This window comes from Melozone crissalis, unplaced genomic scaffold, assembly GCF_028551555.1.
Source record: "Melozone crissalis strain CALT ecotype California unplaced genomic scaffold, PUWL_Pcris_2 ptg000007l_1, whole genome shotgun sequence".
In the NCBI taxonomy this organism is placed as follows: Eukaryota; Metazoa; Chordata; class Aves; order Passeriformes; family Passerellidae; genus Melozone; species Melozone crissalis.
This window is the reverse complement of record NW_026535785.1, coordinates 4,598,135-4,875,962: the sequence shown is the minus strand read 5'-3', so window position 1 is coordinate 4,875,962 and position 277,828 is coordinate 4,598,135. Positions and strand designations below refer to the sequence as shown.

General features: G+C 42.6%; 5 protein-coding genes across 6 annotated transcripts; 3 read left to right on the top strand and 2 right to left on the bottom strand.

The window, feature by feature from the left end:
* Nucleotides 1-4,389: 4,389 nt before the first annotated feature.
* Nucleotides 4,390-11,385, bottom strand: GCSH (glycine cleavage system protein H). Its single transcript, XM_054296355.1, has 5 exons — nucleotides 11,265-11,385; nucleotides 7,874-7,953; nucleotides 6,820-6,883; nucleotides 5,086-5,217; nucleotides 4,390-4,519 (listed from the first exon to the last, which is right to left on the bottom strand). Exons 1-5 carry the CDS (start codon nucleotides 11,383-11,385, stop codon nucleotides 4,422-4,424), a joined length of 495 nt encoding a protein of 164 aa, XP_054152330.1. The 3' UTR covers nucleotides 4,390-4,421.
* A 758-nt stretch (nucleotides 11,386-12,143) lies between these two features.
* Nucleotides 12,144-48,066, bottom strand: LOC128932729 (polycystic kidney disease protein 1-like 2). Its single transcript, XM_054269412.1, is given in 44 exon segments — nucleotides 12,144-12,269; nucleotides 13,069-13,200; nucleotides 14,375-14,476; nucleotides 14,980-15,190; nucleotides 15,921-16,081; nucleotides 16,418-16,545; nucleotides 17,423-17,556; nucleotides 17,655-17,982; nucleotides 18,807-18,992; nucleotides 19,699-19,839; nucleotides 20,530-20,620; nucleotides 21,059-21,287; nucleotides 22,018-22,246; nucleotides 23,180-23,393; nucleotides 23,903-24,129; nucleotides 24,294-24,493; nucleotides 25,000-25,146; nucleotides 25,513-25,691; nucleotides 25,883-25,984; nucleotides 26,220-26,450; nucleotides 26,856-27,049; nucleotides 27,308-27,533; nucleotides 28,182-28,316; nucleotides 29,216-29,342; nucleotides 30,150-30,274; nucleotides 31,286-31,468; nucleotides 32,736-32,861; nucleotides 33,692-33,886; nucleotides 34,365-34,510; nucleotides 34,665-34,850; nucleotides 35,706-35,847; nucleotides 36,099-36,219; nucleotides 36,830-37,037; nucleotides 37,637-37,742; nucleotides 38,843-38,892; nucleotides 39,624-39,722; nucleotides 40,785-41,189; nucleotides 41,837-42,066; nucleotides 42,602-42,749; nucleotides 43,172-43,282; nucleotides 44,157-44,342; nucleotides 46,908-47,072; nucleotides 47,618-48,009; nucleotides 48,011-48,066. Coding segments are annotated over 44 exon segments (7,560 nt in total).
* An 8,539-nt stretch (nucleotides 48,067-56,605) lies between these two features.
* Nucleotides 56,606-70,404, top strand: BCO1 (beta-carotene oxygenase 1). The gene is made up of 11 exons (XM_054296406.1): nucleotides 56,606-56,684; nucleotides 59,409-59,537; nucleotides 60,834-60,963; nucleotides 62,129-62,276; nucleotides 63,145-63,292; nucleotides 64,244-64,464; nucleotides 65,297-65,554; nucleotides 66,668-66,770; nucleotides 67,377-67,471; nucleotides 69,111-69,222; nucleotides 69,399-70,404. The coding sequence occupies exons 1-11, from the start codon at nucleotides 56,621-56,623 to the stop codon at nucleotides 69,563-69,565; spliced, it is 1,575 nt and encodes a 524-aa protein (XP_054152381.1). The 5' UTR covers nucleotides 56,606-56,620; the 3' UTR covers nucleotides 69,566-70,404.
* Nucleotides 70,405-74,745: 4,341 nt separating this feature from the next.
* GAN (gigaxonin) lies at nucleotides 74,746-103,566 on the top strand. Of its 2 annotated transcripts, XM_054296325.1 has the most exons (11): nucleotides 74,746-74,918; nucleotides 88,336-88,450; nucleotides 89,289-89,639; nucleotides 90,091-90,308; nucleotides 91,179-91,300; nucleotides 91,797-91,909; nucleotides 92,981-93,130; nucleotides 93,470-93,606; nucleotides 94,101-94,229; nucleotides 100,087-100,196; nucleotides 100,928-103,566. In XM_054296325.1, exons 1-11 carry the CDS (start codon nucleotides 74,752-74,754, stop codon nucleotides 101,107-101,109), a joined length of 1,794 nt encoding a protein of 597 aa, XP_054152300.1. In that variant the 5' UTR covers nucleotides 74,746-74,751; the 3' UTR covers nucleotides 101,110-103,566. The 2 variants fall into 2 exon arrangements, with proteins under 2 accessions (XP_054152300.1, XP_054152301.1); XM_054296326.1 differs by lacking the exon at nucleotides 74,746-74,918 and having other exon boundaries at nucleotides 88,391-88,450; nucleotides 89,470-89,639.
* Nucleotides 103,567-136,699: 33,133 nt separating this feature from the next.
* CMIP (c-Maf inducing protein) lies at nucleotides 136,700-267,223 on the top strand. Its single transcript, XM_054269480.1, has 21 exons — nucleotides 136,700-137,369; nucleotides 205,014-205,139; nucleotides 214,067-214,117; nucleotides 231,620-231,781; nucleotides 232,910-232,951; nucleotides 235,579-235,641; nucleotides 237,026-237,106; nucleotides 240,330-240,433; nucleotides 240,970-241,074; nucleotides 241,829-242,182; nucleotides 249,535-249,600; nucleotides 250,671-250,697; nucleotides 251,094-251,142; nucleotides 252,540-252,647; nucleotides 255,096-255,212; nucleotides 256,635-256,775; nucleotides 257,695-257,742; nucleotides 258,471-258,617; nucleotides 261,089-261,194; nucleotides 262,341-262,411; nucleotides 265,238-267,223. The coding sequence occupies exons 1-21, from the start codon at nucleotides 137,073-137,075 to the stop codon at nucleotides 265,289-265,291; spliced, it is 2,319 nt and encodes a 772-aa protein (XP_054125455.1). The 5' UTR covers nucleotides 136,700-137,072; the 3' UTR covers nucleotides 265,292-267,223.
* Nucleotides 267,224-277,828: the final 10,605 nt, after the last annotated feature.

Below are 277,828 nucleotides of genomic sequence, written 5' to 3'. Positions count from 1 at the left end.
CTCCTGTGCTGTGGATTGACTTTCATGGGCAGAGAAAGGCACAAGTGCTGTACCTGCATTTAAATGCTCCTTACACAAAATACATTCAACAGCATAAATAATTAAGCACTATAAACAAATGACAAATAAAACAGCCTAATAGCAAAGGATGTAGGATACTTGTACTGCATTAAAATAGATCAGGTCTGAAGTGACTGGATTGTGCTTTGTCAGGAGGAGAGAGACATCAATATTGTGGGCAAACTCTGGGCAATCCAGATACCACAGAGTCGATTCTCCTGCCAAGACTGTTCTTAGCCTCTCTCAAGCAGTGTGGGGAGAGAGGAGAAAATTACATCAAGGACACTCCTAAGCTGCTCTCAGAATTGGTCTGTGCCAGCTGCAGCATTTCTTGGTGGTAATTTGCAATGGTTGGACGTTGCTCGAGAGTTTTAATGTTGCCTCACAGGCATGAGCTCCTGTTCCCAGGGATGCTGCTTTCCATCACTTCAGTCACATAACAATGGCTACAATGAAAGGAGGTTTAGGTTAATTTCTTTGTTACATGCAGTGCTGTGAGAAATGTCTTTGTGTGTTTTAAACATTTCCAATGGTGTCCTCATCTTTTTGCTGCTCTCGCAGTTGCCCTGGGGGGGTTCGTGGTCCCTGAACTGTGCTGAGCCTGCAGCCCTGGGAGCTCCCTGCCCGGCTCCAAGGCTCCAGGTGCCACCGTGTGGTGAACTGGGCAATAATTCCTGTTTTTAATTGCAGTCCTTTCAGCCAGAGCACCGTTTGTGACCTGAAGCATTTTTTCCACCGGTGACCTGTGTTTATTAAATAATTCTGCGATATTTTCAGGTTTTCTTTTCTCTTCTCCAGAATGTTTAGTTCAGGTGGTGCAGTTCCCTTTGCTCTTTGCTGTGTGAGCTCCCCACACCACAGCAGAAAAGCCTCGAGTGCCCAGAGGTTGATTGATTGCTGCAGTTCAGTTTATTCACTCAGCTGGGCTGAAGATGGATGTTGTGTCCTTTCTGTGTCAGTTTGGCAAATTAAAACTCAGTGATGGGAACCATTTCTACAGGGAGATTTTGGATTCCCACCCTATCAGTGTGAAGGAAAAGGAAAGAGGATCCTCAGCCACAGGCCATCACTGGTCTGCAGACAACAGTGCATTGGATACTGAGATTTGCTGCTCTTCTAATCAGAGCTGCTTAACAGATTGTCTCACTGCTAATTTAGTGACAGTGAAGATGACATTGCCCTTCTTTTATGCTCATCAAAACACTTGGCAGTGTTTTGATGTATTTTAGTTCTCTTAAACATTGATATTTTTCTCTCTCTCTAGTAAGAAGTAACAAATACATGATTTCTATCCATACACATTACAAGCCCAAGAGTCACAGAGAAATGCAGCACCCCATTGGCTGAAAACCAGACAAAATGTAAGGTATTCAAGCTTTTGGGGACTGGTATCGATAAAAATCTTGGAAAATAAAATATGGACTGCAAAACTTAGTTCCAAGTTTAGCTTCTATTAGTCAGATAGATAATTGGGGAGGTAAGGGGTTGGTACTTGTGGAACAGTGAGGAAGTGTTGGCACAAAGAAAGGTGATGATATAATTAACCCCCAGGAGATACAGAGATGTAATTATTGATTGTGGGATTAAGGCTTGCTGTAAAGCAAATCTCTCTATATTAAATCTATAATGTATATAAATTATCCTGTAATAGTAGTTGTTCAGTTCTTAAGACGTCACAGATGAAGTGCTTATTTTTGTAAGAAATCACCTCCTTTATTAATTTTCTGCAGGACCACACACTGGTGAAAAAGTTTAATGTTTTTCCCAACAATTTATACAAAAAAATTTAAAATTGTGTCATGGACCAAAGGTAATGCACATTCACTCTATCTTTTTATGCTGCTAAACACATTCATTGTGGATTCATGTCAGCAAGTGCTGTATTCATGCTCCTGCAGTCTGCCAGAGGCTTCCTGCTGCTGCTGGACTTAGTGAAGCCATGAGCTGCTTGGAGCTCTGCTTGGGTAGCAGACATCAAACAAGGAAGAACACATTGTTTTGGCAGCATAATTCAGGTAGCTGAGTGAACTCTAAAAAGGTATAAAAATATTTGGTCCAATAGACATAATTTGTCCTAAACCACAGAACACCACAGCTCTTGGCATAAACCACATGAAAAAAAAAAAAAAAATCACCTAAGTACTATGGTTCCCATTTTAAGAGGAATAAGTCACTCTAAAGTTGTATAAAATTTTTAAATTAGGGATAGAGATGTTCTTGATCCTCCTCTTTAAGCAACAGAACATCACTTTTCCACCTGTACACCATGAAAGAGAGGTTGAATTGTTTCAGGTACTTTTCCCAGTCCTTTATCCAGACTGATGTATGTAAGCTGTTAATACAGTTTAAATGGGCAAAGTTTGAGAACAGACCAGGTTTGCCAGCTTTTATTGTTCCCCAGGTCATGACAGAAATTACTATTTTATTGATCAAAATAAAAGAATACAAACATTTTAAGGGAAAATGGTATAAAAATGCACTAAAGTACTCTGGACTAACCTCTTTGGGGAGATCAACGAGGGTCACATGTTACATGGAAAATAATGAAGGGCCTGTTACTCTCTAGCCAAGTGGGATAAAAGCTGATGAAAGAAACAGTATCAAATAGAAACATTTTCCTGCATTCCTTCCTCCATTTGCCCGCACTTACTGTACTTGAAACAAACTTTCTCTTTCCCTTCCGAAGTGCACGGAGGTAAAAGACAAACTGAGGCAGGGAGTTTGTAAGAGGCCAGGACCAAGCTCCCAACTCTGAGCCCTGATGTTGTCACAATAAATACTGCATGGAACTGTGAATAATGGATAAGGACTGAGAGTTTTTAAAACATTTACACTTGGTTTACAAGAGCCTTCTGTTTATCAGCCACTGCCAAGTTAGAGCTCCAGTGGAACAGTCAAACTCCCTCTTTCCTCTTACTCATTTTGCAGTTTAACTCCTGTGGAGAAGATGAAACCATCTTAAATACACAGTGGATTCTCTCTTGGCAGGGCTTTGATGTGTGACTTGTGCAGCAAAGGTTTGCTCCTAGGATCTAAACCCAAAAACCACCAGAGCAATTACTTTGACATCCTTTCAGATCATAAAAGAAACCCTCCTTTTTATACATTAGAAAGGTTTCTATATTACCAGCAGTGTATTTATGCACTTTAGAAGGTCAGTGATTCACATCCCTTTAGAAAGAAGGAACTTTCAAAGCAATATGAATTTTGCTTTAGTCATCTCACAGGAATTAACATTCCCCTGCTTCCTCTTACATTGACCTAAATTGCTGGGGTTTGTTCCCTTTTTGTGCTTAGCTGCTAACAACCATTTATAATTGTGGGGAAAAGTTTAAAACCAAAACTCTGCTGTACTACTGTGTTTTCCTAAAGTGCAGGTGTGTACAACTCCATCTTACCATCAGATGTCACATCAACTTTGAGTTGACATTTGTGGATTCATTAAATATTAATTCTAATGGAATCAGCTGCTTTAGTTCACTGGTTTGCAACAGGTAAGTTTTGGGTTCAGTCCTGTGGAGTCATTAGAGCAGTTTGGTACTTGATTTTAAATACAGACACACAGACACGGGATATGTCAAACTATTGCTGATCACACAACTTGCATAAGCACCTGCTCTGCTGAGATCACCACAACTGCCAGGCAAAAGATGTAAAATTAATTCCTTAATTACTTGTGACTTGGGTAGTTCTTACTAGACAAAAATACAGCCCAAATAATCCACTGTAGAACCTTAATAAACAATCACTGCAGGAGCTTTGCACACTAAGAAAGCACAGAAAGGGGAAGGCAGGGCCCCCATCCCTCCTGCCTCACAGGCGGCACTATTTGATTACAGAATTAAAAAAAAAAAAAAGGAAAGCAGAGGATTAATAAATCATATAAAGAAATAAAAATCACACAGAGAGGTAGTTGATATGGCTTCTCCTTTTTTTGGTATTATCTCTGTATCCCTAAGAAAGAAGAACATGAGTAGGTTAGGAAGATACTGCTTTTCAGTGGTTTGGGAGCAATAGGAAAGTCCAGGTAATAAGAACAGTCATGTGCCTATGACAAAATTAACATGTTAAGGCTGCTATTACTAAATTTGATGTCAAATTAATCTATGGAACTATATATTTCAGCAAGTGAATTCTGTTTCCCAAAATATTATAGATAGCATCTGCAGTTACACAAATCAGACAACAGAATAAAAAACCCTCACAGGTACACAGATGTGAAACACATTTATCACTGTAATTATTTATATGTGATCTTAAGTGGTATTTTTCAGGTTGCCAAAACTGGATATTCAGTATTTCCTTAATTGATGACAAACTACACTGAGATATTTTATATGAATTTATTTCATTATTCCAGCTCAGTCCTCAATGGATTTTATGTATTTCTCATAGGCATCTTCAGTCATCAGTTCATCAAGTTCAGCAGGGTTTGCCACAGTCATCTTGATAAGCCAACCTGTAGTTAGGAAATGAAAAAGAATTGCTAATATCCTACAAGAACAATTAATTCATCACTGCCTTAGGAAAGTACTCCCAGCAGGAACAACCAGCCTTGGATCACTGGAGAATCAGTCAGGTTTTTGTGCAGGCAAAACAACAGTTCAGTATTTAAAAAAATGAATAACCAACTAACATAAAAAATGTCCTTTTGAGTCAGAGCAGTTGTGTAATTTAGTGCTGGCTGTGACAGAGGCATAGGGAGATGCTGCCTCAAAAGAATAAAGGAGCCTGACCTCAGTGTCATGGACTCTTACAAGATCCAAAACCCAGAGATGCAATCAAGGCAAATAGATTTAAATTCAGCCACAGTGTATATCTGAAACTAAGATGTTGTAAAACAGCTGTTCAAAGATGACACTGTGATAATGCTTTATATTAAATTTTACTGGGCTTGAACTATATTCAGTATATTCCATTTAAGTCTCCACACCATTAAGCTGGAAGAACAGGAATTGCAGAGCCATTTGTAATAGCAAGAATCCACAGAGTATTCATTATTCAAAGATAAAAGTGCCATCTTACCATCTTTATAACAGGATTTATTGACAAGCCCTGGATTATCTGCAAGGGCAACATTAATCTCAGTCACTTCTCCTGAGAGAGGGGAGTAGAGTTCACTAGCAGCTTTCACACTTTCCAAAGCTCCAAACTCATCTGAAACACAGAATATGATTGAATGTTCCTAAGAGGAAAACACAAAGCACTTCCCTTTGTTCAGTCAGACACTCTGGTGATGACCCAAGCAGTGAAGAAATGTCTGATCTTGGGCAAGAAAACAGATTGAGGTCACCCACTTTATGACAAGGATCAGCATTATTAAATTTGATGTTTATGCTCTTGAATTCTGGGGAATTTGTGCTAGCTGGCTGCTACAGAAGGGACAGGAATTCCTTACATTTGGGTAATCCTTTGCCTGAAGCCCACAGCACACATGATATTGACTTAGAAGGAACAACACCCAGCTCTTACTGCAAGAGACTTAAATATGCCTTTTACCTACAATTTAAACCTTTTTATTTGCAATTTGGTTACAAAATCAACAAAGCCCCAATTTCAGCAATCCCACAGGAACACTATCAAGTGTTACATCTGCACTCAGTGGAAAACACACATTAGTATTCAGGAGCACCACACTGGAAGCACCCAGCAGCTCTTCCCTTTTCCCTGTTTTGTAGGGAGTTATGGAAATGGTGCCTGGAGCAATGTTAACCCAGAGCAGCTCCCAGGCACAAACAAGACAGAGGCTGAAGGAACAGGGAGCTGTCACAGAGTAGATAGGCACCAGGACAAGGGATCAGGGAACAACTTGTTCTGGGAAAGCTTGGAATTAGACTGAGGCCAGAATGGGTAGAAAAGAGAAGAACTTAAATGGAAATGAAATTCCTTCAAATAAAGCAAAACTACAAGTTGGTTAATTAAAATACTACACAGAGGGACCTTTTGTCTAACAGTCAGCATTCAATGTAATAGATTTGGCCAAAACACTTTGATGGGGATCTATTCCACAAGAAGGATGGCAGAAGAAAGGCCTTCTACTTTACCTCATAAACCCCCCATTTCTTTTTTAAAAATTGTCTCAAAATAATGACAATTTTTTCTTCATATACCATTGAGACAGCTCTCCACATTAATACAGGAAAAGATTTTCATTTCTTCCTGTTAATGTTCACTTTGTTTAACAGGAAAAGTTGCATAACTGAATGATGAAGAATGTAACAACTTGTACACCACTAACAAGCAAAAACTCTGTGTCATATTTGATATCTCAAAATTACTGAGTCTCTACATTCAGAGAAAAATTAGAGCTTGATATAAATTAGAAGTTTCACATCATGCAACTCACAAAGTGCATAACTGGAGAATTGCAAATCAACACTTGCAAGTTCAGATCAAAGTATAAATATTTTAAAAATATAGATACAATTATTACAAAAATATTTTAATGCTTTACTTTTGAATCTTCACAGTTTAAAAACTGTGTATCTTCACAGTTTAAAAACTGTGTATCTTCACAGTTTAAAAACTGTGTATCTTCACAGTTTAAAAACTGTGTATCTTCTGCTGCTAAGCACAGTCTGACAGTGAGAATTTAAAATTAAAACTGTCGTTTGTAGAAATACCTGAATTTATTTTGCATCCAAAAGCTGTATAATGGTATTAATAACCATAAATATTATTTCAGAAAATTTATCTTTGCAAAGGAAGAGTGGGATGAGTAGAATAATCACTTCATGAGCAACTAGAACTGAAACTTACCATGTTTACTTAACTTTGTCCCAACTTCTGGAAGACTACAGTAAACAACATCTCCTAATGCTTCCTTAAAAGAAAAATAAAAGCATCAGAGTATACATTAACAAAAATACATACAGGAGAGAACTGATACAGTGACTCTAGAATCTGCATATAAGTATTCTCTGTCTCTAAATATTGTTCTCATTCTGTATAGATTGAATATTTTTCACTTTTTCTTAAAAAACACTGAATGTGAATGAACTGTGGTGTTATCATGCCCCAAATACCACATCATTGTTTCTTTATTACATTGCTAATAACCCTCAGGCTCAGTTTATCTGCAGATTTCTTCTGGAAGAACAAGGAATAACACTGACTGACCTTCTTAGCATCAGCTACAGAGAGCTGTTAACACAGTTTGTCCTCACTGACTTAATTGGGACCCTTATCATCATAACAATTGGCTCAACTCTTCCCTGACACATGTACCCTATCTCAAAAAAGGCCAGAGAGTATCAGAGTTATTGACAGAAACCTGAGATTAAAAGGAATGCTGCTTGTCCTGAGAAACATTAATTCCATTTATTGGTAGCTTGTCCCATTCCTCTTTAAGTTTTACATACAGGCCAGAATTTTCCTGTGACTATTCCAAATCAAGTACAGCATGAGAACAAAAAATCCAAAAGAATTCCTGTCCCAGAGAAAAAACTCTGTACTGCCATGCTGTACATCTGCTCACAACTGTTCTTTAGCCAGAGGGATTTCACCACATTTGTGTTCAGAGGAAATCTGACCTAAAGCAGACATGATGTCCTTTCACACAGCCATGAACTGCTCAGGCTTAGACCTGAACACTGAAGTCTCCCAACAAGTTCAGCTTTCCACAAGTTCAACCTGGGGCCATGAAGACCTTATCAGAATGCTGAGGTGGCACAAATCTCACAAATAACGCTCACTGTGTCGCATATGCGACTGAAACAATAAAAACACCCCCGTGGATGTCCAAAGAGCAAGGACAGAGCAGATAGGCATAAACAAATATTGCAGAGCTGGGCAAGGGCAGAGGGATCAATACCTGTGCAAAATTGCTGATTCCTACTGTTCCAATGCCATTTTCCACAGATACCCATTCGTGCTTGTCTGTGAACTTGCGGGCTGAAAGGAAACAAAGCTGACATTTCAGGAAAAAGTGACATGTTGCTTGCTTAAACACAATAACACATTTGCAGCCTTAAACTGTTTGTTTAAGTTTGTTAATTTTTCTGAGTTTGTTAATTTTTCTTGGAAAATATTTTAACCAGCACGTGTAATTTAGAGAGAAGCTCAGAACATGCTCAGTGACAGGGCAGAGGCTCACTGGGTGTCCTGCTCAGAGCATTATCAGCTCCTGTGCAACCATCTGGAGACTGATAAAGTACAGGAGCAAAAAGAGCAGTTCTACTTCAAACAGAAGTGCAAATCTAAAGCTTAGATGTGTGTTTTACTCATAGTTAATACATGTCTATAATAGCACAGTGGCTTTTCAAACATATTTAGTGTTTATTTCTGATAACTACTTATTGTGGCTGGGAAGGCCAGTGTTGGTGACTCTAGAAACCCTGTGAGCATTACAGCATCTCATTAAAGTGCAAAGCTGGCACAGTTCTATGTATTATTAAGGCAAATTAATACAGGACAAATTAATAAGGCAACTCATAGAGACAACTGCTACTTAATAGACTCTGCTCTCTGTTAATATTGTTACTGTGAGAAGAACACAGTAGTTATTCTATATCTCTATAAAATAGGTCTGTTAAAACCTTGTTAAGTCTTTTCACAGCAAGGTTACAATTCTCCTTACATTTCAGATCTGGAAGATTCAAGACAGCTTTATTAGAGGCAATTGTTTTTATAAAGTCATATGGAGAAACTTCAAAACAAGTAATTGAAGCAAACAACATTTTTCTTGCGAACATTTTTCCTGGAACTTTTCTTACTCAGAGAATTTTCAGTCTGCCATGTCTGTTTTCTCATTTCTACACAATTTCCCTATAGATGCCTTACTACCTTTTTTTTTTAGATTTTAATTAATTTATTTTTATTTTCCATTTGCAGCACCCATCCAGTCAGGAAAGGGATGTTGCAAAAACTGGAAAAGGTAACTTCTGAAACATTCCCTGAGGGATTGGTGCCACAGTAGTACAGCTGCACCTTCCTTTTGAGTTCAACTCTCCTTTCAACTCATCCTGTGGGATGAACTCTTTGAGGCAAACACCAGAGAAACTACACTTCTGCAAATCCTTGTGTATTTTCTAAAATTGTACGTGAAGGAAAACAGAAGCTCTCACTGTAGACCTGGTAAAATCTTTCCAGACAGTCAATACTTTAAGCTTCTTCAGTTGCAGTGATCCTCTTGTGTTTGAAAAGTTCAAGAGTAGCAAGTCTCAGATAAAACTGTTTATCTTAGAATAGGGCTCAAATTTTATAGAGCTCAGTAGAAAAACATGTGGGTTTACAAGTATAATACACAAACAAACATGAGTCAACTGTAAACATGAAGTATTTTCCTATGAGTTATCAGTCAAAAATCCACAGAATTTCACCGAGCACTGTTTTCCATAACTACAAGAAATCTCATTACACACTCTAATGAACACAGCCTTAAATGTCTCAAATCATTTTGTGTCAAGATGCTAAAGCCATGGGAATTCCATTGGAAATGAGTAATGAACCGTAAGAATGGAGAATGACAATTGACAAATCTCAAACTCAAGCTGAACATTAGTGATGTTACACATGGCACAAAGAAGCCAAGCAGTACATTTTTATTCAGGATAATAATAGTGTATGGAATCTGTTTATAAAGCAAGGCTAATAAAAAAACCCAGAATATTTCACACCACTTTGGAATACAGCAGTGAAATGTCCAGTGCAGTTAGAAGAGCATGTAACTTTCTTGCAGGACAAAAGAAAAAGAAACAACAAACCAAAAAGAAAAATTTAAATTCTGAGCATGCAACAAAAACCATCGGAAATGAAGGTCAAATTAAAGACAGTTAATGAGTAATCTCTAAATTTGAACTTTGAGCTTATGTGGGCAGCCCATTAAATAAATCAACCTAAAGGAATATGAAATGTCAATGCATACCAAATCTCTCTGCATTTTTTTACAGAAGAACAGCTGAACTTACTCTAGCTTCATTCATTTCAACAGGACTTTGGTTTCAGCTTAACTAGCACTCTCTGAACTTGGCCCTTGATTTAGTGTAACCTGCCTCTGTTAAGTATTTCATATATACCTGAAGAGGGAACTCACACCTCCACAAAGAGGCATACAAAGCTTTTCCTCTCTGCCTCAAACAAAAGCACTGTTATTCCTTCGAGTGATGTGTATAGAAAAGCAATGGGTACATTGGCCAGAATAGTGAAAAACAGCTTAGATCTTAACTCAGTTTGCAAGTAATGAACAATAGAAAATATTTCTTTCACTTGCAGCAAAAGGCCATTAAACAGGTAGGTTTAAGATAGTCTGGAGAGAAATGGATGAGCTCTTCTCAGTGGTGGTCATTACTTTTACTTCTTGCCTACTTTTTAAACATTTCTATTTGCCAGAGTACCACCGATGCTGTTTTTCAGACTTTCGTGCGTAACTTCCATTCAGAGAGCTCCGACAGCAGCAGATGCTTTCAGAATTAACTGCACCAAACGCAAACTCTCAGCAAGCAGTGATGCACGGGTCCATCCCGTGCGTGCCGCTGGAGCAGCTGCGGCTGCACAGGAGCCAGAGCCAAACCTGTGCAGCGGCTCAGGGCCCTGCGAGCCTGGAGGCTCTGTCTGTGTGCCCACGGCAGCCCCTGCTGCGCTCTGCCTCTGCCAGACACCCACCCCTGCCCCTTTCTTGTGCTGCCGCTGCTCCTTGGAGCCAACATCAGCTCTTTGTGAGCGGCAATCCCGGGAAAAGCCATCCGCTATTTTGGGCAAGCTGCTGTGCTCCAGCACGGCACGCTCTGCGAAGCCTCTGTCCGGGACCAGAGAGACTGAGAGGAGACTTTGCTCAACACCGCAGTGTGGGGATGAGGGTAAAAGTTTCTGGCCGAGTAACGGAGGTGCAGCTGCTCCTGTGGGAGTTCCAGCAGCGTCCCGGCCAGGTGAGGGGGGTTCAGCCATCTTGCGATGTTCTCCGGGCCCCGCCGGCACCGGGGGGCTCCGGGCGGCTGCAGCATCGCGCTCCGAGGGCCGCCGGGACACGGCGCGGCGGGAGGCAGGGGAGGAGGGAGGGATAGAAGGAGAGAGGACGGCTGCCACCCACGGCCGCCAGCGGGACCCGCGCTCCGACCGCTCCGCGCACCCAGTCCCGGCTGGCGAGGGCTACCCCTGCAGCCCACCCTGCGCACCCTCCCGGGCACAGGCACCGCCGGCTCCCCGCAGCACCGGGCCGCCGTCCTGCCCGCCCGCCGCGCACCTCCCTCCCTCGGGCCGCCACTCACCGGCCAGCAGCAGCGAGCTGGTGCCCAGCCTGCGGGCCGCGGGCTCCCGCGGCGGCAGCGAGAGGAGCGGGCAGCGCGGCGCCAGCACCGGCCCTACCCGCCGCAGCGCTCGCCACGCCATCTTTGCCGGGGGCGGGCGGGGGCGGTGCCGGCGGGAGGTGGCGATGGCGGCGGGGCGGAGCCGGCGGTGGCCGAGGGGACCCGCGGGCCCGGGGAAGCGGCCCGGGCTCGGCTCCGCGCCCCGGCGGCAGCGGGCACGGGGCCCTGAGGGAGGGGAGCAGAGCCGCCATGTTCCGTGCGCCGCCGCGGCGGAGACGGAGAGGATTCAGCCAGACAGTGCAACGGCCGCTCGGTGTTTATTAAATAAATACAGGCGCCAAGTCTACAGCAAGTGCACGTGGGACGTTTCGCCTTAGGGTTACCGCTATTTCTTAGCTATTACTCCAGAATAACATGCCGGCAGCGCTTTAGGGGTGAGCACCGCGTCGTTTTCCCAGAATCGCGGAACAGGCTGAGTTGGAAGGGACCCACAAGGATCGAAGTCCAACTCCTGGCCCTGCAGAGACACCCCAACAATCCCACATGGGGCTGAGAGCATTATCCAAATGCTTCATGGGCTCTCCTTGGCTTGGGGCCATGCCCATTTCCTGGGGAGCCTGTTCAGCGCCCCAACACCCTCTGGGTGAAAGAAGCTTCTCCTAATATCCAGCACAAACCTTCCCTGACACAGCTCCAGCCTTTCCCTTGGGTAAACTCATTTTAATCAGAAGCTATAAAAACCTAAGCCGATAGCCTGACCTAACTCTAACCGCTGCAGCTGAAAGCAAACAAATAAGTAATTTGCCCACAAGCAAAGTGACTTTTCAAGGTGGTCTTCCTTCACTCGCTGAGAGGTTGCTCCAGTTGTTCGCCAGTGACCGGCTTCTCTTCTTTCTTGCATTTTATCCCAAAGAAACTGAAGAGTTTTGTTAGCATTAGATCAACAATCTCCTCTTCTTCTGAAGCCTGAAATGATAACAAATAAGTTACTCAGAGGTGCACACCCAAATTGGATTCAGTCTCTGCTGAAGCCAGGGCAAGTTGCAAGACAGAATCTCTACTTGAGGTGAAATAAGCCAACTTTCACCAGAGCACGAGTGACTGCCAAGCAAAACATTGTGCCAATATTTTTATCCAGACAGAAGCCCCAGATGAGTATGGACGCTTCAGAAATTTTGGCTGCCAAATTCCATGGAAATCTCTCTACAGGAGCCTGGAGTGCACATGCCAACTCCCATACTCATGGTATACACAATGAGACACCCACCATTTCAAGACGAAGTAAATGAGAAAAACTAAATATATATATTGTATTCTATCAACCATATCCTTTGTCTTCATCTCCCTTGACTTTATTTAAAACATAGAGGAGTTCTGGGCAGTACTGGAGTGTTAAGATGGATTTCACACCGCACTATCAATAGCTTGAATGGGTCAGGCACTCACAGTGAGTTTTAAAAGGAGCTGTAAAGCCTCATGCACTTCAGTAGCAATTTTGGCACTGATTTCATTACAGCCCAGCACAAACCTAAGAATTTTTTGATGGATGTAGTATGTTAACAGAAGGCTACAAATCAGATCTGAACAGGGACTCATCTGAACAGGAGTGGACAGTGTAAATCTGGAAAATCTGAAGTGTACTTTCTCAGCAAATGTTGCCTTGTTAAGAGTTGGACTGAATTTACATGGCTTTCATCCATGGTTGAATACCTGAGCAAGCACTGAACAAAAACTGTTAAAAGCAAGAGAGCTTAGATGAACAAACCTGGTAATGCTTCTGCTCCTCACTAAAAGCAACCAGAATCACTGAAATGAACAGATTCAGTACCACAAATGTCATAAAAATGATGCAGGATCCAATTAAGAAGGAGCCTAAAATTGGATTGTAGTCCAAGACCTGTATAATGCATAAGGTAAGACATTAAAAAACCAAACAAAAAAGCATACATACCTATCTTTATACATACATACAAGTTATATGTATGTATGTACAGTTAATACCCAATAAGAAGTCTATCACCTTGAAAATCCTGTCTAATCAATTATGACATATGTATTATACACATATATAAATTTTCTACTCTAGTATTGCCCTTTGTTGATATGATATAGTGCAAAGACAACAGACTATTTTATATGTATATGTGTGAATATGGGCAGTCTTTGGGGGTTTTTAAGTATTTGCATTTAATTGTAATGGTATGACAGTTTCACGTGAAAGTTGACAAGCCTGGAGATCTGTTTATCCACAGAACAGCTGAAGCTCCCTAATGTCTCAGCTTTCACAACAGGTGAAATCCCTGTATGCATGTCATTTATTTTACTGTGTGCTTTACAAGAAGCACACTCAGACTGTCACAGACACTTGTAAACCAAGGGTTATAAAAAATCAAAACACTCATTTTTGTATAAGCTACAACATAGGAATGTATTTTCATGATTAACATGAGTGGGATGTAGAGGTGAAAATGTGCCAAATGTGCCAAATTACTGATCTTCAAAGCCACCCATATCCCATTGGATCCATGGTCTAAAATCATCCACTAAGGAGGACTTCACAGTCAGAGATGTCCAAAAATTAATCCACAAAGAAACATCCAAATATTGAAATATTTGAAAGATCTTACTGAAAAAGTGGTATATAAAGAATAACAACAAAAAAATTAGCATAAAGTTCCCTTGTGGAAGGCCTTGCCTTTCTTGGGAAGATAGAAGGGGTGTTCAGAACAAACACAGGGCTTTCCTCACATTTCTATCTGTAGCTTTCTAAGGAAATTGCTCAAAACATTTTGTAATCAATTTGTAACAGCTCTAGTAGAAATTTGAGCAGGTTTCTTAATGAAAGGTTCATTATGAGCCTCCTTGTGGTCAAATTAGAAAATGAAAGAGGTTTCACTGGACGTCCTTGTCTTGCTCAGAAAGGGTGACTGCCTCAGGGAGCTGTGGAGCTTGCAAAATTAGATTGATGTTTAGCACTAATTGAAAGTCCTTCTATTTGCTGGGTCAATGCATATTTGATAGCTGAGATGCCAATTGTATGGCTGCAAACTTCTCCAAATTAGATGTGGTACCTCCTCATAGTTGAAGATTCCCAGCTGAAGACTGACCATGGTCTCTGCTGAATCAAGGAGGGTTTTGTAAGAGAAGAGCTTCCAGCCAAATATCAGGTTTGCCTGCAGAGGACAGAAATCATGTCTTGTGTCATGATCAGAGACCTTGCTGCAAAATGTGTTCAGCTTGAAGACCTTTTATCATGGATACCAGGATGTCTTATATCTGATCAGCTTGCCCCTAGATATGTAAAAATTATAGTTCCCACTTATAAACTAACCAAACAGAAAATGGCACTTTCTCAATGCTCTACAATTTAAACTTTATCCAGAAAATCATTTTCCAGTACTTTGTTCTTTATTGCATCTATTACACACAAAAAGTCCTTATTTTTCAGCTCAGTGTTTGATTTTTCACTAAATTTCAGTTGGCAAAGAACAGACAAGTGGATGTTTTAATTTCTCTTTCATACAGAATACTTGGGCTCCAAGCTGCTGAACTAAGATATAGACAGGCAGCTTTATTCCGTTTTACATGGCAAAGCTGTGTTGCTTTTGGCACTCAAAACCAGTTGATTTAACCTGACTACCTGGGAGCAGACAAGAGAAAGCACCATGGTACTCACAGCAATGGAATAGGCAAGGAACATGATTGCAATAACAGTGATGAACCCAGAGATATCACCCCATGCCCTCCTCAGTGTTGAAGTGATCATGTTCAGTTTAGGGTTGAGCCTCAGCAGATGCCACAGTTTCACTGTGGAGAGAAGCACCAGGAATGCAATCAGGTAGCCAAGAACTGCATCAGCTCTTGCTGTTTCACTGAAGCTTATGGAGCTGTTAGGGGAAAAAAGGAAAATACATAATTTACTGTGCACATAGAATCCTTTGAAGTGCATAAATGGGTATGCTGGAAAAGCCAGTCACCCTGTGCTGGGGTTTAGTAGAGACCTGATGAGTTCCTGTTTGAGTGTTCCCACTTGCACTTCCTGCTGTGTGCACACAAAACCTCAGTTGTGCATGGCTAAGATTTTTAAGGAGAGGAGGTCAAGGCTATAGCCCAAATCCTGCTCATTATTCTATGATTCTATAGAATAATGAGCACGATTTGGAGTGATTAGGAAACAGAATTTTTCTTGTTCCTGTTGTATAATCTCTTTCCTGTGTGACCATTTTTTAAAAGATGTTATAACTTTCTATTCTGTACTAAATGTTCCATTATTATCCTCTCACCAATGGCTTTTTACAACAAAGACCAAGGCAGATTATGTGCTTTCTGGGTGGATGTCCTGTAGCAAAAAGGCTTGTTGGCTCACAAGAGGGTGATGCAGACAGGAAGGGAACCTGGTGCTCAAGTCTGCTGGATTTTATCAGAGCAGTATCAGAAGAAAATCCTATTGCTGACACAAATCTAAGCCCTGACACACTTACAGGCTTCATGAATACACAGCTATCTAGGATAGCAATATTTAGCACAGAAAAAGTGCTGTCTGGGAAGAGGAAAAACAGATTTATTTCTGCATAAGTAGCAACAACAAAGGGTGCAGTAAATAGCATTAGTACTTACTCCTCCTTGTGTTCCTGGTAGTAGCTGATGTCCCTGGTCCCAAGGACCGTCCGTTTCACAAACACTGACAGAGCACTCCAGCTAATCAATATAATGGCCATCTCCAGGAGATTCCACTTGCTGTGGAAGTATCTCCATCTCAGACTCTTCAGCAGCTTTCCCTGGGAGGAGTTTTACTCTTTCAGTCTCATGACTCCACATCACACAATGCACCTCTGAAGATTAGGGCAATGCTCTCCACAATAAAGCAGACTGCTCTGCATTAATAAAACTACATCTTGCACTACTTTCTCATTATCTTTCTCAAAAACAGCATCCAAACCAAATAAAATGTTGCCTTCCTATTATTTAATACTGACACCGTACCTGATTCAATCTTCCATTGGTGTAGCAGCACCAGTGCTACTGAAATCAAGTACAGTCCTGAAGCTTTTGTAAGTGAAATCAACAGCAGGCACAAGGTCAAGCTCTCAGTCAGACTCTCCAGTGGGGCTCACCTGGGCTATCATGTAGTACACAATGAAGAGGAAATAAATGATTTCTGCTGCAACCACAAAGATGTGGAGGCTGTCGGTGTAGGGGTACAGCCGGACACTCTGCAGCTCTGCCCTTGTGAAGAAGGCCCCTAAAAAACAAACAGGGGTCACCTCAGGGCTCCTTCTGCCTCAATTCAAACAACTCAACAACCAGTGAGACTTCTGTACTTGCTTTCACATCAGTGTGAGGCTGAATTCAACCATCAAACTAAGACTTAGACTTGACTATGTGAGTAACCCTATAAGGGTTTGAAATTTTCCTCAAACAGGAATTTCAGAGAGTCAAGGGTCTTAGAGCGGCAGTGCTGTCTTGTGTGATAGCACAATGGTAATCCCAGGACTGAGTTTCGATTGGACTGCAAATGCAGAAATACAGCAGGAGGACTTGGAATTTTTTTAAAAAAACCTGAATCTCATTCTAAACACAAAATTAGCTCAGTTCAGGCATTTTCCAATACTTGGACACACCCTAAGGAGGCTGCTGCTCAGACTAAATGTTTTCCTATAGCCTCTAAACCAGAATCTGCTTTCACTCTTCTCTTTGTTGTATCCAGATAATGTATTACATGATTACACAGCTATACATTAGAAGTCATCAGGAACAAAAAACCCAGACCATTATTTGCATTTTTGTCCTAATATTGTATTGATTAGCTGAAGTGATTAGGAAACAGAGTTTTTCTTGTTCCTGTTGTATAAATTCTCAAGATCAAATTTCAGTGTCATGTTTTCTTCATCAGCAGCATCAGCAAACATAAGATATTCCATTATGGTCTATATTACTGTGATGCTGCATTTTTCCTAAATGGTTTAAAAAATTTGCATTGGTTCTCTCATGATTAGATTTATTAATACACTTGTGTTTCCTGAGGAAAGAACCAGGAAAACACTGATGGTGTGTAAATCTATCCTCTAGGTGCATTTCTTGCTGTCTTCAGAAATGTGTAACTTAGGAAAGGCTCTCACCTAAAGCATTGCTTTCAAACATCAGGCTTATAATGCAGAACAGGTTCACGTTGGCATTGTAGACTGTAAATTCAACAAACACTGCTCTTGTGAAGGTGTCAAGCCAGACATTGTTGAAAAGGTACTGGAGAATTCTGCCAAAAGAATGTGTAGCCAGTGATGTAACTCATACAAGAATGAGACAGTACCACATGGAGGATGCACTGATGATTTACAAGAACACCAGTGGTACCTGGAGGCATTTTTGGGGTCAGTTCCCAGGTGAATCACATATCCCCCTCCGCTGTAGACAGCAAATTTACCCCAGCTGGGGTGTCCTCTCAGTTTGGACTGACTCTGATAGTGCCATGCTGAGCTCAAGTCAGAGGAGTTATCAGGGCCTGAGGTATTCCAGTGCTCCCCATAAACTGATGTATCTTCTGTCTGCAGGGAGTAGGGAGCGTGGCATTCCTCAACCACGTGCTGGAGTCTGGGAGAAACAGGGCAGGTGTCTCCTTTCACTCTTGCTTGGCGAATCCGAGCGCTTCCCACCAGCTTGGAATTGCCATCTGTAATGAATCCTAAACAGGAGATGGAAAAGAGCAGCACTGGCAATATGACAAAATTAATAATATTTCTTCATTTCATTTATGAGTCACTGATGCATTAATATTTTCCCATATATTCTTTTCTCGGAAACACTGTAAGCAAAATAGTCATGAAAATGAAACCCTTACTTTGATTTGAACTGAGTTCTTAAATAATTTTCCCAATAACAGAGTTCTCTGTCACCCCCATCTGTATTTTATACACAGGGAAAGTGAGGCCTGGGGAGAAAAGTGACTTACCTCAAGTCCAGTAGAAGAGTAGCTTTATGCAGTGTTCATGTCCAAAGAACAACTCTGCTAATAAATTTCAATATTTACCCTTAAATGTGAGCTGGAAATGGGTCATATTTTACTGGATATGGCTGGATAGAAACATGCTGGTATTGCATAATTTGCCTTCACATTGCCACAAGTTGTGATGCAAACAACTCTCCTAAGGAAAGCTGTATGGTGCCACCTGTCTGCCATTCTTTTTTTAATTATGGAAACAAAGTTGTGTAAACTTTCTGATATATCTGAATATCTGGAGTAAGTAATATAAAATGTGAAAAAATTAACATTGCAGTGCAGTGCAGAACTTTTGGGTTATATTAAATATAAGGAAAATATCAGGGGATGTTTAACTCAGGGTCAAGCTGTGGGGTTTTGTTATCCACTGGTATTCATATTATAAGATTCCTTGCTAGCCTCATACACTCACAGTCCCTTTCTCCACTCAAATATGAAAGTTAGAGATAAGTATTAAAAATAAAGTTTCAGAATCTGTCAAGCTGAAGGGAAACAATGTGACTCTGCACCTTTATATGATCCATAAAGATTTCTGAGTAAAGTCGTGTTTGCCCACGTGAAAAAATCCTGGTAACTGTAGACATCATGGAATCCATCTGTAAAGCTGTCCTCAATGTGTTTGTTTAAATAGTAGGAATTGGGGTCTCTTTGCCCATAGGCAACCAGTAACAGCATCCATAAAAACCCCAGATAGGCTGGAAAAAACCAGAAAGAGACAACACATGTGAGCTCTGGTTAACAATGCTGTTCAAAATAGATTGCATGGATGAGTACTGCTGCCAGCAGCCATTAGGCCAAGGAGGAGCTTTGTACACTCTGAGTGACCAGCGCTAATGAAGGCACCCAAGCTGCTTCAGTGTGCTGCAGTTTGAGTGTTTCACATTTGGAATATGAGTAGCAGTCAAGAAAAGAAGTGGGAAGGCTGAATAGATGTAGTCATGGTAGCTCCAAATAAAATGACTAGTCTAACTTTGTTCCAAGTGAAGTTGAGGTAATTTTTTTTGCCTTGGATTTTAGAGGAAATAAAACAGGGGCATAAATCATTATCTGTAGATACTGTCTGCTTTTAGAAAGATGGCCTCCATCTGCTCTTTGGTTTCAGCTTCATTTAACTGTTAACCTCCTCCTTTTATCCTTTCTGCTTTTCTTTAATTTCTCATGTTTGTGATGTGTTTTTTAGCCATAAAATGAAGCCTTAGCCACACTTTTAGCTCCAGCTAACATTCCCACCTCCCTGCAGCTCCAGCTGCCAGGGAACAGCCTGTCTCTACATCACAATGGCTGGCAGAAAGCTGAAGATATGCCAAAACTTTGTCACCCTAGAGAACAATATTTTCACTGAAGTAAAATTACTGATGAGTATTACTGAATAAAACAAGATAATCTACATATGGGTAATACCCAGGATTTCTCTGATGAGGGCAAATGCTTTCTGCTCCTTCATGTGGCTGATTTTCATTTTCTCCACATCAGCAGCAGGAGGTGGCCGGTAAATGTTGCTCCCACTGTCCCTTCGGACCCCGAAGAGAGGGTGTGAATCACCTGTGAGGGACAGCAGTGAACCCTGGAATTAGTTAATTGATCATCCATGTCCTGCTTTTTGTTTGTTCCGACTTTCTAAGGAAGCATTTCTATCTAATGCTTTCCCTCAGGAATAGAGGATGTGATTTGAACAATTCCTATAGCAATTGTAAGGTAAACAGTGGGGAGGGAAGGAGCTCACAAAAACTGTGCTGGATTTAGGACCAGGTGTGGTCCAGGTGTCTCTCTAGGCTGAGCATCTCAGCAGGCAGTGTATTCACAGCCCGAGGCTGAGCAGGGAGGAAGCTGCAGATCAGATAACTTTGCTGTGCCCTGGGATTCCTGTCTGCTAGTGAAGGCTTTATTGAGAGATGATTATGACTGCAGAAGCCACTGCTCAGTTTAGGAAATAATACAAATAATTGTGGCTGTGGAAAAGTATGTAACCTGAGAGCCTCCATATAGGGCTTAAGGGATGTGGGAAATTTCCCTGTGAGAGGTTTTAGTTATGTTTGTCAGATACAGACCTACCAGTCTACATGAAGGGGGAATTTTTTACTGTTCACTTATTTATTTTAACTAAGTTGTGGAATAGTTACAGGTTTTGTTGCAAGCAGTTGAGCTTAGTCACAGAATCATTCATAAAGCACTCCAAAAGCTTGGAGAATTCTGCACTTTCTTTTAGTAATTGTTAACTTTGCAGACAGTTACCTGGTAAAGGTCCATCAATAGCTGTGTTTTCTTCATCCTCATGTTCCACCTTCTTCAGAACCAGAGCAAAAAAAGCAGCAAATCCCAGGACCTGGAAGGAATCAGCTATAGACTCACCATATCCCATTTCATATAAAGAAGCTCAGGCTTTGACCTGGATCCCTTTGGATCCAGGCACTGCAGGAAAGCAGCTGTGCTTGGGTTTGTTGAACCCATGCAGCTGAAGCCCATAAACAAGAGAGCAGTGCACAGTGCTGGGGCTTGCCCTGCTAAACTGATTCTGTGACACATCCTCACTAGTCAGAAACCTCATTAAACCCTGGCAAAGCAAGGAAGATGAAACTAATGGAGTTAATGTCAGCAAAACCCATCAGAACTCTAAACCACCTGCCTGCTCTTGTTTGAAGGGCAAAGAATTCTCATTTTATATCTTAAATCCTGCAGCTCTTTAGAACATTTTACATTGTCTCCCTGCAATGGCAGCAGGTGAGTTCATCTTGACTGGTGATTGTATTTCTGAGGCTCTCACCTTCAAGGGCTGTGTGATGAAAAGACTTTCCAAGAAGGAGATGACCATGGAGATGAGCCACTTGATGGAGTTCTCCTTGCCGTAGTGGAGTCCATAGAGCATGGTGAAGAACCCAGACACACCGCTGGTGGCTGCCACAAGGAACCAAGCAATGAACACAAACCACCAGGGCAGACCTCTGGGAGAACTTTTCTTGTCATCACTGGACAAATTCGGAGTATGGGACCACCTTGAGAGTGAGTGAGAAGAGAAAATTCAGTCTGTGATGGAACAGGAACCAAAATCAGGCCATCAGGTTCACTGGGAACAGGCAACATCTTATGATATAAAATCAAAATATTCTTTTAATTAATGCAGTTATATAGGATATATGGATACCAAAAAGTACAGTGAGAAAAAAAAAATGAAGAAGTGTGCAGAGAATAAATGTGATGGGTTTCTTTACTCCTCAGTTCATGCATAACTGAATATCCAGTAGAATTACTGACAAAGCTGTGAGTGCATTAAAGCTGCTAAATGCATCTCTTGTGATCACCATAATGGCCAAGTGACGTAATTAGTGCAATTGTTTCAATACTTCCAACTTAATTATCAGATTTCACAGAACTATTTTTGTCTGCTTATTAACTTTTCTTTATCCATACATTTTAAAAGGCTTCTGTGACTTTGGAGCTGGGTGATTTTCCTAGCCCTTTACTATCACATGGCATTTATTGTAACTTTCCACTTTGGAGGCAAAAATGACAAACAGCAATGATCTGTCATTATTGCCTTTGTGTGCAGTTCACAGTGCATGGAAATTTCTCTGTAGCTCCTGCAGTGGTATAATAGTAAGACTTATTTTTATAGATATAATAATAGTTATCTAGCACATGTTAAGCAGTAATTATTTGGGCTCTGTCATCCTGTCCAATTTTGAATTCATGACCTGAATTCACTTATACTGAGAACTGGGTTACCCCTCACTGATGGATGCTGATGAGCAGATTTGCTTCTCCAGGAGGTTCTTCATATGCTGAACCTGACAAACAGCTTGTGTGTAACTCTGAGGCATCTGAAATTTATGGGGCCCCAGTAATTCCAGCTCCATCTCTACATGCTGGAGTTGCATGTACAAGCAGCGATGGTAACCACTGTATTTCAGCTGGTCGCAAATTCTCCTCTCTGGAGTTGGACTTCTTGTTTTTTCTGCAGACAAAGAATAAATATATTAAATTCATTTATTTATTGAGAAAATAAATAGATTAAAACACTGTTCAAAGGGTGGTTTCTCTGGAGCTAAAGATCATGAATGTGATGAAGTGAAGACCAACATATGAAAGGACATGTAAATGCAGCTTTAGTACTACAGTTTAATGATGTTCTGCTGGAATGGCCTGCAACTTTTTCCAGAAGGCAACTGAGTTGAACAGCAGTCCTAAAATCTTAATCCAGGTCAGATCAGATCAACTCTTAATTTGTTCATGGTTTACCTGTGCAATTAGTAGCTTGGAAGATTCCCTGGAAAAGCTAAATGTGAGTCTTAATGAAATCAGTGAGATTGTTTACTCATACATTCCTGTTTAATTGAGAGTCAGACTGAAAGGAGCAACAGCACAAGGCCAAGAAGAAAAAAAACCTGACAGGTCAAAGATATTTGTGAGTCAAACTGATATTTGTGAGTCTTTTCATTTGTAGATGCTGATCCAGCTCCCAAGCCATAGCAAACATTTGATTCTACAACATAAGAAACAGAGATTTCACAGTTGTCTTTACTGAGTTGGGTGCTCAGTGGTGCAGTGAAAGAACAAGAGGCAATGGGCACATCTTAAAACATGGGAAATTTCTGAACATAAGAAAAAACAGATATTGGGCACTGGATGGAGTATGTTGCTCCAGTTGAGAATTTGTGGAGTCTTCATCCTTGGGGACGTTCAGCATCTGACAGATTTGATCTTGGGGAATCCTGCTTCCACTGACCCTGCTCTGAGCAGCCTGGTGGGATCCAGAGATCCCTTCTAACCTCAGCTGTTCTGTGATTCTGTAGTTGCCTTTGAGTCAGAATGTAAGAAGAGCTTGGGTCATCACATCCAGTGCTATCATCATTTTCATTGCAAGGGTATTTCACAGTGTGTTATTTACCTTGGATATCCATAGCACCCAGTGTGACAATTATAGGGCCATCCTTCTTGCTCTCATCACAAAACCCTTGCCCAGCTCTGTTCTGCTGACAGATGACATCCTCAACCAATGACAGGAGTGTGTTGATGTTAGCTGATTTTTCAAGGTCTGGTGCTGAGGTGAGAGATGGAGTCTTCAGGGCTTTAAAGAGTGAGCTGGCAATTCTTCTTATGTCCTAGGAAAGACAGCAGCAGCACAGCAGTGACTCTGGCTGCAGTGGCTTAAGCTGATGTGATCTGACAGTACCACTGGCTGGGAGCCGCACCAACTGCTGAAATCTCCAGAATGGATAAGAGTAGCACATCCTACAGAGCTGGATGTGACAGGCAGATTTCAGTGAGTTCAGCAAGGCAGCTTTTGTGGTTCAGAAGGGCAGTGTGCCTGCCTGAGGGCCGAAGCTGAGAAGATGTGGTCCACGATACCTTCTATCTTCACTGTGTTGCCTAGTGTTTGTTTTAACTCCTGAACACAGTGATTTGGGCACACACAATAACTGTGCAAGGGCTGGCATGTACAGAGGCAGACCTTAATGAAGGATTGCATTTAGGTGGGCACTTTACACCAGTGGTGATTGGGTTTTCCCTTCAGACAGGCTGAAGAGCATCAGAACAGGGAAATTTGTGGAGCTGGGGAAGCCGGTGGTGTGTGGCAGCAGAGGGCAGTGCAGGACTCACTGGGACTTGCCTTTGTCACAGCCTCCGGAGTGAGAGAGGCAGCCTGGGTGGCCCCTGGGGTGGGAGGCAGGCTTGGGGACACTCGGCCATTCTTTCCCAGCTTCTTCTCTCTGCCCTGCTGGGCTGGCCGGGGTCGTATGTTCCTGAAGATCTGCACAATGAGCAGGTTGATGGGGAACATGAGGAGGGAGCTCTCAAAGCCAATCATCACTTCCTGCCATGTGAATTCGATCTTACCTGTCAAGGTCAAACAGAGCAGAGAAGGAAAAATAACTTCAGGCAAAATAAACCATCAAGTCTCTTTCTTGTGGAAAAAAAAAACAACAACATTTAATCAACTCTTGCTTCCAGATTCTGCTGTCTCTCTATTTGCCTGCCCAAGCAATGGTGAGCATTGTTACCCAGATCCATTTTCTGCTCAGCAGGATCCTTTGGCACCCCCCAGAACATGATGCTGGTGAGCATGGTGCAGAGGAGCAGCGAGAAGCAGCAGGACACGCGCTGGGCGCGCGTGAAGGAGCTCCGAGGGGAGCGGCTGAACACCGAGTACCAGATGTGCCCATCCTGGAAACCCTTGGAGGTCTTCATGAAAAACAGATTGCTGGCAAGGAGAAGAGGGAAATCAGATAGATATGTAGAAAGGAGAGGGAAGAACAAAGCCCTAGTTTGGGGTTCCAAGCTGTTTATGCTTCTAGGCACTATCAGCAGAAGTAATAACTAGGAGAAATGATCAAATATCATGGCTTGATTTGCATGGAATGGTCACAGCTACTTATGTCCTTTTCTTTTGGACACAGCATAGGGGGAAAGCAAATAGTTCCTATTTAAATTGTTAAGAAAATTACAATTAAGAGAAGATGTTAGGGTTTCTGTGGGTTTGTCAGGCTATCCTTCTTTAGCACAAATATTTTCAGTATGGTACTACTGTTAGGGTAATGATTTATGTAATCATCCTCCCTCTCACCCTTATTCAGAGCCCTTTAAGGACAGTGGAAAGACCTTCCTTGTTTTCATTTTTTTCTAGGGCTTTGGTCTGTTTTTTTCATGCTTGTTTTTCAAGACTGACTTCTATCAAGAGAAAAAAAAAATCCACTAAATAGGAGGTACCTGAACTGCTTCATGTCCTGTTCTGTTGCTACTGGGAACACTTTATCTAGGACACATTCTCCAATATCAATGGCTAGCCAAGAGTTGCAGAGGAAGTACCATTTCTGATCCCATGCCAGGTCATGGACTAATACTCGGTTCACATACCTGTTGGAAAAACACACAGGGCACAGTCACATACCACTGAGTGTGTGACATCCAGAGCTCAACAACACTGTGGAGGACAAACTCTGGCCTTCAGCTACTTGGGGAGACAAACTCTGGCCTTCAGCAACCAAACTGTAATGCACAGGACATATCCCATCCTGTACTGGATGTGGGATATGGGAAACACTCCTGGTCCTGCACTTTAGGCTATGATTTGATCTATTTAGCTGCAAAAAGTAGAATCTAGCACCTCTTTCTAGAACTGCAGAAAGGAAAACTTTCAAATGTTAGAAAGGGAAAGCTGTTGTCATTATAAGAAGGTTTTAGTGCATTTTTACTTCCCAGCATCTCCAGATCTCCACTTACCAGGATGGATTGTGCCCTGAATTATCATGCCACAATCTAATACTCTGCAGTTCCCCAAGAGGAAAGAAGGTACAGAGGAGGAAAACATCCACTCCTCCACGTTCAAAGACTGGTGTATCAGGGTCATTTAGATGATGGGGCTCACTCTCTCCATCTAGTCCATAGAGGGTGAGAGTCACCTGGAAAATAAAAAGGCAAAATGAAGATTTGCACATCTCCATCCTAACTGTGATTATTTCTCCTTTCATCAAACCTCAGGGCTTTCTGGCTCAGACAGTGCATTTGAGCTGTCCTGTTCAATAGCTTCAGGTGCTCTATTATTCACCCAGCTCTCAAAGCAAATAAACTCCTCCCACACAGTTACTGATACCTTGGAGGTTGTGGCTGCACCACGGCGGTGTCCTGTGAAAACTGTCACAAGGTAACGGTACTGAGCAAAGGGGTCATTGTCTGCCAGGACTGTGACTTTCACCTGCAGAGCCACACAACATGGGCACTGTGTTAGCTGAACTGTAAGTACAGATTCCTGAAGGCTGTGAGTAGGAATTTGTGATCTTGTGAACAATGATTACTTACCAGTAAATAGAGAGTTACAGGGAAAGGAGTAGGAAAGGAGTAGTTGTTTTCCTATTGAAAGAGGCTAGGCATGGTGGGAATTGAATACATGGTGGGCCTGAATACATGGACTTTATTAGCTGGAGACTTACTTTGGCATCATCCTGGATGTCTTTCCTTCGAGCCCAAATAACTACAAGCACATATATCAGAAAGATGCATCCTACAGTTGTCACCACCACAGGATTGTCCACGAATGTACCAAACAGCTGTGCTGTTTTGCTGACATCTATGGCATTGGGTATGACAAAGAAGGAGCTCCCAAAGAAGGTCAGATGGTTGCAGAGGCACTGTGTGCTGCTAGGGTTTGTTTTAGGTCCTACCTGAAACCCAGAAAAGATTTCTGATAAAGCATCTGCCTTCAGTATTAGATGACTTACCAAGCAAATGAAAAGACAGTGCTGAGATTGGTACGTTAGTGTAGAGAGCTGCTGCACACCAGGTTGTTCAAGTTCCAATAAAGAATGTTAATTCTAACACCTAACCAGTAATGGGCATTACAATATATTATGGCCTTATCAGAATGGTTCAATTTCTTCTCATATAGAAGTTCATCCCAAGAAATGGGAATGTTGTTCAAAGGTTAGTTCAATATGACTAAACTTCTTGAGTTTATTAAAACATCTCAGAATGATCATATTTCATGGTGTCAGTTACTACAGATGGTGGTTATGAGAGCTGCCTTTGAAGTGTGTAACAGACACATTGTTTTGTTTTGCTCTACTTACATGACATCCATAGCTGTTCCAGCCTCCCTGGTGCTCGTCCCAAAACACACAGTGGGATGCAAAGCAAGTGGCATTTATGGTTAGCCCACTGTAGGCTGCTGAATCCATTTCCATATCTTGTGAAACCATGAAATAGTAGGTTCCCTCTCCAAAAATGAGTTCTTCTGGGCTGAGAACCCAGCTGTTTATCTCACCTTGAACATAAATATTTTAGTTTCAATGTATATATAAAAAGGCTAATTCAGAAGCATGCATGTAATAAATGAAGCAAAGAAACAGGTGTGAAATCATTCTTAGCAACTCATTGATCAAATCAATCTTTCCTCCTGTTAATGAACACTTTATTCAAGAGATTGGAACTTTGAAGCATGTGGTTTCTTTCCAGCTAGACACCTGACCTCATGGTCAAGACTCATTCTGCAAGTTCATGAGTCACTAACCACTTCTCTTACCTCCAGAAGTTTTCTTACAGAACAGATGATTTTTCATATCATAGTTGGTTTCATTTGGGTGATAACCATACCCCAAGTAAAGTATTAGTGGAATGTCGTGTTCAGATTCCAGGTGGATCACTATAGATGTGTTTTCTGAGGTAACATTGACTTGAAAAGTGCTATAATTGCCCAGATTCAACAGAATCTTATCTTCCTGAGTTGCTGAATGCCTTGGTAACATGATCTGTTTTTAAACAAAAAGACATAGGTTTAAATACAGAAAAGCATTTTTCTTCTTAGCATGCAGCCCACATGCTAGATTATCTTTTTTCATAACATCAGGAAATCATGGCCAGCAAAAGTACCACTTTCAAAGTAATTTTCTTTTTAATGTCAACTAACCTCTGAAAAATTAATTTGAAATCTGTGTAGACTCATCACAAAGCCTAGGGTTAGGGCTAGGGTTAGTGCATTTCTGAACTGAGAACTGTGATTATGACTGAGACATTGGCTGCATAAAGTGCATGTATGAATGATTTAGATGTCAGTTTATACATGGGCTAGGAAGCCAAAGAGTAGTTCAATAAATACAGTTGCTGGTTGGTGAAATCAGACTTCTCCTTTGGGTGACTGTAATCTGGAATCTATTTCCACAACCATTAGCATTCTTACATTCATTTAAAGGAAGAATAAAATGCCTCCTTTTCAAGAAAAGACAGAAATATTTGGGTTTTTTTTTCACCACAACTACAGACAGCATCAGCCCATTATCTAATGTAATGAACACCACCAGCATCTGTGTTCACCTCACAAATGATAACACAAATGACAGTTTGGTAATGGAGAGAAGAAAAAATGGGAAAAGGTGAGAGTTAGGAAATAGTGGATTTACCTCAATGTTCTCTTTGAGGTTGCTGACAGGTATGACCAAACCATCCAGACCAGTTAGACTTAGACCTCCCACCGTTCCACTGATGTCAAAACTGCTGTCACTGGAGAAAAAGGGATTCATGGCAAAGCTCACCATCTGTTGGAGACATGAACAATCAGACAACTGAGCTATTGTCAATATTTCATTTTATTCACACCCTGAATTGCTGAATAGTGAAAGAATGAGCTCAGACCCAAATAGAAGTAAACTTACATTAAGTCTGCATCTAGATTTTAATAAGACTCTACCTTATCTCTAAGGTGGGTCTATAAACCTTGAAAGTGATTTTCATTCTGGAATGTATACAATCTTTATGGTTTCCATACAGTGTGACACCTTTTTGGCAGAGTAGGAAAAGGTGCAATGAAAAAAAAAATGTTTGCAGTGTTTGAAGGGATTTTAGGGGTCTCCTGAGAGGGTCAAGCCAACCAGAGAGATCTTCAGAATATTTATTATGGAAATATGACAATTACATGCCATCTATTGTTTTGAGAGAAAGAACACCATGTCCTATTTCAGATGGGGGATGTGCCACCATCAGCACATTTGTCTCTTGCAGGATCTGAGTCCCCACTCAGGTGTTTCCTGCTGGGATGAAAGAAGGCTGCTGTGGCTTAGTTTGAATGTGATATGGACTCTGAGCTGTTGCATCCTCCTCAGAGCATAAGATGTAAACAAACAGCAAACAGATGTGGAGGTTTTGATTCATTCCATTGCCTGCTCCTGCCATGAATGTGTGAATCAAAGTGTATGTAAGGGGCTGATGGGATGGGGAATTTAAGAATTCACTTGTCCTTAACTTGCTCAACCAATCTCATGCAATTAAGATAAATTAAGGCTTCTTTGACCAATAATTTCAAATCATTTTCTTGGCATGACAGGAGTAATGACACGTGCTCATGTGTTCATTGTGAAAGGATAAACAATTCTAAAACCATTAGATGAGGAATGTAAGCTGCATATCAAATAGAGTTAGATAAAAGCTGTTTACTTGCCCTTATATCCACTGTTTCACCATCAACTCCTGAAATATTGAGAGAGGAAGCAGGTGGGAGAGTAAAGCTGGCAGAGCTGGAATTGGAGATGTTAATGGATGTGCTATCCATGTTTTCTGTTTGCAATCTGTCCAGTTAGGGTTGGGCATAAGCAAAGCAGAATAAAAGAGAAAGAAAATAATAAAAGGAAAAATAACCACCAGAAAAAAACCCAAACATCCATAGCATGGACTTCATATCTACAGAGAAATCTTTCTCTCTTCAAGAATATAATTTAGTTGCAAAACTATTTCTAAGTCTGCCAGTAAATGCTTTGTACATGAATCTGTCCCTGATGCAGTACTCCACGTAATGCTACCAGAGAATCATCAAAAAAGGGCTGGAATTGGCACATCTGGAGAGGAAGTTTTACCAAGGTGTACTTGTTTGAAAGCCTTGGTTTCTGTGTGAACATGCTCTTGATTTGAATGCACAGTTTGATGTGGATGAAAACCAGGCTCTTGGGGAACAATTTAGGGATGATTATAGGGAATGGAAAATGCTTGTCAGGCTCCTCAGGATTTTATTTGCTTCTGCCAAGCTGCTTACAGCTCCATATAACATGTCATTATTGGCAACTTGGAAAAGAAAAGAAACCCTTAGCTGGTATGACATGAGTTTTCTACATCATTTCAAAAGTAAGTAACTACTGCCTCATTCAGGAAATTGTAACAAATTCTCTGCTGGTTAAAGAACACACAGCATGGGAGTTTCTGAGGTGATGCTCCTGGAGTCCAAACTGTTCTTACTATCAGTCACTAACAACAGACTTGATGCACCATTGAAATTGTCATTACACTACAGTATTTATTAGTTCCAAACATTGTGTTTAAGCACAATGGAATTAACATTTGTAGCTCTCAGAAGCTTCACTGAGGGACACTGCAGCTTTTACCTGTGCATGTACATTGTGGCAGAGGGAGAGGTGAGCACTGTTGGCTCATCACCTGGTGCCTTCCCAAACAGAAGGGCACTCTGGAGATTTTCAACTGTACTCAGGAGCTGCTGTGACACTGAACTCTGGAAAAGAATTGGAGGAGGAAATTTACAACAAAGGTACTCAGGATTATCAAGCTGCACATTATTTGTCATTGCTTCCATTTAATTTTGGTGTTTTACTAAGCTGACAAATGTGGTGATAAGCTTCCTAATCTCAGGGAAAGTTATTCTATTGCAATTCAGTTTTTGTAATTCTCATTGTGGCAAATAATGCCTTATACATTTTTACTTCTATATTGTTATAACTTCTATATATTGAAATTATAAGCATGACATCAATCAATATATTCATGTACTTCTGTGTATTAATGCCCTTAGCTTCACGTGTTAGTGTTTTGTTACTTGGAAAAGCAAGACCTAATTACATATCAATTGTGTAGTATTAGTGGGTTATTGTTGGAAAACTTGCCCAACAAGTTTTTAAATAATATTTTGATAATCTTTTCTCTCAGAATGATTTCATCCCTACTCCCTTGCAATGATGAAATTAAAGTATGTTTAGCCCAGGACACTCACAGAGTTAGCTGTGACAATTCACATACAGATAGGAAAGGGCAGGACAAAATAGATATGTTGTGTCTTTCTGAACAGATAATCAGAGCTTTCTGCAAAAGTGTCAGCAGCAACCAGAGCTGCTTCAAGCTGTGAAGTAGTGGTGGCAATCATGAATATTTAATACCTGTGGCTTCCTTGAATTATGGGGCAAAAGGAGGGGATAGAAGCAAATTTGAAAAAAATCTCAACGTGCTTGTCATCAATTAGGGGTCAGAGCTGATGCTGTGTTCCCTGTCCTGTTCAGCTTTTAATGTAACAAGTCTTGAGAGGCCTCTATCATCTTCATTAACAGCTATCCAATCTAACATGTCTAACTGGGGAGAAGTTTCCTCTGATATTCAAGTCTGTTGTGGTGTCACAATGAACCTTTCCCAGTGGCAATTTAAAAATACAAGAGACAGCAGAGATTTTAAAACCTCCTAAAGCAAACAAATATTCACACACAGTACAGTACAAACTGGACCAAATCTAAATTACCTGCTTTGCCTCTGGCACTGAAGTGTTCCCAGCTCTGATTTCTACAGAAGCTTTAAGAACACTGCTCACTGCATTAAACAAATAGTTGGCTGCTTCCTTTAACTCCTGGCCATCTCTGCTGTGCTCTGTGTTTACAGTGAGCAAGGAGGCACTGACATGTTTCAGAGTGTTGCTGGCTTCCACCTGCAGGAGAAACACAGGAGCAGTTTATATGTGCTGGCACTAAAAATGACAGAAGTGACATTTGTGTCTTTTACTGAATATTGCAACATCAGTAATCTTTTGGGACTATTAGTGGGTAATGCCATTTTTACTATAATTATTTGTGCTGGGGCAATACTTCAAATGCTAATAAAGATGATATACTAGGTGGTACACCAAAATGGAGTACAGGCATGAAAAATGCAGCCTGCTTCTACAGATGTAATCCATAAAAAGATGAAAAAATCTGAAAGAAGCTTGTCTGTCAAACCCTAGGCAAGGATAGCTTTTAGATGTACAGCAAAGTACTAAATTAAGTTATAAGTTTCTATCTTAGTGCCAAGTGCTAAGTGCCAAAGGAGAATGAGTTTTACAATTTTTATTTTGTGCCTGGATGCAGCTTTGGGACTGGGAAAGCATTGGCCAGATTTTAGCCCAGGATAGTGAAGGAGCCAGGCAAATTCACTGCAGGCTTGGACACATCCACCCCCACAGCAGTGAATGCTGAGCAGCCTTTCTGGAGGATGAGGGCTGGATCTGAGCTGTGTTCTGGTCTTGCCAAAGTTAACCACATCCTGCTGAAATGCTCCAAGCCATTGTCTGGCTCCAACTCTATAATCCATCAGAAATCAGGACAGGTGTTTTTATTGCCTGCCTATTTGGGAAACTTCCCCCAGTGACAGGTTGTTCTGTCCTGCCATGTGCTCACCCTATAACCATAAACAGCATCAGCTACTAATAATGCCTTATTGCCAGACAAGATTCAGGAGATACTATTGTGGGACCAACCTGCACATTTGTGCCCAGCTCCTCTGGGTGCTGACATGTTCCTTGACCATTGCCCATCTGCATTTTGTGCAGTGCCAGGATCAGGGATGAATGAATGTGGGCAACTCTAGAAAAACCCTCTTGGGACAGTTCTTCTTCAGGGTTCTAAAAGTGCTTTACAGGAGAAAACATGCACCCTGACATGTTTCTGACTAAAAGTTAAGGATTCTGTCTCAAAAATGTATGATAAATGTAATGGTCATAGCCTGGGTTGTAGAGATTGCTGAGACAATATCTGAGACTTGAATTTACTTACTCTAGACAGAGTTAAAATACTGCTGGTCAAAATACACATACTGGTACAGTTGAAAAAATGGGTAAGAACAGATAATTATAAAGCACTGAAACTCTTCCAAGGTCAGTGGGATAATTAGAGTCTCTGCTATTAGTGTGAGGAAATATAAGATGAATTGCTTCTTACCTGTGCTGAGACAGACAGCTCCTCACTCCTGTAAGTGATTTCTTTCAATACCTCTGACATCTTCAGAGCAGTCTGCATTGATGTTATGTTAACAACAGAGAGAGTTGTCAGCATCAGCCCTCGGAGCTTGGGATGAAAAGGGATAATTAGGCAAAGGAACAAGATGCTAATTAGGCTGTGAAAGTGGTGCTGTGTATTGACAGCCAGGCTTGCTGTAAGTTATGCAGTAGAGTAAGGCTCCACAACAAGGATCATTTGAGCTCATATTAGCTCTACTGACAAGATGCCACTTGCCCTAGTAATTATATAATCATGAGTTTTATGTTACCTCCCAGCACAGAGAATTCATACACTTAACATCCATTAAGAGCAAGGAGAGTTACTTGTGAGAATTTGTACTAATGTATGTGAATTACTGTGTAAATGCCACTTGCAGAGAAAGCAGAGCCATGTGTGATTGATGTTATTCAAATAATGAATCTTAATTGAAGGATGCATTCTCTAGATCTCTTCATCTGAGGCACTCAAAGCACTGTACAAATATCAGCTTGTGACTGAAACATCAACTGGTGGCTAAAATGGACTAAAGAAAATTACCTGCCATCTAGTGCTTTTGGGGGAAATTAGATAGGATGTTTATCCCTCTGGAGATGCCATTTTATTGATATTTGATATTTAAATTGCTTGGGAAAATTAGGTTTAGATTAACTAGTTTAAATTAATGAAATAACAATTGAGAATTAACTGTTTTACTGATGAATGATAAAACAAATAATTTATGTAGACAAATAGTGAAAACTAGCTGACACCTGTGCCAAACACTGAGACAGATGCTAGAAACTTTAAACCTTCATTGATTTCAAGAGGTGATATGTGAGCTTTTTATTACTTAAGAGCTGTCAAAGAATATGAAGTCCATTGTATGACATTTTACTGCAAGAAAGAGTTTTGCTGACCTCTTTTCGTGTGTCTGTCTGTAAAGACATGTTTAAACTTTGCTCTTGGATCTGCTGATTAAGGACAGATGTGACTGACTTGTACAGCTGGAAGAGACTCATGCTGCTGTTCCCATCTTTTAGGATGGTGTTTGCCTTCTCAGATACCACAGCCTGCAGGGTCAGGTTCCCATCCATCACATCTGCAGGTCCAACCTGGTGAAGGAATCAGAAATGCTCTCAACATTGCCAAGGCTGTTATAATTTTCTTTGGACAGCTTCCATGATCATCTTAATCACAGCCTAGATAGAGTGGGACATAAAACTTCATGTTCCCCATTGTGGATGTTGTTTTTTTTTTAATAGCCTGATAAGGATCTCCTTACTGTGGCACTGGGGAAGAAGCAGGAGGCTTTTGGGGCCTAGACGGAGTAATTCCAGGCTCAGTAAATAGGCTTACACTGCTCAAACAATGTCCAAACAATTCTTATAGGCTTTTGTTCTAGAAAAAAGGGCAGTGGAAGATCTTTTGACCTTGAGCACACAGAGAATCGTCTCTGTTAGGTAGAAAAATGGTGATTATGGCACATTCAGAAGGAAGTAGTACATCTAAAACAGGAAGAAACTCCAAAAGTCAATTATGGGTTAGTTATCCACTTGAGAGTTCTTGAAACTAATTAATTCTACTGTGTACCTTCACTGAAGCATTTGTTTGAACTGTATCACTAAAGCTGTTGCTAACAATAATTTTCACATGTAAAATAAAATCATTTTCTTCTTCTCCAAGCGGAAGATAAACTGGGAAGAGTTCAGGATCCGGGCTACAATCCAGGAGAGAATCTGAAATAGGAAAGAAGGGGTCAGGGACAGCACAGAGACACCTCCGGCTTTCTGGGAGCAGGGGACTCATGGCACGTTCAGTCGAGAGCAGAGCAGGGCGGGTTGTGCCTCTGCTCTTGTCGGGAGAAGCCAAACACTTGGCCTGGGGACTTACCTGGTGTCACATAGAAGCAATAGGTGAGCTGCCTGCCAGGGCTGGCCGAGCCGGGAGCGCTGCAGGAGACTCTGAAGGCGGTGAGCACCGAGCCGCGCTCGGGGCTCAGGGCACAGCCCGGGGCTGCGGGCGGGGGCGCGGTGCTCAGCAGGAACCTGCGCTCCCCGTAAGCTCGCTGGGTCCTGCCTGCGAGGGGAGGGAGCAGGAGTCAGGCAGGAGTGAGCCCAGCAGAGCCTGGGGCAGCTCTGCATCGAGCCCAGCGAGCGACCGGGTCTGCATGGAGCCCACCCAGCGACCGGGTCTGCATCGAGCCCACCCAGCGACCGGGTCTGCATGGAGCCCACCCAGCGACCGGGTCTGCATGGAGCCCACCCAGCGACCGGGTCTGCGTCGAGCCCACTGAGCAACCGGGTCTGCACCGAGCCCACTGAGCAACCGGGTCTGCATCGAGCCCAGCGAGCGACCGGGTCTGCATCGAGCCCACCCAGCGACCGGGTCTGCATCGAGCCCACCCAGCGACCGGGTCTGCATCGAGCCCACTGAGCAACCAGGTCTGCATGGAGCCCACCCAGCGACCGGGCTGCCTGTGGGGCACACGCACAGCAGGCTGGGCTAACAAGCAATTAAATCCTGCTACTGAATCAACCATAACACAAAATAACAATTTCCAGTATGTGATTGTCTGCATTATAAAGCAAAGTGCTACTATTTGATCAAGCATTTAGCATAACTTTATTTCAGGTGAGCCCTAACAAAGTTATTAACAGCTTGTAGTGAGATAACAATTTCTCCTGCTATGCGACATCCCAGAACAAACTTATCTCCTCATTATTTTAAAGAACTTGCATATAAAGTAACACTTTCAACTTGTGGACTAATTTACCTTCATATTTGTCAGTAAGGCTATGCATGTGTGACATCAATATGATGTCATGTCAGCAGAGATTATCTGCTATGCATGTGTGACATCAATATGATGTCATGTCAGCAGAGATTATCTCAAAGGAATCTGTAAACCCTAAAAACCCTGTTAGCCCCTACCTGTTACTTTAACCTGAAAAGCTTCTCCCTGTGTCTGCAAGAAGGAGCTGTTCATTCTCAACGTGGATGAGTTGCTTTGAAGCAAATTCAAAGAGTGCTGCTGGAAACCAGTCAGGCCACAGGCTAGAGGGAGTGTTGTAGGCTGGAAAATCAGACAGAAAAGAACACATGGCAGTAGAGGCTTTTTGCTGTTCTTTCTGTTGTGATTTATCAGGAGCAGGGGAGCAGTTTGGTGCCCTTCATTGTAACCCCTCCCAATCCAGGCACCCATTGTCTCATTCTTCACTAGTATTTTCTAAGCATTGCTTGACAAAATATCCCTCTGAGGCCATATGGCTTTGTGGATATTTATTTGGTTCAGTGCAGTATTTCTGACAAATCTGGTGCTCTCACCTTGTTTTGGAATGTGTTATCTAAATACCAGTTATAATATATGGCCTGGGAGTCCTCCTGTCCAGAGACACTCAAAACAACTTCATCACTAACATTCACTGGCTTGCAGTTTGCCTCACACCTGCAAGGAAGCAAGATGGGAGTTACACATAGTATGAGATGTCTAGGAAAAATTTCACACATATCTTATGGCATTTATTCCGTTGTTTCAAGGAGGTTGATACATTGAAATTTCCAACACTGCAGTGGGGTCAAAAACCCTAAGTGGTTTTTGAGAAGAATGTGTTTCAGTTTGTAAAGGGATTGTGTAGAAAAACACGGACTGAAAAATGCAGCAAGACTTATTTGGTCAGTAATTTTTATAATGGTAAGGCACAAATGGATTTAGAACAATAAGTTTTCTTTACTGTGAGGGTGTTGAGGCCCTGGCACTGGTTGCCCAGAGAAGCTGTGGATGCTCCATCCCTGGAAGTGTTCAAGGCCAGGCTGGATGTAAGCAGACCCAAGCTCTGAGTAACTTGATCTAGGGGAATGTGTTCTGCCCATGACTGAGGCTTGGAACAAGATGATCTTTAAAGTCTTTTCCACCCAAAGCATTCTGTGATTCTAGTTCTCTATGATTCTAAAAGTACAATACTACTTTGTTATCATTATTATTGGAAACTGTGGCCTTGCACTATGCTTGTGCAGTAATAATATTAACCTGTGAACACCAGGGTTTAAAACCAGACCTGATTTCCAGTTGCAGTTCCTGTTTTGCAGTCACATAGAGACATTGCTCATCCTGCCTCTCTTCACTGCCATGGTTTTGGACAGTGATCCTGACAGTCACTGCTGATTTCGGAGGAGGAAGGCAGGAAGGTGGGATTTGCACCTCACTTTGGTTGATTGGGATTATCTGTTGCTTCACACATTCATTCCAGGCAGGCCAGCAAGCTCCTGCAGAAACATTTCCTTTATAGTTAGAACAGCAGCCTAGAAAGGACTTTCCTGCCATAAGTTTCAAAGAGCTTTAGAGACAAGGTTCTTGAACACAATTTAAAGAGTTGGTAATCTGGATTCAGAGTACAGGCTTTTCCAAAGTCATGTATGAGGTCAGGGATAATTATGAGGATAGGACACAGATGGCCTGAATCCCAATTCTGTTTTCAGCCAGAAATGTGTTTGCATCATGTTTAATGTTAATTATTGCTGTTTTATTGAGACACGGGTACTTTGCAAATGCCTGTGTAAGTCACTTGGGATTAGTCCTTGGCTATGAGAGAGAAGCTTAGGACAGGTAGATCTTGAAAAACTGAAAAACTGAAACCTTTGGGAGAAGACAAAGTGGAGTACTATGCCATATTATATACATATTACTTTGGTCTCAAAACTAGGGTTGGGTAGAAGGAAATTCTTCATGTACAGTGAGTAACAAACTTTAAAGCCAGAAAATGAAGCATCCTTAAGTCAAATTTTTAACACTGGATCTGACACAACAGTGAGTTTGTTACTCATCAAGTACAACTTGGTGAAAAAAGCTCAGGAAATGCACAAACCACAGGTCCAGAGAAAACTGGAATTATTGTTGTTGTCTGGCCAGCCAAGTGTAACAGTTGTGAAAGGGTCCACATGGCGTCTCGGTTTAATATATATTTTGTGATCCTAAAAAAGAAGTAAATGCATCAGTTAGAACACAAACATGAATAAACACATACATAGATTGCTTCTTTATAATGGAAAAGGTCTGAAAGTTTAGACCCCAAATCATTGGATGCAGCTCTGTACTTTATATAATCTTTCTCTTAGCAGAGGTAGTGTGGCAGTAGAAGCAATGGGAATAGAAGAAGATGGCGCAGAAAAATTGTGTGGCAAAATTCTCCCAAATGCAGAATTGGTTTAGGAGTGCAGCTGCCATTTTCAGAACTAGGTACTTAGGAAATTAATTCCTATTAAACCTTCACATCTGGACCAAGACTTCTAACCCTTGAACAACCACTTGTCTTCTGGTGCATTCCTTTTTTATCTTAATTGGATACATTGCAGCTATAAACACAGAGGAGAAGGGGTAGCTGAGTTTGTCTTTCTGTGTATCAAACTGTGATAAACTTGGGTGTGGATTAGATTTATATTCCTCTGATGCAATATATTTTTACAGGCAATCTGTAAAGCATGATGGCTTCTTGTGAAGCAGTATATTTTCCATAGCAGATGTCTGTCTGCTAGTGTTCCTGTTAAAAACTAGACTTTTAACATGATTAAATAGTCTATCTGGCATTTTTATTATTTAAATTTGGACAGCTGCTAGCAATTGGTTTATCATTAACTTCTTAGTTTGCCAAAAACTGGGAGATTTTTCATTGCAAAATAATTTAAACACTCCAATACAAAAGCAGAAAACACTTGGGAACGATATAAAATATATTAAACTCTACTTGAAGGATCACTTTCCAGAGAGAGGTTTACATTAGTCAAGTGGATGAATTAAAAATTCATCTAAACACATTTTAACTTCCAAAACTGAATTGTTGTAAAAAGTTCATTTTCTTTAATCTTTTTTTATGCATTGTAGATGGAATGCCTGTAAACACATTTGTCTCCAAGACTTGTGGTATAGATTTTGTGTTAAACCATATGGAGAACAGAACATCTAGTCCATAATTTACTGTGCTGCAAATACTTCTTTTCCCTGTCTTATACAGCACTTTCACTGGTAAGAAAAATCTCTAAGTAATTTTAAAGAAATGTCCTTAAATAATACTTACAATTTTCTTTGGGGTATTTGTTTTGTAGCTGCCTTCTTCCTTATCAGAATCTGTTTAATGCAAAAAAACCCCTTTAATGCAAAGAATATTTTAGTGCTACCTGTAAAGCTTTCAGACATCCTCAGTGAATATGATTTAAATCCACAGGATTTGACTTGTGACAGTGTGAAAGATGAGGCTGTAAGAATCAGACTCCAGAGCTGTGACAAACAGCACAGTCAAATGGGTAAAATGGTAACAACAAACTCATCACAGACTACAAAGGGATGATCTCGATTCTTCAAACATAATGGTATAAATCAAAATATATTCACAGAAGGTGGTGGAATTTCACTGATGTACAAAGGAAAATTGATGGAAAGCACTGGAAAACTTTCGATACAATTAGTGCTGAGGTTCTTTTATTTCTGGTATAATCTGCTCTTGTAAATGTAAGGATGAGCCATCTAGAAGCCATTAGTGACAGCAATTTATGAGACTGCTGTGATGCAAATATTTTCTGGTTTCAAAGCTATGTCCCAAGCCATAAACTTCACTCATTATTTCTAGGACAAACAGCAAACGTGCAATGTGTTACATATACAGAGTGATGCTAATTTATGACTACATCAAAGTCAGGGAATCTGCCTTCATCAGGAAGAAGCCTCCACAAAAGTTTTCAGCACTGTTGCTGGAAGGAAAGTAATTACTACATGCAAACCATAAACACTCCATGAAATGCTCTGATTGCAAAAAGACACTTCCATGGTGAAAACCAGCACTGTCAGATTAATGTAATTACCTTCTTTATGGGAGCTGTTTGCCAACACAGTGATGAATCCAAGATCCAGACTCATGTTTGAGAAGTCATTCATGGCCACCACTTTCACTAGATAAGTACCTAGAGAAGGAAAAGGGCCAGTTAAGAGTAGCAGAGAGCCCAGTCCAAAGGGTTTGTAAAGAAAATCCCCTTCTTTTCTCTTAAGAGTTTTCAGGGGGGTTCCTGATGGGTGTTATCTGCTGAAAGGCTTTTCCTGGAATGTTTTTCCCCTTTATCTCAACTCCTGAATAACTCAGCTGCCCTTTTCCTAGCCCTTGTCATGCAATTCTTTGTCAGCTGACTATGATATCACACAGTAGAGGTGTACAAACACTGGAGGCCAAATGAGTTTAGGCATCTTGAGACAGCAGTTATCTTGTTTGAAAATTTCTGCCTATGAGGAAGAGATGTTCAAATGGGTACAGGGAGAACAAATAAAACTTTTAATATTGAATAATTTAAAAATATGAAATGAAATCATAATTAGCTTCTACTGTTCCCACTTTGGCGTGGGGCTGGAATAGCTCATTAGAGGTGGAAACTTTTTTATCTTCTGCTACTGTTAATTAACTCTTAGGCACAATCTGCCTAATTCCACGTTTTAAAGGTTTTGACTATGTAATAATGGAAGGATAGTATTACTAAAATGTTTATTCATAATTAACTCCTACAAAAGTTATGTGTTGGAAATGGACATGCAGAAAAACTCCCCTTTTCTTTGTCATCTCTACTGAGAACTCCTCAGATTATGAATTACTTCAGTGTAAAATGCAGAGCAGTCTAAACTTGAAACATAATGAACAAATAGGAGGAAAACACTTTGCTATTCAAGCAAATGTCCTCATTTGTACTTCAATCAGATGGTGCCATGAAAAAATAAACCCTATGTCTCTTTACTGTGTGTTTTCCATTGCAAGAATCAGGTGAAGCCTTGCTCTGACTCTGCAGAGCAGAGCCATTTGTCGGCTTCAATTTTAGCTCGCTTACATTGGACTGTGCTGTTCATCCTGCTCTGCAGACTTTGAGCAGTCAGAAAAACTGCCAAATTCAGCTGCGCATTACTGTCCCCTAGCCCAGGATGCTGTGACTCTTTGTGTGACCTGTGCTGTCCTGGAAGCACAGGAGGCGTTGCTGTTTCTGTACCTTCCCAGGGCACGGGAACGCCGTACGCCCGCGGCTCCCCACGAGGGCCGTCTGCTTTGTGCCACTGGCTTTGGTTGGATCCAATCACCTCAAACATCAGCTCCTCTGGGGCACCATGGGACACAGAGACATTCACCTCCAAATCCTGCCCCAGCTGCAGAGTGTGGGAAGCCACTGCAGCCTGAATTCCAGACACTGGCTCAATTAAATGAACAGCAATAGTCGCAGAGATCTGCGATGCCGTCGTGCTCCTGGATGCTCGGATCTCCAGCTGGTGCATCCCTGGGCCTATCAGCTCCTGAGAGGCCCTGCTGAGTGTCAGGTTATGGGGGACAAAGCCTTCCTTTGCACTGGATTCACTCAGTGTCACGTTATCTGCTAGCACACTGTAGGTTACTCCATCGCCTGCAAAAACACAGATGAAAATTTCTCACAGCTTGTGCAAGAGGCCAAGTTCCAGCTGCTTTGTGCAGCATTCCAGTGTTTATACAGGAGTCACAAGAACACTGCAGCAATGCAGTCATTTTTAATATAGTCACTTAAGGTGACTTAATGCAAATCTATTGTGTGTTTTCTGCTGGGAATGTTTTGAGAAGAGAATTCAAACATACACTACTGATTTTTAATTTTTTCGGCACATATGTGGCTTCCAGGAACTTGAAGTGAGAAAGAAATGTACACCAGCAAATGTGTCCAGCTCAGAGAGGAATCCTCTTACTCTAATCAGAGGAGCATTTCCATAAATTTCTAACTTCAAATATAGAAATATTCTGACTGGCATCACATAGATTTTTGTGACTAAAGTTATGCTTGTGCTAGCAGCTTTGCCAATAGGAAAAAAGGGTTTATACTCATGCTTTAGGTGGTGAAATATCTCTGAGAAAGGACCCCTCCAAGGGAGCTGAGAGAATAAAATTGCAGGAATACAATTAGCGGGAAAGCATTGACTAAAAAAGAATTATTATTTTGCATCATGACAATCCTGGTTCTATCCTAAGGATAGCAATAATATTTATCCTTCCCTTTAAACCATGCAGAGAAACGATGCTCACCTGCAGTGAGCTGAACCTGGATCCAGAGCAGCTCCCCATAGAGCGCTTGGCAGTGGGAGCTGTTCCCTGCCTCGTGCTGGCTGTAGCAGCCGGTGATGCTGAGCTGCTCCTCCTGCTCCTGAACTGTCACCTGCCTCTGGGCCATCACGTGCCACTCGCTGCTGGTGCACTCCACAAAAACACTGAACTCCCCAGGATAGGAGTACCTGTATGTGAGGTTGCTGACCAGGCTAGAATAGAAAGACAACTTGTTGTGAAAGACCATTCTGGGAAATCTTTCACCTTACAAGATAACACATCCCCAAATTTCATTCATTCAAATGTCATTCCTACTACTAAGACAAAATCTGATTTTTAAATTCAGCAGAAAAATGTTCGATCTATTAAAAACAGGATTTCTATGCAATTAAAATAAAAACTACAAAATGTCTTTGTTATATTTTGTTATCAAAAAAAACCCTCTTTAAACTTAAGGAAATAATATTTGCTTGTAGTTTGGCAATTACTGACATGTTTTCAGTAATTCTGCATCTTAATATTTGGAATAAATAGTGTTGAAAATAGGAAACACTTGTTATAATAGAAGTAAGATTGTGGTTGGCAACTTAATATAAAATTTTGTATTGATTTCTAAATAGGTTTTTGCAGAATCCAAATCTCTCATAGGTATGTTCTATTATTGAGCTATCTAGTTTTTAACATCTTATTTATGAGACTTTGCACATTCAATAAAGTGCAAGCAATGAAATGAAGGCTACATCTTACTTTAGAGGGTAGTAAGGATCAATGGTGTGACCATCTCCAGTGCTGATGGTACAGGAAAGGTTCCCAGAGTATGGTGACAGCAGCCAGATCAAAGTGACTGTGATATTTTCAAAGACAAAACATGTGTCTTTCATAACCAGCTGCAGACCTGCAAAGCAGAATCACAATTCAGTGCCACTGTTTGTCTACTTTCCTTACAAAATTCAATTTATTTTCAGGCATTGAGAGCCAGCCTGCTCCAAACCACAGCTGGTACTGTTGCTAATTTGTGTGCATTAGTGGTGTGACAGGGAGCTGATTCTTTTCCATGACTAGTAATCAAAATTATTGTTGGAACATAATTTCATCTAAATATGTTTTATGTGTCTGAATTTCTGGGCTTTGTATTCTACCCAGAACCCTCAGTTAGGACAGGGAATCTACATTTTTGTGCCTATTTTCAGTGATCACCACTATTCCAGTCTCTTCCCTGAGGATGGAACAGTGATTTTTAAGATAAATATCCGTGGTCTCAGTGTTACAGCACAGAACGGGACAGGCTTCTTGTGTGGGCATCCCCCTCCCTCTTACCTTCCTTGCAGTGGTACTGAATTGACAAATAGCTTCCCAAAGCTGGACAAGGCTCTCCAAAGGAAGTGCCATCTGCTGCCACCTGGCAGGCCTGCAGCCCGTGACACTGGCCTGCAAAGGGAGCATTTCAGATCAGCACGTGGCTCTTCCTTTACTGCCACAACAGCTCACATGAAAGATGATTGAGAAACAAAAAGGATCTCTAGACAAATTTCCACATCACTTGGACTTTAGTGTGTTGCTTAGTTTGTGGCATTTCTTAGCAACAATTAATTTTATTGGAACAAAGCTGAATTTGAAAAGGTACCCAAAAAAGACTTTTGTGTTTTGTTGAATTTTGGCTGGAAACCCTAAGAATCTCCCTGGGGACAGGCCACAGTCACTGTTCAGTATCCAAGCCCTTGGCTGCAGCAGGGTGGGTGCCTGACACGAGGCAGGGAGCAGCAGGTCCTTCCTGCCCTCATGTCCCTGTGGGTGTCAGCCTTGTCACCCCTCCTGCTTTGGAGTTAGGTTTGTTTGGATGTGTTGCCTTCCACCTCTGTCAAACCTTGTGCATCCCACTGAATTTGTCAAGGAATCAGTGTGTTCACATATTTTCCTCCTACAGTAAGAGGAGCCAGCCACACCCTTGTTCAGGCACACCCCTTGCCCTTCGTTTGCTCCTCCCCTCCTATGAATCCTTGCTCTTCGCAAAAATCCCTCCTTTAGCTCCTCCTGTCCCTCTCTGAATTATTGCTCCTCACAAAACCCTTCCTTTTGCTCCTCCTCTCCTCTGAATCTTTGCTCTTCACAAAACCCCTCCTTTCCATCCAGCCTCCTGTAGCAACCTCTTCCCCGTCAGAAGTTCTCTGTGATTCCCTTCATTTTAGGAATAATCCACTTTCCCATTTGCAAACTCTACTGTGAAAAAAGATAAAGTATTCTAGGCACAAGGAACTTTGGTACCCACTTTGTGTTTCTGACAAACAAAGCTGTGAGATACCACCTGCTACTTCATCCTTGACACTGAGCCAGCTGCAGCCTTCATCCCTGTCAAACTGCAGAGGAGTCTCTGACACACAGTAGTGAGGGGTCTTCCTCCCATAGAAGCTCTCTTCAATTTGAATCACTTCTCCTGATCCACACTGCACAGTGGCATTGGAATTATCACAAGCAATGCTCTGACCAGATTCTAATAGGAGAAAAAAATCCCAAATATTACCTTTTTGAATTTCTGAAAAATTCTGACACAATCCTATTCCATGTCCATTTTGTTTTGTCTTTATTCCCTTTTCTCCCTTTTAACGTAAACAATTAAGAAAATTTAAGAAAATTAATAAGAATTAAATATTTTTATTTTTAGAAAGTCAAAACTAATAGATATGTGTTTTTACTGCCTTAAAATATTGAGGATATTTTCAATAAGCAAAAATATTTTAATTATAAAAATAGATAGTATTTTGTGAAAAACCCTTAGCATTTGTTTGACCTGAAATACTGGAAGGTTTAAAGTTGCTCCTCACTTCCGAGAGAGATGTATGGATTGCATAATATTCAGGTAATTGCTTTGGAGAATAGTTTGCATATTAACTATGGGAGCTGATCCCATTTCTGCCACAGAGGCTCCTTTGTTCCTGTGTGATATTTGACTGACTTCATTCAGCAGGACTGCTCAGATGGGTAAGGTCATAGCTCTAAATACATACACCTCATTCTTTGATTAATCTGGGACAGTTAATTATCTTTCAGAATTCTTAGTTTCATGTAGTAATCAGGCTGCTTAATACCCTGAAGAGGAGGATGTGAATAACTGCTCTCATATGGGAGTGTTGCAAAAGGATGTTTTTGTTTCAGCTGTTCCAGGTTTAAATACATTGTCCTCCCGTTGTTGTTTGGATCATTCCCCTCAAGTCCCTTGATTACCAGTGCCAGTGTGTGCACACTGCAATAATTGTGTGCTATTGTTATTTAAAGGCTAAAGCTAAGCCTGGCTGTAACTATAGCAACATGATCAGTTTGCAGATTAGAGCTCTCTAAATAAGCTTGAAAAATAACTTGCTGGTAAATTCTAGTATGGACCATTATCTCGTGCCTTTTTTTTTGTTCTCTATATGCAGGTTTCTCACAGTATTTGCTGTTCTCAGCAACTTTTACATGCAAAGATGGACAAAACTTGGTCTGTGTCTAGGTAAAAAGCCTGCTTTGATACATATATATTTACTATAATAAACTGCTAACCTACAGAACACCAAATGGTAGAATTGCCTTGATCTGGTCTTGTTTTCTTGGGTAGTGGAATGATGAATGTAGTGTAGGATATTGCTGCTCTTTGAATTTAATGGGCTCTCAATCAGATCCTATGGTAACAGATGATAGTTTCCTTACAAACAGACAGTTGTCTACTGTGGCTGTAATGGAAAAATAATTTTAGTCTGTTTTTGCAAGAAAAATAAGTTTAAGGGATTCTGCTGTCTGCCAGTTTCCTCTCCCCCAGTCATTTTTAATGTTAGTCATCTTCAGCTAAATTTGATGTATAGATATAGAGTTCCAACACCCTAAAATTTCATGAAATGCAATATCTAGGGAGAAGAGAAAGAGCTACATCAATACCATGGACATGGAATTCAAGTGACCAGCACACACAGCTGGAGCTCTGGAGCAGCTGCAGGGGAGGGAGCTGAGGCAGTGAAAAGAATTTGCAGAGGTGGGACCTGCTGGGAAATGGGGATGAACTGGGAGTGCTGAGGAGAGTGGGGAAGGAATGTGGAGCAGAAATTCAGGATAGGAAACAAAACTTTATTAGCTTTGCTTATTGCAGAACAACTTGTTATTTCTGTCAGTAGTAGCAGAATGCTGGACAGGGCAGCAGCAGTTCTAGGGCTTGTGGAAACCTGTACTTGCATACTTGATTGGATTTTCTATTAGTGAGCCCACAGCCAGACTGTCCTTCCAGTGCTTGTGACCCCAGTTCCTGCTGCAGTTTAAAGTACTCCTGTGCAAAGTGGGAGGAACACAAATTCCCCTCATATCTATATGTTTCAAGGGATGATATTGCCAGCATTCCTTTCCAGAACTGCTTGTTCCAAGTCACAATTTGAGTGACACAATGTCTGTGGATTTTCTGTCTGAGCACAGGAAGTACAGGTTCCTGTCTGCTTCCTTAACCTGGGAAAACCTTGAACTTCACATGGTGGAAGGGTCTCAGAAGAAACAAGAAAAACTTGTTCTCACTTTTGCTCCCTCCAGGCTGCAAGGAGTGGTGCCTCTGGAAGCCTGCCTGTATTTTTGCTTCAGTTACAAATGGAAATCATTCTGGCACACATCAATGAGTGTTTTTATGGTACAGCCATATGGGTCCTACCTAGCCCAGCTACTATGGTGTTGTGGGAGTTTATTCTTGCAGCCATGCTTTAACATAGCCAGCTAATGTCCACTGAAGATGTGGACAGCTACACACTATATTCACTCTCAGATCCCTTTCTATTTTATCAACCCTCTGCTGGACCCCTGGGCCTTAATCTCTGATTGCTGAGCACCTACATCTCCCAGTGATTTGTGGGTTCTTCCTTCTTTGGATCAAATTTTATCAGCACACTGGAAAAAAAGCACCTGCTGGGGTTATATGACTTTTTGCTTGTTCACATTTAGAAAGATTCATGAGGTGATTTCCCAGCCACTTTGAAAGCAACAAGGCAATTTATGCCCCATTGTGATCACAGCACATTCACTTCACTGTTCCAGCTGTTGTGTATCTTACCAAACTCGCAAATGAAGTCAAATTCCTGGCTGCAATTTTCAGTCACACCCCACTGATACTTGGCATTCTTCATGATGTACCCACACATGGGTGAGAAGGGAGATGGCTGATCCTTGTACCAGTTACTGTAGATGATACTTGAAGTGTCCAGCCAAGTTATTGACTCTGCAAACAGAGAAATTGTGTCCTGAATGTTTATTTTCCACAGTAACACAATTAGAGTCAGAGCCTGCAGAGCAGGATTGTAGCCCTGCTCCTACTGAAGCAGAGATGGTTTAGGCTGGGTAATGATCTTCAATTCCATTTTGTATTGAACCTGATACAATCATGAAAGGAGACACTGCCATTTCCACCTGTGCTCCCAGCCTCCAGATTTCACCATTTCCCTTGCATCAGACCTTGCAGCACTCCCTAGTGGGATGAATTGGCTTCCACTGGAGACCTAACCCAGCACATTTGTGTCACTGGGTTCAGCAAGCTGCTCTCACTCACCATGTGTTCACACAACCACAAGATCCAATGGAAAGGGTGATAACATGCAACAAGGAAGTGAAGCAGGCAATTAAACATCTTAATATAAACCTGAAGATACAGCAACAAAAGAGGCTTTTCAGCAGATATCTACAAAGGGAATTACTGCATTTTCTACCATGTTAAGAAAGCATCATGAGCTGATACAATTTTAAAGATGTGATTTTAAAACTACTTACCATCAGCAGTTTCATTCAGCATGGAGTTCGAGATCAGTCCTATCCACCATTCCTGATCCTCAGCAATATGTTTTTGCAAGAACTCTTGAGTTTCTTCATTCTGAATAAAGACAAGATGCCCTCCTCCTCTCTCACACCAGCTCTGGGCACCTGTGAAGGTTTGCTGGAGTCTAACAAACTCATAGCATGAATGGTTGAAAGCTTGCTGGTACTTTGAACAAGGTATTCCTTCATCAGCTGCTTCCTCCACAGCCAAACTCATGGCAAGAGAAATCAGAACTGTGACCCCCAGCCACATTCTCAGCCCAGTGGTGTGCATTACACTGATCTTGCTTACCAGGACACCACTCTTTTTGCTGCCTTCTTCAAAAGCTTGAGATGTCATCCTTTCATGTCTTCAGCATTCTCCTTCCTCTTTGCTGCTTGCCACAACAGCAGCATTAGAGCATGGGACAAAACAGAACTTCTAATATATAATTGTGATTGTGCCTGGGGGGTGTTGTGCTGATGCTGAGTCCCTGCACTGACCCTTGTGAGCTCCATTGTGCAAATGTCACATCCCATGTGAGATCAGTTTGAGGAGAAGACATGAAATCATTGCTTTCCTCGTGAGCAGAGAAGATAAAGTTGATATATGCTACTGTTGGACATGTGGAAAAGTGAGATAAAGCTCCTACATCAAAGGCTTCATTGTGTGAACATTGAGGCTGGGGGGTCTATACAACAGCAAAGAGATAAAATAGTGAGAATAAAAAAAAGAGAAACACAAGGAGTTGTGAGATGAGAAAACACACTGCTTCTCTAGATACATTTAATTAGTCTGGATTGTTTTGTTTTTAATAATTATTGAGGTGTCTCTTTTAGATGCTAATGCAATGTCTATAATTACTGTATCAGATCCATCCTGCCCACCTAGTTACACATGTGCAGATTCATCTCAGCTGTTCCAAGTAAGATTCATTTTGGACTGTTGAGTCTGCTTAGAATTCCACACCCCAAGTGAAATGCTCCCATCATCCCTTAAAAGATAAGCTGCTCAACTCTTTGGGGCTGCAGTATTTATACCTGCTGGGAGGCAGAAGAGAAGGCCGTAACTTAAATAAATGATTTATGAAAGATGAAAATATTGCTTTAATCATCAGAACTACTTGAGAGCCCTATTAGCACGTTCCAAAGGCTGATGATGGACTTTGGGAAGCAAGCCCAGGAACATTTAGGAGCTGAAATCTCTAAATGCATCTCAGCTTCCTTATAAAAGATATCCATCAGGTTTACAAAGCCACCAGCTTAGTAGAAGCACAGTACAAATAAAAATTTTAGCTATTGTGATCCTCCTGTCCTTGGCATTAACTCCATTGAGTTGGATGCCATTATTATTAATTTATGTCACCATAACCCGAAACTGAAGAACAAGCACTTATATTTAGACATGGGTTAGTGAGCCAGTTAGCAGAGCACAGAGGAATCAGCAGTGTGTTATTGATGGATTCCTGCACTGCAGAAATTCCTCCTGCCCTGCACTGCTGGGCTGAAGGCAGTGCCCATCCCTGCAGTGTGCCAGTCCAGCTCCAGCTTTCTGCCAAAGCCAAGGGCATGCACTGCATCCAGTCAATATCTGAGAGTGAACTTCAATCCCAAGACCTTTCTGCATTTCCACTTTATGGCTGTCTTGCTCAGCAGGAAAAAGCAGGAGTGTTATCAGGGTTTTCAAGATAAAGTTAATTGGAAAGTGTTTCATGGGTAGAAAACTAGTGGGGGATGAGAGGAAAGGAGAAGAAAATACACTGTTCTGGATGTCTTCCTTCTCACCATACCTGTAAATCAAGAGTTCAGCTATGGAACCCTTGGAGCAGATCCCACATGAATTTCTGATGATTAATAGGGAGAGCTCATGGAGCAGCTAAGATGTGAATTTTCTGACTGGATTTCCCAGCTCTGAAGGAGGCCAATCCATATTCTAATTAGCTAATTGGCCCAGACACCCATCCTCTTCCCAGATTAGACTGTGTAACTACTGTTATCAGCTGCTTCTCTTGGGGGTGTCTGCAAATTAGGAGTCCCTTTCAGGCCCCAAACAAATCTTGACAGGCTTCAGTTTGGGAACACCCAATGCAAGTGTTTTATATTCAAGCTGTTGCAGCAGCCAGAGCTGAGGGCAGCTGCATTTAAGTTAATTGGCCACTCTGTGTTTGCATGATGCTTTCTTCAGACTCCCTGCTTCTTCCTGGGCCCTGCTGACTTGCCAGGCTTCACAGCAGCTGGCACCCAGCCCTCCCACTTTATCCTCCTAGATAAGAAAAACACAGCCTGTTTCTGAAAGCACAGGAGTGATGAAGGAGACTGTGCTTAAATGTACTGGCTTGGTGATACAGACATTTCCAGTAGGAACTCACTTTTATGATGAATGTGTTCTGTAGCATTGTCCAGTTCTTTCTCTGCTGCTGGAAATCTGACTACATGAACATACTAAAAATGCCCGGGCTGGGGGTGCCACAGGCTCTCCCCTGTGAATCTGCTCCAAAGGCATTGAAATTAATGGAAGTCTTGTCTCTGGCTTTGATGGAATTTGAAATAGGCCCTGAAAAAGAACAAATAATGTTTGGAAATGTCTACAAATAAAGCCAAGCTCTCCAAGTGAGCCTACTGTTGGCAATTTCTATAGCAATGTGCATTTTTTTCCTAATCTACGGTTGCTATAAGTTACCCTTCAGCTGCCTGCAGCAGATGGAGAGTGGAAGAAAGACAATTTCCCTCTTTGGCAGTTTGTTGACTTTTTATACTTTAGTGCCAGGAAAGCATTCTGCCAGTTTATTGTTTGCCACAAGAATGAGAAAAGCATTTACATGAAAAGAAAATGCTGCTTTTAAAGCATCAAAATCAGCAGCTAGGGTCTCCAGGAAGAGGGAAACTTCTGAAAACCCTTTTCACTCATAAGTGAGAACTCACTTGATGTCAAGGAAACAGTGCTCCTAGAACTTACCTTCTTGTGGGAAACATGTCTTTTGCATTCTTCCTCAACAGAATGACTTTCTTTTAAAAAAAGCTTTCTTATGCCAGCAGTCATTGGCTTTGGAGTGGTCCTGAGCTGTGCCCCAGTGCAGATCTCAGATCACAGCTGCATCACGACAGCCTGAGAATGGCCTGGGATACAAACTGCAGCACTGCAGAACAGCATGACAATCCATAACAGAGACCAGAAAGTGCTAGATTTGAAGAATTAAGGAAGTGAAGAGCTGCCAAAGAGAAGGAATAAATCACACCCCTGCTCATTTTGGCTGTTGTTCATTTGCCTTGAGGAAGAGCAAGTAAATTTACTCTCTATAGGAGGATATTACTATCTTTACATTCCTGAATATTACTGAATGTAATATATTGATTTTTATCAGGAATATAAACATCTCTGTGTTTAATTTATTAATTGAATAAACATAAAAATGGAAAACTTATTTCTATTGCTTTGACTTTGAGGTAGAAAAAAAGATTATTTTCAGGTATCAAGAACTTAAGACAAGGTTATGAATAGCTCATTTTAGTGTTTCTTGTAAACTTGTGCAGAGTGAAGAACATTGTTACCCTGATAGGTAGGAGGTACTGAGTCCTGAGCAGACTCTACAGCCACACCTACACCCTCATCTCTTCAGCTGGCTTTAAAAATGCCCATTTGCCAATTTAAGAAGGTGGATCACAACCCCACTTCCTTCCTTGCTGCTCTCCTGTGTTGCTTATCCTGATGGTGAGACCCAGCTATTGCTGACTGAAAAGGGTTTGGTCTTGTTGTTGCTTCTACTGTCTAATTTTCCATGAGGCAACACACTGAACTTACCAGTGATCCCTGCCAAGTTGCAATTTTGATGTTATCTTGTTTATAAAAACAGGGAAAACAATTCTTATCTGTACAGGGTGCAAGAATTAAATTAGACCTTCATGCCTGGCATGATGGGGTCAGGATAAAGATAAGTAGGATTACTTCAGGAGCTCTTGGTTTGAACATCATTTCTGTTTAGAAGATGTGTATGGTTAATTGGGTAATTCATCACCTGGATAAGTCCCTGAGGGTCTTCCCATAGGAACTGTCCCCTTGGAAGTGTCTGGCATTGCCTTGAGGTCACGGCTGGCCTTCCCTCACTGCCACAGTTGATGCCTCAGTCCCTGCCTCTTTCCCAGCTCTTTCCCCTGTGTTATTGCCTTCAGAGCAGAACTTTGTCAGGAAGAGAAGGATGAGTGGACCCCTAGAACATTTATTGAGCTGGGGTTATTGATGGCCACACTGAGCCCCAAGTTCACACAGAAAGGAGCAGAACTATCTCACGAACCTGATGACACCTCATGTGTCCTTGTGATCATATTTGACTAAGTGGCACAATTTAGATCTGCCATTGCTTTAATGTCTTAATTAGAGAACTGTTAGAGTGTTAAAGGTGCCCTCTTTGGGTAAAACATTAACTGGTAGATACAAATGGACTGAACTTTGTTCACCACACACAGTGGTAAAATAAATTGCTTGGATCTGAATTTACAGCCATCATTTACAGCCACTGTCTCTGCAGTCTCTCCAGATTTCCATAAGTGTAAAGCTGGCCAGACTTCCGAGGTGTTTCAGTTTCCACCTCTTGTTTGTTTTATTTAATTTGGTTATTATTATTTTAATTTGGTTGCACATTTTTCTTCTGGTTATTATGAGCTATCTCAGAGCTTACAGGGCTGTGGTAGATAGGGAAAGGCGCTGCGGAAGATCTCGCGATGTCACGGAAAGCCAGAACCCTCTGATCCCCTTAGATAAGACCCTTCCCCATAGATAAAGAATTAACATAAGAATGTAACCCCCCTAACTGAATTCCAGTAACTTTCCATCCCCTACCCAGTAACTGTCCATCCCTTACTTACCATAGATAGTAAAGACAGACCCACGCTGATGTAGAGACCCCTTAGACTATAAAAACCCAAGAGACGAGATAATAAACGCCTTTTGACCGTCCATCACATTGATGTCTGCGTGTGTCATTGGCCCAAGTGGCCCTGGTGAGTGGGCCGCCGTGCTGTTCGTCTGAACCAGGTCGCCTGCCTTGCTCCAGAAGGCAACACAAGGCACAGAAACAGAGAGGGGAAAAAGCTCTATTACAAGTTGTTTTCATTGATAATGTCTCTTATGAATAGATATCCAACAGCTTGCAAAAGAGATCAGCTTCACAGTCCCCATGAGAGGATTGGAGGCTCAGCAGCCTCTCTGTTTGGGAACACTGTTTTTGTGCTAAGCCCCCTACACTCAGTTGCCATTTACTAAAACCAGAAAAAAATCCTTTTGAGTCTTTCTTCATGTTCCCCCGAAGATATACAGTGGGCTACTAGATAGGATAGAGCAGCATCATGAATTTCTGTCATTGTACCCATTTGTGACCCCATTTCTACACCTGCAGTCATGGAAGTTAATGCCAACCTTCACGTTGACATCCTGCCCACTTGAAAACACATGACTGAACTGTATAATTTACATATTAAAACTGTAAATAGGGATGTTGAAAGGTGCAAATAAGATTATAGAAGTCTTACAGCAAGGAAGTTTATGTGGGCACTGTCCTTGTTTATTTGTTCTAATGTCTAGTGTTTAAATATTTGGGCAGACTCAGTCTGGTGGATACTCAGTGTGGGTAGGCCAGTAGTTCCATGCCTCAGCACTGAAGAGTTTTAATATTAAGTTGCTTTATGTATTTATTTTAATGAGCAATTCGAAATTTCTTGTGGTAGGTATTAAAACTATGACTGTAAAAAGGAAAGCAATGGTTTTGTTTATCAAAGAAATGGTGAAATCCCACAAAAAACTCACCAAATATAAAATCTTATAAAGGAAATTAAAATCTTACAAAACCAATTATTTTTGTCCAAATAACAAGCAAAACAGTATATGATAAACCAGTTTTGACCCAAATAATACCTAGTCAGAATAATAAAGGGAAACTATTGTTATTTAAATTTGAACAAACGACATAAGTAATTTATGTTTGCAATTATATCTGGACAGTGTAAGAGACGTGGTTCTAAACAGTCTGGTGGCAGTTTTGTGAAATGAGATCATGCCAATAAAAGAGTATTTAACAAAGATAAGAACTTGTGTTTCTAGAAAGTGAGATAGCAATCAGTGTGATTTCAGCAAAAACAACTCCTAATTTCATATCAGTTTTGCTATTGGAGTTTTATTTCTTAGTAATAGATAACTGTTGATAGCTGAAAGTTATTAGCACAGCTTAAAGTCATATATGTCAAGTCAATTTGACCTTTGTTAATGAGCTTTAATTAGAACTTAATTTCTATAAGCAAAAGACTGAGATTAAAATAAATTAAGTACAATGGAGATAAGGAATTTTATTGGTCTCTTTGTGATTTGTAAGGCAATAACTTGCTCCTTGCTAAATTAACCAAAAGTACAAAGGTAGGCACAAGCCAATGACATTATTGTTGTACTAGAAATGCAGTTAACAGGTTCTGCTGCCTTGGAAGGCTTTCTTTAGATTATTCACAGACATCACATCCAAAATGCAGCCTCCAAAAATGTCTTCATGGCCCGTTTAAATTCTGGGAGAGAAGCTCAGGGCAGGCAGAGACTGGAGGGAAGTGAAAGTGAGAAAGGGCCCAAAAGGAAACTGCTTGTGGCCTTCACCACAGCTGTTTAGAGCAGAGAGAAATCCAGAGAAGCAAATCTGCACGTGGTGGGGAGCTGGGGACTTCAAAAATGTTGTTATGGAGGGTGAATAGAGAGAGGAAACTGTGGAGAGAAATGTGAGATTTAGTTGGGGGAAGATTTATATTTGAAGGGTTTTGCCACAAGGAGAAACGTTGTGAAATAAAAAAAATTAGAAAAGTCACCTAATCCACATCCTCTACTGCTGATAATTACACATTATAATTGTAAATCAGTGCTTTGATATTTTGCCATTTCAATGTAAAAAGGGGAGGAAATCACACAGTTGGCAAGAAAATTAATCTCCACATACTGTACTAAACTGCTTATTTGTCATTAGTGTGAGGAAAACAACAAAAAAATTATTTTGCTGGTGAATTAAGTATTTTTTACTGACAAGCAGGAAGAACTAACTTCATAAATCTTGTTTATTTAAGCTGTCCAACATATGAGACAAAACTTTCAGTCATAGACACCTAAAATTAGCGACCAAACACATTTAGATTGATTTCAGAAGCTGTTGGATATCTGCAGCTCCTTGTTCTTCCATTCAGACAACTTTTTACACAGTTTCCAACTATCTCATCATGGCTGAACCTTAACCTACATGAACATTTGGTGTGGAGGAGGCAAAAGAGGTTTGAATTAATCTTTCTATTGCTTGCTTGCTCAATGGAAATCTTAATGGCACTACAGATTAGACATCTCACATGTCAGATAATTAAAACTGCAGCATTAAGAGTGAAGACATAAATGGATGAGGATACACTGAAACAAACATAATAAAGCAAACCAGAACATTGTGGAGAGAGAAAAAGTCCCCATGGCTTAGTGAGGGTAGAGTTGGGCAGCTTTGGTTTTTTGCCAGATCCTTTTCCGTCCCTAACATTGCTGAAAAATCCCTTCCTTGGCTTTGTGTAGGAAGTGAATCAACATCTGAACGCACACACACACTCTCACCTATACACAAGGACCCAAGTGCATATGTACAGTGGATGTGCCTGTCTATGTGTTTGTATCTCCAGATATTTGTGGATTTTGATCCCCTTCATCTCCTACAGCTTTCTGGCTCAATCCTGCTGTTTATTAGTACTACTAATTCAAACAAAGACCTTGTATTTTCTCTTCTAATCTGGCTTTTTATTTTGTTATCATCTGCTTCTGTCAGTGCTTTCCAAAGAGAGACCAAGGCACGCTGTCCTGATGATCTGAAGATCAGCCATCAAACAGACAGGAGGTTTGGAGAAGAGGAACAATATATAATAAATGTGTCAGAAAAGTCTGTAGCACAAATTATGTTTTGAATAAAATAGCTGTTATAGTTCTAAGAGATCAGTCAGTCTTAAGAAATGATGTTAAACATTTTGGGAACAATGGTGATTCAGCTGAAAAAAATCGGATTTTAGGGTAACCCCATATGAAATTGCATAATATATAATTGTGCAAAGATTTTCTTTATCCTTCATGGTCAATGGAGCCTAAGATTTACTCTGCAATCACATGCTTTATATTGAAGTAATTCTCTTTCCAGAGGATTTTAAAATTAACAACATTGAACTCAGTTAAGTACCTTATCTAGAAACAAAAGCATGAAGTTAAAAATCTGCCTTAGTTTTATGGAATCCTGCCATACTTTCATAGGTGGATTTGGGTCACATATGGGAGAATATGGTAGAGTGAAAAGATATTTAGTTCAAAGTTGTGCCACTCAGTTGACTCTGGAACAGCTTGTACATAAAGAAATACATCCCATGACTATTCAGTGGTGATAATTTGTTAATTTACAGAACAGCCCAGTTTAAAACCACAGAATGAAGAGAAAAGGATCATCCCCCTGCTCTGAAGTGTTTGTCATTCCCAAAGTGCCAAATGCAGAACGGTGAGCAGAGATTTCTTTTCTTTTCCTCTCCCTACCAGAAATGGTACAAGCATCCCCAGCAGTGTCTAACCCTGACCAGGAAAGCTTCGGGTGATGTTTCAGGCACTCCGGGTGGTGTTTCAGCTACTCTAGCTGTCCCCTGGCTGTGCCTGCCTCCCTCTGCCACGCTCCCCATGAGCAAACAGCAGAGACAACGCATTTCTTACTTCCCCTTCGAGCCAGCGAAAGAGTTAATTTTAATACGAACGTGCAAGAATTAGAGTGTATGTTCTAGGGATTAAAGATCAGCTATTATAAATAGTCAATCTATAAGCCAGCGGCCACCAGCTCCCGCTGCACTTTGACCTTCTCTTTATATGTAACAGGAAAGAGCCGCTCCGAGCCCAGCCTGGGGGGACCGGGGCGCTGCGGGAGCGCCGGGCAGAGCGCAGGCACCGGGGCTCCATCGGACATGGACACGCTTTATGGCAGGAATAAGGAAGAGCACCCAGAGCCCATAAAAGCTGAGGTGCAGGGTAAGTGACAGAAAATCTGCTGTAAAACCACCCGCTGTTTTGGTGTTTTCTGATGCGTCAAAATCGTGACTCTTCTTCACCCGAGGCAGCGCTGGAAAGGGAAACTGAGAGAGAGGCGCAAGGGAAATTTGTTTAAAGGACTGATCTCAGATAATATTTGTGACCCTGCTGGGGGATTTTTCTCACTCCATGAGCATTCCTGTGTACTTTTCGACAGTCTGTTTGAACAGGACTCACTGAAGTTGGTGATGAGGGAGAGCCTGGGATTCCATCTCGGCCGCCCCCTCCCCCATGGCTCCGCTCCCACTTTCGCTTTCTCCCCTGTAACCCTTCCCTGCCCTCCCGGGGCTCCGAAATCATCGGGGCTCCAAAATCATCGGGGCTCTGCACCCCGGGCACTCCTCAGTACCAAAGCACCACGACAGGATGCCTTAAAAAGAAAATAACCCAGGAGAAACTGCGGAGTATCCACAGTTCAAAGTGGCTCTCTAGGCTAGGGATGACACCCCGACCAACCCGTTATTTTTCCCGGTTTCTTTTACTTTACAGAAGACTTTTTTCCACTACAGCTACAGGAGAGGTTTGTTGGTGGGAACCCCTGCTTAGTAAATCTTGGTCGTGTTGTTTGTGATATGTAGTCCAAGAAATGGTAGGAATCTGCCATTCCCAAGTACAAAACTTAAAACTTGCAGGGCTTTGTCGCTGTTCAGTTTCATAGCTGAATTGGAAAAGATTTTGTGTCAAGTTAGACAAAGTGTTTTGTTTTAATGCCTTTGAATTATTTCATGCCTTTATGGGTTTATACCTTCCAATTGTTTTTTTTTTTTTTCTCAAGATAACAACTTATTATCAAAACATTTGAAGTGATTTGCAAACAAACAGCTTATCAGGCCTGATCTGTATTATGCAATAGTTTATTTGAACAAAGACTGCGTATTTCAGAAGGTAACGTTATTACACATACAAGACATTACTTCTTTGATAAAGAAAATAAAAGAGAACCATGTCCCCTTCAAATATTTTGGTAGTCCTGAACTCTGCCAGTCTTTTGGCTCCTTGTTACTCAATATGTACACTGCAAATATGTGTCACACTTCTAAAATCATCTGCCATTTAACCCATGCTCTGCTACAGGCATGTGATTTTCTGAGATGCTGTTGTTATCATAGTTAATAAATATTTGGGGATTTCACTGTGTCACTGATGTGTCCTCACCCATTGCAGAAAAGAATAAGGTCCACATTTTTAAAGCTATATAAACATTCTTGATTTGGTGCCCAGTGTGATTTACAGAAATGCTTAATTCCCGCTAAGATGAATTGTCTGAAAACCTCACTAGTTGACCCTTTGCTCCTTGTTTTTCATACTGAAATTATGTCAGAAATTACAAGGAATTGCACCAGAAATTTCAGAAACTAAATTAAGTCCACAATGCTTTAAAAAGATCTTTTTTCCTTTCTTATCTTTCCCAGCAAAATTATCATATATAAAAATATACTAAAGTTCTTACCTTGGAGTTTCTTCTGTTAGAAAGGAAAGTAAGGTTTAGTTTTCTGGGCTCTTCTAGAAAATAACAACAACAACAATGATGATGGTAATGAAAGTTCCTCCGTTGTGTCAATTTTTAATGTACCTCATGTATTCCAGAGCTGTAACCCTAATGGAGTTATGCCCTAATGATGGTGCCCCATCTCTGGAATTGCTCAGGGCCAGGTTGGATGGGATTTTGAGCAAACTGGTCTCGTGGACCTGCCCACAGCAGGGGTTGGAATGAGTTAATTTTAAGGTCCATAGGAGGACATTTCTAGCTGTTGTAAAGGGGTTTTAGCAAGAAAGTGTGTCAACATAATCAATGTGGGGTCACAAACTAAATGATAAGGAGAAATATAAGTTCTGAAGAGCTTTTTATGCAAAGGCAATACCCAGAGCAGGAATTGTGTGGAGAAGCAGTATGTGATCCTAAATGTTCCCTGAGGAGTCACAGGCACAAAGAAGCAAGTCAAGGTTTTTATTTAATATCTGATATGCCTTTGTTCGTCTCTTTAAACCTATTGACATTCTTTAATTGTTATTATTCTGTGAGTTAAGTGGAAGGTGATGCATTTCTTGCAAGGATTTGATGAGGAACATTTCTGATTCAAGACTCAACAGCACTTACACATTTTCAGTACAATATTAATATACTTTATTTGTGTACAAAATACTATATTATGACTAGTGTCACAAAAGCATTTCCCAAATTACACTATATTATGCTGTGTAATCTAATTAATGAAATTTTAGTGGAATTAATTTAGCCTGAAGTCTAAGCTGATGTGCTGAAAGCCAATGCAAATCATATAACCTATAAAATATGTTTATTTCTGATAAGCTTGAGCTTTTTCTGGCACAAGTAGAAGGGTTTAAATGGATCACTGTAAAATATGAATGCAGGAAGGAAAGGTCCAATTTTATTTGCTTCCTGATAATTAACAAATTACATTCCAGCAGTCTCATTTTGTTACAGTAATCCCTGATAGCAATAGTCATGCAGATTGTCACTAGTGCCACATTTTTGAGTAGGGGAAATTTTATTTAACCCAAACTCCAAAATAATTGTATGGTACTGCAAATCTCAACACACCTACAGTCTGTCTGACTACATGAAGCCTCTGCCTTTAGGAAAACTATCCTGGAACTTTCTCCTTGCCTAAATGAATACTGATAACTCCTTTCTGGTTATAGGGCAGCTGCCCACGTGGTTGCAAGGGATACTGCTCCGAAATGGCCCAGGGATGCACACCATAGGGGACAGCAAGTACAACCACTGGTTTGATGGCCTGGCTCTGCTGCACAGCTTTACATTTAAAAATGGTAAGTTGTTGCACATTGGATTGAAAGGAACTCCACAAGCCACATTTTGGTGCCTTATATTGCTAATTCTGTTTGGAGCTGGGTTGGGGTGCTGTGGGTTTTGTCTGCAGAGCGGTGTGAGAGGGGGGAGCTGCTGTGGGGGAGGTCTCTCCACACACCCCCTGACACCCCACCCTTGACAGCAGCAGCTGGAGTGTCTCTGCAGGGCTGTTTGCAGGGAGATTTACTTGTCCTTCCTTCTGCAGTGCTGCAGTTCAGTGCTGCTGCCAGCCCAGCCCAGCACACACCCAGCCCTGGGCAGGTCACTGCAGGGCAGCCTTCGCCTCCCACCCCAAGGAAACCTCAGGGGGTTGCAGTGGCTCAGCCACAGGGACTGTGGTGCCCAGAGGCTCTTCTGCTGTGCTTGAACACCCAGTTTCAGGGAGGACCAGCACTCCCCTTGTGGGATTTGGTTGCAGCTATAACAGCTGCCAGGAGAGAAACTGGGCCACTGTGTCAAACCTCACTTAGAATATTTGACACCCTACAGTCCCTCCTCCTTATGGAGGAAAAGACAGGCAGCTCTCTACCCTAAACAATTCAATTTCTTTTTTTCTTTCAGTTAAAACATTTTTCACCCATTCAGCTGTTACACAATGAGAGACAGGATGGTTTACACCTGGATTTTGTAGCAAAAAATATGTATCTATTTTAAAAAATGAGATTTACTCCTGTTATCCTCTAATCCTAGTACTTACTTTTTAGTTCCCATTTCTGTGATTGGAAGCATTTAATGCCATTGCAGGATCTCTAGCCTGTCCAGCTCTACATCCTTAACAAAATAACCTATAAAGAAATAGTCAGTGTTTTTAAAATTGCCAATATGTCTTACTTACCTAAAGCAAACAGAGCTCAGTTAGTTCAAGTATTCATTAAACTGTTGTTTCCTTCAAGCAATCTGTTACTCCCATAACTAAATGTTGCCAATACAGGAGATTTTTCACCACCTGTAAATTGATTGTATAATTAATCATTTTTGCACACATTGTTTTATCTTCTGGAACAGTTTATCCAAATCCCTTCTTTCCCCTCAAAATTTCCCTAGTATTAGTAGCGGGAGTCAGGAAATCTTGACAAATTCTTACCAATCTCAGCAGCCATAAAGCCTGTAAAACAGGCAGTTGGGGACATTTTTGGTTTTATTCCAAATTATAATTGGCTAAAGGACAGCTGCTTGAGAAACCCTGGCTCTACCTGTGCTAATTTTTTTAAGGACTAAGTATAAAATGTGATTGAGATCTGTTTGTTCCTCCTCAGGTGAGGTTTACTACAGAAGTAAATATCTCCGAAGTGACACGTACAACTGCAACATAGAAGCAAACAGAATCATGGTGTCTGAGTTTGGGACTATGGCTTATCCAGATCCATGCAAAAACATATTTGCCAAGTAAGCAATGCTTTTCCCAACAAGATTTTTCTATCTACTTCTCTCTTCAGCACAGATGTCTCTCTGTTTACCTTTGACACATATGTACAAATACAGCAGTTGATTTGTACATTTGCAATTGCTAAATATTGAAAAGGCCAAGAGATATGAACTGCCTATGGGTTAGTCTAAGGCAAATATCTTAAATTCATTTTATCACCAATATTTGCTGCTTTATTCAATAACACAAGTAGATTATATAAAAAACAAGCATTTTCTTTCTCCAGCTAGTGAAACATTTTGATACTCTGTAAGGAGAAAAAGAAAAACATATTCAACAAAAAAAAAAAAAAGAAGCATCAATAGCTACAAAAATATTAGAAAAACTTTTTGATTAAAGATGGTTTAACAGAAAGGTGAAGTGTAGGCCATCATGTTATCCTTGGTCTTGTAAAATTGGCTGTAGAGATTCACCCTTCTCTCCTTGCCACTGAGCTTTCTCTGGTGACCTCAAACCTGATGTCTGGTAAGGGCACATACACAGACAGTTATTGCAAAAGAGATGATATGTTGTAAGCTGTTCCCCTGAGATGAGATTTTCTTCCCTCTTCCAATAGCAATAGAGGAACTCTGGCATTTGAGGTTCACAAGGGTTATAGCAACTTTGTCTTGGCTTCTAGTGACTGTGATGAAATCATACACTGATAAAGGAAACTGTCAAGCCTACATGATGTCCAATCTTCTTTGAAATCATAACTGTGATATGGAATAACACTTGTAACAAAAATATTCCATTGGGGAGTATATGAATCTGTCTATTTAATGAAGCTGAAAAACCTACCAGCTTTTAGGTAGGAACTGGTAGGCCAAATTTTCCCAAGATAGAACAGGAGAGTGTGTAATTAATGCAAGCTGATAAACCAGTGCCTGTCCTAGAGCTGACAGTGGGAATGGGCCTGGATGCCCATTTGTGTGTCTAAACCAGTCACTTGCACGTCCTTAACCCTCCCCCAGGCCAAGGGCATTGAAGAAATCCATCTCCTCTGCTCTACCAGCCTTTCCAGGGAGCTGGGGACAGCAGGGACAGGCAGCCCCAGGGCTGTGGCACTCCAGGGTCACTCGTGCTCCAGGTGGGGGAAAGGCAGCTCCAGCTTCTGTGGCTCTAATGAAATTTTCCTCTGGACAGGGCATTCTCCTATTTGTCTCACACCATTCCTGAGTTCACAGACAACTGTCTCATCAACATTATGAAAGCTGGGGATGATTTTTATGCTACTGGTGAGACTAACTTCATCAGGAAAATTAATCCACAGACTCTGGAGACGTTGGAGAAGGTACAAACCACCATCTGTCATTCTGGTTCTTTGTCTGCTGATGAATAAATTTCAGGCTGACTCATGAGGATGCTTTAACATGTTCAGGACACAAAATGCTTTTCTTCTACTGTTGCCTTACTTTTGAAATTGTGGTAAAATGAAATAGTGAAGATACCAAAAGATAAAATAGATCTTTTAAGAACTCCTGAGTTAAAACTTAAATCTCATTTAGTTTGGGAAAAGCTGGACTTTGAGCAATTTCACTTGTACATAATCTAGGAAGGTTGCAGGAATAATAGCACAGTCACATGATTATTTTGGGTGATTGCCATTATTATGTATCTGTAGTTATAAAATTATTTACGTCACTAAAAAATCAGTGGGTCAGTTATATGACTACTTTTCAAGGACCTTATGTAAGATTTTATTTAATTATTAAAATGAGAACTTGAAATATTGAAATATATACAATGATTTTTTTTTCTAGCCCACGCTACAGTTTGAGTTCAATTTCCAAACTTTAGATAAAATAGAAATCTTTTAGCTCCAGCAGATTGCCAGAGAGCTCTGTTAAATAAAGTGCTTTCAGGGTGAAATGGGCATTGCAGAATAACTTGTTTAGCTAATCCTCCCTGATGTTATGTGGCTTCAAGGGAGAGGTGTCTCTAATTCAGATTCTGTAACTTGATTTAGCCTTGAATAAGGAGCTCATTTGAATACCTACAGAAGTATTTTGGTTTAATTATTTAAATTTCAAAGCCATTTGTAAATGGGGTGCCAATATAGGGCTGCCAGGGCTAAAAATCTGGTGGTTTTGTGCTGTTAGCTAAGATCAATTTTCATTCTCTTACACACCTCTCAAATCTCTTATTGTATCATTTTCCAGGTTGACTACAACAAATACGTGGCTGTAAATTTGGCAACTTCTCACCCCCACTATGACAGTGCTGGAAATGTTCTCAACATGGGCACTTCAATAGTTGATAAAGGGAAGACAAAATACCTTCTATTTAAGATTCCTTCCTCTGTACCAGGTAAGAAATATGTGTTACTGGTATTTTCTAGAAACTTGTTAGCAATTTCTTTTCTTCAAAGGGCAAGGGTGGTGATGCAGCTGTTCTAATAACCAATGGTGTTCATTTTCTTAATTTCAACTTATTGTGAACTTCATATTAATTGCTTAGCCTGTCTGGGCAAGTGCTATTACAAAGGCTCTTCTTGAGTACTGTGTAAACAGGGTGTTTCAGTGGGAACAAACTTACTTTTAGATGAAGATTCTAAAACAATTTTCTCTATAGGGCAGTATATATAATTTAAAGTTGTAAATTTTAATTTCTTTGTAAATGAAAATTCTCTGCAAATGCTGATACTATGATTATAGTGGAAGCATAATACCAAATAAAACCTAATATAGAGTTAATTCCTCTCTAACCTGGCCAATGCTGGCCCTTGCTGAAATGCTGCCCATTGTTCACAGAGTAAATCCCATGCTCTTTTTCCTTCAAGATCTTTTTTTGGTGTGTGTTGCTGAAAGTCAGCTGCTATTGTGTTGCCTGTCCCTTCTTGTACAATTGAGAGGCTTTCCACAGCCTCCCCAGTTTGCAATTTCTAGCTGGGGCTCAAATTTGGAAACATCTCCTTAGAAGTTAAAAAACACAGACGTATTTGAACCCCTTTTTAAAACTTCTGATTTAATTAAACTTATTTATCCTCCATGCTGGAACTTCTGAAGACAGAAATCAGTGGAATCAAATCCCAGGACAAGGGGGCTGTGCCTGAATGGATCCAGCAGTGACTTCACTCCATTGCTTCCTGCATGCAAAATTCTGTGTTAATTATACAGCAGTAAACAAACACTTTCTTAACAGGAAAATGCAAAGAAAACAGAAAGGAACCAGTTCTTCCCTGCCTGGGAGAAATCCAAGCACAGGTTTGGAATGGAATTTATTAGGAATATGATTTTAATTTTTATCATTTAATTTCAGAACACGAGAAGAAGAAATCTTGTTTCAAGCACCTGGAAGTGGTTTGCTCTGTCCCTTCTCGCTCTCTGCTCCACCCCAGCTACTACCACAGCTTTGGAATCACAGAGAACTACATTATCTTCATAGAGCAGCCCTTCAGACTGGATATTCTCAAAATGGCAACTGCTTACATGCGAGGTGTGAGCTGGGCTTCCTGCCTTGCCTTTAACAAGGATGATAAGGTACTTTTCTTACTGCTGAGCACTGGAATCAGGATGCCAGTGACCTCTTCCACACTGTTCTGTTTTGCATCTGGTTCATTCATTTCAGTAGTCATTTGTTGGGTTTTTTTCAAACCTTGACTTTCACAGTTGCACAATTTTTTTAGAAGCTGTATGTTTAGGAATACTGTCTCTCATTTCTAGAAATTTCTCAAATGAATATCTGATGCTGAAGCTCTTGAGAGAGAGGATAGTTTGGCATTGCTAGAAATACTGTGTGCTAGCAGATAAATTCCAATCTGCACTAGCATCTGAGACAGATCCAGTTGCTCCTGGTCCAAACAAAATTCTGTGTGTGGTGGGTGAGATCTGCTCCAGGTGCATTGCATGTGCTGGAGAGCCCCAACTGGTGGAAAAGCCTGCACTGAACAAAAGAAGAGTCTTTCACTGTGGGAACTGAGGGGAAAACTCTTTTCTGAGGATCTTATTTCCATGTGCTCTGGGCATCAACACATGAATCTTGTTGAGTTACAGGGCACCAGCACCACAGAAACTCTCAACCAAGGCATATTTATTTAACTTAAAAAGAGAGCAGGGTTTTTTCCAGGTTTTTCTGGAAAACTTCAATCCTCAGCCTAGCCCAAATAGTAATTTGCAACAGTAAAATGAGCTTAAAGTTGTTCCACACTCATTTTACTGCTGTGTTTTCTTCAGGTTGGAACCCCTTGTCTGCTAGCAGCAAACCCAATATCCTTCAGTACAAACACACAGGGATTAGAATGTTGGTGGCTACCATTAGAAAACAGTTTTCTTAATAAATCTTTGCTGATTCTGAATGGTTTTTCTCTTTCAGACTTGGTTTCACTTTATAGACAGGAGGACTAAAAAAGAAGTGTCCACCAAGTTCTACACTGATGCCATGGTGTTTTTTCACCATATAAATGCTTATGAAGAGGATGGCCACATTATTTTTGATGTTATTGCCTATACAGACAATAGCTTATATGACATGTTTTATTTAAAAAACCTGACTAAAGACTTTGAAGAGAATGTCAAACTTACCTCCATACCAACCTGCAGAAGATTTGTGGTTCCTCTGCAGTGTGACAAGGTAGAAAGAAAATTACTTTTTAACCTGTTTTCTGATTGGTAATTTAAAATACATCAGTGAATAATTGGTGTGTTATTAGTTGGTGTATTATTAATTGGTGTATTTTTGGTTGCCAGCCCTTGTGTGTAAATTTCTGATTCTGTGATACCCAGAGCTTGCAGGAGGTTTGGTTTTTGGATGTCCTGTGGGAAATGGCAGTGGGCAGCTGGACATGGTTCTGTGGGTTGGATCCTGGTGCTGACACCATCCACTCTGGAGAACAGGGCTCTGAAGAACATGTCATTTTCTTCCCAATGAGATTAATTGTTCAATGCCATCAAACAGAAGCAGACAGACCCACTTGGCTGTTAGCTGCAAGGGCATGCATGAGGTTTTGCACAATCTGTTTCTTACACTTCACTGGAAGCCCACATACAATACATGCATGCTCCCAGCTGGTGCAATGGTTCAATTAAAACTAGAAGATTTCATTTAAGTGTGATATATAGCAGGAAGAGAAAAGATTTTATCTTTTAGTTTAATTTAAAGCATCACTTTCCATCATTGTTTGCAGGGAAGATTTTATACTGCCCAGCAACCTGGGCAAGTTTCTGCCTGACACCTTTGGAATGGATATTACTTTTTCTTTCTACATCCTAGAACATTGCTGCTCTGTTCTTTTCTCAGAAACAGCTCTGCAGCAATGACAAAGGATGTGATGGATCACACCAGCTGTTCTGCAATCTTAAGAATTCAGCAGTAGAACATTATAGAGTATATCACACCTATTTTTGCACTTGATTTTTAGCAGGTGCAAAATCCTAACCTTGGTGACTTGCAGTGAAAATTTGACACCTTGTTCCTTGAAACCCATCTTCATTCATTAAATTCTCAAATTTAGGGTACTTCTGGACCATAGCCATGTGCATCTAAACATTTCTAAGGACTCAGTGTGATTCAAAATAATTATTCTATGTTATAATAAAATACTCTGAGTGTAACAAGATTTCTAATGAAAACCTCAGAATCTAATATGTCATAAATTGTTAATATTAATACCAAACCTGATGAAAAATCTAACTTAGAAGGATATTTTTAGAGATCCATGACATTTCCAGCATTTTTCTCTTTCAGGATGCTGTAGTGGATTCCAATTTAGTCACACTTCCCTCTACTGCAACTGCTGTAAAGGAGAAAGATGGAAGCATCTATTGCCAGCCTGAAATACTATGTGAAGGTGAGATACATCCTTTAAATATCTGGTGCTATATGAGTTTGTTTATTTATTTATCATTGTATTAATACAGGATTCCAAGTGTGATCTTGCAACTATTAATATGGCTTGCAAATCTACTTGTTAAAAGAGAAATTTTAGTTAAGTAAGTCTGTTATAAGTAGTACTTCAAGTTTTGCTGCATTTTATAAAGATTGCTTTTGAAAGAGGATTTTTAACCTTTTGTCAGGGGATAATAGCAGAAATATGTAAATACAAAATTACCTAAGGTGAAAGTCATTTCTTAGAATGTTAGCCTCCAATTTTAGCCCAGTTATAAAGAAAGAAAAAAAACCCCAAACCAGAAAAACTCTCATAAATTCCAGTCTAATGAATCCCTAAGAATAAAAAATTGTTGCCTTTTGAACTAACAGCCCTGGCTTACTTATGGTAGTACCCATCTTCAGATTCTTAGAAATTCAGACATTCAAAGTCTATACAACACCTTTTTCAAGTAGTTCCATGGTTTTTTACAGGGCAAAAGTTCCTGAAGATTGGTGTGTCTCTATAGATGTACATTTGAGGTTTTCTCTTGTCTTGTTTCTAAGTCTTGAACTTTGTTTTATGCAGGGATAGAACTGCCTCGCATCAACTATGACTACAATGGCAAAAAATACAAATATGTCTTTGCAACACGAGTCCAGTGGAGTCCAGTTCCCACAAAGGTATAATTAACATTTATAAAGTCATTGTTTTCCTGTTGGTGGGCCATTCACATGCAAAGAAACATGAATTGCCTAAATTCTCATAAGGATAAGTTAATGCTGTACCATTTCCTTCATAAGGTATTCATAAACTCAGGCTTCTTACTCCAGCTTTATGTTCCATGAAAGTCTCTTGAATAGCTACTGAGATCCTCACTTTTCTGCTAAATTGGGCTGAACCTTCTGTGATGTGCCAGGAACTACAAAGAGAGTAGGAAAAAGAAGTATTATTTACATGTATATATTTAATTTTTTTCCCTTTAGGAAGCCTAGCAGAAAAATAAGATATTGCAATACTACCTAATACATTTTAAATATTAAAACAATATCTAATTTTTATATTTTGCTGGTTAGTTCTCTATTAGAGGTAGCAAATGCTTTATTTACGTGTGCATGATGCCAGGAGACTGCCTGGAGTACAAATAGATTTACAGGGAAAGTTTTTAATTAAGATTTAAGGATTAAATAAAATTAAGATAAATTGAAGATTTAAATGTAGGAGTATTATGTGGACAGACTCACTCTTTATAATTCTTGTTCTGTGAATATAAAGCAGCACAAATTGAAGTCACTGTTGGTTCTTGCATATAATTACCACAACTGATTACAAAATAGAGCTGGATTTCTGCATGATGCAAGAAGATTTATTGCAGCACATCTGACAATAACTCAAACAAATCTGCAAGTTCATTATTTACAGTGTAGATAATCTCTGCTTGACTCAAATATAATAAAAAACACTGGTAGGAAGATCTTTTTTCACCTCAGTTGCACTTTTATGAATGCAAGCACAACAACCTAATCCTTAGGTAAAGTCTGTCAGTGAAAGTGCTGTCATCTTGGCTAGTAGAGAGAATTCTTTCTAATTCTTCCTCCTGTAATTTGAATAGTTTCACTTTTGTGTAAACATATTTTTTGGTTCAAGATCAAAATGGAAAAGAATAGAACTGCATCTCTATGGGTAGAGAAAAGGCCTTAATGGAATTGAACTGAAAATTCCAGGCATCCCCTCTGGCCACTCAGTGGGATGAAAATCCACACTCTGCTCCTTCAGAAAACACCAGTGTCTGCCTCACTGCTTTGATCTTTACACCTCACTAGGAACAGCTTTTCTTCTGGCATATGTACCCTACTGCACAACAGAAGGCCTTGAGCAATATGGAAGTAGCAACAAAAGGAAAATAACTCACAGGATTAGAAAATGGGAATTTTAAATCCTATTTCCTGCTTTACTACAGAATCTCAGTGATTTGGAACAAATCACTTAAATATTCTGTGTCTTGGACTCTCTGCAGTGAGGGACATTACTTTCAGTGAAGGCTCTCTTGTGGCCTGTTAGCATTTGTGAACTATTAAACACCCATAAATGAAAGGTGCAATTGTAATCTAGTGAAATGACATTAAAAGAACATTGTGTGATTATGCAGCCATAAAATGTGACTCCAAAATGTAACATTTTCCAGGTGTTTTTTCTTGTGATGATACCTGCCTTAACTCTGAGCATTGGTCCCCCCTGCCAGCAGTCTGTTCATGCTGTACCTTTGGAAAAAGCTACTACCAGGGTCACTGACATTTTTCTTTTCTTGTCACAACCATGTAGATTGCAAAATTTAATACCCAGACTAAGGAAATGCTCCAGTGGGGACAGGATGACTGCTGGCCATCCGAGCCTGTTTTTGTTCCCAGCCCTGATGCAAAAGAAGAGGATGATGGTAAAATAATGACAACATTCTGAAAGCTGGGGTTACTTGAGTTTTGTATTAAATCTTACAAGATTCAATATTCTTAGTCAAGAAAGTTGGGTTGATGCTTCCACTTTGAGATGGGGTTATCTTTTCTGCTTAGTGAAACTTCTTTACATTTCTAATTCTTCATTTGTGTGTCACAGGTGTTGTTCTCACCTGTGTTGTGAAGACTGATCCAAAGGATCCACCCTTCCTACTTGTCTTGGATGCTAAAACATTCACAGAGCTGGGTCGAGCCATAGTGAATGTGGAAATGCACATGGACCTGCATGGAGTGTTTATACCACAGCAAGACATGAAAACTGAGTAAAATCTGTTTGTTGTATTGCACAGACTGACAAAACCTTCTACTGAATGTGGGATAATATCCTCCAGGAACAGCCTTCTCTTATGATAAGAAATGACTAATTATAACTTCCTCAATATCTACATATAATCTCTTAAAAGAGACAGAAATGACTTTATTACAAATCATTGTGTGCACAACTGGTGTATCACTATTCCAAAAGAAGAATTATCAATATGAAGTGCTAATGTTGAATACAGCTTATGGGGCAAGGAATAGGAGAGAAAGGTAACAAGAAATGTTTTATTTGAGTACAACAAAGCTTTCTGAGCAAATGAAGTACTGTATTCACAGGGTGACACATGGCATGAGTCACTCATGTCTGCAGGTCATGTAACTTCCACGGGCTGTTGCAAGACTGCAGCTGACAATGAAAGTTGTCTCCCGCCAGAAAAACCTCATGTTAAACTATCTACCATGATACCAATAATTCATGGCAATATATTCTCTTGGTGCTTGATTTCTTAAACTCTGCCATAACCAAAGTATTATCCTGAGGTGCTACATTTTTCTTATCCAGAACCTAACCCCTCCCCACAGCTTTTCTAATCATTTCATGGTGTATTTTTAGCTTTTATGTTGGCAAAACCAAGTAACTTTATTGAAATAGAGTACATGGTTATATGTAGCATTCAATTATAATTTAGTGACATCCAATCTTAAACTGTATTTAAATCAGTTTTCCTTGGCAGAATATCTGCCATGGCATTTCATGTAACTAGATGATTACATTGTGTAAAAAATAAGAAGAATTGTTTGTTATTGCCACTATTCTCTGTTAATAGCAGTATGTATGTGAATGAGGGCAGAACCCAGTCACACATGTGCAACAAACAGTTTGGGGAAAGAGTGAAAGATCTAATTTAGGCCTCATCTGAACCCCACAGTGGCTGAAACTAGGAGCTGTTATTGCCATAAATAAGCATTTCCTTTATGTCTGCTTAGGAGCACCCACGTTCTCACATGTGTTTATCCTTGCCTGTACCAGATGCTTCCTAATCAAAGTGCACAACTCTGACTCACAGTCACAATTAAAATGCACATTTCAACATAAAGTTCAAGTTCCAAGCACAGCGTGATTGGTTGTGTTACAGAAATGGCATTTCTTACCCCCCATTATATTCCTGATTTGAGTTATTGACTTCTCTTTAAGTGAGAGATTTTTTTGCTTTGAATTTTATTTTCTCATTGTGGATATCTTTGCTATTGGAGGCATGTTTACTGATGGAGAAAACCAGGTGCACATCCATCCATTTTGGGTGTTCCTCTGGTCTGTCTGTATCACCACACAGCTCAGGTACCTCTCACTTTGACACATACATCCCCTCAGTGCTGCTCACAGTTTCACAGGAAGGAAACAGAATGAAATTGTCATTTATTACCTCCCCACCACATGAGAATCTGTGCTTGGTGACCTGTTTGTGATTATTTAATGTGTTTGTGGCAGAGCAGGAACTGAACCAACATCATCCACAGTTCCTGTAACAACCAGACCTTTGTTCCTCTGCCTAAGTCTTTGCACTTTGTTAGGATGAAGACATAGAGGATATTTTTAATGTAAAAAAAACCCCAACACTGTGGTCAGATCTAGTTAACATATGCAGGTTTGGGCATTCAAATGTTTACATGTTCCATAAAATGGAAATAAACACTTAGTAAGGTGTGTGCAGAAATAGTCACTTCTAGTGTTTCCAAGGCATATTACCATTAGTATTTAATAGAACTTTATCTTCTAAAGAAGGAATTTAATTCCATTTTTGTAAATAATACGGAACCAGTGCTGGAAGAGAAAACTGACTTGTGATATTGGCAAAAGACATCAGCTCTGGGGTTGTTTCTTTTAATATTAAAAAGTTTGGATTTAACAAAGGTCCACAAATACATTTCTAGAATTAAAAGGTGGCAATGAATCAAAAGTCTAACCATAGTTATATATTTTCTTCTGAGAGTTTGTCTCTAGAATTTCTTCTGTAGTACTCACAGGGTTGTTTTTGGGTAATCATAGGTTTGGATACAGGAGTTACTTGACTTCTGAGGAGATAATTTTTACTGGTAGAGATGACAGGATAGGGGACACACTCATCATAAAAACAACCTGTAGTCTAAGCAAGCAAATGTGTTATTTACATTCATGTAGAAATAATGCAGGAAATAAATTATAAGAATTTTTCTTGGGTATGACTTTTTAAATGAGATGTGCCCTATTCCCTTGGTCAGTACTACACAGGATTTGATTAGCATTAAGTTTGTAGCTAACCTGAGGAGAAAACCAGTGATGTAAATCTGCATTTGCTAATCCCAGTATCCTCCTGCAGCAGAGACAATAGGAATAAAACCATACAGCTAATCACAAATTTGTTCAAGAATGTGTTTAGTGGTTGCAATACCAATCTGATGAAACATTTGCCCTGAATATGGTAACACACTATCATTTCAGGCTGACAGAAGCCAGGGGAAATGCAGATATGCTTTGCCAAGTGGCTGCAAGGCTCGTGGGGTTTTTTTGATGTGGTAACGTGGCACGTGGTAATGAGTGTCATTTGGTTTGCTTCTGACACCCTTTGCAGTGAATGGAATCTCAAGGGCCAGAAAGGTTTGATTCTTCTTTTGCATCAATTTAAGTCATAAATTACCCCAACAAAATTCATGGAATGATTATAATAATGGCTTAACACAAATCTAGATGGAATGACTGCAAATAAAAAATAGTAAAGATAAGTATCTTCATTAAAAGAAAAATACATAGTTGAGTGAGAGAACCACGGGTTGCATACATATAATTAATTACCTCAGAGATGCTACAAATGGACCTTGATAGAGTGGTTTGGTTTGTTGTTGTTTTGGTTTGGTGGGGGTTTTTTTGTTAATGGTTTCATTAAATGGAACAAATAACAAGGTATAACAATGAATTTGTTCTCTGGAACTGGATATTATCTGTTACACCTTGTCCCATTGCCCCACATAGGCAGCAGGAGGAAGCAGAAACAGTGTTTATGAGGACAGGTTAAAAACCAGAAATGCAACAATGTTTTCCTCTGTACCAATCTGTGCAGGTGCCAGGGAAACACACCAGTGTCTTTCTTTTCAAATAACCAGGCCACTCAATGACAGCTTTTGCAACAATTTAAACCACTGCTCCCTTGGGTCTGCAATTACCTGAGCATTAATGACAAGCAAAATACATCTTTCCCCTGCAGCCAAGGAGCAGTGTGCTCTCTGCCTTCATCACCCTCAAAGAGAGCTGAGAATGTGTCCTGTGCATCCTCAGCCTACACCTGACATCCTGCATAATTACACCCAAGCAAGAAAAAAGGGGCCTTCTAGTATTTGTAAATGGGCATGTATGACAACAAGTGTTGCAGAGCCACTGGTGTTTCATGCACATTGCTGTGGGTTTGGCCTTCTGTCCTACATCCTCTGCTCCTAAACTCCTGCTCAGAGCTGCACAACAGAGCTGCAGCTCAGTGCTCCTCCCTGTGACCCCTCTCCAGTCAGGAAGCACTTCAGCAAGGGCTCAGCTCTGAAGCCTGGCTTTAGTCTGAGATGGCAGTATTTTTTACAGACCAACTGTGATAAAACTTATCTTTGATCAAGAATTCTGAAAACACTGGCCCTTGGCCAGACTCATCTGTTTCTTCAGTTGGAGCTCAATTAGAAGACTCTACTTTTTCATGAACTCTGTCATGAAATAACCCCACGAGCCTTGCAGCCACTTGGCAAAACATATCTGCATTTTCCCTGGCTCCAACAGGGCTGAGCACACTCTTCACCCAGGCCCTGGGTGCAGGCTTTGGAGCTGGGTGATGGGTGAGGATGTCCCAGCTGCAGTCTCCATCTGCACAACAAACCAGCATTGTGAAAGCACAAGGCTGCCTTTGTGAAGGCATTCATTTCCTACAGGGTCCTTTCCAGACACCCTGCTTCATTTTCTGAGTGGAAAAATGATTTGGAGGCACCATCAAACCGAGTGAATGATAGAATTTTGTTACATTTCACTGAAATGCAAGTAATAAAAGTAATAAAAGCATGTGGCCCACCACAGCTTTAGTAGATCAGACCCTCTGAAGATGCTGTTTTCCCAGTGAAGGAATGGCAGCAGGACATCCATTTGGGTGTTCCAGAGGCTGGCAGATCCCAGTGCCTGTCAGCACAGGGAGCACAGGGAGCTGCTGTGCTGGTCCCTCCCAGCAGCATCAGCTGGGTGTCTGCTTTACAGCAGATCACAGTTTGTGAAACACTTTCACTCAGTGCAAATAGTTTCACTACTTTAATGTTGGATGCTGTTAAGAAAGCAGATGGAGTCAAGTAATCTCTTAATTTGCAATTGAGCACGATAATAAACAGCCTAAAATTTATCATGTGAACTGTCGTAAAGAAAATATTTTTTTGCTGGAAAAGGCCACATTTCCCGTGGGCAGCTGTGGAAAGGGAGACAGCCACAATGAATCTTGCTGTATTTAATTCTCATTCTCTTATTTTTCTTTGTGCTGTAACATTCACCTTCGGCTCATTAGAGAATAAATAAAAGACCAGTTTTACGGGATCACAGAATCAATTAGATTGGAAAAACCTCTGGGATCATCGAGTCCAACCTATGACCAAACACCACCGTGTCACCCATGGAGTGCCACTTCCAGTCTTTTCCTTGGACATCTCCACGGGTGGTGATTTCACCACCTCCCTGGGCAGCCCGTTCCGATGTCTGATCACCCTTTCTGGGAAGAAATTTCTCCGAATGTCCACCCTAAACCTCTTGTCCTGTCTCTCGTTGTCTGGACAAGAGTGAGATCCCCCCGCGGCTCCCTCCTCCTGCCAGGAGCTGTGCAGAGCCAGAAGGTCCCTCCTGAGCCTCCTTTCCTCCAGGCTGAGCCCCCCCAGCCTCTTCCCCAGCTCCGTTCCCTTCACTGGACCTCCTTTAGCGACATTCCGAAGCCGTGAGGAGACCAAGCCGAGATTTCCGCGGGCCGTCCCCGCCCCGCCCGCGGAGGGGCCGCGGTGCCCGAGGCCGCCGGGCCGGGCCGCCCCCGCGGGGCGGCGCGGGGAGATGATGCCGGGAGATGATGTCAGCGGCGGGCGGGCGCTCAGCCATGGTGTGAGGGCAGGGACTGAGCCGGCCCGGCCCGGCCCGGCTCGGCGGCGGCAGCAGCACCATGTCGGGCCCGAGCGCCGTGTCCGACCCGCAGCACCCGGCGCGGCTGCTGCGGGCGCTCAGCTCGTTCCGGGAGGAGACGCGGTTCTGCGACGCGCACCTGGTGCTGGAGGGCGAGGAGATCCCGGTGCAGAAGAACATCCTGGCGGCCGCCAGCCCCTACATCAGGTACGGCCGGGCCCGCGGCGCGGCCCCCGGGCGGCCGCTCGGAGGGGCCGCGCTGCGGGGAGCGGGGCCGGGGTTATGTAAGGAGCGGGATCCGCCGCGGGTGAGGGCGGAGGAGCCGGGGAGGGCCGGCGGGGCGGTCTGCGGACCCCGGCTGCGCCTCGGCCCGGAGTTGGCCCGGGCGCTCAGGGAGGGTGTGGAGTCTCCCTCTCCGGAGGCATTCAGACCCCGGCTGGACGCGTTCCTGTGTCACCTGCTCCAGGCGGGAGCTCCTGTCCTGAGGCAGAGGAGCTGGGCTGGGTGATCTCCAGAGCTCCCTTCCAACACCCGCTGTTCTGTGGGAGCAGCTGCTGGGCCACCTCCCTCCTTCCTTCCCTCCTTCCTTCCCTCCTTCCTTCCCTCCTTCCCGTGCCGCCGGGCCCCTCCGCAGGAGCTGTCGCGTTCTCGGCATCACACCGCTGCTTTCCCAGCTCTGAGAGGCTGTGTCACCCACCAGGGAAAAAAATCCCCCCCCAAACTTCATTGCTGCCGGGCGCCTGGTGTGAAGTAGTGACCCCTAAAGAGTGAGGATGGTGAGGGAGGTGTCCGGCGAGGGGCAGCATCCCAGGGGCATTGTGAGGCGCTGGGCTCTGTGTGTCCCTCGGCCGAACCGAGTCAGCACTTCAGCATCATTTTTTTCCTCCTTAATGTCTTTTAGCAAGATAGGGCTCCAGGTGGTGGTCATGGGTTCTGAAGTACGCCGGCTTCTGAATTAAAAAAATAAAAATACGGGATTGTCTCCCCATCGCTTGTGCCCCCACAACATCCAAGAACATCGCTCGGAAATTGCCAGAGGGACAAAGCCTGGCGGTGCCAGGATCGCTGGCAGCTCTTGGCAGGGCTGTCACCAGCATGTGCAGTCAGAACTGTGCCACTGACAGCCAGTGCTGGGGAGGATGAGCTGCATTAGCACAGTCATGGTTTCAGCCTGGCAGGCAGCTGCTCCTGGGCTGTGTGTGCAGGGAAACCCAGGTCATGGAGAGTCCTGCTGACACCGGCCTGAACCCCATCACACTCGGTGCTGACAAGTCCAGTGACAGCAGGTGAAAAGAATATACCCTCCACGAGGTGTTATGGTACATGTCTGCATGTCAGAGCAGGTAAACAAAACATACAAGTGGTTAATTTCAAAGGGTTTTAAGTCCACTCATTTGTAGTAATAAAGGCACTTGTTTTGTCTTCATGTGTAAAGTAGGAGCAGACCTTCAGTACCATTTAAACACAGGATTAACATAAATCTGTAGCAGACTTTGTGTACTGTTTGGACATTTCTTTCAGCTGCTGCTTCCTGTGAAGTTGTCATAAAATTTGCATTTTTTTGCTAGGTAAGGATGGGAATTCTTTATGCTACAGTCTGAAAAAAATCAGCCTTCTGCAGTGTCATATCATCTGCTTTTAGGCAATACATTATTTTGGGTGACCACTGAAGTACAGCGTAAACATTCTCAAATACAAAAATAAACTAAAAATAAATAGAATATGAGGCTGGTGAAGAACTTTTAAATAGCAGTGATCATGCACAGACTTAAGTAAACAGTTCTCTGCATCATCTGAGCTAGCAGAGCTGAGATATGAAATAAAATGCACATAGAAGGAAGATCATCAAGAATTTGCAAAAAGGACATGGTGGAGCCTATGTACTACTAATGATTTTTTGTCACTGCTTGTCTGGAGAAGCAGGTTTGGAAGACTGTGGTGAAAGAAATCAAAGATGTGAAATAGAAATGAGGCATTGATTCATACTCTTCAAAATGCTTGAATGCTTTTTAGGTCATTGGGCATCATATTTTAGATGACCATATGCCTGACATTAAGTTTCAGAAGAGTTGCTGTAGGTGGTAAGAGGTCATGTCCTTGGAAAAACTGCTGTTCTACTGCTACAGCAGGATGAGTTTACAGAAAATGTCAATTTTTTTTACTGTGAAAAAAAATCTTAACTAAAAGGTACTGTAGACTATCCTATGGAGAAGTGCCTTTTCACAGAATTTCATCTTTAAGTTTTGCATTTTGTCAATCTCTGAAAAATGTGCTGGGGAAACATGGGTTAATTGTGAGTGAGGAATAAGAGCTCCAGACACAACTACATTAGCAACAAAACTTGTAGTCATTAGAGTTGTGGTTTTTTTAAACTCAGAATTGTTCAGGTTCAAATCTCATGAAGGAACTCATTAGCTATGTGTGAAAGTAGGTTACATGCATTAATATATAAATATGATTAAGTGTGAGCTTTGTGTTTTGGTTTTTTTTTTAAGCTTACTCATGTCTTCTCCTCAGACTTTCAAGATGTAAAGAACCAAAAATACGTGTGCCTAGTTCTTGAATGGCACATTAGGAAACACTGTATTATCCACCTTTGCAGAGCCTAATTTTTTCTTGCTGCCTGTCTCTCTTCTGTTTATTACTCCGGGATCTTTCTCTTAGTCCGGCTGGTCCTCACATTGGGTAGGATTGGTCAGGTAGGTTGCCAGTGTTGGAGCATTGTGTTTCCAGCCAAGGAAACACAGTGGCTTTTTTGGGAGTTGAAGTTAATCTCCACCTTGTACCTAGTCTATGCAACTCCCATTTATTTTGAGTGTTGGTTTTTCAAAGAAAATCAGTTTAGGCCTCTATATAAAAAGTTATTGTAGGAGACACAAGAATTTCCTACCCTGTATTTTAAGGGTAGCTGATTGCAAAGCTCTGGTACCACAGGCTGTTACTGTCTCCAAATGCCAATTGATTCAGATTGCTCTCATTTGAAAAATTCCAATATAAAGCTCAGAAAAATCCATTAAGTACTTTCAGAAGTAAAACTTGGAATAAAAAGAATCGTTTATGTGAACCTTGAAGTGAAGCAGTGGCAGGATGAGTTGATGTGGTGTTTTCAGTGTCTGGCTGTCTCATTGTGTGCTGTGGCTGTGGGCAAGTTGGTGGGCGAGTTCAGAAACTGTAGGGTTTGCATGAATGCCTAGTTTAGGGTGTGAGTAGGAAAATAAGTAGGCATGGACTTTGTGAGGGGGTGGTTGGGTGTGAGCAGTCTGTGTGTGCTGAAGGATTTGTGCAGCCACGGAGAGAGGAGCATTACCTGTTTTTTAGTTTTGCATGGAAGCCGTTTGGCTGACTGGTTATGAGTAGGACTCTTGTAAATTATAGTGATGTGTTTTCCCACTAGTTATTTGGCAACTGGATTATCCATGCAGCTCAAAGATAGCAGCTTCAGTGGGGAGAGGAAAAAAGGCATGAAGGGGCACAGAGACACACTGGAAGTGTTATTGGTGTCATGGGCCCCATCTGCCTGTCTGATCCATAGGGTGGCTTCTGCAAGTACAGAAAAATAAAAAAACCCTGTTTAATTTAAAAATTTTCAGTCTGTGGGACCAGTAAGAATTTTAGTTTTTGTGGTAGTTTCATTCTTAAGGTTTTGCCTCAACTGCTTAATGCCAAGTGGTTTGTAGCTCTCTCAGACCAGAGAGGTCTGGGGTGGTTATGTGAATTCCTACAGAATTCCTTTATAGGTACAGGCTTATCTAATCCCTCTGTGTGCCCCTGGAGCAAATCCTGCCATGTACAAAGCACAGAAGTCTCCCTGCATATCTCTAACATCTTGTGGTATGTTCCTGAGCCTGAGAAAAGGAGGGTTCCTCAGGAAGAAACCGCCACAGGACAGAGTGTGGTTTGGCTCAAGGTGATGCTGCTGTGCATCCCAGAGTGGTTATATTCAAGCCAGGTTAGCTCTTGGTTTTCTCTTCTGTAACAAATCAGCCAGAAAACTGCCCTTTTTTTTTTTTTTGGTAGCACTCTTTGTCCTGGCAATTGCCTTAGTGTAGATCCATTGCCCCGGTTTATTTCATTTGAGAGCTTTGTGTAAATCCCAGTGGCGTGAGAGGGCTTTTCCCTGAGCAAACCATGCTTGTACTAGTAAGTTTGGCCTGACTTGTGGCATAGATCTGCCAACCTTTTATAGGATAGATTTGGTCCAAGCATTCCTGGTATCCTCAGCAGTAGCAGCAGATGTTCCCATCCCAGCAGATCTGTCACTGTCTGGCATGAGTCGTTCCTGGCCAGCTGAAACTTGCAACTCTTTATATTTTGCTCACCTACTGTCTGCTTGCCTGGAACACAGGGAGCACGTGGGAACTACCTCAACAAAGAGGATATTTAAGCCCTTATTCTTGGACAAATTTAATGTTGTTATGCAGGGATTGTGCTGCTGCATTACAAATTGAATTAAGACATTTTTGTTACCTCAGCAAGTTTTTGTCTTTGATTTTCACGCATCTGCGTGAGCAGATTTCAGATGGCTGTATGTGTTCTATACTGTTCCCCAAGGCTTTTCAAACTCAGTAATGGACCAGTAATCATATTTAAATCTTTTTTCAGAGGAGCATAATATAACTAAACAAGAATGTAAATGTAAGGTTAAGTTCATATTATTTTTACGTACTTATAAATAGTTGCACTGCTTGTAAATGGGTTTTGGTCAGAAATAACCTGACAGCCTTTGCATCTTCTCACTTGTCCTGTTCAACCTTCTGACATTCCTAAAACACTGCAGACCTTGTAGGACCCTGCACAGCCACGGGCAATGCTGAAATAGATTTCCATGAAGCTGTGGGGGGACGTGCCCCCATCCCTGACCTGCTGCCCTTTCCTCTGTGTGCTGGCACTTGGAGCATCTGCAGTTGTCACAAGGGGAGCCTGCTGAGGCTCCATCCCTGTGTGAGTGTGTCTGGGAGCATCTGTGAGTGCTGCTGTGGGAGGTGGGCTGGGATGTGCCTCCTGCACCCTGGAGGTGCCACTGGGCACTCCTTGTTACACCTGTTGGACAATGAATATTGCAGAGCAGGGTCAAGTAGGAGCCAACACATGCCAGGAGCTTCTGCTGCTTATTTCCTGGTACCTGTTTGGTCTTTAGTGACATTTATAGAGATCTTTTATAGTGTTTTAAAACTTTCTTCAATTTGAGATGAATATTGAGGTCAGGAACACAAATGGCAGCTGGAGCTGGGAGCTGTTTGGCTGTCAGAACGCCGTGCTCCCAAGTTCTGCTTTAGCCAGATCATGCTGTAATTGTGCCAGGGCTTGTTCCCTCTTCACTGGGTGTGCAGGGAGGTGTTGTGGTAACGGCACTGTCAAGGAGGGCTCTAAAGCCATTGTTGTCTTGAGGATTTCTTTTGAGAAGTTTGTTTCTGGCAGTCTCCTGGGAGTTTTGGAGGCTGCCCTGGCAGTAGGAAGTCAGGAACAGATCAGACCAGAATTTGCTTGCAGACTTTTTTTTTTTTTTTTGATTTGACATAATTTTGTTTTGGTTTTGATTTAAAAAAAATAAATTGAAATGCAGCCTATTATGTTTTAGTGGTAGCTGAGTTGTAAAGTCTCTGTGACTTTGAGAGGCAGTAAATCAAAATAGTTGCCTTGGCCAGAAACTCTGCCTGGCACAACTCAGAAGTGCGTACATGCATGTTATGTTTGGATAAGTAGTTGAGGGGCAACAGTGATAGAGGTATGTTAAAAGTTTATGGTTTAAAAAGGGATTTAGAAGTCACTATACCAGGCTTGAATGGGGAGTTGTTAATTATATTCCTGCTCCGACAGGCCCCTAAAGATCGCCTGAAGGGAAGAAGCCATAAGGCTCTTACCCAGCCCAAAATAGTAAAAAAAATACAGTTGGGCTGCTGCTACACGTCAGGCAGAGGGAGAACTGGGAATCAGAGCATCTTGTTTACCCAGGAGAAGCAGAGATGAAATTTCTTGTCCTTTCTTTGTACCTGCAGACGCGCAGCTCATCTGCGTGCCTGACGTAAGAGGCGAGCTGGGACGGAAGGTGTGGCAGGATGGGCTGCTTGGGATGTCTGGGTAATTTATACTCTGTAGCTTGCCTTTACACTTGTATTAATTGCCTTGTTTGGCAAAACTTTTATTATTAAAAGAACCTTTTTTCTTCTTCTTTTTTTCCCTTGATTTACAGTGTATTTTGTGGCTGGAACAGGCTGATGTGTCTGGAGCTGATGAGTCAGAAACGCTTCACTTCTGTTTTGGTTTTTTTGGTGGTGTTCTTTTTTAATTCTTTGAACCTGTTTTGTTTGTGTTGGTCTCATCTGTAGTTACTAAAGGAACTTTTTTCTGGCCTGGACTGACAAATATGAACAGTAATGAATGGTTTGAAAGGATTTGTTTCCTCCCTCTGTTCAGACTCTTGTTCTGCATATTGTACAGAAGTTTCTCTCTCTCATTGGTACTGAGTACCAATGTAGTGCTACCCATGCACAGAGGAGTCTCCAATCGTGTCTTTTCCTCTCGTATTTTATGTTTACCATAGCTTAGTATGTCCAAAAAAACCCAAAATAAATCACTGCTTATGCACAGCCCTGAAAGTCCTGGTCCCTAGCAAGGAAGTATGTCCCTAGTACCATGTGGTTGGTGGCTGGTTTATGTCCTCAGGCATGTTGGTTTACATCCCTGGACGATGTGGGCTGCCTGCTGCAGCTCTTGTTTATGGACATGGGGAGTGCTCTGAGTTGGAGACTCCTGTGCTGATGAAATCCATGTTCCTGGTCCTGTGGCATTGCTTTCTGTGAAAGTCCTGCAGATCTGTGTTTTCCAACTCTGGGCATATCCAGAGTTCTGGTGCTTCCCTCAGTTGGATTCCAAACATATTCCAGCTGTTCCACAACACTACTCATGTACTTATAATTTTGTCCATTTGACTTCTTACTTACCATCAATTATGAAAATCTTTCTCCAACTCTGTTGCTTATTGCTCCCATGTGCTGTAAGAATAAGTGAGGTATAAAAACCTGGTTAATCCAAGTTTTCCCAGCAGATCTATTGGTATTTGTTAAATAATAATATTTACAGGAATAAAATGAAATAAAATTAAATTAATTGAATAATAATAATCAGGAATATTTGGGTTATTAGACACATACATGCTGCACAGCATTGTGTTTCTTAAATATATTTAACAGCAAATTTAGCAGCATGGGTACTGTATAACACTGTACTTGTTTCTTCTAAAAAAGCATTTTTAACAAGTTTAAAAGTGGAGTTAATCTGAAAGAAGATATATTTTCAGTAAGACACTCTTCATTTCTTGGCTTAAAACTCTATTTCAAAAATGTCTTCCCTTGTTTTTCTGAGGAAGTCCTGGTAGTAAACTGCTTCCTAAAAAAGTGTGACAGTGCTGGGAATCAGTTCAGTGAGTGGACTGGAGTGTCAGGTGGAGCAGAAGAAAACCAAACCCAAACCACCTCTCTAAACCCAGCAGGTGTTTCTGTCACAGATGAGCAGCTGACATGAACCAGGTGAGCTCCACCACATCAGAGATGAGCCTGAGCTGTGCTTTGTGGCATGCACAGGGTGCAGAACCACAGGTGCCCAGCAGCTGATCTGCACTGCCTGTGTGTCACTTGTTGGCAAGCTCAGCTGGTGCAGTTGCCTGGTTTTTTTCTGTGCTGGCTAAAGAAACCCAAAGTGAAATGAAGCATCAGGTCCTTGGTGCTGCTGAGAGCTGCCAGGGTCCGTCCTTGGGCACAGTTTGTTGAGTGTGTGTTCTGTCTACTTAGGGCTAACTCACATGTTTAGGCAAGACACTCTGGTTGAGGGTAGATTTCCAATTTAGATTACAATCTAGCTCTGGATGAGCTCAGTGTAATCAGGGTAATTTCAGATTTTCATGGTAAACAAGCTCTTCATTGAGCAAAGCCCATGAGCCCTGTACAGGTCCCTTGTGCTGCTGTTGAAGGAATTGCCTTGTTCCTTTTCTTATTGAAAGGGAGGAAGCCACATTTTTGCCTGACTTAAACTTTTAAATAGTTGAAAAAAAATAAGTTATATATCACAGTTTTTGGTTCTCTTAAAGCAAACAAAGCAACTTTGCAAGTTTTTGTGCTGAGCTGTTAAATGGACTCGTTTGCCTTGAGATCTGAAGTTGGACTTGGAGATAATCTTAAGGAGAGAGACATAGGAGAGACACAGGAGAGGCATAGCCAAAATCTTCTGAGAGCTGGCACCCTTTGCAGGGTGTGGTGAAGACTGACTTTTATGTGTGGTGCTAAAGGCCAGGGTGCGACCTCAAAGGAAACTTTCTGATTTGGTTGTAAAATATCTTTTTGGAGGATGGTGGTGGGTGGAGTGAACTGCTGCATCATGTTTTTATGTCTGACCTGTTTAATAATGTGATTATTAAGGAGTTTTTTTGCACGTAGAAGGACCAGCCTGTATGGGAGAAAACATTGCAAGGAGAAAGGCAGACAAATGAAAAACTTCACCATTAAAATGGTCAGTCCTAACTGGGACTTAATTAGATTGACCATGGAAAGCTTGTACTTGAAAGACTAAAACCTACATAAGGAAGCCCAGACCAGGAGACTAAATTGACCTTATGTTTGCATCAAAAGCAGATTTTTTGTTTTCTCCTTACTGATGCAAAATCTCCAAGTACTCACTTGTCATTTTTGGGACTGAGTCATCCTTGTGAGCATGTTTTAGGTTTGGTGCATGTCTTTGCTGGAACAGTTTGTTGGAGGTCCAACTTCATTTTAAAATGCTGATGCTCTCTGGAGAAGGCCAAAACACTGGTGCCGGTAAAGGATAAATCATCAAACCCCAATTTTATTGCCCTTTGGTTTCGAAGGACAGCTTTGCTACATGAATATTAAAGTTTGCTAGTGTGGCAATACTGGCAAAGCATGTGTAGACCGGCCCTTAATGGCTAATCTGGAGCAAAATCATTAATTTGGGAAGACAGTTCCTTTCCAAAAGACAAGTGTCTCCCTCTTGTCTGGTTCCTGACACCCTGCAGTGTAAGTAGGTCAGCAAACTGTGTTTGCACCGTGGTGACGTGAGAGCAGGTAAAAGTTTTGTGTTGCAAAGCATCAAACCCAAAGCATCTGTCTCTTGTTTCCCAGATTTTCTGATGGCTGTTCACTGTAAATATCAACAACCTGCTTGTGGTGGATGTGGTCTGGAGCATTCTGGTAGGCACAGTCTTTGCAGACAGGTGTTTTCTTTATTTGTTTGGGTTCCAATATACCAGCACTCCAAGGATTAAAGCTTTCCAGAATTGTGCTCTGGTTCTCTGTATAGCTTATGTGACCATTGTAAATACACATCAGTTTTCTTTTCTTAGTAGTTTACAGATAAGGCAGAGATTTCAAAGATGAAAATATTCCCACACAATTATGTCTGACTCAGGAAAGAAAGTGGTGTTGGTGGTGGCCAAGTTCTGAGTTTGAATTTTCATTTTGTTTGTTGTCTTGTCTAGTTGATTATTTTAAAGCAATTTTTCATTCCCCTCCTATAAACTTTCAACTCTAAAATGTAAGAAAACCAAGTTTTCAGACACATGGATTTTTTTTTTTTAATCTGCTTCATATAAATCTTAACTGTCCCACAACAGTGCTTTCACAGGGATTGGCTGTAAGGTCAGCAGTATTGAGTGTGCTTTGATTTGTTCTGCTCTTTTAAAATAACAGTAAGTTGGAAGTTCCATCCTAATTTTAATAAGAGCTGTGGACAGTCTTATTTTCCTGTTTTGCTTTTTGGTTGTGGTTTTTTTTTTTTTTTTATTATTTGAATCTGTTTTATGTCATTAGATATAAATTGTTGTTCCTAGCAGAATCAATATCAGTTCTTGGGCCTGTGTTTTCATTTTGAGGATTCACCTTGCTTATACTGCTTACCTCCACAGAAGAGGTACTGGAGTTTTAATCCTCATTCTGCCTCATGTAGAGCGTTTCAGATGACTCATTAGGATTGTATTCCTTAAGTGATGTGGAACAGCAGATTCTAAATTTGTCACACAGACAACATCAAAACACAACATCAACCCATTTGTTCTTATGCCACTGGCTCAAGGTGTTGTGTGTGCCAGCAGTTTTCCTGACGAGGCACAGGATGTTGGGGTGGATGCTGAGCATTTATGGAACAGTTTAATGTTACTGGAAGCACTTGCAACTTACAATCATGGTCTTAATTAAAAAATGGAAATTATTGTTTTAAAACGTGTATGGAGTCAAGTTGCTCAAAATTAAATTACTTGAGAAAACAGGATGAAGAAATTGCCTTGTTTCATTTCCTCCAGCTCTGTCTTGCCTGCGCTCTGCTCCCAGCTCATGGGGGTTTTGGTTGGCTGGGAGGGTTATTTCCTTCTAGATCTCGATGTTCTGGTCTTCCATCTGAATTAAGGAAGACTGAGGCAGCCTTTTCAGCTGTGGTTTGGCAGCTTGGAGTGCTTTTAAAGTAATTAGAAATGTTGTCCTCAGTAGGGAGCTGTCACATGCCTGCGTTAGGAGCAGCTGTGCTGCAGCTGGCCCATCTCTGCACCTTGGGCTGCTGGTTGCCACTTCCAGCTCTCAGCCACACAAATCACAGGCTGAATAAATCACCCTGAGGAGGAGCATGGCAGCAAGAAGGCATCCTCCTTCTGGGATGCTGACAGACTGGAAAGCCTCTGCTTAAGCATAGCTGCTAACTTACTTTCTAAAGTGAAATTTGATAGTAGGCAAGGGTTAAGTATTTCTCCATGTGCTGCCCATTGTTTTCTGAGCTGGGAACAAATTTGTTTGGAAACTTTCTCGTTCTGTCTCTGGTGTTGTGACAGGGATGCCCAGGCCTCAATTTGCAGGCGAGGTGTGGGTGCAGGTCACAGCTGGTGATGGGTGATGCAAGAGGAGATGTGGCTCCTTGCCCTCTGCTTGCACACCTCCTACTTTTCTCTCCTTCTTCAGCTTTCTTTCCATTTGGACTCATGATTTTTTTTTTTCTTACACTTTTCCAGCCCCAAACCTCGTTGTAACATGTCCTTGCATCATATTTTTCCTCCCCTCTTCCCAACAGGCAGTTGCTGTCCTGCAGTTTTGATGTGAGTTACAAGGAGTATCTCCAGCTGCCTTTGGGAATTGCTCTCTTGGCATAGCTCAGAAGTACTTGTACTGAAATAAATAACCTTATATTTTATTAACCAACAAATTAAAATCATGTGACAGATGCATCACTATTGCTTCCCATGACAGATGATAGGAATAAAAGTTAATCTGAACTGGGAAGCATTTGCATAAGGTGAATGTTTGCCTAGATACAAGTGTCTGTAACTTTGAAGTAATTTGATTTGTTCTCAAGGTTATTTTTCTGCGTTGGCTTCGTGTTTTGGCTTTGCATTAGGGCCTAGGTCATTTCTTTAAAGCTCACAAACTGTTGATGCCTGAAAAAGTACGCAGTAATTAGAACATCTACCCTGATAAGACCCAAAAACTCTGAACAACACTTTCTTGTTACCAGGAGGCGTCAGTGTAAAGTCCACGCAATGAGGTGATTTAGCTTGGGTGTGTACAGGTGATGCTAAGATGAAAGTTAGTGATAAATAGCACAAGGCCTTTGCCTAATCTCCCCATTAGTGCTGGCATCTACATGCTTATTATATGCCTTGGACTTGTTTCAAGCCCCTCAATGTGCTGGGCACCCCAGGTTCTGTGTAGATACTGCTGTGTATTGGATCATAACAGCTGCTTACAGGTACCTGACTCATGTGGGATCCAGGCGTCACCCAGCTGTCTTTTCTGCTGAAGGAAGCCAGACACTGTGAAACTTGATACATTTTATGTTACATTAAAAGTAAACACAGTTTCATCCTAGGAATCAGAAGTGCCTTTTGTTACAAACCAAGAATCCCCGAAATCAGGTGTAAATGGAGGTAGTTTGGATAGATTTGAAAATGTGTGTAAAGAAGCCTTTGCTCTGTTAGAAGTCTGAAGGCAGGTTGCCCTGTGTGTATATGCTCTGTTTGGAGCTTGTAGACATGGAAAATGCACACTGCACATGGGCAAGGATGGCTCAGGTTGAGGTACACGTTGTATGTTCTGCTGGAAATGTACATTTGGGGCAGGAGTGTTGACAAGCTGTAAATCAGTGCCTGCTATTACAGCATGAGCTTTAATGGGAGTCACATAACTTTCCTAATCTCCTTCCAGGTGTTAGGAAATAAACAATTTCCTAACCCACGCCACACTGTTGTTGTTATTTGTATTGTAACCTGTGCCAGGGGGAAGCAGCTCCAGCCCTGGTGCATGGGCACCGCTATCTCCGGGTGCTCTGCAGAGTAGAAAAGGAACGTGAAGGCAGGACCGCAAGGATGATGAACTAAAGGGCTAAAATTACTGCCCTTATTCACACTTAAAAATAGCTCCTTACAGACTAAGGTTTTATTTGATGTGAGTTACAGCTCAATTTGTGAGAAACTTAATTTATTCCGATGTGAGTAAGTGAGGCAGAATCTGCCCTTAGCTAAGACCTATTTATGTATTTGCTTAGCATGAGTGTGGATAGCAGGAGGCTGGACACTTTCAGCTTAGCAAAGCCACAGCTTTTCACATTAAGAAACTGATTCTATCTAAGGATATATTCAAATGAATGTTAAAAAGTTGTAAAAGCTTTTATTTTAGTCTGCTGTGGTATAGATGTAGGTCACTATATATACACAGAAGTGGGGAAACAAACTTTCTTGTCTTTATATAATGTATTCTTCAGTGACCAAAATGTGGAAAAATATGTTAAAAACTGGTCTTTTATTAGCTCTTGAGTCTGTTTGCACCAAACTGGTGGATGCTGCTCCCTTTTGAACACTAAAGGTTGTCTCTCCTGGAAGAAGTGTTTGCAGTGACAGCTGGTGGAAAGCAAAGTGTCTGCTGTGCTATTATTACTTCCTCACCTTTTCCCCTAGCCTCCACCGTTCTATTCACAGGCACATCACAGTGCTCCTGGTATGTTTAAAGAAATGGCTTGTAAGTGAAGTGTCCACTGATGTAGATGAATATTTAAAGCTCTGCTGAGCAGCACATGGGCTGTTCCTTGCAACTCTGAGTGCATGGCTTGGTTACAGCCAGGCACAGCATTAGGCTGATAACATCATAAACTACACAAAATGGTAATGCAATCCAAATGTTTGTGCTGCCAGTGAATATTCTGATCACATCTGCTAACTCTAACTATTTCTTCCTTGGTAAAAAAAGTTTTGGTTTTGTTTTGCTTTGGGTTTTTTCCCACCTTTATCAAAGCAAATTCTCGTGTTTTATCTGTCAGTAAAGCTGCTGTTTTGTTGGAAGTCTGAGTGAAGTTTCTGAATGCTTGTGATGAATGAGCTGGGATAAAACATACTTTGGCTCTTTGATGGCCTGGGTAGTTTGCAAGGCTGACAGATTTGTTCAGTTTGAAAAAGTGATGAGCAGTATCAGAGGCCATACCTATGTGGTAATTCGAGGGACAGTTTTTCCATCACATTGCAAGGTTTTAACATCTCTGTTGTGGCCCAAGACATCCATATTCTGAGATCTCAGATTCTTCAGAAACTGACAGCAACCAGTGCCCAGGTTTTGAACTTTGCTCTTTTCCTTTTCTCTTCTCTTAGAACAAAATTGAATTACAATCCTCCAAAGGATGATGGCTCAACGTACAAGATTGAACTCGAAGGGATATCTGTTGATATCATGAAAGAGATATTAGACTACATCTTCAGTGGGCAGGTATGGTATTAAAACCCCCTAAACCTCACTTGGACTATTTGCCAAAATAACTGGAGTTTTAACACTGCTATCCTGAAAGAAGTTTAAAGCTTTGTGGTAAAACTTCTGCAGAGTGGGACTGTGCATATGAAGTAGAGGCAGCAGGCTCTGCAGGAGTTGTCTCCTCTTCTTGTGTAGCAGGGGAGGACTTTAAAATTTAGAGTCAATGTCAAATCCTTGTATTAAAATTGGTGGCTACCTTCAGTAATCTGCTTTAAAACAGGCAGTGTTTGTCAGCTGTGACAGAGGACTGCTTTGGTAGCCACAGAGATGGAGACCCCATCACTGAGGGTTACAGTACACCAGGCACCCTCCCTCCCTGCCCCTTGTTCCCACCTCTGTGGCCTCTTGTCACATCTGCCTGCCAGGAGCCTTAGCAGGAATTAAAGTTGGTATGTCCAGTTTATTTGTAACCACACTGAGATTGCTGAACAAGGTTAGCTTTCAGCAGAAAAAAAAAGGCAGATTTGTCTTGAAATTCATTCCTCATGTGTGTTTAAAAGAATGTATTTATTTATTACAGCAAAACTCATTTTAGGTTCCCGGATGAGATGAGCAATTTCATGGTTGGTTACTTCAGGAACTTATCAAAATTTCTGCTCCACACCTTCTGTCAAGCAAATGCCTTTCCAACCCTGTGTTAATTAATTAATGGTTAGCAGTCATATCAGTTTCTCCTGATTCTTACACTGGCATTAATACTCCATTTTTCAGCCACTGAAAATGAGTGTAATGAATGCGGGCATGTCATGGAACAAATGAGTGATAGTAGCTATAACTTCTAAATTAATTCTTGCAGATCAGGCTAAATGAAGAAACTATCCAAGATGTGGTACAGGCAGCTGATCTCCTGCTGCTTACAGACTTAAAAACTCTCTGCTGTGAGTTTTTAGAAGGTTGCATAGCTGCTGAGAACTGTATTGGTATTCGGGACTTTGCACTGCACTATTGTTTGCATCATGTTCACTACCTTGCCTCAGAGTATCTGGAAACTCACTTTCGAGATGTCAGCAGCACAGAGGAATTCTTGGAACTGACTCCTCAAAAACTGAAAGAAGTGCTGTCGATGGAAAAGCTCAATGTTGGAAACGAAAGATACGTCTTTGAAGCGGTGATTAGGTGGATTTCTCATGATTCAGAATCCAGAAAGGTCAGGACATCCAAATGTTTATATTTTGAGCATGTCACAAATTGGAGTGTTCATTCTAATCAGCGGGAACTTGAAAAAGATCTGTTTCTTTCAGGACTAATCTTACAGAATTTATTGAATTTTGCCTGAAATGCAGACCACAGCATTGCAGTAAAAGAGTGAAAGCTGTGTGGATGATATATTATCTGCTGCCTTCATTATTTAATAGGCATTAAGAAAAAAAGGCACCATTTTGACATTTGATGATATAATCTTGTTTCGATGATGAGAAAGCAAGTAGCATGTTTACAGAGAAACTTCGAGGACTTGATGCATTTCCTTACTAACACTCTCTTGTTTAGTTTATTACTCACCAGTATAAAAACTCTCAAGTATTTGCTAAGCACAGAAGCATCTGCATGTCCGGGTGCCTCCGCGCTGGGGGTGACTTTGTGTCTGTGCCTGTCCCCAGGTCCACATGAAGGATGTGATGTCGGCAGTGTGGGTGTCGGGGCTGGACGCGGCGTACCTGCGCGAGCAGATGATGAGCGAGCCGCTGGTGCGCGAGATCGTCAAGGAGTGCAACAACATCCCCCTGACCCCCCCGCAGCAGGGAGAGGCCATGCTGGCCTCCTTCAAGCCCCGGGGCTACTCCGAGTGCATCGTGACTGTTGGGGGGGAAGAGAGAGTGTAAGTGTGCACTGGTGTGACAGCTGGTCCCAGTGCCAGCGCTCACCGCTCTGAAAACACAGATGTGTGCACCCATTGCTTGTTACTCTGTCATTTGGGTTTGTTTTAGGTTGGTCAGACACACCTGAAATACCTTTGGGGGTGATTCAGCAATAAATAGTTATTTTGTTTCTGACATTCAACATGTATTAAACTTTGAGTAGGGTTGTTTGTTCAGTAAGTGTTGGTTAGATTTTTTTAAACTGAATAGACTTAAAAACAGAATCCTTTCTGATGATCTGAAAAGCCTGTCTAACATAACTTAGGGGTAATGAACATGTGCTTTAAACTGTTTTGTTTATAATAGATGTGGTTCCAAAAAAAAAATTAGTCATTATTGGTGCATCTGAGATAAGGTGAAAATTCCTGTTCCACACAATAATCCCTTCCTTCTCTAGAGTACCCCCTGCAGCAGAAGGGAGGGTTCAGTCCTGTTTAAATAAATTTAGCATTTAGATGTTAGCTTTTTATAGAAGCGTAGTAAACCACTCAGATAACATTTTGCATGTCAGTTTGTGAATCATTTTACTCAGACATTACTAATACTGTCTATCAGCTCTTCTCAGCTCACTCAAAGTTCATAAAAAAAGTTACAGGCAGATACAGTAGGAATGAAGTGAATCAGCTTTTTTTGTCTCCAAGTCTGTACAATACAAACTCAATTTACATGTTTGGTTTGGGGATCTTCTCCTTACCAGGGAAATGCCACGTGATGAATATACAGGAAAACAAGAACAAGCCAGCTTTGGACACGAGCTGTTAACAGTGAACTCGTAAAACTCTGTCTTTGTCTTTCTGTTTCTGTTTGTTCCCTCCCCACCCTGTGTTCAGATCACGGAAACCAACCTCAGTGATGCGGTGTATGTGTCCTCTTTATGATCCCAATAGACAGCTCTGGATTGAACTTGCTCCTATGAGTATTCCAAGGATCAATCATGGAGTATTGTCAGCAGGTAAAGGGGAACTTCATCTTTTTAAAGTCCATGTTATCAAAACTTACCAGTGCCTCAAAATCTGACATACAGCTTATAATAATATATTTTCTTCAAGACTGACTGCACTGGGGTTATTTCTTGCTTCCCCTTTGTCTGCCCAAAACTGTACTTGATTCTGTGAAAATCCCTGTCATCTAAGTGTCTTAAAATCACTATTCCTGCAACATTTTGTGGGAATCTGCTACATCTGTCTCTCCAGGAGTATTTAATGTTTTAAGTAAATTGTAGTTGCTGCATCACTGAATTTGTTGAAGGGTATCTGCAGGGGCAGACTTGAGTCAGATGTAAGTATGTGCTTTACCTTCTCCAGTCCAGTCTGACCTGTGACTGGTCTGGATCTCTTGGTGAATTTCAGAATACAGCTCACCAGTCATGTTGTTTTGCTCAGTGTGCAGGTGTGAGTCCTCTTCTTGAGAGTCCTTTTCTTAAGATCATGTTACGTTTTGTTTTACAGAAGGATTTTTATTTGTGCTTGGTGGTCAGGATGAAAACAAGGGAACGCTAAGCTCTGGAGAGAAATATGATCCAGACACCAATTCATGGAGTTCCTTACCACCAATGCATGAGGCAAGATCTCTATCTAACTGTTGGGATTTAAGTTTTTACTTTGGCAAAATGTTCCTTTTCTTCTGCAAAATTTTATTCTGAATCTCCAGTCGCTTGCATCTTACACATTCAAAATCATGCTGCAGACTGACTTCTGTTTATATCCTGTTGTTCTTGTGGTCTGATGCTGACTGCTGGATCTGGAAAATCTAAACAATTGGTGAAGAGCTTACTATAAGATGAACTACAAAATTTCAGGAATTTCATAATGAATCAGTCCTATAGTATACTTAATGTTCTGCGTGTACTGGCCTTCTAAAACAAGAGACCTCTGAGATGGACAAAGGGATCGGACTGTGCAGAAAAGATGGACAGAGGACTGGCCAACATACAGAACTTGGCTTGCACAGACATATTTAGGTTTGGTTTGAGTTAATGCTTCCTTCTTCATAATTACATTCCATCAAAAAGTAACAGTTTGTTATTTGTAAACATATATCCTCAATACACCTGTGTTTTTATCTTTGTAAATCAGCACAGGGTGTTTATTAAGAAGTTGTTTACCACAGGTTTTTCCTCTTTGCAATCTCTGGTTGACAAAGGCATGTAGATTTGACCACAATTTTAGTTATGATGCATTAAATTTCCTGCTTGTGATATGTTTGCTGTGAGACTGAGGGGTAGCTGGGCTCATACATACAAAATAGAAGAGCTGCCTTTGCACAGAGAATGAGTTCAGGCTTTGCTAGTAGAGAGACCTGAAAGCAACAGCTGCATTGTAGAGACCACCACTATGGGAACTGCAATATGGCCAAGCTCTCTTCCTAGATTTCTCTGTGGTCTCTTTGGCTTCTGCTACTCTGCTTTTTTTTTTCTCCTTTTGGTACCCTTTGTTTTGTTTAGTCGATTAAATTAATAATTTTATGCTTATGAAGTTTAGGACTTCACCATTTAAAAATAAAAAAACAAAACAAAAGCCAGGCATAATACCAATAGCACTTTGCAGACAGTTAGTCTGAAAAATAAGATTGTGTTCATTTATTCCCAATGGCAGTTACATTTTAAAATGTTGACTTTATTGATGTTCCTTAGGCACGACATAATTTTGGTGTGGTAGAGATTGATGGGATTCTGTATATTCTGGGAGGTGAGGATGGTGAAAGGGAGCTGATCTCTATGGAGAGCTATGATATTTACAGCCGGACCTGGACCAAGCAGCCAGACTTGACCATGGTTAGAAAGGTAAAAACTACATCTTATATTATTGTGTTGCTTCTTGTTAAATAGTCAATGCAGATATATGTATGTGTGTGTGTATGTATATATGTATAAAAATATGTATTTTAATCTTTTGCTTCAAGTAGTAGCAAAAAGTCTCAAAATGAAATGAGAGTGAGCAGCTTCTTCTCTTTTTATACTCCAAAACAAAACTGTGCCTGAGCATTTTTATGCCTCACATTGTTTGCCATGGGGTATAGATAATCCAAATGCCTCTGTGTGTGTATAGACAGCTTTGAGCTCTCAATACTGTGCATTTGTGTGTCATTTCAGATATATTTTTCTCTTTTTTTTTCCCATAAGATTGGCTGCTATGCAGCTATGAAGAAGAAAATCTATGCAATGGGTGGAGGCTCCTATGGAAAACTCTTTGAATCTGTGGAGTGTTACGACCCCAGGACTCAGCAGTGGACAGCAATCTGTCCTCTCAAAGAGAGGAGGTGAGGGAAAATGGAAGTGGGGGGACTAGGTTGCTTTTCCAGCTCTCTGATGGGAGGAAAGTGTCCTTTTTCTGATGAATCTGAGAAGATGGCCTATGAATCTCAAAAGGTCTTTTTGAGTTGTGGTGGCCTGTAGTTAACATGTGGCTGAGTAAAGACAAGAATCCAAGCAATAAATCCAAATTTTGTAGAAACATAGCCCTGATGTTACAAGCACTAGTTCCCTGATGCAAAGTGAAAGCAAGAAATTATAGTATAGTTCAATTGGAACTTCACAGTATTTTTAGAGAGAGATATTTTTACTGTTTTTTTTTTTTTTTTTGTGATCTGAATTAGGTGCTTACAATTAATATCCATGACTCATCTTGTTGGATATTTAAGGCATCTGTGTGTATAAATAAATAAAAGCGTAAAAGACGAAGAAAGTTCAGAGGAGTATGCAAAAGGGTTTTGATACGTGGCATTAATATTTTTTTCCTTGTTTGGATTTTCAGATTTGGGGCAGTGGCCTGTGGAGTTGCCTCTGAGCTTTATGTATTTGGTGGGGTCAGGAGTCGTGACGACAGCCAAGCCAGTGAGATGGTGACGTGCAAATCAGAATTTTATCATGATGAGTTTAAAAGGTAACTGCTGCAGCTCTAAACACAGAGAATAACTTGCCATCCAGTCATCTGCCTGCTGCCTCACCCCTTGTTCCTGCACTCTGATTCACATGAGGTCTGTGCCATGTGTCTGTGGCTCATTTCACACCCAGCTTGGCTGTTACTGAAGGCCCATCCACTCCACTTTTCCCTCTAACAAGCCCTGGAGCCACCAGGTCCTGAGAGCCCCTGGACGGGAGAAGCACCTTGGTCACACAGGGAGTTTGTGGCTCTTCCCCTGCACTCTGCAATGCCCCATGTGCAGGGTACTGCTACCCCCACCCCTCCTCATGCCCACAGCTCCCTCCTGAGTGCTCATTACAGGTCTTTTCCAACCTAAATGATGCCATGGTTCTGTGGAGGAATGTGTGTACGTACAGGGATATTTCTTCATGACCCACCAACCCTATCTCCAAAGATTTGCAGCTTAGAGAATTCCTAAACTAGAGATAAGAAATTTGATGCATTTTGTTCCAAGCATTTAGAGCTGATGGCACCCATGTAGGCTTTTGCCATAGGAAGGACACTAGGGATGCTATACATCCCACCTCCCCACACTGCATGGCTCATCTCCTTCTGTTTCTTTTGAATTTGCATCCAATTACTTCATTTCTTATCTCTTGGTTCTGGTAGTGGAATCCACCTTACTATATGTGGTAACCATTCAAAATGTTACCTTACATTGAATTTTTTGTTTAGTCACCTTGTTCTCCAGTCATAACTGGCAAGCTTGGTTCCTCCAGTGACTTTTGTCTTGCATATAATGGTAAATTGAATTATTCTTCTTTCATAAATTAAATTTTAAAAAGACTTTGTGGTCAGATGTTTCAAGGCTTGTTGACAAGTGAAGGAGATTAGCATGTCTTTATTAGAAGATCAAGACTGATTTATGACAGTGACCTGTATAAAAGGACACAAAAATAGAACAGTAGATGTAAATTCATTATATAATTTTCTTGCAAGATATGGCTGTAAAGAGACTTTAATTTCTGTATGAAGAGGTCTTCTCTGTTGTTCAAAGTGATGTCTAAACTAGCTATAATCAAATGAAGCTGAAGAAAAACATCCTTTAAATTGGTTAAAAGAAGCAGACAGATCAGAGGGGCTGCTGCTGCTCCCTTAGTGTTTGCTAGCCTTCTGGAGCCTGGGGAAATGGCAGAAATTTATTAATGTTTTGCAAGAGGTCTTTGAAAGGGAAAGAACTGTGGAAAGAAGTGCTCCCCTCTCTCCTACTTGCTATTTTCAGCTGATTTGCTTGAAATATTTCCAGCCTGATTCTGTTCTTCAGAAGGTTCTAGCTCATGGTTCCTCAGCAGTGGCTGCAGACCTGTTTCACAGGTTGATGCAGGTTGAGTTTCCATGCAGTGAGTGGAGTCTGGGGAGCTGGGAGGGCCCAGCCTGGGTGCTGCCATGGTGCCACCTGCTGACTGTGCCATGGCTTTGTGTCCTTGCTTGGTGGCATCCCCAAGCCTTGCAGGATCCCGGTGCAGCAGTGATAAAGCTGCAGCTGCCCCACTGCTCTGAGTGCTGGCTGTGTGGTGTGTGGCTGTGCTGGCACAGGGCAGGGCAGGCAGCAGAGCTGACTGGTGGAGATGATGGAGGAGGCACATGGGGAGGGCAGCTGAGATACAGACTTTGCTTTTCTGCTCTGCCACTGCCCAGTCTGAGCTTGGAAATGTAACTCAGCATGAACCTGCAGGCAGGGCACAGGTTTGGGGTGTTTCTGTGGAGACTGGGGACCAGGGAAGGCTGGGATGGTGGCAGCTGCTCCCAGGGTTTAAGAGGCCCCAGCTCAGGCCAGGGGTGCTGTAGCCAGAAGAGGGTGCAGTGTCTCTGTGTTATGTTCCAGCACTCTGTTCCAGGGTCTGTCAGTTCTCCCAGGTTTCAGTATCCTCAGAGCTCTGTGTAGCAGATCAATTCTAGCAGTCTCAAACCAAAATTCACAGTGACTTTATAAAAAGTTACTTGCCAATACTGTGTAATGAGCTGTGGGCTTTTCCAGCTGTTTTTAAGTAAGCGGAGAGCTCCATTGTGTTCACTTTCTGTGTGGATGCAGAGAACTCTCTGGGCTGTGGGTTCAGCTGTGGGTGGTGCTGGTTCTGGGGTACGTGCAGCACTGCACACCTGTGTCACCTGCACAGATTTCCATGTGTGCCTCAGGCCTCACTGCCAGAGCCCAGGCTCCAGCATCCTGCCAGGCACCCAGAGCCTGAGTGTCTGAGTTACAGGTTTTACCCAGAGTGAATGTCTAAGGATGTACTCACATCAGTATATAAACATATTAATTCATGTAAGCTGCCATAATTCTGGCTTGAATTGGATTAAAGGACTGGACTTGTTTAATATGGTTTACTTTGACAGCAACTTACTCTAAAATAACTCATAGTGCAGAGTCTTTCAAAATTGTTATTCTTAACCATGACGCAGACTTTTCAAAGACTGGAGATGTGCTGAGATCTTCACATTAGCAAAAAAATAAACATTGAGACTCCTGTTAAGCTGTGCTGTATAAACAAGTAATAGAATAAATGAAGTTAGACAAAATAGTAGCATCCACATGAAATGTGAGCAGGGTAATGTAGGAAATAATTCTCATACTTGAAGTGCTGCTGTAAGTGAGATTTTTCAATTAATAAATGTTTTGTCAGGCTGTCTTTAGAGTCATGTGCATGAGTGGATTTAAGTGAACCCAAAGATAGAAGAAGCTGTATGTCAGATTGCAGGGTTTTTGCAGGAGGTAGATTTTATTTCAAAGGCTATAGATTGAGCTTTGTGTGCATTGTATCCTGTTTTTTTAAATATCGATCAAGCTAAAAACAGATTTAATGAATGTGAAAATGGAAGATGAAAATGTGAAGGTATCCTTCACTCAGTGACCCAGTGTTGGTCTACTCCATAAAAAGCAGGAAGTCTTAAATACATCAGGACCTTGATGGGTCAGACTTTCTCTCAGAGTTCATAATTTATAATTCACTTTTTGCACCCTGTAGGTGAGTGGAGAATTGCATGATGTCTGTACACACTCAGGTTTTTTTCTTTTCTATGTGAATGGTTGGAAATATTTAATACAACCCAAGCTGACTTCAGGGTTCTTTGCAAGATCTGCTGCTGTATGGCCACTGCTGCCTTTTCCTGGTGGTCTGTAACTGGGGTAGGATTTCTTCCTTCTTCTCATGATTTAAAAAAGAATTATGAAAATTTGAAGGTACTAAGGGGGATACATCAAGAGAGAATTTTCAGCAGCAGTACTTTGGTAAAATATCCTTTACAATGTTCTTTTTGCTACTGGACCATCATGGAAATAAGGAAGAGCTTTCAGCAGCATATAACTAGTGAACTAAACAGTCTTGTAACATAGTATGTGTAATTAGCAACATTCTTCCAGTCAGTGTGCAGGAATTTCATTAAAAGCAAGTGCTTATGCAAATGTAATGAGAACACTGATTGACAGCACTGTCAGATGAGAGGAATGTGGATTTTCATTCATTTCCAAGCTTCCTTTCTCAGCTGGGGTGATCCTGAGGTGACGTGTCTGGAATATGTTGGCTCTGTATCACATCTTTATTTACTTCCCACTTGGAAATAAAGCAGTTACCCCCATCCCACTCGTTATCTACAGCAGTGTGGATGGATCACTTTGTTTCTCTCACTTTAAGACTGAAAGAAATTGAGCTTCCTTCCCTTCTTATTTTAAATTGGGTGGAATCCTGTTCCAGTTTCAGAGCCATCACTTCTGCCCCTGGTTGCAGCAGGATTTGCCTCCCCCCTGCTCCTCTTGGACTGGGTTTGAGTGGAGCCAACCCAGGGAAGTTCGCAAGAGTTCTGTTCCAAGGACTGTTTTCAGATTCCTGAAGATTGTGAATTTTTGGTCATGGTGTTTTTTCCATACTGTTCAAACAGCAGGCACAACCCACATTAGCTGGAGCTTAGTCAAATTCCGATGAAACGTGACCCCTTGCCCTTCCTGTCTTTGTTCCTTCCTAGTTTTAACTGCTAAAGCTGCTGTGAGTGTTCCTGAAAAGTGCTGCCTGTTTTTTAAAGCATACACATTGAGAAAGCCTGAGGATGAATTTTCACAAGCAGCTACAGAAACTTTAATACTCTCCTTTGGTGATGCACAGTAGGAAAATGCTTGGGTCTCACCCTGTGGGTTTAGGTTTTTTATTTAAACTCCAAAACCCAGAGTATCTAGTGCAGATAAACTCCTGATTTATTTCCCTTCCTTAACCTGGTTCTATAGTTAGAACTTAAAAAATAATACTAATCCTGTCTTCCTTCTGCATTTCTCTGCTACTTACTCAGTTTTCAGAATCCTAGGTTACTTGCTGCTAAAAAGCAATGAAAATACTGTGTCCTCCTCCTACAGTAAGGGAAGGAAGCTAATGAAATATGGTGCAAGTTGTTTTGATCTGTGAGAGTTTCTAAACCAGTGCAGAGAACTTCTCCTTTTCTCTTGTTAGTCCATCTGTCCTCCTCTGTGACAGCTACAAACCATTTCCTTGCTTTGTGCAGAACGTTAATCCTTCAGTGTACAGCACAGACAAAATAATGGACAGCCAATCCTTTCATTTGCCCTTTAAAAATTGATTTCTGTCTCCAAGATAATTGATATGGAGCAGCATCTCCTTCAGGGCCAGAAGAGTGGTTTACTTCTGAATCAGGAGTTCAAATGATGCAGAATTTTCAAAGATCAGCAGTATCTGGGAGGGCATTTTCTAACTTTTTCCTTCATATTAACCTGGTATGGCCATGAAAATATATGGGATGATTTTCAAAGGTTTCTCAGACCTTTATGTTCTCTGTAAATCATTTAATAAGAAGTGTAGGAGTAGTCCCCTGAAATGCCTGGATTTGTACATGTCAGGGTCTGTGTGTGGTAACTGTGACACCATCTGCAAAGGTGCAGCAGCATTTTGTAGGAATTTGTTCAGAACCACAGAGATGATGCTAATAACTCTTGGGACCTCTTTGTAAACCAGCATCCCACGTGGATGAGGAGTACATCCCTGCCTGTTTTCCAAAGGCTTCAACAAGAAAAACTGCTTTTCACATGGTGGAAAGATCAGGCTGATGTAGTGTTGAAATGAGCCTGAGCTTACAGTGAACACAGGGGAATTGTAAGATTGCTGTAGGAGCTGGAAAGGGATTGAAAAGAGCCTGGTATGAGATTGGGAAGATCTGTGGCAATTCCAGATAAAGGATATTTCTTTTCCAAATTCCATTACCACTTTGATTTCCAGTCTTTTATCCCTTGTTTGAAGTTAAGCATTGCCAAGTGCTTCATTCTTCATAGCAGGCAAGGATTTGTTGTCCCTGATAAAGCACTGTTAAAGAAGTTGAAGAATTATATGGGGGAGACACTGCTTAATAACAAGGTTCTGCTACAGCAATTTGTTTTTTCCCTTACTAGGGATCATTAAAATTTATATGTGTTTATTTTAAAGACAAATTAAAGACTATTTTTAAGACAAAACTGCCTAAAATTTTCTCTGTAGGGAAGACTGACTGGCATTGCTGTTGTTGGCTCCCTAACATGACTGCTCTCTTCCAGAAGGTCACAACTGTGTGGCTGCAAGAAGAATTTATTAAAGGTAGATTACAGAGATGAGTGGAGCAATTCTGAAATTGAGCAACTTCAGGATACAACAGTACTAGCTGCTTTTCCTGGCTAGGAGAAACCAGGACTGTCCCAAGCTATACAATGTTCCCTTTACATAAAAAATTAATATGCAAACTCTGCTTTTGAGTCAAAGATTACAGCTGCAAAAAGACTTAGGATTATTTTTTTAAATGTGATTATTAAAAATCAAATCCTGTTTTTGAATTGTTATTTTTACAGGTGGATTTATCTAAATGACCAGAACCTATGTATCCCAACTAGCTCTTCTTTTGTGTATGGAGCTGTGCCCATCGGAGCCAGCATATACGTGATTGGAGATCTCGATACAGGTCAGAGCCAGACTAAAAACCTCTTTATGCTCATTTCCTTCCAATATTTTCAATACTTGGTACGAAGACTGGATATTTTAAAAATAAGAGGCTGGGACACTGTGCTGTCACTGTGGGTCAAGGGGATTATGCTGGTCAAACAGAAACACACAGGTTGGTTTTGGACTCTTCAGTAACAAGTTCAGTGCCATGAGCATTGGCTTGATTTGGTTGATTAGTTTGAAGACCACAAGAGGTCAAGACTAAGTGTGTGTTACTGCTTTTATCTAAGTGTAAGAAGACCTGTTAGTGCCTGAGGTTGTAACTCCTGTCTTTGCAGTGGGAAACAGGCAATTCTGCATTCTAGGGGCATCGTCCAGTGGTTCATAAGGATGTGATAGTGACTCTTGGCTCTCAATCCCAACCAAATTGATGTGTGCTATCAAACATACTCAGTTCGGAGCCACCAGCATCTGGCCACACTCTGTAAAAGAGATTTGGAAGACTTTTGTGGCCATGTGTATGTATATGAGTGTGTAGCAGGGCTTTCTCCAAAATATAAGCAAACAAAATTCCAAGTTTGATGGGTTTAGGTAGATCAGAAATGTCATAGTAGTTCCTTTTTGACGATAATTTCAACCACTCATCCAGACACTGATTTGTGTTCCTGTTCTCGTTCACGTATTTGCCTTACTAATGGTGGCAGGTGCAGTGAGTTTGAAGCATTCCATCTCTTTTTTTTGTTAATTCAGGTACAAACTATGACTATGTTAGGGAATTCAAGAGGAGCACGGGCACCTGGCAGCGCACCAAGCCGCTGTTCCCCTCGGACCTGCGCCGGACGGGCTGCGCGGCGCTGCGCATCGCTAACTGCAAACTCTTCCGGCTGCAGCTGCAGCAGGGATTGTTCCGCATCCGCGTACCTTCTCCGTGAGCCCGTGCTGCCAGGGGACCAGACTGGAAGAGTTCTGTGCAGTCCACCATAATCTAGCTCTATTTAAAGGAAAAGCTGAGAAATTACAGCTGAAAATTACACTGTATGCTGTGCTTTGGTATGGTAACTGTTTTTGTTTTAAATGCTTACAAAGCTTGAGTCTCAGTACTTGTTTCGGGAACAAATAACTTAAGTACACATTAAAGAGGAGAGAAGGGGGAAAATAAAAGGGGGAGATCAAGGAAACACCTTCAGTCGTAACCATTTGGAGTTTAAACCTTGTTATTGAAGGAGGATTTTGTGTCTGAAGCTGGTGGGAATCTGTTTCCTTTGGCGAAGCTTATTGAAAAGCAAAAACAAAAAAAAAGCTTTCAGGTGCGTTTCCCCTGCGGGGAACTGATACGAATCCATGTGCTATCTGGAACTGGATAGCTGTAATACACAGAAGCTACATGACAACCAACCTCCCTGGTGTGCTGCTGTTGGAGCATGAGGCCACAGGAGTTGTTGGTCATTGCACCTTTTATTTCTAGTCCTTTCTCAAAAGATAAGGTCTGTGCCTAAAAAATGGTGGAGGTGTGTACATACGGTTTTTCATTGATTTGCAACGGTTTCATTCTGACAAATATTTTTAATATATATAAAATGGACTAATCTGAAATGGATACACCCCAGAAAATGGATACAGTACACCACAAAGAAGTAAACAGTTTTTTCCTACGCTGTCATTCGAGTAGCCTGATGAACTGGTCTGCAGGTGGGTGGTGTGTGCTTCTGGGTGGGCTTTGGTGGCTGTTTTCCTTCAAGTGAAAAGGAAAGACATGTTTGGAACAGTTAGTGATGATTGCTGCTTTTGGTAAGAGCAAAAGGACAAACTAAATAGATTGTGTTCCTTTTTACTTCAGATTGCTTGCAAGCTAAGAATGGTTTTTAAGACTGAGGATTGTAGAAAGGTGTATTTTGTGTCTCTTAGAACAAAGGTGAAATATGACAAGGATATATTTATTTTGCAGAAAACATTGGGTTTGGACTAAGAGTTAAGAAAAATTTGTACAGTGACTTTAAATTGGGATCAAAAGTTGGTTTACTAATGGTTTCTGTGCTACAGTACAGTCTTGTTTACTGCTGCCTGACTTTGAAAGCTGGGTTTTATGGTGTGGTTATAGTGAAGAACTTAGTATCTTACGTTTTATTTCTTACTAAGCCTTGTTCACATCAGTAGTGATATTTAATTGACTTTTTATTTGTAGTCAAGATTAGCTGGTAGAACAGTTTTACCTCAATTTTTGATTTTTTTGTTGTCGTGATGGGTGGGACATAACCTGTATTTATTTAAAAGGAATAAAATGGGAGAGATGGAAAATAGAAATAATACCTCCTGCCCTTCAGAAAAAGTGACTTTGTACAACCAGTATTATAACTACATACAAGACTTTCCACTCTGCAACTCTGTGGACCTCAGACAAGCCAAACTCTGCCCTCAGTTGTGTTAGTGTAAACCTTTGTCATCTTTATTGAAATCATCTTACATACGTTGAAATATGATCCCAAACTAATTCAAAATATTGGTATTTCACTAAATAGTCCTTGAAGAGCCATTCTGAAACTTATTTCTGCTCAGTCCTTCCATAGCACTGATGTGGGGTTGGAATTACTCTGATTCCTGAGCAGAGGAGTGTGGGAGGGTGGGGAAAAGGGCAGCAGCCAATCCATTGACCTTTTTTTATTTTTATTTTTTACAATGCTGAAGTGCTGCAAAACTTGAACTATATACATCGATTTTCTGACCTATATTAGTTGGCATATTAAAAAGTTTATATATTTATGCATTGCAGTAACTTGGTGTGTGTATATATATGTCTTTAGATTTTAAATTTATATATAATGCTTTACTACAGAAATGTGAACCACTATTTCCATCCTTGACTGGCCTGTGAAATAAATCAAGTGCTGTTAGTTTATCTGTTAAACTTCCATTTTTTGAAAAATCTTACATGGATCAATTTTTTTTTCCTCAGACAAAGTGCCAAGATCCCATATTCAAAAGTGATGAATGTTCCTAAGTATCTGTTTCACTTTGAGCTCAGTTTTCTAAGTGGCTTGGAAAACTTCAGAAAATGTTATTCAGAATATTGCAGCTGCTATCTCCCAAGTCCCTGTAGCTTCCCAGTACACTTGAGGGCATTCAGCATCCAGAAAATGTAAGTGATAAATGCACATGATAAACCCAAGCAAATACTCTAGCAGTGTTTTGCAGTTCAAGTTACTGAACCAAATGTTTACACTTAGAGTAGGATTAACACTAGGCGTTCTTAGTTTGTTTTTTCTAAAAGAAAATATAAATAAAAGAGACAAATCTGCTGGTGATTGGAGCATGTTGTGAATGCACTCAGTGAGATTTGACCAAGAAGTTTAAGCCTCTGTACCTGAACCAGTCACAAACTGAATTTCTGAGCACGTTGTACTTGTATCATGTTTCATGTGGCTGGGACCAAGTCTCCAGGGATGCTCTCCAGGGGTTTTGGTGTGTGCTCAAGATTTAGGCACTCCTGAGATCTCAAAACTGGCTTCCTTGGCCTTGCCTAAGGGGATGGGACCATTCCCCTTCTGCATTGTCTGTGGGACTGATCCAGGAGCTGTTCCAGCCTCTGTGTGTGCAGGAGGGAGGGGATGTGTCTTCCTGTCTGTCTGTCTGTCTGTCCAGCTCTGATCTGTGAATGCATCCCTTGGATTGTGCAATAACCAGGTTCAATTTCCCTCAGAATTTGGAGCAAGGCTTATGGTGTGGTTATAGTGAAGAACTGTAACCACACCATAAGTGTGGTTTGAAGCCAAGGCTCCCCTTTCTGCAGGGATTGGGCCAGTGGTGGTGTAGGGGTGAAGAGGCAGAGCTCACCTCTGGCTTCTCTTTCTCTTTTCCAAGGGGTGGTTGATTTCAGAAGGGGAGGGAGGCTGTGCTGGTACCAGAGGTGCTGAGAGGAGGGAGGTCACCAGTTTGCTGAGTGTTGAACGTGCAAACAGCTCTAGATTGAACTGGGTTCACTGGTAAATGCCACCACTCAGCTGTCCCTGCTCTCCTGGCACTGTGTATCCCTGCACATGATGGCTGAACAACTCAGGAGTTTTTCTGAGTTGCAGTCCAGGGGTTTTTGGTGGTTTAGCAGCTTAGAACCTTGTTTAAGTTGTCCTTGCTTAGCACAGTGGCCTTAATTCCTCCCAGCTCATTGTTGGCACTGACATTGAGCCAGGTCCTCCACAGGTGACAGTTTGAATGTATGTCCTGGCCAGCTGTCCATGCAGGATGAGGACTGGCTGGGCCACCTTGAGCTCGAGGCACTTGGGCTGGGCCTCTGCATCCATTTTCCTTTCCCTGCTGAGGAATTGGACCAACTCCAGCTACTGAAATCAGAAAATCACCAGATACAGGTAGGAATTGTGGAAGATGGGATGAGTGGTGGCTTTTTTCTCCCCTTACTCCATCTCTTCCCACAATTCCCCCAAGAAAAGTTCCTTCCTTTTTTTCATGTGCCACAGATAATTTTGGAAAAATTTTGGAATTGTCAATTTTAGGGGAAAAGTAGGGGGAAAAAATATACTACTGTAAGCACACAGCAGTGTCCTCTGTACTTGTTTTACACTTGTAGCCTTGTGGCTGCTCTGCACAGCAGAGAGAGATTACAGAAGCAAAGGTGTAAAGTTCTGTTGCTCTCATAAAATAAATCCCTTGAGTTTCTGAGGGAGGCACATGCCTGGCCTGGCTCTGTTCCTTACCTGGCCTTGACAGATGCTCGTGTTCCTAAAGAGTCAGGGTTGGATTTCAGATCCTCTCCCTTGCTGGTTTTATAACTTGAATAAGAGGCATTCTGAAAAGTCTTCTGTTTTGCTGTACCATAGCAAGGTCTAGTTGTCCTTAAATATTTTGTCAGCTGATCCTTAAATTTTAGTTATTGTGAAAGTGCTGTGTCAACCCAGCTGCTTTTGGTCAAGTGAATTTCTGTAGCTTTGAGGGTACTTCATCTTTAAATTGAAGGCAAATTAATACAAAATTACACAAGAGGACAGAGGTGAATGTGAAACCAAAAGAAGCTTAAAATCAGCTCACTGATAGCTGTGGGCAGGCTGTGTCCCTGGTGTTTGCACAGCACGTGCCAGGCACACAGCCTGCCTTCAGGAGCACAGATCTTGATATGAAAATAAGGATTTTATCAAAGCTACTGAACCGCCTGGCTTCTGAGCTCCCCCTCCAGAGCACACCAGGCAGCTTGGGTTGCTTTGCAATACTTCTGGTGCCTGCATGACGCGGTAAATGCACAAGTACAGAAAGAGGGGTCTGGGGAGGTTTTCCCCTGTTTTAACTGCAGTTTCTCAGTTTGTTCTGTAAATGCTGTGCAGGGGCTCTGCTGCCATGCATGTGCCATGCAGAGTGGAGGATGCAATAACAAATCCAAATTGTTACAAGTGCCAAACTTTTGGGTTCTTCTGTGTATAACAATAATTCAACTGTTCTACTAAAATACAGATGTGCTTAAAATTCACTGTGTTCCAAAAAAGAGCAGTGGTTCTTTTTTTTTTTAAATGAATGCTATTGGAAGCCATGTAAATCTTTTTTTTTTTTTTAATACTGTTCTGCAGGTTTGTGTTACTCTTCACAGCTGCCTTGAGTATCACTCCATGTGATGCAAATGGACACTTTGCTCTTTACTAGAGCACTGGTGCCATGCAAATATATAATAAAAGGCAGCTGACAACAGGCTTTAGTATTTAAAATTATAACTGTTTAGATTAAGTGCAATTTGTTTGCATTTATCGACCTGCAGAATGAAACTGTGCCTCGGGAACTGTGGCTGTGCCCAGGGACACAGGCAGACTGAGCATTGTAACTAAGGTGTGGTTTGGTGCCACTCACAGCAATGCTTTCCAAGGAATTATATTTAATTTAGTGTTAAATGGATCCTTTCTGCCTCTAATTTAGCACTGAGGATTTGGGGGTTGTGTTCTCTTTAGCTCTTTGGAGTACTTAAATGGCTCCTTCAGGTGGGTGGGAGGGGTGTTAATTGCATCCGTGTTTGTAGAAGCTGCTATTTCCATCTTCCCAAAGGAGTATTTCCTTTTCCCGTTCAGGACTGAGTACTGGCCTGTGTTTCAGTCGTCACTGCTGCAGCCTTTTGACATTTGCCATTTTCTGATGCTCTTCCTTGGTTTTTTTTTTGGAGCTGTGTTTCCAGGGCACATGGTCTGTGAGAGAAAAGCACAGGGCTTGGGAAGGTGAGCCAGTAAAAGCTAAAGGCAGTGGGGTTTGGGGAAATTCTGCTCATTTTCTGTGGGGGTCACCTCTGTGTGCTCTGAAGTTCTTTAATAAGTTTGGCACCTGCTCTCCATCATCCCTATGGGTTTTGGTGTGGTTTTTTTTCTTATTTTTTTTTCCCCTGGGAAATTCCTTGCTGTAGGAAGGATTGCAGCCAGGGTTTAAGGTGACACCTCTGACCAGCCATGCCCAGTGTGACTCTGCAGTCTGACTGCTGCTGTGCTCCAGCAATCAGTTCTCCCAAAATTTTGATTAACATGTTACCTAAAAACAGAGACTAAAGCCATTCAAAGTGCCCAGTTTGATAAACACCTGTTTAAAAGGATTAAGGGTAATAAGAGAATTAAACCATGAGCTACTACCAACAAGTGATTAATAAATTGAAAATTTATTGGTGATACCAAATATTTTTAATTACTTATTCTAGGTAGGTGCTTTTTAGTTATAAAACTATTTGCAATACATAAAGGACTGGTATAGAATAATATTTGGAGGTTATTTGAAATAATCTATTGGAATATCTTGAAAAGTGAGCTGGAAGATTGGAGCTTTTCAATGGAAAAAGGCTAAATCTTGATGCCCAGCAGTTTTGCAGGGTTTGTGAGCAGAGAACACCTGCCAGAGCACTTCAGTCCATGAAGCTGCTCAATGCCACTGCCTACCTGTGCCCTTGAATTTGCATAATGAAGTGAGGTGGTTCTGAGCCCTGGTAAAAGCTGACAGGTCTGATTACAATAATAGAAAGAAGTATCCCCTGTGTGTAATCAGTGTTATTTTATTGATAAAACATAAATTAAATTTTTTTTTTTAATACTAGGGGGTTTTGAATTACCACCTGAGGCACTAATTTAATTTTTTTCTCTCAATTTATTTGACTTTCTTCCATTCCTTTTGAGTTTCTTGCTGAGACAAAAACCTCAGTTTTTGTCGAGGTCAAGTTTCTTTCATCTGTAGCTCTAAACCCTGTCAGAGCCTGACTGACCTCCTGCCACCAGCTGTGCACTTGTTTCTCAAGTGTCATTTCTGTGCATTCTGTTATTGGGCTGCCAATTTCAGAACAGGAAAAAAAAAACCCTGTGGAACAAATTTGTACCTGATGAAAGCAAAAGCCATTTTGGAAAGTTTAAATTTCCATCTGCAATAGGCAGTGTGCTATAAAAACCTGATCCTTGGCTGGGCTTGAGGTTCTCTCCTGAACAACCTCATATGCAAAAGCTTTGGGTTTTATTAATCTGCTTTATTAATTTACACACGATAGCAGGAAAGCTTTATCATCTCTGTCACTTGTTTCGCTGTTTTTATGTATTAAAAAGCAAAGCCTGCTTATTTGTTAGAGTGAATAAAGCAGTGCACAGGGGTGTCTGCTGAGGTGATCAAGTTAAACACAGCTGACATTCTGTAAAGCTCTTGCTATCGTTTCTTTCTGAAGGGAAGCCAGGGAGTGCCCTCTTAAGAAATACTTTCAAACCCTTTCAGAGCTGGTCTTAAACTAGTGCAAAGGACTCCTCTGGGTTGCTTAGAGAACGTGAAGTCTGTTCTAGCTTTTGTTTGCTTGGGGAAACACCTGCTAAGTCAATTTTAAGCTTTCTTTTTTTTTTTTTTTTTAATTCTTGACTTCCAAAACCTGAAGTTTGCTTCTTGCAATTGAAACATGTTAGTGTTTAAGGGTCTGCATTTTGCAATGCATGATGAGTGTTCTGTCCTATCTTGGCTACATGATGTAGACAGCAAGCTGTGTTCTGGGGGGCTCCTGGATGCTCCTTTGCAGTGCTGAGGGGTGGAGAAGGTTCAGTACAAAATTCTCATTGCACTGCACAAGCCTTGCTATGAGTGTCAGGGGGGCAAGAGGCTGGGTTTGGTACAGAACCCATGGAATTGCCACCACTGAGTGCCCTCAGTGTTTGGACCCCAAAGCCCATCAGGGGCAGGTCCTGGGTGTTCCATGCATGCTGTTTCCTCTGGCCTCAGGTGTTTTGCTGTTATTAACAAGATTTTGCTTTCACTCTCCCTCTGAACACACAGCCTGTGCCCATGGGCCTGGGAGCACAGCTCCTGTGGGTCAGAGCAGGGTGGCCACACCAACTTGCTCCCCGTGAGAACTCACCCAGGCTTTGCACATCTCTGCACATCAGTGTGTGTGGGGACAGTGCTTAGTACACAATGAAATGACTTTTCATGGAGCTTGTAAAACTGCTGCCAGCAGGTCAGAGCTGCAGGCAGAGCAGGTGTAGCCCAGTCCCTCGTGTGTGTCACTGTGGTGGAATCCTGGCGCCTTGTCCTGGGGGGAAAAGCCCCTATGCTCAGCTACCTCATTTTTTCTTTCTTTGCACTTTGTCAAATATTTTTTGTTTTGTTTTGTTTTAAATCACATTTTGTCCTTCAATTAAAAAAACCTAAAAGCAGACAAGAAGCAGGACAGAATGGTATCATTGCCCAAGGACAGTTTAATTTCATTTTAAATTAATGTTTCTGTACAAAAAGACCAAGGTTGACCTGCAGCTGCTGTAAAAAGTAAATAAAAATTTCTATTACTTGATAGTAACTATTATACTTGGAAATGAGAGTAGCAATTGAAAGGCTGTCCTGATGATTTTTAAATACGAAGAGATCTGTTTAAAAAATAGAAATCACTGCTCTTTTAAGGAAAGATCAGATAGTTTTCTCTCTTCCTCTACTCTGCTCTCACTGTTTTGCCTGTGAACTTGACACAGTATCTCAATAGAGAGATTCACTGATTTTTCTGTAATGTCTAATTAGATATTTTTCTGTGGAGTTCCCCATTTAATCACCTGCAGAGGAAAAACTGTTCAAATCAGTACCCACCTTCCATACCTGAACTTATGTCATTGCCCATTTCTTTGTGGTCTTCAGGTATGTGGGGTTTTGCTTAGACTGAAAAAGTTTTTTAAAAGATGTCCTTTCTTCTGCTTCTAAAGGTGCTATTTTGACATAGATTTGAATTCCTTACACTGTGCTTGACTTCTAAAAGTACCAATATAAGCTGGTAATCAGCTTGTGTTTGTTCTGTGGAGTTTTTCTTTGAGTATTCAATCTCTGTTTTGAAAAGCATCCCTTTTCATAAAGATGGCTTCCAAACTGTCAAAGGCCTTAATAATACAAAATGTAATGGGAAAATGCTACCTTTTTCCTTTCTTTGTAAAAGCAAAGCCAAGAAATGCTTCATGGAGAACTTCTTCCTCTAAAATTTTGAGGAGCAGCTCATACTAACTTTGACTTCAATGTAGCAAACATTTTAGTGGCCATGCACAAATAGTAGGGGTGAAACAAGGAGCTATTCATAACTCTGCAGACTGTACCAATTAGCTGCTAATTCCAGAGCCTTCCATTAGCATCATGGTGGCTATTCCATAAATATTAATCTTGCCAGGACGTGGCTGTGTGTCTGGGACAGGCTGACCCATGTGGCTGGCACATCTGGGATGTTGGGCCTGGAGTGGGGTTTGTCTCAGACCCCTCCTGCTCAGCCCCCAGGGTTTGGGTGCCACAGGTGCTCAGGAGGAAGGAGGAGGGAAGCTCCAAGTGCTGCCATTGCAGTGACATTGGGCACTCTGAGGAGTGGCTCTTGTAGACACAAGCCATGGAGGAGAGAGCTGAATTTTAGTCCTGCATAGGAGCTTTGTTGTCCTTTTTGTGCTGTCTTTATTTTTGTTTGATCTGTATCATCAGTTTGGTTTAGGCATTTGGTAACACTGCTACAGGAAGGTTTTTCTTTCTCTGAAGCACATAAAGTCCTGCTCTTGCCCTGTCTGAAGCAGCAGAAAGGATCAAGGGTTGATGTTTGAATTTGTCCCATCTCAGACAGCAGGTTATTTATTGCCTTCTCCTGGGCTCTGCAGTCCCAGTGCTGTAGCATTTCTCAGTTGTGTTACTCTAAGAGCCCTTTAGCTTTTTGAAAAGAGTCCAGAGACTGCCTTGTCCTTTCTCCTCCTTCTCACATTGGGTGCTGCCCTCTGGACCATCCAAACTCACCAGGCTGTCACTGCAGAGGAGCCACCGGTTGGTGGCCTCACAGGAGTATCTGTGTTACCTGCAGTGCTTCTGAAAAACAGCTGATAAATGAGGGGCCATGGAGAAACCCTACTGAGCTTGCAAATTCCTGATCCTCTCATTCTAGGGAAGGCTGAGGAGCAGCATCATTCCTTGCCTTGCAGCTGCTCCCTGCTGCACAGGTAAGGATGAGTCCACACTGTCCCTTATGATATCAACATTTATGGGCTCTTATAGGAGATCTACTATTTTGCATTTGTTATATTTAAATCTGAAACTTCTGGAGCTATGGAACTGTGGGTTCTGTAGCTATGTCTGCAGTGTGGAACCACAGGTACTGGTCTATAGAGCTGGGGAGCTTCTGGCCACCTGTTTTTCTACTGCACTTTTTTCTTTTTTTGAGAAACCAGAGATGTGAAACTGCATCCCAGTTCGTATGCCCACTGCTTCATAGTCCATAGTGGGACCCTGATAAGCTGGAATTGTTTTACCTTCAGGAGGAAAAACTAAAATTTCTTCACATTAGATGCTCTATCTTCAGAGTTTTCCCTTGGTAAATCATATTTATTGAGTCCCATGAATCTTGTGGGATTGGGTTAAAGAATATGAATATGTGTTATAAGAATAATAACTAGTGTACTTAGTCTGACTTTGTACAGTACAAATAGTCTCTTGTATCTTAAGAGAATGAAACAGCTATTGAATAATCCAATTATGATATCTGTATTCCATGAACCAAGAAATAGGAGGGTGTTGGAATGTGATGTCACATTGCTGCCACTCTCCTAAAGGTTCAATGTTCTGTCAAATCTAAGATCTTGATAATTACCAGGATATTGTCAGAATATATTGCCACCTTTTCTACAAAAGGCACATTGGTGTGGTGAGGTAAAAGCACTCACCTTTTCTTTACCATCTGTGGCATGCAGCTGGACAGCAAGGGTTACCCCATCATCCAGCTGTCCTGCTCTGACTCCTGCATTACAGATGTGGTTACTGTTACAGGCTTTTTATGTGTGTACCTGTTCTGTGGGTCCTTCTGTGCTTTGTGTGGGAATGGAGTTTTGCCTTTTATGTGTCCACCCCAAAATCTTTAGAAATTAATTGATTAATCACTCGGGGGCAGGTTTTGGAATGCTCTGATTGGAGTACGTTGAGTTACTTCTGTTTAAAACAGGGAAAAATAAGACATAAATGCTCTTTGACCTCAATCAAACTATGCAATACAGCACACCAGAGAGCTGAATTCCTTGTGGTACAGAAGTGCAGCTCCTGTGTCCTTCCAAACCCAGTCCTTGGTCCAAGGTTAGGAGAGCTTGTACTCAATGGCTGCCCAAGAATCTCGTATCCAGATCAACTCTAGTTCACTGCTTTTGCTCCTGCCCCCTTGCCTGGCCCAGCAGTTTAGCTGGGTCAGGTTGTTGGGTGTTTTGGCTCAGGATGATGTGATCTCCGTGTGTGTCCCTCCTGTTGTCCCATGGTGTTGTCAGCTGGAGCTTGTCCTGTAACCCCCCCGAATGCCTCTTTACCATATTTGCACCTCCCTGCCCTAGAGCATGTCAGGTGTTTGGGGTTTGCTGTGCCCCCTGGGTTGGTGTTGTCTTCTTTCCCTGTGTCAGTCAGTTGTGGATCTGGTGCTTACAGTAAAGAATCCCTGTGATGTCTCCAATCAGTCCAAGTACGTTTTCATTTCTGCTGCTTCTGTGTGAGTTTGGTTTTTTTGCTTCTGTGGCAATTCAGTGATAAATGCCCATGTGGTCAGGACTGCTGGTAAAGGTTCTTTGTTCTCCCATTGCTTCATTTCTCCAATGAAATTTGTTCCTTGTGTTCCTCTTCTTCCCCTGTTAAAAACGGGTACAGTTTTTCCTGGTTCTGCCTCCCGTGAGGAGCTCTCCTCTCCCAGGTGATCCTGAATTCTTCATTTACTTAACCCACCCAGGACCTCGTAGAGTTTCTGCCTCCTAACTCCCTTTGTTTTGTCTCTCTTTAATTCAGATTGACCTCGATTTCTTTCTCTGATTCCAAGCAGGGATTTTGGTGCATAGCCTGGGAGACCAGCAGGAAAGCTCTCTCTGTGTACATCCATTCCCTCCCCAGCACAGGCAGTGTAAGGGGCTCAGCCTGTTCCATTCCTTCCCCCAGGTTTTTCCTAGTGCTAAGCAGACCACAGGCTGAAGCCATTTCTTATTTCTTTTGGTAACTGAAAATATTAGGAGATTTTCTTCTCCAGAAATAGCCACTGCAGATGGGCAGCTGGCATGAGAGAGGGTTGTTATGCTTCCATATTCAGTATTTTTAATTGAGGAACAAATAATTTATTTTGGGGAAAAATGTAAATTTTTTTGTATTTGTACGTCAAAGTGGCCTTTATAGAAAAGCACATAAAATATTTAGATTAAAATTGCTTAGTTGTGTAATTTCAGTGGGGATTTTTGTATTGACAGGGTTTCTATGCATTTTTCAAAATATACTTGCTGTTTTGTGTTAGAATTATTGGAAATCTTTTAAAAAACATATATTACCACATTTTCCATGGTTGATCCCTTTACTATCATTCCTTTTGAATACTAAAAAGATTTTAATTAACCCTGTAAATTAATTTTCCCCACAAATATTTGCATTAAGTCAATATAATGAGTTATAGCATGGGTATGTAGCTTTAAGGGAATAAGCCTAGTAGTGCAGCTTAATTCTGGAGAGATGTGTTTGCAGAAGGGTGGTACAGCAGCGTTTCAATTGCACTTAAAACACTAAATTAGGAAATTAAGTTTTTGCTGTACCTCACTAGGGTTTTATTAAACATGTCCATCCTGTATTGTTTACACTTGAGCATTATTTAACTATGTATTATTTGTGCAGTTTGCAGTTCTCTGTTCTGTCAGGATTATGTGAACATTAACAGGTAGGAAAAGTTCTGGAGTGTGTGGTGTCCTCATGGGTTTGGTGTGAGTTTGGGGAGGGAGGAGAGAGGAAAGTTAGATCCATTAGTGTATTTTTCCATTTAATTATGTACACATTTTCACATTAGATGAGACTGAATAACTGAAGTTACAATTGAACTGTGAGTAAAATCAGTGCTTTGGGGGTGGGGGAAATGAAGGGGTTGTAGAACTTCAGGCAAAACCCTTCAGTTGCACTGTGGTACAACTGCCCTGACTGCCTGTGCAAAGCACAGCCCGAGGGGACACATCAGACCCATCCCTTTTTCTGGTTTTACTTTCTCTTCTCGAGGTGTTGCTGCAAGGTTTGCTAAGTAGGACCTTCCCAGGAATGTCTATCAACTGAGACTTGAGTTTTATCATTTTATGTTTGTAGTTTTAATTTTTGTTCTTGTTTCTGTTTCATAGGAGATCCCGCACGTTCACAGGTTAGTGTAAGTGCAGGCTTTCAGGTGTAGCACCAAACGAGCGTTTCATGCAACCATGCATTCTGTAATTAAAGAAAAATGTGCAATTCTAATGGCACTTTGACCCATTGCTGAAACACTGGGTTTTGCAATTGAACAAACTCAAAAATTGAAAACACTCTGTGTCTTCATTAGATGTCTTGAAGGTGAAGCAAAAGGCAGTTACTCCAGTTGTACCCATGATAATTTGCTATTATTTGTTTTTTTTTTTAATATAGTTTTATGGTCTGTTTTTAGAAAAACACTCATTTCTTGGTTTACTTTAGTTGCCATAAATTGCCCAGTGCAGAGTCTGGTCCACCTCCATTCATTTATTTTCATGGAATAGTTGCACAAAAACTGATAACAGCAAAGTAGGAAAGCTCTTTGGTTACTCACCAGTAGCTTCCCTTGCAGAATTGCTTTGTGGCTCACACATGGTATGAAAAGGGACACGGGAATTTTCCTGGATTCAGCAGCACTCGCTTTGTTTACGTGTTCAGTAGAACATTGGGTGACTAAAGGGAGGCTCCCTTTTTAAAGTATTTGACTTGTGCTTTGAGGACTTAGTTGCCACTGTGCAAATTGTGCTGTAATATTGTACCAAGGATCAGTGAAAGTGTTTTATCTTTTTTAATGTCGTTTGTATTTGACCGGGTTTTATAAATGTAAGAAAACAGAGTGTTGTATTTTGATCTGAAATTTGCGTATGGTAAAAGTAACTTTGCTTTATGTATTGGAGGTTTGTTCAGAACTTGAATCATTTTATAGAAGGGTACAGACCAAAATTAATTGTCTTAAAGGTGTTTAATAAATTAACCAAATAAAACATTGATTGTTTGAAAACTTGTTAACTGCACCTTCTGTTTTGTTTTTTTTTTTTATTTTAAAAGGAAGAACGCAGTTTTCTCTCAAGGTCTTACAAAAAGTGAAAAAAAAAAAGAAGTAGATTTTATAAATATCATCTCCCATGAGTTATCTGGTTTATTATTAAACATTCCAACATGCCAGAAGTTTAATCAAAGGGGAAAACCCAAAGGAAATAAATGGAGGAGGAAAGGCAATGAGGAAATGAGGGGAGGCGGGCTCAGTCCCTCCCTGGCTCTGCCCAGGCAGTAAATGCTCCTTGTTGCTGGGCTGTGGATGTTGTCAGTGGCCACGCCAGGAAAAATGGGAGTGGGAAGGAGCTTCTGCTCACCTGGAAAAGTTCTCATGGTTGTTTCAAGGTGTCCATTCTCCCCAGCAGTCACCTTCACAAATACTGCTCTTCCATGTGACCTTTCAAAGCAGAGGAGAAAAATATGTGAAGCATAACTGCTCCCAAGGGCAGGTACAAACAGCTCCTTCCAGGGCTGCCTGATATCCCGACCCTTGGCTGTGTCACAGCGTGCAGACACAACCCCTGCAAGTTCAGAGACCTGCACATTTTTCAGATGCCAAGCAGCTGCAACTCCAGTTGAGCAATATTCTACCTCTGTGCTGTGCTCCCCGCACTGGGGCACCAGCCCTTGCCTCTGCTGGGGCTGCCTCCCCTGGGTTTGATCTTCAGGAAAACACCCAGAGCTCTTTCTACCTTTTCCTAAACAAAAGGACTGAGGCAAGGCCAAATGTGAGGTAGGAGTCAAGGAAAAGCTGAGGTTTGGGGCAGCTTGGGCAAGGGGAGTGAAGGGGGAAAGCAGTAACACGGCTTCAAAGCAGAGTGCAGAAACCAGGTGCTGTAAATACATGTTCTAAAAGAGATGGTGGGAACTAGGACAGAAAAATTCATATTTGTCCCATAAATCCCTTTCCTTACTTAGTTCCACAGCCATACCAAGGTCTAGGACTGCCAGCCAGGTTGTTGCAGGGAGCCTGAGGCCTCCAGTGTAAACACAGACTGATGATAGGGAATCTTGTGTTGATTTACCCTTGTTGCTGGTGTTCCTATGGTTATGGCTGTGTAGATGGGCTCTGCCATATCTCCCCTGTCTTACTGAGTCTTGGAAACAAAGACAGGAGGGTGAACTTGGATTTATCTTTATTCCACAGCCTGGAATCCTAACAGAAAAGGAAGACGGCTGCTGCCTGGTTTCCTTTACCTCTTATGCACAGAGGTGATATAACTTTTGAAGTTCCCATTTCTGTCTCTTTTTAACCCCTCAATTTTTTTTTTTTCCTTAAGTCTCACAGGAAGAATCCAGAACTGGTTTTTCAAACAGGATTTTCAGCTGAAGCTCTTGATGCCTGGGAGCAAGGCCTCTCTGTACCTCCTTAACTGCAAGATACTTGCCAAGGAGGCAAAGTATTAAGTTTACGCAACCAGACTTGTGACTCTGGTGATTTCTGTTTCACAGGGAGTCACAGTTGTTCACCAGCTTCTACCTCAGCCTGAGAGAGGAGTGTCCCATCAGCTTTCTCCTGGCAGGAATTTGCTATGACAGGCATGCAGCTGGCAAAGGATCCCTGCAGGTAGAGGCATCTGGGTGTGTGAGCAGCCCCAGCTTTGCTGAGCCATGCTCCTCCCAGGGCTGGTGCCTCCTTGGTAAGATGTGGCACCAGTGTCCTTTGCATAGCCCAAGTTTTGGAGCCATCTTTCAACAGGCTGAGTTTTCCAGGTGGAAAACAGGCTTCTGGCCTTCAGAATCTCAAATCAAGCAGCCAGACCCTGCTGTTCACTAAGCTCCATTTTACTGAGTTGTCCCTTTGCACAATGATCACTGGAAACAGTAAAATTAACAGAAGAATTTACTGCTGTCCAGAATTCAATACAATCCATAACATTTTGTCTGGAAGCAGCTGTAAAGTTACAAAATTAATGTGGAGTCCATGGGGTCTTGGTACAAGCCATTTGAGCTGAATATTTTTGCCACTCCACAGATTTCTCTGCTCCAGGTGAAGGCAATGGCAGCAGGATCAGAGCTGTTACTTTTGCTTTTTCCTGAGTGTGTTTGGGCACACCTGCCAAGCTCTGTCACGTGTGGCCTCTAAGGAATTGTGAACCCCAACACTGTGGACTGGGCTGAAGGAGTTGGCTAATGGAGAATTTACGGTAAGAGCAAAATGTATTTTTAACCACCAGGATATGCTTATCATCAGGAAAGGGCAAGCAGCACTCCTATCTCTCCAGGGAAGGGGAAGTGTTGAGCATGACTTTATTTTTTTCCAACTCCTTTTCAAACTCTGAAAGGTTTTTTTTCTTGCTGAGACATGTCGTTGGATTAAATCAGGGAGTTACACAGACATCAATCCTGGGTCACAGGTGAAAAATATTAAATGCCAGGCATGCGGTGTTTTTCCATTGCATGTGATGTATGTTCAGGAAAAACCTTTGGAAAGAGTGCTTTGAAACGAGTCCATTTTGCATTTTAAAATACACCAAGAGCCCGTCTAGAAGCTTTTAATTTTTTAGGACAGCTTTGATGTTCTCTGTGTTGAAGAGGAAAGCAGATTCCCCTCCTTGTACCCCACCCTGTGCCTCTGGAACAAGCAGCACATCAGGTGCCTGTGACCGTGGGCTGCTTTGGCTCGGGCTGCTTTGCTCAGGAGGGGGCTGGACGGTGTCCCTGTGTTTGTCACTGTGCCTGCCCGGACTCTGCCACCCAGGGATGCCTGTCCCCGTGTTTGTCACTGTGCCTGCCCGGACTCTGCCACCCAGGGGAGCACCCAGGGATGCCTGTCCCCGTGTTTGTCACTGTGCCTGCGCCACCCAGGGATGCCTGTCCCCGTGTTTGTCACTGTGCCTGCCCGGACTCTGCCACCCAGGGACGCCTGTCCCCGTGTTTGTCACTGTGCCTGTTCCTCGGATTTTGCCACCCAGGAAGGCCTGTCCCCTTGTTTGTCACTGTGCCTCTTTGGACCTTGCCACCCAGGAGAGCACCCAGGGACGCCTCCCGAAGCGAGTCCAGAGTTCACCTTACCAGCAGCAGCGGCAGGGCCCTGACATTTCCCATTTCCCACAGCCGGCGCTGCTCTCTGCCTTTCCATAATCCTGCCCGGCACCAGGAAAGCCTTGGATCAGACACCGCGATTTGCTTGCAGGACACAGCAGCGATGCCTTTCAGGCCACCTAGGCAGGAGGGGCTTGGCTGATCCTGTAAATACCTGCTCGCCTGTTTTAGTCAGCGGTTGGAGTCACAAAGGAAAGAGACGCTTTGAAATGCTAAAAGCTGCCTGACCAAAGAGACGGGCTGAGGGTGTTCCCACCCTGCCTCGTTCCATTCCCACCCCCTCCCAACCAGTCTCGCCTGTCCTCCCGCTGTGTCCTCATCGCTGCCTGGCCTCCCTCTCTCCCTTCTCCCGGCTCCCCCCTGCCCTTCCTCGGGGAAGATGTTAGGAGTCCCTAGAGCTCAGATTTAAAAGCCCAGGCACAGAAACAATGGCGCAGAGCGATGTGGCCGGGCAGTGGCTCACCACGGGCCCTCCTTGCACCCGCCTCGGTTTTTCTCTCAGCGCTGGAGGAAGGGCCCGGCAGGATGGGGAGGGGAGGCCGGGCTGTGCTGCTGCTCCCCGCCGAGGGGCTGGGTGGGTTTGTGCCGCGTTTCTTCCCTTGTGTGGCTGTGTGTGTACGGGTGAATCACGGCAGCCTGGGCACAGCGAGGCGCTCCCCGGGCACTGCGCCCTCAGAGCCTGGGGAAGGGCCGCTCTCATCCTCGCCATCAGCAGCCATGGAGCTGAGGGCAGCGCTCTGCTCTGCGGAGGGCTCGGGCCTCAGGTGGGGTGATTCTTTTCCTTTTGCTATCTGTGCTTCAGCAGGTTTCGCTGATTTGCAATTAAATCTCCTTTCATGTTGGTTTTAATTGCCTTCTCAGTTCCCCATACTAGAGAGTAATGCTGAAGAATCCATTTTTAGCCTTTCAATTAATCTCCTCCTCATTTCAGCTGCGTCTGTGCTTTTCTGCTTGCTGTAGTAGTGTGAAATATTCAGGGAGAAATGTGAAATTCCCTCATCTGAAAGTCATGTACCACATCTTACAGCTTGGCATGAGGCACGGGAATGTTCCTGGCTCTACCTGCTTTGAAGAGCAAACAAAGGAAAGCTGCAAGCACCACAGTGTCTGGTCTTGGCAGATGCTTTGGAGACCAGCCCATTTTCATGGAAATTAGGTTGTTGCTATTAGTTTATTTTTTTTGTCCGGACCTGAGTGATTCCTCTGAGTGATTCCTCGATCGCTTTTCCATTTTCATGAAGCAGTTTGTGAATCACATACGTGTAAAATGAAGGAGTTAGCAAATGTTGCTTCCCTTTGATGTATGGTAATCCTGGCTTCTCCTTCTTAACTGCTCCCTGGAATTTTCCATCTTAGTATGAATATTTCAATGAAAGGTAACAAAGAAACCCCCTCACTACCTTGTACTAGTCTTAAGACAACAGGAAGGTTGTGAAAGCTAAAATGAAAACAAAACTGGTTAGCAGCTGAATGGTTGTGCAACCCCCAAGTTAAGAAATGAGAGAGCAAAGGGCTGAGGAAGAACATTCAGAGACAAACCCTTCAGGTGAAGGTTAACCAGTCCCTGCTCAGAGAGGTGTGCTGGACTCACTCCTTGGTACAGGTGTGACACTGTGCCATTGTAGCAATCTCCTGTGTTGGAAAAGTGGCTTTAAACACAGACATGTTCCATTTGTCTCCATTCAGAGATGTAGCATCAGGATCAAGTGCATGACAACTCAGTTCAATGTTTGCAGCTTTTCCCAACTTTTATCCTTTATGCTGAATGGCATTTTGTATCCTTGAGATATTAGTCTGGTGGTTGGCATAACCCAAAATCTAACAATTTACCTGCCATCAATTGCTCCAGCTTTCTGGGCTCCTTTTTCCTTTTCCTTAACCCAGTCTGTTCCTTGGAGCTGATGTAATTAAAATGGCACCACCCTCAGACTGTGGTCTGAGATGACAGATGCTCCTTGGATTTGCTTTTCTTTGTACAAACACATTGTTATAAGGGTCCTAAAGATTAACTTTTTCTTGCCTAAATAGATGCTGGGAATAACTTAGGGGTAGCAAAGCTGTTGCCTACTTTATCCTTGAGTTTGAAAAGAAAGGTATAATATTATTGCAACATTATTCCAAATTTTTTCATATTTGTAGAAGTGAATTTGAATGAGAAGTCTTCTCTGTTTCCACTTTTTCAGTCTCATTGGTGGTGTGGTGAGAGAACATCTTCCTACAGGATTTCCTTGGTACATTCAGTTCTCTGGATGTGCTTTGAATTTGTGGTTAAATGGTGAGATGTCCTCTCTTTCTCTATGACTGCATTTAACCATTGGGAAAAGACAGTTACTGGGTTGGAGAATGCTAGAATGATGTTGTTTACTAGAGGAAACAGCCACAGGCATCTGTATCCCTTTGTTGATTTCAGAGAAATTGAGAAGGAATATTCCAGAAGATTTCTTGGGCTGAATCAACACGGTGTTTCCAATGTGCAATGTCAGTGTCACTCTTGGGGCAGACCCTGGATTATGAGCAGCACTAAAATCTCAGATTAAGGCCCCAATCCAACAAATATTTAGAGCTCTCCTTAGGCTTTTATTTGCAAAGTCTTTGCTCTGACATTGTGAGGCACCTGTGAATGTAGCAGACTGCTAGACAGGGAAGTGTTGCTTGGACCTAGAATGGTGTGTGGTTGAAAGCAGAACAGATTGGGAAATCCGAAAATTCAGAGGACCAAGGGACTGTGTTCTCAGCAGAGCTTCTCACAGAATCTTCCACCACTCCCCCATGGTACCAGCTTATTAAAGAGACCTGAAAAAAAAAAAAAACCCTAGTTCTTGCCAGCCTGGGTGACTCCTATCAGAGCTATGACAGGTTTATTCCATTTGCAAGTCAGAACAAGTTTCTCCTCTCTTTTGAAGGTACATAATTATCAAGATCATCCTTATTGCTACACCCGTTACCATTGCCTGTAATCTTTGAGTGTTTGCACTTTCCTGGCACAGTCCTGATAGGCAAAACAAAGCTTGCATGTGTGATAAGTTTAGTGTAAGAGACTCTTCTCATTAGTCCTGGAAGCCATGAATCAGAGTGATGAAGTGATTTGTCCAAAGCTCAAAGCAGATTTAGTGTTTCTGCACTGCAGTCCTATTAAATCATGAATGTTATCAAATTTGCAATATTACCCAAAACTACTAAGTCTTAATCTTGTAAATGTGCTCTGTTTCTGTTTATACTGGAGGCCTCAGACCTTAACCATTTGTTTCTTCCTTTTCTAAAAAAGCAGTCCTAGTAACTTGAAATTATGGAAGTTTAAAATTTCTTCATGCTGAAAAACTTGTTTGGTATCAGAAAAGTGCCTAAAATTTTATCTGTTTCCCTCAGTTATTGTTCTTGCTTGGCTAGCTGGGGTAACAGTGAGTGAGCTGCAGGAGAGCTGCTGTGAGCAGCTCAGCAGAGGTGAAGACAAATGGTCCAGCAAGAGGATGGAGAATTGGTCCCTGGTGACTCCAGTTCTGGTCCTTGCCCTTTGCACATCTGTGTGACTGGCAGGTGAGAGAGAGGCAGATCTTTGAATATGCCAGGAAGCTGTTCAGGATGAGCCTCTGAGCTCTTGGCTTCAAAGTCAGGTCATGCCTTGGAGGAGCTGCTCCTGCCAGGGGAGCACAGAACCGACTGTCCCTCGGTGCTGGGCCGTGGTGACCCAGGCTCTCACCCCTCCTGAACGAGGCTGTTACAGCTCCTGCAGTGGCTCCTGAGGTTTTCTGGGGAGCAGAACCATCTCAATGGTGTGTACACCAGGGGGAGGGAGAAAAGGCTGCTCAGGGAGGTGCCTGACACCATCATGGTTGGGAGGACTTTGCTTGGAGCTTCTGCTGTCAGCTGCCTGTGAGATAAGTGTGATTTTTTGCACCACTCCTGCTCTGAAACTCCCCCACAGCTGCAGGGACAGACGGGTGTCTCCTTTGCCACAGGGCCCAGGATGATGCAAAGAGATCTCACCTTTAATGCCTCAGTGCACAGCAGTGCTGCTGGAAGGAGGAACAAGAAACTACTCCTGCACCTTTTGGCCTCCCTGCTCACTTTCTTTGCTTTTCTGGCCATCTTAATCCTCTTCAGAAACTTTATTCTCCAGGAAATAGTTTTTTTTCGCAGGTATTCTCCTGTGGATGCCCCTGCACTTCTGATGACAAGAGGAATGAGTTCCTCCCCTTTCTAGGAAAGCCTCTTCAGTAGATTCACATTTCACTTTGCCTTCATGAGGCTGCTTGGTGACAAGTGGCACCATATCCTTCTCTCAGGCTCCCCACCCAAAGTTTTATGCAAATTGTATGTAAACTTACTCTCACCATGAGTGGTAACCATGAGATAGGTCATGTTTGAATGCCATTTTGTTCGTGGCTGTCCTGGGGCTCACCAGTGCCTACAGTCCTAGCAGGGGTCCCCTGAGGTGTGCACCAAACCTGGAGCCTCCCCAAGGGGTAGGGAATGTAGGAGCAATGGTGACTCATGAAACTTCCTGGCTTCCAGCTTACACTCCCCAAGTCCTCCTGCTGCAGCATCCAGCCCTCCCATGTGGCAGTGGAGCTGTTCTGCCACATCAGCATTATTGTGACTTTTCAGAAAGGAGCTGCCTGCACCCACAGGGAAAAAAATCCACAGCAGCACTCAGTGCAAAAACCTCTGTATGTGGCTGCTGTTCCAGGCAGAAATGGCCTGGCTCCCAAAATGGGATGCTGGGGTGCCTGGGTGAGCAGTGCCAGAGAATCCCACAGCCCCTTCCCTCTGGTGCTGCAGGTGGTGCTGGCCAAGCCCAGCCTGCACCCAGAGCTGCCACAGCCAGGGTCACAGCTTCCCAGAGGTGCCAAGGTGTTGAAAGCACACATGGACTGGGCCATGCACTGTGGACTGAGCTCCCCACTGTGCACACGGTGCCAGATCCCACTTCCTCCGTGCTCTTTCAGTATTAGCAAGTCAGGGCCTGTGTCTGATGGGTCAGGGACAGGGAAGTCTGATCAGGGCCTTTAGCTCTGGGTACATCTGGTGGGGTCTGCTCCCTTTCTGTGGCTCCTCCTGGGTGCTATTCTGGTATTTTCTTCCTTTATTTATTTTTTTCCCCTCTTAAAAGGGAGTTGTACCTCCAAACAGTAAGCACCCCTAGGATTACCTCTCTCTTTGCTTTCCCCATGTTTGTGTTGCTGTGCTGGAGGAGGAGACTGGGGTGTCACCCAGACACAGGACTTTTGGGAATGAAGAGTGGTTGGTTGTGATTTATACCCTGAGCCCTAAATAATAACGCCTGAATCCGTGCTTCATTTGCACCTCGTGGCTTACACAGAGAAATCTGTGCAGGCTTACTTTTGTCTTGCTTTTCCATCCCAGCTTTGGTGTAGCTTTCACACCACTGCATGTAGTTACACCAGCACGGAGGGGCTGGGGGGTTTGAAGAGCTGAGGAAGGTTGGCTTTTCCAGTTCCTGTTCCAGAGGCAGTAACTTCTGCAATGAGTGAGGGATCAGGCAATTCTCCAGTCACTGTGCATAGCCAGGGTGTCAGGCCACAGGCAGAAGAAAGAAGCAGCTCCCCATGTATATGGGCACCTCTGCTCTGGTGCCACCAAAAAAATCACAGGCATTTCTCATGCACTACCCTGAGAAAACCTGGACTGTTTGCACCACCATTTTCTGGAATGGGTTTACATGCCATGCATTCAAACTTTAGTTTGCTTTGTCTCAACTTCCCTGGGCAGGCAATCCCTAAGTGACCACGTTGGCCAAAATTACTTGCCCACTTGAATTTGGATAAGTACATGCTTTCCCAGCTGGCTCATTGTTCTGCTGCTAAATATTGCTCAGATACCCTAGCCATGCCAAGCCCGATTTTTATCTATGGATTCTGCAAGGCAAGCTGTGCAATGCAAATTATTCCAGTTTATTTGCAGGTCTGTACTGAGGAGGAGATCCCTGGAGCTTGATCCTTCTGTTTCCCAGTGAGTCATTATTGTTATGGAGGTTGTATTGCCACACCATTGTGAGATATGAAACGCTGGGGTTTTGCAGGTCACTTGTCTTTTGTAAAAGAACACAGGGTCACAAAATCTCTGTGTGTGTCTAGCAGGAAGCCAGCATTCCAGTGGCGATCACATTGCTACTTGTATGCAAACCATTCTTCCAAAATCTCACCCAAAATCTCTCTCTAGGCAAAGGCGGGGTCCCCTCAAGGCTTCACAGTGCTCAAGTGCTTAAGGAAGGAACTCTCAGTGCAGACAGGGACTGTTAGCACAGCAAAGTCTAAGGACAGGCAGCAGCTTTCTGCAGGCCCTTTTGTCTCAGGGAGCACTTTAAACCTTTGCTTTCACTTAATAACCACAACAACCAAGAAAAGCTGGGGGAATCTTTTGATAATTATATGTTCATTTCTTGGAGTGCACATAAATCTGCTTGCAAATTTTATTAACTCTTGCAGTTGCATTCCAGTTGCTCTGGTTAGGTGTCCTTTCTAGACAGAGGAGAGAACTTTATCAGCTGCCTCTGTGTGAGAGAGTTTGTGGCTTCCTAACACGGAACAAGGCAAGAACAGGTTAAAAACTCTTCCCCCACATAGTACTCAGCTATCTCTCTGCAGTCAGGCTGGGTGGATTAGCTGCTGTGCCAGGAAAGAATGATGATCCTCCTGCACCCACTCGCCTGTGGGGAGGGCTGACCCAGAAGGGAGCTGTGAGAGGGTGGGGAGTGCTCAGTGAGAGGAGGCACTTCTGCCTTGGGAGCAAATTAGAGCATGTTTGATCACCCCGTGGATCTAGGACATCCCCACACAGCTCAGTTCTGCCTGAGAGGTCTTATGGATTAAATGCATGTCTGGATCCAGAGTCTGAATGCTTATGGCTGCCTCTTGCTTGCTGTGAGTTTGCTCTGAGCTAACGCACACTGACTGTCACAGTGACATCTGGGCCTGATTTGTCACAGGCTTGGGTTTTTGCAAGGAGACCCCTGAGTTTCCCCTGTTTGCCCCTGCCTTGTGCAACCTGCCCTGTCCACAGCTGCTGCAGTGGGGATGATGTGGGCACTGATAAGGCACAGCAGGATGTGTGCTGTGCCACAGCTGCAGTGAGCTGGCAGGACAATGGACACAGGTTTGGAGTTTGCCATGGATAATCCATTGTATTGAGTGAGGGGTTTCCAGGCTGTTCTGGAGATCCAAACCAGGCCCTTTAAGTGATTTCAGCAGAATGTGGGCCAGGATTTGACTTTAAGTACCTTTCCTTGTATTTAAAACTAGTTTAAAAAACATGCTGGCAATAAACAGAAAAATGTTGCTCACTTTAGCAAATGCAAGAATACAGACTCTTCTATTTTCTCTATTTTTGTGCTTTATTTGACAGTGGTTTTTGACTGACTTCCAGCAAGGCAATAGTCAACCTGACTAGTATTTGTCACCTCCTATGAGCTAAATATAATTTGGATTTTATTTACCTCATAGTATTTCTTTAACAAGATGTGTAACTCATTCTCTGATGTGAGTTTTTCCTGGAAAAAAGAACTCCCCACATTGCTGTCCTGTAAAATCTTTCTGTCTTCTTGCCACATTTAGATCTATATATATCCCTGGTACACAGAGGAGATATCAGCTTGGGAATTGGCACACCAAGGGAAAATAAATGAATTTACAGTAAGGCCTGGTTATTGTTTTTAAAGACCTATTGAAAGGAGAAGACTGTTCTTAATTTTCTCTCATAATCTCATTTCAAGATGTTTAGCTCATAAAGTTCTGTCAGAACCTGGGGCCTGGCCTTTTATCTTTGCTCTCCAGTTGAAAGCCTGGAGGACACTCTGGTTTTTCACTCCTGCCTGTGGTCACGAGGAGAAGCCGTAGCCAATACGGGACAGGATCCTGTGGGCCACCAATTCCTTGTCCAGAAGTGAAAAGAGCTCTTAATCCTGCCTTGTTTGCTTTGCACACCACACCCCTGCTTATTGCCTACAATCTAAATTACAGAGGCAGCCAAACTTGCTTCCTGTTCCAAACAATGGCCCTGCCTGACACATCCCCTGTAAAGCACGGAGCAAAGTGCTGGAATGGCCTGGGCTTGGTGGGCTGGGGCTGTGGGCACAGCTGGGCCCTGCAGAAGGGTCACCACCTGCACCCCAGACAGGATGGAGAAAAACCTAGGGGCTGGAGAAAAATGTAGGGGCTGCTGTAGTGTGCTCTGGAAAGAAATTACTTCATGGAAGATAAAGAGGAAAGATGACTGGAAATATGGGGAGAACTTCCTGGAAAGAACAAGTGTGAACAAGATTGTCAAAGGCTTATGAATTTAGTAGGAACTTATGAATTTAGTAGGACTTCCTCTTATGAATTTAGTAGGAACTCCCATTATTAATTTAATAGGAATTTATTTTGCAAGTGTCCAAGTGTCTCACAGTCTGAGTCATGCTTTTCTCTGTAAGAAAGATATTATTTTGTTGCAGATGATATTTTCATTTGGTAGTTTTGGTTTGAAGGATCATACATGGGAATGTAAGTTCTAATTTCCTCAGTTTGTTTTACCTCTTCTAGGAAATGTATGCAACAATCAGAGCTGATGCTACTCATGTTTAACAGCACTATAGGGAAGAGTTGTGCTGTGTGGGAGGCCCTCTGCAAACAAAAGATATATAGAGAACTTCCCAGGTATTTCTCAGGAACTGTACTGGATCACAGCCAGATGTCATGGAGAACACAGGTAACAATCCCAGTATTGTCATGTACAAAAATGTGTTCACAGTGTCTGCCTGACAAAGGCCACTCCAAGGTGGCATGGGCACGTTGCTGTCCTCTGGATACCTGGCTACCAATGCTGAAACCTTCTGATTCTAGTGTATCATGATGGTATCTGTGGTCTTGGGTGTGTAACAGCTTCCAAAACAGGAATTACCTTCCTCTTGTTTGAAACAGAGAATGTCACAGTGCGTGGACAGGGCCACTGCTGCTTCCCTGTGTTTTCCCATGTGAGGTGCTGCTGGTTCAGTTGTTTACACTGCAGCTGAGCTGGGAGAATAGTGAATAGTGCAGAGAAGGGCTGGTGAGTCAGGCCATGATTAAGTGCAGGAAAACAAGCTGTGTGTGCAAAGTGATCTGGGCACCGGAGCTGGAAAATCCGTCCGACCCCTTGTGCTGCTGCTTTGAGGAGACTCCTGTTATGAACGTGTTCCTGGGCCATTATTCAGACTTATTTTTCAGGGGATGTTGGCGTGTTGGGAAACTTTGCATTTACTTCCATTTTAATGTTCTTTTGTTCTGTGTTCTGACTCAGAATAATACCTTGCCCTGTGAGCAGGAATTACAGCTGGAACCAGGGTACAGGACACCAGATACCTTAATCTGGTATCTTAGAAATCTGCCTCACTGATGGCAGTTAGAAATCATTTTCCTGTCTCTACCCACAGTTTCTCAGGGAATCCTGGGCATATCTTGTGAAGGTTCTCTCTCCCTGCTTTTATCCTTGCTGGGATCAGATGACGTCTGGCTCCATTGCTTTCTGAGCCTTTGGATAATTTAGTCATTCCATTTCTCTTCCAGCATGATCTATACGATCCTCCCCTGAGACATTTTAATGTCTGGAGTGATCTCCCCCATCTCCTCCAGAGAAGACAGAGGCAGATGATTGACTGTAGCCAAATCTGCCCCTGTTTCTCTCTGAATTATCCCTTACTGTCTCCTCCTTCCTTCCCTTGATTTTAATGAACAACCTCATGAAACATCTGACTTCTTGTTTTTTCTAGGGAAAAATTTTAAACAAAACCACATTCAGACACACACACACAAGGCAGACAATGAATGCTCAGAGACAACCAGCAGCATGCTCACAGAGGCAGGCATTTATACAGATACAATGACGTAAATCAACACCCAGAAGCATTTATTAAATTACCCAGATATATACACAGAGGGACAGGCAGATGGGTTAAGGCTGTGTTTTTATTGGTGGATAAATGAAAACATCACTTTAATGCCCACAGGAGAGTATTTTGGAAAAGCAGTGGCAGCAGCAGCAGATTTTAAAGGTGATAATATCTCTTTATTCACTCTTGCAGACTAATTGGCTTGTCCTAGGAAAGGTCAACTATTGCTGCATAGCAAGTGTGAGCCCATTCACATTCATAATCAAAAATCACTGTGAAAACAGCACAGCAGTCAATCCCAAAATCATCCCCTGTTTCCAGGCAAGGAATGGTTCCTGGAACTTGCATCCCTAAACTCCCACTTTTAATTGTTCTGGACAGCCATGACTTCCTTTTCTCTTGCTCAATGATATGAGAGCAAAGTGAATCCTTGTGTATAGTCACAGGAAGAATTATTCCCAGAACCCAGCTTCACATGTATTAAATGCACTTTTCCCTGAATTCGTATCATCCTCCAGGTATGGAGCATTAGCTCCCACACCCAATTAAGGAGGCATTTTAGCCACAGATGTAAGTTAACTGAAACTGCTGCATGAATTAAAGTGGACAAAAAGAAAAGTGGTCTTTTCAGGTCCACATGCAGGATTTCTCATTAAACACTACTGCTGAGCTAACTGTAATTTCCTGAGATGACCTTGAACCAAGGGACTCACCTGTGTCTTCATTATGGTTACAGTGAGGTGTAAGTTATTTACTGTGAGGCCTCTAAACACGACAACTCAACCCCATCATCCCTGCTTACACCTTCCTACCCCCTGTCCCACTCCTGCTAACTTCACCCAACATTTTCTGTGGTTCTTGTTTCTCTGTTTAATTCAGAAAGTGTTTAGGACTGTCATGATCTTTGCTCTTGACTGCAGGACAAACAAGAGGCCAAACCCCAGCTGCCTGCACTCACAAACAAGGCCTGGAACACACAGAATGCCTTTATTCTCCTGCTGTTGATAATGATAACCCAACCCTGCTCCACACTGCCCACGTTGCATCCACTCCCTTTGCTCCCATCACCTGTGTGGCTGTGGTAAACAGATGTAAATTGATATCTGCCCTGGTGCAATTTGCTGGTGGAGTTAACCAATCCACAAGATGTTTTGCAGCAACAGCTGCACCATCCCTAATGCTCTCAAGGTCTTAGTAGAGGCTCAGGAGCTGGTGCTGGATAGCTGGTGTTTCCCTGCAATGTCTCATTCTGCATTTTTATCTTAAAGCTTTCTATAGCATTAGTGAAGAGCTTAATCCAAATGTACTCTTTTCAGCTTATCTCTTTCATGTTCTGAAAAAATAGCCTTATATACTGGAAGAAATTTATAAATCACAGAAAGCACCTGAATTATGCAATGTTGTAGTAGCTCAGAAACTCTGATTTTAATGGTCAGCTGCAGCCTTGGGTACTATTAAAGTTACAGGCATAAATTGTTTCTTTTTTAAATTATTTTTTCTTTGCTTATGATGTGTGATGCATTCCTTCTATGTGTATGGTACAGTCTGTCTGTTACTGACCACCTGTTCTTTTCAGAGAATTCTCTTGATTTATCATCTTCTTCCTCTGTTGCATTTCATCTGGGGACTGTCCTAAGCAAATGACTTTATTTTTCTATTTTCTGTTGCCTTTTGTAAGGCCTTCAAGGATATTATACTTTCAAGAAATAATCTATGCTGTGCTGATGGGCAGGTAAAAATGACAAGGTAAGTAATGACCAAAGTGTTCCTTTAGCTGTATCTGTGAGTCCATAACCATGAAAGATAACCACATGAAATTGATGCACCTCCCTGTCCTTTGTATCTGTTTGCTTAGACTTCTTAGCCCAGGGTCTGTGTTAGATGTATTTACAATGTTCTTAGAACAACAAAGCCTCCAGCACTGGTTGATGTGCATTATCATCGGATGGGAGGTGACTTTATAGCCCAGCTCATATTAAGGTAAGGAAAGCACTGTGGAAAGGAAGGAGAGTTACAGCTGCCTTTTGTGTAACATTGTTTTGAAGGGATTGTAAAACAGAAATTTCATTATAAAAGCATCAATGAAGGATGCTTTGTCTTCTCTTTCTATGGCACCTCTTCACTGGAGAACCTGTGATACTAATCCTGATAATACTTGATGCTTTTTCCCTATTCTGCTTTTTTTCCTTCCCTTGGTCTTTAAAAAAATAACCCAAGCCTTTCAGCAGTTCACCCACTTCTAATTTCACTTCCCCATTTGCTGCTTCAGTGAGAGAAGATACACTTCCCTAATCTGGGGACTACATTTTTCTTTCTTAGCTGTTCTTCCTCTGTTTTGGGGAAACTTCACCTTATTGTGACAAGCTCAGAGCTCTGCATCATACCCCATACTTCCCTTTGACTTTTTATGCTCGGTTGTCTTACAGTGATGTTTTATGTGTGTCAAGAGCTAATAGAGCATTTCAAACTGATTAGCACCTGCAGCTTGGAATGACTAGTAGGGTGTAATCTATTGATGAAGTAGGAAATGTTAGCTGGAGGTGGGAACAATAATGCAGTGTAATGGAAATGGTGACTTTTCACTGCATCCTGCCAAATGATAATTTTTTATACACATCCTGATGGCAGTAAGCATGAAAGTAAATGGAGATGGCAGCCTGATGAGAACTCACCTTTTCCAGGGATTTTTTTCATGCCTGGACATGTGGGTGGCCCTGGAAGAAGGCCATAAGGAAGTTTAGAACTGCTGTAAGTTGGAAGGGTGAAGGTGAGGGATACCTTAGCTGTACTGTCTGTGTGGGAGAAGCAAAGCAAGAAAAGAAATTTCAGGCTCTTTCCTCTCTGTATCTTCTGCTTTATCTCTTTCCTACTGACTAATTGGTTTTATTTGCCTCTTTATTTCTATTTGTCCAATTCAGATTTAGATCTGATATTGTAAGAGTTGGGACTTCCTCTTTCCACTTAAATTAATCCCTTTACCACAGAAACTCTGTTAATTCTGCTTCATTTCAGATACATTTGACCTACTTTGTACAGTGCTTCATCCCACTAAATCAGATCTGGGAAAAGTCAGACTGGAGTGCTGCTCAGATCAGCAGATGGCAGGCTCCTTCTAGCAATTGGTACCACCAGCTTCATCCTACATCCCCCTACTTCAGAGCATCTGATGATGACAGGCTGAAAAAAAAGTAATTCTGCATCATGCACTCAAGAGTGTGCTTTATGTCAGTGAGGAATCACAGATATATTTGTCCCCAGGGTCTGCACTGCTCACAGTCAGCCCTGTGCTGTAATGTGCATCCACTGGGAAAGCAAGAACCCAGAGACTGAGTAATTTGGAGAAGAGTAGAAATGTGAATGCCAGAGATGTCAGAGAATTGCAAGCTCACAGCAGAGTCTGATTTCCCACTTACTACTCCTCTGTGAGGTGTCTTTCAGAATTACTGTTAGTCTCAGGAGTGGGTAAGGAGAAATTTGGGTAAAGAAAGAGCTCCTTGCAAATGTAATCTTTATTTTATGCACCTGTGATCAATGGTGCCCTAATCAAGGCCTTCCTTTCCTCAGGGGCAGCTACTTCTTGCAGGGTGGGTTCCTTTAATCTTTATCTATTTAGGTTTAAATGTCGGTCACCCCTTTTGGGAAGCAATTCAGTTGCCCAGAGTTTTATGACTTACTGAATCCTCTTAACACCATCACACTGATTAATTTAAACACACTTCAAATGCAGGACTTCTGGCATTACTGAGACTGCATCTCTTTGATGTTTTAGGTGTTTGCTTGAATGTGTTGTATTCCCCAGTTTCTCTAAAGAGTGGCTTAAAAGTATTTTTTAACAATACAGCATTGTTATGAAAATGAGCTGACTAGTGAGTCCATAGCAGGAATTTGCTCTGAGTCAACAGTGGCAATTTGCAAGCATTGACTAATGAATTCCATAATCCAGGCAGCACCTCTGTGAATAAGGGAAGAAAGCTCCATTATCTCTAAAATGCATCAAGGATCCAAACATGAGAGGAGCAGCTGCTGTGTAAGAGTCTAAACGGATATTGAATACAATTTGGGAATTCCTGCTCCTTGTTGCTTTGCTTGGAAAAGCCATAATCTCACATCTCTGAACAGACAACTCCCAGGGATGTGCTCAGCAAACAAGGGAAGTGGTTTTTTTTTGTTACAGAAAGCATGACTGTGGTAGGCCCCTACAGCCTCTGACAGAAAATTTCAGTGAGAGACAGTAAAAGGAGATTGATCTTTTCTTCCCTCTTTGAGAAAAGAGCTTGCCAAGTCATGTATTAATGTTGCAACAATGTCAAAGGAACCAGGAGTAATTAATAGTGTAGTAAGTGATTATTATTCCTTTTTTTCTTGTTTTCTCTTTCAGAACATACAACAAACCTGCAGAGCCCCTGTGGGGACAGTGGTCAGCACGTCCCCTGTTCAGGTATCTAATTGTCAGTGCCTGGCCTTGCCACAGCTGCTCTGTCACAGCTTGACAGGTATCCACTGCATGGATTTACACTCAGATAAGGTGACTTTAGTCAATATCTTTTTCCTGCAAAGGTTTTGGCATCTCAAGTGTTTTTTCATGAGTGTTCCAAGCCCCTCACCACTCTGAAACCTGTGCTAGTGGCACTGAGCACTTGACACAAACTGCTGCTTTCTTTTCCTTCAGAATATCACATTTCTTTTGTTTCTAAGACATGGTTGTAGGTGGGTGTTACTAAGCTGAAGAAGGTATTTCAGGAGACTGCTTCTGTGTTAGCAACCAGAAATGACCTGTGCAGAACACCTGATGGAACTGGGTGTAGATCTCCAAAACACCAAATGCTGGAAATGCATAAAAAGTAGCAGTTTTTTCCTAAGACTAGAATCCCAGGTATTTGCAAATGATTGTGTTAATGATCTTTCCTGGTTTTACAGACATACAACTGAGCAGAAGAATATTCTGAATAATATATGTCACAACTGAACTGGTTTTGGAAAAGGGGGAAAAAAAGTCTGTTGCTGACCCAGAAGCCTTATCTGCTCTAACCTGGTAGGTTTAGCTCCAGTGGGTGTATCCATGGTGGATATCCCAGGTTTCCAGGCTACAGTGTCTCTCAGGAAGCCATGCTTCTGTTTACAAAGCCTGTTATGAAATGGCAGTGAATAATAAAAAGAGGGCAAGATACAAAGAAGTGCAAATGAAAGGGCAGAGTCCAGGAGTAGGGTACAGAACTGGCAGGTGGGTCTGAATTGCCCTTCTGTCAATCTCCTGTCTTCTGGAGAAAATCTTAACCTCTGCTCACTTCCTTGCCAGCCCCACTTTTTAGTTTTGGTCCAATTGCCCTGATATTTCTGCAGAGTAGAACAAATCTCTCTCTATCTCCTTCCCTATTTAAATTTGATCTGTACCTAGAGGCCCTGACTTAAAGCAGCTTCTACTTGGTAGTAGTATCAAAAATAATGAATAAACTATTCAATTTTCACTTTCAGATGTTGTGTTTCCCTTGTAGCACAGAAATGAAGTATTTCATAGAAAACCTCACAAATTCTTGAATTATTCAAAACTGGTATCATGCCCAGAAGCACCTTATGAGTAGCTAGAAGTATATTTTCACTGATATGCTTTTTATTGTGAATTATTTGCTCAGTGTTTATTATTTAAATGAATGATTGTCTCATATTCACAAGAAATTTCTGGTTTGATTTGCACATTTGGGGGGAAAAAAACCCCATGCAGCAATTCCCCAAACACCACCTTGAAATACTGCCAAGCATGTATACCTGAGATGTCTGTTGTGCTGCATGGAGCCAGAGGAGGAAGTCTGGAAGAACAAAAAAGCCAGGATTGCAACTGATCCAACTTCTGTTTGCTATAATTGATAGGAGAGATGAGGAAGGGTGTTAATTTTAATGTGCTCAGCCCTGGGTCACACACTGGCTATTTATTGCAGGTTGGATGGCTGATGTGCATTTTGGTGAGCTGGGCAGCCAGCAGCCTGTTTCAATTTCACCTGTCTAGACAGGGTTTTGGGTTGCCCTGTTCTGGCAGGCAATGTGAGATTTCATGCCTTGATCTTATCGTGCTGTGCTGAGTTTACTTCAGAGAGAAGAACACCTGCAGCCTGAGAGTGGGGACTCAGGGGGAGCTGCAAATGCACACCATTTGGATCTCAGTCCTTGACAGGTGTTTCTAGGAGTGGCTTTTGCAGTGTCTCAGTTGGGTTTCAACACTTTGGAATGGTGGATTCCCAGCCTTGGATCCTTTCAGGTAACTCGTGGGTCGATCGCGACAGACCAGCCTTTATTTTTCGCTGCTTTCTGTGGAACACAAGTGGAAAACAACTGCTCTAATTTGCCAGGAAATTCACTTAAGGACACCAGACTCTTACATAACGTCCTCCCGTTGTTGAGCAGCTCTCAGAGAGGACAACTGTGGTAGATTCAAAGCAGTGGTTTGAGCAGGTGGTTCATTTGCACAGACTCTCACTGGAATAGTCCCACTGGTTTTATTTCTGAGTGAGGTGCTGGTGCAGGTGAGTGGATGAGAACAGTCCTACTATCAACATGATTATCATTCGTACCAGAACAGTGCCTGGGGTCAAACAAGAACAGGTCTCCCATGTACCAGGCACCCTATGAACTCCTGGAAACAGACAGTTCCTGCACTGAAAACTTGCATCTAAACAAAGCTGTCCTTTTCTACTTTGGTTGCAAGTATTTTTTATTATGGTTTTTATGGCATCCATATTTATAGGTATGAGTAGGTCTGGGTTTGTTTCAGGGTAAATGCCTGTGTCATTCACCCCTTGCAGTATATGGTGTACAAAGCTCTGTGGGAACTGCCTGTGATGTTTGCTGCACAATGACCAGTCACTTTGTTTAAGTTCAGGAGGTAGGTGGTTACCAGGACTATGAGATACTGATAATTTGAACCTCTATAAAAGAGATTTTTGTCTTCCTGTTGGTTGTATTATTTATGTCATTAAATGAGTTGCTTTCTTCTAACCTTTGCCAAGTTGCATAATTCTGCATCGTTTTATCAACTGGTACTTGGGAGTACTCTGGATACTTCCTTGCTTTTTATAAATAATTTTGATGCTGACATGCAACAAAAGCCTCCCTCAAATTTGCTAGTAATTGATAGGTTAAAAAACCTTCCTTTCTGAAAGTGTTTAGGCAGCAATTCTCCTGTCAGATGCAAGCCTATTTCAACAGAACAGCGCTGTAACAACACACGTGATGGACACGCTCGCTGTAATTGTGGTCCAGCCAGTCATGTATTGTCTTTGACAGCAGCCACTACAAAAGGTTTTATGGCAAAGGCTCCCAAGCCCTTCCAGTAGCAGCTTGCCTGTCCAACAGATAATCCGTGTGTGACTCGTGATGGATCAGATGAAAGAGCTTTCTCTGGGGTGGGCTGGTGACACTGCCCGCAACTGCTGGCACCTCTCTTGGCATGGTGACCTATCTGAGAGCTATTGCACAGGGACATGCCACTAGACACCAAGTCAGGGCACACACACACTGGAAAAATTGTCTCACCACAGAGCAAACCCTCTCTCAACCTCCCTCAGTGAGGGTCAGAAGTGAGCTTATATTTTTCAGTATTTCAAGTATAAAGGTTTATACTTTCTCTGAATATGTTGTGAGCACAATCTAAAACAGCCCTGTAAATTCCTTCTACATTCTGGAGCTTGGTAATACTCATTGTGAGGGGTCCTGCAGTTCAATGGCATCTGCATGTGTTAGATAAAATGTATTTTTTTTAATTGGTCCCAACTTGGTTGTGCAAATGAGGATATTGGAAACAAGATCTGAGTTCTACCACTGAGGAAAAAAAGCAAGAACCGATGGTATCATTTCTCTGGGCACAGCATCCATATTGCACACAGCATCCCTCAGCTGTTAAGCCGTTTAGAGGGGCTTAGAAGGGAGTTGGATTTTTCAATGCCCTTTTTTTTCTTTTTAAATAAAGGACTGTGCTGCTTTGCCGACGATCAGAGGACACTCCACACCCTGCTCAGCACAGAGAAGGTGCTGCTCTCCCTGGGCTTCCCAGGGCTGCTGCACTGGGGAGCGCAGCCGTTCCCAGTTTCCCCACAAAGGCAGAGGAAAGGGAATGTCACTGCCAGCAGCCTGGCACGGGCTTCCTTGGCCGTTCTCTGCAGGGGTTGTACAAGAGCTTAACGCTGGAGTGAGGATGCTCAAAACTCAGCCTGCGATGATTTGTCACCCTCAAGGAGAGGTGGTGACAATCCCTGCGCCCTGCCCGGCTCCTGCGGGGGCTGCGGGAAGGGGACACGGACCGCACGGAGTCTCCCCCTTCCCACAGCTTCCACCGGGGCTTCCCCGCAGGATGGAGGGGCCTGGGGTGCCCGCACACCTCCAGCCCTGCCCAGCCTCATGCCCTGCGCTAGGCGAGGTTTAGCTTGGACCTTAGGAGGGATTTCTTCACAAAAAGGGTGACTGGGCATCGGAACGGGCTGCCCAGGGTGCTGCTGGCATCACCGTCCCTGGATGTGTTTAAGGAAAAGACAGGACACGGCACTCGGTGCCGCGGTCGGGCTGACGAGGCGGCGTTCGCTCGCAGGTCGGAGCCGATGATCTCAGAGGTCTTTTCCAGCCCGAACGATCCCGCGGCTCCGTGAGGGGCGCGGCGCTTCCCGCGCACCTCCCGCGGCCGCCGCTGCCCGGAGCGGCTCCGCGGCCATTGACGTCAGGCAGGGCGGCACGTGACGGCGGCGGGGCCAATCGCGGCGCGCGGAGCCGCTCCGGCAGAGGGGCTGTGTCGGCAGCGCCCGCCGCTCCCGCCGCCTCCTCCTCCTCCTGCCGCGGCGGCGGCGGCGGCGCGCGTGGGGACCCGCACACACAGACACGCACACACAGAGGCAGGCACGCTCACACACGCTCACTCACACCCGCTCCCACGGGCGCGCACCCGCACACACACACATACATACATACATACATGCACGCGCGCCGCCGCACGCTCCCGCGCACGCGTCCCGGGGGGAAGGAAGGAGCCGCTGCCGGACGCCCCGCAGCCCCCATCGCTGCCGCCGCCACCGCCGCCGTCAGGAGCTCCCCGCGCCGCCACCGCCGCCACCACCGCCGGCTTTTGTCCGCCGCCCCCGCGGGAGCCGACCCTCCGCTCGGCCGGCGCCCGCCCGGCAGCATGGACGCGGCGCTGTGACCCGCTGGGGGCGGATTGGGAAGTTTGAATAAGGATTTTGTCGCTTCCCTTTCCCCCTTCTAGCCTCGGTGCGGCTCAGTCCCTACCCCCATCTTCCCCGACAGATTTTGTTGTTTTATTTTTATTTTTTTTCTTCAGCGTGCATTTTTTTCCCCCATCTACCGCGTGGGGTTGGATATTTTTTTTGTTATAGTTTTTATTTTGAATTTTATTTTCTTTGGTCGTACCCGTCTCTACCCGCCGTAGAGACCGTTCCCCGCGGGCGGCCGAGCGCCACCCCCGACCCGGCCCGCGGGGCTGCCATGGATCGCACCGGCGGCTCCGGCGGGGGCAGCGACCGCAGGCAGCCCGAGGAGAGCAAGCCGCTGCTGGGCGAGATGTCCGCTCCCGAGGGGAATAAAATGGGTGCCGCACCGTGCCGGAGAGCCCTGCTCCACTGCAACGGCATGAGGTACAAGCTGCTGCAGGAGGGGGACATCCAGGTGTGTGTCATCCGGCACCCCCGGACGTTTCTCAGCAAGATCCTCACCTCCAAGTTCCTGCGGCGGTGGGAGCCGCACCACTTGACCCTGGCGGACAACAGCGTCGCCTCGGCCACGGTAAGAGCCCGCCCGGCTCCGGCGGCCCCGCCGCGGGGCATCCGCGGGGCCCGGGGGATGCCCGAGCCCTCAGTCCCCGGGCGGCCGGGCCGGGCTGGAACCGCCGGTGGGCGAGGGGGGAATCGGCCCCGCTGGGTTCCGGAATGCCGGCGAAAATCCTGAAAGGATTTTTTTTTTCTCCTTGTTCGTAAGTCTGTGGATGTTTATTTTTGCAGTTTCGGTGTTGGGGTTTTTTTGTTATTATTTTCAGAGCAAGGCTACTATTGCTGTTATTATTGTTGGTGAATTTTTTTTTGCTTTATTAAAATAATAAAAAAAAAATCCTTCCCTCTCAACACGACCCCGACATACAGTCACCATTCCGAGCCCTTTGTATCCGAAACCAAAGTCGGCAGATACCTGCTGGCACCTTGGCCAAGTTGGAGATGAGGGAGGTGGAGGATGCTTTAAATTCGAGAGCCAAGGCTCGGGTTGTGCGCGGACTTTGCTGTGGTTCAGGCCTGCTCTGGGGACTCTGCTTTGGCGGTCACATAACCTGCCCGGATACAGGCAGTGTGATTGGAAAATATGGAGATTCCTTCAGGGTTTTTCTTCCTGCTGGAAAATGATGCAAGAGAAAAAAATGCGAGGTGGTGATATCAGCTTTACAGATGATGTACTATAGACGGATGCAGTCTTGAAAAATATGATTTATATTTTCATATCCGACTTAAAATTTAATGGCCAATGTTATTTGAATATTTGTGGAGTATATAGAGTGATTACACAGATTTTATCTAATAAGCCATTAACAAAATATATTTTACACTGATCTTTAATCAGCCAGCATTTGGATTCTGGTTTTTTTTTGATTTATATGTAAATGTCTCATTTTTCTCAATGGCTTCATTCTGGCCTTCCTATAGGACACTGATACGAGAGAGTGGATTGGCTTTTGTGTAGATTTCTGTTAATGGTGAATTTCAATGGATTTCATCCAGCCTGTGCTGTGCTCGGAGGTTGGGTTTTTTTCACACCTTGGAACCCAGACATAGTGTGTGTAAATGTCTCTTCTGCATCATGCTCTGCTCTGAAGTATTCAGAGCAGGTTTTCAGTGGGAGCTACTTTAACCTTCAGGTAGGCCAGCTGCCTGTTCTCACAGAGCTCTCCTTTGTGCCACAATGACATCTCTGCTTGCCGTTTCCACCGGGCTCTCGAGGATGTTTCAAAGGGAATATTTTCTTTCTTTGATAGCACTGCTGCTTAAAGGGAGAAGCGAGATTTGGTGGAGCGCTGTTGGAGAAAGCTCCTGAGAGACAGGAGCACGAGGAGTTTTTGCAGTTCTTCATTTTGTTGAGACACCATCATTGTGGAGGGGGAGTTGAATATTAGTGGAGATGAGGCATTTTCCTGGCAGTATCCATAGCTGATTATTTCCAAGCCGAGGAGGAGGATAGGGGTAGAGAGAGGCACGATCACGCTTCAGATGTTGTTCTCTGCAATGTGGCAATACCAGGCATGAAGTTGTGTTTTTACAGGACACGTCAAACTCTGCTCGCTGGCAAAGCTGTCACCAGAGAAACCATCTCTGAAAAGATTTCTGAAGTCCTGTGGGGCTGTGCTTTAATTAATGTTGAGGTGTTCTCATTCCTAATTATTTTATGTGTATAAATAGCAAGAAGATAGCAAAGCACTGTGCGTAGCATTGCAGGCTCCATTTTGTTGAGCAGTGCTCTTCGTGCTTGGTCTTGTGCCTTATCATTTTTTCCCAGTGCTAACTCACCCTACAAATAGGGTTGATCACAGAAATACCTGTGCTTTATTGTTTTAAGTAGTGTCTTTGGTTTCCAGGGGGTAATTAGGGCACAAGGATAAGATCTGCATTCACTTGTTGCCTGCCTCTGTGGGTAGGTTTAGCAGGTATCTTTCAGACCTTCGTTTTGTGATACACCTACATTTTAATCTTTTTCATTTCGAGCTGGAAATGTGTGATTTAAGCAAAATCTCTGGTAGTTTAACACCCACCCCCTACAGAAATGGGGTACAGGCACAATGCCAAAACCTCCTCAAACTGGAGGTAGATATTTGAATGCAACTAATTTGGTTTTCAAGAGCTGCAGAAAAATATCCATTCTGCCCATTGAGAGTGGCTGTTGGGAGCACTCAACAGCTTTGATAACAAGGTCATTTTTACACATGGGGCTTTCGACAGGCAGGATGCTTTATGAGCAGCCAGTAATTAACCTTCACATCATCCCTTTGCAAATCCTCTGGCATGACGAGTTTTACTGCATTCTATATAACACGAATAAAATTGAACAGGAAAATAACATCACTTTGTTTTGCATTTGAAAGCAAAAGTTGTAATGACACCTAAATCCAGATCTGGCAAATTATGTCCCTGAGTACAGAGGATAAGTTATTTGTTGATTCTAGGCACTTTATGTCCTTTTTATTGTCACTTGAGACATACATTAGAATTAAATTCTTCTCCCCACAAGCTCTTACTTGTCAGTCCCTGGGCTGCAATATAGAAGTTAGCATTAGTTTGTGTATGGATTATTCATCTATAGTTTATTCCATGAATAGACATGGTATGTGCCCACATATATAAGTCTGAATAATGAGACTTAACCTACTTTTTTAGAGAGATAACCAGTTTTGTTGTTTATTTAGGCAACTACAATTTTTGTGCTGACAAGATAGTTTTTGGTAGCAAAAGTGCTATGCAAGAATGCAATGGAGCAACTGTTAGGCCATCTTACTTTAGCAAAAGTGGCTGGAAAAAAATAATGTTCTCTATAAAGTGCATTTTTTGACATGATGACAAGTGACCATTTCAATTAAAATCCGTGTTAATAAAATAAAAATAATAAGTGTATTCTGAATTGGCATATGCACCCATTTAACAAATGCAGAAAGGTATTAATTGTGGGCAGTCCCATAACTGTAGGTGTTAGGACTTCATCTGATTTATGTGTGTTTCCATTGTTTGTGCCATGTTTTCATTTCTCAAAGAATTGCTTAAATATAGCACAGTGTCACCATTGCAGTTTCACTCGCATCATGTCCAGGGTTTCATTCTGGTTAAAGGTTTTTTGGAGAAAGTGAATACAGATCTGTAGTTTTTTTTTTTCTGTTATGTTTTATTACTGTAAATGCTAAAGTCCCAGTAGGAAATTCTGACACTTAAAAACTTTGTTTGTCAGACAGCAGCTTGCCTGGGGATGAATTTGACTTTCTCCCCCATGGGAGGAATAATGTTTATTTTATAAACACCTACCAAACTCAAATGTAGCACCCTTACTAATTTTTTTTTTCACCAGTGAGATCTGTCCTTGCACAGCTTGAGGGGCAGTGATAGTAAAAACAAATACAGAAACAAAGTGAAATGTAATATTTCTTACTTTTTTTTCTTTTTTGGGAGGGGCAGGGTGGGGTTAGGAGTAACCCTTTCTTCAAGAGAAATGTGCAATTTCATTTTCAGTAGTTTAAACATTGGTGTCATGACTGTTCTGTCTCTTTCAGGTCTCTTTCATGTCCCTTTCATTCTTTCTCTCGCACAGGTGGGTTGTAGATGTTGAGGGCAGTGAGTTTTAAAGTCCTGGGTTGCAGGCAGGGCTTGTGATACATATGTATGTGCAGCAGACAAGGGAAGAATAAATACGTGATTCATTGTCTCTGCCTAGGGATGACCTCTCTAATTCCCATCTGGGAAGATAAGGCTTTATTGAAACCATGAGGTTACTCATTAATATCCCTCAAGGAGGTGGAAACTTTGGCTTTTCATGCCCATTTCATATTTCTCGGTGTTGCCTTGGCAGGTGGGTTGGGTGTAATGTAAATGTTTTGTTCGAAGCTGGTGGCAATGCTGAACAGACTTGAGTTTCTTTTAAACATTTTCTGTGCAGACATGATGTGTGAGGACAATGGTTTATTGACAGGCTGGCTAATTGTAAATGCATTTGAAACAAGAATGTGAGTGGATTAGGGAACTGCATTTGTGTTTTCTTCTAGAGACAAGAACATACCCAGTTAATATTAAATGAGGCAGGGCAGAATGATCTGTTTCAAAGAGGAGAAGTGGAGTAGAAAATTGTCTTCTAATTGTTTTTTAAAATTCAACAATTCTGCTACTGCATTTGTTTCAGCATGCTATTACATGTCTTTCCTTCCTTATTTTGGTAAAGATAGAGCAAAAATTCCTATCAAGCTGGACTCATTGTTTACTTTAGCACAGATTCCCATTAGTTAGAAAAACACACTTTTAAAAATTAAATTTCCCTTTAAAAACAATTAGCTCAAGTGGGAAGTATTATGCAGAGCTCAAAAGTTTCAAAACAATCTCACAAGACGAATTTTTTAAAGCTTTCCTGAAAAAGGAATATTGTGGTATTATCCAGATTGCAAGAAGAATTAATATGAATTTATAATAATAAAAAACAATTCAGTAAACCAAGTGCTGTCTTTAAGTCCTGCACTATTGATGAGGCTCTGCAAATGTGACTAGATTGGTGTGTCTGCCATCATTACATGTATAAATAATAAAGAAATTTTAGATTTTTTAATTTGTTATAATAATGGAACGATAAATTAACATTTATATTGAATATTTTTTATGGTTTACTGTTACAGGTGCTGGCTTCCATTTCATGAGAAGTGGTAGCTATAGGTTTTGGGTGTACATATATTTGCTTGTTCTGGGTTGCTGCTGTCTCCCAGGTATTTGGCTCAGGTGCATCAGAAAGAGCACTGAGTGCCATAATTTGCATAAAAGCCATGACAATTTAGAATTCTCTGCAAATTGAGAACAAATCGCTCCATGTTATCTGTACTGATGAAATTGAGATTCTCTTTCACAAGTGAAGGCAGGCATGTGCCTGCATTAGCAAACCCCAAATTTTTCTGAAGACCTGGTGATTTAATGGAATATTGCTTTGTTGTGACAAACTTATTTTATTGCTGTATTAGTTAGCAGTTCAACAGGTGAAAACCTAAAATGATATTTCTTTAAAGTTGTTTAATGCCTATCAAACATACCTTTGCATATATAGTTCCTGCAGTGGTTAAAAAGCATATTTATAAGTCAGTAGTGTTAAGGTATGTGTTTATATGTCACAGAGCATATATAAAATATGAAAACAGAAGCTGTATTCATTGACAGAGTGAGAGCTCTCAAGGCTATTAGTGTTAGCACCCAGCCAGTAAATTTTACATGTTCAGGAACATAAATAAAAAGGATACTCAGAAATACTTGTGCCTCATTTTTCCTTTTGGCTGGGGAGTAAAGATGTGGTGCTAGTAACTAGGTGGTGGTAATAGTCCCCATGGGAGAGGCTCTTAATTGCCTCTGCTGCTCCCTGGGACCTGATCCTGCATCAAAGCAGGGCCTGCAAGAGCTCACATCCCTCACAGGGCTGGGCCTTTCTGGAGCTCTGAATAATATTTTATATTTTTTTGTAGTGGAACATTATAACTGTGGTTATAGTAGTGATGGGAAGAGTCTGCTGGGTCCTCCAAGGTGGGGTGAAGTCCTTCTAGGAAGGGATGTGCTGCCCGGAGAGGCTGGCGTGCCCCTGGGTCCCTGGCAGTGTGCAAGGCCTGCTTGGACAGGGCTTGGAACGACCTGGACTTGTGGAAAGTGTCTCTGCCCATGGCAGGGCATGGAATTCTTAAAGGATCCTTAAAGGTCCCTTCCGACCCAAACCACTTCATGGTTCTGTGAAACTCAACAAGAATGTTTGGTTTTTCAGAGGTGAGAGGCTGAGTCCCATCTGCATCGATGTTCCAGTGTGCAGGGTTGGGTTTGCTTTGTTAGCAGCTCTGGGAGAACAGGCTGAAGGTCTCACCAAAATCAATCACAGAGCTGTGTGCACTGAGGGGCCTTTTTGGAGGAAAAAGCTGGTAGATTTAGTACATAGAAAAGAGTGATTGTTGGGGAACTGTTCAATTTATTGCATACAATTTGTTGATACTTTTGAAGTTCCTAGGTAACAGATGAGTTTAACATGATATAATTTCCTTCTATGTTAATAAGTATGGCTAACCTATTAGGGTTTTAGCCATCCCCTCGTATAGGATTTATGAGAAAAGAGACCTACCTCAAATAGTTCAAGCCTTTTGGAGTCTTTGGAAGTAATTAGATTGTGGCTTGCATGGGTAGATTGTGGCTTGTTTATTGGTGTTTTGACCAGTGCTAGTTTGCATCAGTTTGGTTCTGTGTGTTCACAGGTAACATAGTGCTTGATTCCACAAACAGCCAGGTGTTGGAGGATGATTGATACTTCAGCATGTATAATCCATTCAGAGAGCTTGTGCATGTATGTGCGCTCAATAAAATAACTTTTTTTGCACCGTCTGCCGATGCAGTGTCATTGGCAGCAGCGCTGGCTGAGTCAGCCCTGGCCTGTGCCGTTCATTTCTCCATCTGTGCCATACCCTGTCAATCCATCCTTGGTAAGTGCATAACAGTTTGCAGGGTCAGGTTGAGAAAAATCTCTGTGAGCTGGCTGGGGAGCGCTCTCTCTGTCTGAACCTTTTGCAGGTTTGTTGTGTGCCTTTTCACTGGATCAGGGAGGTGATGTGTTTCAGTGCACAGCCCGCCAGACTGCTGAGAAAGAAGAGAGCGGGAAACATGGCAGGCTGGAATCTGTGCCAAAAAAAATGTATTATTAAATCATTGCGTAAAATTTTCCTGTTTTGCACAATATGTAAGAATGCAGGGACAACACCAGGAAAGGGAAAAGACAATTGAAAAGCATACATTATAACTGATCACGTCAGTGGTGAATGAAGTTTTAGCTCTTGTGGTTGTGGAGGAAAACACGAAGTCAGAACCAGATGCTAAGTTTAAAGGCCTTTACTTCACAGGCTTAAAAATCAGGAGCATTTAACAATACTCTCTAGGTTTTGGAAGAGGGGGACTCATGTTCCAGGATTTGTGGTGTTACCAGTGCTGCCATTTCCAGTACTTAAAGTGATTTGTTGACTTTGCCCCTTGGGCTGTCCCATGACTGATGGGACAGGGCCAATAGAATGAAATAAAAGCAGGTAACCTGCCAGGTGTCCAGGCCATGAGGGTATGGTGAAGGCTATGCTCTTCTACTTTAATCTGAGTTTTTAGTAAGCTTTTAAATAACATTAAGTATTTTTCCTTTTTTGAGAAACTTAATAAAAAGGCATATGTTTTTTCTGGATTTGAGTGCTTCTGCTAGATGTGTGCCATTACTAACTGAGCTTAAGAAACTCGTCAAGTTGCAATTACTTAAATCTGAACTGGAAGTACACTCAGTCACGTACATTCTTGGTCTCGCTCTGCTGAAATCAGGAGGGTAATTTGAGGAGAGGGATTACCATTCATTGCCTGTGCTGTGAATGGCAGGATGTGCTGTTCAGAGGGCCAGGAAGGTTCAGGGAGGGATCACGGTGCAGCTCACTCTTGGCTGCTGGCTGGGGGCATGGCTGACTCTCCTCTCAGCCTTGTCCAGCTCTCAGAGCCCCATTTTCTCCCTCTGCTTGGCAGATCTCAAGGTGCTGAGTGACCTGCAGTGGCTGGAATGGCTCTGCCATGAGCCAGAGGGTTGCTGGAAAGTTCCCTCTTATTCCTGGTTAGAACTGGTGTAGAAGCTGTTGCTCTGGCACCCATTTTATGCCAATGCTGTCCTGGTGGAAATCGAATTTGTGACATTCATCTGTGGGGAAAACATCACTCAGAATCCTCCAGCCATCACTGCTGCTCTGTGCCAGCTCTGTCCTGTCTCCCTTCCTCAGACAATAGAGTTTTATTAAGGAAAAAATGCTGCTTGCTGCAAGTAGCTCTCTTTTCCCCCATTTGGTATCAAACTTTGCTGAAGTGCTGCTGTGGTCTGTGGTTGTGGCTGGAGTTTGCAGGAGGGTGGATCCTCTGCAGGAGCAGCTGCTCCCAATTCCTGGAAGGGGGAGGAAGATGGTGCTGCTGCCTCTGCTGTTACCTTGCTGGATATTTGCACCTGTGGCCATTTTCACTTCTGAGGCCGTGGCAAAGTGAGAGGTTTAAAATGGAGCCAGGCTCTCCTGGGCCCTTGGAGCTCCTCTCCCATGTCTGCCCAGAATATCAGCTTGTTTCAGGGGTAAGAGTTCTTGCACTATTCAAAGTATGCTGCAACTTCCCCAAAGTTTTATTCCTGTGCCTGAAGGATTGCATGATTTTCTCAATGGAAGAAAAATTTTAAAGGAATAATTGCTTTCATTGATTAAAAGAGTAATTACCAGGACTTCAGAAAAGATGACTGAAAAATGGTTATCTAACGCTTCTTAAACTCCAGATCACTAATTTCTTGATATTAAGAATAGGAATGTTGAATGCTTGGCACTGTCACTAAGGAACTTTTCTTTCTTGGATTTCTACTGCTTAAAGAAAGGTTAAATAAAATGAAATATTTTTCTCCTTTTGAAAAATTTAAAACTCAAACCTTATTAGCACACAGAAATGGATTTAGGTTTTGTAAGATTTTGTTTTCAAAGATGCCACATGTGGTACAGTAAGTGTTGCCTTAGAAGAAAGCTGAGATGAAGCTAAATCAGAGGGTTTTGTTTAGAATACATCATTGTATTCCCAAATACAATTATTTTACATTTATATTTTGCATAATGTCTTTCTTAGACCTAAAGAGAAACTGTATCAGCAGATCAGAATCAGAGATAGTATTTTTTTCTTAGAAATAAGTTCTACATCTTTTGAAGTGTGTGAATGTCCATGCATATTTTATGGATGAGATTTCTGATGATGTAAACCTAAAGGTAAGGCAAGAATTGTGAAAACAAAAAAGTGGCCTCATTTTTGATTTATGTAGGGACAATTAACATCAACTGAGCAACATTAGGTAATTGCATTTGCAGTGAGAGATTTCTGACAATTTTTTAAAGAACACCTTTTTTCCCCCCAAAAATCTAAAGATTCCCCATGGTGTGTTCCCTGCAGTACATTTCAAACAATACTGAGCAGGTATTTCTCAATGGTGAAGCTGTGATATTGCTTTTTTTGTTTCTTCCCAGTGTTTTGGCTATTTGAATATAAGTGTTTGGGATTGGCAGGTGCCTCTTACCATGCTGTTCCTGCTGTAGTGGAAATCTGTTGTACCACCAGAGTTTCTTGTTTGCTACTGTAATAAAACTAGTGAGTATTGTGAGCAGGCTGGTTTTGCTGTCTGGAATAAAACTGAATGACTTTGTTATCCATTTCTAGGGATGGGCATTATTAACAGTAAAGTAGAGTCTGCTTTAAAAAAAAGATTTTGAAACTTGCCAAGTGGACTCCAACTTTTTAATCAAAATACTAAGGGTGTGTAGATTTTTTCCATAAATATAAATGTCTGTTTGACCTGTGAACAAAAAAGAAGAGGAATTATTTTTGGCCTTTAAAACAGGGATAAAAAATTATTTTTGGATGACAGCGTATCTTCATTATAGTAATCTTTGGGTTTCAACCATCTCCAAGTGCTTTATGGCCAGTATTTTTGTATGTGGGGAAAACAAAGAAATAAATGTAGATCTGACATGTTTGCCACTGTTAGTTCATGTTTACTTTGCAGTTTCTTAGTTGGTGTATGGATCTGTGGTTCACCCAGGAGGCCCCTAAGGTTGGACACCAAGGACCAGCAGTGCCTTGCCCTAATGCTCCTGATAAATCACTGGTGGGAGCTGGAGCAGAAATGATTTTCCTTTGCTTTGTCTGCTAGGCTGCATCTTCCCTCCTGATTTTGATGGCTATTAATTTTCTTAATGGTTGTAAATGTCATTAAAAATGAGTGGAAGCGTGGGAGAGTGAGTGACAGCAGAGCGTGGCCCCGAGTGTCGCGCTCTTCTCGCTACCCTTCAATCTTCCTGCACAGAAAATACCTGCCAGGGAGCCAGGTGCCAATCAGTTCAAGTCTCTGCTTTCTGCAGCGTGTGTGCTTTGTGTGTTCTCCTAATAGTCACTTCTGACAGCCTACCACTTTGCTCCTGCTTCAGAGGCTGTTAAGACTGAATTCAGAAATTAAGAGTAAGTCAGGGAAACCTTGACTGCACTGAAATGTTCAGGATGAGAATGAGCTTGCAAAATTGTTAAAGAAAAGCAGGATGCTGTGATTCCTCTTTGTGGAAAGATTGGCAGTTCTCTCTCCCTTCTCAAACCTTGGATTTACTACACAGACTTCTTGATGTTGAGCTCATAAATTTAGGAATCCCTTGAGAAGATTATGACTACAGAGGCATCCTAAAACACCGTGTTTCTTTCTGGTACAGCGTGAGCCGTAAGAAGGTAGGAAACTGAAAGCAGAACTTCATGTGGACCCTTAAATCAAGGATCTGTGTGAGATGATGCAGTTCTTCAGCTGTTTTTTCCCTGGTGGCCCTGCAGTTGTTGTGGCTGGGGATGTGAGTGGTGTTTGCTGCTGCAGCTCCCAGGGGTATTGCACATTGAGAGGTTTCTGTGTGTCACTGATGGGGGCGTGAGCCTGCCTGCCTCCAAAGGCTCTGGTGTTCTGTCACCTGAGCACTTTGCTCAGTAACCTGGCTCTGAGAAAAAGGTGGGAGGAGGGGAACGAAACTGTGAAAGGCCCAGTGGTTCTTGAAGAACAGCATTTACTTTCACAGCAGAGATTTGCATCTCCTTCCATGGACTGTGTGGAATGAGGTCTGTCGGTGTCCTTGTCTTGCTGCTCAGCAGTGAAATTCATGCCTGTAGTTTGGGTACCTGTTGATTCCTTGTGGAAGATTAATCATGTTCCGTGGAGCAGTTGTGTTCCTTATCCACAGGAACGTGGAACAGAGAGGTTTATTTGGGTGTCTGGAGGAAGAGAAAACAACGTCATGTCGCAGATGTCATTCAGTCATTGTTTAAACCAGAAGAAAATCTATGCAATTGCTGTAAACCTCTGCCTTTAGTAAATAGGTTATAGTGGCACAGTTATTGAATTTGAAAAGGAGCTTCAGCTTATTCTTTCAGTGCAGAAACACAGGTAATTCTTCAGATATTCCATACTAAGGGAATAGCCACCCCAGCTGTGTAATGAGGGCTTGAAGGAGTATTCCCTATCATGTTTGGTATGAAAATGCAGCCCCTATATGGAAGGGAAGAGCACTGATGAAAGATAGTACTCAAGTGCAAATTATGCAGCATTACTTTAGTTTTTCTTTCTGTTCCTTGTGTTTCTTTCAGATCCTCCAAGTTTTTTCTTTCTTGTTTGTTTTGGTGTTTTTGCTTTTCTTTTTTCAATGCTGACTTTTGAGGAAAGATTTTAAATTTTTAACTAAAAATTAGCCTGACATCCGGAGCCATGGAGCAGGCTCATTCTCTCCTAGAGGAGCAAATGGTCAGAGTGGAGTCTTGGCACTGAAAATCCTGTCTGCTTTGCAATCAAATAATGTGGACATTGAAGCAAGCATAAAACTTGTGTTGGCACACAACTTTGTAACTGAAGGTGAAAGTAGAGACACAGTCGACATGTCTTGTCTGAATGGAAACACATTTCCTAAGGTTGGGTAATTAATCTTTTGTGATTGCTGTGAATGAAACAGGAAATAAGGCTGGAAAAGCTTGAAATTAAATGAAATGTGCAGGACCAGACATGCACTTTGGTATTAAATATTGACATACCCCTTCCAGGTAACCACTTTGCCTTTGCAGCCCAGCATTTGCCCTGAAGACTGCAATGTCTTCTTTCTGTGATGTTTATAGTGAAAAATTTGTTGCCACTGGGAGATGTTTCTAGAAGCTTCTTGACTAACACCTGTATATGCTTCTTTTGGTGTCTCTGCCTCCCTTGATATTAACCTCCTGATTTACTGTAAGTGATTTCAGATGTCCCTGGTGACTTGTGTTGACTAATTTACTTTAAATATGGTGAAATCATATCATCTGTTGTGGGAGTTGATTGTGGGTCAGGCTGCTCCCTCGTGCAGACAGACAGCGTGGGAAACCACCCAGCCCTTGGTGGTGCTTACCCAAAACCAGGAGCAGGTCCCTTATGCCCTGTGCCTGTGGGCTGGAGTGTAGGTTGGTCAGTTTTAAACCTGGGATGGGTTGGGATTGAGGCAGCACTAATTATCTGCATTATCTGTGTATTGTTCATGGTAGTGCAGCATAGCCTGAGCGGGCTTGAAGGAGAGGGGGAAAGGAAGGATGTGATGGGAGGAAAGAATTAAAGCAGCTTAGGGGTAGGGGTTGGATGGATCTGTGTGCTCTCTGGGTTGGTGGCTGCAGTATGCCTGTGACTGGAGCATTTTTGACTCATCTCCAAAGGATGTTGTGCCCAGGGCAGCTTCTTCACACAGGGCAGTGCCAGCCCACAGTGTGTGAGGCCCGAGCCATTGTACCTTCCCTTGTGAGCACAGCTGAAAAATGGAGGGAATGTTTACGTTTGGTGGCTTGTGTGTTTCCTAATGCCTCTACATTTATCATGCCCACTTTAATTGAGATAAAGATGCAGTGCTGTGTGACATTATCTGGGTTTAACGTCAACCCTTCGGGAGGTTGTGTCTCTGCTTGTTAGATTTTTCTTAGCAGGAATAAGAGAACAAACTTACCCTGTGCATCTTCTTGCTGTACAGTCTGTACCTGGAGATCTTCAGAGTGCTTCTGTCTTGAGACCTTTGTGTCTGATCTAAGGCTCTTGCTGTGCTCAGATTTCGCGTTACCCGTTTTGTTATTTTGGAATTGTAAGAAAAACGTGTGCAAACAATGCTCTGCTGTTTCCAAACACTGTGAAGTTTCCCCCCTTTGCTTCCTGTTTTTGTAGCCTGTTTGTGAAAAGACCTTGTCTGCTTTGCACTGGAGTTAGGATTAATGTGAATGCATTCTGCATCAGCTACTGTGTGTTCCAGCATGCAGGGGCCCGAGCTGCTCTTCAGCAAGCGTCATTACTCTTTATTTATGGGAAGAATAGATTAAAAAAGACTGGTGCATGTAAAAGTGAAAGCAGAGGCACTGTTAAATTGTGCAGTCATGAGCTTGTTATTTCCCTTCCTCCCAGTATGCAAGCCAGTTAGTAACCTAGTGATCTATACATGAGGCTTTAATTGGATATATGCCCAGAGTGCAGATTAATATGGAAAAGCTATAAAGGCATGGGTTCACAAACTTTATTTGACCACATGAGCACTGTCTGTGTGATCCCATGTGGAATGTGTGAGGGATTCTCAAAACAAAGAAATACCTCAATGTATTTGGGCAGATCTGTGTGTAAACCACGGGATACAAAGGTGATATCTCTGCCTTAAAGTCAATAGACTGTTCATTAAACAGGACTTCTTCAGCCTTAGGTGGGGCTTAGGTGCATCTGTGGCCTCTGTGTTACTTGACTGCTTAAATTTTAGTTTTGATAATTGCTGGAGGTTTCTCTTTACAATTGGATATAATCTTGGCTGCCTCTGGAGATAAGGGGGGGGTGTGAATCTCTCTGTAGTGAAATAAAAACAAGCAGATGTTTGACTGCAGCTGGCTAGAGATAAATCATTTCATATAAACTTGCCTGGAGAACATGATTTTACTCTTCTATAAACCTACACTCTAGAGGGAAGGGAGAACCCCCATTAGTCAATGACACCCTCCTGGCCTAAAATTCCATTGTTTCTAGTTTGCAAATCACATGAAACACAGACTACTAGCTGTATTCAGCAAAGGCTTTCTCAGTTTTGAAAACACTTGTAACACAGATTTTGTGTCTCTTCTGGGGATTTTTTTTATTTTTAATTAAAATTGCAATATTCCTAAATGTGTAAAACCAGCCACAGTCATGTCCCTGTATTCTCCAAGCTAGTTTAATATTGGTAAAATCTCTTTTAAATTGGCATGGTATTGCTGTAAAGAGTTTGGTGGCTTGGGAGAGCCAATGAAGAGTTGCAGATGAAGCTGATCTTCCTGACCCATCATATCATGGGGAGCAGTAAGGCATTCCACCTATCTCAGAACTCTGTTTTTCCTCTTCACCCTCTTTTGCATGATTGTTTGGCACACTATTCAGTTGCTCCCTGAAGGTGATGGATGGAAATGTTATCTCCTGTAGCATGAGCCCTAATCAGCATGAGGAGTGGGGAGCTGGTGGCAAATATACCCCCATAGTTTCAGAAAATAAGGTAACCTTAATTAAAGTTCTGTGCAAGTAGTTTCAGTGTTTGAGTCCAGCCATTTGCCTGAGGAAGGCCGGGAATAGTCCTGAGCTCTCTGCCTGCGGCAAGAATGTGGGAATTGCAGTGACTCATTCCCAGGGACAAGCGATGGGAATGAGGCATTGCTGTGGCTGCAGATAATTCCCTGGAAGTCTCCGTTGTGCAGAATGCATTAATTGAAGAGATTCATGAGCTGCTTAATGTCACATCACTTCATTTCCTCATCAGGGAACTGAAAGTCTCATCTGTGTAGGAAAAAACCCAGGATCTCTCTGGTTGTCAGTAAATCTTGACCTTTGTAGAAAGAGTTTGTTTGTGTTGTCCATCATATTTGCCCTGTTGCTGTGTAGCTTGAATTTTCTCTTGCCCTATTACCTATCAGCTGTGTGGACAAAGTCAGCTGTGTAAAAATGTGCATTTCTGAGTGCCCAGAAATGTGAGCAGTGGAGATGAGGAGGGAGCTGCTGGGCTCTTCAGTGCAGTGCAGCAGGAGGATGGGTGGTTCCTGCTTGTGGCTGATCACCATCTGCAGCCATTGCATTGGCCACAGCAGCAGGGGCACATATTTCTATTTAATAGAGAGAGGGTGTATCATAGGATAGCCCTGCAGAGACCTGGAAATACAATGATTTTGTGTGGTCTGTTCTGGAATGGATGGGTGCTCATCTCCTGCAGACAGTGATGTGTTCCCAGTGGGTACATCTGATGCCATGTGTGGGCAGCAGAACATAAACACTGCAGCCCACCATCTGCAGATTTAAACTGGAGAAGAGAATGTGCTACACTTACGGAAATCAGTCTTGCTGTGTGTGATAGATATCACACAGAATCAGCTGTACTGTGATTCTGGTTTTGCCCAAGTGCCTGTTTTTCTGACTCTTTTGCCCACTGTAGGCTTAGGTGAGAGCTAGCACAGAGTGGGTCCTGTGGCATTTACCATAATTTATCATGTGACCTCTTAGGCTGTGCTTCAGACTGAGTTTTTATTGGTTTTATGGTATGGCAAACATTGCACAGAAAAATACAGTTTGCCACTTATATAGCTGCTTGTTGAAAAGAAAGGATGCACTTTTCTTTTGACTAGAAATTAGCCAAAATCAAGAGTACTGCATCTTTGTTGAATTTTTAAATGCAAAGTTGTATCTTACATCTTTTGATTTGATCGTTGGCCAAGCAGAGCTGGTCAGTGAAAGGAAATGCCCATTTTTGTGGCTTTATGTGCCATTGCTATCTAGGGTTTTGGTAGTTTCAGTGAGACCTTAGGGCTGGACTTAGACACTTTCTGTCTCTCTACCATCTAATGCCACCAGGAGCTCACAGAGGTTTCATGGCATCACTCGAGCTCACACCTGCCATGAACAGCCATAACCTGATAGCTGTGCTCTTCTTCTGTGCCAGGTACCTTTTATATCCACTAATCACTGAGTTTTCATTCATCTGTGCCTTTGGGAACATTTCAGTACTTTGCCTGGCAGTGTATCTCTGCTCTGAACTGTGTGTGGAAAAATGTCTGAAGCAAATTAAACAAGATGACTTGTGAGTAAAAGATCAAGTCAAAACACTGCAGAGATGAAAATCATTGAGTTGATGAGTACAGTCTAGCTGTGACTGGGAAACCTTGAATGATGCCAGGAGGAAGGATTGACCATAGTAGACAAAGTTACACTTGAGGTTTCTATGACCCAAAAAAAGAAAAATCAGTCTCTTTATTCCTGTAATTTATTATTTCTGTGATCACATGGCTCTAGGTGTTGCAAACAGGTGGAGTCTTAGCAGAAGCCACAGAAGGTTCCCTATCTCAACAAAGTCCAGCCTGAGACTGAATCTCAAAAAATTAAGGTGGAGTGAAGGAGAGAAAAAAAAAAGGAATTATTTTTTTGGCATTATATTTGTGGCTTGGCATGCCTAGATCCTGGGAGCCCATTCCATTGTTTTTACTCATAGCATCTTTCTCTCTTGTTGGGAATCACTGAGAGTGATTTGGCATCTGTGCCATACTAGTAAAAAAAATCCTGACTACTTACAATTAATGAATTGTGTAAGCTGCCAGTGAGAGATTTGAGGGGATGCAATAACAGCCATAAAGACAATATGAATTCTACATGGCAGCATATATCAGAGAAAGTGCTGCTTTATTCTTCTGACACTGAGTTGGTTTAGTGTGTGGACTTCTAAATAAGTTTTGCTTTAAGAAAGTGTATCAGCAGCTTGAGCTGAAGCCCATGTCTAGGATGGCTTAAAGCAAAAAGCCATATTGAGGTCCAGCAAGGGAAAAGAGCATATTTTTCAAATGGTGAAGCTTGTTCTTCCAGGAGAGAAAATGGTACTTCTAATTTTTGTTATCAAGAGTTAACCCAAAGCTGGAGATTTAAACAAAACAAGCTACTTGGACTCATTATTAAAGAGGTGAGTTTTTGAGGGGGAAACATTTTTACAGGCTTTTAGGTTCCTCTCTGAACTGTGTCTTTAGAATGTATATGTATGTCTAGCTCAGTTGAGAACTGATAGGACAGTACTTCCTTTGCTTTGATTCTTTTATTCTTTGAGCACTCCTCCTCACATGGAAATCTTACAAAATGCTTCTGTTTCCCTATGGAAAGAGGCCCAGTTTAGGGGAGGGTTGGTGTTATGGGCAGTATGTCCAAGGCAGCTATAGGTGCTAGAGGAAAAGAAAGCAGCCTCAGGAACAATAGGATTTTAAAAAGATGTTTAATTTGTGCCAAGCTGGTGGTGTTTTGGGGTTTCTTTGGGGTTTTTTTTCTTTTTTTTTTTGGGTTGTCATAGAAATGTGCCAGCCCGTGTCTCTCAGAGATGAGCTCACTAAATGAATGGCTGTGCAGGATGAGTCTGGTTTCAATGAAGATGTTTATACTTGAGGAACACAGATGGACTTAAACCACAGCCCAGAATCTAAACACCCCTGAGCTCCTCGGGGAAGGGAGCGATAGGAAATGAAATCTGGATTTTATAGCTCAGGCCTGCATCTGTCCTCCTTGATTTGGCTTTATGAGTTATAATGGGGAAGTAGGAGAAGAATATTATCTGCAGCAAAAAGGGTTTGTTTGTTGTTGGATGATGGGGGAAGATGATTTTGTATTTGGCCCAACTCCATTGGGTTGGAAGGACTTTTCTGCCTTGGTGTTGTTGCATGACCATCACAGCTGGGGTTAATTGGTAGCAGAGATGTTAATCTAAAGTAAAATCTTTAGCAGGTATTTATTTCTGTACTCCTGTTCTTTCTGTGCTCCTGTACTTTGTCTTTTGAAATAAAATGTTTTGAATGAGAGCTGCCAATTCTGTCTCCTGTCCTGCATGTGAAATGCTGTGATATGTGTTTGGTGGGAGTTTAGAAGTTGGTGCAAATGACAAATGATAGGAGCAACATCAGAGCCATGAAATACCAAAGAATTTGCAGATGACACAACTAATAATCTTCAGTGAGGTGTGTCATTGAGCACTGAACAAATGTGGTGCAGTCATCAAACAGAGTGTGTTGTGCTGAATGGGGCAGTGTTCAGTGTGGGCAGAAATATCCTTTGCAGGATTTAGTTCAGGATTGTTTGCTTTGCTTACAAGCCTAATTCTGTGAATTCTTTTCGCTTCCAAGAAGCCCATTAATTCTTTACTTTCATCTACATTTGGCGCTGTCAGAATGCCTCAGAGGAGCTTGGGTGTAAATGACAATAGCTACAGTATCTCCAGGGTTTTCAGGTATCCCAGTGGTTTGTTTGTCTGCCTGTCTTGCTTCCCTTGGTTTTCTATTCCTGGAGCTGGGCTGCCGGAAATGATGCACGGTGCTGAATGCAGAATAGTCCTTGCTCAGCCAAGGCATGTACTTGGAAGAATGGGATACCATGTCCTGTTAATTGGTAAAAATAATCAAGAATATGGAATAAGTGAAGTGCTGGCTGATTTAAAAAAAAAATAAAATTAAAGTGTATCCCTGACAAGTGGTAGGTACTATGTTTTTAGATGAAATCCACTCTTAACAGAAGTTTTCACTATTGGAGAATAATTTAAGGACCTGCCACTCAAACGTGCTTGAGTAATACTTGAGCCTCAGCTTTGGTCACAGTCCTGAATTCAGCTGTGCACACTGTTCTCTTGGTACTCTGGTTTTGCTTGTTATTTGCTCATAACTGTCCTGCTTGGACATGCAATGGAAGACAGGTTAGGCTAGAATTACCTTGCCTTCTAAGGAGAATTATTTTTTTAAGCTAAAATGGATTCTTCACATGCTACAAGCTTTGGGAAATGCCATTTCTGTGCAGAGAAATTCCTTTTCTGCCAGCCTGAGCCGTGTTTTGTGAGATCTTAAAAGATCTCAGGATTGTTAAAGGCCTTGGTCTCTCAAAAGTCATTCTCAGAGAGGGAAAAGGGAAAAAGGGACTCTGTGGACCCCAGCACCTCACTGACACTGCTGTCAGGCAGCTCCACTTGGGGAAAGCTGCAGGCAAGGAAAGTGTTGAATAAAAGCAAAATGGTTGATTATTCACCTGGGGTTGGGGCTGCAGTGTGGGGGCTCCTGTGCTCCTCCAGCCCACCAGGCAAAGGGCTGGGGAGCCCTCTCTGCTCCCACTCAGAGATTTATTTCAAGGCTTAATCAATTAGGCAGCATCAATTGGAATTTTTGAGACAAATCCATTTATAAAACCACTTGGCTTTCTGATAAAGCTCTGTGAATAATTTGTGCTGTGTTTCTCCTACTACCAAACATTGACAATAGCTGTTTCTTTTCCCAAGTGCATCTCCTTCCATTCATTTTTGTAAGGGCCTTCCTGGAAAGGGAGTGCACAACTGATTACATTGCATTTAAGGAACTACGAAGTGATCAGCATGACTGCTGCCAAATACGTGGAATTAAGATGGAAACAATTAAATGACCATTGAAAAATATTTTTTCCAGTTACATCCTAGAACCCAGACCACAAGAAGATTTTTGGGTAATGCCACTGTTTTCAGTGTGCCTTGGACAGGCTAGAACAGTGTCAAAGCAGAAATATCAAATAATCAGAGAGGCTGTGTTTTTATAGGAGGCATTTGCTGTCCTACTTGCGTGAGAAGTTTGCAGTGATGCAATAATATTGAAAATTATCACTTTCGCTGTAGGAGCACTGATGCACTGCTATTGGGAATTACTGCTTTCACTGCAGGAGTGTTCATTTTTCTTCTGAGGTCATTAAAATAATCTTGTTTTTACTTTTGTAATTGGCTTATTTTGCTCTTTGTGGGGGAGGGGAGGCTTTGGGTTTTTGTTGGTGTTGTTTGGGTTTTTTTTCCCCTTTTAATTTGAAACACAGTTTTAACATTTGAATTGTTTGAAACAAAAACAAGAGTAGTCCCAACATGAGCAGTGAATATTTTTAAAGGACTTTATGGCTCTAAGTTTCTAACACAGTCCAGATGTCTCCTATCTCTGCTCTTTCCGTAGCATTTTCTGGCACGGTGTCATTGGGTTTTGAGCTTGGTCCAAGCTGTGTGCCAAGTCCTGAAATAAAGTAAATCAGTGAGTTGTTCTTGGACGTTTCTCCTTAATCCAAACCAACCCAAATCAAACTTCAGCTCTGACCTCAGGACTACACATTCAAATATTTTCCTTTGCCTCCTCAGTTTCAAAGTAGCAAAAGCAGGAGATTACCACTTTGCAGTATTTAAACAGAGGCTTGTGTGACATCCGTGCATCTGAAGCAACGGCTTTCCTTGGGCCCTGGTGCCTGTTCAAACACCAGGGATGTTCTCCAGCACTGGGATTCTTCACTGGGATTCCTTTTGTTGGGTCAGGATGCACAACCACACTGGAGCAGGATTTATTTGGTAGAAACCAAAGGAAATAAGGAAATATTCCATGGTGCTCTTCTGCAAGTACTTCTGCCTGGATGTCTTGAAGAAATTATTGATAGGACAAACCTGGTAGCCCCAAAAACAGCATCAGGACTAAGTTTTGGGGTAAAGGACTGTCTTTTGTCTTTCCTTATGCCAGCACTGGTCTCCTTTGTCTTGAAGCACTCCATTGAAGCTGGAGCCCTGTTACTGGATGGGGAACCCTCCTCTTGTCATTGGACATTCTGATGGTGCTACAGCTTAGGTGGGGAAAAAAGTATTACCAAGGTGGTGTTATTTTTAACAACAGTTTATTTGCTGGACCAAAGGAGACTCAATGGTATGTGACACAAATTTTTTGCAGAATATCAGTGGGTTTGAGGCCTGCTGGTTGAATTTTTTTTCTGACTGGCCAAGTTCAGATAAGTTTAATTAAACTGTGTCTGTTGTCCAACCCTTCTTTAGACCAACTTCCACTGAAATTGATATGAAGCTTTCCTTTGGCTTATCAGGCTTTGCAGTGGGCCCTTGAAATGTGTGATCTGGGTGTTCTGGTGTAGCTGATCACCCTTGGCACAGACAGTGACCAAAGCAGGTGGGATGCCTGAGTCTGGAGGCATTTCAGGCAGTGCTGCCTTACAGAGGGGAATGGCAGTTTTCAGTGTGCTCTGTGTTGGCCTCAGTTCAGGTTTTTGGGATCCCCACTGCAGTTGTATATACATATTTGCCCACTCAGGGAGTACTTTTCTGTAGCATAAAAGAAAGCTCCTTTTTAAACTAGCGAGTAGCATATTGCCTGTTATCAAGGCTGGTAGGATTACTTTATTTTCATTAATCAGTTTTGTTTCCCTCTGGTCTTTCAGTCAGTGTGTGTCTTTCTGTCTGGATTCTGTATAAACATGAAATGGGTAACTAATGGATCCTGCCTTGGGGCCAGAGAGCAGAAAATTTACCTTTCAGAAATAGCCAAAACATGAAGCCATGTGCATAAAATTAACTTCAGTTTTCATATTGAATTCTCTCACTTGAGCTGGTTGTTTACCAGCACATTCATGTGCTCTGGTAGCAGTGGGACATGCAATTACCAAGTTGTTATGCAGCAGTGAATACCAGGGGCATCAAGTAAATGAGTTCTTTTGCAGAGAAATGCCATTAAATAAAGACTTCAGCCCTTGTCTTGTAACTCTTTCATTGCTTAACAGAGCTTTGGTGTACAGATGACTGATGCCTCCTGTGAGAGGTTGTGTTTGTGGATGTTCAGGGATGTTTTGCTCTCTGTGGAACACCAGGCAAGGGCTGAGCAGTCACCCTGAGCTCCCCTTGCTTGTGCTCTGGGCAGGGCTCTTTCCCCCAAGCCTGGGCCTGGTCTGAGCTCCATGGCAGAGTCTCCCAGCTCTGCCTGTTGGCTCCTTGCACAAGGGCTGCACCTGCTTGCTGTATAGAGTGACCTTTCCATCAGGGCTGACCTGCTGGGCTCGCTGGCGTGGGTTCAGAAAACTAATTTCTGACTCACTCTGCTCTTCTGCTGCTGAATTGTTGTAAAATCTCACCCTTAAACGCTGAGCTCTCCACCATATACCCCACATCAGAAATCACTGGATATAACAAACTGGGTTCCCTTCTTTGTCGTGTCAGGAGGGACCTGAAGCTGCTCTCTGCCCTAGAGGAGCTGGGAGTGAGTTTGCCAGAGCAGGAGGTGTTTGTTAGGCTGTGGGAGGTTTTCCTTCTATCAGTGCTGCTCAGAGCTTGTCACTGGAAACAGTTCAGCCAAGATGCTGGGAGAAAGGCTGCAGTGGGCACAGCCTTCATGTGTGTGTTTGCAGATAGATAAAAACTGCTCAGGAGATCTTATGGCTTTCACAAAGGGATGATTTGAGATAAAGCTCTGTCAGGGAGCTATGATAAAGGAACTGAAGCTGAAAATGAAAGAGCTGTTGGGTGATAAGAGGAAACTCCTGTGTTTTGAAAGCTGGACTTCAGTTAGATAAAAATCTTAAAAGCCCTATGCAGATCAGCAGAGTATTGGTCTTGCCTAGATTTTGCTTAATTTTCTGTCTGCCGCCCAGCCTGGAGGAAGCAGTTTTCATGCTTCCCTGGCAGCAAGATTTTTTGAATGTGGGAAACCTGATAGTGTGTCTGCTTAACTACCAGACTTTGGCCTGGTGCCCTTTCTGATTTCCTTATGGAGTAAGTGCAGTGATGGGAAGAATGTGCTTCTTACACATGTAGTCATCGTGGTGATAGTAAACTGTGACACCGATACCCCGTTAGCCTCCCCTGCCTGCAGAGCCACTGCCACGGGCTGGGGGTCACTGGCAGCATAGCAGCAGCTCTGCTGTGGGTTTGGAGTGCAAAACAGAAACTGGAAGAGAAATTTTATTTTTTTTTTGTCTGATTTGTTTTTTGAGAACCTGTAGAGGTTTGTTCTAAACTGTCAAACGAACGCACGTTAAATCGAATTTGCTCCGTTGAGACTTTAGCAGTAGTGACTGCTGATGTGCAAACAGAAAGTCTTCAATGTGTGCTAGCAGCAGTTTTCTCAAATTAGTCCATTTTAGCTGTACTTAATATGGCCAGGGTCCCATATTGAGTACATAAAATAAAAATGTTTAAATAAAAAATAAAATATTTGCTTGGGTGTTTAAAAAGCTCTGCTACAATCATATGAATATCTTTGAGTAGATACAAAAAGACCCCCATGAATTCTGGCTGATTCTCTTACAATTTTACATCTGTAAAATGGCTTTAGTATCATTTTGTGTGATGTTCAGGTCAGTGGAAGGGAATTTAAGTAATGCAAGCAGGAACAGCCACCCTCCAGGAAGCCCCAGCCTGGATGTGACTGATGGCTTGCTGAATTGCATGTGTAAAGCTTGCCAAACAAAAGCAACATGTTTTGAATTATAAAAATGTAAACTGAAAATATTAAGGCAATTAATTTGTCCTGCAGACAAAAGGCTCCTAAGATTATGAGAAAATAGTTTTATTAGTTTATTTGAATTGTAGTGTTTGCATTTTGTTTGTTTTTATTTGGGGTATGTGTTTAGAAAATCAGCTTGCTGAGGATGTTGCTCATTTCAGACTTTGCTTTCTGGCAGTCCCGAGTGGAAATGAAACTGTAGGTGTCACGCACATTAAAAATGAATTTAAGATCCTGTGAAATCAACAGCCAGGGCTTGTAGATCTTGATGCTGCAAAATCCTGCATACCCTGAAACGCTGCTGGGAGTGGAGTGCTCTGCAGTGGGCATGGTGGGAGCCAAAAAGCAATCAGGGCAGGTAGATGTGCGCTGGGAGGTGATTTGGCAAACACTCATTCCATCATGTCAGAGCTGTCTGTGGTGGGAAATGCTCACAGGATCCTTAGGAGCTGGTGCTGAGCTGCAGCCACACAACTGCAGTGCAGGAGCTGGATGCAATCCTAATTAAAGTGGGGGGTGTTTGGATTGGCCACAGTGGCCTTTGGATTAAATTGTAAGACTTTAGGACTTGTACTTGGTGTGTAAGTGATGTGTGCTGAGGAGCATGATTTCTAACAGTTGTTATTATTGGAGAAGGCTTTGTTTTTCTGCTGAAAGTGTAATTTACAAGGAAGAATATTTCTGGAGTATTTTAGAAGCTTTGTATATATTACATGTCAGATGGCACATTGTTTATTGGTAGGGGGTCACACAAAGGGGCATTTCCTAGCACTCATTATGACTGTCTGGTACAGTTCTGCCACTCCTTGAGTTACCTGTCGTGGACTGTGATCCCAGTGAAGCTGATAAATCATGGTGTGGTTTCTCATAATACACTTTTTAATTGGTCAGTATTATCTGTGTATCTTTGGTGGGGAAGTGGAGCCATGTACTGTTATCCAAAACCAAATCCAAAGTCTCTGTCTGATGAAGAAGAACTTCAGAAGTTCAAGTTAAACAAAGGAACTGAATGAATATTAAAAAAAAAATGTTTTGAATACAGACATTTCTAACCCTGATACCACTTTCTTTTAAAATAGCAAGACAGTTGTTATTACAGACACTTTTGGCAATTTAAGGTTTTTCAAGTCAAATTGTGTTCAAGTCATACAAAAATTTAAAGAGAAAAGTAACTGATGAGCTGTTCTTAAAGACATATTCCCTTATGGAAGTGCTCAAGAAATTGGACACCCCCTACATCATTAAGGTTTTTTGAGAAATAATGTTTCTAATACTTGGTGACAGGTTTATATCTTTAGATCCTTGTACAAACATGGAATAAAGCATTTAACTATGTGCTACTGGAAAATAAGGTTTAATGTTCAAGTGTAGTGCTTCATTCAGCTTTTTCTCTTTTCAGTTTCATTCACCAAGAAATTTCCAATGAAAGGATATTTCTTAAGTCATGGGTGAAGGTGTTTTTGGTCCCCTGTCTGTGTCTTACATGTCATTATTAATCTGTTTTCCCAGTCACATGTAAATGGATAAAAAAGGCCAGGAAACCAGGTCAGCATCAGTCAGCATCTCTATCTCCAGTGCTGCTAAAACACCTCACTTGTCAGACCTGTGTTTTACTATTTTCTTGTTGCTGCTTGTTTGTAGTGTCTCCATCTTTGAAGGTCAGAGAATTTTAGAAAGCAGGTTTTCAGCTTGCCTGGTGAATGTATTGTTAATTTCCATGTGGTACCAGACAAGTGTCTCTTCCATTTCATGAACATTGTTATTGGCATTTTCCTCCAGAGTTGTGTTGGTAGGTTTCCATTTCTGCAGGGGAATGACTTGGAAACTCCCTACTTACAGCTGTGGAAAAATTAGTAGTGCACCTTCCAATGTCAGAGGGAGGCTAAGAAAGCAAGATTTACCTGAAATTACCTGGGTGGGAAGGACCGCCACTGAGAATGAAAACAGAGTAATTCTGGTTGGAAAAGTTCCTTTAACTCATGGGATGAATGTGATATCAGGTGTGATGTTTTCTCCATTTCACTGAGCCAGATTTTTGTTCTCTTTCTCTGGGTTTTTACAAACAGCAGCAGAGGAGTAAAAGCACTGGGACTGGAACCTTCTGAAAACGAAGGCATTTTTTCCTCACTAAGAGTTTTACTGCACATGAGGAACTGGCTCTGACCAGAACTGCAGACATTCATTGGTCCTGTATTATTTAAAGAATTGAGGGCATTCATTCTCTTTCACCCTGAACAGGCTTTTGCTGTACTTGTGGTCATCCTGACCAAATCCTTGTGTCTTTATTTGTGTGGGTTTTTTACTGTATTAGGCCAGCAGCATTCAACAAACAATGTTAACTTTATGTAGCTGTTAAGTACACTGACCTTTAGTATTGGTTTGCACAAGCCATGCACAATGAGAGTCCCACTGAAATACCATGGCTGATTTAAGCAAATTGCTGTCCTGCAATCAAAATATGACATTTCTATTACTGAACAAACGCCTCATCAGCAAGAGCACTGCTATTTCCCACAGCTTGTTCCTTCTTTCTGTCTTTTGATGCTCTTTCAGTCTTGATTTCCTCACCTGAAAAACAGAAATAAAAGTTATGTCCTGGGTAGTAACCAGGTTAATATTTGCTGAGCGTGTTGGAGCTCATGGTCCCATGATACGCTGTGCGGGGTCAACGTGACTATTGCTAAATCACACTCCAGTCAGAATTACAGTCATTAATAGCTCTGAGTCTGGGGAAAGAGTCACTGCAAATACTCCAACAGCTACTTTAACTGTTTCCTTTTAAGCAAACAAAACCTCTTGACGTTTCTGCTGAGCAAGTCATAATGGCTTAACTTATTAAAATGCTGCCGAGTGTCTTGTTCCTCACTGGCCACAGTAGCCTTTTTTCTTCTCACTGAACCAACTGATTAGGGAAATTCCACCAAAAATGATGGCAGTTCTTCAGCTCAGTGGATTTAGAGAATGGCTTTCTTGCTGTTACTCAAGTTTGTGTCCTGGGAACGTGCGAGCTGCAGCAGTTCAGCAGCAAGAGAAAAGGGGAACCCAGAACCACTGACGCACTTCTCTAATTCTACTTCCCATTCTCAGTGTCTTGGCTTTGGGTTTTCAGCACATGAATCAGCTTTGTGGAGAGGGGGAATGCCTTGTTTTAACAAAAGTTTAACTCTCTATTTCCCAGTGGGTTGTTGCAGATATCCTTTGAGAGACCAGGAGCAGGGAGAAGCTGCTTTCTGGTTATATTCAGGCAGCTATTCTGGGGGCTCACAGTTTCACCATGACAAATACTGTAGAAAAACTTGGGGTTTTTTTGGCCTCCAGACCTCCCTGTGCAATATGCATTGAGATGAAAAGAGTGTGACTACATGTACATTAACATTTTGCAAGGTGAATGAAAAAAATGGGAGGGGGAATCCACGAGATTCAAGGAGTTCTTTGCTATAAAATTGACATGAAGTAACCTTTTAAATATCTTGGATTTGCCATCTGTAAAATGAAAGGAATATCTCCATGCTTAATCTCCTAATAAATAGTGATCAAATAGCAGAAAAAGCACAACCATCACCAGAAAGAAATAGTAGAGCAAAATAAAGTTGGAGAAGCTATTAAACTTTTTCTCACTTATAAACTGGTTAGAAATTCTGTCAGTTCTTTCCTTTGTTTCATTTACAAAACAGAAAGTGTTTCCATAGGGGAGTGAAAATATTGCACATAAAAGTCAGTAGGAGAGAGAGCTGAAATATTCTAATATAGTTAAGAAATACTCTAATGTATTTAAAATCTGTGAAATTGTGGGATTATGTTCTCCTCTGTGGACAGCTAAGAAAAGGGGACTGATTACCAGCTGATTGTATGTTTGGATGAGTGTGTGCTTGCAGATGTTACAGATGTCAGGAGAGGGAAGTGGGATTATTCCTTTCATATAACTCATTTTGTGGGTCTTGGCTTTCTGCTTTTTGAAGGCTTGTGAGATATGTGCACGGTGAAAGGTTTATTAGGCAGAAGAGTCATGAAGTAGATTGAAACTGAAAGATTACCAGTAACCTCATTCACAGCCATCTCTTTCCCACTGACTTAAAAACAAAAAAAAAAGAAGAAAAATCCCCCACCAACCACACCTCCTACTTAGTGTTCACTGGGATGGACTGCAGTGGGCAACTCTGTTGGGTTTTGCTTTTGCTCTGAACGGGAGCTGGGATGTTGCTCAGGCCTTTAATTAGAAGGTCACCTCTCCAGATTGAAACTGGGTCTAAGATGAGCTGGGAACAGAGGGGTGAATTTTATCTCATTAATCTCAGTAGCTGACCATAACCAGGTCCAAATACATTATTTCTAGGAGCAGTGCTGCCTTATTTTTTATTCTTTTTCTGTTATTTTGTGGATTTTTCTCTTATTGTGAGTATTCTGACTCAGTAGGCAAATAAAAGCAAGCAGAAATATCAAATGGAGAGTTGCTGGTACTGAGCTGAATATTTACAGCTGAGGCTGGGTTTCTCTCACATGTCAAGGGCTGAGAACTGGGAATTTCATGGTTGGTTTTAAGCTTGTTACTCTGTACTGTAAACAACAGAGTTCTATCCTCCCAAAATTGCCACCCAGTCCCATCACTCTCTCACCTGCTTGATTTGTGCAGCCACGTGTTTTGATTAAGCATGTGATCAACCTGCAGATCTTCTATAAAATAATTTTATTTACTGTATGGTTAATTTTTAGCTCTTGGTTCTCAGTTTAAATTGGAAAATTTATGCATCTCATATTCCCTTGTGAATGGGTAGGAGTTGAGGGTGCTCAGCCCTTACAGGAAGCCCTTGGCATTTTGCAGGATTAGACCACAAAGTGCTGTGCTGCTTAGCACAGTGAGTATATTTAGAATCACCCTGAGATATTTTTGGGTGGAAGATTATTTGGGGAAAACTGGGGGAGTTCCTGCTTTTCTGGTGCAGAAAAAAAATCTAAGTAATCCTCATAACTCCAGGCTGAGAAGGTTTTGTTTTAGCAGTGTGCCTGTGATGGGCGTAGCCTGTGAGGGAAGAAATGGTGTTTATCTAAGATGGGAGGCACTGAATGACAGGACAAAGGTTAGGTGTGTGTTGAAAAGGCTGGGCATTGATTTCCTAAAGATGTTTTTTTCCAAACTGTAGGTATCAGGGAGCAGAGACCTCCCTCTACACAGCTGGAAATGTTTTGATCAAAAATCAGTGAAAAGATATGTCAGTCTCACTCTTAATCTCGTATGCAGAGATGATAGTGCTGTCATCTCTCTCATACTTCACTGGAAAAAGGTGGTGTTGGAAGTCTGGCTCAGTGACTTTGCATGGACTTCACTCCATATTTAAGATAATTGCTGCAATACAATTTCTGCCTGAGAATAAATTGATTTCTGAATGGCATAATTATTTCTTCACTGCTTATCAAACTGGTCTCTCCAGGCAGTTTGTTTAAAGATCAGATTCTTTACGCTCATGGGGGCACTGCAGGAAGGTTTGTTAATGGATTGGCAAACAGTTTTAAAAATTCCCAAATCAGAAAACAGTAGGTTTCATCAAACAGATCCTGGTAGCTGTTTGACTGTCAGGTTTAATTAAGCTTCATATTCCCTTAATTTTTAGGAATAATGCATGGTATTAAACGGTAACTTCAGAGGGTTTAAGGCGTCTTTAGAAGTTGTGTCCTCAGCATGGAAAGTGATGCTTCATTCTTGCAGAAAGCCCCAGTATCCCCTTGCCCAGTGCCTGCATGTTTCCTTTCAGGCTCAGATAAAAACAAAAGCAAGGGAGAAGCAAGAAGTGGATCTGTTGACAGCTATGACAGAGATCAAATTCCAAACCAGGCCATGGGATTCCTGAGAGGGGGCTACTTAAACAGAACTCTCCTTTGATTAATTGGAGATAGGGTGACACCTTGGACGTCAGAACTGTATTTGAGCTCGGAATCAGACGCAGAGGGTCAAAGAGATGAGATGCTCAAGGGCTGAAATGTGATCCCTGCTGCTTCCCTCCCTCCTTTCTCCCCTTCCTGGCTGTGGTACAAATCTGCAGGTCCTGCTCGTGTGGCTTCGTTTTACATTCACTCTGCTGACCATGAGTTCCGGAGCTTGCAGCTGAATTTTGGTGCCTTTTCTGCACTGCATGGGCTTCTCTAGCACTGGCAGCCTGGAAATCAAACATTTTAATAACACTGCAGCCCTCTTGGTTCAGGCTTTGGAAACTTCCACCCGTTGCCCAACTAGCCTCTGAAAATTTGCTTATTTTGCCTCAAGCATGTTTCTCAACAAGGACAATATTTTTTCAGTGTTTAATCACTTTTTTTTATCTTCTTTGATAGTAGCTCTTCTACTTGTGGGGTTTTATTTTGTTTTTTGGTTTTTTTTTTAACAAGTGCAGATATTAAAAATACAACAAAGCAAGGTCTTGAAACTCAAGATTTACTATCTTCAGTGCCTTGTTAGTGGATGCTGTGAAGAAATGCAAGGACATAGCCTAGAATATATGTAAAACTAGCTCAAAAATACAGATTTCCTCAGCAGCAGAGCAATAACTTGTCTGATGGATTTTCTCCTGGGCAGATCTCAGGAATGTTGATAGGGGCACTGTGAGATGATGACAGTGCTTTGTCAGGTGTTTTCCCCATGGCTTCTGGGTGGGCTCCTTTTTGAGTGCAGTTTTTGTAAGTTCAAATTAGTAATATCTAAAACATCCTATAGAATTTCTCATAGGCAAACATTGGAAGGCTGGCTGTGGGGGAGCATAAATTACTACATGGTGTGTTTTGGAGCAGTGTCCTGGGAGTCTTGGCTATGTTTTTGTTAACAGAATTATAAATACAGTTCTACCCTAAACTTTGTCAAAATGCTGGGAAGTGATTTAGTGAAGTGAATTAGTGCTGCTCCCAATAAATGAGGGGTGCCTGCAGTATACATACCAGTGTCCTTGCTTTTAAAGCTTTTTTTTTCTTATTTGAGGTGATCCTGCATTAAAAGCTGTCAAAGAGGAACCACCTCTTTGGAAAAAAGAGGCAAGTGGTGTTTGTGTTATGGCCAGAAGGGCTCTCTGTGGTAGTGCTGTCTTTACCAAAGAAATAATTATGTGAAAACACATGCTAAGAATAACATGGTTGAGGCATTTGATTTACTATCTGAGCATAGTGACCAAAGTTTGAACCCAACATGCAACCGAGAGGCCATTTAAAACAATTATGTACTTTAAATGGGGAGACATAAAAGGCAGCAGAAATGTAACTTTGCTTGTAGTTTACCTGTGGCCGCAGACCTTTTCACCTTTGTGTGTGCTGTAAATGAGGGATCTCCCACAGGCTTCTCCCAGCCAGTGCCAATCTCTGAAAGCTTGTTCCAAGCCCGCAGGGTTTTATCTGCCAGCCTTCGTTTCAGTGGGGTTTGACTCTGGGCAGCAGAAGGATCCGGTCCTGCCCCTTGTGTGATGCTTGCCTCCTGCTGCTGCTGTTCTCAGATGTGTCACAGATGACCAGAGCCTTAGCAGGAGGCTCTGTTGGTGTGTATCGACCATGAGAAGAGATTATTAACTCTAGAAGCCTGTTTGTTCTTACAGTTTTCACTGGTGATGCCAAACAATAGAAAGTTTTCTTGTCCTGGACTTAGCTGGTTTTCTTTTGCTCTTTTTTTCTCTTTCTTTTCCTTCATGGCTTTTCAGACTGCCCTTAGCATAAGCCTTGAGTGGATGCTCTTTTTGTGGCTTTTTGGATCATTTTTTGTAAAAATGAGCAGAACTGCAGAGTTACCATGGAAGCCATGCAAATGGGATTTTTGGAGCACAAGTCAAAATGACAGGGAGACAGGACTTTTTAAAAATAAAAACCTCTTTTTAGCTGCTCTTGTTTGTTTTAAACACATGTTTTTGTTTACATACATGGTCTCCATAAATAATCCATTTTTTTATGTTCGGTACATTGAACAATCTTATTTTACAGACAATTGAAAAAAATCTAACATTCATTACATGTTTTTTTTGGACTGTTGGGAACATCTCAAAACTGGAGTAGTTTCATAATCCCTCAGCCTCCCACAAAATTATTTTGCTAAAACTTTGGCTCTCTCTAATGTGTGGTGTTCAGGTTTGGCAGCACAGTGGTGCTTTTGTTGCAGATTAAAGTGAGGCAGACCTGCATGCTGGAAATAACTAATTCAGTTTTCCTGGAGCCTTTGAGATTTTCATACAATCCTAGATAGGGTCACTTGTTTTTGGTGCAGTAAATGAGAATGTTTCAACAGTTTCTGTTTGTATTCCCTGTATCACAGGGTGAGCCCCACTGTGGTGCAGAGCACCAAGGTGCCTCTGCCAGGATTTTTGCAGGCAGTGGGGAAAGTGATGCTGTGCTCAGTTGCAGTGAGGTTTCTTAAGCTCTTGTAATGGTCAGGAACCATTACAAAGGACCTCCTAGTGTTTTACTATTATTTTAATCCTGCTGCTTCTTCCCACTTCATATTTTGGCACCATTGAGCCCAGCTTTTGTCCAGCTGCTCACACTCCCTCCCAGGCCTTGTCTGAATGCACATCCTTGGTTTTAGGTGCTGTATTTATGGTAAGGCATGAGAAAAGTGTGAAGGGTGGAAGAATGTGCTGCCCTTTTCTTCCCTTCATCTTGGAACAGCAATAGACCTTGAGTGGGTGTCCTCCCTTAATTAGGTGAGGTGTCGTGGTAATTGCACAATTTAGGTGTATCCCAAATGAAAATATCGTATCACCCAATTTAGAACAGGTCAGGAAACAATATGATGCTGACATTGCATTTTTTCCGCTTACGTTTTGACGTTGGTTGTTTCCTTCTAGAAGAATCTGTGTCCTGGGATAAGGTTGTTTATGCCACATAAATAACTGTGTTTCAACTTCTTGGGCAGTTCTCTGATCAGAATAGAAGATAGTCCAGATTATTCCTATTTTACTGGAAAAGCCACACTAATTTAGCATCTCTGTAGGATACAGTTATAATTAGTAAACCAGCCTGTGAAATGAAAACACAGTAGGGTTCTTTTTGTTCATGAGAATTGAACACAAACCTGTTCAATCCTTTTGAGGCATGCTGTATTCCTGTATTGTATTGATTACTGACCAGGTTTTACCTGACATCTCAGAATATGATGCATTGCTATTGGTCTGCATGAAAACTTGACAGGAGGTTGAAAAGCAAATGAGCAGCGTTGTCTGGACCCCCACCCCATGTACTGTCTCAGATTTGACTCTCTACCACCCAAATCCTGACTTCTGCATGGGTCTGGCACTCACTGAATTGGGTGGTTTCCTCTTGAATTAGCCTTTTGTACGAGTGATGCTCATACAGGATGGAATTGGATCCCAAAAAGCTCCAACCTTGGTGATTGCTTTTAACTCCAGCTGTGCTCCTCAGGCTGTGAGGGGTCTGGTACAGACACACATGTTCATTATTTCCTGTTTGATTTCATTTTAGATGAACCAGGATTGGGGTATGATTCCAATAAAAAGCTATGCCAGAGGGGTGAAGGAGGGGCTCTTGAGATGCACAAGGAAATATCAAGTCCTCAGGACGTAAGAAGAATTAGTCACAGTTCCCCAGAAATTGGCAGCAACTCTGTTCACCTTTCTTATTAATCAGTATTAAGTTAATCAGTTATTAATTCTTCTTGGTCATGAAACCTTTGAGTGGGTGCTTACTTTTGTCCCTTGCAGTTGATCTCTAAGGACATAAGTCATGTTTGCCTGTCTTATGGTAATAGCTGTGTGTGGCTGAGTGATAGGCCAGGAATTTCTGATTTACAGCTGACCCTGTGCGTGGTTGTCAGAATGGTATTTATTTTCCCTTTCCACCTTTATTTCATCTCCAGTAAAACAGCATTAATCTTTAACTCTTTGCACAATAGATTATGGAAGTATTACTCACCCAGTGTTGTTGCACTGGGCTTGTCTTCAGTGCAAGAGTCACTAAAAATGAGCACACACATGGAGAGAGGAGTGACTGTGCTGTGAGACATCAGGAGCCATGAGAGGGAACTGCCTGAGCTGAGGCTGCTTCAGCAGGAAGTGGTTGATGAGTTATTCTGGTGTTACAGGGTGAAGATGAAACCTGAGTTATGGTTTGAGCTCACAAATGCGATAAGGAAAAGTTTTTACAGGTGGAACCTGTAGCATTACTTGTTTTTACTCCACAGAAACTGGCTTGTTCCTGTGTCCAAAAAGAGACCTTACCTAAAATGTGGCAATGCAGTCAGCTGGAATTTCAGGGAGGAAAAGCTAATTAAAAACAGCAACAACAAAAAAGCACCAATTAAAAATGCCTTGTATTAAATTCTGACCAATCCCGGTCAGTATTGACTTATTCATTTGAAATCTACCACATCAAACACCAAGCCCCAGGCTGGGAGTGGAAATATAAAATCAAAATGATCATTTTCCAAGAGCTGTCTAAACTCCTTCAGTAGCTGTAGCCTGTTCTTTGAATCTGTGGTACATACACAGTTTCCAGGTTTGTCTCTGGATGGGGTTACTGTAGTTCTGGCCTTGAAAATAATTTTGGAACAGAAGGAGGAATAAGGACCTTACAGCTGTAGTGTGGTAAAAGTCTCTTCAAAGCTGAAAGCTTACTTTTTGGACCTTGGTTTTTATTGCCTAGTTCTTTTTTGAATTTTATTTTTATTCTAATGTAGTTTATGGGGTTTTGTAGTGGAACTAACCTACATGGTATTTCTTTCTCCCCAGAAGAGCTGTGAATTGCTGGAGGCTGGAAATTATTACAGGGCAAATCAGTGTGTGTGTGTTTGTGTTTCTGAGATGCTTTGCTAGAGGTGCACTGATGGACAGTGCTGGACTTTTGAGCTCACCAGTAGGAGTTTCTTTTATTCCCTCTCTGCCATAGGGCAATTCTAGCGGTCTGGATGCTGGGAAAAATGTAAGCTAGAAAAAAGTATTTAGTGTGGTCAGGGTATTCTTGTGGACTGAGGGAGGCTGAGTCTGGAGTCTGTGCATGAGAAGATTTCTACATAGCTAAGTTATTGCAAGGTAAGCAGCAGAGAGAAAGTACAGTTAATTAGTTCCTCCTGTATGATCTCATTTGTACACTGCTAAGAACTTTTATAAAAGGTAGGAAATGGGACAGAGCAAAGCTTGGACCAGAAAGTCCATGTTTAAACTCAAAAACCCTGGCTTTACAGCTGTGCAGGGCTTGCTTTTGTTCTTTTCACCCCTGTCTGGTTGAGGGCAACCTACATTGCATGTTTGTTTGCTTTCTTTTTATCTTGTTTTATTTATATTTATTTGGAACACTAAAAGGTTGCCACAGAATAGTTCAAAAATGAAAAGTGGGATGGTTTGCGGTGAAAATAATATTACTTGTGCCTCTGAGTTAAATTTCTTGGTTAAGCCAAAATTCTCCTGCAGGATAAGAACAAGAAACAAACAAACAAATCCTTGGTTAAGGATCCTTGCTGTGGTTGTACAGGAAGGAGAAAGGAGAATTACAGGGAGGTACTGGCTCATAACTCAAAATTCAGTTGTAACTTGGAGCTTTTTCTGCTGGTAAAACAGTGGCCAAACTTTTGATCCAGATGGAGTCCTGACAGTAATTACTTGTACGTGTGCTGCAGTCATGGCTGCTGCTCTCACAGCTATTCTTGAAGAGACTTGGGTGGTTTTGTGTTAGATATCCCTTCCTGCTCCCTCTGCTTTCTAGGCATAGCACAACACTATTTTGTGGGAGTATTGATCTCTGCTGGCATTGATACTGCCTGTCTGGTGTGTCTCAGAACCCAGTAAAGTTGGGGTTTATTTTTGTGCTTCTTTCAGAATTTTTTTTTCTTTTTCTTATTTTTAGCTTCCCCTCTAACTACCCAGAAAATCTTAAAAAAATCAAGTGAATGAACTGATTTCACAGGAAAAAAAACAAGTGTGTTCTCACATCTTTGTAGCTCAGGTTGCATCTGATGCAGGTTTTTTCTCTCTGGAAATACCTCCTCTTCTCACAAGCACCTTTTGGTGGGAGGTGACTGTGCTGTGACCAGGTGACAAAGCCTGGCCTGCTGCTGGGTGTATTTTATGGGGATATGTGTGCCTGGAAGTTAAATACTGCGCACTTGTATCACCTCTGTCCCTTGGTGAATATGTCCCCAGGTATTTGTGCCATCTAAAAATTCAAACAGCGCATCAGATAATCACGGTTCCGCAGCAGTTATCACTATTCTTGGAGGACTTAGATCAGAGGCCAAAGAACAAAGTGGTGATGGAGGTTCAAATATCACTTCTGGGGTGCAAGACTGAGTCCAGATGGGACTGAGGATGTCAGCTGGATTTTCTGTGGGCAGGGGCTGTGCTGTGGTGAAATAGGGCGGTGACCTCATCGTGACGCCTTTCACCTGCCCATATCTGCTCAAGTTCACCTTTGAAACAAGTCACCAGTCTGAATTGTGTTGTGACAACCCGAGTGCAAACAGGCTTTGTCAGTCTGTGTTCCACAGGGATGCCAGGCTCCTCCTGGCCAAAGTGATTGTTTAACAGCTTCTCTCTGACTTTGTCACAACGTGGCACAGGTCGAACACAGCAGAGTTAATAAGTAGTTCAGCAGCTGAGGAGACCAGAAGAAGCATCCATGTGACAAGTGTGGCAAGTGTTTCAGATGCCCTCTGTGCCCACTGTTACCAGCAGAGCTTGTCCTAATGGAGAGGGTATCAGGATCTTGCTTTGAACTGGGTGGGTGAACATTGGGGCCAGGAGCTGCTAAGCTCAAAGGTGGGGATGCAGCAGTGCAAGCCAGAGAAAGTGAAAGAAGAGCAGCAGTTAGGAAAAAAAAATATTCCAGAAACAGAGTTGAGAGCTCTTCCCTTTCCTCCCCCTTTCTTGCTGTCAGAGAAGAAACGTGGAGGAGTTTATACAACCATGGGGCAAAAGAGTTACCTGAGTTCCCTGAAAATGCACTTTAAAAAACCTGTCACTAATTTTAAAAGTATTTAATTTAATGCTGTGCTGAGTAATGTGCTGAAATTGTCCCGTTTTGATTAGAACCACAAAATACCAGAATTATACACGGACCTGTAAAAAACTGGTTGTGTTGTAGATGTTCAAGTGATGCCAAACTGTGTTGCCACTGAAATTGATTGCAGAAGTTCCTTTAAATTTCATTGATCATCCTAACACATAAAATTTTACGAGGGTATCAGAACTGCCACACTCCATGTAGTTTCCAATATTGTGCTTGTGCTCTGCCTTCCTGTAACCCACCCTTCAGCTTGTGGCCTGCAAGGTCTTTTACCACCTTGAACTCAAAACACGATATTTGAGTTAATTTTACAGCTGAGGTTAAAATACACGGAACTCTGCATCCATTGCCAGTTTATCTTGATCATCATAAACAGTAAAATGTGTGCAAATGTGTGCCCTCTGACAGCTCTTTATATGTATGTCTGAGGTTTATGCCTGTAAGTGCTGCCACTGAAATCAGGCACATCCTTTTTAATAACTTGGGTTCTCATTGCTTTGGGTTGATTTGCCCAGCATGACCACTGGAATGTTTTATTCTTTAGCTTCTTTACATTGTAGGCTTGCAGTGGATATCAGATTTCTGATATTTGGGTACTGTGGAGACAGAACTTTCTTCTATTACAACATATTTAATCTTTTATTGTTGGATATAAAAATGTGAAACTGATAATTGCAGTAACAATTGATCTTATAGTTCAGATTTAAAATAAGAGATCTTAAAAATGCTCCTAATCTCTCCCTCTTCCTATATATCTTTCTTTTGGGAAGATATTTCTAAGTATCATATCTGATTTATGCTGTAGAGAGGTTACTTGTTTTAAATCTGCTCACTGAACTGAGTTTATGGAGTTATGTGCCAGCAGAAATTGAAACTCTGGTTTGCTGCTGCTCTGGTATTTGCAGCTAATTGAATTGTGGATACTAAGAAATGAGTAGCTCAGCTTGACTTCTTGGCACTGCAGAATTTTTACCCTGGTTAGTAATTTTGAAGACTTGCTTTCAAACAATGGTTGAATGGGCGCCTTCACAAAATTGTGTGGGTAGTGATGTCAGAAAAATTTACCAGCTGCATGTTACCCAAAAGCCTAAAATCTTCTGCCTGAGAAATGTGAGGAGAATGAGAATGAGAACTGATCTATGGGCTTTGTAAGAATGCCAGTTAGCAGAAACTGAAGGAAATACTCACTTGACTTCTTGCTAACAAAAAGCTAATGGTAGAAAATGGAGTGACTAGATTGATTTTTAATAGTTCCATAAATCTTGACCAGTGCATTATATTCCATGAAAGAGATATTTGAAATTATTTGCCTTGCCATAATGTTCTATAAATTTGAGTAAGTATACTAGCAGTTAGTTAACACAAATAAAATAGATAATATAAGAGTCTGGTCTAGTAAAAGCATTGCCAGAGGAAAAAGAGAAGAAAAAGGAAAAATTGCAGGTAAATATATTTAAAGGCACTAGGAGCTATTATCTTCAAACTTCATTAACTGCTTTCTTTTTCCCCCTATTTAGAAGTATGTTACCTGAAGGGTAATTTGTTTCATGCTCATCTAACATTAATGTTATTAATTTTTAATTAATCTAACAGTGGCATTGTCCATCTGTCAGTGCAAACCTAATCTGTCAAACAGATAAAATCAACATGTCTACAAGTTCATTGTAGGTTGGCAGGCAATGGTTGCATGTGTGCATTCAGGGCTCTCTATTAAATAATGCAAAGACTTTATACAAACAGACAAGTGCAGAGGCTTTTAAAACGAAATGTGCTAATACAGAACAACTGATAAAGTGTCCTAACTTGTGGTTCTAGTGTGCTAAAGCTGGTGATCTTCTTGGCCAAAAGCTGAAGTTGTTCTCCCACAAACATCCATTTTTTTGATGGAGTGAAGCCCTTGGGACATGTTGATGAAAAACACTGCAGAATGCTTGATGTTTCTCAAATTTGGCCTCTATTTTGACATCCTTATTTGGAAACCTCATCTCCTCCATGTGCACCACCCCCAAATTTGGATCACAAAAGGCATTTTGAATGGAAACAATTGCTGGATGTGCTTTGCTTTCACGCTCTTTAAATTTGGCTGTGTGGTTGTGAGCAGAGCAGCGAGTGTGTGTGTGTGTGTGTGTCTGTGGGAGCACTGAGCAGCTTATGGAAATGTTACTTGTGCTGCTAGGGGCTGAGAACTGCTCTCTGTTAAAAGAGACAAGTGTTTCAAAATTCTTCCAATTTCCTGTTTGGATGCTAAAACGTGCTTTTGAGCAACAGTTAAGTTTAACTGTGTTTCTGGTTTGGACAGAGATAAGCATTGGCAATAGGAGGAGAGCAGTTCCCTTGGCTGCACTTGAAACAGTGTCTGAATGTCCTTTATGAAATTGCAGATACTGTGCCTGCTTTGTGCACAGGTACCTGACTGGTGCCTTTTAGAGCAGTGCTGTCTCTAAAAGTGGGTAGGGGTGGGCTTAGATTCCTCTGGAATCTTTAGTTTTGCAATAAGCTGCTCCAGCAGCAGTTTTAAGCAGGTTCTTAACATCCACACTGCTCCAGGTTTGAACTGGGTTGACTAACCCAACAATATTTCATTAGAGTTTATTCATCTTTTATCACCTGAGTAACACAGGTCCTGTGTTTTCAGCTCTTTTTGGTTTGGAAAGGACAAAGCACTGAATCTGGTCACTGCTGCTTGAAATCGTTTCCCAGCCAGGCCTGACCATAGAGGAAAACAGCTGCTTTTCCACATTGTGTGTGGAGGTTTTTGGCTGGAATCTCTGATCTTAGAGGTCTTTTCCAACCTAAATGGTTCTGTGATTCTGTACTCTGATTTCAGCTGTAGCTCCCTTTTCATCATCCACCTAAGCAAAGCTCTTCACAGCTGTGCAGGGGAGCACACTGCCAATGCTGAATCAAGTTTTAGGAAAGAAAACGTGCGTTTCAGGGCGTTTCTGAGCTGCTGGGAAAGGCCATTGCTGCACTGACAGAGGCTGTCAGCTGGGAAGTTGTCTCTGTAAGGCAGAGCTGGCTGGAGCTATCACACCTCCTGTCCTGCCATTCCCACCCCCACACCATCCTTGCTTGGGTGGTCCAGCTGCGTACAGGCAGCCCGGGGAGAGAGGTGCAGAAATTCATCAGTGCTGGAAAAAACTAGGAGAGGGGATTTGTTTTGGCCTGGATCAGTTCCCTGATCACCTTCACCTTCCAGGCCTGCAAATGGTTGAAGTAGCCCAGCTGAGGGGGCAGTGGTAAAGCAGAAATGGGCTAGGTCACAGCTTTGCCCAGGAGAAGGAGTCCATTTTCACTGACTGTAGGTTAAATAAAGAACTTCAAGGGTCAGAGGTTTATTTTATGTTGTGCTGGCTCACATAAGCTATAGGAAGGGACCTTACCACATTCATTTTCCAAGCACCAAATTCTCTTTAAAAATAAACCTGATTTGATAGCCCAGTGAATCTCAGTGCTTTTGGCACTGAGGTTGGAGTGCCAATGGAGGTTTTGATTACCTCATGTTCATCCAGTTCTGGCTGCATTAGGACAAATTCATCTGTATGAACTTCATTATAGGTGCATGTTCTTGCCACACTGTTCCTGTAAAGATTATAGATTAACTAGAGTTCTTTGATAACCACAGTTTATTATTGGGAATTTTTAGAACTAAAGCTCTGCTTGAATTCTCTTCTTTAAAAAAAAAAAAAAAAAAAAAAAGTTTTACCAAGGATGACTGGAAAATGAAACGGGGGGTTTCTGCTCCTTGCTCTGTCACTTATCCATTGGTCCTCAAATAGCAAGGACAGATGTAGAACTGCCAAACCACCTACCAGTCTGCTCCAGAAAGACAGGACTCTTCAATTGCATGCTGAAACACCAGGTACATTAAAATGCTCATCTCCTCCCAGCTGCTGGGAAAGGTGTGGTGCAATCTGTGTGCGTGTGAGAAGGCTTCCTGGGTTTTTTTTTTTTCCCCTTCATCAGGTAATATATTAAATTTTGAAGGCAACACTGCAATTAGAGAAGATTAAGTTGTTGATGTCAGATCTGCTTTCAGGGTTGCTGTTCTGTCAAGCCTTGAGTTATGAAAGTAAAATGTAAAGGTAGGTCTGTGACCTTGCATCCCAGGGAACATCTCCCTGAGCTCATGTCAGGATAAGGGTTTTTCTCTGGACTGGAGTGGAGAAAAGCAGATTTTGGCAGACTCTGTAGCTACAAGTTGTAGTGATAGTTGTAGATTCACCCTAGAATACCCTACACAATGCCCAGGACCACCTGGCATGTTGTATTAGCCTTTTGGATAAAAAGGTAACATTTTGATGTTTAAATCTGAATTTTTCTTAACAGGGTTATTGCCAGACACTGCTAACCAGCTCTACTTCTTTGCAAAAGTGAAATGTACTTGCTGTTTCTGGAGTGATGATAACTGTTACAGAACTCAGGAGGAGTTGCTTCCTTCCATTCTTTGGAAACTAATTGCTAATTGTTGCAATCTCCAGTGAGAGTACCTACACTGAGATCAGCAAAGTTTCACTAATATCTGAGTCTGACACAAAAAATACCAGATTTGAGCTCACTGACTTGTTAACATGGATGCTGCATTGCCTTTCCAAGTTTGATGCCATGTGTACCACACAGGGATTTTTACCATAAACAGGTAAATGATTGGCCAGTAAAAGCACATTGAGAAGGGAGATCTTTTTTTTTTGTTGTTTTTGCCTTTCCCCAAATGGCTGTTCTGAGCCATTTGGGAAGAACTGGCAGATATTTACAGGGTTTAGGCCCCAAATATTCCTCATCAGCCAATCTAAATGTCTGCAGTCATGTGGAAGGGGAATGTGTGGTGGATCTCTCCCTGGCTGAGTGTCTGTGATGAGGCAATATTATAAAGTTTATTCCACAGAGAAGTGCTTTTATTTATTTTCCAGAAGGGCTCTGCTGAGGGGAAATGGTTTGCCTGGTGGCAGCAGACCTGTGCTGGTAGGAGACCTTGCAGGGGAACATCCAGAGAAAGACAGCTCAATTTATCTGGCTCTCGCACCGTCTTTCACTGAGTGAGAAATTGGCATCTGGATTATTTGCTTTCAGTGCCAGCACTGGCTGCCAGGAACTGCTGCCTGGCTGGGTAGGGCTCTCTGATGAGTGGAAAACCAGAGGAGCACAGAAGAGCTGTTAATTACTGCAGATAGACAGATGGGCTCTTGAAGGGCCACCCATGGCCCAGGCACACCAGTAAAATGTGAGCACTTTACTGTGTTTGGCCTGATCTAGGTACACAAACAAACCTTTTGGGCTTTTTTGACACAGGAGTGTACATGTCTGATTGTGCCACCCATCTACAAGAGTGGCCAGAAAGGGGATTAAGGGAACTGCCGGCCTGTCAGCCTGACCTTGGTGCTGGGGAAGCTCATGGAGCAGCACATCCCCAGTGCCGTCACCCAGCAGGCACAGGACAGCAGGTGAATGAAGCTAAATCCACTTGGGGCAGGTCACTAGTGGTGTTCTCTAGGGCTCTCTGTTGTTTGGGCCAGGTCTCTTTGGTATTTTTATCCATCATCTGGTTGGGGGAATCAAGTGCACCCTCAGTAAGCTGGACAGGTGGTGGTCAGTCTCCCAGTTAACAAGCTATAGGAAAGGAGGAAATTACTTCAAGTTGTGCCAGGGGAGGTTTGGGTTTGAAATTAGGAAAGATTTCTTTGACTGAAAGGGTTGTCAAGCAGTGGAACAGACTGCCTAAGGAGAAGGTGAAGCCATCATTTCTGGAGGAATTTAAGTGATGTGTTGATGTGGCACCTGACGACAGGGCTTAGTGGTGGTGTTGGCAGTGCTGGGTTAATGGGTTTACTCAATGATCTTGAAGGTCTTTGCCAACTTAAATGGTTCTGTGTTTCTGTCTTCTGAGAACTCTGGGAACCTTTTCCTGGAAATAGGAACAAAAAAATTTGTTTTCTGTATTCCAGTGTGTGCTGGACTATAGATGTATTCACAGTCCTTTCAGCACTGTCTGAAGTTTAAGTTTTTGAGAGAGCAAGAGCGGTAAAGAGAACAGACTTGATGTGAATGCTGCAATGTGGTGTGGCATTCTGACATTCTCATAAAATGGTTTTTGATAAAAGTCCAGGCTGATGAAGGTCACAACCTGCGTAATAGATCTCCCAGCAAACTCCTGTCCTGGGACTGTTCAGCTCCTCAGTCAGCCTCGCTCAAAATGCTGCATTGCTCCCAGTCCAGTCCCCTCCTCCTGCTCCATGGCACACACCATTAACCTCTTCAGTGCAGATGGAGAGGAATTTGGCCATTGCACTGTGTGCCCATGTCTAGGGGACGTTCTTGGATTGGCACAAAGATTATACATAACCAAGGTACCTCTGTTTTGGTGTGTGGAATATGTTTGACTCCAGCAAATGCTGGTGTGAATGATCTGCAAAGCACCAAGCAAGGAGTAGGGAAGATAAAAAGGCATGAACAGAAATGCATGGTGTTCTCTACAGTTGCCAAAGGCATAATTTGCTCAAGTTTATCAGGAAATTTGGGGAGTGTAACTTCTGTTGGTCATTAAAATAAAGTGTTAGTGTTTTTGAAGTAGGCATGTTTTCCAGTAAATGTAATGGTAAAGTACATTTGCCATGCGAGAAAAAATACTTCATGATAGTTAGGGGCGTACTGAATAGAGTCCTTTGAAGTACAGCAAATTGTCATGACATGTCAGTACAAAATTAGAGTTATTTAATAGTTTATTTTCACATAACTCTCCAGTGGTGAGTTTTGTTAATAATACTTTGTATGCCTCTGATTCAAAAGAATGTCCATATATAAACCATTTCCACTAAATTTTATCCAGTTCTGTACATTGACTCTGGGTGAAGTATAATAGAAATAAATTTGGGGAAGAATTACTCACTGTTTCCCAAACACCTGGGATGTGTGGCCTTTATTATGACGTGCTTTACCAGTACAGCATTTGGGTGGAGGCTGTAATCATTTTACTGTTTGGTGTGGAACTTGAACATCTAGTAGTTTCTAACCATATTTGACTAAGAGTAATCTGTGCTTTTATGATTGCAAGGATGCAAATCGTGAAGAAAATCCTTTCTTTTTTCAGAATCCTTCGTGTACATATATTTGTGCATATATATATATATATATATATATATATATATATATGAGTATATGTATGCATGAGTACTTGGCCTGTGTAAATAGGAGAGAAAATTGCTTGTTGAGGTCTAATCTTATATTCCTGATGTAAATATTCTCGTATGCTCTATTCCCTCATTGTTTTTCTAACAGCTGCCATCCTCTGAAAAGAGAGCACTGGAGCATGAAGGGAGCTGGGAGGAGGGGGGATCTCCCATGCTGTGTGCAAATGTACCATAATTGTTTATGTTCATTTTTGGTTTGGTTGTGAACGCAAATCTTGTAACTCCTCACATCTGTTTTGGGCAGTTTCATCCAAGGATGTGACAAAACTTTAATGAATAGCTCCTTTTACAGTTAAGTTTTAATGGCCTGGTTTAATTGAGGGGAAACTGATACTCTGGAAGATAAGCACTGAAAGCCACAGGCGGGTTGGGTGACTCCAGGGCTGGGTTAAGATACTTAGGAGCTGTTCTCAGAGGAGCCACTGTGACGGGGATTTCAGGAGTCTGTATCCTACATGGCTGGGTTGTGTTGACTGAACTAAGCATGAATGTCTGGTCACCAAGAAGTGGGAAATCCCAGAAATGTTTGACTGCAAGAAACTTGGTCATATCTCAAGTATTTGTTAGATCTAAGTGGAACATGGCTCTGTGCATTGAGTACAGATGAGTCTTTTGCTTTCTTTTTGACTCTTTGTTTTGCAAGATTGAATGAGCAAGGCACTCAGTTTAACTGGCTGTTACCATGAAGTAGCTTCCTTACTCTTCTCTACTTCCCTTTTATCCCCCTTTTCTTCTTTAACAGGCTGAAAGGTTTTCTGACCAAAGCAGATTTTGGAGTTGTGATGACATTTTGGTTAATTGCAGGCCTTAGAAATCTGATATCCTGAAATGTCTCATCTGTCACACTTGTTGCTCACTTGATTCTTCTTTGTCAACAACTTGCTGTTCCTCTGACACCTAGAATGCGAACTCGTTTATCTTTTGCACAGAAAAGTTAGTAAACATTTTGCTAGAGGCTGACAGCAAGGACAACAACACTAATCTCCAATCAACAACTTTTACCACAGGTTGGGCAGGAAGCAACACCCATGCTGTGCATTTGCTGCCTGGCTCTCAGAGCAGGCACGTGGCTGTTTCCAATCACACAGGAATCGATTTTTGTTGGAGGCAGCAGCTGTGCATGAGAGGGAGCCCTGAGATGTCTCTTCCTCCTGGTCTGTGTCTCTCTGCCTTTGTTTGCTCACTGGCAGTGCTGACCTTCAGATCATTTCTCTCATCTTGGCGCTGACTTCTTGAGCCAGCAGTGATTCCTAACACAAGCATCCCAAAATATAGAGATAGATGGAAAAGTGCATTACCCATGTCTCAGGCCTGAATTTTTGCTGGGAGAATTGGTGATTTGTTAGGGAATCAGTGGGATTTTGTGGCTCACCTGCCCATCTCTGTTCAAGGAACGCTGCAGTGCCTGTTTTCGTCGGTGAAGTGAAAGACTCCTTGGTGAGTCTTCTCTTTAGGTTTCTATTTATTTATTTAATTTATCTTCGCTCTGGTGCTCCTCTCTGCAGGTACTTCGTACTTTTAAAAACAGAAGCAAACATGCTGTGTTAGCTACAGCAGATAAAGCAACTGTGTAAATACACAGTGACCACACTTTGGAGCCCTTTGTTGGAACAGCCACTTTATGAGTGATTCCACTGTTCCTCAGCAACCAGCCTTGGTGCAGGAGTTCTGCTTTTCAGTTCTGCATATGGGCTCACCCTTTTCTTTCTGACTCAGCTGCAGGAGAAAATGTGTCTGTCATCTGATTTTTTTTTTTCTCCTTTCTCAAATAAAAGGATTTCTTTGGGATAACCTTATTGGTGATAGATATTTGTAATCAGAATTGCACAAAAGGGAAGCGCCCATCTTTGTTGTATTCACCACTGAACATGCTAATTCAGATGTGTGTGGGGATGGTCAACTTGTTCCTCACTGCAGCTGTTGGCACACATGCTGGTGCTTCCCAGTTTTGTAGTTTTGCCTTCCACACTTGCCTTTTAGGTACAGCAGTAAAGGTCTGGCAGAGACAGGAGTTCTAGGTTTAGGCTCTGCTGTGAGGACTTGCATGAATTCAAGAAGCCTTTTACTGATATATCCTTTTCCTTGAATTAAAATCAGTGTTCAGGACATCAGGTAGCTTTCCTAAGTTATGACTCAGGGTATGACCACAGGATTCCTGCAGCCTTCCCTGACATCCCTCCTGATGCTGTGCCTCCCTCCAGGCCATCCAGTTGCTGGCGTAAATGGCAGCAGATCAATCAGCAATCCTCACCTTGCCCTGAGTCAAGAGGGAGGCATTGAGAGAGCCCTGGTTTGGCTGTGTGTGGAGCAGAGAACCACTTTTATTGCCTGCTGGCTCCTGGGACCAAGCCACAGTGGGCTGCACCACAGGCTCCAGCACTCAGGGAAGCTGCTGGGACAGCGCAGACCTCTTGATGTTGGAGCTCCTCAGAGGAGCTGGTCTGGTGTGGTGCTTTCAGCAGCCTGGTGCTCTTTCATCTCCTCCACAAGGAATGTGGAAGTGCACCGCACTTGCACACATGATAATGTGTGGGTTAGCCTTGTTTGCAAGAGCTGCAAATTTTTTGTTGTTCTTTCTCATATAAATACTAGCAGATGTAAGCAGCGGTCTCCTTGAAAGACTGGCATGAGGAAGGGAGCCTTTGCATTTACAACCCATCTAAATATATAAATTCAAATAAACATTTTAACAAGAGGCAGGCCATAAACAGTCTTGGGAGAGTGCTCTGTCCTTTAAAGACTGAACTTTTTTATTTTCCCCATTTTATTCTCTGACAGATGCCAAACACACAAAAGGAGGATTTCAGTGATGGCATGTGGAGCTGGTGGTGTATATGATTGCTTCTCAAACAGATTGTTTCTGATTTCCCCAGTGCCAGCTCTTTGGGGAAAACTTTGTTCTGTCATAGTCATTTTAATGTTTTTTGAAATTGGGAGCAAAAAAAGATTGGCATGCAGTCTTAGTTGCAAAACTTTTTGTGCAAAACTTTTTGTGGAACAGTTGTTACAAAGGATGTGATTCAGTTACGAGTAGAGGTAAGAGTTGAGGGATTTATATTCTCCCATTTATGTACTCAGAGATACCTAGGGCATACACAGGCTGACAGATGCAGCAACCTCTAGCAGACCTGAGCCTTCTGCAAAGGCCACTATATCCTGTTGTGTCCCAAATGGCACTGGACATCTGAACTCTTGGGGACAAAGCATTTTGGGAAGAGCTCTTGCAGCACCTTGGGAACCTGTGGCAAGCCATTTTTTTAACCTTCTTAATGATTTGGTCTGTAAGAAGAGACGATTTGTGTCATGCCTTAATTTTCCTGAAGAAAGAGTGGGGATGGTACCATAACCCATTAGAGTTGCTACCAGGAACATTTGTGTGGATCAGAAGCAAAACAGGCCTTTTCAGTTTCTTCTAGATTTATATACTCTTTGTCCTTTCAGGGAGGGGAAATTAGGTTTGATTTGATTGTTTAAAGTGGTTGGCAGGATTTGCACCTCGTTGCAAATCATAAAATAAATTCCCTTGTGGTTGTGTTGCTGCTTCTTACTTAAATGGTCTCTGCGGCCATTTAACCAATAAATTCCAGTTACAGCTGACATGTTTGAGATAGAGGAGAAAAAAAAAAACCCTTAATATTTAGGGCTTCAACAGAGACTTTGCCTTTTCATTTTGTGTTTATCATCTTGATGCAGTTGGAGGTCATCCAGACTAGCATTAACCCTTTGGGTAGAAGGAAACATGATGCACTTACCTGTGTCCTTTTCCTACGTTTTCTTCACATTGCCAGTCTATAAAATGTCCCTTATCTATGTTTTCTCTGTGTAACAGACATGATAAAAGAGCTCTGACTGAGTGTTGCTTCACAGTTTGGTGTGTGTATTTCACCCAGTAAATCCAACCTACTGGAATTAATAATTTCTGAGAGGATTCACTGAGATTTACCTACCTTCTTTGTGTTTTAAATTGTTGTCTAGAAACATAGTTTGTACTACGCCTCAAGTACTACGACCAGCTTTACAAAAAGATAGTAACATCAGTGTCTGCTCCATTTGTTGTGTCCTGTCCTTCTGGGATCTGGGGAGCTGGGGGGGAGGAACAGATGGGGAGACCATCTCTTCTGCAGAAGCGTGGGTGAAGGAACATTTGCCTCTGTGAGCGGCCACATTTCTTGGCCGCTTCCTGCACGGGAGCTGCCAGCCCCTGTTGTACCTCCAAGGAGCAACCAGAGCCCTCAGGAAACACACCAGCTCCCTGTGTGCAAAGGTATGCCAGAAGGGGAGACCTCAGCCGAGCTGAGTCAAACATCAGAGCTCCCCAGCTACGCATTGCTTCCCGCATTCCTCTCCCCTCTTCCAGGAAACCAAGGCTGCCTCTGTTTATCCGCACCCTCATCACACAGTCAGAGAGCCCTGGGCTTCAGTTTCCCCTTCAAAGGCGGTGCTGGCTGCTGTGTTGGAGATGGAGCCTGATAATTTTGGTTGTGAGCGGCTGGTATGTTCCTCGGCTGGTATGTTCCTCCGGCTGGAATTCCGGCTGGCGGCCCTGCCATGAGCTCATCCGAGGGCACAGGGCTGGAAAAAAAAGGTTCCTTGCAGTGCTCTGCCCTTGTGGTGAGACCACCTCTAAGAGATCCCGTGCACGTCATTTCTGGCTCTCTCCACACGTGCCCTTTGAAAAGGTGCTGGCTGCTGCCAGCTGTCATGGTGGTTTTTTTGCTCTGTCTGCTAGGAATTGGAATCAGGAAAACCTGTGGGGTTTGTAAGGAGAGAAAAGAAGAAAATGTGTGTGTTGCATTGCACTACACACCATGGAAAGCCAATGGATTGTGTATATCTTTCAAGAGAAAGCATTTGGCCTGGTCTAACTGGTACGTGCAACCATATTTTTAGATGTACAGCAAGGTAGCACTGGAAGAAACCAACTTGGGGTTTGGGTTTTAGGTGCTGTGTGCAGTGGCTTGTGCAATAGTACAGCTACTCAGAGGATCTCTTGAAGTGTAACTGTGCTTGTTCATTCAGTGGTCAGAGTACAGGAAGTTCATGTTGGTGTGTGGTGTGTGTTTTTTTTTTAAAGGTTTTGGTAAAGTAATAGATACATCATAGGAAATGACGTGGCTTCTAGCTAATCCCTGGATTTGTCCTCTGCTTTCTTCTGAAATGCTGCATTTACTTCAAAAAGCTGTTATGCAGCTATATAAACCAAAGTGCACACGTATGTCTTACATTTTGGAATCAAACCCACCCTGTCTTATTTTGAACCTTTGAGAAAAGCGATTAGAGTTTTAATTACACTTTCCAGCCATGTAAATTGCAGAGTTAATTGTGTACATCAGCATTGTCTGACCTAGTTCTGCTACCCTGCCTTTCATCTATGGATCTCCAAGTGCCTTGCAAAGAAAATTCCTTCATATGAGGAGATGGGGCACCTGGGACACAGAGAAATAAAGCAAATACCCAGCCTGACAGTGACTGAGCCCCAGGGGGAAGCAAGGGTTTCTGAGTCTCTGCGGGCTGAGTAGTCCTTACCTTTTGTACAAGTGCCCACCATTGCTGAATTCTTGCCTGCCCTTGCTCTTCATGCTGTGAAACTGCTAACCCATCATCTTCTAGAAGATTTATCTTGCAAGTCTTATCCTAACTGAATGGATGTTGGATGTCATTTCCTTCTAAGCCATTCCGATTTTGTTACAATATGTAGTTCTGGAGATTGCTATTGCATGTAAATTAGATTTGTGTTTTCTGTTGGGTTTTGTGTTCCCTTTGATGCTGTGACACCTCCCATTTTCTCTAGGGCTGGCAGTAGTATAGAAGGGAAACACAGAGCAGTCATGTTGCATTTCATTTTTGGCCTTTTTTTCCCGAAATTGATTGGTGAAATAGTGGCTTGCTGACACACAGATCTGTGACGTAGGTAAATAATCCCACATATGGTTAGCCAAGGCTTTGCCTGTCTGAGTGGAGGGTGGTTATTATTATTTTGCAACGTGTAAGCTGATCTTTTCTCTGAAATTGAAATCTAAAGGTAGCTTTCTGATAGGGATCAGTGGCAGTTGCACATTGCTCTGAAATGTATCTGTTTTAGCCGTGATGAAAGATGTTTGCTTATCTGCTTCCAGAATCAGATGTTTCTATTTATCTACAGAGCTGGAGTATCAACAATACATACTCCCACTACTACACACCCCATCCCTTGCTCGCTGGGGACAGCCTCTGAGGTCAGAGGTGCTTCAACACTCCTGACCCAATTTTTCCTTTGGCCTTCATTCTGACTTTGCTCGTGTCACTCCATGCCAAGTATGGTTGTGCTGGACAGTGGTTTTTACCAGGCTTTTTCCTACAGAAGCAAACAGAAAACAAAGCTTTCTATTTGCTGTGTTCCAAGATTTTAGAATAAAGAAATTAAGTGGGATAGACAATGAGATTTGGAGGCTGAATGACGTTGCTTTCCTTCTGTTCGTTGATAACCAGCTGTCCCTTTGCAAAGCCCCAGTGCTGTGTTCACAACGAACTCCTGTTTTCATATCAAAAGCAGGAGTGTGAATGCTGTCCCCTGGCTCAGGGGACATGTTCCTCCTGAATTGATCCCCTTGATGCAATTCACAGGGGTACATCCTGCATGCTCTTGCTGTGTGAAGCACCCACAGTCAGTATTGATGGGCATGCTGGTGCTTGGGATGTGCATCTTCTGTCGTCCCAGGGTGTTGCCTGTGCTTTGTCAAAAGCTGACACCAGTACGGTTTATGGACTGATTGAACTAAATGAACTATTAACATTGTTTCAACTTAAAATTGGTCAAAACAAGGGGTTCTGCTTGCTGGCATTAGCAGGCTACAGGAATATTGGCAGTAGTGGTGGGCAGGGTGTGTGTGTGAGCTGGTTGCTCTATGTTCAGGATAGTGCTGGTATCTGCCCTTTACTACCCTGGCTGTGCTGTGACAGCATCCCAGGAGCCTCTGATTTATTAGGAAAAGGTTCTCTTTGCTGGTAAGGAGACAATGTTAGTCGAGAATCTTGAGCTTGGTTGTGCCTGCAAGGATGTGGAAGTCACAGGCTGAATGGTTGCTTTGTAAAACTGGCACGTAGTGTAAGCTTGTACCAAACCACGTTGTAAGCGGTGCTGTCCTTGCTTTTGCCAAGCTAATTTAGGCAGTTTGAGAAAATAAGCTCAGCTGTTGTGTGCTACTGTGTGATAAGGCATCTTATGTGTGAGATGATTTTAGTTTGACAGATTCTTCAAGTTTGGGGCTGTGCCTTTTTTGCTACTCTACAGAAAATGAAGTGAAGCAGCTAGTTCTCTGTGGCAGCAAATGGGTTTGGGTAATTCAGGTTTTTTTTTACATACTTGGCTTCCTTTGGGCAAAAATAAAAGAAACTCTTTGATGACAGGGGGCAGATTCTGAGTACGAAATATTTCAAAATGAGCTAAACAAGAAATTCTGCAGGTAGACAGTGATACATTACCAGGCTTAAGGCACGGCCTAAAGGAAGGTGCATGAAACCTAGAAACCTTCAAGAGCCTTAAAGGTCAAAGCAGCCTGTTGAAATCATCAGAACAGATTTCTGGAAGCTGGGGCAAAGTTGCTGGAAGGGCAGTAACATGCTGGTCAGCTTAGGAGCTGATGAGCTCCTCTCCCTCATTGTGCAATTAAAGCAGTTCTGATTTTTCAGATGGGATTGCTTGGAAGCTCTGCCTGCCTCCCTGGGACGAGTTGAGCTGCAGATGTCAGTGAGATGACAGAAGACTCCTGGAGTCCCCCTTGCTGAGCCCTGGTCAGGGAGCACCATTGGAGCACGCAGGGTCAGCCTTCATCTCCCTGCAGGGCTGCCCAAAACCAGGCTTTTAACACCAAACCTGCGCTCAGGGCTTGCTCCCTGCAGGTTTTTCTCTGCTTTCTCAGGGAATAAGGAGCAGAAAGTCCATTTGCTGACGTCTTTGAGCTTCTGCTGAAGCAATTAGGGAGTGCTGGTGGCAGAGTGCAGCTCGGGAAGGCCGTGTGAGGGAGGAAGCTCTGGGCTTGAGAGTGGTTTCATAATCTTGGGGGGGAAGGCAGAGCGCGTCACTGCGGACAAACGGCTTCAAGAGTGGCACATCACAGCACTGATACAGAGCAGTAAATACAGCTCTCCCTGCACTCCTGGCTGCTCTGCTGGAATGTGGAGAGTTGGTGGGTGTGTGAAAAGTGCAGGATTTCTCCCTGGAGGGGGACTTGGCTGCAGGGCTGAGCGGTGGCCAGAGTTGTGAGGCTGGGCTGTGACAGCGCTCTCCTCTCTGGGATGCTTTCTCTGGTTCCCTGGCACCTGAGCTTGCTGAGAAGGTCAAAAGCTGAATGAACAAAGCTGCTGTTAGCACCCCAAACACAGAGGGCCTCTTGTCCCCAACCAGAGCGCCAACCATATAAGCATCATTTGTTGTCCAGGCTTTGTCTGATGTTCAGTGGATAGTGATAAAACTCATCTTACCTGCAGGAAGAGATGGATTGCAGCCATCAGAAAAATAGAGGACTAGAAATATATTTCCATTCAGAAATATATGGGAATTACCTGACTTCTTTTTTTTATCCCCCTCAATCTAAGAATTGGGGGAAAAGCGGTTCTTTTTGATGACACATTGTTATATATTTGGTTATCTCATATGATCTCTTTTTGGTTATGTGTTCCTTATCTAAGGTTTTTTCTTTGTAGTTTGGAATCTCCAACATATATGTGTTGTAAGAGCTCACAGTCCAAAAATTAACATTGTGCTGCCTGCTGTCATTGCTTTTGTGACAGCACAAAAAGCTGAGGAATAACATGAATGAAAGTTAGTGAATCAAAGTGGCAAAGACAAGATACTACTCCTGAGAATGATTTGTGTCACGTGTAAAAAATAATTTTTCTCTCAGGCTGAAAAGGAGAAATAGATGTTAGAAATCAGAAAAAAAAAGCTTTTATTTAACAAAAATAAAGCTACTGTTTAAGTGTTAGTTTTAAATGGGAAGCAAAGCATAAAACCACAGGCAATTTGTGTGTGTGTGCAGTGTTGCAAAAGACACAAAAGAGACTGCCAAGCACAGCAAACCCAAATTTGAGGGGCGAGTGTTCAGAAAGGATGTCCAGAAATGCACAGCAAAATCTGACAGGAATGCTGTGCTTTTCTCCTTGTTCTTTTTAAGCATGCAGAGAATGGATGTTAAGCTCCCCTTGTGTGTATTTAAGGTCACTATCTCTAACTCACACCCTTGTGTGCAGGCACATTCTGGGTAGGAGCGGAAGCATTTGCTGGAACACATTCAGAGAGCCCAGATCCTGACTGGGTGTTGCTGAAATTTCCATGCTGATTTTTAAGTAGTTTCTCATCTGCACAAATCAAGTTCTGTCGTTACTTGTCTTTTGACATTGTAGACATCAAACTTCAAAGGCTGTCTTTGACTGCCAGGTAAAATATTGGCATCCTCTAATTTCTACTAGTTGCTAAAATAAAAGAGTGTTACAGGTTCTGAGCTGGAAGGAGTAAGTTTTGATTGTGTTAGAATACAACTGGAATGAGAAATCTCATTTGTTCTTTGAGAATAATTTACAAAGACTTTGGGTAGAGCAGGAAGACTTGAGTTTTCTGTTTTCAGTATTGAAATAGGAACCTGATTCTGCAGACACATAATTTGTTATTTAGCATTATAGAAACACATTGTTTTCACAAAAGGGAATTAAACCACCAAGAAATAAACCGTTTTCAATTCTGCTCCTTCTCACCATATGGTGGTTTTACTCTTAGGTTTCTGTGAATGAGTTATGCACAAATTATAAAGTGCAGTGTTGTAGAATGGGAGCACAAAGACCTGCCATTATGTTTGCCAGATCAGTGCTTTCAGATTTTCAGTGTTCTTGCCCTATTCAGAAATTTAAGGCTTATATTTGAACAGTGGCTGTAGAAAGTTGTCCTAGATCTCCTTCTTACTGTAGCAGAGATATTGTTGCATGTTGTGGATGAACTCTTGCCAGCATCTAAGATGTAATTTCTGATCAGTCTCACTGGGTTTGCAAATTTACTGTTCTGTTTGCTGGAGATTTTGCTAGAAATTAAAAGAACGATACCAATTTTTTTAATTTGACTGGGGGAGTTTGTGCTTTTTTCAACCTCTGCTTTTACCATTTCTGATGGATGGTGGTAAACTCATCTCTAAATACTGTTTTAGATAAACAGTAGTGAAAGAAGAGACTTGTAAAAACTGACAGGTTCACATAGAAAGGTTCCATATATTTGGTGAGAGCAGCAGAGTGACTGTGTCCCCTCAGCTGTGATTGCCATTAGCTCTGGGTTCCTGGTGCATTATAGAGCACTAATTATTGCTAAAGCAAACTAAACAAACAAACAAAAAAAAAAAAAGGCAAAAAACCTTCTAAGGAAAACCTGTAATATTTCTATAGGGTATTTCTAACAGTTTATTGGAGACTTTAGCATGGAGTTAGTTTTGTCTCAGGCACTGCAGTGAACCTGGGTTCTAGGGAGAGAGCAGGACTCCTGTTAACAGTGGGAGAGATGACTGCTGCTGCTGCTGTCTGCCAGTTCTGCAGTCCCCATTTTAAATTCTGCTAAAACCCACTTGATGTCAACACTTTGGGATCCTGAAATCCCAAAGCTTTTTCTGTTAGAACCAAAACAGGAGCATAGAGGAACCTGTGCCTGGCTGACACTGAATGTTAGCACGATGTGCTCGAGCCTGGCCAGATGAACAAGTTAGATCAGAAGTGCAGTTTTTGCCACATGAATGTCTGTTTTCTGGGCAGTGAACTGTGTGGGTTTGGCTCTGGTGTCATGCTGAAATGCCAGAACTGGAATACAGTGCAGAAACCAGGACACCTGACATGAGTCTTAGCATTTGATTCACTGAGAGCTGGATTTTCCTGGGCTTGATTTGGAATTGGAATTGGAGAAGCCAAGACTCAGATTTATTAAATTCTTTGGTTTCATGTATGTTTTTAATGATATCCCCAGAGCATTTTGGGGCCATTCAGAAGAAAAAGGAAGAGATGCAGGAGTGTGTACTTCATACTTTCCATAAGGCAGTTGCATATGGCTGTACTACATTTACTTTATTATTTGTGTAACTCAGAGGGACATGTTTCAGCCTCTTGAATTCAGTCTGTAGTCTGAATTCACACCTTTGATGCTTTCCTTTGTGGAGAGCATTAGACTTGGTTATAGGTCAATACAAAACTGTCATATAGCATCACCTGAATTATCTCCATCCTCAGCCTGGTTCAGTCTCAGCCTTCTTAAAGATATGCTGATGGTTCAGCTGCTGATTTCTGTCTCCAGATAATGTCAGTCCATACTAATGAATGTCATTAATCGATTAAAATGGTTCATGAGATGACTGAGGTTTCAAGGAGTCCAAACCTCAAGTATAATGGCAGAGAAGCTGCTGATCATCTGTGTCTGACAAGGCTGGAGTGATTTCTGGGAATGGTCTGATAACTTGCATCCAAGATTCCTGTAGAACTGTCATTTTGAAGGCATTTTAATTAGATGTTGTGGAGGGCAATTGTGTGATGTGGATTATTATGGAGAAAAGTAAATTCCATAAAGCTTTGGTCACTATGGGTTTTCTTTTTTTCCTTAAACCTTCAGCATGTGCGAACTGCAGATGCTCAGGGCAGGTTTGAATGCTGGAAACTGGACCAATAGGATCAAGGGTTGTATTCATCCTGCTAGTGAAATGGATGAATTTTTGCACCTGTGTATATGCCTTAAACATTTTTTGGCACTAAAAGTGTCATCTTCATCTCTTCTCATCCAACATTTTAATGATCTGCCACGGCTCTTTATGTTTTTGTAATGTTGATGGATAGTTCTCATAACGTGCCTTGTCAATAGCTCTGTTTATTTGTCATGGCAGAGTTGCAAGCCTGTGCTACTTCATTCTCAGCAAGGACAATACAGTTGCCATTCTTCTTTGTTCTAGGATGATTTTTTCCTGCTAGGAAAGCTGAATGGGCGCAGCATTAGTTAGGGACCGTAGTTTTTAACGCCTGAGAAGAAACATTGTGATTGTCTAGTCTGACGTCTTCAAAACCTCATCCAGCAAGTTTGGCATTGATTTGTAATTTGCAGCTCACAGGCTTTTCTTTCTGTTCATGAATGTGTGAGGGAACAAATGACAAATTTAGGGGCTGAGTCTCAGTTCTTTACTCATGTGATAAAGGTTGTTGCAGCCACTGGTTGCTTGTAGAAGTACCTGGGCTTCTAAATTGAGTGCACCAATTTAGTTTTCCTAATGACTTGCCCAAGGTACTTGTAGTTACTGAAGGACAGAGTTATGTTTCCCTTTCTTCACATGAGTAAAACCTAGTGCAGCTACTGAAATAACCAGTTTGAGTCTTCATGATGAAGACTCTGTTCTTGAAAGTACCAGGACTTGTACTCATCCTGAAGAGAGTTTTCTCTCTGCAGTGTGATTGACTCCCGTGTGCATCTGCAGCTGTACATTTAGAGCTGGATGTAATATTTCTAGAGACAATAATATACTTAATCTGGTTCTAGATTATTGCCAGGATTAGATGTGGAGGGCTGGGTTTTCAGAAATGCTGTTAGAATTCAGTTTCCAGCTCCGTGTCACAACCTCACAAACGAACAATATGCTGGAAAGAAATGGAAACAATTTCATTAAAATATTAATAAAAATAAAAGAATAGAGAGGCTGATGACTAGGTATACCTTCCTGATGAGCAGGCATGTAGAGACAGTGAGCTTAGATGAGATAAAAAAGCAAATGGGAGACAAGACAAGAATTTCAGAGGTGTGGTTTATCTGGCACTGGGGTTGTGGCTGAGCTGGTAGTGCTCTGATATGCGCCAGATACACTCACAGGCAGTTGCACCTTTGAAAATAAGATTGTCCTTCTTCATGCCTAATCCTTACATCACAGGAATGGCTCCAAATGTACAGCAAAACCTTTGATCTGTGCTTCGAGAGTGATGCTGGCAGAAATCATGAGGATTGGCTGCGGAGGCGTTGGGATGTGGGTCGGACTGAAACTTTCTATCGGCACTTTGGATCTGAGTCTGACTTTTTTTGGTTTTTTTGCTTTCCAAAGAGCAAGATTTGAGGTTAAGTTTCTGAACTTAAATCTGAAGCAGAGAAGCATTTTCCTCAGTTGTTCTCTGAAATTTTGAGTTGAATTTAGGGATCCAAAACCTTGAAAATGTTGGAGTATTTGAAAATAATGTGCAATGCTGTTTACAGTGTTGAATTTGGTTTTGGTTTCCGTTTTATTAATTTCCAGTAAGACCTGGTAATTTGTTGCAAGAAAACAAGAACAGAATCTGATTTGATATTCAAAGATCTGTGTTTTAAAATTATATATTTTTCAGTAACAGAAAGCAAAAAGGTCGTTTTTAGCAGGATGCAGGATACAGAAAAAAATGGGTTATTTTATTTTGCAAGCTTTGTATTTCCTTTCCAATAATAATACTTCCCTAAAATGACTTGATAACATCTAGTTAAAGCTTGCAGAGCACTTGGGCCTTTTTCAGAGGTTAAACACGGATGCTGTGCCTTATTTTAGGAGGCTTTATATTTATTTGACCTGTTTCTTTGTCTCTGGGGAAATTAATAAACAAATCTCTATATAAAGCATTCATCTGTAAAAAAAAATCTGGAAAGGTGTAAGTAGGAAAATGATGCTAGTTATTCTTGATTTTCAGCCCTTCATAGTCATTCTGCTGAGGTTAATTGCTGGTAAGCCACATTTTTCAACATATTAGTGCCATGAGAGTGTGTTAGTGCTGTAGGAACATGCAGCCAAGGCAATTCCAAGGTCACTGTTAGGACTGTGAGCTGTGCAGCAGTGGTGTCATACAGTGACGTGGTGGCATTTGTGGATTTTAATTACACAGTGGAGGGCAGGAACACTTATCCCTTTTTTCCATTCCTGCTTTGAGTAAAGCTGATGCAAGCAGGAGTGGGCAAAATGCAGGATGTGTGTTCAGGTGTAGAGTTCAAACACGCATCTAATTTGGAAGCTTTTGTATTCTGCTGAAACCAAAATTTCACCAAGGGGAAGCAAGTCATGTTTTCATCAGTGCTTAGAGTGCACATCACAACACTCACTGGTGATGGATTGAATTCAGATTTACCATGAAATGCTAATGTGCTTCAGTAGTATTGGCTTCCTGTTAGAAAATCTGTGGCCAGTTTAATTTTGGACAAGCAGTTCACTCATGACATTGAGATTTCCTTGGTGGAAATTTCCTAGGCTCATAGTAGGAACTGTTCATTGAGGTCAAAGCCATGAACGAGTGCACTTTCTTCCCTGACTGGAAAACTCAGTCTTACAAACTTGTGTTTGCAATATTGAAGGTTTTACAGAAATGAGGTATTTCCTTTAGAGATGGTAAATAACTTAATACAGAAATCCTGATAGAAGACAAGGGTGTTGCTGCAGAATTATGCACAGACCTGTCAATGCAATTGAACTTGAAAACCAAAACATTGTTGCCAAAGGTGGGAGTGAGACTTGCAGCCATTGTGCTGACACAACCTGAAAGTTCAGCTTGTCTTAAAGGCTGGAGTTACTTTAAAACAGATTTTTCATGTGAAACTGGAAGGGGCTGGGAGGGGAAATCACCCTAATCTAGTATGCAAAATGCTGGTTTGGGAGGGTGTTTTTTCACTGAATGTGTCACTCTCAAGTGCATAAGCCATCTCTGTGTTGATTTCTTGTGTGCTACACAATTTTTCCCACCAGCATTGTGGCTTCTGTGTGGTCTGGGAATATAAGTAAGGCCAAGCAGACAGGCACAGGAAACCCAGAAAGCTGATTTTTCCTGCAGCCTGGGAAGCACTTGTATTTATTTTCACCTTCAGGTGTGCATCACTAGCTGCTGGCTGTGCAAGTAACTGGGTTTTTCCAAAATTACATCCCCCAGAGATGGATCTGGATGGTCTGGTGTGCTGTGGGAGCCCCTGGCTGGTCTCTCAGGCAGTACCAGGGAGGGCAGGTGCTTCTGTTTCTTTGTGTCAGAGCATGCAGAGGAATCAAGTGAGTGTGTGTTGTTGAGGGCTGAATCATCCTGTTGGAACAGAAAATGCTGTTGGAGGACTGAGGTGGCTTAGTTTTCCAAAACACACTGTGAGACAGACGAGCAGTGCACGATGCATTAGCTCCTGATAAACAGGGCTTCTCTGGAAGCCATCTCTTCAAAGCTGTGTGCTCTGGGATCCCTGGGGGAACTATTGCAGTTCCTTGGAATTCTTCTCCAGCCTTTCAGGAGCCACCCAGATGAAAGGGTTTGCCAGTTTCATGGTGCCTAATTGTAGGGCTGTTCTCTGTTCTGCTTTTCAAAGTGTGTCTCTGGAGATGATGATAAGGACACCTTTCTTGAAAAAGGAGCTTGCTAGACTATTAAATGTTGTATTGAAACAGAAAGTCTGCTAGTTGGGTATGCCAGTTTCATACCACTTCATTCTCCATAAGCACAATGCCTTTGTGATTTTAGCTACAAATTTAATTACTTTTTTACTTAAACCGAAGTGTCGCTTTGCTTTGCATAGTATCCTTTGCATTGTATCTTTTTGCACAGTAAGAGAACTTAAAAAAGGTAATTTAGGTTCTAGCTGGTGCTCTGTGTCCTCTCCATTATTCATTTCCCAGTCGACTGACACTTTTCTCCAGTATTTACTCTGGTATTTCACTGCCGTTGCCCTCTCCTTCTGCAGTCCCTCACTTTCTCCCTTCCTCAGAGGATTTGCACATACTTCAGCCAGCTCTGTTTGAACAGCAGCACTCCCTGCAGTACAAACAGCCACTCAGATGTTAAACAATGAGGAGAGCAGCGCTGGAGGAGGTACCGGGTGGTTCCAGGCTCTGCAGGAGGGAAGGAAAGGGCACTTTTCCATTCCTGTCCTTCTCTAGTGCTGAGAGACACAGAATCAGGGGAAATCACTGCCGCAGACATGAGGGATGAATATCACTTGAAATTAAATAGACCTGTCCAAGTTATTGTGGGAGGTAAGACAGGGCAGACAAAGCACTGTCACTTTAAGCACGTTTTCCCACCTCCTCCTGTAGCAGAAGGTAATTCCAAATGGCTCTGACTCATCCCCAGGAGGTGCCTGTTGTTTTTTTTTTCCTAATAACAGTGTGAGTTTAGTGAGACTGTCATTAGCAGGATATCTATAGCTTTTTTGAAGGCTTTGCTGCATGTCCTTTCTCTTTTCTATGTACAGCACAGAGCTGTTTTAATATTTTTCATGGGAACTCAAGACCTGCTCATATTTTCTCCAAAAACTATGAGATAAGAGCATTCCCTATGGGGAATTCAGAAGCTTAGTTGGGTTACTGCACTCCCTGTTCTGTACTTGTTCATCAAATTGAGATTGGATGTGGTTTCCTGGGAATTGCAGGGTTAAGGGTACATTGAAAAGAAAAGGGAAAATTTGTTAATGGAAATTGTTTGATTATTACAGTGTCTAATGGATTCACTGTTCTATAGGTAGAAGGCATGGGCATTATAAGTTATGTTGGAGAATGCTTCTTGAAATGAAAAACAGAATTTAATGTATATTTTATTTATGCTGTGTTTAATTTTGTAACAATTTAATTTCTGTAAATAAAGTGTAGTAAGAAATGAGCTGGTATGACCATTGAGGAGGTGGTGAGAACTGTCAATATTGCAGAGTCCATGATTCAGACTCTGTGTTTCAAATGGGACCTGAGATCCTGGATAGCTCAGCTTCTTACAAATTCAGTAATTTACACTTGGATGCCCTTTCAGGTTCAGTTCATATTTCCAGGTGACAGAGGTCAATGTGTTGCTTCCCTCACAGCTGCCTTCAGCCTTTCTGCTTTGTAAAGCCCAGAATTTTTCCATGGGAGGAGCAGATCCTTGCACAGCGGATGTGACCCCACTGATAACAAATGTGGTTTCCTTCTTCACCTTTTGTTGACCCAACAGAGGTAGTGAACAGCAGGCTTTGGGGATCTGCAAACCAGAAGTAAAAACCACTGCAAGTGCAAGGATCATCTGCAATAGGAACAGTACCTAAAGCAGTTCTGAAGAACCAGCTGCACAGAGATCTCCTGTTCACAGCACACACCAGCTTCCAGTTACTCAACAGACTGATTATCCAGGTGCCACCTTTGTGTCTGAAACCAGCTAATGACCTTTCACTCCCAGCTCTCAGGGCTGCCCCTGCTTAAAGCAGTCATTAAAGGGTGGCATTTTAATCCAGCATGCATTGTGTCTGCTTGGACTGAAATCCTTACATGGAACCCTCTCTCCTCTCTGATTTAGCAGCACTCGATGCATTTCATGGAGTGTGACACAGCTGATTTGTTGAAAGAAAATTGGTAATAGGGAGCAGCCTTGAACAAGTATGTGGTTTTGTTTTCTGTTAAATCATGGTTGCTATAGTGACCTAAGATCTATTTAGCACTCTGTAGGTATATCATATTCTGGGCAAAAGTTAGGGATATTTCAATATTCCTCTAACAACTGTCTTACAGAAATAGGTGTGTGTGTAGCCTTTCTGCAAGAAGTCCCCGGTTCTCTTACTGCTGCTCCTGTGAGTACCTGCTGTATTTTGGCTGGTGGTGTCCCTTCTTGGCTGAAGTAATTTCAAGGAAGTTGGATAAATAACTTAGCCATCTTGTCAAGGTTGGGGAGTGTTTCTTCCCAAAGGAGAGCTTCATGGACTGCAGTGATAAATGCAAAAATATGGAGGACACGAACCCTGCTAAGGAGCGGTCATTCTTATGAATCTGTGACCCAGTTTTGGAGGAGGAGGATGTTTTTGAAGCTGATTCACTTGGTTGCAGTCAGGAAGTCTGAGTTCTTCTCCCACGTCTCTCAGGCTTCTCGTGTTCCTTCAGGTGTGATCCAAGAGCATGGTGCAGCTACAACCTCAACTGAGATTTTCTTCTTCTCAGCTGGAAAGTGGGGGATAGTAATTCTGCACTTTGGAGTTCTTCACATTCCCTGGGAGGTGCTGAAGTCTTCAGTGCACACGTGGAGAGCTGCTGCTCCAAGCAGAGATGCTCCACCAGGCAGGGCAGTCAGGCCAGTGGCTGTGAAAGTCTCATTGTCTGGCACGCTGTGTCAAACACAACTCCTCCCTCTCCTCTCCTCATTTCTGGCCTGGGACCAATTCCTGCCCCTTGGCAATGGTTTGGCAGATTTGGGCACTATCTCAGAGGTAAGCTGTGGTCACCTGGCAGCAGAGGTCTGAAAGCAGGAGACAAGGTTTCTTAGATGGGCTTCACCTTAAAGCTTTTTGGGCATCAGCATGGCAACCAATTTAACATTCAGTGCTACTGAACTCTCAGGAGGAATTCCTTTTGTCTTCTCAAGCCGGCCAGAGAGAAAGGGTTGATTTCTTAGGCTGCTTAGACAAGGTCATATTGATAATGGGCCTGTTTGGAAAGTCTTCAAGATATATCTTATTTTACTCCCAGGAATTCAAATCAGCGAACCTTCAGAAGTGCTTCTTCACCTGGGTTTGACAGTAAAATAGAAGAATGTCATTGTTTAAAAAAAAAAATCTATGTGAATTTCAGCTAAATAATACATTTCTCCTTCTTACTTGACTCCTCTGTCATGGTACATATTCCATTAAATGACCTGAATTTCCCTTTTTCTTAATAATGAACTTCTGTGCTTTTAACTTGCTTCAGATCTGAATTAATTTGAAGCTCTTCCCACTGCTGGTGTCTGCTGCACAGGTTTTACATATTTTAAGCTCATATGTCCTAATATTGAGAGCAGTTTTTTCTTGTCATCTCTTTGATGGACAGTTTTGGTCTGTCCCTTTGCTGAAGCTCCACAGAACTGATATTTCAGCCCCACTCCTGACTGGGAGGGATTTTTTTTTCTGCACAGTGTGGGGTAAGCTGTTTCTTACTGGCAGCTCTTATATTTTTATCAGTTTTGTAAGGTTAATTAATGCAACAGCCTCCAGTCTTGGTTGTCTGTAATATTTAGAGGAAGGAAGAGATTTATGCACATTTTTGCTGCCGAGCTAGATTTGGTTGAACTTCTGTTGGATTTCTGAGTAACGATTCCCAGCTTGGATAAATCAGTGAAGTTCCACTGATTTATTTTGGATGACCAGCTCTGTGGAGGATCTGGTCTTCCTCAATGAAATCTTGCCACTGCACCTGAGCTGCTTTGCACTGAGCCAGTGACAGTTGCTGCTGTATTTTTATGTAGAGAATGTGGGATATATTTCTGCTGTCTTTTACCACTGTGTAGCTATAAAGAAAGGCAGGTGTGTGTGTGTGCATTTATGCACACATAGACATGCGTGGGTGTTTATACACAGTCTCCCACACACAGAGAATTATGCTGGAAAACCCCCTCCCTCTTTTTCTTACCATCACCATTGAACTAATACACCTTCAACTTTGACTGACATAGGTCACTGAAGATTTGGGTCACAATGTCCCAGTTTATTTCCATTTACCAAAAAATTTCAAACCCAACCAACCAAACCCCCACCAAGCATCAATACCCAACTTGGAGATACTTAGGGACAGTGCAGCTCCAAGCAGAAATAATTTAGCTTTGCCCCATGAGGAGACCTCATGGAGCCTTGGATTGAGCACCCATTTCACTACACAGAGCAGGTGGAATCTTTTCTTGTGGTCCAACACATAAAATCACCTACTCACCTGGAGGAGTGGGGAGGGAATGGTTATAATGGGCAGGCTGGGGGACCACAAAGTCTGCTGGATTAGATGAGAATGTTGTTCCAAGAAAGCTCAGAAATACATTTGTGTAGTTTTGGGGCAGAGTTGAGTGTCGCTTGCTGTTAGTCTTTTTGTCTGTTTTTTTATCAGTTTAATCTCCATGAGATTAACATTGACTCCCTCAAGTCAATGACAAGTGAGCGTGGCAGTAAATTCTTCCATGTCAAGAAAAAGACAAATTGTACTGTACTGCATATTGTGGTATAGTACTGCTAATTGCTGAATTTGATAAATGCCTTCTGATAGGTTCTGTAGTTAATGAGCAAAGATGTTAATTGCCCTTATCTGAAATATCTGTAGTTGCAGGGACGTTCTGTGGAGCCGTGGATGTCTTCTAACAGAGATTTATTTCGAATCAGCCATTGTTTTCAGCAGTTTCAGAGTCCATTACCCTTCAGTAATGGTGAATAGTCTCCACCTCCATCAAAGTTTTGAGAGCAATCAGCTCTTCCTGTGTGCTATTTAGCAGGTCTGAATCTTATTTGGGTATGGAAAACTTACATGTGGCACAGCATGCTCAGCACCCTGGGCTGCAGCAGGAGCATGGCTCATTCTCAAGAGCAGCCAAGAGAGAAATAAGCACCTGACAGCAGAAGAGAGAGGGTCTGGAACAGCCCCATTTCCCCCCCACCATCTGGAGTATTTAATTGGGAAAATCATTCTCCCTTGTTGTTGTGTTGGTGGGAGTTGTCAGACTAAGTATGTTTTAGTGCAAATAACCATCTCTATTTGTAGAATTCATCTTTCCTGGATGCCTACTTTAGAAAATATGCAGCTGAAGATTTAGTGCATTATTATATGAGTAAGTGCATACAAGCCTCATATTAACAATGGACGTCATGTTTATTCTTTCCCTTTTAGAATTTCCCATGGAAACAAGTGGGCAGATTTTTGCATTATTGAGTAGTTTGCTGCTGCTGACTTTTCCCAGAAACACAAGAGAAAACCAGGCTTACGCAGGAACCTACATGTTCTTCCAGTTTTGGGAGCACTGGATTCCCCTAAGATTTGATTTGTAGTAGGTTTTGGTGTGTGCCTATTCTGGTGCAAAGTTTCAGAGCTGTATGATTAATAAATCTTTGTGGAATTGAAAAAAGACCAAGTTAAAGCATACCTGATTTCCCAGCAGAGAAGTTGCATATTTTGTTAGAGACTAAAGGTTACTGGGAAGAGAAAAATGTTTCCTTATGAGGTTTTTGTTTGTTGTAAGAAATTGCTTTTTCATTTATGAATCTCATAGAGTTTTTCAGAACATATTCAACAGCAAACAGCCAGAAGTTCAAACTGTAACTGTAAATCTGTAAGCTGACATGTGTAGATTCTGTGGCCAAACTTTCTTAAGCCAGGATTAATTTTGTAGAGTGAAGTAGAAAAGTCCATTATCTTGCTTCGTTTCACAGATATCAGACTTTGCCAGGAAATATAAATCTCCTTTCAAAAATGACAACTATAAAAATAAGAATTAATGTTTTCTTAAATAAAGGCATTTTCAACTGAGCTTGACATAACTGCTTCTCAAGATGCTGTGGCTTTAGACTGTCTGATAGCAATAATTAAACTGAGGTATTCAGGTCCTCAGCTCCCCCTTCCAAATGATGTGCTGCCCCTAAGTTATGTCAACATATTATTTTCTGTTTCATGTTAGAAATGGGGCTGAAGGAGCTCAGAAGTAATCTGGCACAAGCTGGATGGGTTCCCTGATCTGCCTGACGCCGCAGCCAGACAAATATTTGTACGGGCAGAGACAAAGTGGGTGGGTGGAGGTGGGAATGCTGCTTAAGGCTGGTATTCATGCCAGATGCTTCTCAGCGGTGACCCACTGAGGATCTAGCTCATTATTGGTGTTTTCAAACCTCTGAATCCACATTTCTGGCCTGGTGTGTTGTTGTGATTTGACTTTCCCATGGAGAGACCTGGGGGTGAGGATGCAGTTCTGGGGGGTGGGTGCAGGCATGAGAATGTGCAGCACTGGCACTGCTCATTTATCAACCACAATGATTCACTGTGACTGACGTTCACATACCTGAATGTCAGAATAACCTGTGTTTTAAGAGAAACCAGTGACTCAGGCTGTGGTTTTACCTCAGGCCACTTCCTGATAAATGGCTGAACTGTGCTTGGTCTTGAGAAAACACTGCTGAGGAGCACAGCTCTGTCCTTGTATCTGTGTAGGAGCTGGCCCTGTGTGCGGAGAGATGAGGGAAAGGACCCCTTTGTGTGGGACTGACCTTCCCCTTGTGGGTGCCGTGGTCTCTGTGAGGAGCACCACAGCTCTGTGAGCTCAGCTCTGGTGACAGCTCTGTTTTGGGGCTTCCTCAGGGCATTTCTGCCCAGCCCTGATGTGGGAGCATGGTCCTCAGTGTTTGACAGCAAAATTTTAAGGGGCTTTATACAGTCATAAATTACTGTGCTTTAGATGCTCTCCATTGTGAAATAAAGGTGAAACTGCCTATAACTTGTGTTTTCAGAACTGAAAATATTTCTTTTCTTAAAAGATTGTGTTTTAGTGAAATGAGAAGCAATGCATGTGATGATGCTTACAGGGATTGAAGTATATTTAGGCTAACAATATTTTGAGTAAGATAGCAAACAACAGTGTGTAATATGGCTAGATGGAAGGTGTGGACATGGGATCATATGAGTGCTACATAAAGTACCACATTGGCTTTCATTTAGACTGATTGACCATTTTATGGTTTAGGTAGTCTTCCCATCGTTGGCAAACTGCAGAACTCTGCTCTTCCGTTCTCCTGGAGGAGAAGAACTGTCCTGTGAGAAGAGATCTATGCCTGGGATGAAATCCTTGTGTATGGCTGCAGAGCTGTGCTTCACCTGTCTCAGTTGTCTTTAATGCTGTTTAAGTGGATGATTTAAGGTATAGGAGGAACTTCTCTTGGAAACAGCTTCTGTGAGAATTCCTCCAATTCTCTTTGAAGTTAATGGAGGGTATTAAGGCCAGTCAACACCTTCTTAAAAGAGAAATTTAAATTCCTTTGATTAATTTCATTTTTATTTGCATTAACTGGTTCTGGATCTCTCCCTTCTCCAGTCTTTCAGAGCATGTTTTTGATAACTTTGCCCCCTGAGCATACTAGATTTTATGTTGGCTGTTTTGATATTTTTCCCTGAGTGTTGTAATGCTGATTACCAGAGGATCTTGGGCCTTTGGCTTCCTGTGAGAACGAGATAATTACTCTCCAGTAGGCAACTCATGACGTACAGTATCAGTATTAAGCCACTGGGATTCCAGTCACCAGTGTAGAACAATATTGTGGGTAAATGAATAAGCAGAAGTTTATCATACTTCCTGCATAACAAGGTTTTCGTTAAAGAGACAGTGAAAATTGTTTTCACCCAGGGCCGGTGCAAAGTGAGCGCTGCAGCAACAACCGTTAGGGAGAGAGATATTGAGGTTGGGTTCTGTGGCTGGCTGGGTTTTTCTTGCTGAAAAGACAGCTGAATTCTTGTGGCAGCAAAGGTGGGTGACAGGGCTGTCACTGCATTTCTGGTGGATGACGTTCATGGGCTTAGAAACATGTATGAAGTGTGGAACTCCAAAGAACGGTTTCCAGATGCACCACCTACTTAACTTATGGAAGAAAGTTGTACCAATTAGAAGTAGAGACGTTCCAAATGCAATTTGCTTATTTCACACTCGCCCCCAGGAATCCTGTGTTGTGATTTTTAGGAGTTGGCCTTGTTTGACCCTGAAATAGATGTGGTTGCCTCCCTTGCCTTCGTTATTTCAAGACTGTCAGTTAAAAATAACTTATGCATTGGGCACAGTGGGAGTGAGTTTGAGAAGTTGAAGTTATATGTAAATCAGTAATAGTGAGAAAATAATTCATAAATGTAATGAGCTCTATTCTTTTGAAAGACATGGTCAAGTCTATGGTTTATCCATGAGGTGGGATTAATTATTTTTGTATGAAACTAGTTTCTCTGCCACAGCAGTACTGATCAGTTCACTTATGCTGTAGCACAGCAAAGTAAATGATGTCTTTGGAGGACCTCTGTTAAATATTCAATTACTTTAAAAATGACTTGCATAAAGTACAGAGTATTTATGCATACTCAATAGGTACACAGCTATAGCACTGTGTATTTACTCAGTTTAAGATATAATTTCATGTGTGCTTGCATAGATACATTTATATTTCATCTTATCTCAGAGATAATTGTACTTCTGTCATGCCTAAGAATTAAAGGGATACTAACAAGTACTTTCATGTTTAAGTTTGTCTTCCTGCAACTACCAGTTTGTATTGTACATTTAAGTGCAAAATGCAGTTACTTACTTGTGTTTTAGTTGTGACTTTCATTTTAAACTGGATATCAGCACTCTCTTCAGGAAACCACTGCTTATCTATCTGTAGGCCAAGATGAGAATGTTGGTTGCTTTGCTTTTGCTTGAGTCTGAAACTTAAAGGCTGCATCTTTGGAGCCCCAAGAATCACTGTCAAGTGAAGGAATCTGGATCTTGGTGATGTGGTTGATCAAAATTGCAGCTGGGGAATGTGTGGAATAAAGCAACCTTGCAGTGGGACAGTGCTGATCTGTCTGTGTGACTGAGGTGCTTCTGCATGGACAGACCCTTCATAGCTCAGTTCAACCTGGAATTAGGTGCCATTGATGTTTGGGTCCAGGAATGCTTGACATTTGTGTATTTTAGGCACCTTTGACTGGCCTGGTTTTGTTTTTATGTGAGTGATCTTAACACTTGAATGAGTTGGAGGAAGGTTGGTTGGATGGGTCTCTCTTGAATGACCTGGGAAGGAAGTTTGCTTTTCAATTTGATTTTGCAGATATTTTCAACACCAAGTGTAATTTTCATAGTGCTGTTCTTACTTGGAAATTGTGAAACTTGTGATGGCTAAGTAAACATTTTTTTTTCCTTTCTCCTTTGTTTTCTTGCAGCCAACTGGGTACATGGAAAACTCCATTTCCTACAGTGCTATTGAAGATGTTCAACTGCTCTCCTGGGAGAATGCCCCTAAGTACTGTTTACAGCTCACAATCCCGGGGGGCACTGTCCTACTGCAGGTACAGTAAACATAAAAGTACAACTTCATTTCTCTCTTGCTCTGAATCTCCTTCAACTTCTTTCTGTTTCCTCTGCATGAAATCTTAATTAGATGGACTCAGAAAAGATGGAGAACTTGCTGCTGTCAAGTTATCTAACCACCAGAAAATTTGCTCAGGTTGATAGCTCTGAAGCTCTTTGTGGTGTTCAACAGTCAGAATGGAAATTTTGGGCCATAGTGATTAAACCTTCTTGCTGAATTTGTGCAGCAAAGTGGTGCTCTGTGTAAAGGCACATTGATATGGGCCTGGAATGATTGTATTTTTACATACAGTCCTATTCCTGCATGAAAAAAGTTAAGTTTCATCCTTGAATTAATATAGGAAACCCGGAATTGCACTGGAACTGACAGATACCTTTTAAAAAAAATTCAATCATCACTGAAATATTTCAGTATATTTGTATGGATGTCTATATATGCTGGTTCTCTGAAGTGTTGTTTTCAAAAAGAAGACACTGTGTTTACATTATTCCAGATTTCTTCATCCACTTGAGGCTTTATAGGCCCCCTTAGGTCACTGCAAGTTTTTAGTGACAGAAAAGCACTCCACAGCACTGAGCTTTGAAATACTCTGGAGTAAGGAGGAAAAGCTGCATTGCCCCCAAAGAGCTTTGAAAGGTCATAACTTAAAAATACCAAACTGGCTTCAGCTTAACTCTTGCATGGTTCTCTCTCATGTTTCTGTACATTGTTTTGTGAAGATAGTTTATCTGTTACCCTTTGGATTTTACTTTTTCAGTGGATTATACAGCCATGACTGTGGTGTGTGTGTATTTCATCCAGGTGGGAAGACAAGCCATGATTTCCCAACAGCTAAATTAGGGCTCTCATTATTGTTGAAATCTTCCTTGCCTAATGCATTAGTGGAATTAATTAGACAGAAAGTTGTCTAAATTTCTCAAGTTGGATGATTTTCTCATGATAATTTTAATTCTGCTTTTTCCATTAATTTCCCTAGTGGTGCTAGCATTTAAGTTTATATCTATTTCAACAGATGAAATAGTTGCACCTGCCCTTCCAAATTCTGTTTCCAAGTCCTTATTCTGTAGTTTATGGCAGCTGCCTTTTTGGGTCTATACAAGATAAAACTTGAACTCATAGCTTCCTGCTGAGTGGAAAGGAAATTGGTAGGGCAGACAGGCTGTAATCTGGAGCAGCCTGACATTTGTCTCTTAAAAAAAAGAAAAAGACAAAAACAACAAACCAAACACATAAATAATTGTGTTTGTGAAACAGCAACATCTTAGCATCGATACTTTGGTATTTTCTTCAAAAAGACTGGTGTCTTTATGTAACCTCATAGGAACTCATAAAGAAGTGGACTGAGCTGGACTTGTGTTTATTGCTGCCTGGCTGAGCACTCTGGATCAGATTACATTATAACTATGGGAATTTCAGCATAATTCGAAATACAAACTTTAAAAAATGTTTTTAATATGACTTGGTCCTTGGTAGTATCTTGATTCAACAGATGTGGTCAGATTGGAGGGAGTATAAAATTAGATTTCCCTTATACAGTTGTAATGTGTATTCAGAAATCCAAAACAGTTCTCAAAGTTATGTTTAGTCTGCTGAAGAAATCAAGTTGAAAAAGCTGGATTTATGAAGTAATTGAAATTTTCTAATGTATATAACAAAGAGTGGAGGTACCCAAAAGACACTTCAGCTGAGGAGCTGAGAAAGCAGCCCTTGCATAGCTCAGTTATTTCCAGATTTGTGAGGGACCTCTACATCTCTGGGAAATTGTGACTTCCAGCTTTTTATGAAATCATTCTGCTCTGCTGATCTGAGCAGCAGCATGCTCTGATGTAATGCCCAGCTCTAGTATCAGGAAGTGTATGATAGTGGAACAAGTCAAACTAGTCCAAAATGTGTTCCCAGTGCTGTTTCTTCTGAAGTACACTATTGGTGAAATCTGTATATTTATTTTTTTTCCAAAGTCTTTAGACAAAGTGTGTGTGTGTACATATGTAAAAATGTCTAAATTAACTGTTTTGACTACTCCAAATGTATTTAATATTTCTGATTAATATAAATTTTATATTTTGATTTATGTTTTTGCACATGCTGCATTGTAAATTCTTTAAAACCATAATAAATAAATTTTATAAATATAAGGCTAAAAGGAAGGACACCACAGGAAAGCAAGGCAGTACTGTCATGACTGAAATAAATAATATAATATAAATTTTATATTTTATATATAAAATAAAATATTAACATAACTTTAATTTATACATTAAAATTATAATATGAATTTAATGTTAATATAAATTTTATATTTTATATATAAAATAAAATATCAATATAATTTTAATTTATACATTGAAAATATAATATAAATTTAATGTTAATATAAATTTTATATTTTGATCTATGTTTTTGCACATGCTGCATTGTAAATTCTTTAAAACCATGGGATATAGTGACATGATCTGACATAAAATGAAGCAGTTCAGTAAATCACAGGCTTTCCCAGTTTTTCATTTTTGAGAAGAATTTAAGATTCCAGTTTCTGCTTAACTGAAGGTAGTGTGGATTTATGAAAGGCTGGTCCTGCCTGACCAAGCTGACCTCCTAGTGTGACAAGGTGACCAGCTTAGTGGGTGAGGGAGAGGCTGTGAGGTTTAGATTGGCCATTAGGAAAAAATTCTTCACCCAAAGTGTTCTCAGGGCCCAGGCTGCCCAGGGAGGTGAGTGAGTCACCATCTCTGGGGGTATTTAAAAGATGTAGATGTGGCACCTGGGAACATGGCTTGGTGATGAGCTTGGCAGTGCTGGATTTGATCTTGGAGGTATTTTCTAACCTAAATAATTCTGCGTGAGATGCCACAGGAGAGCCCCTGTCCATGTTCAAGTTTTCATCCCCTCTGTCTGCTGTCACCAGGGTCTATTTCTGACTTATTAGTGCACAGTAATGAGTCAGAGAGGGAAGAGTGCCATTACCTTTCCTTACATCATCCCAAGCCCTCCCATGGCAACACTGACCCATCCCAAGCTATTTTAGCCCATGAAATCTGACAGGCAGTGCCGGAGGTGATGCAGCTCCCCGTGGGAAATCAGATCACCAGAACAGGACGTGGCTACCTGCCTCTCAGAGGAGGACCTGCTCTCAGGCAGCAGGCAGCTTAATCCAGGCTGGGTTCACATCTAAAAGCCGTTTTCGTGTGTGGAGCCCTTCCCACTCAGTGTTTGTTGAATAAGCTCAGATATCTGAGCGTTTCATGCCTGGCATTTGGGATTCCCATTGTCCCATGTGGGCAGTCAGGTTTTTGGGGATCATGGGCTCTCAGTTTTCTAGACATGCTCAGGGCTTGTGTTTTCTTTCCCCCTGCCAAATGATGGGATCCCTGGTTCTTTCCATGAAGCAGCAGTCAAAATCTCAGATATTTTTTTCTTCCCTGCAGTGGGAGGGAAGGTGTTGCTGAAGCTGGCTCATTAGGCCACGAGCTCTTCAGGCCAGGAAATAGGAGCTAAATTTAACTTTTGATGAAGTGTGGGCTCTTTAGTATCAGGAATAGCAGGGCCTCCTTGAGGTGGGCTAGGCTCCTGCTCTTCTGCTTTCCCTTTGTAAAGCACAAGGTGTGGAGGATGATTATGAGGAGGATGCTACCCTTGATAGTGAAATAACTGGAAGAACCTTTTGAAAAAGATTGATAAAAAAACCTTATAGTATAATTTCATGAGCTGCTGAGCACCAAATGTAGGAAGAGTCCCAGGAAAAAAGACTTTGGTATTTCAGTCCCAACAGTACTGCCTTGCTTTCCTGTGCTGTCCTTTCTTTGAGCCTTAAAGCCACCACTTCCACCCCTGTTGCTCGTGTTGTTTTATTCATTTCTTGGCAATCGAGTGCAGTCAGAAGGAAAAACAAACAGAGCAGGAAGCCTTGACAAGCACAACAGTCACGCGTTCAGCTCGGTGCTTGACCGTGCTGTTTGTGCCAGGGAGTCCCCATGGTAAATGTTTCCATTGGGTTTTCAGTAATATTTTATTTTAGTCTCCTTGGAGAACCTGCCTTTTGTTTTAAGTGCCAGTCCAGCCAATGCTATCAGTGTGGAGAGGTCATATGAGGACCACAACCCAGCTGAGGCAGGGAATATTTTAAGGAGGAAAAGGGCATTTCTAGCAATTCCCAGCAAGTCTGTCTGTACCCTGGGTTAAGGCAGGTTTCCCTTGCAGGTCTGCCCAAGTCAGAGGTGCAGCAGAAGGTTTTTGCATCAGCAATGTGAAGGTTTTGTCCAGCTGTGTGGGGTTTGGCTCCCTGCAGCCCTGGGACACTCCTCTGTTCTTGTGGCTGATAATAAATGAGGGCAGAGAAGCCAGTGGTGTTTTATGAGTCCCAGTAATGAATATCAGCTGGGAAAAAAGCACAGCAAAACCCCTGTCCTGCTGACCAGAAAGCAAGTGAGGGAGAGAGAGAATCACAGAATAAACTCGGGAGGAATCAAAGCCAAAATCTGGGTCATCAAATCCCATTTATTGCCACATCCATTCAGATGGCAAAATCCCCATGAAGCACATGTGTGAAGGATGCTGTTGCAAGGAGAAACTCAGGAACAGTTTGCTACATGGACAAGCCTGTTCTTGTACTCTTTTTAATAACAGACATGCCAGTAGCAAAGGATGTTCTAGTGGTAATTTACTGCTCAAGGAATGGCAGAGATCTTCACCATAATTTTTAGAGTGCTCTGTTTCTTGCAGAGTTTCAGGTGTTTGTTTGTCAATAACACACAGTCCTATTTAGTCTCCTCCTTGCCTGGGTACAAATTATTGCAGGGGCTGTAACACTGGCATGAAACAAGTGTTCTGTTTCCTATTTTTGTGAACAAAAAGGAAAACATGCCTTTAAAACATTCATTGTTTTTTAATAATGAACTTGTATTCCTACTCACTGACTAAGAAATGAAGTAGTTGGGGTGCAGAGCAAATGCTTCCCTTTTCAGCAGAGGCATAAATTCACTCATGTTGACCAGAGCTTTGCATATGCAGGCATTTAATCTCTTGCACAGTTTTTCTCCTGTGATCTGTCTTTTTGAAACAGGAGACTTTAATCCTATGAGTAAAGTTTGTACTACAGAAGATCCCAAGTGGATTTTCCTCTCTGATTGAACCTTTACACCCCGAAAATAAGAATATAAAATCCTTCAGAACACAGTTCCAGGATCAGTTAATCTTAAAAAAAATACTGCCAACAGTAGATGTTCTTAAAGTAGATATTCCTCTTCCCCATTGGAATAATAAATAAGCTTCAAGTAGTTTAATCTTCTTGCACCTTTTAAGTTTTACTCCCACATTTTCCTGTTTTCTAAAGTATTTTTCTACTATGTTGTGGTTGTACAAAAACAATGTGAGGTCTTGCCTGTACAGGAAGCTCAGTTACCATGTGTCACCCACTATCCTGTTAAAGCCACTGCATTTGAGAACAAAATTATTTGCAGAATGGGGGCCTAAACATACTAAACACACAAGAGGCCTAAACTATTATTTTGCATACCTCTATATGTAGAATTGTATTGAAGTACAGTGAAGAATTGTAGAATCTTAATTGTACTTCAGTCCTGTCTCATTTACTGTTTGTGACAGCAGCGGGCAAAACATTTCCAGCTGAATTTTAAGTAGGAAAGGTAGATGTTGAAAGAGTGAGGTAGAACTGGGCTCACTGCAAGGATAAGGCTGAAAGTAAAACACAAACTTTCCTTGTGTGGTCAGAATGCCTAAGGAAAGCCTGGTTTGAAGTATTTTCTGTCTCATTTTCTCCTTTTTATTGTACCCTAGAGCTGAACAAATATAGTAAACTATGCCCTTAGCTGCAGTAAAAACCTGTAGGTGTCAGTTCCCAGCAAGTGATGACTTCAGTGCAGAAAGCCTTGGTTCTGTCCATGCACATCAGATAAACTGTGAATGTCTCTGTGCAGCCCCATAAAGGAACTGTGGTTCCCTCCACTGCTTTACACTTTGGTGCATTTTGTCAGAAATGTTTCTCACAATAACCCAAATGCTCGAGCCAGTGAGTGCCTGCAGAGCTGCCTGGGCAGCCGAGCACCCACAAGAACCTGGTGGCTCTTTTTGCATCCTTGCTATGAAGTCTCTGCCTGCTCAGTGTGAGCCTGCAGGGAGGAGGTCCTGGAGGAGGAAGGCCCAGGGGATGCTGTGCAAGGGGGGATCTTTGTTTTCCTGTGCAGGAGATCCAGCGTTTCCTGCACGCTGCTGTGGTTTTGCTGGGGTTGGGTGGCCGGAAGGGTGCAGGGCAGGATTAGTCCCTGCAGCCTGTGAGAGAGGGGGATTCTGATGTCAGCATCCCTCAGGATAAGGGGGTTGGGGTAGAGCATTCAGTGTGTGCTGAGCATGGTGCAAAGACACTGCTGGAATGGCCCTTGGCCTTCCAGGCTTCTCTTACCACTGAGTCCTGATCACTAGCACAAGTGTGGGCATTCTCTACAGGTTTGTTTTTCTGTTTTCTGTTCACTTTGTCTTCTTTGTCTTGATTTTCCTGGGAAGTGGTCTTGAATAACAGCCTGAGCTCTGGTGCCAGTTTGCTTGATCACTTCTCTACAATAACTAACTCTACGTGTAGACAGTGCTTGGTCCCACACTTGGAACTTGGTCACTTTGCTAATTTTACTTCTAAAATGCTTTTTGTGTATTGCTGCCATAGAGTTGTACAAGTCTTTGCCAATTTTAGTTTTGTGTCTTGCAGCATTCTTAATTTCTTTTCTCCCCCTGTATTTGCAGTCCACTTGTGCCTCCTGCTCTGCAGGATGCTGTTGTCCTCACTAATAGTTCAGGCTCCAGTCACTTCCAGAATCTATCTGCACATGATATTCTCTAATTATTTGCAGTGATCTTACATTCTGTACTTCTGACATCATTAAAGTAGGAGAATAATTAACAAATCTCAATTTAGGGCTTCAGCATTTGTTCTTACTTTCAGACCAGGGACTGAATCAGGTTGACATTTTGCCTGTTTGAGTGAAGTACTTCCTTCCCCTAGAATAATTTTGATTATATTGATTTAAATAACAGTATCTTAGTTTGTATAGTTCCTGTAAACGCAGTCTTATTGGTACAATTGCTAAGTATATATGAAACCTACAAAAACCTTCAGTTTTACTTTTTCTTTAGAGGGCTTTGATGCTAGAACTTGGAAAGGAGTTTTTTTGTTCTCCTGCATGAACCAGTTGTCTCCTTGAAAAAAGGTTCAGTTTGAAATGAAATTTTTCTGATAAGTCTGTTGAGGTTTTAGAGCATTCTTTCTGGGCACAGATAAGAAATATCTAAGTATATTTCCTTCGTGTCTTTTTAATTATGTTAAAAACATTCTTATGCCTTTTGGTGACAAATTGTTTTTGACCTTTTCATTGTATTAAAATATAGTATAAAGTTTATTGAAATGAAATTTTAATCTGTAACATACAGGTTAAAAGTCTGTCTGGTGTTACAATGCCCACATTTACATAAAATACAGTGTAAATAACAGAAAATAATTAAATATTGTCTGACAAATATCCTGAAGATCTGCACTCCAAATGTTTTTACAGTTTTTCATTGCATGCAAAAAGAAGAAAATAGAAAAGGAAGTTTTTTAATTGCATTTGTAGCAATTTCATATTCTGGTATGTCAGCATTCTTCTTGAAATTGAAGGTTTTTGATAAATTCTGTGGTCAGCCAAGATTATTTATAATATATTTATTCCTGCTTTATTGCCTCAACATCTACTGGAGGAGCAATTGATTCTCATTAAGATATAAATAATATGTAATGCATATATAAAAGGATATTACTCCATTTAATTCAGAGTAATCAGTCCAAATTTGTGTCACTGAACCATCATTAGCTGACCTTGAGATTAAACACATTTTTTGGTAGCCATACAGCATTTTTACTCCTGGTATTCCTGCCATTATAAGTGAACTGAATGAGTGTTGGGAGATTAAATACATTCTGTAGTGTGGAATTTGAATACTTACCTGAAAAGGTGTTGGGGAGTGAAACTTGATAAGTGATGCTCTAATTTGCAAGAAGTATGTGCTTTTTGACTGGCAAAGAACCTCACCTTTTTTTTTAACATGGATTTGCAGGCTAACCTGTAATTTTCAGTGTTTTTGTAAAACATTTTGAAACCTGGGTAAAAATTGCCCATAGGCAGCGTTAAGGGGGAACTGGAAAAGCCAAAGGGCATCTCTGCCCACTCAAATATTTCAGACTCATGTCACCTTGTTAAGGCACGCATATTTACGTCACTCTACATGCCTTTATATTTTTTGATACCAAGCCTTTTGACCTTTGGGAGTGTTGAACTGTTCCTCCATTGGCTACGACCTGGCTTCACACTGGGAATTTCTGGCAGCTGTGCTGAAAATGGCCAAAAATGGGTGATGGCTGGGAGTGATGATTGCAACATTTCTGCTCTTGCTGCAAACAGTCTGTGCGTGTATCTGCACGTCTGTGTGTGCTGGGCTTTTCACTGGTTTAATATCACTGAAAGAGCTAAGACATTATTTGAATTGCTTTGGGGCCACTGAGGACAAGAGCAGGGCAAGAAAATAAATCAGAGTATGGAAAAAACCCACCCCTCCTATTAAAATGTCAGCCCATCTTCCTCCTCTCCTTCCAGTGGTTAATGGCAGAGACAAATACACCCTGACGTTAAAGATCTGACCCACACCCGATTCAATTCGCAGAGGATTTTTCACAATTTTTGAGCTGGACAGCATTTCATAGGGGCTTAATATTTTGTAAGGTTTTGGTTCAATATTTTATAATGCAGCAAGGTCTTTGTATCATTGCTTTCTGTGAAAATAAACTGGTTATAATATAAAGTACCTGAGTGACCTGAAGCACTGGTAGAAACTAATGATTCTGTCTGTAACGTTTCTTTATTGCAGGCTGCAAACAGTTACCTGAGGGATCAGTGGTTCCATTCTTTGCAGTGGAAGGTAAGTTCTGTACTTCATCTTCTTCATTCTCCAAGATTACTTTTTAGAATTCCCTGTTTGTTCATTGTCAGAGTCTTGAATGGATAAAGTCTCTTCTTGCAGAAACCCTAGATCAGAACATGTCTGCAGTTTTAACATGTCTGTGTCACTAATGAAGTGGACAAATTAACTTGTTACACAGCCCAGCTTTATCAACATGTGTCTGTGATAGGCAGTTAATTCACATTTCAACAGAACAGAGATGGGATGGTTTTAGTTTTGTACTGTGAAGTGTGATATGCTATAGTGAGTACACCGCATCTTATCCTCTGGACTCTTGGGATATTTTGAGGGTTTTTGTTTGGTTGTTTTTGATTTTTCTGAGAAGCTGGGGAGAAAAAGTGTTTTTAGAGATGTTTATTGTATGTGTAACATCAATCAGTGATGCATCAGTCTGTGTTTATACTTTAGGATGATTTGGAATTAAAGGCAGTTTCCATTTCAGAGACCTCAAGCCCTTTCTCATTTTCAGTGGGACAATGGACTGATTGCCCTGAGTAGGGACAGTGGATCACAGTGACAGCATTGTCTCTCCAAAGCAGCACATTCCTCATCAAAAACCACAGCTGCTGACCTTTGGATGGAATCTGTGTGGATCTTTGATGCAGTTAGAAATGAGGTTTGGCCAGATGCTGAGGTTGGTTGTCCTCCCTTGCCTTGCAGTGGGAAACACAAGAAGCAGTTTTCAGCTCAGGACTTGTCTTCAGCAGGGTTTCAGTGGAGTCAGCCAAGTTGCCTGTGCAGCTTATCAAGATTTCAGCCTGCTGACAGCGACCACATGGAAAAATATACGGAAGTCCCTCCCACCAAACTGGTTTTGTTGTAGGTGTATTTGATAGTTGCAAAACAGTTGTGTGGCAAAGCTACAGTGTTAGTTTGCTTTGTGTGGCCATCAGTGTCTGGCAGAATCGTGTTCCAGGCTCTTATCAGCAGAAGCCAAGTGTTGAGATCTCCTTTCCCAGACCACTGGCAAATTCTCCAGGCTGTCACCCTGATTGCCCAAACGAGAGTGGGGCAGCAGTGCTGATAGCAGAAGGCTGGGTTGTGCTGCAGCACTTTATTTTGGCCTCTTGACAGTATCATTAACACAATACCCAGCCAGCCTTGATTTCTTTGCAACTCCTGAGGATAACAAAGCACTTAAAGCATGCAGAGGCATTATCTCCATGTGGGCATTGTTTTCTGTCCTGCTTTGGCAGGCAGGGATGATCAGAGGAAGCATGGATAGAAATGATGATGAAATTTCTTTTTCCCCTCACCCCCAGGCAGGATGGTTGTGGTACCAAAGTGCTGGTGGCTCATACCCACTTTGTTCCTGCAGTGAGGGGAGAATTGGGGTTGGAGCTGCAGCTCTGGAAAACACCAAGTAAGATGTGGTAAAGATGTAACATGGCCCTACCATTCAACTCACCAAATAAATTCTTTAAAAAAAAAAAAACAAAAACAAAAACAAAAAAACCAAAACAAAAAGGAAAAGAAAGAAAGCAAGCCAGGCTAGACAGAGTGACCTGGCTTGCTTACATGCCTTTCAGTCATGGAGAAGGAGCTTTGCTCTGTGGGAGTTGTTTTTAAAGGAGCATTTCTTAAACTTTCCAGTGCTTCTGACCCAAGCCTCTCATTTTGGGAAACTCTGAGTAATTTAACTTGGTGCAAAGTAGAATTTATTTTTGCTTCCCTGCTTCCCTCCCCACCCCCATTAAATTTGTTTCTGAAAAACAAGTGAAACATTATCTTGATTTGAAAGCCCTTTTCTTTACCAAGAATAGCAAATAGTGTTTTCCCATAAGAACAGTGACAGGGTTTAGTCACTGCCCAGGTACTTGGCACTAAGAAATTCCTCTTTGCTAAAATGGAGGTAATTTAGGTTTTGTGGTTTTTTTGTTGCTTTATAGTTCAGAGGAAAAGCACCTGGTAGCTCTCTGCTCTTTGGCAGGCTTAAGTGAGATCCCAATGGGCTGGAGAGCCAGGACAAGCTGTCAGTGTAGGAGGGGAGTGAGGGAGTGCAGTTGTGTCTCTGCCTTAGTGAAGTTTATCACTTTACTGGCACTGGAACATATGACTTTAAGAGCCAGGTGCCAAGGTTCATCTCACTCCATGATTTGTATGGTTTGATGATTAGGCAGGTAGTGAGGGAACCCACAAAAAACAGGAAACCTATTCTTCTGCAGTGGGGCATTTACACAAAGCACCAGGTGGCAGAGAGATCACCACAGCTGTATTATAATTGGGCGGTTGTGCTGATGAATGATATATTTGTCCAGTGGTCTTGCAAATAATAGGTCAAAACATTTCTGTGGGATGTAGAACACAGATGCAAACCGGTGCAGATAGCTGTAACAGTTGTTCAGGGGAAAACATTCAACAGAGATGATCTTGCTATTGTTTGTACTTGTGTGGTGGGAGCATTTAGGGAGCCCAGCTGAGCCCCAGTGCACTTGGCACTAGATTTAAGTTTAATTTTCTCCTGCCCTGCCCAAACAAGGCTGGAGGAATCCACTGTACAAACAGCAAACTGATATTCTGAGAATTTCCAGCAGTGGGGAATTGCCCTCTCTTAAATTACAGCTATGGGAGCAGATTCATATTCTGTCAGTGTCCTTTTGACTCTTTTTCCTCTGCTTGAAGCCTTGGGAATCAGATGCTGCATGTACCCTGAGCTGCATGGGAAATGGGTAGGAACAGTGAATAGCTGTGTCTCAAATATCTGGGGAAGCTCTTTAGGTTCAGGCACACACTTTGGTTTTGTAGGAAGGTGCTAAGGTCTGTGAGAGAGCTTTGATGTGGTGCAGTTTTAAGGTTTAACATGCTGTGGGAATTCAATTTGCCATCCGGCACCCTGGAAATTATTTTTGTTGTTGAGACAAACACGGAAATAAAAATCAAGAATAATTTCTTCCTGCCACCCAGAGAATAATAAAAGAGATGGTACAGATTAACAGAAATAAAAGAGAACCAAACGTGTAATTATCCATGCTTTAGATCCAGCTCCAAGGGGTTTTATGTGTCATCCTGCTAACTAGCTGTCAAGATGCTTACAGAGCTTTTTAGTTGTGTCTTTTTCCTTGAATATTGAAGTCAGCAGGGTGTAGGGACAGCACAAGTGTTCCTTATGTGGTCATCTTCTCTTTGGGTTTTCCATTTCAAACCCTCCCACTAAGGGTTACTCATAATTCCTCATTTAATCTGGATATCAGTGAGTATCACAACTCCTAAAGGATTATTGGCCACCTCAGCCTATTTTTAGAAATCCTGATTTCCTTCAGCTTGTGGCTAAGCCAAACCATCTTTGTCCAGAGAATAAACAGAACATGTTAACAACTCTCCAGCTCCTCAAACATAAACCATTAATCCATTGTGTCAGGAAAGTTCCTCTCAACCAAGGAGGTTGGATTGAAACCATGATACGTAATCTTTGGTATGTGGAAGCTGATAAGTCATAACAGCATATCAGTAAAGATAACAACACTTTCTGTGGGTGTACAAAAGAGAATAACACATGCAGTTCATTGCCCTGGCTGCATCCAGGGCAGATACAGTGGTAACCAACCACTTCTGCAGGGGATGATGGATACAGCTAAACTTGTCTTTGAGAGATACTGGGACTAGTAATTTTGGGAGACACACAAATAAGCAAATACATATTCTTGGTATTTTCCAGCCAGCATCCATCTACTTAGTTGCTTGTTTATGTGTTGCTCTCTTTGCACTTTGTGTGCATTTGTAGTGCTGAGCACTGAGAGGTCCCATCTTCTGTAGAAAACCTGTAGCCCCATTACACCCCATGCTAAAAGTATTAATCATTAAAAGGTACACTTGACTAATTAAGCACCATGTTGCATTTCAGTTAGAAACACATCAGTGAGGTTTTTGTCCCCAGGAGTACAGGTATAGATTTACATTTTTTAGTGGGAATTCACCTAAGCTCATGCAGGGCGTGTTGCATTTTTTATTGTGCTTGATAGTAAGCCCTGAACACTGCCCTCATTGTGGGGTGAGTTGCTCGTGTGTTCTGGTCAGCTGGGTGATGCAGCAGTCAAACATGTCAGTTGACAGCCTTTGGGGGAATGTCCTGAATTGACACAGCACTGAAAGAACAGAGCCAGGTCTGCAGGAAGGCATGAAGCATGACTCAAACTGAGCTCTGTGTGCTTCTGACCTGGATCCTTCAGAAAGGCTTGCCTGCACCTTGTCTTTCCCAGTGATGCTTTTAAGCAGTGCCCATGTGTCCCCTAATGAGCGCTGCTGCCTGGGCAGGGAGTTTACACATCTCTTAGCAGGGACAGTGCAAATGTGTTAATTGTGGGATTGTTTGGGTTGGAAGGGACCTTTGAACATCATCTGGTCCTCTCTCCACCCTCGCCATGCTTGTCCTCTGGCAGTGCAGGGTTTATTTGGGGTGGTAGGAGCCTGCTGAGAGCCTGTGGAGCCCCAACCCAGGCACATGAACCCAGCAGTGCTGGGCTGACGGCAGCCGCCCCTGCCCCATCCTGTTCATACAGCCCCGCACACCCCTGACCTGCAGTCACATTACCTTTTGTTTTGAAATCCATTTTCAACCCAGACTCCATGTTTTGAATCCCATGAATTAGGAAACTGGAACAATGTTGTCATTTGGGATTTGCAGACGTTTTGCATTGAGTACTAAAACGAGCGATGTTGGCCTTCATTCAAAAACTTTAATTTTGGATTAATACTTCCCTGGTTCTCACAGGGATTGTTCTATCTGTGACTTCAGGAAACAGATACTTCCATGCACAGGCAGCCCTTTAAATTGCAAAGGGATTGACTGTCAAATAAAGTTATGGTATGCTCTCTGGTCTTTACTATGACCAGGTTATGAATTTCTTGTTAATTAGTATTTTTTATACAATAGCCATGGGTGAGTATCAGTTTTTGTATCAGATGGTGAATGTTCAGAGTGAGTTACTCTTCTTTGAAATTTAAAACTGCAAAATAGTAAGTTAAGAGCAACTGTTCTTGAAAGTGTGGTAAAGCCTTGCTTGTGTAAAGCACCTTTACGGCTTTGTCACCATGGCAATGATTAAAAATAGTGCTGATACAGGAGTGGGGGTTATATAGAATTTAAATGAGGACATTAAAGAAATTTACAGCCTTAAATCTCAGTAAATCTTGCCTTAAAACTGTGAGATCTGGGAAAAAATCACATTGGATATAGTTAAAAGGGCCAGTGTGTTTAGTGACCTAATTTATGGTCTGACAGAGGAAGATTTGGTACCCTGTGACAATTCCATAGCCCTGTGCTCTACTGCATATTCTATTTGAAAATTGAAATTTTCACATATTCTATGTGAAAATTCTATTTGAAGAGCTCAGCAGTTCTTTGGAGTGGTAGTTCTGGACTTCACGCCTCTCCTTGGTGGTTACTCAGCCCACAGAGCCATAACTCTCTTGGCTCTTTCTTTGCTTTCTTTAGCTGAAACTCTGAGCTATTTTCACAGAACAGAGAAGTTTTCATTTTTTTTTTTTTTTACTTTGAGGTAAAACAATAAATAATTATGATACAATTAGGACAACCATGGCTTTTTTTTTCCTTTTGTGTCTATGTGCCAGCCAATAATAGAATGATAGGAACCAAAGATGTGGAATTATGTTTTGCCTTTCACAGCCCCAGGGTTTTGGGAGCATTGTGGGCTTTGTGACACACTGGTTTTGGACAAACAGGTTTATTGTAGGACAGATAAAAGGCAGCCCACAAGTTTTTGGCTGGTAGTTGTATTCTTCCTCTGAAATGCTTGGGTACCAGTGGGAGACCATGGACAGTTTTTTAAGATATCCTGATCACTTTTTAAGATATCCTGCCTTTCCTCTGCACCATGGTGCTGTTCTGGGCCAGACTTTGTAGGGAACAGATGTGGGGTCCAAGGGGGTGTAAATGGATTTGTGTTGCCAAGAAGTGAGACTGGTACCAATTGGAGCTTTCTGGTGAACATTGTGAGACCTTTTCTCAATTTTTGATGACTTTTCTCATGGTGAAGTTGATGTTTGCTGTCATGGTTTGTTCTTTTCTATATGAAAGGTAACATGAAATTCAGCTGTGTGTGCCTGTTGTTCATCTGGTGATTGATAAGATCACCCTGTTTCTTTTCTGAACAACTTCATTGCAAATTCACGAACAACATAATGGAAATCTTGTCGTGCTTAACAGCCTTTTATTTCCATAACATTTATTTTTTGTAGTTAAGATGGGGACATATCTTTTTGTCTTCTTTTTTGCTTTCTTTTTGGCTTGAGATATCTTCATGAGCACATGAAGTCTGTTGCCTCTCTCATTTTCCAGCACAAGTTTGACAGTCTCAGGCCATCTGTTATCAGAAGTCACTTGAAAATTCTTGGCCTTGTTTTCTTTTTCTGGGATCTCATTTTGCTAGAGGTAGCTCTGCTGCCATAGCAGAAAGGCACAGATCTCACTTGGGAGGTGGAAACGAAGAGATGAAAAACAGACAAGATGTTGACAGAAAGTTTTTTTTTTTCTATTCATTTTATGAAATGCTGGTAATGTTTTAAGAACTGGAACAGGTGGAGTGGCTGGATTTTATTTTTCAAGCTTTCACTGCCTTTGCACTGGGAGAATACCTCACTCTTTCTGGGGGCCACTGGAGCAGGTTCCTCCCTGAGGGAACATCTGCAGCAGTGGCAGCTGAGCACGGGCTGTGCTCTGTGTTGGCCTCACATGAATCACTTCAAATCTGGGAGCTGCCTATCCATGTCAGCACAGCACTTTGTCCAGCCCAAGGAGGCTCTCAGCACACTGGGATGCCAGCCTGGAGCTGAGCTGCTGCTCTGAGCTGCCCTGCCCTCATCCAGCCACGGGCACACGAGATTTCTGCACCCCTAGCTGCCTCCTGGATTGCCAAAATGGCCTTTTTTAGGGAGGCAGAACTCTGGCCAATTCATGGCCTGGTGGTGAAATTTGAGTAGAAACCAGATAGTTATTTTCTATCTTGCTTTAGCTAAGTCAGGACCAGCGCTAAATTTTCCCCTCTAGACTTGGATGCTATCCTATTCAAACTAATATTAGGCCTGAAGATAGAGGGGTGTCAAAAACAGCTGAATAAACAGGTCAGCTTGTTATTGTGTGCTTAGGTCTCAGCTCTGAAGAGGAGCAGATACAATTGCTGGAATATGTTGTTTCTCAGGAATGCTGAGCTGCTGGCCAAGAGGGAGCCTCGGGTTTAGTGCTGGTGAATTGCTCCTCTGCATTATTCCAGGGCTGACCTTATGACTAATTCTTTGCAATTCAGGATTTTGAGGTCACGGTGACCAAGAATTTCACCAAATTGCAACTTCTTATCTATAGCTGCCATAATATAGTTCTGCACCAAAATTATTCTCTTGTTCGGGTTTCTGGCTGCAGAAAAATCTGGTTTTGGGAGATCTCTTGTGGAGACAGGACAAGACTGGTAGGCTTTCCCAGGAGTGTAATTATCCTCCTTGCATGATGCATTGGGTGTGAAAACCTAACTCTAGGAGATGACACATGCTAAGTGCCTCGTTAAGCTGCTGCCATGGGGCCCAGTTCTGCATTCTGGCTCTTCTGAGAGCTCTTGGTGTCACAAGAGCTCCTTGACCCTGAAGGAGCAAAGGGGATCTAGGTGTTGTTTTAAATTTCTCTTTCATTTCCTGCACAGTTTTGTCCTTACATTATAGAATACATAATCTATTAAGGGGTTATAAAACTGCTGCTAATACCCAAAGAAAACTGTAAAGCAGTATACTGCAAGTATCACAGCCTGTATCATCTACCCTAGCTCTTGCCGTAAGCCTCATGTTCATCTTTTCTGTCACAGCTCCTTGTCTTTTTCCCTAGAACACTGATGGTTTTAAAATTAGAAAAAAATGTATCCAAAAGCCAGTATATCCTTCATTCCCCTCTCTTCATTCAGAAGTCATTGAATTGCAGCTATTTCCTATCTCCTGGTTTCTGGTGCTCTTTGCTGTCTTATTTAAGATGGGAATACTGGATTAAGGGAGATCCATCAAGAGCAACAGGGATGTTGTGAGTGATTCTGAGCATGAGGTGGGCAGTGGTTCTGGGAGCGCCCCAGTGATCTCTGTTCTCAGCAAGGATGTGACTCTTGGGATCAGAAAGCTGTGAGTCTCCATTCAGTCTTGCACATCATGCAGCACTTGTGCCAAGGAGAAGGAAAACAAAGAAATTGCAAAGATCCAGGGACATTTTGGTAGGCTGAAGAATTGCAGGAGGTTTGGGGGTTTGTGCTGAGGTAGCACAATAAAATGCAATACGAAAACATGGAACAAAGTGATGGGAATGTTTCAGATGCAAATGCTGCTCTGAAATTGGGCATCTCCCTGTGAGAAACTGGAAAATTCAGTGCTCCAAAGCCCATAAAGAAATACCCTGCTTTTCTGAAGTCCCTTTTAAGATGCTTGCAAACATCTCATCAGCATCCAGTCCCTGCTCTCCCTGAGGCTCTGCAGCAGCTTTCTGACACAAACATGTTCCTCGAGCCGTGCACATCTCTCTTGCTGACGACATTGATGATGCAGGTGCACAAGAGAGAAGCCAATTTCAAAGCCATTTATGGTGTTGAGGAGCTGGAAAATCAGCAAAATAATACATTTGCCAAGGAGGAGAAAGTGAAACAGGTGGGTAAATGTCCATTTGGAAGGTTTTGCTGACTGGTGAGAGGGGAGGAGAGCAGAAAAAGCTGAGGGTATCCACTGCCAACACTAGAGAGCAATAAGGAAAAGGGATGACGTGGCTTTTTAATATATTTTGCATATCTGGGAAGAAATAATTGCTTTGTGTACTACTTGGTGCTACCTCAGCTTACTGGAATTTCCCAGAAAATGAAAGGGGGATGCATTATCTTCCTGAGGTTATCTTTTGTTAGCAGTTACTACAATGTGTAGCGATAGTAGCTGCTTACTCTCAGTTGGAGGTGGTTTCTCAGGTGGCCGGTCCTTCCCATCAGGGCTCTCACATGCCTGAGATTTCTGGCATGTGCTGAGGAGCCTTGCAGGTGAGGCCACCACGTCCTGTTTTGCAGGGGATCTCCATCTCTCTCATGCCTGAGTGGGATCTGAAGGGTGCAGTGCCAGAGCAGGGGGGCTCTGCACAGCAGGTATGCCTGGCTCTGCTCCATGGTGGCCTTGTGCACAGCTCTGTGCTTTGCCAGACCTGGTCAAAGTGCAGTGATGATAAGATTGTGCCTGCTCCTTTTTTTTTTTTTTTTTTTTTTTTTTTTTTTTTTTTTTTTTTTCCCTACCCAGTATCTTTTCTCTGCAGTGGCCAAGTCATTTATTCCCACCATGGGCTGAGAGCTGGTGGATGCCAAGGCTCCACAGACACAGCCATCATGTGCAGAACATGAAGATAAAAGGAATTAGGAACCTGGATCAAGGTGTCAGAGGTGTTTTATAATGTAGTCAGTAACTGTAGGTCTCTGCACAGAAAAGCACACAGCAAGGACCACACCTAGATGGCATTTATTGTCACAGTGCCTTGTGGCATCTGTGCTCTGTTTGCTGCATGTCAAAATCCACAGTCACACCGTGTCTGCTGTGCTTTAGTTATTCAATACTACTTTTTTGCCTCTGTGGACTCAATGCAGTTAGTCCACTGAAGGCTTCAGAAAGTGTGGAGTGTGCATGATACACATATTCCTGCTTTTTTCTGGTAGTCTGCTTTAATTTTTTTATTTTTATTTGAATTGGACATTATTTTTCTGACTCTGGGTCATGTTGCAGATACAGGAGCAGGTCCTGCTCACACCTCTGGATGTCAGAGCACTGAGATGCTGATGTGCAGACAGTGGCCATGTGGGGCATTTGCTGCTCTGAGAAAAGGGCCAGAGCTGCTGCAGGGAGCAGTGAGGTCCTGCTAGAGGAGGAGGCAGCTGTGTCTGAGCATGTTTGAAACCTCCCTCTGCTAGTGAGTCAGAGGCTGTTTGTGTCCTGTAGCTCGAGCAGGGTGTCTGGCTCCTGCCCTGTTGAGTGAGGCCAGCAAACTCTCTATGAAAAAATTTCTCTCTCATTCTGCAGAAGATATTCAGGTAGCTCAGGAGGGTTTGTAAACTTCCTCCTCACCAGCCTGCAGTTAGGGAAAACCTTTCCTGTATGTCTGGGATGATTGTGTTGATAAACTGTTTGGAAGTTTGTTCTCCTGCCCAAGATAAGGAGGAAAAAATGTTGTGTAGTAAAAAAAAAAACCAAACCAAAACACCCAAATGCTCATGGGCAAGATATTTTACAATATTTCTTCATTTGGAGAGATGTCACATGGAATTTTCAACCCAAGATACCAGTGCTTTTTGCAAGCAGGGAGTGGCTTGTGCTTCTGCTGGAGTATCTGCAGTCATAGTGAAATTCCGCATAGCCAAAGCAACATTAAAAACAAACCCCAACTTGGCTCTGCTATGAAAAACACAGAACAGCAGTTGCTGTGTGCAGGATGAAAGCTGATGTTTTGCCAACCTGAAGTGTAAAGCTGGTGCTGGAACTGGGGCCTGAAGAATGGGAGCGTTTGCCAAAAGGAAATGGAAGCAGGGATGGAGGGTTTCGGGGAATGCATCAGCGTCACCCGTGCCAAAAAACGTCTCCCCTGTGGACAGGTCTGATTACAGGAGAAACCACATTAGCCCAGGCAAAGTGCAGCTGGAGCCACTGCTGACTTTTTGCGTTTTCTGGCTGGGTGTAGGGCATCTCAGAGGCAGGAATGAGGTAGGGCTGGGTTTGGCTCCACCAGCTGTGTTCCTGCATCTTACAGAGACTCGAGGGCTGTGCAGGGATTCGGGGGAAGACAAGGCACCAGCAGAAACAAAGCCCAGTTGCTTTGCTTGGTAGTGGGGAGTTCTGCCAAAGATGACCTCTTCCCTAGAAGGAAGCCACAATTTTTGAGTTTCTTTCAGTTTTTGGAGATACACGCACTGCGTTTGCATGCAGGTTTGTCTTCAGTGTAGCTCATGAATTTAATGATTTAATTTTTCTTCGTTTCCCTTGGGTAAAATATCCTTCCTGTTCCATCCTCTCATCCCCTATTGTTACTGAAGGATCTCTTAGCAGCAATGTTGAGCACATCAGCGAGCAGAAGCCCAGAAGGATGGGCAGTCAGTTGACAGCTGTGTGCAAAGGAGGAGGAGATAGATATATATATATGTAGATATATAATATGCTTTGGGAGCAGGTTCTTCAGTGCATTGGTGTTGCAGCTGCCCAGTGTCATGCTGAGAGGTGACTGAGGAGCTGCCCTGTCACCCCCCTGTGTCCCGTGTCCACTTTGCACTTCTGGTTCAAACAGGAATGTGTTCTGTCTCTGTTGCACGCCTTTAAAATTGTGTTTATTTCAGCATTCCTTTCCTTTGCAGTGGTGCTGTCCCAGTGGTACCTGAGCAAAGGACAAACCCTGTGCCTGGGGGAAGGGTCTGTGTGGTTGTTCCAGCTCGTGCATCAGTAACAGCTGAACCCACGTCACCGCTTGCTGAACCCATTGAACTCTGGCAGCTCTGGAATGGAGCTGACCTGGGCCTTGGGGGGTTCTGAAACAGAGCTGACCTGAGGCTTGGGGGGTTCTGGCAGCCCTGGAATGGTGCTGATCTGACCTTTGGGGGGGTTCTGCCACCTCTGGAACGATGCTGACCTGAGCCTTGGGGGTTTTGGCAGCTCTGGGACAGATCTGACCTGAGCCCTGGAGGGTTCTTGCCTGGCTTAGTGAGATCTGGAGACACTGATGAAAAAACCAGGTGAATCAGGGTAGACTGAAAAGTATGGTGGTGAGATGGGGAAGCACAGCAACAGGGTATCAGCATCCAAGTTGCTGCAGGCACAGTGCCTGCCAGTGGTGTTTCACCTTGGGGCACCAGGATCCAGCAATTGCCTTGGAGGCCTGAGGGTCAGAACACTTCAGTTCTGCGCTGTTCCTGGCTTGCCATATGACATCTAGGAAATCACCTTGGTTTTTGTGCTCTTTCTCTCCTTCTTGCTTTTAATCATGTAGACTGTGAGCTGCTCAGGGCAGAGAATGTCACTGGGTGAATTTACTCAGGTCACAGATTCACAGGTGCCAGTCTCAGTGTAATAAATAATGGTGATTTTACCAGGATCTTTTTTATATGAGTTGGCGAAAAACAAAGTGTTATTTAGACCTTAACTGAGTGAGAATCAGAAGAGCTTATCCTGTAATATTTCCCTCCATTTCTCTGGCCTGTGGCAAGGAATTTTTGGGGAACTGAGCCTTGACCAAGGCAATTGCATTCAGAGAAGCAACTGAAGTAGAGAACTTGATGCACTTCAGCATTTTGCACCAGGTAGAATGAAATATGCAAAAAATGCTGTGACCTGAAATGAAAACGTGGTGGCGAGCAAAAGTTTGCTGCTGCTGTTTCACAGCATATCTCTATTTTAGAGAGCAGCACATCTTTCTGTACAGAACTTTCAGAAGGTCAGGAAGAGTTTGATTACTGCAGCATGAGCAGTTTGAAGTCCCTGATTTAGAAAAGTTTCCATAATCTCATCCCAGTCCTTTGGCTGGATTGGGACTTTCTATGGACTTAGTCCTTTCAGGTAAGCTTCTTTTTTTTTTTAAATATTGATAAATGTTGCAGGCAGGAGCATAGTTCCAAAAGTTTTCAGTGGATTCAACTGGTGATTTAAGTTCATCTCTGACTAGCAGGGAAAATTCTGTTAGCAGCAAATTAGCCTTAGGTGTTTTTCAGAATACCGTGAAGTGATACCTGCTAATATTAAAAGCAGAATATGGGTGTGGCCAACTTTTGGGATGCCATGCCCTCTTTGATTCCATGAAGATAATGAGTTAAAAGTCATATTAGCAGGTGATGCTGTAGAATTCATGGTGCACCTGGGCTTTGTAGGACAGGCTAACATGTGTGTTGGACATCGCTAGCAGCTCTTCCTGTTCCTTGTTTGAACAAAATGTTCTGCTGCAGCAGAGAAAACCTTTCCAGAGTCTGCTCTCGGTGTTGTTTTTATCTCTGCAGATTTGCATCTAGCAGGAGGCACCTCCATTTTACATAAGCACTGTCAACATCCAGTGTAACACTAGCCCGTGTCACCGTCCCCGCAATGAGCTGGGGGGACCTTTGTGCGGGAGCCTGACCTTTTCCCTCTTGTGGAGCTGCTCTCGTTGCTCAGCAAGAAATAAACAATTGCTGGCACCCACAGCCCTCCAGGGCAGTGCCTGTTCCTGCAGGAGCTGTAGCCTGTCCCGTTCCTGCAGGAGCTGCAGCCTTGTCCTGTTCCTGCAGGAGCTCCAGCCTGTCCCATCCTGCAGGAGCTCCAACCTGTCCTGTTCCTGCAGGAGCTCCATCCTGTCCCGTTCCTGCAGGAGCTCCAGCCTCTCCCATCCTGCAGGAGTTCCAGCCTGTCCCATCCTGCAGGAGCCCCAGCCTTGTCCTGTTCTTGCAGGAGCTCCAGCCTGTCCCATCCTGCTGAAGCCCTATCCTGTCCCATCCTGCAGGAGCCTCCCTGCTAAAGACTCAAGTGATCCTTTGCAGGCTGCATGTGGTAAAAAAGGGGAAGACAGCTAGAATTTAGCAGGCTCTTCAGCATTAGGGATGGCCATTAATTTTCTTTATGTAATGAAATAGTATTTGCTGATGGGAAGACAGGTTCCCGAGAGTACAGAACGTTCTCTGGCTGGCAGTGGCAAAGCAAGGATGAAATTTTGTCATCAAAAAGACTAACTTCATTTTTTTCCCTTTTTGGATCAGGTGTGGTCACTGCTTTAAGATGTTCCTAACATGAAAGGTCTTGCTAGGGCTGAACAAGCTAAATGTTCCATGCTGGCTGATTTTGTGCATTAGAGTCCATTTTTCTTAGCTGTTGACTACATCAGTATTATCATTCTTGCCCAAGAAAGTGGTGTATGAGCAAGGGCTACAAGATGAGGCTATTATAGGATAGAAAAATATAGGAAGACCTTACTTAAAAAAGCTGAAAGTCTCCAAGGCTCTCTTGAAGTTTCTGTTCACAGCAGTGTTCAAAGGCTTTTTGATCACTGATGGCAAAAATGACTGCTTATAGATTTTTGTCACATTTCCTAGCTTAATAACTCTAGAAAAGTAATTTTTCATACATGGACTTCAGTTCCTTCCTCCTGTAAAAGAGGATTGAGACTTAGGTCTTGGAGTTTCAACAAGACTTAATTAATTAGAGTGATTTGGGAATGAAGGATGTCCTGTCAGTGTCACTTATTCTCCTCATTCTGCTTCTTCTGGGTACTTAATAAATTCAGTGGGTTTGCATTTAAAGTCAGCATGGCAAGATTTTAGAGTGACACTTGGCTGTGTGGCTCTGGCTGGTCAGTAACTAGGAGGGTCAAATTCCAAGTTGGCATACCTTATTTTCACTCACATAAATTTTCACAGGAGCTGCTGCTTTTAGTGAAATCCCCCTAGAAACTGGATTCCTACCCTGGTATTTTTCTTGTTCAGGCTGTTAATGATAAATGTTGTGTTAATTTTTTCAGCAACTTGAAGGCATCTTTTACACCTACATCCGGGGGGAGTGAACCCCTGGACAGACATCCTTGTTCTCCATGTGGGTCTTTAGCAGGCAGCTTTGTTTTTCAGCTTGTGAGTGATTGTTGCTCCCTGCTCTGGAGCCAGCACAGGTAGAATGGAGCAGATGGCTCAGTGTTGCCTAAGTGCTTGCTGAGACACAGCAGATTGCTTCTGTAACCCACTGATAGGTTTCAGGCTTTAATTGAGGCTTTCAGCAAGGCGCTCAACAGTGAAAAGCATTCTGCTGAGAAAAACAGCACTGTAACCATGGCCAAAGGTTCAGGACAGCAGAGTTCAACCCTCCTGGGGATGGCTCCTCTATTTATTTATTTATTTGCTGCTGCTTTCCCACCATCATTCAAGACTCCTGTAATGCTGTTTGCAGGCTGCAGCTCAGCCTGTCAGTGCCACTCAATCCATTGTGCTGGAAACGTGGAGCACACACTGATAAACTTGGATTCTGTGCTTGCAGCAGGCTCGGTGTGTCTGCAGAGGTGGCTGTCCCCTGCTGCTCCCCTTGAGTCCCTGCCTGCCCTGAGCAGGAGCTTTGGTTGGTCCTCCCTGCATGGCAGTGGGTAAAGCTCCTGCTCTCTTCCCTCTGATGTACGTCAGCATCATCAGCATTCTGACTTTTAATGGACATCTCTGAAAAGGAAAGAAAACCTCTCTTCCTCCTCCCTCACTCCAAGCAAGGCTGGATTTGACAGCAAAAGAAGGATATTTGTGATGGAGTCGTCTGAGCAGCGTCCTGTTGGGCGAGAGTTCCCTTCAGCAGCTTCCCCTTGGGCTGGAGGAGCTGCTCTAAAATGAGTTGTAACTCACCCAAAAAGGGGCAGCCCAGAGAGACAGGGATGCAAGAAACCAGTGGTCTAACTCTCATCCTCCCCCTGTCCCCACGTTTTGTCAGCTTCTAATTCTGCTTTGACTTCTTCACAGTGCAGGGCCAAGGAATAGGTTTCAGCATTGGAAATTGTATCTCTTGAGCCAGCTTGGTTTCATGTCCTCAATTAATCAGAAAGGAGTTGTTTCCAGTTTAAAAACTGTCTAATAAGTCAGAAAGGAGTTGTTTCCAGTTAAAAAACCATCTGGGTGACTTTAAATTTAGTGCTGGAGTGGGTCTAACAAAAAGACCCTAAATAATGGCACTACATGAATAAGAGAAATTAAATTCTATGAGTAAAGTTTCCTAAAGAGTCCAAGAAACCTGTGATCTAGAAGTAGTGCTGGTAGCTTAAAATCACCATTGGATTCTCTCTGTCCCAAGGAGCTCAGAAGAACAAAGATTTTTGTGCAGTTTTGAAATCCCAGCCACATTTGATAATGTCTGCAGCACGTTTTTATGTTCCTTCAGCTTTTCAGTGGTTTAAAATGCATTGGAAGTGTGAACTAGACTGCCAATGTGCTTTTGTACTTGGCATTAATTTAATTAAAAAGATAATTGGGTTGCTTTATCAGCCTTGACATGTCAGCCTAGTGCCACTCTCCTCTCCCCCCTCTAACAGTGCTGACAAACCCAGTGCCTATGAAATCTGCATTTTTCTGCATTGTTCTCCTGTGCTGTGTTTCAGGTGGGGTTCAGAGGTGCCTGTTGGCTGCAGAGCAGTAGATCTGCTCCAGGCTGGGAAGGAAGTGGCTGATAAGCAGAGAGCTCAGATGGTTCCTGCTGGGGCTGCCCTGGGCCAGCGTGGGGGAAATGCCAGGAGCCACCGAGCTCCACAGCCAAACAGAGCACACGGGCCCTGTGCAGAGTGTTACACTCGTGTACAGCCCAAAACGTGCAGCTGGGGTCTGCAGAGCTGCACAACATGGGCAGTTTATGTGATTTTCATGGAAATGCTGATGAGGAATGCAAGATCCGTTTTTAGTGCAAAACTCTGATGTTCTCATGTAAACATGAGTGCCCAACCAGTGCTGTTAAATAAACCTGAGCATGTGTCCAGACTTCTCAACATCCCAGGCTCATGCAGAGAAGGGAGTGGAAGGGAATGTGAACTAAACACAAGTTGGGGTCCTGGCAGTTGCTGTCCCTCAGTGCAGAGCTCCTTCCCTGCCTCTGGCACTGCCTCCACGCTCTTTGGAGCCCCTCCTGGCTCTCATGTGCCCCTCATGTTCTTTTCAGACGTGATGTTTGAACACTCATCATCATTTCCTTGAACTTGCAGAGTGCCACCAAGCCACCTCTGGGAGTCTGGGTGGCTGGGTGGGCTTTCTCTAAATATTGCTTTTCATAATATAAAGCAGCCTCTGTTCCATAGTTTGTGGTCACGTGGCTGCTGAGGTGTAAGAGTTGTCCTCTGCTTGTCCAGCTGGTCTGTGGATGGGGCAGTTGATGAAATAGCTTGGACATGGTCAGGGGCAAGCAGGGAACTGGGGCACATGGGGTTAGGCAATCAGGCATGTTGTTCTTTAGAGTGGAAATGATGTTGTGTGGAAGATTTGGAGACTTACAGATTGATTTCTCTTACAGCTGGAGGGTGGCATCATGACTTTTCAGGCTTCTTCAAGACTATCTATGAGATTTTTTTTTTTTTTTGCTTTGGTAAAGTTGAAATGAATTCTGAATATGAATTCACATTCAGAATAAAGGATCTAGAAGTGTGATGTTTTGATGGCCTCTCTCTCTCTCCCCCCTTGCTCTTAAAAAGAACTTAAGCTTTAGAAACAATTCAATAGCAAGTATCTGTTGTTAGCCTGAGGAAGGTGTTTGTGAGAGGAGGTGATGAAAAGAAAGAGGCTCTGGAGTTAAAAAACCAAAGAATTATGGTTTCTCATTGCTTCCACAGAAGAAACTGGTTTAGACATAAAAGGTTTTATTTTTCATTTAAATATTTCAAGTACAGTGTTTCAGCCACCAGAAAAGGCAAAACTCAGCATACAAAGCAGCTCCATGGGCAGTAGGAAGCCCAGCTGCTTTCAGGGTGTTTATGGTGGTGTCAGTGTGGCCCTCTGACGTGTCTTGCAGAAGAAGATTTACAAGTACAAGAAGGTGCTGAGCAACCCCAGCCGCTGGGAGGTGGTGCTGAAGGAGATCCGGACGCTGGTGGACATGGCCCTGACGTCCCCGCTGCAGGACGACTCCATCCACCAGGCACCCCTGGAGATCGTCTCCAAGCTGCTCTCAGAGGTACCTCAGCAGGGCTCCTGCTGCTCTCACATGACAGACAAACAGTTAAAAGTTTGGGGGTGGGTTTTACTTTAACTTGGGCTGTCAAAATTCTGCCGGCGAGTCTGCTCGTGACTTCTGCTCACTTGAGTGGAGTTTGCACTTGCTGGGGAGAGGGAAAATTTGACCCATCTTGCGTGGGTTTCTGGAAACAAAACAAGCCCCATTTATCTTGTGTTTGTTGGTTTGGTTTTTGTGGTTGGTTGGTTTTTTGTTTCTTTGGTTTTGCAATTATCTATGGTAAATTTACATGGGTTTAAGTCATGCCCTAAGTCACTGGTTAAGTCTGTTCCGTTGGCATTGCTTCCATGACCAATAATTTTTGAATCAATATATATACACACACCAATAAATTAACTGTGTAGCTATTTTATTTTTATTAATTCTGATAAAGAAAAGTGTATTTCTTCAGAGTTATCTGTCTTCCTCCTATAACATCTGTTTCAAATATTTAACTTTTCATGGACAGGAATTGTAATGCCAAGCAGGCATTTCTTGTCTTGATTCTGATGTGATAGCAGAAGGATTTGATATAAGAAAAAAAATCCACTATTTTTTTTGCAGTAATCAAAAATCTTAGCAACTCACACCACTGTAACCTCTGGATGGATCATGCTGCTGAAAAAGCACAGAGCAAACTCTTCTGCATAGGTGGTGGCATAGGTGACTTCCAGTCAATTGATTGGCTTTTCCTGGTACTGTGTTTAAAGAAAGAATTGGGAAAACTGGCCACAAAAAAACCCTACCACAACAATCCTTTCAATAATTTTTGTAAAGACATAGAGCTTGTCCTAAGAAAACATTTTAAAGAAACGTATTGCTGGCTTTACTTTCTCAACTGATTGAGACCTCTGGCATCCTGGTGTTTGTGCTGAGCTGAAGGAGCAATGAGGGCTTGCTCCAGTCCTCACAGCAGGTACTGCACCACCTCCTTTAGGAGAATGATTTTAATGCCATGGCTTTTATTCGGGAAATAAGCAATTGAGCCTTTCTTCTTGTGTCTGGTGGTAGCTGAGGACTGTGTGTGCTGATGTACCAGCTCAAGGGTGCTCTTGGCTCACTCATCTTTCTTCTATTCAACTCTTTCAGAACAACAACTTAACCACTCAAGACCATGAGAGCATTATTGTGGTGAGTACCTTTCTGTCAAAAGCTGAGGACAAATCTATGTTGTTTGATAACAGTTCTCTCAGTGCCTGTCTCTGCCCCAGTGAAGTAGGGCAAATGTGAAAGCCTTTCCACCAATGCTGCTGAGCTTAGGCAGGAATGAAAACCATTTGTCTATTTTTTGTGTGGCTTTGTCATTTCTCTATTCTTGTTTCATAGATGAATGGCAATAAAGCTTTCTCATCAGCCTGTGTGAGAGAGCACAGCAGGCTGAGTGTTAACAGTCTCTCCAAATGGCCTCCTTAGGAGGCTACACAGCAATACCCATATCTGTATCTGTACTTTAAATAGTCCAACCCCATCATTTCCAGATGTGCCCTATAAAACCCTTAGGCTGAGTAGTTTCCTGAGGGGCTAATGCTACCATATACAGAATGTCTCCATTGCTGAGGGGATGTGAGCAAGGGATTGCTCTTGTGTCATTCCAGTTTAACTCCCTGCTAACTTATTTTCAAAAATATCCTCTTCAACTTTTTTTCTTTTTTCTAGGTCACATTTATTTAGCCGTACAAATAAGTGAATCAAATGCAGCTCTGTTGCTTGTGAAACAAAGTATTAGAGAGGTGGAACTTGGTTCCTCATCACTGTGATTTAATTTAATTTTCTGGCAATTTCCAGGAGATTTTCATAGTAATCTAATCTAGAGCCTCCCCACCACCTGATTGTATCACATCTCTGTGACTCTTTCTGCAAAATGACAAGGTGGCAGGTAGCTGCTAGTAGGTGTTAATTGTGTTTAACTGCTGTTTAAGGTACCCTTCTAGCTGGAATCAACCACTGACATAAATCCCTAATTTTGCCATAACTTTCATTTAACTCCAGTGCCAAGGGTAGTTCAGGCACCCAGTTACAATTAGGGAAAGGATTTTTAAATAAAATATGAGAGTTTGCCTTGCTGTGAGCAGGGAAGGTGAACCAGGTGGCTTCCAAAGGTCCTTTCAGCTCTGTTATTGCTCTGTTCTGGGTGATGGCTTCTCCCAGGTCCTGCCCTCGTGTAGGTTGATTCCAAGCCATTAAGGAGCTGGCAGTTCCTGGGCATTCAGAGCTCACTGCCATTACCCAGATAACCTGGGCTATTCCTGGAAAGAATTGCTAATAGTGTGTGTTTATGCAGCATGTGGAAAGTACACAGTGCTTGGCCATGCAGATGGGACCAGCTTTCCTTGCCTGGATGGTGCTGGGGCAGATCAATATCCCAATATCCCAGCCAATCCCCTCCTGCTCAGGATGGGACACACGTGTCACCACGGCTGGGCAACGTGGCACAGCCAACGTGGCACAGCACAAGGTGGCACAGCCAACGTGGCACAGCACGAGGTGGCACAGCACGTGGCTGCTTCTGGCCATTAACTCATGAGGAAAACCCTGGAAAGGTCCTGTCAGTCTGCCACACTGACCACAGAGGCAGAGCCATGACCTCTGCCTGTCTCTGTTGTTGATATCCTGAAGCAAACAATCCCAAAGATGGGTTCAGGAAAGATCTTGAGCTCAGGTGTTGGATGGGGAGCAAGGATGTTCTGAACTCTCCCAGCTGGGTGGGGTTGTGTTCTCCTTCAGTCCCCTGTGGCTGGGCCACCACGAGAGGAGGAGGAGTGACCAGTGCACATGATAATGAGTGTCATAGTTCTGACATGTAACCAAACAGAGCTTTGCAGTTTGCTTGGGTTTTGTTGTTAAAATTCACACTGATCTTGACCTCTGTGAAAACACAGCTGCTGCAAGACTCACAGGGCTGAGTAAGGAGATGAGAGGGAGAGCAAAAACCAAAGCAAAGCCTTAGTAAAATCCCTGGTGCCAAAATATCTGGTGTTCAGTTGCTTAATACAGAATGTCCTGGCTGCTGTGTTTAGTGTTTGACATGGAAATGGGTACTGGGAATCCCTGTAACTGAAGAGTGGAGAAGCCTGAGGGCACCACAGCATAGAATATGTTATTCTGGTACCATTTTTTAGTTTACAAAGGAAGCAACAGCAGCATAAGTTCATTACCCCCTCAGTGGCAGGTATGACCTCCAATGTGTTTACCCAGCATAAGCACATTGGTTTGTGCAGCAACAGAGGAATGGTTGATCTCAGCTTTTACAAAGTTAGATGCTTGGTTTTGATAATAAGGGTCTTCCCAGGTAAGAGCAGTGCTAGGTTGCTTTTAGTGAGCTCTTTCTCACAAAAAAAGAGCTTGAACTCCTTCACAAAGGATATGTGTGTGTGGTGGTGTTCAGTTTTTCTTTTAGGGAGATGTTCTAACTGAAACAGTGAGCCAGATTCATCCTTGCTTTATTACATCCTAAAGCAAAAAGGTCTGTTCCTGTTTCCATTTAAACCATTATAAATAGTGCACTCCATTGCCTCTTTTACATATTTACACTGACGTAGTTAAAAGCAGAGTTTTCCTGAGGATTCATAGCAGAGATGTGCTTGAGCTTACTTATAAAATAAACACATGGCCCACCTCTAATTTATCTTTTGATGCTTTTATCCTTTTCTAAAAGTGAGATTTTATGCCCCCAAGAAAAATACTTCCCTGCAATATGCTTTCTCCAGTTGCTGCCTTGAAATTTAATTTTTCTCCTTTTTCTCCCTTTCTTTTTAAAGGCAATTGCACCTTTGCTGGAAAACAACCATCCTCCTCCTGACCTCTGTGAATTCTTCTGCAAGGTATCACAACAGCTTTGCTTTCTGAAATCTCATAGTTGTATATGGCTGCTGTTCTTTGAGTGGGGGGTTGTTTTGCTCTGTAACTTCTTACCTCCTGCCCACATTGAGTTGAGTTTTTGGTCAGCAGGCAAAGATACTGAAATGGTGAACAGCACCATTATGATAAATACCATTGTATGCTTAGTATATCAGAGTGTTTTGTCCTGATACTGTGTGAGAGTTAAAATTTTGAGACTCCCACACCTCAGTCTGGGTACAAGAGGTGTCTCCTACTGCATGCTGTGGTGAGCTAAGGCAGAAATCACTGCAGCCACTGTGTTCAGGTGTGGGTAACTCAGCCCTTATGGGTAATGGCAGTGGGAAGATCATAAGGACTCATGCTCTTCTCTGGTAAATCCATGCTTGCTCTGCATTTTGTATCCTTTATCCATAAACTTCAGGGTACTTTGGATTGCAGACCTTGTGGATTTAAAAATACTGCTGTTCCTCAAGGCCTGTTTGTGTCTCAGTTTTGAGTCTGCTTAAATTTGCTTGCTGATGACTGGGTATGGATTTGTCAAACATTCTGAATGCTGCTTGTAATTCCCATCCAGAGTTATTCATCAGCTGCTTCTTCCTACAGAATCTGAGTCTTGCATTTTTATAAGCACTCTTAGGTCATCAGTAGCCTCAGACTTGATGCATTTTTATTCTTGATTTGGGATTTTTTGATTCTTTGTTTCTCAGAGATGGGCACCCAGTTGTCTGTAAATGTGTGCAATTTGGATGTGTATAGTTGAAGGAAGGGAAACAGGTTATGGACTTCCCAGAACAGAAGTGGACAGGATAATGAGAAGGAGAATTTATCTTCAAAATCTACCCTGTCTTGAGCAGGAGGTTGGACCAGATGACTTTCAGAAGTCTTTCCCAACCTAAATGACTCTGTCTGATATATTATTATGATTATATATTTCATCCTGTGATGGGAGAGTGAGTTGTTGGTACCTCCCAAGATCCACCACAGGTTTTCAGGCTGGATCCCAGAGAAAGGAGGTTTGTGGCATTACAGTGCCTGTGTGGTCATATCTTCCTGTCCCCAGCCTCTTTCCTTTCAAAACTGTTGGCAATAAGACCCTAAAATGGTACATTGCAGTGACTTTTGGGAAGAATGGGGGAAAAGGAAGGGAATTTGCAGTTTGTGAGCTCCCATGGGAATCTTCTACTGGGCGCCAGCAAATCCATAGGAACGAGCAGCGTTACGAGTGCCTTAATCTCAGGAAAGATTAATTTAGCCCTTGAATTTTGCCAATCTTGGGGTAATCCATGCCTGGGGCGTGGAGCCAGGGCGTGCCCATCTCCAGGGTTCCTGCAGCTCACAGGAACAGCTCACCTGTTGCTCTTGCAGCACTGCCGAGAGCGCCCGCGGTCCATGGTGGTGATCGAGGTGTTCACCCCGGTGGTGCAGAGGATCCTCAAACACAACATGGTGAGTGCTCAGGGGGGCTCCAGCAGTCTGGGGAGGTTTGACTGCCACACCTTCTGTGATCCTCTGCCTGTCATGCCTGTTGTATCTAAATCTGCCCCCCCAAAGTGTGAATGCTGCGTGTAATTGTGTGTCACTTCATCAGCGCCGAGCTAACAAGCTTTCAGTGGGATCCTCAAAAGCGTCTGAGCAAAGCCATGCTTTGAGGGATGTTTCTTTTGGTGGCATATACAGCTCCAGCTCTTTCCCACCTGGCCCTTGGCTCCTTATTTATTCCCTGCATGCCATCCTTGCAGTTAAAACAGTTTAAAATCAAATAAATAACAAAAACAGAATGAGGACTTTGTTCATTTTGAGCTGAGCTCTCAACACTTTTTCTGTAAGACACCACCAGCCCTCTTGGTTTCCATTTTTGTTTAGGCCGTGTCCAGCAAGTTCTTACTTTGGTTTCCTGAATATGCTTGTACTTTTCTACGCCTTTTCTACTGCTATTCTTCCTTCTCATTACAGGATTTAGGTACTCTGTCATTTTATGGCTGTTCTTATCCAGACTTTCTTCTCATTGTTGATCAATTCCTTGTCAGTATTTGAAATAAATGCCCTGCTTTGCTTTCCACCCTGTAGACCAGATTCCCCTCCCTCAAACCCTTAAAATGTTCTTACATGATCCATGTTCCTTTCCTAATAGAAGTATTAGTATCTGGGATATTTACCAGCTCTCCAGCTTTTGTGGCATATTAAGTTTCCTGACAATATTTTTAAGTTACATAAAGAAATCTTACTTCACAATACAGTGGCAAAGAATAACAAATAAAGAAAATAAAATATTTAAGGCAGTTGGTTTGGCTGTGATCTCAAGGATGAACCTCTGTAACTTCATAATCAATTTCTTTTCACTAACAAATAATTTTAGAGACCATCTGTTATCATGCTGTGATTAGCATGAACCAGTAGAAAACAGTTCATATTTCTTATTTTTCCAATCATATTATTTAACTCCCTGAGTTTACAGAACTAGGTAGAGAGCCCAAGATGGCAAAAAGGTCATATTCCTGGCTCTGTGCCAGCACTATGCAGACATGTAAACATTTTTGAATATTCTGTAGTGTTCAGTGAAATATTCTGTAAATGTTATTCTTGGATTCCAGACTGATTTTTTTAAAGCATCCAGAGCTCTTGAGGGGTCTCAAATAAAATCTAAATGCATAGTGTAATGCTTGTATTTGGTTAGCTTCAGAGAATTGGGTATATTTACCATACTTAACATTTGCAGATTGAAAATCAACATGTCTGCACCGCAGTGTGTAGTTGGAGAATTTATGGTGTCAGGTATTAATTGGAGTGGATTTGGGCACTTTACCACTCTCTGGGGGTTTCTGTACTGAATAGTGCTTTAGAGAATGTGTGTGTGTGTGCACATAAATAAAGTTACTCTTCAGGGGGACACTAAACTCCATCCCCTGAGGAGGCCCCGTGCAGTCCCTGGGGCAGAGACTGAGCTGGCTCTTCCCACCTTTGCCTCCAGTTTCTTCTCTGGCCCTTGAAAATTAACAAGTTTTGCTCCACAGTTTTCTACCTATAAAATGGGGAAAGAGTGTCTCATTTATCTCTGATTTTAACATCTCAAAAGAACCAGGATAGATTTTTGTCTTGGTGACAACACTGGTTACAGGACTGGAGGCTGTTGTGTACTGAGTTATTTGAGGAGTGCTCAGCAGCCTCCCAAACCTTTGGGTTTTAGCTGTTTGTAGGCTCAGCCAAAATATTTGAATATAAACCCTTCTTTCTATTTTTATTTTTTTTTTTTTTGAGCAAACAGTATTGGTGGTGTGTATTGTTCTGTGCTTGGTATGTGATAGGGCATTATATTAAATTTTATTTTAGAGCTCAGCAATGACATCCTCTTTATGATCTCTTGGACTTTGATTCCAACTTCAGTTAGGACACCTGGACAGGCTAAAAACTTCCATAAGCAAATTGCAATTGCAAAAGCTGTCTTGCAAGGCATGTTCATGAAATTAATCAAATGTTCTATGAAGCACACATGGTCTCCTGCCCTTCGTTCAGGTTGCCAGAAGGAGCTGCTGAAAGTTTAATGATGCTAATTGTAATGATGTGGAATTGCCCACAGTCCCTTTGCTGGCTGAGGTTACCAGGCAGCCATTCAGTACCAGCACTGACATTTAGGGCTTGAAGGAGACATTGTGCAGCCTTAGCTTGTTTTCAAGTGTTTGGTCAAAAACTTACCAGGTATTAATACAGGTTGTGCTACAGAAGTGCCTGAAACCAAAATGAGTTAGCAGAAGGTTTCTGTGCTGGGAGTTTATCATCCCTTTTACAGAGCACCACTAGTTCATTACCATTTGTGGCATTTCTGTAACATTTCAGCTGCCGTGTATTTTTTCCAGGATAGCATCCACAGGCAACTGGTGGAGGAATAGCTGGGAGTGCTTGTTTGTCCTCAGTGGACCTTGTTCCCCACTTGGAAATTCAGCTCTGTAGTTCTGCAACACCTGTGTAATAAGGTTACACCTGTGTAAATGTGAGGAAATGTGCTGTGGAATAACACTCACCAGACAGCAGAATTTACTCCTTTCACATCTAAAAATAGCAGGTGATGTGAGGAGATGCAGGATTTCAGCTAGCAGGTGCCTCTCTGACTGCAGGATTTAAAGAAAGTGACTCTTGAGCTCACCTGTCAAATTCACAGCATAGCTGGAGTAAAATCCGTGGAGGAAAAACTGCTTTTGTCTCTGGTTTTGTACTTGATTGCTTATTGATAGCATGTCAAAATGATTTTCTCTAAAACCAGAATAGATACTCATGCCAGACATGGAAATATAATATTTTTTGAGTTTTATTTCTAAAAATCTGCAGTTAGGAGTGGAAGCAAAGCACCAAACAAAAAAAATGTATTTCAAAAAATCAAAATACTAAGTGAAAAGTGCAAAACAAATGTAAGTATAGGTGAGGGTTTTTGAGTTTTTAGTTGTTTGTTTCATTATACAGAACTTAGTTTTCAAAGTGGGTATAAAGAAAAGCAAAGATTGGAAATGCTGTAATTATTAGTGGGAAGAACATTACTTCAGTGTGCAGAGATGCTTTTCTCCTGAAGCTTGTCAGCATAATAGCAGTGTGAATTCAGTTGTTTGAGCTGGTTTCCTTTGCAAACCCACGGTTTTGATGTACATTCACCATCTTCACCGAGTCTCTCCTTCTTGGGCAGGATTTTGGGAAGTGCCCTCGGTTGCGGCTCTTTACTCAGGAGTACATTCTGTCTTTGAATGAGCTGAATGCTGGAATGGAGGTGGTGAAGAAGTTCATTCACAGGTTAGTTACATTTCATTTATGGTATATTTCCAATCCTGTGCCCATGCTTTGGTGTGTTACTTCTCCCAACCCTCGCTGTTAACAGTAGCTAGTGCTCTTTGGTACTGGCAAACAGCAAATCAAAGCAAATTAATCAGGTCCATCCAGCAGTGTTGCTGAAGTCGCTTTTTCAAAATGCTAGTTCTCAGATAGGTCTGGGGTTTTCTGCCTACTTCCACACTGCATATATTCTTCATATACATTTAGACTCAAAGCCTCTGTAGAATAATTCAAATTAACTTTCAAGCTTATGCTCACTCAAGTGTGAGATTTTGGGAGGACTTTAGGGATACCACATCAATTAAATTGATGATTCAGCTTACCCTTGTTCATAAGTAGGACCATTGGATGTAGAGGGTTAAAGTATCTCTCTGTTATGACCTTTCTGAAGATCCCCCAAGGATGCCTATCCAGGTCTGTCACCTCATTCTGCCTGACTGGTTTTGCCCACAGAAACCTTCCTCACAATGAGATCATCTTCTTTTTTTCTTTTCCAGCATGCATGGTCCAACAGGACAATGCCCACATCCCAGGGTCCTGCCAAATCTTGTAGCTGTCTGCTTAGCTGCCATTTATTCCTGTTATGAGGAATTCATCAACAGGTCAGTGTGAATTCCCAGCCTTCCACGTGTTCTTCACAAACAGGATCAGTGTGAGATGGGTGTGCTGGAAAACCTGAGAGAAACTGAACCTTCTTTCCATGGTACTCACCAAGGGAGTGAGGAAGGGCAGGGGTGACACCTTGAATTAGGGGTTGTGTGTAAATCCCTGTGTATCTGCAGCTTTGAACTCGAGCTGGTTTCACAACTCTGTCTCGGTTATTGTGGAAAATCTGATTCCTCACACGCCGCAGTTCTTGACACACGAGCCAGTTTCCAGTAGACACTGAGGGTTCCCCTCTGCTAGGTTTCCTGTTTGTTTATGCCTATCTGACTTTCCTCATGGTAGAGCACGGACAGGGGCTGCTCAGTGTCCAACACAAATTCCAGACACGGGCTGCAGACAAATGTCTGGGCATGTACTATAGCCAGATACATACTTGGGCATGGATTCTGTTACAGCTTTGCGCAACTTGGACAGGAAAGTTCACCTTTAGACTAAACTGGTCTGTCAATTAGAGTAATGGAAAGCTCAAGTCTTTGTCAAATAGGGCTGCAGAACAGTCTTGTTGGAGCCTTTTAATGTTTTTAATTGATTTCAGCAATCCGATTGCACAGAGGAAAGCCATCCGCTGGGCTGGGGTGAAATGTAGTGGGAAATTGCAAAAAATTGTGGCTTCTCAGTGTTGCACTCTCTCTCCTGCTCCCTGCTGGTATGTCTGCCTACTGAAATGATTTGTTTCTTTCTGAAATCCAGTCGGGACAACTCGCCAAGCCTGAAGGAAATTCGGAACGGCTGCCAGCAGCAGTGCGACCGAAAGCCCAACCTCCCCCTCCGCCTTCTCCACACGAGCCCTGACCTGGTCTCTCAGGAGGCCACCCTGACTGAATCCCGCCTCAAACCAGTCATTGTCACCTCCAACGAGATCCACGTGGAGGTGGAGCGCAACAACACGGCCAACCAGAAGATGACGGCCGGCGTTGGCAACGACAGCGAGCCCAACCTCATCGACTGCCTGATGGTCAGCCCCACCTGCAGCACCATCAGCATCGAGCTGAGCCCCCAGGCTGACAGGATCCTGGGCTGCTACGTGGAGATCCTCAAGATGCTGTGAGTGACTGTTCTGAGCAGCTTTTAGAACAGTGTCATCCTAACAATGCTGAGGGGGGGGCTTTTCCCACAGGCCTGTTGTCTTCAGCATCTGTGGCGAGCCAGCACGCGGTTGTAAATCTTAACTCCAGCTCTGGAGAGTCCAGCCTTTGAAAGAGGCATCTGGCACTGCCAAGATGTTCTAAAAATAGCAGTAGGAAGATGGAAATGGAAAGCTTATTTGTACATTGAGCCTCAGGCATTTTACAGAAGACGGGATGTTGGTGCCAGTGGTTTCTGTTTTTGTTCTTGCCCACCAAAAATAAATAAAGAAAACCCATTTGTCTCCTCCAGGGCTCTTGGGATTGCCTGAGACAGAGCTAGAAAAGGCAGGTCTGTGGTAGGTTCAGTGCTTGTGCAGTGATAGGTAGCACCATTGCCCTGACTTTAGCAGGAGTTGGATATTGTCATCGTTTTTCACTTAAAAATTCTCCTTTCTTGTGCTTGTAGAAGTTTTATGACTTATTCAGATTTGCTTTTGTTAGAGTAGAGTTTCTCTCCAATTGATTTGGTACAGTGGACCTGTATTAGTTCCTAGGTCTTCAAATAGTCTTTCCACCACAAAATGGTGGCAGGGTGGTTCCTAGGAGGCAGATCTCCTGAATATCTTAAACAGGATTATAAAGGAAAACGTTCTTCAGGAAAAGCTTGGTTTTCTCTAAATGAATGAATGAAAAGGAATAACAGAAATAGTGGACTGCAGAATGGGAGCTTGTAGTAGAAGTGCACTAAAACAACTTTGTTGACTTTGACAATTAGCTCTGATACTGAGTTGCAGTATGTTTTGTGGCAAACTGTTAAACTTCTACATTAATTATTTTTAAACAGTGTAAGGCCTAATGAAGTTATAGTTGAACTTTCTAGAATCCAAGACATGGGTGAAATCTGAACTCTGCTGTAAACCATGAGCATGTGCCTACACTGCACACAAATGCACATCTGGGGATGTACATTTGTTTGGTACATTCCCAAGGAATAAAATGAAGTCAAACTGCTGTGGTGGAGGATTCTGTGAAGGTTTTTGTCCCACGTTTTCATTTTTTTTCAAAATACATGGTACAAATTTGCAGCATCACTCTTCCACTCATTACACAGCTGACTTGCAATTACTTAAGCACTCATTGAAAACTGAGGACAGGACAAGTGAATACCAGATACTGTTCCCATTAGATTCTTGAGCAGGAAGTTGCTTTGAAGGCTAATTTTGTATATTTTTTTCCCCCCCATGGCCTAGGTTCTTCTGCCTTTAAATGTGATTGCATTAAAAAAAGCACAGCATCTGGGTTTGCTTCATCTGGGGGCTTTTGAGTGTGCACTCACCCAGGTGCTCCATCAAACACGTCGTGTATTTATTCCTGTCCCCTTGACTCTCCCTATTTTCCATAAACACTGAGCACTCTCCCAGTCCTGATGCTGGTTTGGATGCTGACTCACTAAGCATTGACGGTTTTGGTTTCATCATGCAGCTGACACACACTTATAAACAAATTCACAAATGGGCATGTTCTTCCTCACTGTCTCTCCACTTTTAAACATTTGATGTGCCAGCTCCCAATTCTCATTGAATTTGCTATGCAAAGAATTAATTTCACTCCGTATCTTAAAATAATCTATTTTTTGGGTGCATTTCCTGTCTTTTTAAAAATCAAGTTGTTCAACAGCAGCAGTGAAAATGGGAATGTGTTACTGTTGGAGGTGTTGTAGGTGTGGGGCAGCTTTGGGCCCTTTTTCTGCTTGTACAGCAGGGATTCTGTGAGGTGAAACCCAGAGGATGTGCACAGTGAGGGACCAGTGATAACACAAAACTGGTGCAACTCTCCTCAGAGTGCCCTGCCAGAGCCCACACCCTGCTTGGGAAATCACAGCCTGTGAGAATACAGGGCAGCTCCTAAGGCAGGGCTCTGGCTGTAGCTCCCCTCATTGGAATTCCCGTCCATTCCTGTTCATCCCCTGATTTTTTGGGTGCCTGGAAGCAGCAATGCAGAATCTTGCTCCTCATTCTGCCCCTGGCTCACTGGGAGGCCTCAGATAAGTCACTTTTAGGTGCCTCATTTTCCTTATTTGTAAAATACAGGTAAAGATTTTCAGTGTTGTTTTTTTAAATGCTGAAACCAGTGATGGAAAAGCATTTTAGAAGGGCTTGTAGTTATTACCCAAAATAGAAGATAATGCTGTTGTGATGCTGATTGCTTTCATGCTCTAACTCTTCCTGAACAAAGGGTTTCTGTTACATGAAATACTATTACTGTACTTTGAAAATCTGAGAATATGAAGAAAGAGAGTTGAAGAACATGCCAGTAGGAAGAAAACATTAATTATAAAACAACTGCTGTCCAGGAGCTGAGCTCTCAGCGGGCTTTCAGTAAAATAATGTTCTTATTAGTAACAATGGTAAGCCAAACATAAATAAGTTGCTTAGCATTGAGTTTGATTGTTCTTTTAGGTGTCTGACTCAGTATCATCATCAAAACAGGAGAGTCACCAGCAATGATATCTTTTTTACATAATTAACTTAGGGCAGCAGGGAGTAATTTATTTAAGCAAATTTTAATTATTGGAAGTCTAGCAAATAAGAATTCTCAACAGTAGCTTCAACAGAGGACATTTTATTGTTCACCTGACTCTTACTTGGGGGAAACCCTCACTTCTAATATTGATGATGTGATTTAACAATCACTGTAATGCTTCACTTTTTGCACAGAAAGCTAAAAGGGCAGTTTAGAAAGTTTGTCTGTGGGGCTCTTACAGCACCTAGAACATCTTTGACCTATTTTCTAATGTAGTTGAGTAACAAAACACAACTGTTGCGTACTAAAGGAAAATAGAAAATCGTGATTTTGAAGATGCTGGCAGATGACCCAAAGTCTGGGCAGATTTTAAAGGAGACACAGTCTCTAGGGTAACATAGTGTTTTGGTCCTGCACTCAAAAGTGGATCAAACTTCTGTGTCAATATTCTGTAACTCATTCTGAACTCTGATAGTGTTACTGACACCAGACGGTGCCTCCTGAGTGCTACAAGTCTTAAACTGGTGTGTAGAAAATGCACTAAATTAACTGCAAAATTTCTGTTCATCATATTAAATTAGAGGCTTTGAGAACAACTCAGCATTGCCCAGCTCCTGTTTGCATGTTAATGTTTCCATGCGTTTGGGAGTGCCTTGCATAGCCAGACTTGTGCTTGAACAGGACAACCATGGTTAAAGAAAGTTGCAGAAGAAGGAGCCATATTTCCACTCCTTGGGCTGGAGAACTTTTAAGTTTTCTTTCACCTGAAGGATCCCACTGGTTCCAGGGGATGGGACACGTTTAAACTGTCTGCAGTGAAATCTAGGTCAATTGGTTGTGGGAACAGACCCCTCTTGGGGAGGCTCTGTTGGTGTTGTATCATAAACTGTCACCCTTTGTCTGTGTTATTTTTTGTTTCCATGGCTGCCTCCAGTGGCAGGGGTCCGTCCAGATGTCCAGACACTTGTACCCCTCTCTGGGGCCAGTGTCACAACCTGTTTTGGGCAACCTTGTGTTGGTGTTTCCTGGTGCTTCCATGCCAACTGTGAGCAGTGCAGCCCATTTCTGTTCTCAGCAGTCAGGGCAGAACCTTTCTAGGGTCTTTCAATGGTGCTGAATTTTCTTCTTTAGAAAAAGCCAAACAAGCCCATCTCATAAGAAGGCTGAGCATGAAAAGGCACCTCACTGTTTTGCAGATAGCAGGTTTGTGCCTTGTATTGACAAAGAGTCTGATGAGGCTTTTTCTCAGCCTGTCCTGACACCCTGAGCTAAACCTGATGTCTGTCGTACAATTCAGGGAATTGAACCTAAAACCAGGGAAAGAAGGGATCATGTCTAGGGGTGTGGTCATATTATCTGATAACAGAGGTTACCTTGTCAATCTGCTCAGTCTGGAGAACAAGCTGCTTCCAAGTAGTTGCTCTTGTCTCTTCACTACCCCCAAACTCCAAGGACTTGGGGCTTGCAGTGTCTCAGAGATGAGAGCCACAGCTTTCCGAACACGAGCACCCACTGGAGCTTCCCCTGGCTGCTCTGCATTCCCCAATAGGTCAGTGGCATGCTCTGAATATCCCAAGTGGATTATCCTGTGTCATGTTTATCGAGGTTGCCCCGGGCTGCTCGTGTGTTTTGGATTGTTTGTGCCGCACATGACGCGCGGGCAGGTTTTCATTTTGGTGAAAGGTGATCCCGGGGAAGGAAAATGTGTTATGTTGGCAGGCCAGGAGCGATGATGGCCCAGAGGCAAAGTCACTGCAGTGGGGGATTATTTCATTAATATGGTTGTTCTGTGCCCTGGGCAGTGCCCTGGGACAGGGTCAGGGTGAGGGAGGCTGTGTGCAGGGGCAGGTGATGGCTCTGAGCTGTCACCTGGGCACCCCCAGGTTGGGCTGCAGCCTGGCTGCTCACCTAGAACTGCAAATCCTGCAAAAATCAGAGCCAGGGAGCCATTCTCCCCCTTTTATCAGGCCAGTCCTGGGAGTTGAGCTGTGTGATGAGTGTTGAGCCCAGCAGCCTTGGAAGAGCTGGGAAGGGAGTTTGTCCCAGGCTATCCCAGGATCTCCCTCCTTCTCCCGGCCCAGCCTCTTTGTCTGGCTCATTGCAGTGGTTGTTCACTGCAGCCAGAACTAATCCATCTCCCTTTCTTTCCCTGCTTCAAACACTTGTCTTGTGTTGGAGCTTTGAATGGATTGGAAAAAAAAGAAAAAGGAAAAAAAAAAGAAAAAACAACTGTCTGAAATGAAAGAAGAGTGCAGATGAGATGAGCACAGACAGAAGGAGAATGTTTTTGAAAAGGGAATAGGTGGGAGGAGGAGAAACACTGTAGGCTTTTAATAAGTAGTTTAGTTTTATTCTTGTGCTGTGTTTGTTTCATGTTTCCTAGCTCACATTGAAGGGATTACAGGCTGTGCAGATTTTATGTTCAGGTCCCACTCATGCGACCAAATTTTATATATTTCAGTAGGAGACGGTTTCCTTCCTTCCTTCCTTCCTTTCTTCCTTCTACTCCTGGGGAAGCAGACTGATTTCTTTTCACTGCCCTGTCACAGACCTGCCCTGCTCCCCAGCTTTGAGAAAAGCCAGTGACACTGTCCCATTCTGTCTGCAGTTTCATTCCAAAACAATTTTTTTCTTACTCTTACTTCTTTGAAGCTCAGCCATGAAAAATTGATTGGTTCATATTATTAGTAATCACAGCTCTCCAGATTGCTCAAGAAGCAGCTTCAGTGGTGTAACACTTAGCCTGAGATGTCACAGGAGCTAAGCCTCAAAGTGGCTCTCAGCTGTTAACTTTCTGTTAGAAAAGATTTGTAGGTGCTGTATCTCATGTGATTTGAAGCACCTTTAACACCTCTGGATTTTCTAACTCAGCTTTTTGACTTCTGAGTCTCCCCTGCTCAAAAAAAATCTACTTTTAGCACTGTTTGTATCTACCAATAAAAATGTGTTGTTTTTAGAATAAAATCAGCTAGGAGTTTCTAAAGGGTGTGCATATTTAAATAACACAAAATATCTGAACTGTGTTCTCACACCTGACAAACGTGGTGAGACCTGTGGCACTTCTCAGGGCTGCAGCTATAGAAAGGTGACATCAGCTCTCTCCTACAGAGACCTGGTGTTTTAACAAGAGACTTTTGAGCTGAACCTGAACACAGGCCAGAGTTCTGTGTCACCAACCCATTCAATGTGTCTGTGGGTCAGAAGCAAAGAATAATCTTGTAGATAGCTTTAATTAATCAAAGCTTTGTTGAAAGAGTCCAGAAAGCTCATCTTGGAGATGCTGTGTCAGAGGTTTCCTTGCATTATTTCAGTTTATGTGACAAGCCCCATCCTCAGGTGTGTCATGATACTCACTTTACACTGACTAAATGGAAAAACAACCCCTGTAATGAAGTCCTGCTTCATGTCTCGCTGTTCTGAGACATTAAACAGAGTTGATCATCTTCCTTATTTGTTCAGTGGCTAAGCAGGTGAGGGACTTTTTGTCTCTGGAAAGAACCTGATGAATAGGGGATCACAAAGGGCTCTTGCTGCCACTGACTCACACTCACTTCAGGTTTGTGAGACACCCCTTGTCTCAGAGCTGGCCCTAGTTTAGACCTGAGAACAGAATTTTTCATGGAGGAGAAAATTAGGTTCCGTGGCTTCCAGCACAACTGGCATGGGCACAAGATTTCTTTTTTGGATTACTGTAACTTCACATGTGCTCTTCTGGCTTTTAGTGCACTAAACCACTTTCAGTGGTCCTCATGGGTTGGTTGTTCGCATGACATAGCACACATTTGTGTAACCTGAACTCACACTGCTCTTGAGCAAATGATAACTGCTTCCCTGGTTGGTTTTTACATCACAATTCTCCATTCAGGTAAAGCTTCTCTGCATGTTGCTTCTTAAGAGTACCCTGCTCATGCATTTAAATTTTCTTTTTCTGTGAACACATCTTTGTGGATTGTCCAACATCATGTGTGGTATTAGTTTATGGACATTTCTGGTTTTTGTGGTTCAAAAGATGGATGAGACTTTTGGAAATGCATCCATCTTCAGTTTCTCTGAGCCAGAAGTTTCCCTTTGCAAAACTGCATTCTTTTGGAACAGTTCCTGTGCATATGTTGTCTGTCTGTAATGCTATCAGTAGATACTGTCCATTTGAGAACATTACACCTCGTTCCTTCCCAAAGACACACCACACTTTTGTGCCAAGTTTCCAGTAGGCTGCAGCCAATACTCTGGTTTTTAACACTGAAATCCCAAAGGTAGCAGCACTAAGAGGAGGTGGCAGGCTCTTCTAGGTTGTTTCTACAGACATGCCCAGGTGTTTCAGCCCTTGTGAGATTCAGTTCTGTGTGTACTCATTGTTACCAATGGCACTGAGAGCCAGGGTCTGAGCTTTGTGTCAGAAATGGATTTGGGGCTTTCTTGGGCTTATGTCTTATAGCAAAGAAAATTTCCAGTTAAATGTAGAGGAGAGCTTTAAATAGCAGTGGCCTGGTAATTGCTCTACCAACTTAGATGAAAGTATTACCTAGTGATTAAATGTTAACAGGTTTCATAAACAGCAAATGTCTTTAAGTTGACATAAAGAAGGCCTCTCTGGAGGTCACTGTAAATACCAGATTTATTGTGCCTCAATGGAGAATGTGCTGGAAATGGAAAGGGAAATGTCACTGTAGATTTTGAGAGTGCTTCGGTAAACCAGAAAGGTTGTTGGTGCCCACAGTAAAAAGCTTTTATCTCCTTGAACTAACTGTTGGCAAACCATATGTAAAACCTGGTAACCTTAACATTAACAAAATGTTCATTTTGCAGGTCAGACTATGATGACTGGAGACCAGCCCTGGCCAGCTTGCTTCAGCCTATCCCATTTCCCAAGGAGTGAGTTTGCACTGTTTCAGTATTTACTGCCTTGTTCTTGTTACTGCTTTTTTATGGTGAAATATACGTCAAGTGAAAAGGGATGGCAGCAGGAGCTTTGTGCCTCTAGCATTGATTTAGAAACTGAAGCTGATTTTGGCTGATGCTGAGGGATGTGAAGACCTCCCCACGTTCAGCTTCCTTCCCCATTTCTCTCAGATGATCCTGAACAGAAATCTGGTTAACTAGAGCCAGGCAGACAGGAAGGGAGGAAAGCTGGTGAGGAGGAGAGCAGAGTGAGAGATTCAGTGGGGGAGGAAGCTTCGCTGGCGTCACAGGCTCCTGTCATTTGGATTTTGCATTCAATGAAGGAGCTGCCCTACGGATCAGCCCAGCTCCCCTGGTAACCTCTTAATGAGCAGTGGTGTTTATAAAGTGCAGACCTCCATGGACAAAAATTACAACCTGTAATTGTACAATTTGCTGGCTTATCACATCCCCTGATGACCTGATGTCTCAAATCACAGAGGTCTAATCCTCCATGCCAGGTTACCTGGGCTACAGTGAGAGTTTGGAGATGGGTAACAGAGACATCATTACCTAAGTCTAACCTGAGTCTTGGGGGAGCTGTAAACCATACCATGATCCAAGGCACTTCACAAAATGGCCATTAATTGCTTTACTGATGTATGATGTTAATTAGCTGCGACCATAGCCTAATTGCCTTGCAATTAAGGAATACACCTGGCTCTTGGAGGTAGGCAAAACTCTGTAATTATATAATGGTACTGTAAGTCTTTTACTTTCTTCTGACCCAAAGCTCCCACTGATATTAGTCAGAGCCTTGTCTAAGACAGACTCAAAAAAAGCTACAAGTTTTGTTCCAAGTAATTTTCCCCTCTAGGTTAATGAAAGAGGCTTTATCTGATTTTTTTTAACTTTTATTTTTTGTCTTATGTGCTGCAGTTGCTTAGCAAGTCCTTTTATTATCTGGAAAGAACTGAAAAGTGCTTGTTTGGTTTTTTTGGGCTCTTTTTTACCCCCCTTCTCCTTTCTCTCAGATGCTCATACTCTTCTGTTTTCCATTTCAGGGCTCTCGCACATGAGAAATTCACAAAGTAAGTTTCTGGGGCTCCTTTGTTTTATTGAATAAATTCTTGTATTAGTCAATAATAGCAGTGATGCATTGTTCAGTATTGTGTCTGTAATGGCTTTTATCTGTGAAGGGCTGTAGGCATGTTCTGTTAGCAATAAAAAGTTCTCTTTGTAATTACAAAGGAGTTTGTCAATGCACATCTCAGAAACATTTTCTAGGCTATTGTGAGCAGACCCTGTCCTTGGTAATAACTTTTAGGCATCATGTTTCCCTTCTGTGGAAGGAGTTCAACTTGTTTCTCTCTAAATTGCATTAATATATATAATTTTAGGTGTTGTTCAAGAGAAATGTGATACTTGTGTAAATACTGCAACCAGCAACTGCTTATTCTTGTCCTTCTCATTCTTATTTTTTTCAGGGAGCTGAAATATGTGATTCAGAGATTTGCAGAGGACCCGAGGCAAGAAGTGAGTTTGTTGGCAGTTTACACAGAGCATTAGCTGGAGGGACTGCAACTGCACTTGTTCAGATCTCTCCTTAAGTAGCTTGTTCCAAAACACAGTGTGGTTTTACTCTGCCTAGGTCTCTAAGCAGTAGTGGCCTCTCAGGGTGGTTTATGTGTAAGGTTTATGTGTTGTCACCTCCTTGTCTGGCCTCAGTTGATGTTCTTGTTCTAAACTGAAAGATTTTTCTGTGGGGTCACTCAGAGCTTTTCATCTTCTGTACAAAAAAAAAATGGAAGCAAAATCCATGGGTCCACACAGCTTACAAAAGAAGAGATTTTTGTGTAGCTGTGTTTCAGCTCTGTTGTGTGCAAATGCCTGCAATTCTCATGAATTGGCAGCAGGAAGGGGGTGGGAGTGTTGCTGCAGCCTCGTGGTGCCTCAGAGCTGCACTCAGAGCCTGCTCAGCATCATCAGCTTTGGCTGAGTCACAGGGAACCTCTCATCCACGGTGATTCTTGCTTTTGGCACGAAGGCAGGAAAGCTCCCTCAAACTGTGGGTGAAGCTGTACCATCACTGCCCAGGACTCCTCATCTCCATGGGTTTAGCTCTTGTGAGCAGTAGTTACCCTTGCCAGAAGAGACCTAGAATGGCACCAGGATTTCATCTGTCTCCAGAGTTCTGTGCCCTAAGGAAAGAATTTACCTCCCCCCCCACACACACCTCTCAAAAAATTGAAATGGAACATCTCTTTCTTCTAGTGAAGGGGGGAAAAAAGAAAAGGAAAAAATAAAGCTTAATTATGACTTCTCTATTAAATTGTGGGACTAAATATAGTAATCTCTACAGTGGGCCAAATTTAGACTAATGGTTGCTCACTGGTGCCAGTTTTCCAGTGCAGCTTCCGTGCTCTGTATCCCTGTTGAGTTTTCCCTGTGGATTTCCTTCACCCTGACTCTGGTTGAATTTTATTAGAGCAGGAGTAATAAGAATTGTTAATTATTGGAATGAGCAAGGCATCAGCCACCACATTTGGTATGCAGATCACATCAGATGTATAGACACACATGCTGGGAGGACAGGGGGAAAATGACAGAAGCTGGGAAATCTGTGGGGTTTTTCTGTTTGGATTTTTGGTGATGTTTTTTTCCAAGTGAAAGGAGCTGTTCTAGATTAGAGCCATTTTGTGTTTGATTTGTGTAAAGGGCCATGCAATAAGGGATGGTGCAGCTTCCCTCTTGGTTATGCTGAGAAAATGGGTTCTGGGAGGGGAGACTGGCCTGCAGCTCTGCAGATTGGAATATTAACCGTGGGATTTCCAGCAGTCCCTGGTTCTGCAGTTCCCTTTGGCCTGGTGTGGGAGATGCTGGTGGTTATTGGCAGGAGCTGTAACCTTCCCAATGTGTTCACTTCTTGGCAGGTGCACTCGTGTTTGCTGAGTGTGAGGGCTGGCAAGGACGGCTGGTTCCAGCTCTACAGCCCTGGGGGAGTGGCCTGTGATGATGATGGAGAGCTCTTTGCCAGTATGGTAGGTGTCTGCAGCAATGGGAGTTCACAAACTTTGCAATAAGTAACTAATGTCTAGTCAGCAGTAACAGGATTTACTTGTTTTTGTCAAAAAATAAATTATCAAAATCACTATTTTGTTAACCATGAGTGTTCACTAGAAAATCCAGATCTTTCTGCCCCCAAATCCATTGACCTCCCTTGCAGTCACAGTTTGGTTATTAGCACATTACTGTTCTCTTTTTGAACCTTGGCATGTTTTCTCACTGGTAATGTAATACACAAACCAAATTTGTGCATATGTATGTATTTCTGTACTTACAAATATCTGTCTTTGTATAAAAAAACTCTCACAGAGAACATGGAAAAGTGGGAGACAGACTGTTCTGTACATCCACACCTATAGTTTACATTTGTAGGCTACCCTGGAATTTAAAACCAACAGTTACATTGGTTTAATCAAGGGATGGATGGATAGATATAAAAAGGTGTTACCAGTGTCTCTGCATTGTTGTGAAGAGGTGTAATTAGAAACCAGCATTCCATTTCCAGCAGTTATTTCTTTTGTAACTCTGAGAAGGGCTAGACAGAAAATAACAGGTTTTAATCAGTGATGTGATTTAAGCACATCACTGTCTTCCTGTGCCTCCTGGGTCAAGCCACTCTCTGTACGAATTCTCCATATACCAAGTAAGATGGAAATTATATTACTGCCTTTCCCTGGCAAGGGGGAAAACATTTGTTGAAGTTGGCTTTGTGAAGTGACTTTCTGCACTTTGTGCATCTCCCACATGCTGAACATTTTGGGACGTAAAGAACATCAGTGTCTGTCTATACCCTGAAATTCAGATGGATCAGTTACCTCTGAAACTGATAATGGAAGAAGAGTGTTTACAAAAGGTTTCACCCCTCTTCACTGTTCATCTGTCTTTTATCTTTGAAAAGAAAATTTCTTCAGAACTGTATCATTTCTCCTGAGAGCCATTCAGGATATTTATGAGCATCAGGAGATGGCGTGCATGAGAAAGCACAATGCTAACACACATTAATATGCAGCACTCTGTGCCCTTTGCAAGGATGTTGATAAATACTTAAAGAGCTGCTAACGACTAACCATAAAGTTGGAAAAACACCCTGTTCTGAGATGCATCTAATGTTACTTTACTGTCAGTGTCAGTATTTTCCATTTCTCAAGAAAACCTCTAAAAAAACTTAATGAAAACTGCATGAAATGAAATCTCTTTTGGCTTGGAGGTTCACATTTTAAAGGCCACCTGAGCTGATGGATGCTTAAGGAAAAAAAGATTTTCTGTTTTTCTAAAGAGCTTGCTGATAATGAAGCCATGATTCACATAGAATTGACCTCATCATGGCATGGTTGTGATATTTTAGCAGTATTGAACATAGTGCAGGCAAAGCCATGAGCCAGGGGGGCCACAGAATGCATTTACAAGGTTATTGTAGGGTAGTGCTGATGTTGAGTCCACATAATGGAGCTCTTCCTGCCTAGGCTGTTGGAAGATGCAAATTCTCACATAGTGCTTTTCAGCAAATGGTGAATCGGCCATCTGGGTTATGAAATAAGACTTTCTTCCATGAGCCCAGCATTTAATGTCTAAGGGATTTTCATTGGAAATAATATGACCAACTTATTTTCTGAGAAGAGACATATTTGATTTGTACGAGTGGCTTTGCATTTCCGCCATAGGCGTTACTATGTGGTATCACATGGGGCTTTCTGGAGCTTTCAGAGAGTCTGCACAACAGTTTTGTCAGCTCAGGGACTTGAAGGAGTGCCACTCAGGGCACGTTCTCAGCAGTCCTTTCCTTTCAGGGAAAACTGAGCAAAAGAGAAAGCAGGATAAGAGCATGAAAACTCATGAAGTCTCTGACTTAGTGCTTAGGACTGCTGGATTTTCTCAAAGCAGCCCTTCCTTTCCCAGTCAGGTCCTGTGTGTTCATCCTGAACAGGTGAATTTGTCTGTCAGCAGCCCTTTTCCAGGACCAGCAGATTGCCAGCAGCAGTGCTTTTTACCTAGACACCCATCCCACAGAGCCCTTGCTCCCCAGCTGGCATTTCCAGAGAAACCCAAGCGCAAACAGATGCGAGAGCAAAACCCCCAGTGCTTCCCCCGGGGCTGGGGTCATCGGGTTACTGGGAATGGGGGCAATTGCACAGCTGCTCTGATGGTTCCTGGGGCGCCTCTCTCAGGCTGTCAGCTGGGCTCTTTTATGGAGTAAAACTTCCCATTCCCTCAGATCTCACTGGGCATCATCTTCTTCGAAAAGTCACTTCCATTCAGCAGCAAAGCTGTTGAGACACTACAACCCTAACTATAAAGAGGAGCCTTCATTCCTTTAGGTTTATTGCAAATAAGTAACACTTTTTGACTGTTCAACAATATTCCTTCCAGAGGTATATGTGTTTCTTAGGCCTACACCCCTAATTTTACCTCTGTTTCTTGCATAGGTTCATATTTTAATGGGATCCTGTTATAAAACAAAGAAATTCCTGCTTTCACTGGCTGAAAATAAATTGGGACCTTGCATGCTGCTGGCTTTGAGGGGTAACCAGACGATGGTAGAGGTAAGCCCTAAAAATGTGTGGTCATGAGTAGTGTTCAGGTTCCCAGTGCCTTTCCCAGAACTGGCTCTAGCAGGGGTCAGGTTTGTGTTGTGTCAAACACCAGTGGCTGGTTGTTGTTGTTTGAATTAAGGGGAACAGAATATTGTTGTTCTGTAGATATGAGTGTGAATTAAGTGAAAGGTGGGTGCATGAATTTTTGGAGAAAGAGGTTGTTTGCTGTAATGCAGCTGCAGAGGCTAGGATGGGAAATAAATGGCCATGGTGCAGTAGGCTGTGGTGAGACATCACAATTCACAACCACAAGGCTTTTCCATGATGAAATGCCTGATTCTTGTCTTCCCACCTGCAAAATGATCAGTGCACAGGAAGTCCCTTTATAAAACCTTATTTGCTTGCGTTAATACACATTTTTTTATGCTTATGATTTGTTATTTTTGTTGTGCTAATAGTTTATATATATATTTCTGGGCTTCATAAGAGGAGTTTCTTGATAAATGTCATTATCAGCAGAAAGAGAGTGGATAAATAGATGGAAAGAGTTAGTTTTTCATTGACTTAGATTTTTGCATGTTAATTTAATCCAGTAAATAAAGGAGCATGCTGCATGCATTTGAATATAATGTTGCTGGATTTTTTTTTTCTTCATTAAAAATAATTGAAATTGTGGAGGGAATAAAAGCTTTGCATTTTAATTGCAATGGCATGATACTTAGCTGAAAAGGAAAAGCAGTGTGGAGAGACAGCTTGTGTCCTAAATCTGTGTGACCCACTGGGCTCATCCCTTGGGATCTGCCTTGTTCCTGGCTTCCCCAGGGTGAGCTGGGGGTGTTCCCAGTGAGGTGGGGATGTCCTGGCCACAGAGACAGCCCCCAGCAGCTTCTCCTGGAGCCCCTGTGCCCTTCACCCATCCTGCCTCGTGGGCTGGGTGCACCACACACGTGTTCTGCTTGCACAGAAACCCCAGCACTCAGGGATGGAAAATCCCTGGGTGTGCCAATGCCCAGCCCAGCCCCTGGACCTGGGAAATACTGGATCTGTTCTGGAGAGGGCTGTGGCATGGAGCCATCTCCCAGCTCTGAGGCAAATAATTGCATGTCTCAGAAGGAATGAGCACTAATGGGGAGCAGGATAGACAGGCTGGCTTTTGGAGATTACTCTTCATTCTTTACAAATAAAAAACTAATTTTGTGTGTTGGAAGTGGCATAAATATTGCTATGATATCTTCTACTCTAACCTCCTTATTGCATGCTCTAAAAACTTAGCCAGGAATTTAAATTGCCATCCCCAGTGCAATTAGGATATTTGAAAGAAATGGAATGAAAGCCCTGCACTGACCACTCTCCTTTTGTTCTGTTGCTAGATTTTGTGTTTGATGCTGGAATACAACATCATTGACCACTCTCCTTGTGTTCTGTTGTTAGATTTTGTGTTTGATGCTGGAATACAACATCATTGACAATAATGACACCCAGCTCCAGATCATCTCCACCCTGGAAAGCACAGACGTGGGAAAGAGAATGTATGAACAGCTGTGTGAGAGGCAGAGGGAGTTAAAGGAGCTGGTATGTCACCCTGCACACATTGCCATAGCACACTGGGCTCTGTGCTCTCCACAAATGGAGGTACAAAAGAAAGACAAGCAGGGTGTGAAATTCCCAGTTAACAACAGGATGGGAGCAGTCCTCAGAGGGTTTCACTGTGAATATATATACTGTGTGATATTTACTGACGTGACTAATCCCATACTATGTTTATGAATGATATCCAATAACCTGCTTAGGATCCCTGTGAAGGAATAAAGGTGAAACCCTGCTGTCTCAAGATCTTACAAGTCAGCTTGTCAAATTCTGCCACCTTTTGACGTATGAGTAGCAAATGGTTCTGGTGCTGGCCAGCATTTCTGAATGCTCTGGCATTCACAGCATTTCACTGAGATGGTCTTTAGGTCCAGTTCTCAGAGCTAGAGCCCACAGAAAAAGATTCTTCCTGATTTTAAAGAGAGGCCCTACAGATTTAAAATGGGCCTGCCCGCATGAGCACTTTTTCACCTAGGCAAACATACCCACAAACTTCCTCTTCCCTCTTGCACATTTATATTTGTCTTTAACCCCTTCTCCCAGCCTGAAAAGTAGATGCTTTTTTTTTGAAGTCAAGCAAATTATTTTATCAGCTGGGCTATCTTAACCCCTTTGCTCACTTTGCCCAGCATTTTAAAGCTGTTTCCTTTTAAGTGAAATTAGCCAAATGCTGTCAGGCTGAAGCAGACAAAGGGCATGAAGACCCACTTAGCTGTGGTTAGTGGATGTCCCCAGGGACACAAGAGGCTCACTCAGGGCAGGGGAAGCAGGGATGAGGTGGAAGGGCTGGCAGGAAGCTTTGAAATGGGAGCAGGGTTAGTGCTAGTGAGGAGCTTGCTGTACTTTAGTGAGTCTGAAATGTAGAATGGCAGCTTGTTTGACCAAAATATCTTCTCTTTTACAGCAAAGAAAAGGTGGCCCCACAAGGTTAACACTGCCATCCAAGTCCACAGTAAGTTAATCATGTCAATAGAAAAACACCTTTGTCTTTCCATATTTAAACACTTGATTTATGTTTGCCATGTGGCACAGTGGTTTTGGGCAGTTAGTGGGGAGCCATTGCACTTGCTCTGTCAACACAACTTGAGTTTACACAACTAGGTCACATTTCTGCTCTTGGGTCTGTGCAGCAGTTTCCAACCCCAGCAGCAGGCTGTCACATTTATAGTGCTGCTCAGATTTGGAATGGCAGCTCTGGGGACAGAGTTTTGCATTACAAAGGCAAACTTCACAATGTCCAGTTCTGGATTTTAGTCATGGAAGTCTCAAAGAGACCCAGCACTATTGCATTTAAGCTTGGTGCAAACCCAGAGTAACTTCACTGAGGCCAGGTAATGGTTCTGAGCACAGGTGGGACCTGGACCTTATGGTTAAATCTCCATGATGTTTAAAAACCCATCTTCAGCATTTGCTCTGACACTGAGGCCTTTGTGTCTTACAAGGATACACAGGCAAAGGACATTTTTGTCCTAATGTTTGGACAGATTTTTCCCAGGGTGTGTGAAGCAACGCTGCCACAAGAGCCCAGCTGCTTGCCAAACAAACAGAAACTGCTCTGTGTGGCTCTCTGTTACTGTAAACAAGTGGAGCAGTTGTGCAACTCGCTCTGGTTACCAGTATCTGTGACACTTCCAGGCTGGGCACCCACAACCTCCCTCACCAATCCCTGTTCTCCTTCAGGATGCAGACCTGGCCCGCCTGCTGAGCTCGGGCTCTTTTGGGAATCTGGAAAACCTCAGCCTGGCCTTCACCAATGTGACAAGTGCTTGTGCTGAGCACCTCATCAAACTGCCTTCGCTCAAGCAGCTGAACCTGTGGTCAACTCAGGTGAGTGCTCTGCAGCTGAGGCTCAGGGCAGGAACCAGTGCTGACTAATTCTGAAATTCCACACTACGTCAGCACAAGAAGAGTGTGTGTAGAGGCTTGCTTAGATGACTTTGTCCTCCTGCTATTTTTACAGGGCCTTCCTGTGGTTTAGCTCATCTTGGCAGCTGATTTTTTTTTCTCTTCGCCCCTTTTTTTTCTCAGATTTTTAATTTTTGTTTTATTTTTAGTTATAAATTGTTGCTGCTGTCTTGGGTTGAATGTTCCATTTTGGCATAGTTGCTGCTGTGTGCTGAGTAGAACCTGTGCTGCTGTTCATCTGGGAAATGCTTCTGCTTTTACCCAGTTAGGATGAAAAAATGATGCTGCAGCTCACATGGTCAAGCAAAGCACAGTCTGCAGTTTAGGCAGTGAATTGCTTGAAAGCTGATCAACCCAACAGCAACAAAAAGAAACTCAGATAATGAATAAGTAGAAGGAAATTATAATGAGAATGTGATTATTTTCTAAGCAAAAAACCCCCAAGTTAACTGAACAAATTACTCAGCTGTTGACTGAAGGAACGTCTAAAATTAAATTTTTTCTTCTATGTTTCCCTGCTGGTTTTGCCCTCTGAGGTTCTCCACTGAATAGGTTTTCCCCATTTTCTGTTAGCACCTATTTATAGTGCTCACTGAAAATGCAATTATTGTCAGTGCAACCACAGAAAGCAGCATTTTTTTACCAAAATGTCATGTAAATATTTTGTTTTGTTTTGTTTTCTTAAGTACTTTGTATCCCAGAAATATCCCTTTTCTTTTTTTATGGGGAATATGAAGTAGAAACTGATTGCTTGCTTGTTTTAACTGTTTGTATGTCCTCCACATTTGTCTTAACAATGTAACTTTTGCATCTGAGAAACTTAGATGCTTTTTGTTCAAAATGAGTTTGATTTTACTGAACAAAGAGCCTGCTTTTTGTGAAGGGTTTTTTTTTTTTATTAAAAAGGAAAAGAAAAGGGTTTAGATTCCATTTTATTTTGCGATATCCTGGTTTCCATTAATCTAGAATTTAGAAACAGCAGAAACCAAGTGGGTCAATAGAACAATTACCAATCAATAGTGCATTGTTCTTGAGACCAAAATAGCTAATTAATACCACTTGCACTGTGCTTTTTTTGTGTGATGTGGTTGGGAACTGGCTGAGGCTGCCATAACCATCGTGTATAGCCTGGGTGGGAGCCCACTCGTACAAAGTCCAGGCTTCAAAGGCACCAGTCTAATTAGGAGATGGCCTGTGGTTAAGTGCACACAAGTCACTGCATTTCTCTGTTCCCTGCCTGCGAGACAGAGATCACAGAATCACATAATGGGAATAATGAGGTTGGAAGAGACCTCTAAGATCATCAAGCCCAACCTGTGCCCTAACACTTCAACTAGACTATAGCACCAAGTGCCATGTCCAGGCTTTTTTTAAACACATCCAGAGATGGTGATTCTGCCACTTCCCTGGGAAGAGCATTCCAGTACTTTATTATTCTTTTGGTGAAAAATTTCTTCCTAATATCCAACCTGTACCTTCCCTGACATAGCTGGAGACTGTGACCTCTGGTTCTGTCAGAGACTGACCCCACCTGCCTACAACCTCCCTTCAGGAAGGTGTAGAGAGCAATAAGGTCACTTTTAAGCCTCCTCTTCTCCAGGCTAAACAGCCCCAGCTCCTTCAAATGTTCCTCACTGGGCTTGTTGTTCCAAACCCCTCACCAGCGTTGTTGTAGATAAAACTCTTTGCTTTCTCTGCTGTCATTGGCGATGGCAGTGAGCAATGGAGGGCTTGGTCCAACCCCATATCCACAGCCCAGTTTGCACTGAGGTTCTTGCAGAGGGGTGGGTGCCTCAGCTTGTGCCTGACCCAGCTGTGCTTGTACCCCAGTTCATGTCTGACCCAGCTGTGCTTGTACCCCAGTTCACGTCTGACCCAGCTGTGTTTGTGCCCCAGTTCATGTCTGACCCAGCTGTGCTTGTGCCCCAGTTCACGTCTGACCCAGCTGTGTTTGTACCCCAGTTCATGTCTGACCCAGCTGTGTTTGTACCCCAGTTCATGTCTGACCCAGCTGTGCTTGTACCCCAGTTCATGTCTGACCCAGCTGCGCTTGTACCCCAGTTCATGTCTGACCCAGCTGTGTTTGTACCCCAGTTCATGTCTGACCCAGCTGTGTTTGTGCCCCAGTTCATGTCTGACCCAGCTGTGTTTGTACCCCAGTTCATGTCTGACCCAGCTGCGCTTGTACCCCAGTTCATGTCTGACCCAGCTGTGTTTGTGCCCCAGTTCATGTCTGACCCAGCTGTGTTTGTACCCCAGTTCACGTCTGACCCAGCTGTGTTTGTACCCCAGTTCATGTCTGACCCAGCTGTGTTTGTGCCCCAGTTCATGTCTGACCCAGCTGTGTTTGTACCCCAGTTCATGTCTGACCCAGCTGTGTTTGTGCCCCACAGTTCGGCGACGCGGGGCTGCGGCTCCTGTCCGAGCACCTCACCATGCTGCAAGTGCTCAACCTGTGTGAGACCCCCGTGACAGACGCTGGGCTGCTGGCACTGAGCTGTGAGTGACAAACGGGCTCTGTGGGACACTTGGGTGGCCTCTGAGGAGTTTGTGTGTGTTTGGGCAGGGGGTGGATCTCTCAGTGCTACAGCGCTGCTTCTGCAGCGGTTTAGGACAGGCTGTGGCTGTGTTTGGGTTTGATCTCCCCTCCTCACTGCCCTGTCCTGCAGCTGTCCAGCTGTGGGATGGTGACCTGAGCCTGATGGCACTGGGTGGCTTCGTGTGGTCAGGGATGGTGACCTGAGCCTGATGGCACTGGGTGGCCTCGTGTGGGCTTCGTCTTCCTGAGCTACTCTAGAACCTCTAGATACTCTAAAACTTGCCTCTGGCTTCACTGATGGCTCCTGTCCCCATCTCACGTGGTCACCTGTTGCCCAGGGACTTTCTAGATTTCTTCCTGTGGGTATCCCCTGTGGGTGGGCCCTGCCTTTGTTCTGCAGGAGGTGAAGATTGCAAAGCCACCTGGCAGCTTCTCTGTGCAGCAGGTTCCCTACTCCTCCTGGCACTTTTTGTTCCTTTGTTTTTGGGGAAGTGAAACCCTGCCTGTTCTTGGTTTAAACAAGGCAAGGCAGAGTGAGGCATGCAGGATTCCCTGAGCACTGAGAGGAGCTCAGTGTGCTGGAGTGAAACTCCCTCCTGGTCCCAGCAGTGCATTACAAACCTCTCTGCTGGGTTTGGAGGGCTGCTTTAATAGGCTCGATCCTACGCAGACGTGCCAGACAGGCCAGTAGTTATGGCTCATCTTAGGAAACTATTCTGCTAAGTACTGGAGCCTAAAATGGGAATGGGGGGAGGAGAGGGAGGACTGCCAGATCAGCATGGCCCCTGTGAGCACCATGCAGAGCACTGAGAACGGGCACTATTCAGAATAATGTGCAGGAAACCGATTATGAGAAGTTGACTGAACTCCTTTGAAGTCAGCAGTCTTAACCATATGCTTAATGGCCCTTCCTAAATAGGGACTTTTTCCTGGATGAGGGCCCAAACAGCTGTTTATCCATTTGTATTTCTATATTTTATGCTATTCAGCTTTTTCCTGGGAGTGCTGCACATAGTCATGTCTTGTTTATGCTTTGGCCTACTGCAAGCATGATATTTTAAGAAAATGCAGCATGATCATAAATATATGTGTGTTTTCTCTTGCAGCCATGAAGAGCCTGTGTAGTTTAAATATGAACAGCACCAAACTTTCAGCGGATACCTACGAAGATCTCAAGGTATTTGTGAATTGCATCCTCTAAAGATGAGAAGTGTCTGTAGCAAGAGATGTAGGGAGAAGTGACCCTGTGGCATGGGTAGCATGAAAGTTATCTGAAGAGGGTGAAGCGGGTTATTTTGTGGATATAATGATTGAAAGCAGCATTGTGAGGTTGCTGGACCCAGGAAACATTTAATATACTGAATGGAGAAGTATGAGATAGAATCAGCAGCTCAATCTTTTCGCCTGTGCTATCAACAGTAAAGGCTTTATCAGTAAAAGTTTCATAAATTGATTGTTTCTGATGAGGATACAGAGACAGGTGCAATCTAGTGCACACCATATCCTGTACTATTAACAGGACCAAAAGTAACTTGGGTGAACAGTATTGTCAAGCTTTGATTTGGAAAGTAAAGTGAGAACTGAAAGCATCAAGGAAGATGCAAATTTATCTTGACACCTCTAGGACTGGAAATGGGCTCTGAGCAGAAATGTCTGCACAGATGCCCAGTTCTGAAATTTGACATGTAATGTCTGGTTTTACTGTGAGTTTATAACCACTTAGGCAAAGTGGTGTAAAGAACCAGGATGCAGCCCCAGGTGGTTTCAGAGCTTGCCTGAGATGTGTTGGCTTTCATGACTTCACGTGGACTTTGCTTTCATTCTGATGGTGTGTGAGCTGCATCTCCCAAAATCTTACCTTAGAGACCCAAGGACTCAAGATGAAACTTGACATTTGCTTGTCTTAGATGTTGAAACAGATTGGGCCACGTTTACTTAAAAGGTCACAACCTTGGGTTGAGTTTGGAACTTGAAGAAGTCCTGTAACTGCTCTGCTTTCAAAATTCACTGCAAACATCTATCTTTGGTTCTGGCTGTGGAGCCAGGGCTCCCCCAGGGACTCAGCTGCAATGCTGCTTGCATGGAGTTTTCAAGATCAAGTTTTAAAAACTTGTGTCACAATTGTATATGCAAAAAAGTCCTTGGAATTAACAGCTGGCTTGCAGATGGGTTCACACAATGGAGCTTGTATCAGGCCCCAGGCATTTACAAACAATCAAGGTCAATGCTGTATTTGGCCCAGGGCTCTGAAATTGCATCCATGAAAGGCTCCCCTGGTCCCACCCCTGCTTCTGAGCCCCTTTGCCACTCGCTTCTTACTGAAACTCACATTTTCCTAACTGGTTCCCTCTGCTCTGGTATGGCATTAATAGTCCTTAGCAGCCACAAAAGAAAGTGACTTGCCAGGGCAAACAGCAAAACTGCCTGTGAGCAAAGTCCTGATGATTGCAGAGAATTCAGAAAGCTGAGAAAACAGGCAGGCATCACTTCTTCCCCTTTCACCTCTTTCATTGCAATTTATCTTGGTGGCCATTATTTTAGGGCTCTGTGTGTGTTCAAAGGTTGTAGTTTCTCTCCCTGGGGCACATGGTTGTAGGTTTGTTAAGAGCAGCTCAGACTTCAAAGAACCTATTTTTGATACAGATCTTTCCTTCTTCTCACGTTGGTCTGCCAGAGCATTTGGGGCACAAGCCAGTGATGACATTTCCTCTCAGCTCCATCCCCCAGCCCACTAAACACGCTTGCACACACACAGACACCCACATATGTACCAGGCAGGCTGAACCAGACAATAAATAAACACCCACTACTGAAGTCATTATTGCCTAACTGAAAAATTATTTGCTGGCAGTGTCTGTAGGATTATGAATAGCTCTTATCAAAATACGCGCGCACATAAATCAAGGAGTGAGGTAATAATGACTCCTAGAAACTTCCAAGTCCTCAATTGTGCCCTGGCCTAATTAAATGTGTTTATTTGTTTTGAGAGAATTAGCCATGCAGTTATGGTCAGGGAGCATGGAAAGGGGATCGATGAGTAGGAACAAACAGCTGATCCCCATCTGCCTCGTGTGGGGTGATCCAGGAATGATATGGCCAAAAGCACTGGAGTTGTGGAAGGGAGACCACAAAGACACCGAAAGTTGCTAATGCTCCATGAGTTGTTTTAGTACATGAAGGGTGAAATCAGCAATGTGGAGGCTGAAGGAGGAACTTGTCTCTCTCTGCTGCAGTTTGAGTGCACCGCCTTCATGGCGAACGTTGGACAGACATGTTTTGCTAAGCATTTGCATAAAAAAATGAAGATGGGGGTTTGATGTGGACCTGGTGGCATGGGTTTTAGAGAAGGTGGGACTTAGTTCCATGTGTCTGTAAGGGCTGGGCATCCTGTTCCTTTGCCACACCCACATCCAGCTCACTGCTGAGCTCAGCACTGGGCCCAGGGTGTCACGCCTCTTTCTGCAGTTGGTGGTTGACACATCAACCCTTCCAGTTTGCTGGGAGGTGCTTTATCCCTTTAGCCCTCCTCCAGATTTGGATATGACCTCTGAATTGAGTAAGTCCAGGGGTTGTTTCCACACAGGAGCTCCCAGGCCAGGGAGCTGTGTGTGCCCTTTACCTCTCCTGGGCTGCCTGTCATCCTCACCAGCAGTGGGGCTCTGTGCTTTCCTAGCCAAGAGGAGGAGGTGCTTTCATCCTCTTTTGGGAGCCCACATTGAAAACACAAGTACAGTATTCAGAGCTGCACAGGTCCCAGGCTTGCTGTCTCACAAAAAGTCACAGGACACAAGGTTTTTCACAATCATCACCAACAACAGTGAGGCAAGGTGCTCTCCTTCCCCAGGAAGTTCCTCCACCCCTCCCTTCTCTATTCCTCCTCCAGATTTGGATACCACTGCTCTGTTGGATAAGCACAGGGAATGATCCCACACAAGAGATTTGACAGGAACTGTTTACCTGAGCCCTGAACACATTGTTAATTCTGACCTTTCCTTCCTCACAGGCTAAACTCCCCAACCTAAAGGAGGTGGACGTCCGCTACACCGAAGCCTGGTGAACTCTCCCTGCCTCCCACTCTTCTCTTTTGCTTCTTGTGAGAAGGAAAAGATTTTTAAAACAGACAGATTAAAACAAACCTGAAAATAACTTTTGGCCAATTCCTGTAGAGCAGTGAGTCTGGGGACTTGGTGGCAGGAGTTGTGGTTGTGGGGTAGCAGAGTGGAGTTGTGTGTGTTGGGAGGATGGGGCAAGCCTGGACCCCATCGGATTCTTTCAGCTTTGTGATTTCAGAATCGACAAAATTTAAATTGAAAAGGAAGGAAACAAACAAACAAACAAAAAAAAAGGACTTTGTAGCAGCAAGAGGATTATAAAGAGGAAAAAAACACCTTTGTGGATTTTATTTGCCTTTGTGTTTATGCCGTGTGGAGAAAAAAGATATATTCCTTTGTCCTTACTTACCTGGGTTTCCTTGGCTGGCACCCAGCCAGCCAGAACTCCTGTTTCACCAGTTTTGCTCCAGAAAATCAAACTTCAAAAATCTCAAGAGAAGAAAACCAAAACCAATATGATTTTCACCTCCCCTCATGTCCTTGCAGTTGTTATGCAAAGTAATTTTGTTGTACATAAGATTTACATAATGCACCTATTTAAGAAAATGGTTCACAAATAACAGGTCTGGGACCTGTCTTTTATTTATGAATTGTTAATTCTTTTACCCTTTTTTTGCGTATAGTACTGTATAAACTAGTTTGCTGTCTTGTTGTTATTATTTTTTTTTTTTTAAGGAAATGTCCTCCTTGAAGAATTGCCTTTTAGTAATGCAAACTGTATTATACTCCCTCTTTGTCAACATTCATCGCGTTGTCTTTTTGATTTCAAAATGCCTCAAATGTTATCAAATAGGAAGGAAAATCTTTATCAAGGGGGGCGTGGTTGTTGGGGAAGGGGGTGCAGGGATTAATAAAAGTCACAATTCCTTCCAAAGTCTGAAAATTTTCTTTAGTCTTTTAAGCCATGCCAGGTTTAAACACGGGAGATGGGGACAAGGCGTTTCTTTTGCCAATGGGGTGTTTGCAAACTGTAGATTTTACAAGTGGCCTCCGTTGTTTTCTGTTTACGTCCGATATTTCAAAACGAGGAAAAAAAGCTCTCCCTCCACTTTGTGCATCAGCTTTTTCTGGTTTGTTTTTTTTTTTCTTCCCCCCTCCCCTCATTCCTTCCCCTGTCCTGTGCCCCCCTCCCTGCCCTGTTCTGTGCACGCATTGTTCTGCATGTTCCTCTGGGGAGACTGAGGAAATCGCGGTGTTGCTGATCCGATAGCTCTGACCTGTCTGTAAATGTGACTGCTACATTTTTCAAATTCCACAGTTGCTTAGAAGATGATTTTTTAAAAATTGTGGTTTCTTTTATAACTATGCTGTTGACTTTTTTTTTTCATAATGAGCCTTCATTGTACAGAGCTGCTTATTTAAAAAAAATCAAACAAAAACAAAACAAAAAAGTTTTTTCCTCTGTTTAACACTTTTATTTTATTCTTCAGCACCTCAAGGTTTCACATACAGCCAATGTAATTTTTTATATAAATATATATATATATTTAATCTTATTCAATGGAAAGCCAAGCTTTTTTGTTCAGGTTTTTTTGTTGTTTTCTTTTTTTTAAGTTTTTTGCTATGTAGACAACCCCATCCCAAATGATGTTGTTTTTCTCTTTTTTTTTCTTTTTTTTTAAATAATGAAACAGAAATTGAGTCTAAACTCATGTAGTGTGTCAGGTTTTTGTCCCCCCTTCAAATCCCACACTGTATGAAGATGCAGTCTGGGAAAGAAGAAGAAGAAGAAAAAAAAAAAAAAAGAAGAAAAAATATGCCAACATTTTCCTTAGCACTGTTGCTTTTACCAATGGTTTACTACTACTGTTCTGTAGCTGTGTACAAAGAGATGTGAAATAATTTCAGGCAAAAATAAACTGTAAGTGAATATCTTTTAGCTGCGTGCTTTGTGTTTTCTTTGAAGGAGCCTTTGGCTGGCCGGTGATGTGGGGATGCTCTGGGAGAGGTGCAGGCTCCAGAGCAGGGGACCAGCAGGCAGCCAGGGTGTTTGCCACCCCTCCCCACGCTCCAGGAACCACCATGGAGGAGGAGGAGGAGAACAGCTGAGCTCTGTATGTCCTGTTTTGCATCCCTCCCCAAGCCTGTTTTGTGCACTGTCCCCAGTCCTTGAAAGGCTTAAGGGGTCCTTGCAGTGGTCATCAAAAGAGCTGCACTGGTGAGGGGGTTTCTTGCACTGTTGCCTGATGTAGACAATGAGGGAAGCACTGCGGCATCTCCAGGCTTGAGAGGGGTTTCTGTACATTAAGGTGTATTTTAGGGTTGCCTCCAAAAGCAGGGATGTGGTGTGTTTGTGTTCTCCTGCTGTCCTGGGTGAAGCCCTGCAGGGTGTGGGCTGGATGCCAGCAGGAGACCCAGCTAGAGCTCCACATCTCTGCCTCCATGGTCTGCACAGCTCCTGAGCTTCAGCTTTCAAACAAATGGGCCCCACTTGAAACCAATTCCTGCAGGTTTTCTGAGAGCTGCCTTTATCACCTGTGTTACCTGGCTCCTGTACTCTCACTTGTATCTGTATTTCTGTTCTGTTCCACAAAAGAGACTTCAGGACATGGAGAGACTTGAGGGTTTGTACCGTGCTTCCAGCCAAGCTAAGAAGTGCTCACAGGATGGCCCTTGATAAAGAGAATAACCTGCCTTATTTTTTTTTTTTCCTTCACTGAAATCAGGCAGCTGTAGCTGAGTCCATTGGGCTTTTTGGGTGTTTCCTCATGAGCAGTCACCACTGCATATGGGCTGTCCTGCCCTGGCAACAGCAAGGACTTCACAAAACCTTTCTGGACCCAGAAGAGCCAGAAATATTCCTGGGATGTTGTGTGAGGGACTGAAAAACGCCCCAAGGAAGGAGATTCTTAGGCCTTGGTGAGATGAAGGCATATGTTGGATACAGCTTCTCTTCCTGCTGTGGACAGTGACCCATCCCTGAGCTCCCCAGGCTCTGCCTTTGGGGGAAGTGGTGACAATGTTTGGGTTCTGCAGCCTCACCTGGATTATCAGCCCTGGAGAAGCCACAGAGCTTTGCTGAGATGCTGCGTGGGTGACCTGGAGTGAGCAGGGAATGGGAGTGTGTGAGATCCCCCTTCCAACACCTGTCCTGCTCTTGTCTTCTGCTGCAGTCTCCAAGGAACTCCTCCTTCGTGCTTCCTCCCTGCTCCTGACCCCTGAAACAGCAGAATCTCCCCCTGCCATGGCAGCAGGCTGAACAAAGTGAGACTGGAGGTGGTGAGAGTGGAGTTAAGTGACATGGGGCTTGGCTGGAGTCACCACTGTGCCAGGCAGCTGCCCTGGGTCTCAGCCCTGTGGCAGTGACAGAGCAGCCTGGTGAGGCTGTCCCAGGATTGTGTCTGAGTGAGGATTCTCTGTTGGTTACAGAAGGTGGAGATTAGACGTGCTGTAATAGAGATGCTGTGTCTGAGCTTGCACTCCGCATTTCCTGAGCTTTTTGCAGCAGAGCACTGGGCCTCGTGGCTGGCTGCTGGTTTCCCTGGATAATGATGCCTTTCTGCCTGTGCCCAGCTGCTGTTTGCTGATAATGGAGCTGTTCAGAAGCTGCCTGGTTCCATCTGGGAGGTGCCTGCAGCCCTCCTTCCCGGGGACTGGGAATGCCAGGGGCTGGTCTGACCCGCAGCTCTCGTCTTTCAACCCGAACTCGTGCAGCAGCTCTGATGCAAGTCCAAAGAGCACAAAGCCTCAGCACTGCTGACTTTTGGGAGCAATTTTCTCTTGTCCTCATTAAAAGCCTGTGGTTGTCCTGCCTTCCTACTGCTGCTTCCACAGCTCACAGCTACCTTTTGAGTTTCAGAAGCCCAAACACAGAGATGAATCTCACAAAGTACCTTTGCCTCCGTTTTCCCAGCTGTGTGGGCTCAGCTTATTTGTTGCTCAGAGAGTGAAATAGATACCTAAAATCCTGAGAATTCAGCAAGGATTTGCTTGTAGGGGAGTGCTGAAACAGCTGCTGAAGCTTTGTCTGGTGGGATTTTTACCAGGTAAGAGCTTGGGATGTCTTGTTCATGGGATCCAGGTTATCCACAAGTCCCATCCCTGGTTACCTGAGGCTCCTTGCCCGATGCTGGCTGAGGGATCTCATGGGAGGTGTAGGAGATGGTGGCACTGGGCAGGTGTGGGGGATCTGCAGTGTCCCTGAGGCTGATGTGCACCTTCCCCAGGGTCCTGATCTCCTGTCCCCAGAGCAGGTGGGCCTTGTCCTGGGGCTGTGGCCTGGCCTGGTCCCCAAGGCCTGGAGAGGCTCCGTCTCTGAGGCCTCCAGCACCAAGCACAAGAAGTGCCTCTGACACTCCTGATGCTTCCCAGAGAGCATCAAGCCTCTGTTCAGGTAAAGTCATTTTGGGAATAAAGTGGGCTCTGGACTGGCAATCCCTAAATGCAGCAAAGGAATCAAATAGTAATGAGGTAAGCAAAGCAGGGATGCCAGCTCCACCCAGGACTGCTGGCTCTGGAAAACAGCAGCAGCTGGGCCTGTTCCCTTCTTTGGGATTTCCACTGCCCTGCTGGCTGGGAGCAGCAGTACCCTCCTCTCTCATGTGTACAAGGATTTTTAATCCTTGAAACTTTACAAGCATCTGTAAGCAGTAGGGCAGTAAGTGCTGCTGAGGGCAGCGCTGACCTCTCCCAGCCCCTGTAACACAGAGCAGCTGTGCCCATTAGAACACATCACTCACTAATAGTGCTGCCTCTTGAATTTGTAATGAGTTTTTCCAACTAAATGGAGTACACATATCAAAATATTTCTTTTAAGTAGAGGTTACAATGCATTTTTTTTCCATTTTCATTTCTATTGACAGGGGAAAAGCTTAAGTGAGTATTTGAGATTAGCCATTTTTATTAATAACAGATCTTGGAATGTCCTTTTTGCCAGTAGCATCAAGCATGCTGATATTTTCCCTGCTAGCCTGATACCTGCTTTTTTTTTCCCAGGTAATCTCACTTTCATGTTTTTCACCAGCCAGCTAGAACAAGTACTGTAATACCTTTCTAATGTTCCAGTAGGCCCTATCAGATTTAAAATACATACATACCCAAACCTCTCAGATCTGCAGGCCATGGATGAACCTTGTTATGTAAATATATTTTTCCTACTAATCTCTACAAAGACCCAAGCAGAGCTCTGTGTAGAACAGAGCTCCCAGTTTGTGTTCAGACCATTAAATTGGTCTCAGCACCTAAATTCACCAGTTTGCTTTGCAGATCTGGCAGTTGATATAGTAACCAGTTTCTTGTTAATTTTTCTTCCAGCTGGGATAGGATATCAAGCATTAATCCTTTAATTCTTATGCAGCATACATTTGAAGTTGAGTTGTTCACAGTAGATACTGAGATACTTTTAAGTCATAGCAGGCTCTCCCACCCAGAATCTCCTGTTTTTAAATAAGCCTTTGCTATGAAATCCCTGCCTTTGCATTAAATTACAAAAAAGTTCTTTTAAAAAGTGAAGTTTGCTTTGAATATGAGGTCAGAGACCCACTGACTATCTCACTTTAGTAGAAGCCTTGCTGCTGTCTTTGGTATATGCTGTACCTCCTCATATTGAAATACTGAAACCCTGGCTTAGGGACACTTTTCTTTCTATATTTTACCTATTATGATGGTATTAAGGATAATTAATGTTAGTGACTCATTTGCCAGGTGCTTTATGATCTTGGGGCTGGGTAAATAACAATATTTACTGCTGCAGAGGGGCAGAGTGTGATCCCTGAAGGTTGCAAAAACACATTCATCAAAAACACTTCAAATTTCAGTTTGGGCCATAATGTTAGAAACACACAATCTGTGGTTGACTGTTGTTTATGAATGAGAAAAGGTATTGTAAACCTGTCTATTGACTAGGGTTTTATGTTCTCTGACTCTGTTTTACCAGCTGTCTCCCTTCCATGTGGTTCTCTCCAGGCCTGACAGATGGGATGAGCAGTGGCAGGGCTGGGGGAGCATCCCTGTGCCTGGATGGGGCCCATCAAGATCCCCTTCATGGTAAGGAAAAGAGATTCTGCTCTGCACATGGCCTAGAGTAGGAGCAGGATTTGTCCATTGTAGCAACAAAAAATAAATCAGAGCTTTATAAAAATCCCAGCTACAATTGGAATAAACCTCGGGGGAAGGGCTGTGTGAGGGGCAGCGGGGACAGCTGAGCTCAGACACAGCATTGCTCCTGCCCTCACTGAGGTGAAATTCTTGTTTTAACATTGCAGTGAACTCGGTAGAGAGTATTTTTGGCTGGAACAGTCTGACCCAGACTTCTGCAACAGTCCACTATTAACTGATAAGTTAAAGGAGGCTCTGGGGGAATTGTGGATGTGGCTAACGGGATGAAATCCATCCCTGGAATGGAGGCTGGCAGGGGGCTGGGTCCTCTTGCTCAAGCCTGGTAAAGATGCCCGGTCCTGCTCCTTCACAACTCTTTTCTTCTGAAAATGTGCTGGGTGTCATTGTCACAGGGATTTTTGGTCTAGAGCTCGGGGGAACCTCCCCGAGCCCTGAGGGCAAAGCTGCACTGCGTGGCCATGGGATGCTCACACAGGACCCCATGCTACATGGAGATGTGGAATTCCCTCTTTTGGGGGTCTGTCTGGCTCCTCCTGACAGGAGAGTGAGTGGTGGTGGCTCTGCCTTAGTGCCTGTGACAGTGACCTTGTGTTCCTGCACGGTGAGAGCTGCAGGACCCCAGAGTGCCAAGTGCCCAGGTCACCTCCTTCATATTTGAGAGCTTCCAAGTGACCTTTCTTGGAAATGCAGCTGATTTATGAGGACAGGGAAAATGGGGCAGTGCGCAGAGGGCAGAGCACGGTCCTGTTGGGTGTTTCCAAAATGCAGCCCCATCCCACTGCTATCAGTGAGGGGCTCCCCAGCACCCCCAGATGACGTGACCTAGTGGACATCCCTGGATGTTTTGGCAGGCCCAACACCAGGGTCATCTCCTGTGAGAAACTCTCAAATAAATAAATAAAAACCCCAAAGCAGGGGGGGAAGAAAAGGAGAAAAAAGTTGCAGCGAAGGTTGAGGCTGCTGCAGAGCTGATGACATCAATGTTTCCATGGTGACAAAATCTTCACTTAGGTATGGTGAGTGCCCTGAGCTTGCGGCTGCCAAGGAAACCCGCCCGAGCTCCAGCACAGCCACTGCGGTCCCGGGCCTTCCTCCCCCTCCTCCTCCTTCTCCTCCTGCTCTTCTCCCTGCCCTGCTGCCCAGGGGCTCTGACTGCACCCTGCTCCCTGTCCCATGTGGAAGTTAGTTGGTGCAATTGTCCATTTTTGCCCCCACTGCTGTGCCAGCTCATCCTGGGAATGATGAGGGAGAGCTGCCATCAGCAGGGACATGGGGACACAGTGGCCCTGTGACATTGCCACACCACAAGTCACCTGCTGTCCATTGATGGGCTCCAATGTCTTCATGGCGGCCTAACAGTGCTCCTGGCTTCCTGCAGCTCATTGCTTTGGGTTTTGGGGTCTGGTTTAGGCTGACACCAGGTGCTCAGGGAGCCCAGCCTGGTGTGGGGACCCTCCCTTTGCTGGGACATGGTGTGGTGTGGCCTCAAGGCAGCCAGTGGCTGGAGGGTCACTGTGGAGGAGCAGGTGGGTGGGATATTTTACATTCCTCCATGTCTTAAAATGCAGCATGAAACAAACCCATCTGTGGCCACTCCTTTGCTGGGAGGGTGTCCCAGCACAGCCTGAGTTGGGTCTGGGTAATTTTTTTTCCTATGATTCAGGTTAAAATCCTTTGAGTACCCACAGCGTCAGAGACCACCCCCAAGGAGAATTAGGGAAATTGATGACATGACAACAGTGTTTATCCTCCCCCACCGTCACGTTTTCCCTCCTCTTCGTTAGTACAAATGGGAAGCTTCTCCTGAAGTTTGGTTATTCTCTAGAAATGCACTGAATTCAGACAAGAGCAGTCATTAGTCACCAGGGTGAACCCAGGGCTAACAAGCAGTGAGTAAAGTGATGAAATATAATTGGCAAGAGGTTTGGGTCTGAATAAAGTCCTGATTCTAGTGCTGCGCTCAGCTGAAGCCATGCCATCGTTGGCCAAGTGTGAGCACCCTGACCAGTGCTCCCACGGCAGCCCTGACAGCCCAGAAGGACCCCACAGGCCTCTCCACATGGTGGCAGCCAGGTTGGTGGCTGAGGGCTCAGTCCTGCTGTGAATTCATTTCCAGTGAAAAAGTATAACCAAATCCCACGAAAGCTGATGGAAAATGTTCTTTTCTAGCTCATTTTAAGGCAGACCCCAGTGATTAAACAGCAGTCTGGGAATCTTTGTTTGGTTTTGTGTTTTTAAAGGTATTGAGTACAGGCCTAAAGGCTCCAGTGATGGATTGTGTCACATGATGCCACTGCATCACTCCACGTGTGACCATGGCCAGCCCTGTGCCACCCCACCAGGGACTGTCTCCTTGCCTGTCTGCACTCCGAGGTACAGCCCTGGCTTTGATTTTAGAAGCTGGGGGTTTAGGTCTTGGTCAAGCTGTTGTTATTTCAGGAAAAGAAAACAAAAAAAAAAGCAGCAATGTGTCTAAAAGAGAAACATCTGGCATGCGAGACACTGCTGGCGCTCAGGCTGCAGGGTCTGTGATCCATCAGGCTCCGAGCCACGCCGTGCCTGAGCCCAGCCAGCTGCTGGGAAGGGAAGGAAAGGAAGGGAAAAGCAGAGCTGCCAAATCCCAATGGCACGAGGCAGCCAGCCTGGTGCTCCCAACCAGGGCACTGAGGCGGCAGTAGAGCAGGTGACCAGGGGTTACAGATAACCAGGGGTTATCTTCTCATGCCACTTTTATTCTGGGGGAAAAAGACACAATTTACCAGGAGGCAGAACTGTGGTCCAAGGAAAGCCCAACCTGCTGCTTGAGTCTTTAAAGGAAGTCCAACAGTTTTGCAGTAAAATGGCTTAATTTCATCCCACAGCTGTGGTAGGAGCGAAGGCGATTAACTAATAGCAAATCTCTTGAGAAAATGAAGGATTTTTTAGATTTTTGAAAATAATTATCAATTTATTGATATCCCTTCAAAATAATTATGAATTTTACACAGTACCAGACCTCCACTACCCGATTTCTGGTCACAGAGAGGAGTGTAGTCAAGGGGAAATGACTCACAGCTGCCTGTGGTTGAAATTAATGAGATATTTATCTGGAAATGTTCTTGTCAGTGGCTTTTCCTTGTATTTTCAATCAGGACAACAGCATGGAAAACATCACTGAGACAGTGGTGTCCTCACTGTGGTGGATGCAGGGACAGGAGGATCAGCTGTGGTAAGTGGAGAATCAGAGAAGTGATGGGGTGTAAGGCCAAGAAAACCCTGTTTGAATGTTCCAGCTGACTTGCTGCAGTAAGCAGCCCACGATAACCCCACACATGGTATTTAATGAGGACAGAAGGGAGAAAGGAGATGATGGGGAAAACCTGAAATCAGCTGTGAGACCTTGGGATGGGACTTGTTCTTTTTAAAAAAATTTTTCTTTGCCCATCCCTAGAAAGCCCTTTCACATCCTGCATCATCTTTCCTGTAAGCAGCAAGCAGCTCTTCCAGGAGATTTAAATAGATGTGCAAGAGAAATCCTTCCCCTGCCTGCGCCTGGGGTTACCCCGCGCGTCATCTTCCCGGAGAGGAGCAGCAGTGGCCCTGTGAGCAGGGAGCTGAGCTTTCTGCATTGCTTCAAAGCCCTGCTCTGCCAACCAGATTATTGATCAAGAGGAAACGTCGGCGTTTCAGAAGCTTCCCCAAAAAGGCACGGAGCCTACTCGGCTCCTGTGCGTCACTGGGGATTTTTTTATCCGCGGATTTTCCGGCGCGTTTAACACAGCCGGGTCGTCCAGGAGGGACCCTGGCAGAATCTCCCTGCTGAGTGACTCACACTCGCACATCATGGGAATATGGGTTGACTTCAACATACTGCACTTTTCAACTCTGATTCATGCCACCCCAGGAGAGTAAATAAGGCAACTCCACACACATCGCGGCCGTGACGAGCTGCCTTCCCACTGAAAAGGTGTCAGGACGAATGACACTGCCAGGGAATGGTGTCACCTATAGCTTAGCCAGCGATTTCCCAAATAGGACAAAATGTCTCTTTGCATGTACACCACAAGTCCCCTTGCAGCTTGGGGTACCTGCCCTCTTTCATGTTGCAGGTCTTTACTAAACCAAACGTGCTGTGCTAAGTCCAGCGAGTTTTTGGCAGGTTTGCTAAAGCCTGGGGACATTTATTAGCAATGTGGGGTTGTCACTTTTCAGGCAGATCATTTCTCTGCAGTTCACTTCAGAAGGGTGGCTCAAAAAAGCAGAGAGCCTCACTTGGCTGGATGATTCCCAAATCCAGAGTAAGCCAGGTCACTGCTGCAGAAGGCGTTACGTGATGTGTTTAGCACCATAGAGACAAAAATCAGGAGTATATTTTTTTTTAACAAAATCTAAATGAATTATGTATCTGAAATCAGTTGTTTGGGGAAAAACTCCAACTGTCATTACTGGTACCTGGATGGTGGTGAGTCACCAAATTACATCCTTGGGTTAGGGAAACAGGGATCTGAATAAGTGAATGTCTAGTTGCCTGTTAAGCCATGAAGCAATCCAGCTAAAGCACCTCCTGTACCAGTCAGATGATTTCTTCAGTATATTTGCACTCCAATCCTGGCTTGCAGCTTTGCCAGGAAAGCCCAAGGAAAATGCCCAGGTACTCCTTACAGCTCCTGTAATGTTCAGGCTCTGCAGGGAGCAGCAGCCCCTGGGTCAGCTCTGGCAGCTCCCTCCAGCACATGGCTCTGCAAACCCAGTGACTCAGCAGGAATATCTTGGCAGAAATCATCAAAAGAAGGAAGCCTTAGCTGTCTCCTGACAGCAGATTGTGGATTTGTGCTTTTTATTTAGCCTGATCTGTCATTGAGACTGTGCAGCTATCGGTCTGTGCCTGGAGGGAGCTGGATTACAGGTGATTTTTCTGATTGCAGGTTGCTGATGTGAAGAAGTGAATGTGTTCTTAGGCAGGTGAGCCAAATGGAGGGGCAGAAGCTATTGAATAAGCATTAAGTGAATTGGGGGCTTAATTCCCAGCAAATGCCAGCTCCTCCAGTTCTTTTCTCCCTTAGGCTTTAATAAAAATCTGTCTTATCCTGAAACCTACAAGACAGAAATATCCCCAGCAGCACAATTAGTGCATGCTATGCCACCTCTTACAGTGCTGTAATATTGTCTTTCTTTCAAAGTAAATAAAGAAAGAAAGAACCCCCCTCATTTGATTACATGTTCTGTTCTTTCCTCCAGCCTTGTCAACGTGAAGCACAAGGATTGCCTAATCTGCTCTCATTATTTAATTACGTGACTGCACTGGCTTCTGGCCCTAACCCATCACGACTGGCACTGCATTCCTGCCCAGCCTGCAGGCACCTCCAGCTCTGGTGGCTATGGGAAGTGTGTCCTCACATTCTCTGCCTATTGGGAGTGTGAGAGGGCAGCCAGCACAGGGCAAGGACATGGCTTGGGTCCAGCTGAGGAGTGAAGCACTGGGTCCCCACATCCGGGCCTGTGGTCCCCAGGGGACATCAGCCAAGCCCTTGAGGAGGAGGCAAGTGGAGGCACTGGGTGTCCACACCCTTCCTGGCATGCCCACTCCCCGGGAGTGCCCGTGGGGTGTGTGTGGTGGTGTTGTCCCCGTGCTCCCAGGATTCCTGCTGGTCCCAGGGTGTGCCAGAGCTCAGTCCAGCTGCGGGGTGCTGCCAGCTCCTGGTGGGAGCTGAGCCCCAGCCCTGGCACAAGCCCTCCTCTGGCCATCCAATCTCTCCTACCCTCAGGGGACTGCTGCAGCCTGCTTATGTCTGGAGGTGGTGTCTTAATCCAGCTACTTAAAAAACCCAGTGAAAAAGTCCTTCTGCTAAAATGCTGCTGTAGGAAGGGCAGAGGAGCCCAGCTGCATGGCTCAACAGCATGGATGAGAGTTGAGCTTCAGTGATGTTATACCAGATGAATTTATCCTCTCAGCCTTAGTCAAAATGTCTGCATACCTGGTCTCTAAATCACTGTTTTCATTATCTTGTTATTTATCTCTCTCCCTCACAGAGCTATTAAAGTCCTGGGATTAAGAACATAAAATGTGTCTCCAAGACAGAGTCCGTGCCCTCTGCTGTTGGCAGTTTCCCCTCGTGAGGCCCTCAGCAGTGTAGCTGTGTGGGGCCAGAGAAAGAAATAGGGAGAATTTGGTCGCCCCAGCTTGAGCCTTGAGGCACATGGTGCTTTTCTTCCTCTGCCACTTGCAGGGAAATGAGTCACCGTCAGGACGGCATCTTCTGTGTGAGGCTGGTGCAGCTCTGAGATGGACCCTGGCTGAGTGATGGAGGTTTGATGGCAGCTAAGGAGGTGAGAAAGAGCCACTTCTGTCACTAGCTTTGCACAAGCACTTTGGCTCTTTACAGTTCTCATTAGGTGAGCAGCTGCAGAGGCACAGGGTGATGGATTTTCCACTGTCAGTCCCCTTT

Excerpts from the sequence above, each read along its gene's own strand:
- GCSH (XM_054296355.1), bottom strand. The coding sequence starts at position 11,385 with ATGGCGTGGCGAGCGCTGCGGCGGGTAGGGCCGGTGCTGGCGCCGCGC. Across the intron at positions 7,954-11,264 it reads CAGCTCGCTGCTGCTGGCCG|CCCGCAAGTTCACAGACAAG; the intron begins GTGAGTGGCGGC and ends GTTTCCTTTCAG. Across the intron at positions 6,884-7,873 it reads GAATCAGCAATTTTGCACAG|GAAGCATTAGGAGATGTTGT; the intron begins GTATTGATCCCT and ends TTTTCTTTTAAG.
- BCO1 (XM_054296406.1), top strand. The coding sequence starts at position 56,621 with ATGGACACGCTTTATGGCAGGAATAAGGAAGAGCACCCAGAGCCCATA. Across the intron at positions 59,538-60,833 it reads CAGCTTTACATTTAAAAATG|GTGAGGTTTACTACAGAAGT; the intron begins GTAAGTTGTTGC and ends GTTCCTCCTCAG. Across the intron at positions 67,472-69,110 it reads GGAGTCCAGTTCCCACAAAG|ATTGCAAAATTTAATACCCA; the intron begins GTATAATTAACA and ends ACAACCATGTAG.
- GAN (XM_054296325.1), top strand. The coding sequence starts at position 74,752 with ATGTCGGGCCCGAGCGCCGTGTCCGACCCGCAGCACCCGGCGCGGCTG. Across the intron at positions 90,309-91,178 it reads GTTGGGGGGGAAGAGAGAGT|ATCACGGAAACCAACCTCAG; the intron begins GTAAGTGTGCAC and ends CCCTGTGTTCAG. Across the intron at positions 93,131-93,469 it reads ACTTGACCATGGTTAGAAAG|ATTGGCTGCTATGCAGCTAT; the intron begins GTAAAAACTACA and ends TTTTCCCATAAG.
- CMIP (XM_054269480.1), top strand. The coding sequence starts at position 137,073 with ATGGATCGCACCGGCGGCTCCGGCGGGGGCAGCGACCGCAGGCAGCCC. Across the intron at positions 251,143-252,539 it reads CAGAGGACCCGAGGCAAGAA|GTGCACTCGTGTTTGCTGAG; the intron begins GTGAGTTTGTTG and ends ACTTCTTGGCAG. Across the intron at positions 257,743-258,470 it reads CACTGCCATCCAAGTCCACA|GATGCAGACCTGGCCCGCCT; the intron begins GTAAGTTAATCA and ends GTTCTCCTTCAG.